General features: G+C 41.0%; 3 protein-coding genes and 1 long non-coding RNA gene across 16 annotated transcripts; all 4 read left to right on the forward strand.

The window, feature by feature from the left end:
* Window positions 1-5,055: 5,055 nt before the first annotated feature.
* On the forward strand, window positions 5,056-35,828 carry MCOLN3 (mucolipin TRP cation channel 3). 4 transcript variants are annotated; one of them, XM_016921657.4, is made up of 13 exons: window positions 5,056-5,562; window positions 8,588-8,817; window positions 12,770-12,937; window positions 19,683-19,836; window positions 20,954-21,038; window positions 21,118-21,214; window positions 24,716-24,815; window positions 27,639-27,751; window positions 27,835-27,984; window positions 31,511-31,612; window positions 31,719-31,841; window positions 32,634-32,840; window positions 34,652-35,828. In XM_016921657.4, exons 2-13 carry the CDS (start codon window positions 8,590-8,592, stop codon window positions 34,784-34,786), a joined length of 1,662 nt encoding a protein of 553 aa, XP_016777146.1. In that variant the 5' UTR covers window positions 5,056-5,562; window positions 8,588-8,589; the 3' UTR covers window positions 34,787-35,828. The 4 variants fall into 4 exon arrangements, with proteins under 4 accessions (XP_016777146.1, XP_054523592.1, XP_009422663.1 ...); XM_009424388.5 differs by lacking the exon at window positions 5,056-5,562 and adding an exon at window positions 6,321-6,383; XM_009424391.5 differs by lacking the exon at window positions 5,056-5,562 and adding an exon at window positions 6,349-6,648.
* Window positions 35,829-56,715: 20,887 nt separating this feature from the next.
* MCOLN2 (mucolipin TRP cation channel 2) lies at window positions 56,716-131,720 on the forward strand. Of its 8 annotated transcripts, none has more exons than XR_010153418.1 (16): window positions 56,775-57,098; window positions 81,927-82,025; window positions 88,232-88,391; window positions 95,236-95,409; window positions 97,361-97,514; window positions 104,779-104,863; window positions 104,970-105,066; window positions 110,176-110,275; window positions 116,302-116,414; window positions 117,591-117,740; window positions 119,212-119,313; window positions 119,417-119,539; window positions 125,724-125,930; window positions 127,613-127,734; window positions 128,863-129,132; window positions 130,571-131,720. XR_010153418.1 is itself a non-coding variant. In XM_063800081.1 (15 exons), exons 3-15 carry the CDS (start codon window positions 88,239-88,241, stop codon window positions 130,605-130,607), a joined length of 1,617 nt encoding a protein of 538 aa, XP_063656151.1. In that variant the 5' UTR covers window positions 56,740-57,098; window positions 81,927-82,266; window positions 88,232-88,238; the 3' UTR covers window positions 130,608-131,720. The 8 variants fall into 8 exon arrangements, 4 of the variants coding, with proteins under 4 accessions (XP_513523.3, XP_054523576.1, XP_063656151.1 ...); XR_010153419.1 differs by having other exon boundaries at window positions 56,779-57,098; window positions 81,927-82,266; XR_673120.4 differs by lacking the exon at window positions 81,927-82,025 and having other exon boundaries at window positions 56,720-57,098.
* A 32,210-nt stretch (window positions 131,721-163,930) lies between these two features.
* On the forward strand, window positions 163,931-245,505 carry LPAR3 (lysophosphatidic acid receptor 3). The gene is made up of 3 exons (XM_001139887.7): window positions 163,931-164,162; window positions 190,974-191,730; window positions 242,961-245,505. The coding sequence occupies exons 2-3, from the start codon at window positions 190,995-190,997 to the stop codon at window positions 243,284-243,286; spliced, it is 1,062 nt and encodes a 353-aa protein (XP_001139887.1). The 5' UTR covers window positions 163,931-164,162; window positions 190,974-190,994; the 3' UTR covers window positions 243,287-245,505.
* A 13,851-nt stretch (window positions 245,506-259,356) lies between these two features.
* On the forward strand, window positions 259,357-274,680 carry LOC107967159 (uncharacterized). 3 transcript variants are annotated; one of them, XR_001707434.3, is made up of 4 exons: window positions 259,357-259,837; window positions 260,555-260,803; window positions 271,714-271,875; window positions 274,148-274,680. It is a non-coding gene; the product is annotated as an uncharacterized LOC107967159 (long non-coding RNA). The 3 variants fall into 3 exon arrangements; XR_001707435.3 differs by lacking the exon at window positions 271,714-271,875; XR_008539596.1 differs by lacking the exons at window positions 271,714-271,875; window positions 274,148-274,680 and having other exon boundaries at window positions 260,555-265,054.
* The last annotated feature ends 13,678 nt before the right edge of the window (window positions 274,681-288,358 follow it).

Consider the following 288,358-nt stretch of genomic DNA (forward strand, 5'->3'; position numbering starts at 1 on the left):
AGGAAGCATCAATGCAAAATAAATTCTAAATAAAAAATTCTAAATTTTAATTAAAAAATAATTCTTCAAGTGACAATTTAAAACACATAAAACAATTTCCTTATCTGATAGATTTCATCTTTGCTTTGTGACAGATATTCCAGATGAGAGAAAATTTCTCTCATTTTGCACTTCATGTCAGTTCACTTGTTAAACGTGCTTCCAAAGTATTATCAGATTGGACGTTGGGGTATCTGTTGCTTTATATAAGCTCGTTTACTTTTTTAACAAAAAAATACTTTGTTTTACAAAGAACTAAACCCATCAGTGAATATTCAAACTATGGAAAATGCAGAAAACAAGATTGGGTATTCAAATACAGTTATGCATAGCTTAATGATGGGGATACGTCGTAACAAGTGCATTGTTAGGTAATTTTGTCGTTGTATGAACATCATAGAGTGTACTTACACAAACGTAGATGGGATAGCTTTCTATACACCGAGGCTGTATAGCGTAGCCTATTATTCCCAGGCTACAAACCTGTACAGCATGCTACCTTACTGAATACTGTAGGCATCTGGAACACAGTGTTTAGTATTTGTGTATGTAAACATATCTAAATATAGAAAAGGTATAGTCAAAATATGATATAAAAGATTAAAAATGGGGGCCGGGCGCGGTGGCTCACGCCTGTAATCCCAGCACTTTGGGAGGCCGAGGCGGGTGGATCACAAGGTCAGGAGATCAAGACCATCCTGGCTAACACGGTGAAACCCCGTCTCTACTAAAAATACAAAAAATTAGCCAGGCGTGGTGGCAGGTGGCTGTAATCCCAGCTACTTGGGAGGCTGAGGCAGGAGAATGGCGTGAACCTGGGAGGTGGAGCTTGCAGAGCTGAGATCGTGCCACTGCACTCCAGTGTGGGCAACAGAGCGAGACTCTGTCTCAAAAAAAAAAAAAAAAAAGATTAAAAATGGTACACCTGTATAGGAGACTTACCATGAATGAAGCTTGCAGGAGTGGAAGTTGCTCTGGGTGAGTCAGTAGGTAAGCAGTGAGTGAACGTGAAGGCCTAGGTCATTACTGTACACTACCATAAATTATAAACACGTACACTTAGACTACACTAAATTTATTTTAAACATTTTTCTTCCTTTAATAATAAATTAATGTTAGCTTACTGTAAGTTTTTTACTTTATAAACTTTTTATTTTTGAGACAGGGTCTTGCTCTGTCGCCCAGGCTAGAGTGCAGTGGCACAATCATGGCTCACTGCAGCCTCGACCTCCTGGACGCAGTGATTCTCCCACCTCAGCCTCCGGAGTAGCTGGGACTACAGGCACATGCCATCATCCTTGGATATTTTTAAAAATTTTTGTAGAGATGGGGTCTCCCAATGTTGCTCAGGCTGGTCTCGATCTCCTGGACTCAAGCAGGCCTCCCGCCTTGGCCTCTCAAGTGCTGGGATAAACAGGGATAAGCCACCTCTCCTGGCCTAAAATTTTAAATTATTTATTCATTTATTTATTTTTCATTGCACAATGGAAATGGTATGAACTTTTATTTATTTATTTTATTTTTATTTTATTTTTGTTTGAGACGGAGTCTTCCTCTGTCACCCAGGTTGGAGTACAGTGGTGCAATCTTGGCTCACTGCAACCTCCGCCTCCCGGGTTCAAGTGATTCTCCTGCCTCAGCCTCCAAAGTAGCTGGAACTACAGGCACCCACCACCAAGCCCGGCTAATTTTTGTATTTTTAGTAGAGACAGGGTTTCACCATATTGGCCAGGCTGGTCTTGAACTCCTGATCTTGTGATCCACCCACCTTGGCCTCCCAAAGTGCTGGGATTACAGGCGTGAGCCACCGTGCCTGGCCAAACTTTTAAAATGAGTAAACTTTCTTTTGTAATAACACAGCTTAAAACACAAACATATTGTACAGCTATACAAAAATATTTTATTTATATCCTTATTCTACAAGCTTTTTTCTATTTTTCAATGTTTTAAAACTTTTTTTTGTTAAAAACTAAGACAAAAACACAGACATTAGCATAGGCTTACACAAGGTCAGGATTAACAATATCACTGTCTTCTACCTCCACATCTTATCTCACTGGAAGATGTCCAGGGGTAATAACAGGCATGGAAGTGTCATCTCCTATGATAACACCATCTTCTTCTGGAAATCATCCTGAGGCTATTTGACAGCTGGCTTTTTTTTTTTTCAAGCAGAAGTATACTCTAAAATAATGATAATAGTATAGTAAATATGTAAGCCAATCACATGGTTGCTTATTATCATTGTCAAGTATTATGTACTGCACATAACTGTACGTGCTACACTCTTATAGACTGGCAGTGCAGTAGTAGTTTATTTACACCAGCATCCCCACAAATAGGTGGATAACGCATTGCTCTACAACGTTATTGCGGTGACATTATCACATCACTAGGTGATAGGAGTTTTTCAACTCTGTTATAATCTTATGAGAAGTGTTGTATACGTAGTCAGTCGTCCACCAAAATGTGTTATAATAGTAAGATACCATTTGGATATTCTAGCAACAACAAAAGCATTACATAGAATCATATGTTGAGGCCGGGTGGGGTGGCTCATGCCTATAATCCCAGCACTTTGGGAGGCCGATGTGGGCGGATCACCTAAGGTCAGGAGTTCAAGACCAGCCTGGCCAACATGGTGAAACTGCATCTTTACTAAAAATACAAAAATTAGGTGGGCATGGTGGCATGTGCCTGTAATCCCAGCTACTCGGGAGGCTGAGGCAGGAGAATCACTTGAACCCGGGACACAGAGGTTGCAGTGAGCTGAGATCGAGCAACTGTACTCCAGCCTGGGCAATAGAGCTAGACCCTGTTTCAAAAAACAAAAACAAATGTATTCTATAAGTATAAATGTATTGATGTTTATTTACAAGAATGACTCACTGACAAGTCCAGAAACACAAACTTATAACATTGTAAAAGTTAAAAGCAAGATTGACTGATAAGATCTTTACCGCTTCTCTTTTATGCACTCCTCTCTTGCTTTCCAGGAATGTTTATGTAAACCTTTGATGTCAGCGTTTCCTGTCTTTCTTTTGATTTGGTGTCAGTATATTCCTTTAAGCCAGTAACATCATTATGTTGATTGTTAAGGTTTAATATTCCCCTTTACATTGTTTTAACATCTTTGTCAGAAATCAATTGACCATATATGTGTGAATCTATTTCTGGGTTCTATTTTGTCCCATTGCCTATGTGTAGTCTATATGTCTGTCTTCATCAGTACCAAGTTGTTTAGCTTAAATAGCTTTATAGATATAGGTAGGATAAATCCTCCAGTTTTATCTTTCTTTTAAAAAATTGCTTTGGTTATTCTGGATTCTTTGCATTTGCTTCCATAGGAATTTTAGAATCAGGTTGTCAATTTCTACAAAACAGTTTGCTAGAATTTTCATTGAGATTGGGTTGAATCTATAAATGAACTTGGTGAAAACTGACATCTTAATGATACTGAGTCTTGTAATTTATGAACATGGTTGATATTTTCATTAAGTCTTCCAATAAAAAGGGGGAATCAGCATTTATAAGCACATCACATATGCCTCATATAGTAATGGGTGCTTTACATGTATCATATTAATTAAAAATCACCATTCCTTTTATTAGCTAGATTGTGTTAGGGACAAGCTACCCCAAAAAAGCTTCTTGGTACTGCCAACACCCCCGCCCCCCACCCCCGCAAACCTCTCTGTACCACCCCTCCCCTTCCCCCAAACCTTTTTACATTTCTAAGCCCCTATCTAGGCACCGCGGTGAAGCCAGCAGACTTTTACCTATCAGGTCCTGCTGCTATAAAGCAAACCCAATTACAAACCATCCGGACCGCACAGTGGGAGGTCGTGGGAAGCATAAACAAACTTTACCTACACCCTCCGGTACCATAAACGTCACAAGGTGATATGTGGCAGAGTTAACCAACAAACAACTCCAGGGTCTCTCTCCCCCACATAAACCCCTCATTTTGTAAGCTCAGGACTGCCTCCTCTGTCTGTAATGGAGCAGCCGGCAGGTTGAATAAAGTCTTGCCTGAACTTGGGTCTCGGTCTCTCTCGGTCTCTCTCGGTCTCTCTCTCTCTCTCTCCCTCTCTCTCGTCCTTTCTCTCGGCTAACTTCACAGATAGCACATAAAAGGAAAAGGGGTTCAGAGAAGGTAAGTAACTCCCTAGAGACCAATAAGTGGCACAGAAGTGAATTTGGGCCCTCATCTGTCTGACTCCAAAACCTGGCTTTTTCTATTCACCGGTCCTTATAACTCAGCTAAAACGAGGGTTAAGCAAGTGCCATCATTTATGACTGTGAACCTCTCCAAAGTTCAGATTGTTCCTGAACAATCAAGCATTTCAAACTCTTACCATCAAGTAAGGAGATGGCGTTACATCGTGTGTAGGCATATGGGCATTAAAGATTACATTATATTTTCCAAATTGCACTTGAGAATTGACTGTGCCAATTATATCCTTTCTGGGTATCTACCTTGTTCACAGTTTGTGGGATCCAGGTTGATGAACAGCATAAAATTCTTGTACCCTGTTGCAAAAATTTATTAGTAATCCATGCATACTGGTTTAGGATTTGAAAACAGGTTTTATAAAAGGTTTGCTAGGTATCGATCTAATTTCAGGAATACCCTAGTAGGGAAATTCAGTGACCTTTACGAACTTACCCGTGGCCAAAAAAAAAAAAATAAGTAAAAATTAAAAATCAGAACAAATCCAAAGCAATTATAATTAAAATTAACCAAAGTTCCTGATCCAATCCTGATAAGGGGTATTAGGTTTAATATTTACAGATAATTTATGAAGAAAAAGATTACGGTTCAAAGTCTACTTCAGGTATTTCTATTTACATTTCTTGGAAAAGTTTCCCAGGGCTCTTTCTGCCCCAGCCCCCAATCTACAGAAGAGTCTAGTCGACTGTCCACTCATTTCACAGCACTTGTCTGAAACTAGAAGACCCAGGGAGGGAACAAGGTTCAGGCTTGAAACGCTAAGACATTCAAGATTTCACCTTGTATGCAAAAATCAGAATGGGAGGCTGCAGCGGGGCCTCACACTAACCGGAGCTAGGCGCTATAGATCCCGCACCCGCGGAGCCCGGCAACCACCTGAGGGGCCTTGGCCAGGAGGGGGTGGCCCCCCGGCGCCGGCGGCAGCTCCGGAGCAAACCTGGCAAACCCGAGCAGGGCGGTGCGGGTTGCTCAGGGAGAAAATGAAGGGAGTGATAGGGTGGGGGTGGCAGGGAACGGGCACAACGCCGGCTTCCTCCGGACGGCCTCCTGCGTCCCACCTGTGCTCCTGAAAAGCGGCCCCCGACAGGGCGCGGCGGGAACCCGAGCCGGGAGTAGGGTCACGAGTTAAAGCGGCGGGGGCGGGAGGATGCGCGGGCGGCGGACGGGGCGCTCTCCTCCCGTCTGACTCTGGGCGGAGCGGGGCTCGAGGCTGCTGGAGCCGCTCGCTGACTCGCCCTGCGCCCTCGCCGCGGACACCGGAGCTGCGGCCGCTCCCCGCTGTCCCCCAGGTGAGCCCGCGGGGCGCCGCCCCGGGGCGTCGGGTGTCGCGGGAACGGCGCCCGCAGCGCACAGGGAGGGCCGGGGAGTCCGGGAGGCAGCGAGCCGTCGGGGACGCCGCGGGAGGGCCGGGCCGGGCAGTCGGCGCCATGGAGGGCAGGCGGGCTGGAGCTGGGCGTGAGATGCAGCTGTTCCGCGCCGCCCCCAAGCCGCCCGCAGGTCAGTGGAGGTGCGCGCCTGCCGGGCCTGCCCGGGGCTGGGCGGGTGGTGGTGCTCTGCTCCTCGGTCCCCCTCCAGGCCGCCGCCCACCTGTGGCCAGGGCTCAGAGGGCTGGAAGCCACCCCCGCCCGGAGCCCCTGGGCTGGAAGGCTTGGATGCCGGCCCGGGCTCCAGATGGCCTTGACGCGGCTCGGCTGGCCCCTCTCAAGGCGGACTGTCCCCCTGTTAGAGGTGGGGGCGGCTGGAAGTCGGGGCTCAGGCCCGGGTCGCTGCGCTGGCTGAAAGCAGCCGCCAGCCGGGCTGCGGCCGTCTGAGCTCAACGGCAGTGCCCGGGGATGGCAGCGACCGCTCTGGGACATCGCTGCAACCCTGCGGCTCTTTCTCGCACACACTGCCCGACAAAAGTGTCAACCCTTGTTGTTTGTTTGAAAAAAAAAGAAAGAAGACTGGAGAGACTAAAGTTTTGTGTCTGGTGAAGTGGGAAAGCGCTTCTGAAAAAACGAGGTTGCATAACTTTATCGCCAACTGGGAGGCCTTTGCTATTTATACACTCCCGGGCTTTCTCCAATTTTCTGCAGCTTACTCCAATCAAGCCTCTGCCCGCCAGGAATAGGTAACCTGTGTGTGTCCGTTTGCTCCTTCTAAGAGCATGCCTGATAGATACTTCGGTAGCCTCTCCGGATGGCCCCTTCGTCGGGTAGCCTCTCCTGATGGGGTCCTTCGCCCACCCTGCCTCCCGCGCCGGCGCTCCGGGTGAATGTCAAGGGTGGCTGGCTGCGAATACCTCCTTCAGCTGCTGGGGTTCCCGACAGTTTGCAGTTTTTAAAAGTGCACCCTCGGAAGGGCTTTTCAGACTGGGTAAAGCTGACTTTTCCAAGGTCAGCATCTGGTCCTGGTGAATGAAATGTCTACCGGGACAACTCGTTGTGATGTGCTGCATATATGCTGGTTGGCTTGTTTTCTCTTTGTTCCTGTGGATTACTGTTACATGGTGTGTGGCTAGTTTGTTTAAAATTTAATTTTCCCTGTATCAAAGTGGAAAGCGCTTAGTGTCAATATACACCTCACCAACATACTTATTGACAGCTTCATCATTATGTTGGTGTTCATATGCGAGCTTTGGTCAACATGAAATCATCTGCGTTTTAAGTCCTATAGATAAAGTCTCCTTAAATGCTGGTTAAAATATCCTGCCTTTTTGAAGGAAGTAAAACTGTTAAGTGAAAATCCTAATTGATTAATAACTTTTTCTTTCCTTTATGCCTTTACCTAAGAATTACTGCATTTATGCTTTGACAGGCATTTTAACACGCACACATGAGCCACACTTTAATGAGTTATATAATAATTACTTCATTTTGAAGGTACTGCATTTGCCATACAGTAAATATGTTTTATGGTTTATTCATCCAGCAGTATCCTTATTAATCTTTTCATTAACAAGAGTTTAAAAACCTTCCCCATGCTACTCTTTATAGCCAGTATCTATTGTTCGGAGATGTTGGGCTTGCTAAGAATGCTTGAATTGGAATCAAAAGTGGGGTTCTAGACTTGGAAAGCAGCATGGTATCTAACCAGTGACTTGTAAGATATTGTATGAATGCAGGTTACAATTTTCCTCCTTCATTGCTGAGTACAAGTTATTATTAAAATGTCAAATAAAGCCTGCCTTTCTATTCTGTATGGAAGGACGCTACTCATTGTTTGGGGTATTTTACTTTGAACAGGTTTCCATAGTATAATATCAATCTTAGTCTGAGGGAAAATCCAAGATCCATCCCAGTCTCTAGAGTGACTTCTCCGTCACTTTGAAAAAACTGATTCTGAAGACAATAAAACCAGCCCGACCCAACCCTTTTGAAACGTACCTGCCCCCCCAAATAGACATGAAGTACTTTGAAAATATGCTATAAATATAAGGCCTTCAATAAAAAGTCATTACAAGCGATGCCACAGACTGGGAATTAGGCTTAAATTGAGGGCCCACTTTCCCCTTTGTACAACAGTTATGTTTCCTGAGGCTCATACTGCCCCTTAAGAACCTTACTGGCTTTCTAGGAAGCCGCCCTGTCTGCTGTGGGTGTTAGGTAGGTGAGTCTGCTTAGCGCTAGACCCTATGCAAAGGCGTTGTTTACTGTTTTATTTAATGCTCTCTACAGTCATAACTATTTAATTCTGGCTACAATCATAGAAGGGTAGGTGTTGTTATTCCCATTTTGCTGGAGAGGAAACTGAGGCTCAGAAGGGCTAAGTGATTTCCCTGAGATTGCAGAAATGTCAAGTCATGGAACCAGGATTAGAAACCAAACTGAATCTTGTTCTTTACACTACACCCTGCTATCTTTAACTCGGTGGTTTTAAACATTTTTTGATAATCTGTGAAAGTTTTAGTTACCTCCCAGGAAAAAGTGTCCACAGCCACATACATGAAAGTTTTCATATAACTTCAAGGCCCACCTACCCTCTGAAGTCCTTCCCCCAGGTCCTCAGGTCTCTGATCCTCTAACTATACTGAGTGAGGCAGAAAACATATACATCCTATATATATGTACATATAATCTTTTACTAATGGGAGCAGCCCTTGAATTTGGTAACTTTGAACTAGGTGAAAATTCACTTTGTAATTAAAACAAATAAAAAAGTGACGTCCTACATTGGAACTGATTCTGTAAACATCTAAAATGCAGTTTAGAGCAATGGTGCTTATTTGAAACCAGGACTTCTGTATGGGCTTCTCCTTGCAATATTAAAGAATATGGACTTGTGTCTTTACTCACTAAATGGAAATGTTGGTTGTTGTTTTTTTTTTTCCTCTAGAGATGGCAGATCCTGAGGTAGTTGTGAGTAGCTGCAGCTCTCATGAAGAGGAAAATCGCTGCAATTTTAACCAGCAAACATCTCCATCTGAGGAGCTTCTATTAGAAGACCAGATGAGGCGAAAACTCAAATTTTTTTTCATGAATCCCTGTGAGAAGTTCTGGGCTCGAGGTAGAAAACCATGGAAACTTGCCATACAAATTCTAAAAATTGCAATGGTGACTATCCAGGTAAGCATCTCAGATCATGAGTTTGGTGAAAGCCTCTTTTAATTACAAAGATAACTATGGACAGTGGTTTTTTTTTTTTAATAACTTTTAACTATATGCAAAATGTTGAAGAGTAGCAGATAAGAAAACATACAATCTTAGACCCTTCTGTCTTCAACATTTGTGAAAGAGTTTGTCTTCTTTTTTCTTAGTTTTTTTCTTCTATCGTTCGCTAAGTTATAATTTTAGTCACATAATCTAATTAATTTTCAGGAAAAGAAAACTAATATTTGGCTTCCAATGAAGAGGTTCAGCTGGTTTCTAAATAAGCCATGGAAACTAGTGTTGTCCAACATTAGGACTTTCTTTTCCTTCCTAGTTAGTTTCCTGGGAATTTCTCTCTTCAGAAACTTAAAGGGTTCCTGCTACAGGCAAATTCTTAGATTCTCACAACCCTGTGATCATGAGAACCATGCAATGGAAGAATGTGAAGTTAACTAACAGAAGAGGAGTGGCAGGAGCTAGTGAAACACAGGACCTCTTTTTAGTTCAAAGGGAGCTTTTAAATCACATTTCCTTGGCTGCTTTTAATATTTTTTGGGGGGGAAAGGGGGAACCATATTTTGTGATTCTTAATATATACTGGTTGTGATTTATTCTTATGAAAATATGTTTTCCTGTTGGTGAAATTATCTCTTGCTAAAAGCAAAGGGCAAAATAGAAGCAGATTTTAGTGAGAAAAATAGATGTGATAGGTTTATTTTTATTATTACTTACTCTTCCTAAGTTGGTGAAAAATGCCTGAGTAAATAAACAATTGGTATTGAAGGAGAGATTAAAAAAAACAGGATATTACTAATTTTAACTGCTTATTGAGAACAAACACTTATGATTGTTAGGGAACCAAGGCAATTTTTACAATCATATGAAGTTGGTAGAATTCTTGCTTGTTTCTAATGCTGGGTGTTGTATCAAGGGAAACAAACATTTAGTGACTACCCTGTTCCAGTACATTATTTCATTTAATTCTAACATTCTTACTGGCTCATTTTACAGAAGAGGAAACTGATATTCATAGAGCTCTTTTAAAGTCACATGGCTTGGCCAGGCAGGGTGGCTCATGCCTGTAATTCCAGCACTTTGGGATGCTGAGGTGGGTGGATTGCTTGAGCTCAAGAGTTCCAGACCAGCCTGGGTAACATGGTGAAAACCTGTTTCTGTAAAACATACAAAAATAAGCCAGGTGTGGTGATCACACCACTGCACTCCAGCCTGGGTGACAGAGCGACACCTTGTCTCAAAAAAAAAAAAAAAAAAGTCACATGGCTAGTCAGTGGCAATATCAAGACTTTGAAGGCAGGCATTCTCTCTATTATATTACCCTGAAAATGGATGTTCAATTCTCAGCCAAATATTTGGCAAGTTGAAATTGAAATTCTTAACTTCTGAGTGATAATATGGTGTGTCTCAATAGTGAAAAGTTTATTGTTTCTTATAAAGGAGAAAAGCCTGTATCAATTGAACATGAATATTTTCTACTTAGAATAATAATAGGTACCACTTGAGTGTTTGCTGTGTACCAGGCTAAACATTTTATAGATGTCATCATGTTCAATTCTTTTTTTTTTGAGATGGAGTCCCACTCTGTCACCCAGGCTAGAGTACAGTGGCACCATCTCAGCTCACTGCAACCTCTGCCTCCCGGGTTCAAGCGATTCTCCTGCCTCAGCCTCCTCAGTAGCTGGGATTACAGGCACACACCACCATGCCCGGCTAATTTTTGTATTTTCAGTGGAGATGGGGTTTCACCATGTTGGCCAGGCTGCTCTTGAACTCCTGACCTCAGGTGATCCATCCACCTAGGCCTCCCAAAGTGCTGGGATTACAGGCGTGAGCTACCGTGCCCGGCCCATACTCAATTCTTAAAACAAGTTGGAAGGTAGGTAGTGGTATCCTCATTTCACGGAGGAGAACAGTGAGGGGCTTGGTAAGGAAAAGGACCCTGTCATAGTCAGGAAACTAGAAGAGTAGAACTGATATTCAAACTCAGATTTATTTTCTCTAAGATTTATGTTCGTAATTACTTCTTAATTTTTAGGGAGCTCATCTACCTTCCTATGTTTACTAAGGTGGTCAAGGGAAAACTGAACAATGGTTTAAGATATTAAGGCTGCTAGTAATAAGCATGTAAAAGGTGTTTAGGTAAGTTTTTAAAAGGAACTGAGGGTTTCTTAATTGTGATGTTTCCGTAATTTATATCAGAGCAATCAAACAAATATTAGATAAAGACAGCTTTGTAATTGAGCAAATGAAGTGAGCAAATGGTGACAGATTATCTCAGGGAAAACGAGGTGGTCCTTCTGTTAAATTGGAGATTTTGTGTCTGCAGCAGCAAAAGAAAGATGTTTACAATGATAGACACCCTACTAAAAATTTCTCTTTTCCCACTACCTGGCTTACTCTCTGAATTACAGCAGTTTTCTCTCAGCCATTGTTATTCCTGTCTGCCACTAAACCTTTGAGGGCAGGGACCAATTGTCTTCTCATTGTATCCTCAGTCCCTAGCTCACTGCTGACACAGGAGAGGTACTCATGTAGTTGAATGACTGGTAAGAATATCTTTGGGAATTCTTTGGGGCTGTTTGGTCATCAGCTTCAATAGATGCAAAATCCCTAGAATATCAAGATGTCATCTTATTGAGGACAATTAAAGAAGCTCTGCAGAAATGAGAGTTAGGTGCAGAGTGATGATATGTGTGGGGTGCAGACCATATATCATATGTGGAAGGGAGAGGGGAAAAGATTTGTCTGCTGTATTTTTTCTGATCAAACCCTGGATTACTTTGTGTAGCATGACAGGGTGGATAGAACCTAGATTTAGTGTGTCAGACATGGGTTTCAATTTTCACTGTATCAACACTGGCTAGTGATGTGACTTGAAAAAACTATGTAACTTCTCTGAGCCTCATCTCTAAAATTGGTGTATTAGGAATACACTGCAGGATTAGTATGAGGAAAGTTCCTGGAATAGTGTATGGCACATAGGTGCTCAACATTGTTCCCGCCTTCCATATAAAATATACTCTGCCTCACTCTGGGATTTAAGTAAGGGTGTAGTTTCTCAATTTACAGCATGTACAGCATGTGGTGTGTGTGTGTGTGCCTGTGTGTGCATTTGTGTGTGTGAGAGAGAGAGAGAGGTTTGGATGAGAGGGAAGAGAAGACAAAAGAGAGACTTAGAGTATGGTAAGCTTTTTTTTTTTTTTTTTTTTTTTTTTTTGAGACGTAGTTTCGCTCTTGTTGCCCAGGCTGGAGTACAATGGCACAATCTCAGCTCATAGCAACCTCTGCCTCCCGGGTTCAAGCAATTCTCCTGCCTCAGCCTCCTGAGTAGCTGGGATTACAGGCATGCGCCACCATGCCTGGCTAACTTTTTTATTTGTAGTAGAGATGGGGTTTCACCATGTTGGTCAGGCTGGTCTCAAACTCCTGACCTAAGGTAATCCACCTGCCTTGGCCTCCCAAAGTGCTGGGATTACAGGCGTGAACCACCACGCCCGGCTGTATAGTAAGCTTTTAGGTATAATTGAAAGGCCTTAGGTTAATATGACAACAGTGCAGTGAAACCTTTTGTGTGTGTCAACAACTGAGTTTCACGTAAAATGCTGAGGTCAATCCTGCATGACTATTAAGGACACATTATGTTAATATACTTTAATTTAAACATGAGTTGAAAGGATATTTTCTATTTTTGGTCTTACTGTCATGGTTTTGGTGATTAGACCTAGGAATATAGTTTGGTCATAGGACTTGGACTTTCTTAATTTATTATCCACCTGCTGCAAAACCTTCTTGATGTCCCAGAGAATTCATTTTAAACTCTTCTATTTGTTGTTCAAGCCCCTGTACCTTCTGCTCTGCTTTTTCTGCCCACATTTTCCACCCTCTTACCTTTTCTTTTTTTTCTTTTAAGCTGGTCTTATTTGGGCTAAGTAACCAGATGGTGGTAGCTTTCAAGGAAGAGAATACTATAGCATTCAAACACCTTTTCCTAAAAGGATATATGGACCGAATGGATGACACATATGCAGTGTACACACAAAGTGATGTGTATGATCAGTTAATCTTCGCAGTAAACCAGGTAAATCAAGTGTGTGCATTATTTGCTTGGGAAAAAGAACAGACTGGAAAAATGGTGGCAATGTACATAATAGAAACTGACATTCAAGTGGAGAAGGGTGCTGCTTGGAAATGGCACATACAAAATTATTTTTAATTTTTTAAAAATATTGTCAACAAATTTTTATAAAACCAGAAGTTGAGAAAAGCTTTTGTTTAGTAACAGAAAGGCAGAAACTTTGAAGATTTAATTAAAAGAATCAGAGTTAGGGCTTGGCATGGGAGTCTCAAAGATTGAAATTACTAACTATGACCCTGGGTATAAGTAGTCATTAAGTCCTCAGAGCTGAAAGTATACTTTCAGGGCCCCTTAACAAATAATGAGAATATTAACTTTTCATAGTTTGTACAGCAACCAAGACCTAAAAATTCACTTGAAAGTAAGGCCTTTATGTCATACATGACAATGATTTTACTGTGACATTGACTAACTGCCAAACAAAAAACAAGCTTGTTTTTCATATAGATGAATACTGTATTTTATTCTGAGTTTGTAATATATATTTTTGCCATAAATAATACTTTCTCAAGACCCCAAATTTTAAAATCTCTAGGTGTCATTGAAAGCGTCCTTGAAGTCAGCATTCCCAGACTGGGTTAGTTTGAAGGACACATTTCAAAATTATTACAATTTTTCTTCAGAAAATTATTATCGTATAATCATGGCTATTCATTTTCTAGAGACAGTCTATGCACAGTAAGATGTAAACTGCTAGGATAAAATACATATTTATGGCATGAAGTCTTTCTGTTAGCACTGGGGTTGGGAAAATGAGCCAGAAATCTAAAGTACTAGAAATAAGTTACATAAACTGTTCAACAGAACTATGTCCTACAGCTTGTAGGGGGAAAAAGGCATAATGATGGAGATACTCCATTTTTAGAATTTTAAGTATATTACGTTTCTCTAAAGCTAGTCTGATCTAAACTGGTAGTTTGGTGTTTTTCGGGGGGTGGCGGGGAGTGGGATAGAGGCAAGAGGTAAACAGTTCATTAAATTTTTTTTTTTTTTTTGAGACAGGATCTCACTCTGTCACCCAGGCCGCAGTGCAGTGGTGCAGTCACAGCTCTCTGCAGACTCAACCTCCTGGGCACAAGTGATCCTCCCACCTTAGCCTCCCAAGCAGCTGGGGCCACAGGCATGCACCACCATGCTTGGCTAATTAAAAAAAAATTTTTTTTATAGAGACAGGGTCTCCCTATGTTGCCCAGGTTGCTCAAACTCCTGGCCTCAAGTGATCCTCCCACCTCAGCCTCCCAAAGTGCATTAAATTCCTTATAAATCATCTTAACCTTTATTCGTAGACCTAGACTCAGTCTTCAAAATGTAGTATTTGGCACTTAGGCCATTCCACTTTTTCAGATTTCCACATTCCTTCTGGAAATCCATGTACCTGCTTTATTCTAGTTGTCTTGGTCTGTTCCTTCTGCTGCAACAAAATACCTGAGACTAGATAACAGACAAACAACAGAAATTTCTGCCTAATAATTCTGGAGCTGGGGAAGTCCAAGATCACTTACCTTACCACTGGTAAGGGCTTGCACCTTCTTGCTGTATTCTTACATGATGGAAGGCAGAAGGACAAAATGGCCTGGCTAATTTCTCCCAGCCTTTTATAAGGCCAGTAGTCCTATTCATGATTGTTGACCTCCTAAAGACTCCACCTCTTAAGACTATCATATTGGGGTTTAATTTCCAACATAAGAACTTTGGAGGGACACATACATTCCATGTATGACTCCCTACTGTTGATTCCCTATTGTTTTCTAAGATGATTTACTGTTTTTCTAAGCACCAGTAGGTACTTTTAGCTGAAGATAAAAAGTGTCTTGATCAAAATTTTTATGAATAAGTAGGGTTTTGAGTGTTAATGAGGTCAGTTCTCTTTCGGGCTTCTGAGAAATGAATAGAAAAAATGTGAATTAATATTTTTTATTTTTTATTTTATTTTTTATTTTTGAGACAGGGTCTCACCGTGTCACCCAGGCTGAAGTGCAGTGGCACAATCTTGGCTCACTGCAACCTCTGCCTCCTGCGCTCAAGCAATTCTCCCACCTCAGCCTCCTGAGTAGCTGGGATTACAGGCTCCTGTCACTACCCCCAGCTAATTTTTTTTTTGTATTTTTAGTAGAAGCAGGGTTTCGCCATATTAGCCAGACTGGTCTTGAACTCCTGACCTCAAGTGATCTGCCCGCCTTGGCCTCCCAAAGTGCTGGGATTACAGGTGTGAGCCACTGCACCTGGCCAAAATGTAAATTATTATTAAAACAGGAAGGATCTTTGTTTTCTGTGAAGAAAGCGTTTCTTTACTTAATAGTTGAGGTGATTGTTACTGAGAGGAACTGACAAATAGGGCAGTGGCATCTCAGTTCTTAGAAGCATATCCATGACTATTAGTTATCCCCAAGGGTTTAGCCCCAAGATGTCATCCTACTGGATAATCTCCAGGGCTCATTCTGATCCAATACTGTGATTATAACAGCACTACTGTTTATTATATATGTTTCTATATTTGAATGTGAGAGACCTTATTTTCTTTTTAGGCTGTCTCCTGGCTTTCCTCTTATTTCTTCAATAATTTTTGGGTCAGCTTTATTGGCTCCTTTTCTTTCATCTGCCTCTTAAATTTGAGCAGTCCTCAAAGCTTGGTCGTTTTCCTACAGAAATGACCTCCACTACCCAGCCTCAGCCATCACTATGATGAAGGGACTCCCAAGCAGTTGCCCACACTGCCAGACACCTACCTCACAAGCACCTCAGAACTGCCCATCCAAGAGCAGCTTCATATTCTCCTCCCACCCACACTCCCTAGGCTGTTTCTTCCTTCTGGTCTTCTGGCTTAGGTTGAAAGGCCTCAGGGTCTTCCGGGAATCGTTTATTCTTGCAGCTCAAACATAGTTTATAAATTCCTGTTTCTGGATGGCTTCCTTTCTTTCCTACCCCCCTGCCCTACCACCTCTTGCTTTTGGTGCCACAGCATTTAGCTAAGGACATTTAATGTGTTTTTATATTACCACTCAAAGGCTGACCTGGGACCCATGAATCTGACTGAAAACTCCTTCTCTCAAGGCAGAGCTGCAGAGACCAGGAGGGACGGATGCCCAGACTAATTAAAGCTCCTCCAAGGCCTCAGCCACTTGGCTGCTCTGTGCCGTCTCACCATTGTTAGTTCCACCAGTTAGTTCCAACCATCATCTCATACCACATTTCTGTCCCGTAACCCTCTGTCTTGGGCTCTAGAGCTGCCCTCTAGCTGGACACAGCCCTGCTGCTTCCCTAGATTACCCAGTTCTTGCCAGATGCTCAGACCTGCACAAAGAGCCATATGAAGAGCTCAAGGAAGTCTGGCTATAGCGTATATAGTTAATGTATATATTATATAACGTAACTATGTGGTGTATGTAGGTATAATGTGAACAGGTACCTGCAGCCGTGGGTCTCAGATCTTTCACAGTTCAAGAACTTAAAAGGTTTAAGACACAAGATTCTGTGGTCAGGAGGTTCAGACCTTTAGGTGATTCTTGTGGGGACTGCCCCACAATTACACCTGGACTCTGGGAGAGTTGTAGGGCCCCATCACAGCTATGACTGCGCTTCGTGACCCCTGTTTGCCTTTCCCAGTTTACCTCCCATTACACATCATATGTTCTAGGCACACTGGTCTTACTGGGTACCTTAAATGGAAAACAAAAATCTCAGAACTGAGTATCTCCAGCATTATTCTACTTTATCCCTATATGCCAAGCACAATGTTGTTTACTAGCTTAGGAAGCTTGCTTCTGTTACCATAGATTTCTGGCTCACTTTCCCAATCCTAATGCTAACAGAAAGCTTGGTGCCATAATCACCTAGCTTATCCTAACAGTTTACCAACTCACTGTGCACAGATTAGCTCTAGTAATGAAGAGTTCCATCGCATTATTATAATTTTTCACCTCACCATTAATCTGACAAATATTTGAGCACCTACTGTGTGCCTGCAGGGCTGGTGTTAGAGCAGTGAATTGATAAATTCCCTGTCCTGTGGAACTTGCATTCTAATCGGGGAGATAGATTTTAAACAAGTTTAACTAAAATCTTTTGGTTTAGGGTAATGATAAGTGCTATGAAGAAAAATAAACTAGCATAAGGCAATAACAGTAGTCTCAGAGTGGTCAGAAAATGCCTTTCTGAAGACTTGAAATCTTGGGGAGAATATTTCAAGCTGAAGGCGTGGCAACAGAAGGCCCTGAAGCTGGAAAGTGTTTGGTATGTTTGAGAAAATGCGAGGGAGGCAAGTATGAGGGGGCAGAGTTAGGGCCAGAGGAGCTGGGGGCCAGGTCTCTCAGGACATGGAAAGGAGCCTTGAATGTTATTCTGAAAGAGACAGGAAGCCATGGAAGGGCTTTTGATAGGGGAGAGACAATGATAATATACATAACCAAAATCTAACATGTATTCACTCAAATATTTATTAAATAGTATCTATTGGTTGGGTACGGTGGCTCACGCCTGTAATCCCAGCACTTTGGGAGGTCGAGGCGGGCAGATCACGAGGTCAGGAGATCGAGACCTTCCTGGCTAACATGGTGAAACCCTGTCTCTACTTCTACAGAAAAATTAGCCAGGTGTGGTAGCATGAGCCTATACTCCCAGCTACTCAGGAGGCTGAGGCAGGAGAATTGCTTGAACCCAGGAGGCAGAGGTTGCAGTGAGCCGAGATCATGCCACTGCACTCCAGCCTGGGTGACAGAGCGAGACTCCCTCGCAAAAACAAAAACAAACAAAAATAGTATCTATTATGTATCAGGCACTTTTTGTGTGTGCAAGGGTACTGCAGTGAACAAATAAAGTCAAGGAGGTCATATTCTCATTGGAAGAGCCAGGTAGTAAATAAGTATAGAAGAGCATCATCTGTCAGTTTGTTATAAGTACTGTGAAATACAAAACAAAGCCAGCAAAGTGAATAGCTGGAGGTGGTTGGAGAAGGTCTCTCTGACAAGGTGACATGTAAGCAGACAGCAGACTAAAGAGAGGGCATGCAGCCTGTGTCTATCTCAAGGAAGAACCTTCCAGATAGGAAGAACAGTAAAAACAAGAGTCTTGAGCAAGTGTATTTTGGATATCACTGTTCTAAGAGCTGTACATGCATTAATTCATTCACTCTTTATAGCAATCCTATGAGTTCTAGATGGAGACTAGACTAAGGTGAGAGGGAGGATTGGAGAGGCAGAGGCTTAATTTTTTAGGGGAGAGAGGATGGTGGTTTGGACTAAGGCCATATCAGTGAAGGTGATGAGAGACAGTCCTATTTGTGGTGAAGAGGCTCAGATTTTTAAGTGATTCTTTTGCAGAGATAATTTGAAAGTCATGCATGACTTTCAGATGGACTGGAAGTGGAGTATAAGAGGAATTGACAAAAGGATCTTTCCTAAGTTTTGGCCTGAACAACTGACTGACTTACAGAATAATTTATTGAGAAGGGAATTACTATGGAAGAAGCAGGTGTTTCTGTTTGCACATTTACTAGAGATTCCTCTTAGACACCATAGGCATCATGTAGGCAGATTGTCATCCATGTGTGGTATTCAGTGGAAAGGTCAGAGCTGGAGATGCAAATTTGGAAGCTGTCAGCATAGAGGTGGTATTTGAAATATGGGACTGGTTGAAGTCAGCTGTGGAGAGAATGTGGATAGAGGTCATGGCTTGAACCCAAAGATAGGCCAAAATATAGAGGTTGGCAGTGGGAGGATTTCAGCAAAGGAGACCAAGAAGAAACAATCAGTGTCCCAGAAGTCAAGTAAAGAAAGTATTCCATGTAGGAGGAGCATTCAACTGCATCAAATACCATGGAGATGTCAAGTTATAGGAGGACTGAGAACTAGGCATCAGATTTGGTAATACGCTGCTCATTAATGACCTTGACAAGGTCCAACTCAAAATCCATCCCATATTAGAAATTATTTTCTTCATTTGTCATAGCATGCTTCACTCATATCTTTTAGCAGAATTATTTTCTATGTGTCGATCACACAAAGTTGTTCATTTCAAGAGTGACAGAATGACCAACTGTACCAGACATATTGCTCCAAAAACACTTTGTTTTGGAAACATGTCTGCAGACATCCATTAAGAATTTAAGATGACAGTTATTCCAAGGCACTATAAGATTCTTACTTGTAAAAGTAATTTTTTTAAATGTAGAGGACCCACTAGGATAGGCAATATTGGTATGAAGGTGATTAAATTATAATCTTGCAAAGATAAAGGTTAAACCAACACTTTCTTTAAAAAAGGTTTTGCTGGCTAGCCTATAATAATTGTATCCCACTTCTTATACTACAGTGTTAAAGTAGAACTCTGACCTTACAGGAGATAGTTTAAAGATAAATATGTATTTACATTGAATATCACCTGAATTAAACATAATTCTTTAAGGGAGGAAAGAAATGCAAAGATTATGTGGCTTCAGACTTTAATTTTACAGATCAGGAACTAGAAGGTCAGAAAGTTTGTCACAGAAATGAGGCTTGAATCTAGAACTCTAATTTGTGAGTGCCCTTTGCCTTCCTAGTGCACAGCAGCAAGTCACTTACCCTGTTTATCAAAGTGAATGTCTCTATCCCAAGGGAACCTGCCAGGATCAGAGGTGGGGAGGGAGGGGAGTTATGGCTTCACTCCTGCCCTGGCTGGCATTACCATTTTCTGTTTCTCATTTTTGTTGAAGTACTTGCAGCTATACAATGTCTCCGTTGGGAATCATGCTTATGAGAACAAAGGTACCAAGCAATCTGCTATGGCAATCTGTCAGCACTTCTACAAGCGAGGAAACATCTACCCTGGAAATGATACCTTTGACATCGATCCAGAAATTGAAACTGGTGATGTTCTTCTATAACCTAGAACCTCAATTTTTAACACCTCAATTTATATTTAAAATTAGTAATTTCATCTTTGAAAACATTGATTTGGTCTGTGATATTAGGACATAGTAAGAATGATATACGAGTTATTATGTGTCAGGTACTGTTCTGAGCCCTTTACTATAACTCAAGAATCCTCAAGGAAACCCAGCAAGTCAAGGATTATTATTATCCCCTTTTATAGAAGACTAAAGTATGGCTCAGAGAGTTAAATGATCTGCCAAAGATGGAGCTAGAAGAGGCAGTGCTGAAATTGGGCTCAGGCTGTTTGTGTTCTTAGCTATCGTACTCCACCATCTCTTGTGCAGGACATGCCAGTGAAGTATTAATAGATATAATGTTTGTAAAACATTACGCTTGCAAACTCTTGGTACATATAAAACTCTCCTGCCCCAATACCACTTCACTATCATGCATCTTTGGGGGTAGATTGAAGGGGAGGAATGAAAATCAGAACATGGAATAGCATGGCGTATTCTTCTTAGCAAAGTTCTATTTGCAATTATGCCTAAAATATTAGCTTAGGTCATTGAGTTAAAAAATAAGTATTGAAATACTTTTAACAACAGCCACTAGGATTTTTTTTTCTAGAGATAATACTGATAACAGTACTGAAAGGGAAAACTTTCTAAAATGCTGTCTTCCTTTTTTGGTGTGTGTGTGGGATGTCTATTGAAGAAACATTGTTAGTGCATATTTTAAAAATAGATCCCTCAAACTGCTTAGAAAATATTACTGTAATTACTGCAAGTGCCTCAAATCCTATGCTTAGGATACAAAAAGGGGGAGGGACTCAAAGTTTATCTAGGCTTAAAAACGAAGACAGCATTTATATAACATTAATGAAATAGAGTTCAGATCTTTGTCTAGCCTCCATCCACTCCAGAAATGTAGCCACTTAGGTCTTAAAAACACATGAGTCACGGTAACCATGTGGTATCAATGTTTATTTAGCTTTTAAAATTTTAATTCAGAAAAATAATAGAATCTGAATAACTGGTCTTAAATGTATCAGCCTTTCAAAATGCAGTCTTATTTAAGTACTGTATCATGTTTTTGTTCCTTTCTATGGCAGAGTGTTTCTTTGTGGAGCCAGATGAACCTTTTCACATTGGGACACCAGCAGAAAATAAACTGAACTTAACACTGGACTTCCACAGGTGAGGGGAGCAGACAGGAGTGTAACTTACGTTTGCACGTATATATTGCCACAGAACTAAAATCACCTCTGTTTTCTAGACTCCTAACAGTGGAGCTTCAGTTTAAACTGAAAGCCATTAATCTGCAGACAGTTCGTCATCAAGAACTCCCTGACTGTTATGACTTTACTCTGACTGTAAGTGTGGGCCAGGCTGAATTTGGTTCCAGTCTGGAGAAAAATTGTTTTATCTGGTAATGTTTCATATCCTTGGATTACGGTGTGATAAAAAAAATAGGATGTTTTCACTTGAATGTGCATAAGGGAAGCATTGATACATCTAGCTCTATTTTGCTATAATAACAAGTTTACTTGTTAGTTATGTCTTCTGCACCTCTGTATAAGTTCTAGAAAAGCAGGGACCTTGTTTTGTTCACTACTATTTCCAGTACCACGAACAGTGCCTGGTATAGATTTTCAAACCCAAAAGGAACAGGTGTTTTTAGGTTTTGTGTGGTTGGCTCTCAGCAGTCTATGGCTGGCTGTCAGCTAAAGGTTACTGCCAAGGGTTCTTGTTACTTAGTGTCCTCACCATGGATGTTTCCATGTTTGGGGTTTGTAGTATACATCTTTAACTTATTACAGTCTACCTTCAAGTTATACCACTGCATACAGTGTAAGAACCTTACGACAATGTACTTCCATTTCTCCCATCTTGACCCTTGTGCTATTGTGGCCACATAATGTATTTCTACATGTGTTATAAACCCACAATATATGTTATTAATCTCTCTCTCTCTCTCTCTCTCTCTCTCTTCTTTTTCTGAGACAGAGTCTCGCTCTGTCACCTAGGCTGGAGTGCAGTGGCGTGATCTCAGCTCACTGCAAGCTCCGCCTCCCGGGTTCACGCCATTCTCCTGCCTCAGCCTCCCGAGTAGCTGGGACTACAGGCATCCGCCACCATGCCCGGCTAATTTTTTTGTATTTTTTTTAGCAGAGATGGGGTTTCACCGCGTTAGCCAGGATGGTCTCGATCTTCTGACTTCGTGATCCACCCGCCTCAGCCTCCCAAAGTGCTGGGATTACAGGTGTGAGCCACCGTGCCCAGCCTATTTTTTCTTTAAACAGTCAATTATCTTTTAAAGTGATTTAAATAATAATAAAAACATTTTAATATTTGCCCATGTAGCTACCATTTCCAGTGTGCTTCATTCTGTGTGTAGCTCCCAGTTTGTATCTGGTATTATTTTCCTTCTGCCTGAAGGGCTTCCTGTAACATTTCTTACAGTGCAGGTCTGCACTTTCAGCTTTTGTATGTTTAAAAAAGTATTTTGCCTTCCTTTTTAAAGTTCTTATTAGCATCTTTTAAATAAAAATTTTATGAATACATATTTATGGGGTACAGGTGATATTTTGATGCCAGCATTCAGTGTGTAATGATGAAATAAGGGTAATTGGGACAACATTCACCACCTCAAATATTTACCACTTCTTTATGTTGGGAATATTCTAAATCTACTCCTTTATTTATATTGAAATATAAAATAAATTATTAACTATAGTTGCCATATTGTGCTACTAAACACTAGATCTTATTTCTCCCATCTCACTGTATTTTTTTTTTTTTTTTTTTGAGATGGATTCTCGCTCCGTTGCCAGGCTGGAGTGCAGTGGTGTGATCTTGGCTCACTGCAACCTCTGCCTCCCGGGTTCAAACGATTCTCCTGCCTCAGCCTCCAGAGTAGCTGGGACTACAGGCACACGTTACCACGCCCAGCTAGTTTTTGTATTTTTAGTAGAGATGGGGTTTTACCATGTTGGCCAGGATGGTCTCGATCTCTTGACCTCATGATCCACCCACCTCGGCCTCCCAAAGTGCTGGAATTACAGCCATGAGCCACCGTGCCCGGCCCTCACTGTATCTCTATACCTATTAACGAACTCTTATTTATCCCCCATGCCTCCCCAATACCCTTTCTAGCCTCTGGTAACCATTATTCTATTCCAAGCCTTCCTTTGCTAAAGGTAGTTTCCTTGGCTATAGAATTGTAGGTTGACTGTTTTTTTCTTTAGCACTTTAAAGATGTTGCTTCTAGCTTGCATTATTTCTAATGAGAAATCTGCTGTCATCTTTATCTTTGTTCTTATCTATGGGATGTTATTTCCCATCTGTTGGCTTTTAAATTTTTCCTTTATCTCTTACTTTAAACAATGTGATTGTGAAATGCTTTGATGGTGTTTTCTTAATGTTTACTGTGTTTAAGGTTCATTGAGCATCTTGGATCTGTAGGTTTATAGTTGTCATTATATTTGATATTTATTCAGCATGATTTTCTTAAAATATATTTGTCACTTCCCCCCCACCTTTTCAGAGATTCAGAGACAAAAACGTCTGTATTTGGTTACTTGGAGTTGTCCCATAGTTCAGTAATGATCTGTTTGTTTTATGTCTCAGTTTTTTTCAGTGTGTTTCATTTTGGATATTTTCTGTTGCTATATTTTCAGATTCACTGTTTTTTCTTCTGTGCTATCTAATGTTTTCTAATCCCATCCATTATTTTTCTTCTTTCTTTGGGATTCAGTTTACTGAGATGTGATTGACATTAAGTCCCAGTTTTTTTTACTCAATAGATATTTAGTGAGCACCTATTATTTGTACAAGTTGGAGGCCCTTTGTGTAGGAAAAGCATGGCTTCTCCGTGGCAAGGATTTCTGACTCAATCAAGTAACACTGAGCGTCCTCCTTGCACAAGGCCGTAGGCTGGGTCTTGCAGCCGTTAGGGATATGGGCAGACACTGACTATGCCCTCAGTTGCTTGTCAAAGAAAGAAGCTTACAGTCCCTCATGAGGAGAAATACAGTGGTTGAACTTTTAAAAGTCATTTGAAATCTTATATTTGAAGTGTTTCTGATTACCCCATATGGAGAAGCTTCAATACAATTTATTTAAATGACAAAGTTTTCAAAGAACTTTTTTTCTTCAGGACTTGAGAGAAAGAGAAGAGGCAGAAATGAAACGGATTGATTTTCTTGCCTTGCCTTCCCTGTCCTTGCATAAGGAAGACAGTAGGAAAACTATGGAAGGTGTTCTGGCCTAGCTTTGTCCTGCTTGGCCCCTGGTGTCCTGAAGTGGTTATTCTTGAAGCAAGATGTGACTGTTGACTCCCTGTCACCAAACCCTTTATAATACATGTAGTGCCAACGTGACTAAGAAATCTAGGCCCAGAATAAAAATCAAAAAAGCTCCACTTGAAATGTCTCAAAGCAGAAATAATGAGCCTTTGTATTAGTAAGAATTACAGCAGCACTAAAAATCTACCCCTAACTGAGGTCCTGCCTGAATTTGGGAGAAAGCACAGTTGTACCAGTTCTTGCTCACATGAAGAAGGTATCTGGAGGTACTTAGAACAGAGAGCAAGAGGAAGTGCTCTTGTTATATAAGTTCTTTGGAGTGGAAATGCTGCCCTAGACATATAATGTTTTAGAGACTACAGGGTCTCTGTAGAAGATCTAGTTCATCGTTCTCATTTCACAGAGAAATGAAGAGAACTTCCCATGGTTGAACAGAATTAGCAACAGATCAGAGTTGAGAATCTGGGTCTCCTGTCCCCTTGAAAGAATTGTTTCCTAATTAATGTGTAGAGGTTTCTTGGCTCCAAAACTATAAGTATGTTTTTGACTGTTTTCCTGTCTTCACAGATAACATTTGACAACAAGGCCCATAGTGGAAGAATTAAAATAAGTTTAGATAATGACATTTCCATCAGAGAATGTAAAGACTGGCATGTATCTGGATCAAGTAAGTGATGCGCATTACTAGTTTTCAGAATGGTTATTAAATAATGTAAAATGGTTATTAAAATACCACCCTCTGGATATCTAGAACAACAAATAGAAGATTAGACCATTTTCAAGTCCCTAAACCTCTACAAGTAGATCAACTCTGATGTTTCAGGCAATATATGAGTCATTAATAACTGAAATGGCCTTCCTCTCCTTGTGCCCTCACTTGCCCACTCCTGACCAAGAATGTACTCACAGTCCCCCGCCACCAAAACCCTACATACATCTTCCCAGACCAACACTTACCGAGTGCATGCTGTATACCTACTTCCACCTTAGTTTTCTTCATTTTAATATTTTTAAATGCCCTTAAGATAGGGAGAATCCTTATTTTTACAGATGAAGAAACTAAGGCTCAGAAGCCAGGGGCAAGTCAGGTAGGATGTGACCCTGCAGCATCCCACATATTATGATTGTCTTCAGTCCATTTAAAAGTGTACTGAAAGAGGAAACGATCTACTCTTAGAAATATGGACAAAAATTCAGGTGTAGACCAAATACTGTCAAGAATTTTGGAGCTGAACTGGAGAGAATTGCCTGGAAAGAATTTATCTAATTTTCTAGTCTCTCATAAGTGACATAATGGTACATCGTACTGGACTTAATGGTCGCTAGATGAGGAGTTCTCAGATTCTAATCAGCAGAAGAATCATCCTGGGTACCTGCTATGATGCAGTTTCCCCAGCTCTATGCAAGCCAGTAGGTCTGGGGTGGGGCCTAGAAATGTGTAAATAGTCCTTACTCAGACTATACTTGGATAATCACAGTTCTAAAGTTTCTTACTAATTGATTTGCCAAGTTCAGACGTAATAATGAGATAGAGTAAATAAAATGAAATTTTGCCATGATAGTATTTTTTTCACTAATAGGTAACTTCAAATATATGAGGCTCTTGAGTCACATTTGAAACATAAGCCTGTTTTGTCATCTGTATACTTTATAATCATTCTCCACGAACACCAGAATGAGGAAAATGAGAGCATACACAAGTGTCTGGCACCTAGGCATTCTCTCAAATGTTTGTTTCTTAATTTGTAAGTTTCTCTAAAGTCAATTTAGACATTTATGTAGTAATTATGCTCCTTGGCAGATACTAATGGGATGCTTCATCACAGAGCTAGTCTTAAGTACTTTCTTTTTTTTGTCAGCAGAGAGCAGTCTAACTTGTTAAATAGAGACAAGCTCTGTGGCAGTGTACAATGGCTGACACCTCTGCCCACCTCTCTCCATTGGCTCCACGCATGGTGGCCAGGACTTCGCACTTTCGATTCTCCAAAATCTCCATAAGCGTGGCTCTTTCTTATCACTCAGGTTTCAGCTAAAACCCCCTGCTCCCTCAGTGAGGCCTTCCTTTACTATGCAATATAAATCAACCTCTCTGCTTCCACATTGCCCGACACTAACCTCCCTCATATAGAGCAGTAGGTCTCAAACTTTAGCATCACCTGGAGGGCTTGCAGAAACCCAGTTTCTGATTCAGTGGGTCTGGAGTAGGACCTGAGAATGTGCATCTCTAACAAGCTCCCAAAAAATGCCAAGAACCACTGACATAGAGTGATGGACACTGGAAACAAACTGCACAGATTTTCCCCCAACTCTTCCACTGACTAGCCCTGCAACTGTGGGGAAATCATGTGACCTCTCTGTGCTTCAGGTTTCTCGCCTGCAAAGTGGGGATAATCATGCTTACCTCATTGGAGTTGCTGTGAAGATCAAATAGGTTAACACGTATAAAGTGTTTAGAGCTATGTTTGGCAAGAAATGTGCTCAATACATGTTGCTATTGTGATTTATCTTCTTTCTATTACTTACTCCTATCTGAAAGTATTTTGTTATGTGTTTGTTTACTTCTTTGTAGTAGAATAGAAGTTCCACAGATCAAGGGCCTTGTCTATCTTGTTCACCACTGTATCCTAACATCTAGAAAAATGCCTGACACATAGTGAATGCATAATAAATATTTTATACCTAGATAAGTACATTTTAATAGAATATGCAGGGAGATGGTCCTGGGCATGGTGGCTCATGTCTGTAATCTCAGCACTTTGGGAGGCTGAGGTGAGAGGATCACTTGAGACCAGGAGTTCAAGACCAACCATGGCAACAAAGTGAAACCCTGTCTCTACAAAAAAATTAAAAATTAGCCCGATATGGTGGCATACCTATAGTTCCAGCTACGAGGGAGGCTGAGGAAAAAAAAAAAGAATATGCAGGGAGGTAATTGTATTAAGAACAAAAGACTACAGGCTTATAATTAAAGATCTTGGAATGATAGTTGTGGTGATTTTTCTTTTTTTTTTTTTTTTTGAGATGGAGTCTCCCTCCGTCGCCCAGCCTGGAGTACAGTGGCATGATCTTGGCTCACTGCAAACCCCACCTTCCAGGTCCACGCCATTCTGCTGCCTCAGCCTCCCAAGTAGCTGGGACTACAGGCGCCCGCCACCATGCCCAGCTAATTTTTTTGTAATTTTAGTAGAGACAGGGTTTCACCGCATTGGCCAGGATGGTCTTGATCTCCTGACCTTGTGATCCGCCTGCCTCGGCCTCCCAAAGTGCTGGGATTACAGGCATGAGCCACCACACCCAGCCTCAGTTGTGGTGATTTTTTAAAAGAAGGACTTTTGCCCTTCTTCAAATACTAATTGGAAGACCGTTTATCAGGGCTTCTTTGTTGTCTTACCAGAAAGAATGCTTGAATTATTTAAATGATTCTAAAAAGAAGATGTCACCATATTAATGTCCCACCACATAAGCACTATGTAATCCTCTTTGCTTTCAGTTCAGAAGAACACTCATTACATGATGATCTTTGATGCCTTTGTCATTCTGACTTGCTTGGTTTCATTAATCCTCTGCATTAGATCTGTGATTAGAGGACTTCAGCTTCAGCAGGTAGGGAACGTTGCTTTCTAGGAATGCTACTGACATTTTGATTGACAGAGACATTCACTGTGCCTCCCCTCTTTTCCCTAAAGGAGTTTGTCAATTTTTTCCTCCTCCATTATAAGAAGGGAGTTTCTGTTTCTGATCAAATGGAATTTGTCAATGGATGGTACATTATGATTATTATTAGTGACATATTGACAATCATTGGATCAATTCTAAAAATGGAAATCCAAGCTAAGGTAATTTTTTTCCTAATCATGCTATTGTTAGTGTCAGATTTGCACTAATGGTAATGTATTTTTCCAGAATGTAAGAATTTTCAGAATGAATTGTTTCTTCCAAACTGTATATCAAGTAGACTTGAAATTGGTAATGGTAATTTTCTTAAATCTAGTCAGGAGGTCTCTTAGGCAGAGTTTTTCAAAGTGTGATCCACAAACCATTGCATCAGAATCATTGGGTGCCTGGTAAAGTGTACCATGTTAGACCTACTGAATTCAGACTCTTCGGCGGGGCCTGTGAATTCTTACACACACCAAAATTCATACACAACCAAGGTAACTAAGGTAAGAGTTTTTTTTTTTTTAAATCTTACAAGAAATGCTCAAATCTTTAACAAAAATGAGTGGGTCTATAGGGGAAAGTGAGGTCAAGGCACTATGGTGTGCATGCTTGCATTTGTTTCCTCCGTCCATTCAAAGTGAGAATGCTCCCATTTTCTTACTTTACCATTGATGTGCTACAAGCTTATTTATTTTAAGACTAACCTAGCCTAAAAATCAACTGTCCCCACAAAATAAAAATCACATTAAAAAAACTAATAGTGTTCAGACTAATCTTGCTCAAACTTATGTTTCCCTAGTCTTGATGCGACTGATTGAGTCACCTGGGGAGTTGGTTATAAACCTGGGCAGAGACCCCAAATGCAATGGCTCAGAGAAGATAGGAGCTTATTTCTGTCTTATGCAATAGTCAGAATGGGTTTTACAGACTGGTGAGTAGCTCAACATCTCACAGTCATTCAGGCACCCATGTTCCTCCCATTTTGTTTCTCTGCCATCCCTTAAGGACTTGCCCTGACTGCATGATTATTGCTGTGTTGCCTCAAACAGGTTGCAGCTTATGGGAAGCAAAAACACGGTATGGTGGAAGCTCTCCCATAGACTGATGGCTTGGCTCAAGAGTGGCCGACTTTATTTCTGTACATATCCCACTGGATAGAATTTAGTCAATCCTAACTGCAGAGGGAGCCAGGGAACACAGCCCAGGCATGTGCCTAGGAAGGGGAGAATGGGTTTAGGTTGACACTTAGCAGCTGCCACTATATGTGGCTATAGTATGTATCATTGGAATAGATGTTTAACTTTAGGGACAAATAAACAAAAAACCAAAACAAAAAAAGGAGTAAGGGGAGAGATTTGCAGCAAATCTTTATTTTTACCAACCTCAACTATCATTAATTTCAGTGAACCCTAAATGGTGTCCAACAAAATATCTTTCTAGACCATTCACCGTCTCTGCCTCATAGATGATCATATCATGTTTTCTTCTCTTCTGAAACCTCTAATACCCTTGTCCTATCCTCATTCTAAGCTGATGACCTTACTTCCTATTTCACAAAAACAATAGAAAAAAAAACAGAATTTCCACAAACCCCCACCTAATTTATCTGCCTCCTGCCATCAGTGCCAATATACTGTGCTTTTCTTCTGTGGATATATTATTTAGGCCACTATTCAGGGCCAACCCCTCCACCTGCCTACTAGAGGCCATCACCACTTGTTTATTCAAGGGCACAGATCCAGGTAGTTTTCCTTCTCTTGGGGATCATCAGTTTCCTTCTGTCTACCAGGTCATTCCCATTAGCATGTTTTTGCCCCTTTTCTTAAGAGATAATATCTCAACCCTAATTCCTCCCGCTAACTTACTACCATCATTTATTTAGCAAAATATCTCAAAAAAGTAGTTAATCTTGTTGTTTCTGATTCTGCTCCTCCCCTCCCCCACCTGTTTTTTTTAAGAGACAGGGTTTCACTCTATTGCCCAGGCTGGAGTGCAGTGGCGCGATTATAGCTCACTGCAGCCTCAAACTCCCGGGCTCAAGCAATCCTCCCACCTCACAGCCCCCCAAAATCTCATTCTTTCTGTGTCTGTTCCAATCAGGCTGCCCTGCCACTCCAAGGAAAGTGTTCTTTTCAGTGTCCTCTCATGCTGATAAGTCCAATAACCAACTATGTACCCTCATGCTGACCTAGCAGCAGCTTTGAATACTGCCAAGCACTCCCTTTTTGTTGACATGCTTTCACTGGACTATCACCTGGTTTTCCTTCTAAGTCACTGGCTGGTCTTCTGACTTTGCTGGTTCCCTCACATCTCACCAACCTATTAAGGTGATAATGCTTCAAGGCATAGTGCTTGGACATCTTCTCTTTTCTGCCACTGTCTTGGTAATCTCATCCTGTCCCATAGCTTAGTATCTATATGCCAATGATTCCCAAATCTATACCCCCACTTAGAATTCTTCCCTGAACTCCAGATTCGCATATCCACCATTTAGTCTATATCTCCACTTGGATGTCTGCTTTTCCTCTCAAATTTAACACACCTAAAACAGAACATCTAAAGCCCCCACCTCTGCAGTCAAAACCTGCTTTTCCCATAGCCTTTCTAATTTCGGTTAATGGTAACTCTCATCAGTTACTCAAGCCAAAAACCTTGGATTCATCACAGACTCCTCTCTTTCACTAATCTCCTCTTTCCCACATCTAATCCAAGAGGAAATCCTATTGTTGTACCTTCATTGGCCAGGCACTGTGACTCATATAATCCCAGCACATTGGGAGGCTGAGGCGGGAGGATGGCTTGAGCCCAGGAGTTCCAGACCAGCCTGGGAAACATAGTGAGACCCCATCTCTACAAAAAATTAAAAAAATTAGCAGTCAAGGTGGCATGTGTCTGTAATCCAAGCTACTTGGGAGGCTAAGGTGGGAGGATTTCTTGAGCCCAGGAAGTCAAGGCTAAATTGAGCCACGATTGTGCCACTGCACTCCAGCCTGGGTGACAGAGTGAGACCCCTGTTTCCAAAAAAAAAAGAATAAAAATCACCTGGTCAACTCCACTATTACCAGCCTGGTCCAAGCTACTATCTCTCATTTATATTATTGTAATATCCTCCTCACTCCTCCAACAACCTGCTGTCAACCACAGCAGCCAACATCTGATCATATCACCTCTGTTTGTGGTTCTCAAATCTCCCCAGTTGAGTTACAGTAAAAGACAAACTTGGTAAGTGCCACCTTATCTCTATAACTGTATACCCTTTCTATTGCTCACTCCAGCCAGATGCAGTATCTTGCCAAGCACCCTCCTGTCTCAGGGCCTTTGCACTTGCCAGTCCCTGTGCCTGGAAGGTTTCTCCCCTAGATTTTTGCCTGACTTCTCCCTCCCTCCCTTCAGATCTTTGCTCAAATGCCTTCTTTTTAGTGTATGTAAAATGACAAACCCATACCCATTCCTTATCCCCTCCTCTGAATTTTCTCTTCAGCAATTATCAGCAGCAAGTGTCCCAAAGTTTCTATTAATTTATTTCTATTGTCTCTTTCTTCCCTCCACTAGAATGTAAGCTTTATGAGAGCAGAGACTTTTGTTTGTTCACTGCTTTATCCTTAGCACCTAAAACAGTGCCTTACTCATAGTTACCTCAATATTTATTGCCAAATGAATTTCTGCTTTATAATCTGATTATATTTTTCCACTCTCTCTTAGAGTCTAACTAGTTATGATGTCTGTAGCATACTTCTTGGGACTTCTACCATGCTTGTGTGGCTTGGAGTCATCCGATACCTCGGTTTCTTTGCAAAGTACAATGTAAGGAATTCCACAGATCTCCATGCTGTTGGTATTTCTCTCAAAGTTATTGCACTGCTTTGGCTAAAGGACAAAGCCATTCTAACGGCCTCTCTTACTTTCCCAGCTCCTCATTTTGACCCTTCAGGCAGCACTGCCCAATGTCATCAGGTTCTGCTGCTGTGCAGCTATGATTTACTTAGGTTACTGCTTCTGTGGATGGATCGTGCTGGGGCCTTACCATGACAAGGTACTGATAAACAACTTTTTTCCTGTTACTATTAAGCTTTTAGCATAGTGCCAGTGGCTTGTTATCCTTTTTCAATGAACTCCTTTTATTTTGTGATTCAGCCTTGAAATGTTGAAGGTAGTATATCTAGTGCCATATTTATAAAGTGAAAGGGTGTGACCAGCTTGAGAGAATATTTGATGTACTCAACTGTCTCACATTCTTTCTTGCAATATATCAGGTAATTAAGTCCCATTTACCACCAGTGAAGTCAAGTTTAGTCAATTTGATTCATCGATATATCCAAGAGCAGTCTCTTCAGATAAGCCTTCTCAAAATGTGACATTATTTAAAAAGTAGCATGGGGGAAACTTGTAGAAATATTTGAAAATTTTATTACTAGAGCTATAGTCTGGAATATTATGCCCTTATCTTAAATGAAATGAACTTTAAAATGAGATGTATGAGCATGCATGGTTGGGACCTGGGTATCTCTGCACAGGCATTTCAAGGTCTCTTTAAGGTAAAGGGCAGATGCAAGGCTTGATTCAAAAAAGCACTGAGGGTGCAGACCAGCTCCTGCATTTGATTTAGGCTAGTTTAAGAGAAAGCTGCTTGTCTCAGGAAAAAATAGTAGGCTTATATATGTTATATGCATCACAAAGCAAATGTGTGTGGTTACCTCAGGTTATTTGTTTGAAAATGGTAGCTTGGGTTATCTGGTCCCTTTATGTTTAATACAATGTCATGAACAAAGGTCTCCAATGGGAAGGAACATGGAATAAAGTGAACTTTTCTCTTTTCTTTTTCCAGTTTCGTTCTCTGAACATGGTCTCTGAGTGCCTTTTCTCTCTGATAAATGGAGATGATATGTTTGCCACGTTTGCAAAAATGCAGCAAAAAAGTTACTTAGTCTGGCTGTTTAGTAGAATTTACCTCTACTCATTCATCAGCCTCTTTATATATATGATTTTAAGTCTTTTCATTGCACTGATCACTGATACATACGAAACAATTAAGGTAGGTTTATCAAGAGCCATAAGTAGTAGCATTGTCCTATAACTTGTAGAGTAGCAGTAAAATTCAGTACCTAATGGTAGAAGAAAAGTTGATGGAATGTTAGTTTCTTCAGGATAGAGAAAAAGGACCTTATTTTTAGAAATTGATAAATAGAAATAGTGGAAAAATTGAATGTTGAAAGTCTTAGTCTCTAAGTAGTTATACTTTCTCACACAAGCTTTCTAACCTTTTATTAGAATTATAAGGGTCATTAGAAGTCTGGGGGGCAAAGAGTAAAAAACTAAATAAAGAATTATAAGGGTTAGTAGATATTGGGTGAATAAAACATATGGCATTTCAGAAAGCCAAAATATTGTGGGGAACATAAAAACTCCAATTTTCATAAAGAAAAATTGACCCCTTTGTTTTGAGTGTACTGTAACTGAGCCCATTTTCTTTGCAAGGCCCTGCAGGGCACAAGCCCAGGGGCCCAGCCTCCAGAATAGCAAAAGGATTAATGGGTCCAGTACTAGCATGTAGCTTTATACAGTCAGATACCTGAACTGAAAAGCTATTGTCATTCATATAAAATCTTTTAAAAATCAATTTGAGCCTGTTGAAATATGGAAAGGCAGAATAAATATCCATATATGTTTCAATTTCCATAACTTATACTGTTAGGTGTATTTGTGGCATAGACACTTCCACTTGGGGACTTTTCTTTCTGGGTATGAGAGGGATAAAGAAACATGAAGCCATGTGATTGGCCCTAGGGATAAAGAGAACGCCTTGGTTTGGAGCTGATAATGATGAATACTTTGCTCATGAAGCCAGGGCTGTGACTTCATCCTCACTGAACAAGATTTCAGGGACCGAATGTCCTCTTTGCTCTCATCTGCTTAGCAGATGTGTCCTTAGGATCACCAAGGCAACTGGGAAAGAATGTAGTTGTAACTTCAGATCCCTCCAAATGGTGCTCTAAAAGTTCACTGCCTCCAACTCTGCATGCAGAGAACTGTGTGTTATTCGAGGGTGACATCTGAGAGCTCTAAGGATAACATGGGTTTTCACCTTTGATGACATAAGCCTGAAACTCGTATTTTAGACGCTAACCTCTTTCCGTGGGCTCAGAGCACTTGCCAAATGGGCAAGCTAAGTTACTTCTGATCCTTTCTAATCATGGCATGTCCTAGAAATTTTAGGTCCCAAACCGATATAAATATGAGGCCCTTAAACAAACTTGCCTGGCTGGAAGACTGACTCCAAAAGGGTGTGCAGATTGGAAAGGTCCCTTACAGCATTCAGACCTTTGTCCAGACACCTGGGCCAACTCGAGAGAGTCCAAGACTGTGCTGAGGTGTTCTGGGCAAGGCCAGGGATTTCCATCCCTCGGCCTACTAGAAAACCTTGTTAATTTAGATCCACTGGGCTTCTTGTGGCCTGAACCATGTTCCTTCAAAAATGCCTGCATCACACTGGTCTGGAAGTCACAGGCCTGCAGGGCAGAGTAGTGACAGAGGTTCTCGGACTTGGGATGGGGCTAGCTCAATTCTCCCTGGAAGGACAACTCAGACTTCGACTCAGTGTGCCCATTTGGGTTTCAGTGGACCCAGAAAGAGAGCTCAGGTAGGCAGCTGCAGAATCCCAGGCCCACTTTACCTCCGCCAAACCTGAGTGACTCTAGAGGCTACATCTCCTTGCAGGTACTCAGCAGTAACGATACTATCTCTCTAGAAAACCCCCTCCCTTGCCAAATGATCCATTTTGTATTTGGAATGAAGCTGTTTTCAAGGAGCTTATTAATGAAAGCTTTTTAACATTCTTCTGTTTAGCAATACCAACAAGATGGCTTCCCAGAGACTGAACTTCGTACATTTATATCAGAATGCAAAGATCTACCCAACTCTGGAAAATACAGATTAGAAGATGACCCTCCAGTATCTTTATTCTGCTGTTGTAAAAAGTAGCTATCAGGTTTATCTGTACTTTAGAGGAAAATATAATGTGTAGCTGAGTTAGAACACTGTGGATATTCTGAGATCAGATGTAGTATGTTTGAAGACTGTTATTTTGAGCTAATTGAGACCTATAATTCACCAATAACTGTTTATATTTTTAAAAGCAATATTTAATGTCTTTGCAGCTTTATGCTGGGCTTGTTTTTAAAACAACTTTAATGAGGAAAGCTATTGGATTATTATTATTTCTTGTTTATTTTGCCATGGCTTTAGAATGTATTCTGTATGCCTCTCTTTTGCTCTGATACTCTTGCTTCCTGCTATTCTGATTGTGCAGACTGTGTAATTAGTGGAAAACAATCCTTGGTCTGACTGTGACTTTGGACAACTCAGTAACCCTGGCTTGGACCACTCTCAGGAGTCCATCCTTGAGAGAGTGGGTGTAGTTACCATTTATACAGTAATCATTGCATTTTAAAATCTGCTCTTGAAAGGAAGAATAAGAGTGCACCAGAATAAGAGCGCACCAGAATAAGAGCGCACCAGCTAACAATGTGATACGGCCATATGTCACTTAAGGATAGAGATATGTTCTGAGAAATGTGTCATTAGGCGATTTTGTCATTAAACATCATAGCATGTACTTCCACAAACCTAGATGGTATAGCCTACTACACACCTAGGCTATTTGGTATAGCCTGTTGGTCCTGGGGTACAAATCTGTACAACATGTTACTGTATTGAATACAGTAGGCAATTGTAACACAATGGTAAGTATCTAAACATAGAAAAGGGACAGTAAAAATATGGTTTTATAATCTTCTGGGACCACCATTGTATATGCGGTACATCGTTGACCAAAACATCGTTATCCAGCATATGACTGTATTTGGTTATGAAAGCCAACTGTTACTTGATTCTGCTTTTAGTTCTTAAGAGGATCAGGTTTTTAAATACTCATTTACAAGTTTTCTATCCTCCTTCAGTGTTAAAGTAGAAAGTAAAAAGAGTATCTTATACATGCATGAAATTAAAGCATATACCAAATGCATTTTTGATCAAGTAATTATTATTTTATTAGTACTTGAGCAGCCTGTTAAAACTAGTGATGTACTATACCTTTCATAGGCACATTATGTCTCACAGCGAAGTGTTTTGGGGTGAGAGGCTGTGGTTTTATGGGGCAAGGTTCTATAACTCACATTAAAAATATTTCGGGGCTATGCACAGTGGCTCATGCCTGTAATACCTGCACTTTGGGAGGCCAAGGCAGGAGGATTGTGAGAGCCCAGGAGTTTGAGACCAGCCTAGGCAACATAGTGAGACTCATCTCTACAAAAAAAACAGAAAAAACTAACTGGGCGTGGTGGTACACGCCTGTAGTCCCAGCTACTTGGGAGGCTAAGGCAGGAGGATTGCTTGAGCCCAGGAAGTCGACAGCAGTGAGCTGTGATCATGCCACTGCACTCTGGCCTGGGTGACAGAGTGAGACTCTGTCTCAAATATGTACACACACATATATATGTGAAAATAATTATGCTTAAAATTTTAAGATAAGATAAATGTATGCTGTAAAAAGACATAAAAATAGTCTCTACTCCTTATAGACTGCTAATTGAGAATTGCAGGGATTTTCAACACATGAATATTTATTGTGTTTACTATTTATTCAAATAGAAGTGAATTCAGTTATGTGCAGTAAAGATCTTCTCAAAGCAAACTCTTTTTTTAAAAAAACTGATTTTTAAATTTCTAATTTTGTTTTACTGAGATTTTATTATTTAATTATAATGACAGTCATAATAATGACTCCAGGTGTTGAAATGGGAGGTTTTATAACAGGTATAAGCTGTTTCTGAAGTACCTGAGGCTTTAAAAAAAAAATCTAAATATCTAAGTGACTATTTTGGGGGCAGTTCTAATATTTATAATACTATCACTTTTAGAAATTACTAGAATTCTATGTGAGTTTTGAAATCATGTTTATTATCTGATAAATCCTTTTCTTTACATCTTGTGAGCTTTTTAGACTAACAGTACTTCAATGGAAACATGAAACCATTGACGCAGTGTTGGGCCTGGAGTTTTGCTTTGCTCTGAAGTCATTATGTTTCTTCTGTAGAATCACAGCCAATGAGTTGGTGCCTTCACATCTCTCTCCTATTTCTCCAGGCTCTCTTATTGTGGCAGGAGTCCCTGATAAATTCCAAGGCTTAATTTTTAGTAATGATGTCCATGAGAGAATAGCTCTTCTGTCTACTGAAAGAAATAGCACTGACTGACTTTTTTGAACTGTCCTCAAACCAGTACAATGGCCTGATCTGGGTAGGCAGATAAATTATGGGCCATTTTAGAGTTCTCCTTACATGTATATATGTATCATAGAGAATGTCAAGGCAGTTGTAAGAAAGAACATAGAATGGAAGTCACTTTTCTTCCAGGCTTCTAGTCTTCTTATCCCAGGAAATCAGGGCTGGATTTTTGTCGATGAAACCTCCTTTTTCTGGAAGTCAGATTCTCTGTCTCCTCCTCTTGCCATAATGATTTTCAGGGTTGTAAGCATAAGGGAATTTTTTTTTTTTGAGATAGAGTCTTGCTCTGTTTCCTAGGCTGGAGGCTGGAGTATAGTGGAGCAATCTCACCTCACTTCAACCTCCGCCTCCCAGGTTCAAGCGATTCTTGTGCCTTAGCCTCCAGAGTAGCTGAAACTACAAGCACACACCACCACGCCTGGCTATTCTTGTTTGTATTTTTAGTAGAGACAGGGTTTTGCTATGTGGGCCAGGCTGGTCTTGAACTCCTGTCCTCAAGTGATCTGCCCGCATCAGCCTCCCAAAGTGCTGGAATTATAGGTGTGAGCCACCATGCCCGGCCCACTGGGGGATCTTGTTAAAATCATGAATGTACAGGTAATACCAGCAGAGATATTCATATTCTCTCTCTCTCCTCTTTCTTTCTTTCTCTCTTTTCTTTCTCTTTCTCTTTCTCTTTTTGTCTTTCTCTTTATCAAAGCCTAAGCACAGATTCTTATTCATCATGTCCTGGGGGAGGTCAGGAATCTGCCATTTTTAGCCGGCACACAAAGTGATTCTGATACAAGTGGTTTGTGGTGGCTGCAGGGCCCAGAGCTCAACCAGGAACAGATAAATCCCTTTTTTGGGCTACAAATAAGTTGTTTATAAGTCTCAGTATTCAGAATGGTCTTCTATCACTCAAGAGAGAAACCACAGTAGTCAAGAGAGAAACACCAAGAAAATGGGCTTATAGATATCAATGTGGATATTTTAGTATTTGTGTCTGTAAAAATCGTTTTTGTGCAGACATTGATTTTGCTGATGTTACATTTTTTTAAACAATTCAGATGCCATTTTCTTTTTTCACTCAATAAAGTTTTAAATTATCTAATACATATTGAATTTTAATTTTTTTATCCCACCACACTATTTTCAAATTAAATTAATACATACAAATAGGTGTATGTATTAGAACAAAAAAGGTAAAACTCATTATTTGCAGATATTATAATCTACATAGAAAGTCTAATAGAATCTAAATAACACATAGGTCAAAGAAGAAATATCCAGAGGCTCAGGCAGGAGGATCACTTGAGCCCAGGAAGTCGAGGCTGCAGTAAGCCATGATTGTGCCACTGCACTCTGGCCTGAGCAACAGAGTGAGACCTTGTCTCAAAGAAAGAAAGAAATCTTGAGAAATTAAAAATTATTTTGAACTAAATACAAACGCAAACACAAATGATCAAGAATTATGGGAAACAGTAAAAGCAGTGCCTAGAGGAAAATTTATAGCATTGAATGCATATATTAGAAAAGAAGAAAGATGTAAAAATCAATCTCCTAAGCTTCTACCTTAGAAAATGGACAAAGAAGAGTAAGTTAAATCCAAAGGAAGTAGAAAAAAATAAAAATTATAGCAGAAATTAATGAAATTGAAAACAGGAAATCAGTGGAGAAAATCAACAAAACCAAAAGCTGGTTCTTTGAAAAGACAGATAAAATCAGTAAGCCTATAGCCAAGCTAAGAAAAAAGAGGGAAGATGCAAATGACTAATACTAGACATGAAAGAGGGAGCATCACTACCTATCCCATGGGCATTCAATGGATAATAAAAGAATATATGAACAAATCTATGCCTGCAAATTTGAAAACCTGGATGATATGGACCAATTCCTTCAAAGACACAATTGCCAATTGACAAAACTAACACAAGAATAAACAAACAATCTGAATAAGATTCTAGTAAATAAATGGAATCAATAATGAATAACCTTCCAAAACAGCACTGGGCCCAGATGGTTTTACTGGTGAATTCTACTAAACATTTAAGGAACAAATACCAATTCTGTATAATTTCTTCCAGAAGACAGAATTAGAATACATTCTAATAATTCTGTGAGACCAGCATTAACTTAATATCAAAACCAGAGAGAGATTATAAGAAAAGAAAATTAAAGACCAACATCTCTTATGAACATAGATGCAAAAATCCTCAACAAAAATATTAGCAAATCAAATTCAACAATGTATGAAAAAAATTATATACTACAAGCAAGTGGGATTTATTCTAGGTAGCAAGGCTGATTCAACATTCAAGCCTGAATTAATGTAATCCATCACATCAACAGGCTGAAGAAAAAATATCACATGATCATGTCAATACATACACAAAAAGCATTTTAAAAAAACTAACATCCATTCATGAAAAAGCCCTCAGCAAACTAGGAAAAAGGGGGAACATCTTCAACTTCATAAAGAACATCTACAAAAAAAACCTAGAGTTAACATCACACTTGATGAGAAACTTAGAAGTTTTTATGCTAAGATCAGCGACAAGGCAAGGATGTCCCCTCTTAACACTCCTTTTCAACATCATTCTAGAAGTTCTAGCTAATGCAATAAAATACAAAAAGGAAATAAAAGGTATTCAGGTTGGGAAAGAAGAAATAAAACTGTCTTTGAGATGACATGATTGTCTATGTAGGAAATCTGAGAGAATTAAAAAAAAAACTCCTGGAACTAATAAGTATAACAAGATTATAGGATACAAGGTTAATACACAAAAGTCAATCATTTTCTTGTATATCAGCAATGAACAATTATAATTTGAAATTAAAAACACAATACCATTTGTAGAAATATCCCCCAAAATGAAACACTTGGCTGTAAATCTAACATTATGTAGAAATTCTATATGAAGAAAACTGTAAAACTCTGACGAAAGAAATCAAAGAACTAAATAGGTGGAGAGATATTTCATGTTTATGAATAAGAAGGCTCAATATTGTCAAGATGTCAGTTCTTCCAAACTTGATCTATAAATCAACACGACCCCAATGAAGACCCAAGGGAGTTATTCTGTGGATATAAAAAAACTGATTTTAAAGTTTCTATGGAGAGTCAAAAGACCAGAATAGACAACACAATTTTGAAGGAGAGGAACAAAACAAAAAACAAACAAAAAACCAAAAAAACACTGCCTGATGTGAAGACTTACTATAAAACTACAGTAATCGGCTGGGCACAGTGGCTCACACCTGTAATCCCAGGACTTTGGGAGGCTGAGGTGGGTGGATCACCTGAGGTCAGGAGTTCGAGACCAACCTGGCCAACATGGTGAAACCCATAACCCATTTTGTCTCTACTAAAAATACAAAAAAATTAGCTGGGCATGGTGGCAGGTGCTTATAATCCCAGCTACTCGGGAGGCTGAGACAGGAGAATCACTTGAACCTGGGAGGCAGAGGTTGCAGTGAGCTGAGATCGTGCCATTGCTCTCCAGTCTAGGCGACAAGAGCGAAACTCCATCTCAAACAAACAAACAAACAAACAAAAAACTACACTGGTGAAAGAATAGATAAGAAGATCAATGCAACAGAATAGAGAACCCAGGGGCCGGCGCAGTGGCCCATGCCTGTAATCCCAACACTTTGGGATGCCAAGGTGGGCGGATTGCTTTGAGCCCAGGAATTTGAGACCAGTCTGGGCAACATGGCAAAACCTCGTCTCTATAAAAAATACAAAAATTAGCCGGGTGTGGTGGTGTGTGCTTGTAGTCCCAGCTACTTGAGAGGTTGAGGTGGGAGGGTTGCTTGAGCCCAGGAGATCCAGGCTGCAGTGAGTTGAGGTCATGCCACTGCACTCCAGCCTCCAGCCTCCAGCCTGGGCATCAGAGTGAGATCCTGTTTTTAAAACAAGAATAGAGAGCCCAGAAATATACCCACAATATAGTCAACTGATCTTTGACAAAGGAGTAAAGAGAATACAATGGAGAAGAGAGTCTGTTTAACAAATAGTATGGTAATAACTGGACATCCACACGTAAAAACACGAACCTAGACACAGACCTTTCACTCTTTACAAATATTAAGTCAAAATAAATCATAGATGTAAATGAAAGTTGGAAAGTAAAAACTCCTAGATAATAACACAGGAGGAAATCCATATGACCTTGGGTTTGGCAATTACCTTTTTTTTCTTTTTCTTTTTTTTTGAGACGGAGTCTTGCTCTGTCACCCAGGCTGGAGTGCAGTGGTGCTATCTCGGCTCACTGCAAGCTCTGCCTCACGGATTCACGCCATTCTCCTGCCTCAGCCTCCCGAGTAGCTGGGACTACAGGTGCCTGTCACCACGCCCGGCTAATTTTTTTTGTATTTTTAGTAGAGACAGGGTTTCACCGTGTTAGCCAGGATGGTCTTGATCTCCTGACCTCGTGATCTGTCTGCCTTGGCCTCCCAAAGTGCTGGGATTACAGGCATGAGCCACCGCGCCCAGCCCTCGCCCCCCCTTTTTTTTTCTTAAAAACAGTTTATTCAAGCCACTATTTGAATATTTCTTTTTTTTCACCTTGTAATATTTCAATAGGCTTTTGGGGAACAGATAGTGTTTGGTTACATGGATAATTTCTTTAGTGGTGATTTCTGAGATTGGGTGCACCCACCACTCGAGCAGTGTACACTGTACCCAATGTGTAGTCTTTCATCCCTCACCACCTCCCACCCTTTCTCCTGAGTCCCCAAACCCATTGTATCATTCTTATGCCTTTGTGCCCTCATAGCTTAGCTCCCACTTATAAGAGAGAACATACAACGTTCTGTTTTCCATTCCTGAGTTACTTCACTTAGAATAATGGTCTCCAACTCCATCCAGGTTGCTGCAAATGCCATTATTTCTTTCCTTTTTATGGCTGAGTAGTATTCTATTGTATATATATCACATTTTTTTATCCACTCGTTGATTGATGGGCATTTGAGCTGGTTCCATATTTTTGCAATTGCGAATTGTTCTGCTATAAACATGCATGTACAAGTGCCTTTTTCGTATAATGACTTCTTTTCCTCTGGTTAGATACCCAGTAATGGGATTGCTGAATCAAATGGTAGATCTACTTTTAGTTCTTTAAGGAATTCAGACTGGGCGCAGTGACTCACACACTTTGGGAGGCTGAGGTGGGTGGATCACTTGAGGTCAGGAGTTCAAGACCAGCCTGGTCAAAATGGCAGAACCCCATCTCTACTAAAAATACAAAAAAAAAAAAAAAATAGCGGGGCATGGTGGCATGTGCTGTAATTCCAGCTACTTGGGAGGCTGAGGTGGAAGAATAGCTTGAAACCGGGAAGCAGAGGTTGCAGTGAGCTATCACACTACTGCATTGCAGCCTGGGTGGCAGAGCAAGACCCTGTCTCAGAAAAGAAAAAAAAAAAAAAAAAAAGGAATCCCCATACTGTTTTTCCATAGTGGTTATACTAGTTTACATTCCCACCAGCAGTGTAAAAGTGTTCCCTTTTCACCAAATCCACGCCAACATCTATTATTTTTTTTATTATGGCCATTTTTGCAGGAGTAAGGTGGTATTGCATTGTGGTTTTGATTTGTATTTCCCTAATCATTCGTGATGTTCAGCATTTTTTCATATGTTTGTTGGCCATTTGTATATCTTCTTTTGAGAATTGTCTGTTCATGTCCTTAGCCCAATTTTTGATAGGATTATTTGTTTTCTTCTTGCTGATCTGTTTGAGTTTCTTGTAGAGTCTGGGTATTAGTCCTTTGTCAGATGCACAGACTGCAAAGATTTTCTCCCACTCTGTGAGTTGTCTGTTTGCTCTGCTGATTGTTTCTTTCACTGTGCAGAAACTTTTTAGTTTAATTAAGTCCCATCTATTTATCTTTGTTTTTGTTGCTTTTGTTTTGGGTTCTTGGTCATGAAGTCTTTGCCTAAGCCAATGTCTAGAAGCATTTTTCCAATGTTATCTTCTGTAATTTTTATGGTTTCAAGTCTTAGATTTAAGCCTTTCATCCACCTTGAGTTGATTTTTGTATAAGGTGAGAGATGAGAATCCAGTTTCATTCTTTTACACGTGGCTTGCCAATTATCCCAGCACTATTTGTTGAGTAGAGTATTCTTTCCTCACTTTATGGTTTTGTTTGCTTTGTTGAAGATCAGCTGGTTATAACTATTTGGATTTATTTCTGGGTTCTCTATTCTGTTCCATTAGTCTATGTACCTATTTTTATATCAGTACCATGTTGTTTTGGTGACTATAGCCTTATAGTATAGTTTGAAGTCGGGTAATAAGATGCTTCCAGATTTGTTCTTTTTGCTTAGTCTTGCTTTGGCTATGTAGGATCTTTTTTGGTTCCATATTAATTTTAGGAATTTTTTTCTAGTTCTGTGAAGAATGATGCTGGTATTTTGACGGGAATAACATTGAATCTGTAGATTGCTTTTGGCAGTATGGTCATTTTCACAATATTGATTCTACCCATCCATGAGCATGGGATGTGGTTCCATTTGTTTGTGTCATCTATGATTTCTTTCAGCAGTGTTTTGTAGTTTTCCTTGTAGAGGTCTCTCACCTCCTTGGTTAAGTATATTCCTAATTTTTAAAAATTTTTTGCAGCTATTGTAAAAGGGGTTGAGTTCTTGATTTGATTCTCAGCATGGTCACTGTTGTATAGCAGTGCTACTGATTTGTGTACATTGATTTTGTATCCTGAAACTTTACTGAATTCATTTATTAGATCTTGGAGCTTTTTGGATGAGTCTTTAGGGTTTTCTAAGTATATGATCATTCATCAGTGAACAGTGACAGTTTGACTTCCTCTTTACCGATTTGGATGCCCTTTATTTCTTTCTCTTGTCTGATTGCTCTGGCCAGGAATTCCAGAACTATGTTGAATAGAAGTGGTGAAAGTGGGCATCCTTGTATTGCTCCAGTTCTGTCAACTTTCCCCATTCAGTATAATGTTGGCTGTGGGTTTGTCATACATGGTTTTTATAACCTTAAGGTTTGTCCCTTCTATGCTGATTCTGCTGAGGGTTTTAATCCTAAAGGGATGCTGGATTTTGTCAAATGCTTTTTCTTTATCTATTGAGATGATCATTTGATTTTTGTTTTTAATTCTGTTTATGTGGTGTATCACATTTATTGACTTGCATATGTTAAACCATCCCTGCATCCCTGGTATGAAACCCACTTGATGATGGTGGATTATTTTTTGATATGCTATTTGATATGGTTTAACTGTGTCCCCAACCAAATCTCATCTTGAATTCCCACGTGTTGTGGGAGGGACCTGGTTGGGGGTAGTTGAATCATGGGGGCAGGTCTTTCCCATGCTGTTCTGGTGACAGTAAATAAGTCTCATGAGGTCGGATACATTTATAAGGGGAAGTTTCCCTGCACAAGCTGTCTCTGTGCCTGGTGCCATCCATGTAAGATGGGACTTACTTCTCCTTGCCTTCTGCCATGATTGTAAGGCTTCCCCAGCCACGTGGAACTGTAAGTCCATTAAACCTCTTTTTTTTTTTTTTTTTTTGAGACAGAGTTTCACTCTTGTCACTCAGGCTGGAATGCAGTGATCTTGGCTCACCACAACCTCTGCCTCCTGGGTTTGAGTGATTCTCCTGCTTCAGCCTCCCAGGTAGCTGGGGTTACAGGCACCCACCACTATGCCTGGCTAATTTTTTGTATTTTTTCTTTATAGTAGAGATGGGGTTTCACCATGTTGGCCAGGCTGGTCTAAAACTCCTAACCTCAGGTGATCCACCTGCCTTGGCCTCCAAAAGTGTTGGAATTACAGGCGTGAGCCACTATGTCTGGCCCATTAAACCTCTTCCTTTTGTAAATTGCCCAGTCTCAGTAATGTCTTTGTCAGCAGCATGAAAACAGACTAATACAGTAAATTGGTACCAGTAGAGTGGGACACCGATGAACAGATACAAGAAAATGTGGAAGCAACTTTGGAACTGGATAACAGGCAGAGGCTAGAACAGTTTGGAGGGCTAAGAAGAAGACAAGAAAATATGAGAAAGTTTGGAACTCCCTAGAGACTTGTTGAATGGTTTTGACCAAAATGCTGATAATGATATGAACAATGAAATCCAGGCTGAGGTGATCTCAGAGGGAGATGAGGAACTTGTTGGGAACTGGAGCAAAGGTGACTCTTGTTATGTTTTAGCAAAGAGACTGGTGGCATTTTGCCCCGCACTAGAGGTTTGTGAAACTTTGAACTTGAGAGAGATGATTTAGGGTATCTAGTGGAAGGAATTTCTAAGCAGCAAAGCATTCAAGAGGTGACCTGGCTGCTGTTAAAGGCATTCAGTTTTTATAGGGAAACAGAGCATAAAAGTTTGGAAAATGTGCAGCCTGACAATGCGATAGAAAAGAAAATCCCATTTTCTGAGGAGAAATTCAATCTGGCTGCAGAAATTTGCGTAAGTAACAAGGAGCCAAATGTCAATCCCCAAGACAATGGGGAAAATGTCTCCAGGGCAAGTCAGAGGCCTTTAAGGCAGCCCCTCCCATCACAGGCCCGGAGACCTAGGAGGAAAAAGTGGTTTCGTGGGCTGGGCCCAGGGTTCCTCTGCTGTGTGCAGTCTAGGGACTTGGTGTCCTGCATCCCAGCTGCTCTAGCATGGTTTAAAGGGGCCAAGAAACAGCTCGGGCTGTTGCTTCACAGGGTGGAAGCCCCAAGTCTTGGCAGCTTCCACATGATATTCAGCCTGCTGGTGCACAGAAGTTAAGAATTGAGGCTTGGGAAACTCCGTCTAGATTTCAGAGGATGTATGGAAATGCCTGGATGCCAGGCAGAAGTTTGCTGCCAGGATGGGGCCCTCATGGAGAATCTCTGTGAGGGCAGTGTGGAAGGGAAGTGTGGTGTCGGAAATCCCACACAGAGTCCCTACTGGGGCACCTCCTAATGGAGCTGTGAGAAGAGGGCCATCATCCTCCAGACCCCAGAATGGTAGATCCACTGACAGCTTGCAGCGTGTACCTGGAAAAGCCACAGACACTCAACGCCAGCCTGTGAAAGCAGCTGGGAGGGAGGCTGTACCCTGCAAAGCCACAGGGGCAGAGCTGCCCAAGACCATGGGAACCCACCTCTTGCATCAGTGTGACCTGGATGTGAGACATGGAGTCAGAGGAGATCATTTTTGAGCTTTAAGATTTGACTGCCCACTGGACTTGAATGGGGCCTGTAGCCCCTTTGTTTTGGCCAATCTCTCCCATTTGGAATGGCTGTATTTACCCAATGCCTGTACCCCCACCATATCTAGGAAATATCTACTTTGTCTTTGATTTTACAGGCTCATAGACGAAAGGGACTTGCGTTGTCTCAGATGAGACTTTGGACTATGGACTTTTGAGTAAATGCTGAAATGAGTTAAGACTTTAGGGGACTGTTGGGAAGGCATGACTGGTTTTGAAATGTGAGGACATGAGATTTGTGAGGGACCAGGGGTGGAATGATATGGTTTGGCTGTGTCCCCACCCAAATCTCATCTTGAATTCCCAGGTGTTGTGGGAGGGTCCCAGTGGGGGACAGTTGAATCATGGGGCAGGTCTTTCCCATGTTCTTCTCATGATAGTGAATAAGTCTCACTAGATCTGATGGTTTTATAATGGAGAGTTTCCCTGCAGAAGCTCTCTCTTTTCCTGCTGCCATCCATGTAAGATATGACCTGTTCCTCCTTGCCTTCTGCCACGATTGTGAGGCTTCCCCAGCCACATGGAATTGTAAGCGCACTGAACCTTGTTCTTTTGTAAATTGCCCAGTCTCGGTTATGTCTTTATCAGCAGTGTGAAAATGGACTAATACACTGCTAGATTCAGTTAGTATTTTGAGGATTTTTACATCTATGTTCATCAGGGATGCTGGTCTGTAGTTTCCTTTTTTTGCTATGTCCTTTCTTGGTTTTGGTATTAGGATGATACTGGCTTCATAGAATAATTAGGGAGGATTTCCTCTCTCTATTTTTTGAAATAGTTTAAATAAGGTTGATATAAATTCTTCGAATATCTGATAGAATTCAGCTGTGAATCCATTTGGTCCTTGACTTTTTTTTGTTGGCAATTTTAAAATTACCATTTCAATCTCGCTGTCTGTATTGATCTTTTCAGTTTCTATTTCTTCCTGGTTTAATCTAGGATGGTTTTGTATGTGTGTATATGTGTATATATGTGTGTGTGTGTATATATATGTATATGTACATATGCACACATATACATACATATACATACACATACATATACATATATGTATGTATATGTACATATGCATATACACACACACATATATAAAATATATATATTATATATATATATATATATTTTTTTTTTCTTTGAGGCAGAGTCTCACTCTGTTGCCCAGGCTGGAGTGCAGTGGCATGATCTTGGTTCACTGCAACCTCTGCCTCCCGGATTCAAGCGATTCTCCTGCCTCAGCCTCCTGAGTAGCTAGGATTACAGGTGCACACCACGATGCCCAGCTAATTTTTGTATTTTTAGTAGAGATGAGATTTCACCATGTTGGTTATGCTGGTCTTGAACTCCTGACCTCAAGGGATCCACCCGCATTAGCCTCTCAAAGTGCAGGGATTACAGGCATAAGCCACTGTGCCTGGCCCTTCTAGGAGGGTTGTATATTTCCAGGAATTTATCCATCTCCTCTAGGTTTTCTAGTTTGTGCCTTGAATGTTCTTTTGTACTTCTGTGGTATCAGTTGTAATATCTTCCATTTCATTTCTAATTGAGCTTATTTGAATCTTCTCTCTTCTTTTCTTGGTTAATCTCACTAATGGTCTATCAATTTTATCTTTTGAAAGAATCAGCTTTTTGTTTCATTTACCTTTTGTATTTTTTGTTTCAGTTTCATTTAGTTCTGCTCTGATCTTTGTTATTTCCTTTCCTCTGCTGGGTTTGGGTTTGGTTTGTTCTTGTTTCTCTACTTCCTTGAGGTGAGACCTTAGATTGTCTGTGCTTTTTCAGACTTCTTGATTTAGACATTTAATGCTATGAACTTTCCTCTTAGCACTGCTTTTGCTGTATCCCAGAGGTTTTGATAGGTTGTGTCACTATTATTGCTCAGTTCAAATATTTTTTTAATTTCCACCTTGATTTCAACTCAACAATCATTTAGGCACAGATTATATAATTTCCATGTATTTGCATGGTTTTGTGAGTTCCTTTTGGAGTTGATTTCCAATTTTATTCCAATGTGGTCTGAGAGGTTACTTGATATAATTTTGATTTTCTTAAATTTATTGAGACTTGTTTTGTGGTCTATCATATGGTCTATCTTGGAGAATGTTCCATATGCTGATGAAAATGTATATTCTGCAATTGTTGGGTAGAATGTTTTGTAATATCTGTTAAGTCCATTTGTTCTAGGGTATAGTTTACATCCATTTTTTCTTTGTTGGCTTTCTGTCTTAATGATCTGTCTAGTGCTGTCAGTGGAGTATTGAAGTCCCCCACTATTATTGTGTTGCTGTCTATCTCATTTCTTAGGTCCAGTAGTAATTGTTTTATAAATTTGGGAGCTCCAGCATTAGGTGCATACATATTTAGGATTGTGACATTTTCCTGTTGGACTAGACTTTTTATCATTATATAATATCCCTCTTTTTTAAGTGTTGTTGCTTTAAAGTCTGTTTTGTCTGATATAAGAATAACTAGTCCTGCTTACTTTTGGTTTCCATTTGCATGATATATCTTTTTCTACCCCTGTACCTTAAGTTTATGTGAGTCCTTATGTGTTAGGTGAATCTCTTGAAGACAGCAGATACTTGGTTGGTGAATTCTTATCCATTCAGCCATTCTGTATCTTTTAAGTGGAGTGGTTAGGCCATTTACAGTCAACGTTATTGAAATGTGAGGTACTATTCTATTCATCGTGCTAGTTGTTGCCTAAATACCTTTTCTTTTCATTGTGTTATTGTTTTATAGGACTTTTGAGATTTATGCTTTAAGGAGATTCTATTTTGGTGTATTCTGAGGTTTTGTTTCAAGATTTAGAACTTCTTTTAGCAGTTCTTGTAGTGCTGACTTGGTAGTGGTTAATTCTCTCAGCGATTGTTTGTCTGACAAAGACTTTATGTTTCCTTCATTTATGAAGCTTAGTTTTGCTGGATACAAAATTCTTGGCTGATAATTGTTTTGTTTGAGGAGGCTAAAGATAGGACCCCAATCCCTTCTAACTTGTAGGGTTTCTGCTAAGAAATCTGGGGTTAATCTAATAGGTTTTCCTTTATATGTTACTTGATGCTTTTGCCTCATAGCTCTTAAGATTCCTTCATTCATCCTGACTTTCAATAACCTGATGACTATGTGCCTAGTTGATGATCTTTTTGCGATGAATTTCTCGGGTGTTCTTTGAGCTTCTTGTATTTGGATGTCTAGATCTCTAGCAAGGCCAGGAAAGTTTCCCTTAATTATTGCCTCGAATAAGTTTTCCAAACTTTTAGATTTCTCTTCTTTCTCAGAAACACCAATTATTCTTAGGTTTGGTTGTTTAACATAATCCCAAACTTCTTGGAGGCTTTGTTCATTTTTAAATTCTTTTTTCTTTGTCTTTGTCAGATTGGGTTAATTCAAAAGCCTTGTTTTCAAGCTCTGAAGTTCTTTCTTCTATGTATTTGATTCTATTTTTGAAACTTTCCAGGTAGCTTGCATTTCTCTAAGTCTGTCTTTCATTTCCAGAAGTTGATTGTATTTTATTTGTGTTATTTTTCTGGAGATTTTTTGTCCATATCCTGTATGATTGTTTAAATTTCTTTAGATTGGTTTTCACCTTTTTCTGGTGCCTCCTTGAGTAGCTTAACAATTGACCTTCTGAATTCTTTCTTTGGAAATTCAGAGATTTCTTCTTGGTTTGGATCCATTGCTGGTGAGCTAGTGTGATCTTTTGAGAGTGTTGAAGAACCTTGCTTTGTCATGTTACCAGAATTGTTTTTCTGGTTCCTTCTCATTTGGGTAGACTATGTCAGAAGAAAGATCTGGGGCTCAAGGGCTGCTCTTCAGATTATTTTGTGCCACGGGGTGATCCCTTGATGTGGTACTCTCACCCTTCCTCTAGGGATGGGGCTTCCTGAGAGCTGGACAGTGATTGTTATTGCTGTTGTGGGTCTAGCCACCTAATGGAGCTTGGGCTCCGGGCTGGTACTGGGGAGTGTCTGCAAAGAGTCCTGTGATGTGATCTGTCTTCAGGTCTCTCAGCCATGGATACCAGCACCTGCTCCAGTAGAGGTAGCATATGAGTGAAGTGGACTCTGTGAGGGTCCTTGGTTGTAGTTTTGTTTAGTACACTGGTTTTCTCAAATGCTTTCTCTTGTCTTTTCTTATATGGGTGCTAGGGCACTAATTGCCCCAGGCTACAAGCCTCCCCACTGAAAAAGCCAGCAGGGCTTTCAGGCCCTACCTCTCCCAGCTTGCCACTGCTTCTGTGGTCCTATCTGCACTTCCCGTCCATCTCCCACCCCTGGATTCTGCCTAGGAAAATTCACACTTGGTCAAAATTATTACAAAGCTCAACTGGAAGTTTCCTTCTCCCTATGGTCCTTCCCCAATTCCATTGGCAGCCCTCCCCAAGGACCCCAGTGAGATAAAGTCAGAAATGGCTTCCCTGGTGACTGGGAGCACCTAGAGGGCTCTTCCCAGTGCTGCTTCTACTTTTATATTTTTCTCAGCTCTCTAAATTCATTTCAGCTCTAGGTAAGGTTAAATCCTTCTCCCGTGATCTGGATTTTCAGGTTCCCCAGTGAGGATGTGTGTTCGGAGGTAGGCTTTCCCCCTTCACACTTTGGGCACTCACAATTTTTCAGCTGTCTCACAGAGTTTGCAGCCACAAGCCACTTTTTCAAAGAGTCTGATCCTTTCAGTGTTCCTGGTATGTTCCTGTGGTAGTTCTTGGAGCAAAAGCTCATGGTGTCAGTCTCCACATGCTGTTCTGTTCATCTGAGTGGGAGCTGCAAGTTAGTCCTGCCTCCTATCTGCCATTTTTTTTTTCCTGGAGGCTGACTTTTTAAATACAACACTGAAAGCATGATCCATGAAATAAATAACTGATAAATTAGTCTTTATTATAATTAAAAACTTCTACTCTATGAAAGATATCATCAAGAGAAAGAGAAGACAAGCTGCAGACTAGGAGAAAAATACTTGCAAGAGACTTATCTGAAAAAAGTATTGTTATTCAAAGATATAAAAAATTCATATATTTTTCTTTTTGAGATGAGGTTTTGTTCTATTGCTCAGGCTGGACTGCAGCCTTGAACTCCTAGGTTCAAGCAATCCTCCTGCCTCAGCCTCCCGAGTAGCTAGGACCACAGGTGCATACCACCAAACCCAGCTAATTAAAAAAAAATTTCTTTCATAGAGACAGGATCTCTCTTTGTTGCCCAGGCTGGTGTTGAACTCCTGGCCTCAAGCAATCCTCCCACCTCAGCCTCCCAAACTGTTGAGATTACCGGCATGAGCCACTGTGCCCAGCCTAAAGAACTCTTAAAACTCAACAACAGGAAAATAAACAATCCCATTAAAAAATAAGCAAAAGACCTGAAGAGATACCTCAGTAAAGAAGACATACAGATGAAAAATAAGTATATGAAAACGTACTCAACATTATACGTCATTAGGGAATTGCAAATTAAAACAAGATACCACTATACACCTATTAGAATGGCCAAAACACTGAAAATTCCGAATACTGGCAAGTATGTGGAGCAATAGGAACTCTCATTCATTGCTGGTGCAAATGTAAAATAATACAGCCACTTTGGAAGATAGGCAGTTTCTTACAAAGCTATGCTTTTACCATACAATCCAGCTATTGTACTCCTTGGTATTTAAAAAAAGGAACTGAAAACTTGTGTTCATAAAAACCTGCACACAGATGTTGATAACAGCTTTATCTGTAATTGCCAAAACTTGGAAAAAAACAAAATGTCCTTTAGTAGGTGAATGAACCAATATACTGTGATGTATTAATTCAATGGAACATTATTCAGTGCTAAAAAGAATTGAGCTATCAAGCCATGTGAAGACAAAGAAGAAGCTTAAATGCAAAAATGCTAAATGCTTAAATGAAAAAAGCCAATCTGAAAAGGCTAATACCATATGATTCCAACTATCTGAAAAGGAAAAACTATTGTGAAAGTAAAAAGATGAGTGGTTGCCAGGGGTTGGAGGGAGGGATGAATAGAAGGAGCACAGAGGATTATTAGGGTAGTGTTTTCATCAGTTTGTGCTGCTATTACAGAATACTACAGACCGGGTGGCGTAAACAACAGAAATTGATTTCTCATAGTTCTAGAGGCCACAGAATCCAAGATCAAGGTGCTAGCACACCTGGTGTCTGCTGAGGGTGCTCTTCCTGGTTTGCAGACAGCCATCATCTTGTTATATCCTCATATGGTGGAGAGAGATGTATCTCTCTCCTGTTTTTTCTTATATGGTTACTAGGGCACTAATTGCATTCACGAGGGTTCGACCCTCAAGACCTAATACCTCCCAAATGCCCCGTCTCCAAATGTCATCACATTGGGGATTTAGGTTGCAACATATAAATTTTGGTGGGGGAGGGGGATTGGTAAAGTGGGGACAAACATTCAGTCCACAGCAGGCAGTGAAGCTATTCTGTATGATACTATAGTGGTAGATACATGTCATTATACATTTGTCAAAACTTACAGCCTGCACACAAGTGAACCCTAAAGTATGGACTTTGAGTGATAATTTGTCAATGTATATTCATTGATTATAACAAATGTACTACTCCGATGTAGGATGTTAATAGTGTGGGAGAGGCTATGCGTATGTGGGAGCAGGGAATATATAGGAACTTTGTACTTTCTGTTAAATTTTGCAATAAAGCTAAAACTGCTCTAAAAAGAGTCTATTTTTAAAAAATTAAAGAATAAATATTTTGTAATACATGGAACACAGCCACTCTCTCCTTTACATATTGTGTATGATTATCTTTACACTAGATAGTTAAATATTTGTAAAGGAGAAAGTACAATCCGCAAAGCCTACATATTTATATCTGACCTTTTACAGAAAAAAAATTAGCCAACCCTGAATTATAAGATAGCTTGCTGGAAACTGGCTTACTTGATGTCGAAAAATCGAGGTGCATTAATATCTCCCACCACATGCAAAGTTGAAGTACAATGGAATTTGATATGAAGGATAAAACTATTACAGAAAATACAGAAGAATGGTGAATTAAGGGTAGAGAACAACTTCTTTAAAAAGATCATAAAAGCACAAACTATAAGGATTAGTATCCTTAATTTTGATTTCCTATACCAAAACTAAAGACTTTCATCCAAGGAAGAACACCATGGACAAAAAGATAGATGATGACTGGAAGAAAATACTTACAATGTTTAGAACTGGCAAGGAATTAATATCTACAATATACAGAACACTACTTGCACATCAAAAAATTTTTGAAAGAATGTGAAAGTAAATAAAGAGCATCGTTTTTCTCTTATTTTATTCTATTCTCCCTCCCCATATTCTTCACAATAAATATTTTTTGTCTGCCCAACCTAGAAAATTTAAATTGTTGCATTTCTACTAGCCTGACTCACATTTTCTTTTCTTTTCTTTTTTTCTTTTCCTTTTCTTAGACTGGGTCTCTGTTGCCCAGGCTGGAGTGCAGTGGCGCAATCTTGGCTCACTGCAACCTCGACCTCCCAGGCTCAGGCAAGCCTTCCACCTCAGCCTCCCAAGCAGCTGGAACCACAGGCGTGGGCCACTATGTCCAGCTAATTTTTGTATTTTTGGTAGAGACAGGGTTTCGCTATGTTGCCCATGCTATTCTTGCACTCCTGGGCTCCAGCAATCCACCCTCCTTGGCCTCCCAAAGTGCTGGGATTACAGGTGCAAGCCACTGTGTCCGGCCTATCTCACGTTTTTTAGACTACTTTCTAAAATTTCCCTTTTAACACTAAATCAGTGAAACTTCCACATGAAGACAAACTGCTAGAGAAATTTAAGAACTTTAGGTTGTAAAATTAAAATGTCATATTATAAAACACTGTTGAGCAAAAGATTCTTGTGTTATTTGGTTATTGGTCATTACAAATTTGAGTCAGGACACAAAGCTTTTTGTGCTATGATATTCAGAACAGAACATAAATGCCTGAAAGGATTAACATAGCACAAAACAATGTCTATTACTACCCACTGAAAAATGAGCCATGATCTTTACCACAAACAAGTGACTTTTTGAAAGTTAAAAACTTAATGCCTACTGAGAATTAAATTTACTAGTTGAGAATGATTAGATTCAATGGCTGAAAACTTTAGTATGTGTTATATTTATAATAAATCCTTCAGCCATCTGACTCCAGTAATTTTCCACTCTTACTCTTCTCCCCCCTCAATTCCCGCACACACTCAGATTAAATATTTCTTAGAACCTTGCTACTTACAGAGTGGGACCAGCAGCAGCAGCAGCAGCAGCAGCAGCAGCAGCAGCAGCAGCAGCAGCAGCAGCAGCAGCATCTTCTTGCTAGAAATGCAAAACCTCAGGTCCTACTGAATCAGTCTGCTTCAATAAAAACTCTGGTGACTCATCTGCACATTAATGTTTGAGATCCTCAGATCTCCCTTTTGAAACTATTTCTCCGTCTGCAGGGGTCCCCAAACCCCGGGCTCCAGACTGGTACAGGTCTGTGGCCTGTTAAGAACCAAGCCGCACTGCAGGAGGTGAACATTGAGCAAGAGAGCAGCGGTTCCATTCGATTCTCATAGGGGCAGAAGCCCTACTGTGAACTGCGCATGCGATGGATCTAAGTTGCAGGTTGTGTGCTCCTTATAAGACTCTAATGCCTACTGATCTGAGGTGCAACAGTTTCATCCCGAAAACATCCTCCCCTCATCCCCCCACCTGTCCGTGGAAAATATCATCTTCCATGGAACCAGTCCCTGGTGCCAAAAGGTTGGGGTCTTACTATGTTGCCCAGGCTGGAGTGCAGTTGCTATTCACAAAGCTGGATGATTGCGCACCTCCGATGAAAGGGGCTCAAAACCAAGGCATTTCTCCCTAATAACCCCTTGGAAGTGCCTTAAAAGAGGGTCAATTATGTGTGCTTTTATATACATCGTCTGTCCAACTGCTTCTGCCTGGACAAGCATATTAAAATAATTACCTGGCAGAATATTCTTTGCCTGAGCTAAACCCGGAGATCTTTTAAACGCTTGCAGACTCACAGAGCCTGGCACTGCGGACTTTGCTGCTGCTGCCTCGTGAAAAGGAGGGGTACGAGCTCTAGGAGGCTGTCGGCCACGTCCAAACTACCAAGCTAACATCACTAGGAGCCGAACACGGCTTTTGATCATGTACTGACGACTCTCATCTCTAAGATTCACGAACGGCGACCGATTGTCTGTTCGGTTTCCCACAGGCGTCTTCCTTTCGTGCACCAAGAGGGAAGAGCAACGGCGGCTGCAGCAGGGCGCTGGGGTTAGGAGTCCAGCCCTGGGGCCGTGCGCCCTCCCTCCGCGCCCGCCGGGCCACGCTGACGCTCCCTCCCAGCTCCCTCCCTTTCATCCCGACGCGGGCGCAGGGCAACTCGCTTTTCCTATTCCTTGCGCGCCGGTCGCACTTTCTAACATCTCAGAAATATGGCCCTTGTCACAGACTTTCATGATCGTGCACTTTAGAGAAAAGCCAGAATGAATGAACTTGTCAGTTTAATGTGACGTCCTCAAGGGAAAGGACCATGTCTTTGTCATCCCAGAGACCACAGTACCCAACGGTCGGCTTGGCTCTCAGTGAGTGTTTCCCTAAGCATCAAAACAGGAATGACCAAAGCAACGGACAAATGAATGCATGTGGAAACAAGAAATGAATGAATGCGAGAGTGAAGAAAAGAAGGGGCCAGGCACAGCGGCTTACACCTGTAATCCTAGCACTTTGGGAGGCGGAAGCAGGAGAATCGCTTGGGTCCAGGAGTTCAAGACTGCAGTAAGCAGTGATCGCAGCTCAGGCGACAGAGTGAGACCCGGTCTCACCACCACCCCCCCGAAAAAGGCAGGAACCCCAGAGGGCCGGGAGTGCCAGGTGCGGCCGCCCGGGAGCGGTGTTGAGGGTGCGTGGGCCACTTTGCCGCAGGGCCCACCGCCCGGGTCCCTCTGTAAGGCGCTTCTCCGGCAGACACCCCGAGCCAAAGCGGGCCGCACCGCAGCGTTGGGCACTTGGGTGGAGAGGGCAAGGGCGGCGGGCCTGCGCCCAGACAGGTGTAGCCGTCCCACGCTAGGTGTCCTCCTGCCGCTCCTGGGCCGCGCCATGCCTCGAGGCATGGAGGTGCTGGACCTGCCGGTGTGGAACCGCGCCTCGGGCCTGTCCTGGGGGCCGCACCACAGGTCAGTGCCCCCACGGCGCCCTTGGCGCGCCCCACGCCTCCCTGGGGGCCCCACCGCCGCCCCCTTTTGGGACTGCTTACTTCCTCGGCTCTTCTCGCGCGCGCCTCGGTTCCATCCCCTACGGCCCCCACCCCGCCTCCGCGTCGCCGACCCCCTTCTCCGGGAGCGCGGGGAGGCTGGTCCGCTGAAGCGTGGAATAAGTCCCCTAGGACCCCAAGTGGGGAAGCTCCGGTCCCGGGTAGGAGGCGGCGGGGCGGGGCGGGGCGGGGCAGCCCCTTGGGGGCGGGGCGGGAGCGCCTGGCCACGCGCCGCATCCTGCAGGGTGCACACAGAGCCGCCTTTCAGCCGCCCGAGAACGGCCCGCCGCACTCCGCGACTGCGGCGCCTGCTCTCGGGCCGGGGTCTGCGCGCACCACGCGGCCGTCAGGAAGGGTAAGAGAAGGGAACCCCGCTTTGCAGGGCTCCAACTTCGGCGGACGCGTTACGGCGAGGGCGAAATGAGTCGGCCGTGAACGGTGTTTCCTGTTCCGAATCCCGAGAGCCCTGGAAAGTTTTGAAGGAGGAGGCATGGCCCGGCAGCCTTATCGTTTTCCCCAGGCAAGGATTCCGGAGAGAGGATCAGGTGTTTTCGGGTTAACCGTCAGGTGAGGAGTCTGGGCTTCATCTTTCAGGATGCTGGACTGGAGAAATCTTCCTAAAGTCGATGGCTTTACTTTCGTAGACTAGAGCTTGCTTGCTGCCTTGGGAATGCTTATATTAACTGCTTGCAGTTAGTTAAATAAGGCTAGGCTGTGCCTTCCAGAACAAACAGGCCTTTCCCTCAGGTGGGAGGGTTGTAGTGTGGCTAACCCCAGTTCCTCGGTCTTTATGAAAAGGCGCACAGTTCAGCCGGTTGGCGCTGCCCGCGGGCCCCTCCTCCGTGGTCAAAGCTCCAGCCACCCCAGCACAGTTGAGCCAAAGTTGTGAGTACAAACAGACCTTGGCTCCCCCGTTTCCTGCTCTCCAAACATATATATATATATATATATGAAATATATACGTATGTGTAAGTGTGTGTGTCTCTGGTTGTACGGTACTTGTGGGAAACAAAATTGTGTGTCATTGTAAACTGAGAATGGAAGAAAAGGTTAGTAAGAGAAAGGTGGAAGAGGTTTCTTATGGGTGTCAGGATGTAGACTCTGATATTTTATGTAGAGGGAACCAACTACGTAGTTCTCCCCAGAAATGGGATGTGGGTTTCACTCTCAGGAGCTGCTCATCACCTTTGTGATGTGCTAACCAAAATCGCACAACTTTTGGGAAATTTGATAGCTTTCCCCTATTGAGTCAGAAGTTTCTTGAGACTTTAGCCTGTCTTCCTCTTCATACCTTAAGAGGAGTCAAACTCCCGTTGCCGTGAACTTTCCACAGGCACACCCTTCTCCTTTAGAAAACCGTTCATAGGTCAGTTTCTGTGGCCGGAACTCTAAAAACGACACATTTTCCATACAGAGGCCATCATAATACCAATTTTATTTAACCTCCTGTAATAAAAAATGAGTGAATCCTAATAAAGTGTTTGAGGTAGCCACATTCTTTTCTGTGAAGGAGGAACATATCAAAAGTGTTTTTTTTAAAAAAAATAGAGTAATAGATATAAAATATTTTAATGAAGCAAGTGAGAAGAACTGAGAGACATAGTTTGAGCAAAGGGGCACGAAATACAGAACTGAAAGTCAAGAATGATCATATTCACAAGCTGATCTCTTTGGCTGTGTCTCTGTCAGTGAAGTGAAACCTAGAACAAGACAATTTTAAAACCGGCGGAAAAAGAGATGGCTTCTTGTGACTATAGCTTTCAAAGTAAAAATAGTGGCCAAAGAAAACTCTTCTGGCTGTAAGAGTAAAAGTGGACTTTCCTGAAGCTGGGCTGTTTTCCTTAAGGCCTAGGGTCTAAGTTCCGTGTGTCAGTTCTGAAGAATTAAATCACTCTTTAGTGAGCTCTTGTGTCACATGTTAAGGGGTTCATAGAAAAAAGTGCAGGCATAGCTTGTTTTATTGTTCTTTGCTTTATTGCACTTTGTAGATACTGCATTTTATTTAATTTTACAAATTGAAGGTTTGTGGCAACGCTGTGTCCAGCAAGTCTATTGGTGCCATTTTTCCAACAGCATGTGCTCACTTTGTGTCTCTGTGTCACATTTTGGCAATTCTCTCAATATTTCAAACTTTTTCATCATTATTATTATATCTGTTCTGGTGATCTGTGACCACTGATCTTTGATGTGACTACTGTGTTTTGGGGTGCCATGAACTGTGCCCATATAAGACAGGGAACTCAATTAATAAATGTTGTATGTGTTCTGACTACTCCACCGACCAGCCATTCTTCTATCTCTTTTCCTCTCCCCAACCCTCTCTATTCCCTGAGACACCACAGTATTGAAATTAGCCCAACTAATAACCCTAGAGTGGTCTCTAAGTGTTTGAGTGCAAGGGACAATCACAGGTCTCTTACTTTAAAGGTAGGAGTGATTAAGCTTTGTGAGGAAGGTATGTTGAAAGCTGAGACAGACCAAAAGCTAGGCATTTTGTGCCATTTAGCCAAGTTTTGAATGCATATGAGATGTTCTTGAAGGAAATTATAAGTGCTACTCCAGTGAAAATACAAATGATAAGGAAGCAAAACAGCCTTATTGCTGTTATGGAGAAAGTTTTTGTGGTCTGGATAGAAGATCAAACCAGCACCAACATTCACTAAAGCTAAAGCATAATCTAGAGCAGGCCCAAACTCTCTTCAATTCTGTGAAGGCTGAGAGAGGTAATGAAGCTGCAGAAGAAAAGTTTCAAGCTAGCAGAGGTTGGTTCATGAGCTTTAAGAAAGGAAGCCATCTCTATAACATGTAAGTGCAAGGCGAAGCAGAAAGTGCTGATATAGAAGCTGCAGCAAGTTAGTTGGAAGATCTAGCTAAGATCATTGATGAAGGAGGCTACTCTAAACAACAGATTTTCAATGTAGACAAAACAGCCTTCTATTGGCAGGAGATGCCATCTAGGACTTTCCTAGTAGAGAGGACAAGCCAGCATCTGATTTCAAAGGTGCAAAGGACAGGATGACTCTCTAGTTAGGAACTAGTACAACTGGTGACTTTTAAGTTGAAGCCAGTGCTCATTTACCATTCCAAAAATCCTAGGGCACTTAAGAATTATGTTAATCTACTCTGCCTCTGCTTCGTAAATGGAACAACAAAGCCTAGATGACAGTACACTTGTTTACAGCATGATTTACTGAATATTTTAATCTCATGGTTGAGACCTACTGCTCAGAAAAAAAGATTTCTTTCAAAATATTACTGCTCATTGATAATACCTCTGATCATCGAAAAGTTCTGATGGAGATGTACAAGGAGATGAATGTTGTTTTCATATATGTTAACATCCATTCTGCAGCCCATGGATCAAGGAGTAATTTCAACTTTCAAGACTTATTATTTAAGAACTACATTTTGTAACATTATAGGTTGCCATCGAAAATTATTCCTCTGATGAATCTGGACAAAGTAAACCCTTCTGGAAAGGATTCATCATTATGGATTCCATTAAGAATATTCATGATTCATGGGAATAGGTCAAAATATTAACATTAACAGGAGTTTGGAAGAAGTTGATTTTATCCCTCATGGATGACTTTGAAGGGGTCCAGATTTCAGTAGAGGAAGTATTAGGTCAGTGAAAAAGTAATTGTGGGTTTTGTCCTTACTTTTAATGGCAAAAAAACACAATTACTTTTGCAGCGATTTGCTAACCACAGATGTGGTGGAAATACCCAGAGAACTAGAAGAGAAGCCTGAAGATGTGACTGAATTGCTGCAATCTCATGATCAAACTAGAATGGATGAGGAGTTGTTTGTTATGGATGAGCAAAGAAAGTGGTTTCTTGAGATGGAATCTACTCTTGGTGAAGATGCTATGAACATTGTTGAAATGACAACACATAATTTAGCATATTCCGTAAACATAGTTGATAAAACAGCAGCAAGGTTTGAGAGGACTGACTCCAATTTTGAAAGAAGTTCTACTGTGGGTAAAATGCAATCAAACAGCGTTGCATGCAACAGAGAAATATTTTGTGACAGGAAGAGTTAATTGATATATCAGACTTCATTGTTGTCTTCTTTTAAGAAATTGCCCTAACCACCCCAGCCTTCAGCAACCACCACCCTGATCAGTCAGCAGCCATCATCAAGGAGGCAAGACCCTCCACCAGCAAAAAGATTACAGCTTGCTGAAGGTTCAGGTGATTGTTAGCATTTTTTAGTATGAAGTACTTTTAAATTAAGGTGGTTTTTTTAAGACATAATGCTATTGCAGACTTAATAGACTATGGTATAGTGTAAACATAACTTTTATATGCACTGGAAAACCAAAAAATTTGTGTGACTTGCTTTACTGCAGTATTTGCTTTATTGTGGTGATCTGGAACCAAACTTGCAATATCTCTGAGGTGTGCCTGTAATTTTATTTCCAGACTTCATCTTATCAAACTACAATGTTCTGTTCAGTATTAAATGTTTACAGCCATGTTTTTGGTTTGTTTATTTGTTTGCTTTGGCAATCATCTGAATTTTTTTTTCTTCCCACTCTTCTCAGCCTGCCTATAGCTGAGCTTTCTACTCTGTTTTGAGCTTGGGCCTCAGCCCCTTTTTTCCTGGTATGAGAGACTGTGTCCAGCGAATGTTGTCCATATTCCTTTTCCCTCAGCTGGGTGGGCTGTTTCCTTTCTTCTCTTTTGAAGGTTGTGTTATGTTTTCTCCCCTTGAATACATCTCTGTAATTTCAGCCTAAAACATCTGCCAGGCAATAATTGATAACTCATGAGGCAGAAGATTCTTGAAAATAGTCTTTGGTGTAATTCTAGAAGACCCACAATTTAAATGGTGGCCTTAAAAAATCGTACTACTTATGCCAACGACAGGGATTTTCTAGAGATAGCTAGAATGTAGGGATTCACCAACATGACACTGAGTTGGGCTTGTCCAAAATTAAGGTAACCTCAATGCTTTGAGGAAAAAATGATTATTTCTTTATAATTTCTTTTCCTTAGGGAGAGTCATCAGCATGACTCTATTAAGTTGGGCTCTTACTGAAAATATTGGAGAAAGAAAAATGTTAGGAAATGTCATAATTCCAGTCATCTTCCTCAGTTTTAACTGCATGTGGAATCCTTTATTGCTGAGAAATGGAGTTTCCCTTTCTTTATCTCTTCCTCAGAGAACTGTTTCTTCTAGTTTCCAAAGGAGTGTGGCTTGTTTAGAAGAAGCACTTTAAAAGTATGCAGCCCTAGTTCTGCTTTCCTGGTGTTCAGAGGCAGCAAAGTGGTGATCAGAGGTGATTTTTAGGAACTTGGTGGCACGGTTGTCTGTAGGGAAACTCCTGAAGGGTTAGCATGTCCATCTTTCATGAGTGGCTCTAATGGAAAATGAAAAGCCCCTATGGCCTTTCTTCAGGGGGCTTCTTAGGGTTAGAATGACCATGTCATTTATGTTCTGAGAGCTGTGCTGAGAAGGGAACCAAAGTTTTCTTCTTTGCCTTTTTTCCCCTCAACTTCACTTAATTGACATCTGCCTGCCCTACTCAGCTACCTCAAAACCTCAGTTGGCCAGATATTTTTCTTTCTTCCTCTCTTGTGAGACTAGCAGATCACAAGAAAATTTGTTCATTGTAGGAATTGGAGTGAAAAAATGACGTGCGAGTTGTTAGGAATGGTCTAAAGCATTTTATCTGTTGAACTGCCCCTGGTATTATCCTGGGGCCAACACAGTCATTACTGTAGAAACATTGAATTTTAGTCTCCGTATCTATCACTTCTTCCACCCTCTACCCCAAACCAGTCATGCACAAATTAAGGCAGGGAAATACCTGACTAGCTGATACATACCAGACTCTTTCTTTTTGAAATGGCCCATTTTAACTCATAATAATAACTCAAGAATTCACACGTTAACCACCAAAAATGAAAAAAATATGGAAAACTTAATGAAGAAAATTAAGATTACCTATAATACTACTTCACAGAGATTATAAAAATATGGAGGCTTTTTTGGCTGGCTCACATGCTTCTAGACTTTAAAATGTCTATATACACATATAAATGCTAGCTTTTTTTTTTCCAGCCTGGGTCGTGTTCTGTCACCCAGGCTGGAGTGCAGTGACACAATGACAGCTTACTGCAGCCTCAAACTTCAAGGCTCAAGCGATCCTCCTGCCTCAGCCCCCCAAGTAATTGGGACTACAGGTGCCTGCCACCACTCCTGGCTAGCTTATTATTATTAATTATTATTATTATTTCTAGAGATGGGGGTCTCCCTATGTTGCTCAGACTGGTCTCAAACTCCTGGGCCCAAGGGATCCTCCTGCCTCAGCTTCCCAAAGCTCTGGGATTACAGGCCTAAGCCACCATGCCCAGCTTATGCTGACATTTTTTGAAAAATGAGATCTCACTATATCTATTCTGTAACTTTAAAAAAATTACAATATGTTATAGACATCTTCAAGTCAGTGCAAAGGTACAAATAGGGCTGCAATTAACATTTCTATAACTAACTCATTATTTTAAAATTTGTATTATAAATCCATAGAAGTTTGATTCTTTTTTTTAATTATTATTATACTTTAAGTTTTAGGGTACATGTGCACAATGTGCAAGTTAGTTACATATGTATACATGTGCCATGCTGGTGTGCTGCACCCATTAACTCGTCATTTAGCATTAGGTTTTTTTTTTTTTTTTTTTTTTTTTTGAGATGGAGTCTCATTCTGTTGCCCAGGCTGGAGTGCAGTGGCGCAATCTCAGCTCACTGCAACCTCTGCCTCCCAGGTTCAAGCGATTCTCCTGCCTCAGCCTCCCAAGCAGCTGGGATTACAGGAGCACACCACCATGCCCGGCTAATTTTTTTTGTGTTTTTAGTAGAGATGGGGTTTCACTATGTTGGCCAGACTTGCCTCAAACTCCTGACCTCGTGATCCGCCTGCCTTGGCCTCCCAAAGTGCTGGGATTACAGGTGTGAGCCACCGCGCCCGGCCCAGAAGTTTGATTCTTAAGTCACTTTTATAGATACTGCCCAAGTGCCAATCCAAATTTACATTTCTTTTAATAGTTTGAAAATCATTCCTCATAAATAAAAATTAAGATAGGTTTTTACCAACCTGATTGTTAGTAAATTTTTATTGTTCAATGTTCACTGGCTTGTTCAGATTCATTGCCTATTATGTTGGATTGTCTTTTTCTTAATAGTCTGGAGCTCTTTACAGATCACAATAGATAGTTAACTTTTGCCTGTGTAAATATATTGCACATTTTTCTCCAAATCTCTTTGTCTTTTAACTTTTTGAAGTCTTAAATTTTTATGTTAAGATCTGTCAGTCATTTTTACATCTTCTAAATTTTTTTGTACTTAAAAAGGCATGTTAAATTATTTTAAAAATCCTATATCTTATACTACTATCAATTTTGTTTTAAAAATATGTCTAAATTTTATTTTTGTACTCAGTTTGAGAGAATACTCTTTCTCTTTCCCAAATGGATAGCAAATTATTTTAATAACAACTCATTGAATAATTTATTCTTTGGAAAGACTAGGAATAATGAGTAAAACAAAGTAGGGTTTCTATCATCAGCAAACCAGGCAACTAAATTACCTACAACTTGCTAATGTATCTTGACTAAGTAAGACTTATTTTAAATATATTTTTAATTCACTTTTTAATACTAATATTTTAGACTTTCTATTATTTTATCATGTTATTAATATTGTTATTATTATTTGATCACAAAAGATATTAACCAAGGAAAAGTTCGTGTAGTCAAGATTGATGTCTCATTATTGATTCATTTCTTTTTTCCAACAGATTTTCACTGAACACCTATTATGTGTTAGATACTATGCTGTATGCTGGGCTATATGGTTATAAACAAGACCCACCCTTCATGAAGTCCATTGTAGGGGAGACCAATAAAGATTGTGATTGCAATTACGAAGGAAATAAAGTGATGATAGAGGCAGTGGGGAAGGCCACATTAATAGAGTGGCCAGAGAGCCCTCTCTACCGAGGTGTCATTTGTGCTGAGAGATGAAGGGTGACAGGAAGAAACCAGACGCACAAAGAGCTGGGGGAACAGCAGTAGGGTGGATGAAATGGTGAGTGAAATGTGCAGAGAGGGGACTGTCCATACCCAGGAAGGAAGTCATTGTGTAGTGAGGAAGGGGAAGAGGGTATGGGAGGAGTGGGCAGGAGTCTTTTAGCAGTTGTAGGAGGTTTGGATTTTACTCTGAGAGAAGGGGAAAGCCCCTAAAGGGTTTTAAACAAAGAAGTGATATCTGACTTATGCTTTTAAAATTACCCCTCTGGCCACTATGTGAAGAATTGGGAGGCTATTGCAGTTGGGTAAGAGATGACAGTGCTTGGACCAGGGAGGCTGCAGTGCATAGACAGAGATGGGGACCACTCCTTGTGGTTTTGAAGGAAAACTTGATAAATTGAATGTGAGAATTGAATACAAAGGGAACTCAAAGTATACTTTAGAGCAGTATACTTTAGAGCAAAGTATACTTTGCTACACATTAGAATCACCTGAGTAACTTATAAAAATCTTGATGCCCAGTTCACTCATTCTACTAATTAAATCAGAATGTCTTGGGGCTGAGAGGCAAGCGCTGAAATATTTTAAAAATCCTCAGGTGGGCTGGACACAGTGGCTCACACCTGTAATCACAGCACTTTGGGAGGCCGAGGTGGGAGGATTGCTTGAGTCCAAGAGTTCAAGACCAGCCTGTGCAACATAGCAAAACCTGTCTCCATTTTAAAAAGCAAAAATTAAAATAAAAAAAAAATCCTCAGATGATTCTGCTGTGTACGCAAGATGGAGAATGGACTAAGGATTGCAGCTGGGCCACTGATTGCACTAAGGATTCCAACTGAAGCATTTTTTAAAAATACTAATAGCAATGCATTTCTTTTAAAAATATTATTTCAGTAGTTTTTAGGGAACAGGTGGCATTTGGTTACATGAATAAGTTCTTTAGTGGTGATTTCTGAGATTTTTGTGCACCCATCACCCAAGCAGTGTACACTGTACCCAATCTGTATTCTTTTATCTTTTACGCCATTCCAACCCTTTCCCGAGTCGCCAAAGTCCATTGTATCATTCTTATGCCTTTGCATCCTCACAGCTTAGCTCACACCTATACGTGAGAATATATGATGTTTGTTTTTCCATTCCTGAGTTACTTCACTTAGAATAATGGTCTCCAGATCCATCCAGGTTGCTGCGAATGCCATTATTTTGTTCCTTTTTATAGCTGAGTAGCATTCAATGGTGTATATATACATCTCTCTCTATATATGGTATATATATACATCTATATATCTATATCTATATACATATATACATCTATATATCTATATATCTATATACATATATACATATGTATGTATATATTTCTATATACATATATACATATGTATGTATATATTTCTATACACATATATACATATGTATATAGATATACATCTATATACATATGTATATACCTATATATACATATATGTGTATATACACACATATATGTATATACCTATATATACATATATGTATATATACACATACATATATATGTATATAGATACATATATGTATATATCTATGTATGTATATCTATATACATATGTATATATCTATATATGTATATCTATATACATATATACATATGTATATATCTATATATGTGTATATATCTATATACGTATATAGATATATACATATATACATATGTATATATCTATATACGTATATAGATATATACATATCTATATATGTATATAGATATATATACATATATATGTATATATAGATATATATACATATGTATATATGTATATATCTATATACGTATATAGATATATACATATGTGCATATGTATATATACATATATGTATATATATACATATATGTATATATGTATATATCTATATATACATACATGTATATATGTATATATCTATATATACATACATGTATATATGTATATATCTATATATACATACATGTATATATGTATATATCTATATACGTATATATGTATATACATATGTAAATATATCTATATACATATATGGATATATATCTACATATATCTATATACATATATCTATATATCTATATACATATAGATGTATATGTATCTACATGGCATATGTATATAGATATATATAGATATATATACATCTATATGTATATCTATATACATATCTATATAGCTGTATATATATGCCATATATAGATAGATAGATAGATATGCCTATATATATCACCTTTTCTTTATCCATTCATTGATTGATGAGCATCTGGGCTGGTTTTATATTTTTGCAGTTACAAATTGTGCTGCTATAAACATGCGTGTACAAGTATCTTTTTCATATAACGACTTCTTTTCTTCTGGGTAGATACCCAGTAGTGGGCTTGCTGGATCAAATAGTAGTTCTACTTTTAGTCCTTTAAGGAATCTCCACATTGTTTTCAGTGGTTGTATGAGTTTACATTCCCATCAGCAGTTTAAAAGTGTTGCCTTTTCACCCCATCCCCGCCAACATCTATTTTTTGATTTTTTGATTATGGTTATTCTTGCAGGAGTGAGGTGGTATCACATTGTGGTTTTGATTTGCATTTCCCTCATCATTAGTGATGTTGAGCATTTTTTCGTATGTCTGTTGGCTATTTGTATATCTTCTTTTGAGAATTGTCTATTCATGTCTTTAGCCCACGTTTTGATGGGATTATTTTTTTTTCTTGCTGATTTGAGTTCCTTGTAGATTCTGGATATTAGTCCTTTGTCAGATGTATAGATCGTGAGATTTTCTCTCACTCATTGGGTTGTCTATTTATTCTGCTGATTGTTTCTTTTGCTGTGCAGAAGCTTTTTTTTTTTTTTTTTTTTTTTTGAGATGGAGTTTTGATCTTGTTACCCAGGCTGGAGCGCAATGGCACTATCTTGGCTCTTTGCAACCTCTGTCTCCTGGGTTCAAGTGATTCTCCTGCCTCAGCCTCCCTAGTAGCTGGGATTATAGGCATGCGCCACCACCATGCCTGGCTAATTTTGTATTTTTAGTAAAGACAGGGTTTCTCCATGTTGGTCAGGCTGGTCTCGAACTCCCAACCTTAGGTGATCTGCCCACCTCGGTCTCCCAAAATGATGGGATTATAGGCATGAACTACCACGCCCGGCCCAGTTTTATTCTTCTACATGTGGCCTGCCAATTATTCCAGCACCATTTGTTGAATAGGGTATCCTTTCCCCACTTTATGGTTTTGTTTGCTTTGTCGAAGATTAGTTGGCTGTAAGTATTTGGCTTTATTTCTGGGTTCTCTATTCTGTTCCATTGGTTTGTATGCCTGTTTTTATATTAGTACCATGCTGTTTTGGTGACTGTGGCCTTAGAGTATAGTTTGAAGTCAGGTAATGTGATGCCTCCAGATTTGTTCTTTTTGCTTAGTCTTGCTTCAGCTATGCAGGCTCTTTTTTGGTTCCATATGAATTTTAGGATTTTTTTTCCTAGTTCTGTGAAGAACGGTGGTGGTATTTTGATGGGAATTGCATTGGACTTGTAGATTGCTTTTGGCAGTATGGTCATTTTCACAGTATTGATTCTACCCATCCATGAGCGTGGGATGTGTTTCCATTTGTTTGTGTCATCTATGATTTCTTTTAGCAGTGTTTGGTAGGTTTCCTTGTAGAGGTCTTTCACCTCCTTGGTTAAGTGTATTCCTAATTTTAAATTTTGGGTTTTTTTGCAGCTGTTGTGAAAGGGGTTGAGTTCTTTATTTGATTCTCAGCTTGGTCAGCAGCTGAAGCATTTGAATGAGTGTGTACAGATCACTGCTTTGAGCAGATGGGTGGAGGAGCAGGTGGAGGGCAGGTTTGAGAGACCAATTAGACCTGTGGGTGGAGTTTCATAAAAAGGGTTGGATAAGGAAGTCTGCTCAAGAGAGAGATTTGCTGGAGATGCAAATATGGAAACCCACATCATGTAGAGAGTATTTAAAGTCATAGGATTGGACAAGCTGTTTTAGAACAGAGGATAGAGACTAGAAGAACCCATACTGTGCCCCAAGGCACTCTGACATCAAGAGGAGGGGGGTGTCCTGGAAACTGACAGAAGAGGTTGTCCCAAGGAGGTAGTGGTCAGCTGTATCAAATGCTGCTGAGCCAATAAGCCTGAAAAGTGTTTGTTAGAATCTATAGCAAGAGATGGTTTACCCTGAGCATTTTAATGGAGTAATAGAAATGGGAACCCAGTGTTTGTTCTAGAGAATCTGTACCACAAAGTCAGCTTGAGGAGGTAAATGCTGGGTTCGTTCCATCAGATGGCTTTACTTTTTTTTTTTTCCTCATTTTGATAATATGACCATGTAGAAGTTTCTTGAATGTATGGACTAGGATGGCTGTTTGCCAAAATGTCACACATTTTTAATTTTATTTCAATTTTTCTTTGAGACAGGGTCTTGCTCTGTTGCAGACTGGAGTACACTGGTGTGATCACGGCTCACTGCAGCCTCAACCTCCCTGGACTTGAGCAATCCTCCCACCTCAGCCTCCCAAGTAGCTGGGACTACAGGCACGAGCCAGCATGCCCAGCAAACTTTTTGTATTTTTAGTACAGACGGGTTTTGCCATGTTGCCCAGGCTGTTCTCAAACTCCTGAGCTCAAGTGATCCACCGCCTTGGCCTCCCAAAGTGCTAGGATTACAGGCAAGAACCACCACATTTGGCCATATTGAGTTATTTTATCCTTTGGTATTAATATATTGCTTGCTTTCAACAAAACAGGAAGAGAGGAATGGATACTGGGCAGGCAACTAGTAGTGTCTGTCACAGGAAGTCTTAACAATTTACTTTTCAGGCTTCCTTTCCCAGGAAGGGATTGAAGAATATTCTCCACAAAATGAGAGAGTAAAGAAAGAAGCAGACATGGGATCCAAGAGATGGGGATTCCAATTTAGGAAGGTGGTGAAGGAGTTCCCAAAGTTATGGCCTTGAAAAGTGATTAGAAAGCAACCAGGTAGATTTGAGCAAAAGGATTGTGCAAAAGCATTGATGTCTCTCTGTGGAAGAAAGGAATTGACAGGGTACCTGGCTTGTGTGTATTTAAGGGTGCTGTCAGATTCAGCCAGAGTTTGGTGATAAAGTTATAGTTGGTATGCAGAAAACTAAACAAATGGGGAAAAGGGCAGTTAATTCTAGGAAAATAGTTCGAATGAAGAATATAACATTACAGTATGTTAATAGCTCAACTCTGAAGAATTTTTACATATTCACTTCATAAAATCTAATGTTAATTTATCCAAAATTTGCATTAAAACTTGGTTGGGAAGATGAGTAGGGAAGTGAAATGTATGTTGGGGAGCAGATATAAGAGCTAAATCCATATTTTCCAAGGGAGGATTCAAATTGATAATACCTAAAATGAGAAAATAGTGGCATAAGTATTATTTAGAAATTTTAAAGTAGGGCTGGGCGCAGTGGCTCACGCCTGTAATCCCAGCACTTTGGGAGGCCGAGGTGGGTGGACATAAGGTCAGGAGATCGAGACCAGCTTGGCCAACATGGTGAAACCCTGTCTCTACTAAAAATACAAAAATTAGCTGAGCGTGGAGGCGTGCGCCTGTAATCCCAGCTACTCGGGAGGCTGAGGCAGGAGAACTGCTTGAACCCGGGAGGCGGAGGTTGCAGTGAGCCGAGATCGAACCATTGCACTCCAGCCTGGGTGACAGGGCAAGACTCTGTCTCAAAAAAAAAAAAAAAAAAGAAATTTTAAAGTAAATGACTTTTAAAAAGACAGATAAAAGTAGTTGCACCTAAGGAACAGAAATCGGAGGTGGGGTTTATTAATAATTCATTTAAAATTATGTACAGGCCAGGCGCAGTGTCTCACACCTGTAATCCCAGCACTTTGGGAGGCCAGGGGGAAGGATCATCTGCATCCAGGAGTTTGAGACCAGTCTGGGCAACGTGGCAAGACCCTATCTCTACAAAAAAATAAAAAATAAGCTGGGCATGGCAGCATACACCTATGGTCCCAGCTACTCTGGAAGTGAGGCAGAAGGATTGCTTGAGCTCAGGATGTTAAGGCTGCAATGAGCCATGATTGCATCACTGCACTCCCACCTGGGTGACAGAGTGAGATCCTATCTCAAAAAAAGAAAAAGAAAAGAAAAACAAAAATACAGTTATGTACATTATTAAATTTGGGGGAAATAAAGGTGGTGGGGAGTTAGGTGAGACCAGATTGTGCAGAGCCACACAGATTTGGGTTGCTGGTGTGGAGACCTGGGAGGCTGGCTTACCACTCACTGTGATGAGGATAAAAATGAAGGATAGATTTGGGAAGTGATTTGCCCTGCCTACCCTGCCCCATCCCCTAAGACTGGTAAGATATACTTGTGAATTAAAAAAAAAAAATTCTTCTGGACTCAGTGGCTCACCCCTGTAATCCCAACACTTTGGGAGGCCAGGGTGGGTGGATCACCTGAAGTCAGGAGTTCGAGACCAGCCTGGCCAACGCAGTGAAACCCTGTCACTACTAAAAATAAAAAATAATAATAATAAAAAATTAGCTGGGCATGGTAGCAGGTGCCTGTAGTCCCAGCTACTCTGGAGGCTGAGGCAGGATAATTGCTTGAACCTGCAAGGTAGAGGTTGCAGTGAGTCAAGATCGCACCACTGTACTCCATTTTCTGTATTTTCTGTTTGTTTGTTGGGGTCAGGGGAACAAACATAAATTTCTTTAAAGCTAACAAGTTTATAATAGCAGCTGGGACAACAAAGAACAACCACAGCTAAGGGGTGGTTGGAGCTCTGAAACAATAAGGAAGTAGTTCCAAATATTTTTTATAACTTGTTCCCAACAGTTGAAAGAACATTTACCCTCTCTAAATACGTATTCATTTACATATCATATGCTGAACCATATGTATATTATGAAACAGATAAAATGAACATTTTAAGGCATGGGATAGATGAGGATATTAAAAATGAATTGCCAGGCTGGACATGGTGGCTCATTGCCTGTAATCCTAGCATTTTGGGAGGCCAAGGCCAGAGGCTTGCTTGAGGCCAGGAGTTCAAGACCAACCTGGCCAACATAGTGAGACCCCATCTCTATTTTTTTATTTAAAAAAATTAAAATAAAAAAATGAATTGCCAAATGCAGCAACTTTATATTATGACCTCATAGTGTCATTAGCAAATATCTTATGGTACTATATATTTACAGCCATGCACCTCATTTAGCAGTAGTAGATTTAACCCATATTTTAAATAGTTGTCTTGATAAATCTGCTTCCCCCCACCCCAGCTTCTTTTCAAATCAGATACACTTTTCATCTTTTTTTTTTTTTTAAACCCATGGCTAACAACATTTAGAGTGTTAGCTCTCCTATTTTTTTATATTAATTTAGGCTTACATTAGTTTTACAATAAACGTAATTTTTTGCAAGAATTTTTTATCTTTTATTTTTAATTTTGTGGGTACATTGTAGATGTAATATTTATGGGATACATCAGATGTTTTGATACAGGCATGTAATGCATTATAATCACATCATGGAAAATGGGGTATTCATTCCCTCAAGCATTTATCCTTTGTGTTACAGACAGTCCAATTATACTCTTTAATTATTTTTAAATGTACAATTATTATTCACTATAGTCACCTTGGAGTGCTATCAAATACTAGGTCTTATTCATTCTTTCTCTTTGTACCCATTAACCCATCCCTACTGCCCCTTTATCCCCCACCTCTCTGCCACACTATTCTTCCCAGCCTCTGGTAACCATGCTTCTACTCTCTCTGTCCATGAATTTAATTGTTTTGATTTTTAGATCACACAAATAAGTGAGAACATACAGTATTTGCCTTTCTGTGCCTGGCTTATTTTACTTAACATAATGATCGCCAGTTCCATCCATGTTGTTGCAAATGACAGGATCTCATTTTTTATGGCTGAATAGTACTCCATTGTGTGTATGTACCACATTTTCTTTATCCATTCTTCTGCTGATGGACATATAGATTGCTTCCAAATCTTAGCTATTGTGATCTGGTCTGCAACAAACATGAGAGTGCAGATATCTCTTCGATATTACTGATTTCCTTTATTTTTGGCATATACCCAGCAGTGGTATTGCTAGATCATATGGTAGCTCTATTTTTAGTTTTTTGAGGAACCTCCAAACTGTTCTCCATAGTGGTTGTACTAATTTACAGTCCCACCAACAGTGTACGAGGGTTCCCTTTTCTCAACATCCTCACCAGTGTTTGTTATTGCCTGTCTTTTGGATAAAAGCCATTTTAACTGGGGTGAGATGATATCTCATTGTAGTTTTGATTTGCGTTTCTCTAGTGATCAGTGATGTTGAGCACCTTTTCATATCCCTGTTTGTGATTTGTATGTCTTCTTTTGAGACATAACGAGTCTATTCAAGTCTTTTGCCCATTTTGCCATAACCAGATTATTAGGTTATTTTTTATAGAATTGTTTGAACTCCTTATATGTTCTGGCTGTTAATCTCCAGTTTGCAAATATCTTCTCCCTTTCTATGGGTTGTCTTTTCACTTTGTTGATTGTTTCCTTTGCTGTGCAGAAGCTTTTAAACTTGATTTGGTCCCATTCGTTCATGTTTGCTTTGGATCTGTGCTTGTGGGGTATTGCTCAGTAAATTTTTGTCCTAGAGATTTTCCCCAGTGTTTTTTTGTAGTAGTTTCATAGTTTGAGGTCTTAAAGTCTTTAATCCATTTTGATTTGATTTTTGCATATGGTGATAGATAGGGGTTTAATTTCATTCTTTTGCATATGGATATCCAGTTTCCCCAACACCATTTATTTAAGAGACTGTCTTTTCCCCAGTTTATGTTCTTGTCACCTTTGTCAAAAATGAGTTCACTGTAGGTGTGTGGATTTGTTTCTGGGTTCTCTATTCCATTCCATTGGTCTGTGTATCTGTTTTTGTGTTTTGTATCTGTGTAATACCATGCTGTTTTGGTTAGTAAAGCTATGTGGTATATTTTGAAGTCAGATAATGTGATTCCTCCAGTTGTGTTCCTTTTGCTGAGGATAGCTTTGACTATTCTGGGTTCTTTGTGGTTCCATATCAATTTTAGGATTTTTTTTCTATTTCTATGAAGAATGTCGTGGATATTTTGATAGGGATTGCGTTGAGTCTGTAGATTGCTTTGGAGTGTGGACGTTTTAACAATATTGATTCTTCCAATTTGTGAACATGAAATATCTCCATTTTTGGTGTCCTCTTCAATTTCTTTCATCAGTGTTTTATAGTTTTCATTATAGAGATCTTTCACTTCTTTGGATGAGTTAATTTCTAGGTATTTTATTTGTGGCTATTGTAAATGGGATTACTTTTTAATTTTCTTTTTCAGATTGTTTACTCTTGCACATAGAAATGCTACTGATTTTTGTATGTTGATATTGTGTCCTGCAACTTTACTAAAATTGTTTATCGGTTCTAACTGTTTTTTAGTGGAGTCTTTAGTTTTTTTCCAAATATAAGATCATCTCATCTACAAACAAGGATAATATGACTTCTTCCTTTCCAATTTGGATACCCTTTATATCTTTCTCTTATCTGATTGCTCTAGCTAGAACTTCCAGTACTATGTTGAATAACAGTGGTGACAGTAGGCATCTTTGTTGTGTTCCAGATCTGAGAGGAAAGCCTTCAGTTTTTCCCCATTCAGTATGATACTAGCTGTGGGTATGTTGTATGTGGTTCTTATTATGTTGAGGTATATTCCATCTATATCCAGTTTATTAAGGGTTTTTATCATGAAGCAATGTTGAATTTTATCAAATGCTTTTTCAGCATCAATTGAAATGATCATATTGTTTTTATTTTTCATTCTGTTAATATGATGCATCACATTGATTGATTTGCATATGTTGAACCATCCTTGTATCCCAGGGATAAATCCCACTTGGTCATGATGAATGATCTTTCTAATGTGTTGTTGAATTTGGTTTGCTAGTATTTTAGTTGAGGAGTTTTGCATTAATATTCATTCGAGATATTGGCCTGTAATTTTTTTTATGTGTCTTTGTCTGGTTTTGATATCAGGGTAATACTGGCCTCATAGGATGAGTTTGGAAGCATTGTTTCCTCTTCTATTTTTCAGAAAAGTTTGAGTAGGATTGGTATTAGTTCTTCTTTAAACATTTGGTAGAATTCAGCAGTGAAGCTGTGATGGTTAATTTGAGTGTCAACTTGATTGGATTGAAGGATACAAAGTATTGATCCTGGGTGTGTCTGTGAGGGTGTTAAGGAGATTAACATTTAAGTCAGTGGGCTGGGAAAGGCAGACCCACCCTTATTCTGGGTGGACACAATCTAATCAGCTGCCAGCTTGGCTAGAATAAGCAGGCAGGAAAATGTGAAAAGACAGACTGGCCTAGTCTTCCACCCTATGTCTTTCTCCCATGCTGGATGCTTCCAGCCCTCAAACATCAGACTCCAAGTTCTTCAGTTTTAGAACTCGGACTGGCTCTCCTTGCTCCTCAACCTGCAGATGGCTTATTGTGGGACCTTGCGATCATGTGAGTTAATACTTAATATATGTATTATATATGTATATATGTATATGTGTGTGTGTGTGTATATATATTTATACACATATACATTCCATTAGTTCTGTCCCTCTAGAGAACCTGACTAATACAGAAACCATCAGGTCCTGGGCTTTTCTTTGCTGGGAGACTTCCTGTTACAGCTTCAATCTCATTACTTGTTATTGGTCTATTCAGGTTTTGGATTTCATCCTGGTTCAATCTTGGTAGGTTGTGTGTGTCCATTTCTTCTATATTTTCCAATTTATTGGTATATAGTTGCTCATAGTATCCAATAATGATGTGAATTTCTGTAGTATCAGTTGTAATGTCTCCTTTTTCATTTCTGATTTTATTTATTGGATCTTCTCTCTGGCTAAAGTTTTGTCAATTTTTTTTAGCTTTTTGAAAAACCAACTTTTTCATTGATTTTTTGTATTATTTTCTTTATTTCAGTTTCATTTATTTCTGCTCTGATCTTTATTTATGTTTCTACTAATTTTGGGTTTCATTTGCTCTTGCTTTTCTAGTTCTATAAGATGTATCATTAGATTGTTTATTTGAAGTTTTCCCTTTTTTTGAAGTAGGCAGTTAAAGCTATAAAATTCTCTTTTAGTACTGCTTTTGCTGTATCTCATAGATTTTGGTAGGTTGTGTTTCCATTATCATTTGTTTCAAGAAATTTTTAAATTTCTTTCTTAATTTCTTTATTGACCCACTGGTCATTCAGGAGCATTTTATTTAATTTCCATTCATTTGTATAGTTTCCAAAATTCCTTTTGTTATTTGTAGTTTTATTCTGTTGTGGTTAGAAAAGATACTTGATATTATTTCAATTTTGTTAATGTTTTAAGACTTGTCTTGTGACTTAATATATGGTCTTTCCTTGAGAATGATCCATGTGCTGAGGAAAAGAATGTGTATTCTGTAGCCACTGGATGAAGTGTCCTGTAAATATGTATTAGATCCATGCGGTCTATAGTGCAGATTAAGTCCAATGTTTCTTTGTTGATTTTCTGTCTGGAAGATCTATCTAATGCTGAAAGTGGGGTGTTTAAGTCTCCAGCTGTTATTTTATTGGGGCCTATCTCTCTTATTAGCTCTAATAATATTTGCTTTATATATCTGGGTGCTCCAATGTTGGGTACATATATATTTAAAATTCTTATATCCTCTTGCTGAATTGACCCCTTTATCATTATATAGTGAACTTTTTTATCTCTTCTTATAGTTGTTGTCTTAAAATCTGCTTTGTCTGATAAAAGCATAGCTACTCCTGCTCTTTTTTGGTTTCCATTGGCATGGAATTTCTTTCTCCATCCCTTTATTTTCAGTCTATGTGTGTCTTTATAGGTGAAGTGTATTTTTTGTAGGCAACAGATCAGTGGGTTTTTTTTTTTCATCCATTTAGCCAGTCTATGTCTTTTGATTGGAGAGTTTAGTCCATTTACATCAATGTTATTATTGATAATTAAGGACCTACTCCTGCCACTTTGTTATTTATTTTCTGATTGTTTTGTGGTCTTCTTTCTCTCCTTCTTTCTTGTCTTCCTTTAATGAAGGTGATTTTCTCTGGTGATATGATTTAGTTTCTTGCTCTACTTTTTGTGTATCTGTTGTATATTTTTTGGTTTGAGGTTACCATGAGGCTTGCAAATACTATCTTATAAACCATTATTTTGAGCTGATAACAACCCTGTTTGCATAAACAAACAAGCAAAAAAAAATAACTAACAAAAACTCTATGCCTTAACATCGTCTCCCCAACTATTAAACTTTTTGTTGTTTATATCTTATTGTACTATGTCTTGAAAAGTTGTTGTAGTTATTATTTTTTATTGGTTTGCCATTTAATTTTTCTACTTAGGATAAGAGTAGTTTACACAAGCAGTTACAGGGTTATAATATTTTTTGTTTTTCTGTGTACTTTCTGATACCAGTGAGTTTTGTACCTTCGGGTGATTACTTATTGCTCATTAATGTCCTTTTCTTTCTGATTGAAGTACTCTCTTCAGCATTTTTTGTAGGACAGGTCTGGTGTTGATGAAATCCCTCAGCTTTTGTTTGTCTGGGAAAATCTTTTTTTTGAGATGGAGTCTTGGTCTGTCTCACCCAGGCTGGAGTGCAGTGGCACGATCTCTGCTCACTGCAACCTCCGCCTCCTGAGTTCAAGCAATTCTCCTGCCTCAGCCTCCCCAGTAGCTGGGATTACAGGCCTGCGCCACCATGCCTGGCTAATTTTTATATTTTTAGTAGAGACGGGGTTTCATCATGTTGGTCCGACTGGTCTCGAACTCCTGACATCGTGATCCACCCACCTCGGTCTCCCAAAATGCTGGGATTACAGGTGTGAGCCACTGCACCCGACCTTGTCTGGGAAAATCTTTATTTCTCTTTCATGTTTGAAGAATGTTTTCACCAGACATACTATTCTAGAATAAAAGTTTTTCTCCTTCAGCACTTTGAATATGTCATGCCCCTCACTCTTGGCCTTTAAGGTTTCCACTGAAAAGTCTACTGCCAGATGTATTGATGCTTCATTGTATGTTATTTTTTTTTTTATCTTGCTGCTTTTAGGATCCATTCTTTAACCTTGATCTTTAGGAGTTTGATTATTAAATGCCTTGAGGTAGTCTTCTTTGGATTAAATCTGCTTGGTGTCCTATATAACCTTCTTGTATTTGGATATTGATATCTTTCTCTAAGCTTGGGAAGTTCTTTGTTATTTCCCTTTGAATAACTTTCTACTCCTATCTCTTTTTCTTCCTCCTTCTTAAGGCAAATTACTCTTAAATTTGCCATTTTGAGGCTATTTCCTTGATCCTGTAGGCATGCTTCATTGTTTTTTATTCTTTATTCTTTTGTCTTCTCTGACTGTGTATTTTTAAATAGCCTGTCTTGGAGCTCACTAATTCTTTCTTCTGCTTGATCATTTCTGCCATTAAGAGACTCTGATACATTCTTCCTTATGCCAATTGCATTTTTCAGCTCCAGAATTTCTTTTTGATTCTTTTTAATTATGTCAATCTCTGTTAAATTTATCTGATAGAATTTTGAATTTTCTGTCTTATCTTGAATTTCTTTGAGTTTCCTTAAAAGAGCTATTTTGAATTATCTGTCTGAAAGGTCACCTGTCTCTGTTTCTCCAAGATTGGGTCCCTAGTGCCTTATTAATTCATTTGGTGAGGCCATGTTTTCCTGGATTATCTTGATACTTGTAGATGTTCATCTGTGTCTGGGCATTGAAAAGTTAGGAATTTATTGTAGTCTTCACTGTCTGGGCTTTTATTATCTGTCCTTCTTCAGAAGGCTTTCCAGATATTTGAGAGGACTTGGGCATTGTGATCTAAGTTCTATCTGCTTTGGAGGGCACCCCAAGCCTAGTAATGCTGTGGTTCTTATAGACTCATGGAGTTACCACCTTGAACAAGATCTAGGAGAATTCTTTGGATTACCAGGCAGAGACTCTTGTTCTCTACCCTTTTTATCTCCCTAACAAATGGAGTCTCTCTCTCAGTCCTGAGCCATCTAAAGCTAGGGTTGGAGTGACACAAGCACCCCTGTGGCTACTACCTCTGTGACTACACTGGGTCAGACCTGAAGTCAGCACAGCACTGGGTCTTGCCCAAGGCCAGCTGTAACTACTCCCTGGCTACTTCCTGTGTCCGCTTATGGCTCTGGGGCTCTATAGTTAGCAGGCGGCAAAGCCAACCAGGCCTGTGTTCTTCCCTCCAGGATGGTGAGTTCCCCCAGGACCCTCCTGGGTCCAGAGGTGCTGTCCAGGAGTCAGGGACTACAATAAAAAACCTTAGAAGTCTACCTAGTGTTCTATTGTATCGTGCCTGAGCTGGCACTCAAATTACAAGATGCGGTTCTTCCCACTCTTCCCTCCCCTCCTCCAAAAGCAGAGGAGACCTTCACCATGGTCATCACCACCAGAAGCCCATGGGCAGTACTGCCAGACTACCACTATGTTCTCTTAAGGCCCAAGGTCTCTTAAGTCAGCTTGTCATGAAGGTTGTCTGGCCTGAGACTCATCCTTCAGGGCAGTGGGCTCCCTTCTGGCCCACGGAAGGTCCAGAAATGCCATCCAAGAGTCAGCTCTTAGAACTGGGGACTCCAGGAGCCCACTTGTTGCTCTACCCCCCAATAGCCGAGATGAACCTGAAGCCAGCAAGTCTCAGAGGCTCACCCAAGGCCCTAGATGTAGTACCTGGGTATCGCTGCTGATTATTCAGTGCCCAAGGGCTCTTCAGTTAGCAGGTGATGAATGCTGCCAGGAATGGGTTCTTCCCTTCAAGGCAGTAGGTTCCCTTCTGGCCCAGGGTGTGCCTAGAAGTGTTGCCCAGGAGCTAGGGCCTGGAACAGAGGCATTATGACTCTGACCCTATCATGCTGTGGCTGAGCCGGTATCCAAGATGCAAGACAAAGTCCTCCCCACTCTTCTTTCTCCTCTCCTCAAGCAGAAGGAAGGGATCTTTTTTGGAGCCACTAGTTGTGCAGCCTGGGGTTAGGGGAGAGGTGATGTCATCACTCCTTTAGCCACTCTGGTAGTTTGGTAGATTGCATGCCCCTCTAGTCCACTGTTTCTGGGCCCAGTTCAGCACTAGGACTCGCCTAGAGTTGCAGTCCTTGTGGCCTAAATTGCCTTTCAAATTCACTTAGACACCCAGAGCACTTTAGCCTGCAGTGGTGAAGTTTGTGGGAACTCAAGTTCCAACCACAAGGACCTGTGATTCCCCTCTGGCTAGGGCTGGTTTAAATGTTCCCTCCGTGGGTGGGCATCAGCTGAATTTGGTCCAGTTTTCCTTTCTGCTCTAACCGGGCAGAACCGTTTACTGCCTCACAATTGCTGTGCTCTCCCTCCCTCAGCATGCAGAGGCACTCTGCGCACCAGGTGGCCACTGTTGGGGCTGGGGGAAGGGTGGTATCAGTGCTTCAGGACTGTTTTTTCTACCTCTTCAGTGCCTCTTTTAGCAATACAAAGTTAAAAGCAGGTAGTGCGAGTGCTCACCTGATTTTTGGTTCTTATGAAAGTGCTTTGCTTACATAGATAGTTGTTAAATTGATGTCCTCTTGTGAGGGGATGATCAGTGGAGGCTTCTCTTCTGCCATCTTGCTCCACCTTCTGGGCTTTTGCAAGAATCTTTATGTCCTTTGCCTATTTCGCAAGGGTTATTTCCACGGAAACTAGATGATACATTCTAGAAATGCTTAAGTGGGCCCACATAAACCATAACTGGTGGGAATATGCTGAAAATCAATGGGGGTACCACCATGAACCCCCTAATTTGGGAAACTTGACAATTTCCCCAGGATGTCTCACATACCTAAGTGAAACACAGGCACCTGATGTTTTGTTTTGTTTTATTTACTTGAGACAGGATCTCTTTCTGTTGTCCAGGCTGGAGTGCAGTGGCAAAATCATAGCTCACTGCAGCCTTGAACTCCTATGCTTAAGCGAATCTACTACCTCTGCCTCCCGAGTAGCTGGGACTATAGGCATCCACCACCACACTGGGCTGATTTTTAAAAGTTTTTGTGGAGACAGAGTCTCACTATATTGTCCAGGCTGGTCTTGAACTCTTGGCCTCAAGTGATCCTCCTGCCTCAGTCTCCCAAAGTGTTGAGATTACAGACATGAGCCACTGTGTCAGTCCCATCAGATGTTACTGACCAAGTGAGGGCACCTTAGGTGTGATAGGTAACAATTCATATATTAAATCTTGGGAATTCTTTACTTCTCTATTTTCTAAATTAACACAATTAGAAGCCCTAATAGTTTCTTCTCACATACCAGTGAATGGTCTTGCATACGTCCTTGTGCACAAGGACCCCACTTTGGAGACCAGTGCAGCAGGGGATAAAAACAACTTTCAGGCCCCTTGTCAAGTAGGGGGGATCACATAAGCCAAAGGCAATAGCAGCCTGGGCTGGTTAGCTTATTTGCTGACAAAATACCATCACTGAAACTGGTGTATTCATTTTCCTGGGGCAAAGGTCAAGAGCCTTTTACTGTTCTCATAGGGGTTTATAACCCCAATAAGGTTAAGAATCACTGATATCTTGTTTTGTTTTAAAACTTCAGGCTTCCGTTAGACTCTTAGTCATTGTTTTGATAAAGCTGAAATTGCCCTGATCATGTGATAGCCTTAAACTTAGCCAATGTCACACAGTCCTGATTATTTGTGGAGAGAGTAGGTTTTCTTAATGCCAACCTCATAGTCCTGATTATCTGTGGAGACAGTAGGTTTTCTTAATACCTGACAGTAGCTTTGTTGTGCCTTCCTCCTGTTTTCTTACCACAGTACCAGTCTCAGCCTTCTTGTCTTTCATTTTCTATTCCAGCATCTCTGGCTTTTATTTAACCCACTGTATGGGTGGCTTTCTATTCTATTTCAGATCTTATTTTTATGCCTTCAAACACTATGCTTTTTTTCTTTGATATTTTGTTCTTTAGTGTGCCATTATTAAACTTATAAAAATCCAGATCATGCATTTCCTATGGGTTAATGAAACATAAATAATTCATAAGAGCTGTGATTGCTCTTATTTATTTCATGCGATTTCAATTGCATGACAGCACTGTAGCTGATGGGTCTGTGTAATTTACATCTTCATTGATTTCTGTTCCTTAAGTGGTTTTACGGTACAGTTACTTTCATTCTCCTGACTTATGTTACCACAAGTTAGCAGCTCTATGCTTTTCTTAAACTGTTGGTGATTTTCATTTGTGATGGAAGTTGCAGTATTTCTGCCGTCTGCTGACTTAATTTTTTTGTTTGTTTGTTTTTGTTGTTGTTTGTTTTTGTCCCCCAGGTTGGAGTCCAGTGGCACATTCTCAGCTCACTGCAACCTCTGCCTCCTGGGTTCCAAGTGATTCTTGTGCCTCAGCCTCCCGAGTAGCTGGGGTTACAGGTTTGTGCTACCATGCCCAGCTAATTTTGTATTTTTGGTAAAGACAGGGTTTCGCCATGTTGGCCAGGCTGGTCTTGAACTCCTGTCCTCAAGTGATCTGCCTGCCCTGGCCTCGGAAAGTGCTGGGATTACGGGCATGAGCCACCATGCCCAGCCTCTGCTGACCTAATTCTTGGTTATGAAGCCTGGTTGTAATTTAAGACTCCTGTAAAACACCCAGCCAGGTGTTCAGCATTGCAAGGTATATAGGGTAAATATGTGTTAAATAAAAGAGTGTTTTATTTCTATGATATTGTGTTGTCTCTCTCTTTCTCTGTTTTAAAATTTTTTTCTCTCTTTACTTTGCACCATTTTTATACCATTTTATTTTTGTTATAGCAATAAGATATCGTGTGTGTGTGTGTGTGTGTGTATGTCTGTTTAATACCCTTCATCTACCAGGACAAACCTACAAATGGGGAAGAGGGAGGCAATAAAGAGCCCTCAGAAAAGTAAAGTTTAGAAAGTTTATACATTTACATTTTCCTTGAAATATCAGAATTTTTTAATTTTTAAATTTTTAAATTTCATTATCTTTTCCTCCCAAATGTACATATTATTTTAAAACTTAGGTTTATTAAAAAACAGCTATCTCATCATGCACCTTTATTATTCATTATAACTTTTTCCCCCTACATGTCTATCATTTTTTCATCAGTTGACTAGTACTAGCTTGTATTTCACTAGTTGGCTCATGTACTCTTGAGGGAAATGTTTTTCCTGCTAGTTTTTTCATTTTTCATCTTTCATATTGCTAAAAGTATTACAACTGCTCTGTAAATACCCAAATGAAACAATTATGGAAGGATAGATAGTATAAATAGTGTAACACAATGAGTGATCTCACAGTCATTATCTGCTACTTTGACCTTTTTCTTTTCGTTTTGCCTGAGACTTCTTAATAAAGTTTCTTAGGGCAATGCTAACATCAGTTATCATTTCTTGAACACTTAATGGCCACTCAGTCAAAGGAACCCAGCAGTCAGAAGAATTATTTGAAGCCTCTTGAAGCAATTGGGCTGCATCAAGCACTCTCTGTTTCCAGGGCACTCAGTGAATATTTCCAGTATAACTCTTAACTCATTGTATCATACTTTTATCTATTCACATTTGCTCCTGGAAGGCAGGAAAATGTCTCCAGCAGAGCATGGCTCACAAGGTATTCTTTTATTTATATTTATTTATTTATGAGACTGAGTCTTGCTCTGTTGCCCAGGCTGAAGTGCAGTGGTGCAATCTTGGCTCACTGCAACCTCTGCCTCCTGAGCTCAAGCTATTCTCGTGTCTCAGCTGCCTGAGTAGTTGGGATTGCAGGCATGTGCCACCACACATGCCTGTAATTTTTTTTTTTTTTTTGTATTTTTAGTAGAGATGGGGTTTCACCGTGTTGTCCAGGCTGATCTCAAACTCCTGGCCTCAAGTGATCCACCCACCTCGCCCTCCCAAAGTACTGGGATTACAGGCATGAGCCACCATGCCTGGCCAGTATTCTTTAAGTATTTGATTAAATGCCTTGTTTTGCACCACTGTTTCGAGAAAACAACTTCTTCGTCCTTCAGTTCAGTGTTTCTCACCCAGAGGCTGTGTGTGTGTGTGTTGGGGGGTGGGGGGAGTTGGGGGGTAGTTTCTATGGCTTTATTCTCAAGGGCCTGAGAATTCAGTGTACACCATTTCATATACTCTTTTTATTAAATGAAAAAGCATATTTTGAGTCATCAGGAGGGATGCTTTAGCAACACTGATCCACTACAGTGATAGCAGTTAACACTAAATTCAGTATTGCTGAAACATGCCCACCGGGGCTTCTTACAGGCATGTTCTCAGGAGATCTGAAAGTTCATGTTTGAGGATGTTGCTCTCAGGCACAGTTAAGATGCACCTTTTTCTTGGAAATGCCTCCCTCAATGCGCCCAGTCACATGCCCCCGTAGCACTTACCACATCGTCTATTATGACTCTTATGGGCTTTCCCACCAGCTCTCCCACCCCTCTCTCCAGAGTCAGAACTCTGCTTCCGCAATATTTACTTATTTTACAGCATTCACGGAACTCTTTAATAACTATGCATTGACAAGTCTTTCTCTCCTACTGGACACTAAGCATGTGCAGTTCAGGGTTATTCAGCCTTGTGTACCCAGCACAGTGCTTCCTCTGTGGACTAAGTGCTCATTAAGTTGGTCAAGTTGAGTCAAGAGGTGAGTGTGTCAGGCTCAGGACAAACACATGTTTAAGGCCTTCACATTCTTTTGAAATGAGACTCATTGTGGTGATTGCTTTTTCATTTCTTTTTTTTTTCTTTTTTTTTTTTTTTGAGGCAGAGTCTTACTCTGTCGTCCAGGCTGGAGTGCAGTGGTGCCATATTGGCTTACTGCAACCTCTGCCTCCCAGGTTCAAACAATTCTCTTGCCTCAGCCTCCGAAGTAGCTGGGATTACAGGCATGTGCCACCACACCTAGCTAATTTTTGTATTTTTAATAGAAATGGGGTTTCACTGTGTTGGTCAGGCTGGTCTCAAACTCCTGACCTCAGGTGATCCACCCGCCTCTGCCTCCCAAAGTGCTGGGATTATAGGCATGAGCCACCGTGTCCAGCCACCTCTGGAACTTCTGACTGTCCAACTTCAAGTTAGGGTTCCCATGACTCCCTCTTTGGGTTTGAATGATTTGCTAGGGAGGCTCACAGAACTCAGGGAAACACATTTACTGGTTTATTGTAAAGGATGTTACAAGGGATACAGTGAAGAATACATGAGGTAAGCTATGGGGAAGGAGTGTAGAGCTTCCGTGCCCTCCCCGGGTACAACACCCTCCAGGAACTGCCATGTGTTCCGGAAGCTCTCCCAACCCTGTCCTCTTGGGCCTTTTATGGAGACTTTATTGGATAGGTATGATTGACAACCATGTAGAAATGTGACTGGACAAAAAGGGTATGAACAAACACTAATAGACTGAGTGAGGGAAACCCAGCAAGGCCTGTCTGTTCAGATCCTTCTGGCCTCTCTGTGCAGCCTTCCTTCTTCCAGGGTTTGGGGCAGGACCCCTTCTGAAATGGGAGTCTTGTGACCTACAATCAGACAGGGTAGGTCAGAGAATTTTTTTATGGCTGGCTCCTACACAGCAAGGTGGGGAAGATGCCTGTCTTTGGGACAAGAAGGAGCAGGTTAAAGGAGATCAGGAGAAGGTCAGAGAGATTATGTTTTCTGAGGCCTGCTCATGAGGCCTTAAGGCGCCTCAACATTATAACAAAAGCTATGGGAGTTATGAGCTAGGAGCTGCGGGCAAAAACCAACATGTATGTATGCCATAATATCACAGATGGTAAGCATGGTTATTTTCTAATGTGTCTAATTTCCAGTATACTTAGTCCTGTTTCTGTTTTTAGTCTGTTTTATGTCACTTGGTTTCCTCATGTGCTTAGTTATATTTAACTACCTGTTTGTCATTGTGTTTTATAAGTTATTTGTTAGAGTGCCAAGTCTTAGGATGAACCTAAGACACAGAGTTCTGTGGGTGTTTCCGGGGATATGAAGAACAGTTCCACTCTGGGTCCTCCAGAACCAAGCAGGCCCACAGTTTGAAGTTCCCTGGCTCACCCAGGTGTAAGGCTCAAAGGTTTATGAGCCTTATTTCATCATGGCCTGGTTTATGGGCATTCTTTATCAGGATGGGTCTATTTTTAAATTTCCTTTTTCTTTTCTTTGATTTGGAACCACTCTGGCCTTCTCTGTAGTCCTATAAATTTGAGGACAGGCAGTTTTGATGCCTTTGGGCCTAGAATCTTGGCTCTCTTGTTCCCCTTTCCTGAGGCCACAGAACGGAAGCTGAGTGTACTTGAATGGTGGCAACTGGCTGTTACTCGTGTAGGTATCCCCCAAGATTGACCCAGGAGTTCTTGCTCTCCTTAACTCTTCAATCTTTTAAAGGTACTTCTTCACCCTCCTCAAGAAGAATGTATTGTATCTAGGATTTTTCTTTTCCTTCCTTCCCTCCCTCCCTCTCTCCTTCTCTCCCTTCTTCCTTCCTTCCCTCCCTCTCTCCCTTCTTCCTTCCCTCCCTCCACTACTTTCTCTCTCCTCCCTCCCTCTCTCCTTTTTCTCCTTCCCTCCCTCCCTCTCTCCTTTTTCTCCTTCCCTCTCTCCTTCCCTCTCTCCTTCCCTCCTTCCTTCCCTTCTCTTCTTCTCTCCCTCTTTCCTTGCTTTCTCTCTTTCTTTCCTCTTTTCCTTCCTTTCCAGCAGGATAGTTCTGAATAACTTAGCCCACTAATCCTACAAACAGGAGATTTAAAAATCTATTTAGAAATAGTAAATTATTAACAACTGACAATAAACCTTAAAATGGGCATCCCCTTTTAGGATTCTTTTAGATTTGTCAGTCAAGGCAGATAACATAGATCATCAGTCAGTATAAAAATACGTCACTTACATATTTCCAGTAAACAGATCCTTAAAAAATGACCCAGAAGTATAAAACCTTTCCAAGAAATGAGTAACTTGAATGATTAGCCTAACTTACTAGAATTTATTCTTTACCCTTACCATCAAGATACTTCCTAAGGCAAGAAGTCAAACTCAAACTGGCTTAAGCCACGAAGGGTATTTGTTGACTCAAATGGAAAGACTTGGGATGGATTACTTCAGGAATAGCTGGATCCAGGAATTCAAATATTGTCATTAGGCATAGTGTCTGTCTACCTGATCTTCAGTCTCTGACAAGCTCTCCTTTGGTGGTGAGATGGATTTTAGGAACTCCGGTCTCACAGTCTATGCTTGAAGTCAATGATCTCCAAACTTTGTTGATTATGTACCCAACAGTAAAAGTTGAGCATAATAGTCCCAATGTGTATATATTTCTTTATATATGATATGCTAGTGGATACTACTTTTATGTGTTATATAATGTATATTCTTTGTTATGGTGTACATATGCTGTAAGTTATATTGCTGTGTTGTATGTATATTCTATGTTGTACTAATTATGGAGTTCAATTTTTAGTTTTTAATATAAATAATAAAATAGAAATACTAATATTTTTTATACTCCCAATGGATTGTTGTCTGCACCCCACTTTGGGGACTACAATAACAGTCCTGTGAACCATGTCTCATTGGTTCTTTTTGGCCTACCTTGAGTCATGTGCCCATTCCTGAGTCCAGAGTCCTTGAAATAGTAAAAGCAAAATTTTATTAATATAAAGTGACAGATATCTGAGTAGGCTTAAATAGAGAGATGCTATTTATCTTTTTGAAGCTATTTATATTCTGGAATCATATAATCACTGATATTTTATCCAAAAAAGGAGTCATAGTCCTTCTCTCAGTACAGAGTTACAGAACAAAGATTCTCTTCTTCCATAACAATCTAATTCCGTTTGTTTATACTAATTTTCTGTAATGTCGTACCTGGAGTATCATGAAAATGTCCTGTCTGGTTTTTGTTCATATACTCACTCACTTAACAATTCATACACACACACTCACACAAACATAAACATACATACTTTCTGTAGTGACAGATGAATGCTCTATGTTAAGATGTAGGAATTGATGAGTCTTGTAAGTAAAATCCAATTTTTATAATTCTTGAGATTGACCATTTTTTTTTGTTGTTTTTAAATTTTAATTTTTTTGAGAGGGAGTCTCGCTTTGTCACCCAGGCTGGAGTACAGTGGCGTGACCTTGGCTCACTGCAACCTCCACCTCCTGGGTTCAAGCAATTCTCCTGTCTCAGCCTCCCGAGTAACTGAGATTACAGGTGCCCGCCACCACACCCAGCTAATTTTTGTATTTTAGTAGAGATGGGGTTTCACCATGTTGGTCAGTCTGGTCTCGAACTCATGACCTCAAATGATCCGCCTGCCTCGGTCTCCCAAAGTGCTGGGATTACAGGTGTGAGCCACCATGTCTGGCCGAGATTGGCCATTTTGAACAAGATGGGTGGCTGTGTGGAAAGGTAGGAGGTAGAAGGTCTGGAATAATTTTTCATGTAGTTTTAGAAATGGGAGAACCTCCCTGCCATAACTAGAGTTGCTTTTTTATTTTGTGTTCATAAAGAGGCTTTTCAGTATATGACATGCCATATGTACCAACTCAAGTTTGGGGAAAGCAAGTTACTTCAAAAGGAACTGAGGGAGAGGCTTTCCTGGATATTTAAAATTAACCTTCTGTGGCAGAAATGCAATGGCACATCGTGATTCTGAGATGAAAGAAGAATGTCTAAGGGAAGACCTGAAGTTTTACTTCATGAGCCCTTGTGAAAAATACCGAGCCAGACGCCAGATTCCGTGGAAACTGGGTTTGCAGATTTTGAAGATAGTCATGGTCACCACACAGGTAACTTATCTTATTATTTCATTTGGTTTTTCCCTTACCACAAGACAAAACTCTTTTCATGTGTTCTGTACTTGACTTTTGTTCTGAAAAGCCCACACTCAAGTTCATAAAACTAAAATTATATTGACTCTGGAGAGCAGAGGGTAGGTTGAAGTTCTGTTTAGAAGACAACCTTGTCTTAGTAAGAGATCCTGAGGGCCTCTCTGTACAGATTCTATAAATGCTGAATAAATGTAGATCTGTGGGGAGGGGTTTCTATATCTGAGTGACACACATTTGTGTTCTGGAACTCTCTATTAAACACAGCTTATTCAAATATACTTCCAAAATCTGCATTTTTTTGTCTTCAGACTTATAGAATCCTAAGTTTTCCTTTTATCATACCAGTGTGCTCTATCTAAGTAAATACTGATCCCAGGTGCTATCAGGATTATACAAAAGCTAAATTTAGACCTTTTGTTCAAGTTCATATTATTGAGCTCTTTATTACCAGTATCAAAACAGCCATCAGAGTTTTCCTCTAGTTTTGGGGCCTGTATTGCTGAACCAGTATTGGGGAGGCTTCTCTGTAGGTCAGGGGTCCCTAATCCCCACCATGGACCTGTTAGGAACCAGGCTGCACAACAGGAGGTGAGTGGTAGACAAGGGAGCAAAGCTTTATCTGTTTTTTTAGCTGCTCCCCATCGCTTGCAGTACTGCCTGAGCTCTGCCTCCTGTCTGATCAGTGGTGGCATTAGATTCTCATAGGAACGCAAACCCAATTGTTAACTGCACATGCGAAGGATCTAGGTGCGGCTCCTTATGAGAATCTAATGCCTGATGATCTGTCACTGTCTCCCACCACCCCTAGATGGGACCTTCTAGTTGCAGGAAAACAAGCTCAGGGCCCCCACTAATTCTACATTATGGTGAGTTGTATAATTGTTTCATTATATATTATAATGTGGTAATAATAGAAATAAAATGCACAACTAGTGTAATGCACTTGAATCATCCTGAAACCATTACCCACCCCCCGCCACTCCTGCCCCACTCCAGTCCCTGGAAAAATTGTCTTCCACAAAACCAGTCCCTGGTGCCAACAAGGTTGGGGATCATTGCTGTAGTTAACCATATTTGAAACACACGCCCTTTTAAACTGATTGGGGATATTTGGCTCTATTGGCAAATAATCATTCTGTTATCAGTGTAGAGGTGTGTAAAGATGTTATTTCTGGAACATAAAAATAAATACTTAAAAATACCTTTAGTTTTAGAAATGGGAGAAGGTCCCTGCCATAACTAGAGTTGCTTCTTTATTCTGTGTTCATAAAGAGGCTTTTCAGTATATGACATGCCATGTGTACCAGCTCAAGTTTAGGGAAAGCAAGTTACTTCAAAAGAAACAACAAGGTTGAGATGCAGAGACATTGTTAAATGTGTATGCTTATTGTTAGCTTATTTCATTCTTGGTTTTGAAGTTTTGGTCTTGGCAACCAATAAAATAGATACATTGATACACAGTTAGTATTACTTGGAAGGAGAAGAAATAATGTCCCCTTTTTTCAGTTGGTTAATTTTAATTGTTTCCCAAAATCTTTTCTTGCTAAACCAACTTCCTTCAATTATTTGATCTATTAACATTACTAAAATTCTAATTTACCCAGGCATAAAATATCATTGCCATCTGTATTAGTGTGTTCTCCCATTGCTATAAAGAACTACTTGAGACTGGGTAATTTATGAAGAAAAGATATTTAATTGACTTAGTTCTGCAGGCTGTACAAGAAGCATGGCTGGTGAGGCCTCAGGAAACTTACAATCATGGGGGAAGGTGAGGAGGAAGCAGGCACATCTTTGTATGGCAGAGCATGAGAGAGAGCAAAGGGGAAGGTGATACACACTTTTAAACAACCAGATCTCATGAGAACTCACTCACTATCATGAGAACAGCAAGGGGGATGTCTACCCCAATGATCTAGTCACCTGTCACCAGGAGGCCCCTCCTGCAACATTGGGGATTACAATTCGACTTGAGATTTGGCCAGGGACACAAATATAAACCATATCACCATCTTGGATTTACCTTCTTTTTCCTGATACCTACTAAATCTTATTGATTCTTCCTTCAAAACTGCATCTATTTATGTTTTCCCATACTCACTATCTTCTCTCTAGCACAGACTCTTTAGTTAATGAAAAATAAATGTGAAGCATCTCATACTGTGGGCCTTCTGTTGGGAATACAACAGTGACTGTATTACCAGTGCTGCTGACAGCTAACAGCTTAGTGTTTGCCATGTCCTAGGCACAATAAATGTTTTACGTACTTCAACTCATTTCATCCTCATTGCAATCCTGTGAGGTGGGTTCAATTATAATCCCCTTTTTATGGATGAAGAAACTGGAGCAAAGGGAGTTAAGTAATTTGCTTACAATCCTTCAGTTAGTAAGTGACAGAACTGGGATTTGTGCCTGGGCAGTCTGGCTCTGGAGTCTGTACTCTTCTCAGACTGTTTCTATTCTAGATATAGGTCCTGTCCTCAGAGTTTGCAGTGTTGGAATATAGAAAAGTTAATTAGGCAGCTTCTAGCTTTGTCTTATGCCTACCTTTCTTATCCATATACATTCGATGCTAATATCAGCTTAATTTTTCGTAGAATAGACTTTATTGTGTCACTCTCCTGTTCAGAAACTCCTATAAAACCCTACTTCCCAAGAAGAAAATTTCACCTCTCTAGCCAGGAATTCAAAGAGTTCCAGTCTCCTTCAACTTGTCTTTCCAACAAGTTTTCATCTACTATTTCCTACCCAAATCCCAGCCAGACAGGCCAACCCAATGATTCTCTTCCACATCTTGTTTGTTCCTCCAAGTCTGGGGTGATTCTTTTTCTCCCTCACCTTTCAGGTAATATTTGAAGTCCCATCTCCCCCACTGGGCCTTGCCTGACCATCCAGCACATGGTTTTCTTTGGTACTTCTTCCTGTCTACATGACTAATTTTATTTTTTATTATTTTTTCAAGATGGGGTCTCTCTGTGTCACCCAGGCTGGAGTGCAGCGGCACAATCATAGCTTACTGCAACCTTGAACTCCTGGGCTCAAGAGATCTTCCCACCTCAGCCTCTTAAACAGCTGACTAAAGGCACATGCCACTGCACCTGGCTTTTTATTTTATTTTTGTAGAGATGGGGTCTTGCTTTGTTGCCCAGACTTGATTTGAACTTGTGGCTTCAAACAGTCCTCTCGCCTTGGCCTCCCAAAGGGCTGGGATTACAGGCATGAGCCACTGTGCCCAGCCTACTAATTTTACTTTAAATAACAAAATATTTCTGGGAACTGTAGTTTACTTTTCATGTGGGCATACCCTGTTTCCCCTAATAAAATTGGGAAGGATTAAACTTTTGTTTCCATATAGGATCATTCTAACAAATTTTGCTATTTGGGTGATATCTAATTGGAGCAGATTTCTTGATTACCTTTCCTTGCATAATATCTCACTTTTCCCTCCCTCTCTTTTTCTGTCTTTTTGTGTTCCATCCTCAAGTCTAATGGGATGGGTACGAGGACTGATGAGAAAGAAAATTTTTTAAAAATTCCTGCTCTGAATTCTGCAGTAATTTATAATCTTGAGGGAGGTGTCTACATTCTTTTGCTAGTTCTACTCTTTCTCTCCCATATCCTTTGTACATAATTAGAGCAGTATCTTGTTTTTACCTGGTACAGAATATTTTATCCTACATTGATTTCATAATGAGGTCTTAAATTCACAATCTTTGCCAGACTACACTTATAAGTAATTATTTTTCTGTCTTGTATCATACTCTCAGCAAATCTTAATGTCTAATTAGTGGGACTAGGATGCATTTTGCTGTCAGTGCCTTTAAAAAAAACCCAGTCATTTGGCCAATACCATCTTCCCTTACTCTTACTCTGCAGGGAGTGTTTGGTTCTGTCATAACAAGAAAGGGACTTCGCAGTTTCCTCCCAACCTTCCCCAATGCTGGACCATATATTTTTATCTTGGCTTGTTCTATGAATAGAATGGAGGAAATTTCTTGCTCCTGATGCCAGATAGGGGAGGTTCCAAGCAGAGATTACAACAGAGTCCTCTCATCCCCAAAGCTGAGTTTTGATGAGCTTTGAGTTTAAGGTTGTGGCTTCAAATATCAGCAAACTATATACCACTTTCATGGTCAGTTTTTTCATTCCCTAGTTTACATTTTTTTGTATTTCTTTAGCTTCACTATTAATGTGGGAGGAATGGGTCTAATATCCCTGCCTCTAGAGTTAAATTGGCAGCATTTCAGTTTAAGAGGTTGTGGGGCCAAGAGGTTGAGAGAACAAACAGACTCTAGAATCAAACAGACCTGGCTCCAGATCCTTACTCTAACATTTTCTGGATATTCCAACCTGGATAAATTACTTGACTTCAGATTGCATATGTATCAAATGGGATTATATTCATCAGCTGATTCAGTGTTTGACATTGTGATGGGCATTATTTCATTTCCTGAGTATATAATAGCAGGGAAAAAGGAAAAACATTCCTGTCCTTGCAGAGCCCAGTGTAGTAATAGGGTGTTGAGAATTAAATGAGAAATAATAATTATAAATTTTAGCACAATGCCTGGTTCTCAACAGATAAGAGTTGTTATTCCGTACCATGCAGTGCTGTTCTTTTCCACGTTGTATCCCAGCTTGGCTTAGAGTAAGCACTCAGCAAACTTTGATTGAAGAACTTCATTCATGTGTGGTGTGTGTACCAGTTTTTTCATATGTGTCAGTAGTTTTAATAAAACTTTGAAGCAATCATGTATGTGTTGCTTCGCTGGTTTACATTTTAGCTTTCAAGAGCAACATGACCTTTTCTGGCTTCTCCTACAGGCACCATTGACAGACATCACATGCTTAGAAGAACTTATAACCTTCTGTTGCTTAATTTTCAGCACAAGCTGGATGATGTGGGACTTCTTATCTGATGTTTTCCTTAGAATAGCTGAGTTTTAGCAGTTGCACAATCCTTTGACATGGCATTTGAGGAATGTGACATGGTGAGACTCAAATGCTGAACAGTAGCATCTGTGTACATTCTCAAGCGATAGTTGCCTTTCCTAATTTTGAAAAGCTAGCACTTAAGTTCATTATAAGAAGCATCCCAAAGAACTTTTTCAGCAGAAGGAAGTTGTTTTTATAGCATAACACAGATGACTTTGGAATTAGACTTGGCTTCCATTCTGGTGACTTGGGCAATTTAATGAGGCTAAATCTCAGGTTGCACATATGTAAAATGGAATAACAGTAGTAACATTTTCATAGACCGCTTGGGGTAAATGAGGCACTGCATGTAAAGCAGTTAGCACAGTACCTGGCATATAATAATTGCTGAAAATGGTGATTATTTTTCCTAATTGTTTAGTATTTTTTAAAACAACAAAATATAAAAGCTAAAAAATGTAAACCATGAAAAAACCTTATGCCTGTATGTTGTTTGCATATGCAAATTAATATTAGCTATTTTACTTTATTTTTTTAGAGACAGGTCTTGCTATATTGCCAAGGCTAGCCTTGAACTCCTGGGCTTAAGTGATCCTCCCACCTCGGCCTCCCAAGCAGCTGGGACTACAGCCACAGGCCACCTCACCCAGCTAAATTAACATTAGTTTTATCTGAATTGTTCAGAATTGTATCTTGTATATTATTGTTCAGATGTATCATATTGAACCATGGAATGACAACAAATAACAGAACTGTCAGGGTCATCTAGTTACACTTGCTAATTTTACATAGGAAGAAAACAGTCCCAAAATTTGGTGGCTTAGTTGAGTGAGGACTTGGAGCAAACTTTCTAGTCTCATTGTTTTACAAGGCAGCTGAAGAAATCACTTAGGGAGGTGGGGAAAGGTGTGTGGGACAGGGCTTATAGAGATTTGACTACCGTCACTGCCTGTGTATGTATGTGAGAGAGACAGAGAGGACGCACGTGAGAGAGTGTGAATGTGCGTGTGAGAGTGCGTGTGTGATGAGGTATGTGTGTAGCTGTCTGTGTAGTTTCCTAGGTTTTGTGTAAACTTTTGGTGCTGACTAATTTCCTCCATTTATTGGGTTCCAAGAAGAAAACTTTCACTTCTGGTGAAGAGAGCCCTTGGGTGCCTAAATTCTGCCAGAATACAGTGAAAGGGAGAATAAGTGGGCATTTTTTCAGTAGGTGGATGCTTGGTGACAATGAATGGGTTTGACATCATACAAGTAAAGCATGCTCTGTTATTCTTTCATGTGCTTTGATACTGTAGAATTTGGTGAGGGAAACTCTCAGGTGTAAATTTTATACAGAATTCTTGCAGAGCTGAATTAATTGAATTCTTTTGACAACTATTACCTCCTAGCTGGAGTAAGTTTTTATGTAGGCTACTTTTCAAAAAACACTTTTAAAAGCCATATGTAAAACATAGTTGTGATTTTAAAAAATACTACAATTTCTAAATCTTAAATCAATACAATGAGTTACTGCTTTACTAAGTAATTGATTTTGAAAACAATTAACTTGAAATCCAGATATAAGAAAAATGGATTGAGACTTAGCTGATTTGGATTCTTTCTTTCTTAATTAAAGGCCAGTAGAGTCAGTAGTCATTGGGAGCAGTAATCTCTTCTAATTTTATGCTACTTTGAATTGCTGGTGTAGCTTGATGAGGTTATTCTTCTGTGGGACTTGTATTTTGACATTGATGCTATTAGTATAAACCAAAAAAAACTGATATTATTTTCTGATGTTTATAGGTAATGGTTGATGATAGTGAGAAGACATTTGCCTCCCCTGATAAATGGTGTAATTCATGTATTTCTATTTTATTTTATTTTTTAGCTTGTTCGTTTTGGTTTAAGTAACCAGCTGGTGGTTGCTTTCAAAGAAGATAACACTGTTGCTTTTAAGCACTTGTTTTTGAAAGGATATTCTGGTACAGATGAAGATGACTACAGCTGCAGTGTATATACTCAAGAGGATGCCTATGAGAGCATCTTTTTTGCTATTAATCAGGCAAGTGTTTTGTTGTGAATGACCTATACTTTAACAATGTATTGATACTTGGCCTTGTCTTAGCAAACAAACAAAAATTATACACATGTTAAAATATTCTAATGTAAGTTTTGCAGTCTGCCGAAAAATGTTTATTGCTATTTTTGAAGCTACATTTCTACACAAAAGAGTTTGCCTATTTTGACTTTTTAAAAAATATTTATCGTTTTAATTTATCACTTCATACCTACTGCTTTTGGAAAATTACCCCAGATCAAATAGCAAGAGTAGATTTTTAATCTCAGAAGGCTTGATGAAAGCTTAATATAAAATCAAAGATTCCAGCCTGGCGTAGTGACTCATGCCTGTAATCCAAGCACTCTGGGAGGCTAAAGTGGGTTGATCCTTTGAGTCCAGTCTGGGCAGCATTGTGAAACCCCATCTCTACAAAATAAATAAATAAGTAAATAAATAAAAAAATCAGGGATTCTGTGGCCTTAATTGTGATGTTTTAGCATTAATAACCCTAGCTGAATCTTAAGAATATGGAATATAAAATAGTTGTATCTAGACAGGTATGAGAAAGCAGATTAGTAGACTTGAAGAACTAATTTAGGAAAGAGAAACTGTTCCTGCTCTTTTTCATTCATTCAATAAATATTGAAGTATCTAATATGTAGCAGGTGTTATTCCAGACATTGAGGATGCATCAGTGAATAAAACAGACAAAGCGCCTTCCTTTATAGAGCTTAATTCTGGAACGAAGAGCTAGACAAAAAGAAGTGAAATGTGTAATATCAAATGCTGGCTCCCTGAGAATACCACACAAAAAACATGTTGATGAGCAAAGCTGAGCTTATTACTTAGAGTGGTAAGGGAGATGCTATATTGATCAGATGCCATCTTGCCTTGGGTGAGGAGGGAGTTCTTTAATGTGAGGGGAGCTTGATTAGAATTAGGTAAGGATGATGATATAATAATTTAGGACTGATGGACACGGCAAGGTGAGGATTGGGGAGGCGGTTTCAAAGAATCTTGGAGTTGTTTTCAGACAAAATCTTCCAATTGTTATCTATTTCAATGAAATTTTTGGATGTTCCTGAAATAATAGAGGGAATTTTATGGTCCAGGGCAAAAATTTTCAGGAATAGTAAAGTCGTATTAATGAAGACAGAGCTAGTAAAGCCCTATTAGTGCAGATAGCCAACAGTAAAGCCATGTTAATGTAAGCTCAGGTAAGCTAATGTTGGTTCATGTTAGTCATTGATGTAAGCTGTGGAGTGTGGATGGCTCATGTCCTCAGCAGATATTAGAAAGTAATAACTGCTAAGGAGTAAAGCAGGGAAGGAGATGGGAAGTACCTGGGTGCGATGATGAATGTTTGTGATTTTCTTTCTTTCTTTCTTTTTTACTGCATTTATTTTATTTTTATTTGACAGGGCATAATTGCACACAGTATATAGTTATGGGGTACAATGTGATGTTTTGATATATGTTTGCAATTTTCCTTGGCCTGGGGAGGGAAGGCCTTATTGAAGTGTGGAATTGAGAGCTGAAGGAGTGAGTAAACCAAGTGGGTATGTACGTGGGTCTCCAGGCAGAGGGAACAGCAAAGGCCAGAGGCAAAAATATGCGTGTGAGCTCCAGGAACTGCCTGGAGGGCAGTGCAGCTTTGCGGATTGGAGCCAAGGGACTGGAGTAGGAGATGAGGTCCTAGAGATAAGGCAGGACCTTGGCTTTGGCTGAGTGAGGTGGGAGCCGTCCATCACCTTGTTTTGTTTCGAGTTCTGTGAGGCAGTGTCTTGCTGAACAAACTGAGAAGATTTCTTTGTAGTATTTTAAATTGGGAACTTTTATTGAGGGCCATGATGTAAACAATACAAAGTAACTGAAAGTACATTCTATATGCTATAACCTCTGATCAAAGTTTTAAAAGGTCATATGTGGTTTTTATTTGACTATTTTTTAATAGTATCATCAGCTAAAGGACATTACCCTGGGGACCCTTGGTTATGGAGAAAATGAAGACAATAGAATTGGCTTAAAAGTCTGTAAGCAGCATTACAAGAAAGGGACCATGTTTCCTTCTAATGAGACACTGAATATTGACAACGACGTTGAGCTCGGTAATGCAGTGATAATTTCATGATGTACCTTTATCGTCTTCTGGTAAGAGCAAAAATGCCCTCATGTGCTAGCAACCCAGATGGAAAAACTTTGCTTTGGTGAGAGCTAACCTGTTAGGGGCTGACACTCCAACACTGGCCTGCAGAGGGGCTTTGGCTCAGGAAACTGTGGGGTTGTGGCGATGGGACAGGGACAGCATTTGTGGATCTGTTTGGAGCAACTCAAGATTGTTGGTTTGGTGGTATATTCACAGGTCCTGTTTTTTGTTTTTTTTTTTCCCTATGAAGGGGTGATTAGGCTTTCTGAAAAAATGGTCTGTATGTGTTAAATGAAATAATATACATAAAGATGCTTTGTACACTTGTTTTTATTATTTGTAAAATATAGAAATGCTCTTCAAAGGTGAATTGTGATTAATAACTCACTTTCTGTCTTAGGAGATCCCTTGGCAACAAGTTAATGGCTAATCAAGTCGAATTGCTTTGTGCTATTTTGTTAAGAATTTAAGAGCATACTGTATGTAAATACGAGGTGTTTGGCTTAAGACTTTTTGTTTTTTAAAATAATGTTTCATTATTTTATTGTTTTGTTGTTCACTCAACAAACCTCTGGTGTGTAGTCATCATGTCCAGTGCACTCAGTTTTATGTGCTGGGGTTGCAAAGATTAATCAGTTGTGGCTCCTCAAGTACTAACGGTTCAGGAGTAGGGATTCTAACAGCAGTTTAAATTTGGAATGCTTTTATTAAAATTAGAGCTTCACATTGATGAGTTCATTTGATCGTACTTCCTATAATCTGATCTTAAGGTGCCTCGATGACACAACAGGAGAACACGCTGTAAGACAGAGGTTTTAATTGTTTCTATAGGCTGCCCGCTCAGAAGCTCTTCGTGAGTAAATGTGTCATGTGCTCTTGACTCTGAAAGAACCAGCCCATAAGCCGGCACCATCAAGGGCACATGTGGTATCTGGCTCCCATGGTGCTTTCAGAGACCATCTAGAGGAGAGTTACCTGGTTCTGTAGCCAGCAACATTGAAATGTCAGTTGTCACTTGTCTTATCTCCCTGGAAGCTTCTGCTAACCTGAAATCTATTTGGAGTCCACCTACAGGGGCTAATCCTGTTTTAATCTTTTACCTGGGTGGTCAGCTATGCTCCTCCCTGTAGGTGATTCCAGTAACTGTGGCAGGAGGACTTGTCCTGTTACCCTCTGTTTCAAGTAAGCCATCTGTCCCTTGCCCTGTTAAAAATATGTGACTCAAATTGGATGTACCATACGGTGGTTTCCCCGTGATTCATATACTGTTTTTCTCAATTGATTTTTCTTGGAAAATTGATTAAAGAAATGTGGCCAAAGTCATGTCAGTGGCTAGATAGCACTGGCAATGCTGGAAAGCAGGATTTATTTCCTGACCGTTGGACAGTCTTTCCCTTGTTCATTTCATTTCTCTCAGAATATGGACTATGTTTAACTAAATGGACAGAGGTTGGTTATTAATTTGAGTTTATTTTAAGAGAGATTGCTTAAATATGTTAATTGTATTCTTTGACTTATTAAATATAACTTGTCAAAGAGAATCTTCTGACATATCCAAAAGGTATAATGAATATTCTTCAAATATGTGATACTAGATTTTAGGCTCTCTTTCCTTGGATACATTGAAGGAAGCCTGCATATATAATAGGATTGAGTTTGACTTCATTCATTTGGCACTATAGTTGATGTAGGTGAATTAGCTGAAGCTGTTCCAGATTAACTACTCATGAATTTTGCACTATCTTTACTACTAAGGGAATCATCCTTCAGTATTCTAAACACAGGTATCTGCCTATATGCCCAGCTTTCCTGGTGGGCTTATATTTAGCTGCACAGCTGATTGTGTAGGTCAAGATTAGTGTTTCCCTTAATTTATGCTAATGGGTATATCCCTCCTGGTTCTGCCTCTAGAACTACAGCTTTCCAGGTCAGCCTCATTGGGAGGACTGTTATGAATCCTGTTAAAAAACGTTTGGCTGGGCGCAGTGGCTCATGCCCTTAATCCCAGCACTTTGGGAGGCCAAGGCGGGTGGATCACCTGAGGTTGGGAGTTCGAGACCAGCCTGACCAACATGGAGAAACCCCGTCTCTACTAAAATTACAAAATTAGCCGGGCGTGGTGGCACATGCCTGTAATCCCAGCTACTCGGGAGGCTGAGGCAGGAGAATTGCTTGAACCCAGGCGGCAGAGGCTGCAGTGAGCCGAGATTGCACCCTTGCACTCCAGCCTGGGCAACAAGAGTGAAACTCCGTCTTGAAAAAATAAATAAATAATTCTTTTTTTTTACATTTGAGTAACATTTTAATATAGTGTTTCATTTTCTGTAATACAATTTTTGAGTGTCTTATATTCTTTTCCACATGTTCTTAGCATGAGACATTATGACCATTTCATCATTTTTCCTGCTGTTTTAAGAACAGCAGGAATATACCCTCCCCTTGAAAGGGTTATTTCTTTGGCTGGAGTATTCTGTGAGATTCATATTCATTTGAGTTATGAGGCTGTTACTGTAGATATCAGTTTATTCTGCTTGACGTTTGATGTTTTACTTAGGGCTTTTGCTATCTTGAAAAAAACAAAACAAAACTGAGTTTTGTTGCCACCATGTGCTTGACGGCCTCAGTAGCAATGACTATAAGTGGAAAGTCAGCCAGACTTCAGAGAGTTCTGAATGAGTATTTAAACAAAGTGAAACCCTATAATTACAAAATAATACAAAATTTGAACCACCAAACAGACTTTTATAAGGCAAATCTTACAAATAGTGTAAAATTAACTAACAGAATTCTGTCCAATTTCTGTGAATCTAAGATACCATTTTTTTTTAAAGACTCATCTGCTTTTGAGATGCTTAAAAGTGAAAAAAGTTACATCTTAGAATAAATGAAATACAGGAGAAAAAGACCTAGGACAGTGTGTGGCACAGAGAGCTCGAACATGTTTCTTCTTTCAGAATATAGTTGTTTACTCAGATCAGTTTAACTTTTTTTTTTTTTAACTTCACCTTAGAATAAGAATGTTAGAGGCAGGAGGACTTTAAATATCATCAATTTGACCTTTACAGTTGAGGAAACTGATGCTCAGTCAAGGTACGCAACTAGGTCATGTAATGATTTAGTGACAGTAGGTCTTTGCTGCTGAAAGACCAGCAACATGGGCTTCAGCTGGGAGCTTATGAGAAATGCAGAATCTCAGGCCCCACCCTAGAGCCACTGAATCCAAAAGTGCTTCTTAGCAGCAATCTCCCCAAGTGGTTTACACACATTAAATGTTTGAAGCACTGGTTCAGTGATCTCCAACTAAAGATCTTTGACTTCACATAGACATCTTTTTTTACTGACTTCATCCAATTCTTCACTGTCCATCACCACCTCCTGCCTTCAGTGCCTTCTGGATCCTGCTTAGAAACCTTTGTACATCAATATCACTTTACAAAAGCTGTCAGAATGCTTGCCTCTCCTCTCTTCTCAACTGGATCCACTCAATCACCATTAGTCCCCAGCCTCTTCCATCCTTGTGCCCAGCTGATGCTTACTGGAGAAGTGTGCCAGATAGAAAGAACACCCTCATCTCTTGCCACCATGTCTTCAAAGCTTCTTGCATAACTTCCTTCCACTTCTTTTCACCCTTGTGTTACAAAGGAGCACAGAGGTGAGGCCACAGTTAAAACCCTCACCAGAGCAGCAGGACCCACTCCTTTCAGTTTCTGAGGAGTTGTGCCCTTTCTTTAGAAAGGTGTACCCAAATTTGCATCTCTAATCCAAAGTTCCCTGAGCTCCACGCTCCTCATATATCCAACTGACTACCTGACAACTCCACTGTGTTGCCTAATAGAAATTTCAAAACTGCTGTGTCTAAAACAGAACATTTTAAACCTCCCCCATCTCCCTACCTACTCCATGGCCCAAGCTGTTTCTTTCTTAGACTTCTGGATTTTGAAAAATGATACCAACATTTTCATATCATACTGTAATAATCCCAGTTATTCAAGCCCCGTACTTGAAGTTGCCAATTTCCCCATTTTCACTGCCACCACTGTCATCCAAGCTACTACTTGCTTAGATGGTCTCCCTGCTTCTGGTCTTGCCTCTATGAGCCCCTGCCCTGCCCTGCAGAAACCACAGTGGTAAATCAGGTCATATCTCTTCCAGGCTTAAAAATCATTAGTGGCTTCCCATCCCATGTAGAATAAAATCCACAAGTCCTTACAGAAACTAGCCCCCTGCCTGCCTCTCCAGACCCCTGTCCTCATTTCTCGGTTGTAACATCCTTTCTGTTTGTTGAGCAAGCCAGGCTCTTTCTTGCTTGGAGGTCTTAGTGCTTGATTTTTTTCCTGTTTGGATCTATGCATAGCTGGTTCTTTTTCCTTTCAGGAAAAAGATTTCAGTTCAAACATGTTTCGCACCGTGAAAGCCATTCCCTAACTATCTTTCCTAAGGTGGACTCCCCCTCTGTATTAGTCCGTTCTCATGCTGCTAATAAAGACATATGCAATAATTTATAAAGGAAAGAGGTTTAATTGACTTATAGTTCTGCAGGGCTGTGGAGGCCTCAGGAAACTTACAATCATGGTGGAAGGGGAAGCAAACACTTCCTTCTTTACATGGTGGCAGGAAGGAGAAGTGCAGAGCAAAGTGAGAAAAGCCTCCTATAAAACCATCAGATCTCATGAGAACTCACCCATTATCACAAGAACAGCAGCATGGGGGTAACTGCCCCCATGATTTAATTACCTCCTACTGGGTCCCTCTCACAACATGTGGGGATTATGGAAACTACAATTCAAGATGAGATTTGGTTGGGGACACAGACAAACCATATCACCCTCTTAGTTTTTCTTGTTCACTTTATCTTCATAGTACTTCTCACATTGTGAAATTATCTTGTATATATTTTTACTTATTGTTATCTCCCCCACTAGAATGTGAGCTCCATGAAGATGGTAACCATGTCTGTCTTGTTCATTGCTTTATCTTCAGTGCCTAGCACAGTGCCTGGCTTTCAGCAAATATTTACTGAATAAACGAATGAGTTGGGTATGGAGCCTGGGTCTTTGATGTTCTTCTAAAATATGTGCTCAGAGGTCAACCTCCTCAGTGCACTGGTAGAGCTCAGGCTCTAGAACCAAGCACAAGTCGAATTAACTTTTGGATACCTAGTAGCTACCTGTGTGACCTTGAGGAAGTTTCTTGGCCTCTCTGGGCCTTGGTTTGTTCATTTGTGAAATGGCACTAATAGTGCCTATCTCACAAGGTTGCTTTGAAGATTAAATGAGATGATGCATTAATTGAGAGAATATATAAAGTCCAGCACAGTGTCTGGTATGGAGTTAAGTGCCAATATGTTTTTGCTATTTCTATCATCAGTCTTTTCCTGCCAGAAACAAGTTTCTTTTGACCAACTGCCCTCACTGTACTAATTAAGGTCTAGTCAGGAAAACCAATATTGAGTTGTGTAATACTCCATCTGCCAAACACAGGGAGACACACTCTCTGCAACTATCTTTTAAAAATATTGTGTCTACTGAGTTGTCTGTTTAGCTCTGGGCCCTGTTTCTGGCTCAGGACATCTAATTTTCATTAAACGTAAGTGTATCCCGTGTATCAGGACATATTTTGAGTGCCAGCTAGATGCTAGGCAATGGGCGTTTAGCAAGGTGCAATAAAGTTGTGCTCTTGATCTCAAAGACCTTATACTCTAGTTGGAAGGATAAATAAGCAAATGAAGAGTTGCAGTTGTGGAATAACACTTTTGAAGAATCAGCCAGTGAGTTTTCCAAGATTCATGAACACCTACTAGGTGCCAGGCACTGCACAAGGCCCCAACTTTTCCATTTCAAAGTCAGCATGGAAGGGGCAGCAACAGCCTGGGCAAGGGTCACCCATGCTGGTTTCATACCAGTTCTGTCACTAGGTTTCTGTGACCTTGAAAGGTGCTTGTCTTTAGAGCTCCTTGTTTCCTGCCCTGTAAAACAAGGGTGTTAGCCTACACAATAATGAGACTAATTTTTATGTGAGGTTCTTGGAATCTTTCTTCTATCATTTACAGCTCATAATCTGTTTTTACTTGAATACAACCTGTGTTCTTTTTCTTTCTATTTTTTTACTTTGAAAAAGTGCCAGACTTACCAGAAAAGTTACAAAATAGCACAAATATTTCCTGTATACCCTTCATCCAGATTTCCCCAATACTAAGATTTTTTTTTTTTTGAGATAGAGTTTCGCTCTTGTCGCCCAGGCTGGAGTGCAGTGGCGCAATCTTGGCTCACTGAAACCTCTGCCTCCCGGGTTCAAGCAATTCTCCTGCCTCAGCTTCCTGAGTAGCTGAGATTACAGGTGCATGCCACCACGCCCGGGTAAATTTTGTATTTTTAGTAGAGACGGGGTTTCACCATGTTGGTCAGACTGGTTTTGAACTCCTAACCTCATGATCCGCCCACCTTGGCCTCCTAAAGAGCTGGGATTACAGGTGTGAGCCACCGCACCCGGCCAATACTAACATTTTATCACATTTGCTTGATCATTCTTTCTATGCATAAATATTTCTCCTGGAGGTGCAGACATGCTATTCCTTTGCCCCTAAATACTTCAGTGTGCATTTCCCCAAAACAAGAACATTCTCCTACACAACCACTATACAGTGCTCAAAATAATGAGTTAACATTGATACAATACTATATTCTACAAACCCTATTCACATTTCATAAATTTTCCTAATGTTCTTTATCATAAAATGAAAACTGCACCCAACTCCAAGATCCTATTCAGAATAACATCTGGCATTTAGTTGTCATGTTATGTCTTTTTAGTCTAAAGTTTCTTGGTTTTTGTTTGTTTAACTTTTATGATCTTGATACATTTAAAGAGTAGAATGTCTCTCACATTGGGTTTTTCTGTTTCTTCATGACTAGATTGAAGTTATACATTTTTTGGCAGGAATACCACACAAGTGATGTCATATGCTTCTCAGTTCATTGTATCAGGAGGTACATGTCTGTTTATCTCATTACTGTGATGTAACTGATCACTTGGTTAGTGTGGTGTCTGCCAGGTTCACTTCACAGGTGTCTGTGAGGTTACTATCATTTTTCCTGAATAATTGGTATTTTCTAGGGAGATACTTTGAAACTCCCTAAGTAACCTGCTTCTTGTCACACTTTCACCCATTAGTTTTAGCACCTAATTCTTGCCTGAAACAACCATTTCTTGTTCTTTCATTGCCCTAGATTGTGTTCAATTAGACCTTCAGGACCTCTCCAAGAAGCCTCCGGACTGGAAGAACTCATCATTCTTCAGACTGGAATTTTATCGGTAAATACATTTTAAAGTGTTATTCCCCAAGAGATGAGGGTGGGAGAAGGAGAATAGTATATAGTAAGATTATGACAATTTATACCTTTCAATATATTTTATTCAGGCTCTTACAGGTTGAAATCTCCTTTCATCTTAAAGGCATTGACCTACAAACAATTCATTCCCGTGAGTTACCAGACTGTTATGTCTTTCAGAATACGGCAAGTATCTTTGTTTTACTAGCTACTTCCTTTTATTTTTTTCCTACACTTTTTGTTGATGCAGAGTATAAAACACAGCAGCCTACAGATGTGTTAAATGCAGTCATGTTTAAAACAGATTTAGTGATACAATATGATACTCTTTTTTTTTTTTTTTCTAATACGTAGTCTCGCTCTGTCACCCAGGCTGGAGTGCAGTGGCGTGATCTCAGCTCACTGCAATCTCTGCCTCCCGGATTCAAACGATGCTCATGCCTCAGCCTCCCAAGTAGGTGGGATTACAGGCATGTGCCACCACACCCAGCTAACTTTTTTGTGTTTTTATTAATAGTAAAGACAAGACAGGGTTTTGCCATGTTGGCCAGGCTGGTCTCGAACTCCTGGCCTCCAGTGATCTGCCCGCCTCGGCCTCCCAAAATGCTGGGATTACAGGCATGAGCCACCATGCCCAGCCTCATTATGGTATTATTGTTGATCCAGAGACCATTACTTCTGAAGATGAAGCAAACCCTTTTCAACTTTTAAAAACCAAGTTTCTACATTGAAAAGAAGAGTTTAAAAAATTAGCTTTGACTTTCTACTCTCCTAATACATTTTTAAAAATGTTTATGAAGGTGTTTTAAATGTCTATAGTGTTCTTCCCAGCTTTAGAGGAAGGTCTTTGCAAATGTTATAGCAAATATTTTCAAACCTCGAGGCATAAACTGCTCCACTGATGTGAAGACCAGTCTGCAAAGGAGCAGTCGTTTCTCTTTTTATTTTGGGAGGGGGCATGTATAGTAGAAGAGACAGTTCACTTTTATGGGGAAGTAAGCTGCCTTCTCATTTTCATAGACTTTCTCTGTCCTTCTCGCCTTCCTTCTTTTTCTCCCTCCCTGCCTTCCCTGTTCATTAAGGGACTAAACTGAATGCCTAGCTGAAAGTTGTATATACTGTCCTTTAGCAATTCAGAAGAGTGTTTCATTCAACTATCAATAAATACTTAATGAGTCCATACTATGCACCAGGCATTTTGCTATGCCCTAGAGGCACAGTGGCCCTCAGGAAAGCTTACAGCCTAGTAGGGGAAACAGAAAAACAAGTAAATGAAATAAAAGTAACTACAGGTTGTGATATGTGGTAAGGAAGAATGTCTCCAGCTGCAAGCTCTCTGGGGTGGGTGGGCCAGAGGAGCACTGGGAGCATCTGCAGGGATGAGGAGAAAGGCAGGAGAGGAGCATGGAGTTTGGTCTGCAAGGATGAGGTCATTGATGACTTTGTCATGATATGGTCGGAGGTGTGGGTTTTAAAATATTGGCTTTTCATTTTTATTTTGTTCTTTGGACTTCTATCTGCTTTGAGAAAAGCATTTTAGGGGCTCTCCTGGAGGAAACAGAGATCTTGAGTGCCAGTGCTAATGGAGGTTTAATCATAACTTACAGGTATAGAAATGAGGATGGTATGGTTTAATTCTCAAACCTTTGGTTTGAGTGTGTGATCTTGGGCAAACTTGGCTTGTGTTCAGAGACAGGCAGGTGCATGTGGATTTGATCACCTACATATCCGGCTCTCCAAGCTCTGCCAGTGAACTTTTTGGTTTTCTTAATGTGTTCACCCTAATAAGTACTTGGCATATATCACTTATAAACTGTAAATGATTTAAATGATTGATTTAAATTTCATAAGGTAGAAGATTGAGGGCATTTGGACATCTTAAGTTCAGCCTGCAGTCTTGGAGCAATCTTTGTTCTTTCTGAAAGCATTATATGTAGCTCTTGAAACAAATAGAAAAATAATTTCTAGCCTAACAAAAACTAGAATTTCATACCCAAAGAACTAAATTGAAGGAAATGCTTTTAAATTCAATTCAGAATAATAAATGAGATCATTTGTGTTCTTTCAAAGGTTAGTTAATTTTGGTTTTTATTCTTAGGACTGGTTGTCTGTTTTTCTCTAGAATTTCTCTGAACCAGATATCTGATATCCTGTATTTAGTAAAACTTCACATATTAGCCCTTTCAATCATATTTGTTTCATTAATAACAGAAAGTTGTGAAGAAATCTTGTGATGTGAACATTTTCATTGGCATAATTCTCTTTGTTGCCTTAATTTATGTCTTTATTGTGAGTTCCTTAGCCTCTAATTGTACTTGTGTTTGTTTTTTACAATTTTGACTTAAAACCTTCATACTAGAGGACTAAGAGATTTATATAGCACCATTCCAATACTGGGGTATTCTGAATTTGATTATAAACTTACCTCTACTGTTGAGTTTTATGCTTTCACATGTTTTCATGATAATTATTGTTCATTTCCAGTTTTAGTGCTCCCTCAAGCATTTCTTGAAAGGCTGGTCTAGTGGTGGAAATTCCCTCAGCTTTTGCTTGTCTGGGGAGGTCTTTATTTCTTCTTCATTTCTGAAGGATGGCTTTGCCGGATATAGTATTCTTGACTGACAGTTTTGTTGTTTTTTTTTTCTTTAAACCCTTTGAATATATCATCTCATTCTCTCCTGGCCTGCCTGGTTTCTGCTGAGAAATGTTCTGATAGTCTAATGGAGATTCTGTTATGTGTGACTTGATGTTTTTCTCTTGCAGTATTTTTTTATTTTTATTTTTTGAGATGGAGTCTCGCTCTGTTGCCCAGGCTGGAGTGCATTCAGTGGCACAATCTCCGCTCACTGCAAGCTCTGCCTCCCAGGTTCATGCCATTCTCCTGCCTCAGTCTCCTGAGTAGCTGGGACTACAGGCACCCGCCACCACGCCCGGCTAATTTTTTTTTGTATTTTTAGTAGAGACGGGGTTTCACCGTGTTAGCTAGGATGGTCTCGATCTCCTGACCTCGTGATCTGTCTGCCTTAGCCCCCAAAAGTGTTGGGATTACAGGCGTGAGCCACCGCACCCAGCCTATTTGCAGCTTTTAGAATTGTCTCTGTCTTTGACTTTTGACAGATTGATTATAATGGGCCTTGGAGAGAATCTTTTAGGGGTGAATCTAATTGGGGATCTTTGAGCTTCCTAGATCTGGATGTCCATATCTCTCCCAAGACTTGAGAAGATTTCAACTGGGTTATTTGAAAAGACCTGTCTTCAAGTTCAGAAATTCTTTTCATTTTATTTTATTTTTTTTTTATCGAGGCAGAGTCTCAATCTGTTGCCTAGGCTGGAGTGCAGTGGTGTGATCTCAGCTCAATGCAGCCTCCGCCTCCTAGATTCAAGTGATTCTCATGCCTCAGCCTCCCCAGTAGCTGGGATTACAGGCACCTGCCACCGCACCCAGCTAGTTTTGTATTTTCTATTAGAGATGGGGTTTCACCATGTTGGCCAGGCTGGTCTCGACCTCCTGACCTAAAATGATCCACCTGCCTTGGCCTTCCAAAGTGCTGGGATTACAGGCAGGCCACTGCACCCGGCCAGAAATTCATTTTTCTTTGCTTGATGTAGTCTGTTGTTGAAGCTCTCAATTGTAATTTTTTAATTTCACTCATTGAATAATTCAGCTCCAAGATTTTTGTTTGGTTCTTTTTTATGCTATGTCTCTCTGTTGAATTTCTCAATCAAATCATAAATTATGTTCCTGGTTTCATTGAATTGTTTGTATTCTTTTATATCTCACTGAGCTTTCTTAAGATCATTATTTTGAATTTTTCAGGCATTTAATGAATATCCTTTTCTTTGGGGCCTGCTACTTGAGAATTATTATGTTCTTTTGGGTGCCATGTTTTCTTGCTTTTTCATGTTTCTTGTGTCCCTACATTGTTATCTATGCATCTAGTGAAATAGTTGCTTTTTCCAATTTTATGGAATAGCTTTCACAGGGATAGACTTTTTCCTGTAGATGGGCCCTAGGGTGTTGGTTGGGTATAGTGGCTTTGGTTCTGGGCAGACTCAGTAGTATGGTGTCCATGCAGTTTGTTCAGTTGTACTCCTTGTCAGTGATGTCTGTGATTGGCTCAGTGGCCTAAGCTGAGGGAGTTTTTAACAGCAATGACACAGTTTTGCTGGAGGCAGGGATGCCAGACTTGTTGTCGGGCTGGACATGTGCATACATGATAAGCAGCAGGCTGTGTGGCAGGCTCTTCAACTGGGTAGGGGCAATTGCTGCCCAGCTGGTTGTCAGGCCAGGTGTGCATGGTTGTGGTGGGGCCAGTAGGCTGTGAGGCAGGCTCTTTAGAGATGCGAGGTTACTGCTGAACTGGCTGTCAGGCCTGTGTGGGTGTGGAAAGACAGCCAACTGTGTGGCCCAAGTGTGCACAAGCACAGCACACCAGCCAGCTGTTTGGCAGCTTCCTGCTGTGCAGTTCTGCCTGTTCCCAGGGGCAGGAGCAGGAAGGGGTGCTGCATGGATTCAGATGTCAGGGTCTCAGATGTTCCATCAGGTCTAGGCTCTAGGCAGCCAGTGTCATGGTGTTGCAGGCACCTTTGTGAACATGGTAGAATAATGGCAGGACTTCAGGGATGGAGAGAGACAATGAGTACTGGCCCCCAGGGCAGAACACACTCTGTTAGCATCTGGTCTCTAAATGGTGTCATGCCATAGCAGCTTAGGTCACAGAGGTGAAGAGTGCGCAATGTGTGCTTCCACTCTGGGGCAGCGTGGCTGTATGAACTCCCGGCACCTCTCCAAACTGGATTCAAAGCCTGTGAGGACTGGAGGGCTCTCCTGTAGCAATGACTGCTGGCATTCTGTGGCCGTAATGAGGACCACTGGAGTCTCTAGTCTAACGTTTTCCTATCCAAAGAGATCCCCCTGGCTCTAAGCTGATCCTGGCTGGGGAGACAGTGTGGCAGAGGCAGGGTGCCTTGCTCCCCTTCCTATGTTGCTGTCCTGGGCTTTCATGCTCCACAGGATTTTCCTGCTACCCTGGTGCTCTCCAGTATACTTCTTTAGTGATTTCAGTCAAAATATAGTTGTTTATTCATTATTTTGGTCCCTTGTGTGTGTGTGTATGTGTGGTGGGGGGTGCAGGAAATGAGTGTCTAGTAATTCTAGTCAGCCATTTTGCTGGCCTGTGTAAATCTCTTTGGATCAGTACACTGGATGCCAGTGATTTTTTTTTTAAGCAGATTTGATCTAACATGTTATACTTTCTTCTGTGTTGTAATCTCGCTATACATTTGTGTCTCCAGATTATCTTTGACAATAAAGCTCACAGTGGCAAAATCAAAATCTATTTTGACAGTGATGCCAAAATTGAAGAATGTAAAGACTTGAACATACTTGGATCTAGTAAGTATGCTATATACTTGCCCATGGGAATTATAGATGATTTTTAACACTTTATTTTGTGGCTTGGGGTATTTAAATGGTTTGTTTGCATGGTAATAGGAAGAAAACCGCCTCTTGAGCATTAGATCCTGTAAAGAATATCCCAAAGCCTTGTATTTTTGTTTAATTCAGCAAATGTTTATTATACGCCTCTTAGAAGAGGTAGCATGACTCAGTGGTTAGGAGCTTAGCTCTGGAGCCAGATTGCCTGGGTTTCGGTCCCAGTTCTGTTTACTGTGCCTGTGATCTTGTACAAGTTACTTAACCTGTCTGTCTCAGTATCTTTCTATGTAAAATGAGAGTAATAGTATAGGTTGAACATCCCAAATCGGAAAAATCTGAAATCAAAATGCTCTAAAATTTGAAACATTTGAGCACTGACATGACTGAAGCTCAAAGGAAATGCTTATTGGAGCATTTTGGATTCTGAATTTTTGGATTTCGGACGCTCAACCTGTAAGTATAATGCAAGTATTCCAAAATCAAAAGAAATCTGAAATACTTTTGGTCCCAAATCATTCTGGATAGGGCATACTCAGCCTAAACTTACCTTCCAGGATATTGAATATTAAATGAATTAGTATATAAAGCAAAGCACTGAACACAAGAGTTGGCACATATTAATTGCTAGGCATTATGGGATAAGGAAGAAAATGCCTTAGTGAGAGAGACTGACATGCTTATAAAATCTGTGATGTGTTATGGAGAGAAATAAGGGTATACATACAAAAAGTATGAGGAGAAAAAAAGCAAAGGTAATAAGTTTGAGTGGGCCAGAGTAGGAAAAGAAATGATTCTTGGAGAAGGTATGCTTTGACCTGAGCCTTGGACAGTGGGGAAGGATCAGGGCCTTCAGAGCCCAGACAGCAACTGCTGCAAATGCTGAGTCATTTACTCAGTCATTGCTCAAAAAACATCTCTTAATCCACATGTTTAAAATGGGCTACTGCTGAGCACGGTGGCTCACACCTGTAATCCCAGCACTTTGGGAGGCCTACGCGGGTGGATCACTTGATGTCAGGAGTTCAAGATCAGCCTGGTCAACGTGACAAAACCACGTCTCTACTAAAAACACAAAAATTAGCCGGGCATGGTGGCACATGCACCTGTAATCCCAGCTACTTGGGAGGCTGAGGCAGGAGAATTGCTTGAACCTGAGAGGCAGAGGCTGCAGTGAACCGAGATCATGCCACTGCACTCCAGCCTGGGCAACAGAGTGAGACTTTGTCTCAAAAATAAGTAAAATAAATTAAAAAATTAAATTAAAATAAAATATCATGGGCTACCTATGGAACCTGTTCTGTTTGCTCAGTAAAGAATTGGGATGATGTTAGTGATGGATGCTCAGTGTTTTTTATTTTGCAAATTTTTTTAAATGACTTTCCTTTTGACCAGGTTATCAGAATGAAATAAAATGTAAAATACCTGTGGCTCCTGTTTTATATTTGTTTTAAAGTATATTTGATTTGTGGCCTGCTGCTTTTCAGATGTATAATATGTCCTGACGATTGAAGTTTTGGTTTCAATAATTTCACTGACTTAAGCCTCCGATTATAGTTTCAGTTTCTGTTAAAAAGTGGTTACTATTCCCCAGCATACACCACTCTTACAGATACGCAGAGATCTAAGTCCAAGTATAGGTTGCCAATTTTCTGTGAAAAGAAACTAACCTTTGTCAAATATGTGATTTGGAATATCATTATAAAGATCAAAATGATGGAAATTTCCAAGCTAGTCAGTCAAATGCATTTCCAGAACAGTGAGTTTTTCCTTCCGCCTGCTGCGCTCCTTGCAACGTTAGGGGTTTTCCTTGCTTCTGCTCAGAAGAGAGTATCTCTAGCCCCCTCCTGTGGCCAATGAGGAGAAACACAAGCCTCCTAGACCACTGGGTAAAAGCTCTTTAAGATTTACATATTCTCCTAGAGCTGTGTCTTAAGAAACCAGGTTCTATCACTAGGAGAATGTGAATTTAAAATAAGATGATGTGATGTGAAAGCCTTAAAAAACTTATGTTTGGAAACCATCTTAGGAAATGGACTTTTTCCCCTATATGAAGCTGTCTGGTGGATTGAGATTGCCTTGGCTTTGGGGGAAGTGGACAAGGATAAGGGCGACATCTGGTGGGACACTTACACTATTTCTAACAGTTCAGAGGCTCATTCACGCCCACACGCTTACCCCCAGGCTCCTCTCTCCTTTGTCATTACTCATATTGAAGCAAATGCAGGTGAATGTCCATTTTCACATACAAACCTCATGCTGCCTTTTGTGACTCCGAAGTCCCCTCTCTAAATGTGCCATGTCTTCATTTAACTTGGTTTCATAAATATAGGAATTTGGAGATGAGGGGCTTGGGGAGGAATTAGGGGGACTCCTTCTTGGCGGGATTCCCCAGTGATGGGTGATATAGATGTTTTCTTTTTCTTTCTTTCTTTCTTTTTGAGACAGAGTCTCGCTCTGTCTCCCAGGCTGGAGTGCAGTGGCACGATCTCGGCTCACTGCAACCTCCACCTCCTGGGTTCAAGCAATTCTTCTGCCTTAGCCTCTCAAGTAGCTGGGACTACAAGCACACACCACCATGCCAGACTATTTTTTGTATTTTTAGTAGAGACAGAGTTTCATCATATTGGCCAGGCTGGTCTTGAACTCCTGACCTCATGATCTGCCCGCCTCGGCCTCCCAAAGTGCTGGGATTACAGGTGTGAGCCACCGCGCCTGGCCAAGATGTTCATAAAATACATATTTTTAGCATACCATAGAACTAGTCTTCTCAGTCATTCAAAGAAAAACAGAATCCTATACTGGATTCTGTTAGGAGGACTGGTTTCTGTTTCTAAGCCTGCTTGTTTTCCCATCTGTAAACAAGGTCCAACGCAAACTGTCTTAGAGATTTGTGTTCTAGTTGTATGTCAGAAAGGAAGGTACTAGATGCTGTCCTTGCATTTCATAAGATTTTCAGTCTTATCTTCCCAAGAGCTGCCTCTGTTTCCTCTGCCCCATTCCATGGATTCAAGGGGAAAAAAAATCTTGCATTATGATAGAGCTAAGTTGTTTTCTTACCTACCCATTAGATGATACCTCAAGATAACTTTCTTGAGTGTAAATGGCTAAGGGTAAATGTAAGTGCTAGGCACTGGACACTACTCTAACAAGCACTTCACACAGACTCTTCCACCTGATTCTCATGGCAGCCTCAGGAACCAGTACGCTTGCCCTCCCCATTTTGTAGGTGGGACATCTGAAGCTTAGTAAGATGAAATCATTTGCTCAGAGAGTTGCATTTACCAGCTGGCTGTCTCTGCTCGCCACCCATTGTAGGAGCTGCTTTGCCCTCAGACACTCACGCCAGTGTCACCCACATCTTTGCATTACTAAGTCCATAGACACTCTGGCATTTCTCTTCAATGCTGTCTCTGCAGAGGTGTTGCTGTGGAAGACTCTGACCGCAGTCTGTTCTCTGAGGGTCGCCTGTCCCTGGTTCTGTTTGCTTCTCCTCTGGCCTTTCTGCTCCATCCCATTCCTGAGCTCATCTCCTTTTCTAATTCTCAAACATTGCTCCCCATCCCCGATGCTGTCCTTCCCAGTGGTCTCTCTGAGGGGCCGTCACTCCCATGGCTTTAACTGCCACTGAATAGTCTTCTCTTGTCATGAATATCCAGAGTAAACTCAGTTTGCCCAAGACAGGGAACCAGGAATCATTCTTGGTTGTCCTTCTTCCTTATTCCCCAAGTCCAGTTAGAGACCAGGCCATGACTCTCTCCATCTCTTACGATTCTGTGCCCTCTTTCACTCTGCCGCAACTTAGCTCAGACCAACATAAGTTCTAACTTAGATTATTCAGTGGTCTTATGTTCTGCTTGATTCTCTTCATTAATTTGAAAGTATACTGAAGCATTATACTAAGCACAGGTGCTGTATTCAACACTACTGTCTTAGTCCGTTTTCTGTTACTTGTAACAGAATGCCTGAAACTAGCTAATTTATAAAGAAAAGAAATGCATTCTTTCAGTTCTGGAAACTGAGAAGTCCAAAGTCGGAGCACCACTTCTGGTGAGGACCTTCTTGCTGGTTGGGAGTCTCTGTGGAGTCCCAAGGCAGTGCAGGGCATCACATGGTAAGGGGGGTGAGCATACTAGCTCAAGTCTCTCTTGCTCTTCTTAAAAAGCCACTAGAGCCATTCCCTTGATAACCCATAAATCTATGAGTGGATTAATCCATTTATGAGGGCAGAGACCTCATGACCCAATCACCTTTTAAAGGCCCTCCCTCTCAATACTGTCACATTGGGGATTAAATTTCAAATGAGTTTTGGAGGAGACAAGTAACTCAAACCGTAGCAACTACCTATGGGCCCTGCTTCAGAGAGCCTGTCACTTGATGGGGAAGATGGACACTGAATGATAAAATAGTAACCACTGTAAGTGTTTGCTATTGTTATTTTCCTGGGGCTGTTTCATGGGCTCTTTGTATATGAACTTGCGTAATTTTCACAATAGCCCTATGATGTAGGTATTTTTTAATTCTACCCACTTTTCAGAGGAGGAAACTGAGGCACAGGGGTTAAGCAACTTCCTCAAGGCTCTACAGCTTCTGAGTACAGAGCTGAGATTCAGAGCCAGGCTGTCGGGCTCCAGAGACCATGTTCTTTCCCATTCTACACTGTCTCTGTGCTCCATGCTGTGCTGCCTTTGCAGATGTAATGAAAGGTCAGCGTCTGTTGTGCAGAGGAAAGTAAAGGAGCTCTGGGTGTGTGTAGTAACCAAGAACCATGAAAGTATATAGGAGAGGGCTAATAGAGATGAGAATTTAAGGAATTCTTTTCTGAGATGGGAGATTTTTCATTTGGAACTTGAGGCTGAAAATAAATAAGCTGAGCCATGCGTGTGGGAGAAGTGCTGTTCCAGGCAGACGGATCAGCATGTGCAAAGTCCCTGAGGTGAGAGCAGGAAAGAAGGAAGACCAGTGTGGCTGTAGGGTGAAGAAGGTGGGGGTCAGGCAGAAGAGAGCCGAGCTGGGATCGGAGACACTACCGTGAAGTCTGAGAGAAACTAAGGTTAGATTCATCTCCTTCCCATACATTCTTCTTGCTGCTGTGTGCTCCAAACCAAAAATCTGATTACCACTCCCCTCCTTGCTTCTGTTCCAAGAAGTAATTTTCTCTACGTACAGAGAAGGCTTATAAGATTGGCACTATGTCCTGGGAAAGTGCACAGTGAGGTTGAGAAGCAGAAGTGGGGATTCTGAGTGGTGGTGTTTTAATTTGTTTGTTCTCTTATTAATGGTGAACTTGATGTCTCTGCATAAAAGTTCACATAAAAGTGAAAGAACTCAGAGTAGGTCAGCAGTTTTGCCTTTTTTTGAATGGAGCCCAAATGGATCACTTTCTGTTGAATTCTATTCTACAGTAAATATTTATATATAAATTTGAGTGAATTTATTAGCAGCTCACATAGTTTTTGCTTTTGTTTTTGTTTTTTGTTTTGAGACAGAATCTCACTCTGTTGCCCAGGCTGGAGCGCAGTGGCACGATCTCGGCTCACTGCAAACTCTGCCTCCCGGCTTCACGCCATTCTTCTGCCTCAGCCTCCCAAGTAGCTGGGACTACAGGTGCCCGCCACCACGCCTGGCTAATTTTTTTGTATTTTTAGTACAGACGGGGTTTCGCCGTGTTAGCCAGGATGGTCTTGATCTCCTGACCTCGTGATCCGCCCGCCTCAGCCTCCCAAAGTGCTGGGATTACAGGCGTGAGCCACCGTGCCTGGCCCAGCTCACATGTTTTTAAATGTATAGCTTTATATCAGGGAATGTTTTGCCTTACATATGTACTTCTGAATGAATGCGGTGTGATTTGTTTCTGATATTTACCATTTTGTTTTAACAATAGACAAAACATTTATTGTTTGAACTTCTTTTCACACTGCCATTTTGTTTGGAAATTATTCTCCGGTAAGGTGTGTTTAACATTTGATTTCTGTTTTATTCCTCAGCTCAGAAAAATGCTCAGTATGTCCTGGTGTTTGATGCATTTGTCATTGTGATTTGCTTGGCATCTCTTATTCTGTGTACAAGATCCATTGTTCTTGCTCTAAGGTTACGGAAGGTAAGAGTGTGTTCGCATTCTCTTCCTGCCCTCTTGGCCTGCGCCCTCAGTTTGCCCAAGCAGTGGACCACCGATATTGTGCACCTGCCTTTTTTGGAGACCTTTGACTAAATCAGATTCCTTTGAGTAGTTGCCCCCTATGAGGCATTCATCAGCCCGAGGTGTAGGAAGTGAGTAAATGCTCAGAGTATGTCAGGTGGGATCAGATAATTATCCTGCTTAAAACTGAGCTGATATGTACAGATGCACAGTGGTGAACTCTCAGGCTTTTGAATGCTTCCAGAATAACAAATCCCTCTTCAATTCAGGAGTGATCTGAAGAACAGAGTAATAGCATGTGTGGGTTTCATCTTTTGTCTTCAAATCAGAGTTCATTTTGACAGGGAGGCATGGTAAATGGATTATAATGAAGCATAAAATACTTTATTCTGTTTTTAAAATAGTTTTAAAATTCTCCCCTGAGTTTCATTTTGCCTTTTTACCCTCAGGGCTCTTATGAATATATACTTCCGCTCCCCACATATCTTATTCTGGCTGTGGCGTGTGTGCAAATGCACACTGGGGTCAGGGGAAATTGGAAGTCCACAGAGTACCATTTGTGGAGCAGGGACGTAGTCTGCATTTGATTTTGCCTAATCCTGACCTTTGTCAATGTCCTTTGTAAATAACCACCTCTCTTACATGCTCCCCAATCCCCTTGATATTCTGAATGCAAAGTTAAGGTCCTTTCCCTGCCAAGGTGAGGGGGCTCATATTTGGAGCACGCACTCTGGAGCCGGCCTGCCTGGACACGGATCCTGGCTTAGCCTCTCGGTGCCTCAGTTCCCTTCTCTGGGTGATAGACCTGCTCGTACCTGCTTCATTGGGTTGTCATCGGAATGGATGTGTTGGTAATATGAAAAGTATTTGGAATGTACTGTGTGTTAGCTATGACAAGAACCTGCTGGAGTTACCGCGTACGTATTTCATATTTGAGGTAACTTCACAGACAATTGAATGCTTACTCAGATTATAGGGGAAAGTGTGTGCCGTAACCTCCACTTTCGAGGTGGATCTGGCAAGTTGGAAAGGCAATGCCATGTCCTTTTACAGGTGAGAGCACTGTTTTGCACTTGCCTTCTCCTTCCAGAGGGCAGTGTGGTTTGTAAGAAACGCTTCTTTAAATGTTTGCCATAGAGATTTCTAAATTTCTTCCTGGAGAAGTACAAGCGGCCTGTGTGTGACACCGACCAGTGGGAGTTCATCAACGGCTGGTATGTCCTGGTGATTATCAGCGACCTAATGACAATCATTGGCTCCATATTAAAAATGGAAATCAAAGCAAAGGTGAGGGAAGCCCATTTAAAGTCTCTGTTCTTCATCTTCTCCTGGATGGCCACAGGCATCTTAAGACGTACCATCCTTTGGAGACCACTTTGATTCTCGTGTCTTCCCTTTTCTCACACCAGCACAAGTGAGGCCTCCCCTGGCTTGGTTCCTCGTGAAGGGAAAGGAAGCCGATGTTCCATGGAACGAAACTTGGCAACAGCTCCAGAATAGTGACTAAGCTTGAAAAGATTGGTTATTTGGGCCTCATTTTTCTTTTTAAGTTGCCAAAGGAGCAGCTTATCCATAAACCAGTCCCTTCCCTGAACCTGCATGTCAAGAGCTTGTGGGGAGGATCTGTGACCATTGGGTGCTCCGGCGGATGGGGTGAGGGCAGGAATGTCAGACTGCCCGCTAAAGCCTGACCCTTTGTATAACTTAGTTGATTTGATCTCCTAACTAAGCCTCAACTCCTCCTTCACCGCACTATTCTCCCGTCCATTCTCTGCTGTTGGTCAGAGGTCCCTCCAGCCACACCTCCTAACCCTGACATGCCTAATTCTCTCCCATCCCGGCTCCCTCTGGCTTTCTTCAGGCTTCTTCCTTTCTGGCCAACTGTGACAGCAGCCTCCTCACCAGCTTTCCCATCTTCTACTTCATACCCCTGAGATCCATTCACACAGCTGTCAGAGGGACTTTTCTGGAAGTGTCTATCCAGCTGTTACCATCCTTTCTACCTCTTGGGGCCTACTTTGGGATGAAGCGGCCTCCCTCAGCAGCATGGCCCCTGGGGTCATCATCATCCAGCTCTGCCTCTTGCTCCTGCCCCTGCTCTGACCCTGCCCCTCTAGGACGTCTTGTCAGCATTGTGCCTTTGTTCAGCTTTTGTCCACTTACCTGTGGTGCTTCCTCCCAGCCTGTCCTGCAGGCCTGTCTTTGCTCTGGGGTCGTGTCTGTGGTGTCCCTCTGTGATGAGCTAGGCATTGTGTCTTTCACTGCATTTAGCGTATTATATGAGAATCATGTTTGTGTGTTTGTCTTTTCAACTAGCCCTAGAATTTCCTCAGAGCTGCAGCTATGTTAGGAAATCATGCTGGAGTTTTCTTTCAAAAGCAGCTGAATTGTATTGTTTGGTACTTAACAAACACCATTAACTTATATCCTCGAATGCCTAGGTCAGTGATAAATGCAATTTCTATTTGAGAGTATTATTTGGAAAAAAATTTAGTTCAACCTAAATACAATTTCTATTTCAGAGTATTATTTGGAAAAAAATTTCGTTCAACCAATTGAAATACTAAAAGAAAATGAGAAACACAAATATTTGGAATTATATCTGTTTTTCTTCTTTTTTTTCTTCAAAAAAAAAAACTCTATCACCTATAGGGAGGCAGATAGTTCTTTTTTTATTAATTGGTTTAATGTAAGGTTAATAAGCTAAGTGGAGTCAAATATTTTACTCATTTCTCCTTTCTTTTTTTTCATTCCTTAGAATCTCACAAACTATGATCTCTGCAGCATTTTTCTTGGAACCTCTACGCTCTTGGTTTGGGTTGGAGTCATCAGATACCTGGGTTATTTCCAGGCATATAATGTAAGGATGCGGCACTGGGTAGTGCCACTGCAGTTGAGACTCATTTATTCTTTGGGTTCTAATAGCTACTTTTTCATTTCACTCATTCTGTTCTTTTTTTCAGGTGCTGATTTTAACAATGCAGGCCTCACTGCCAAAAGTTCTTCGGTTTTGTGCTTGTGCTGGTATGATTTATCTGGGTTACACATTCTGTGGCTGGATTGTCTTAGGACCATACCATGACAAGGTGTGTAGCTCACATTCTTCCTTCTGCACATGGGGCACGTGGGACCCTTGAACGTGGGTTTCTAGCACTTACTTGCTTCCTGGTCTTCTCTAGCATGTACCCTTGACATCAGTAATCACATATCTTTGTATCAGTTTTCTTTTTCTTTTTTTCCTTTTCAGGATATAGAAGTGACTACAGGATATTGAAACAAGAACTGTACAATACTAGAAAGCATGTATTATAGTTGTCTGGGACTGGCTTAAGGGGTCACATGGTTACCCAGTGATCATCAAATGGGAAATGTTTGGACATGAGATCACTATATTAAAAAATGAAAATTAAGTGAGGAAAATTATTATTAAAAATTTCCACTTTAAAGTATTATGTTTTTCATCCAAGTTAATTGAGAAGAATGAAGATGGGCAGAGACTGCCTAAAATGACCATAGTAGGTTTATGATAGAAATGGTGACACGTCTTGTCTCTGCAGACGGTTTTGATTACAGCATCATCTTTCTGCCTTATTAAAGATCAGTATCTGAATTCTAAACTATTACCAAACTTCAGTTAGCATTATAATCTCAGGGACATCAAAGTTGTGCTAAGATGTTCTTGTTATAAAATGATACATTTGATTGGTAGATGCATCAGGAAATGAAACTAGGTAAGCCTTGGTTTTAAGCCAAAAAAGTAAAAGGAGTTATTTTATCTTATGGCTTTTCCTCCATTTGGGCCTGTGGCAGTTGGAACAACAGAAACAACAAAAATAGCAGCAGCTAACACTTACTGCTTGTGTGTTAGACACTCTGCTGGGCATTTCGGTGTTCTTTCTTATTTACTCCCCACAACAACCCAGGGTACTGTTAGCCTCACTTAGGTGCTCTGCAAGGAGAAAAGAGGTTAAAAATGGTAAGTATTCCTTCCAAGTTTGTATACCAGTTCAGCCTTAAGTTTTGACCTTGTTAGTTGCATTAACCAAATCTGTGATCAAATCTGGTTTACAAACTGTTATACATGAATCTTAAACCTCCGTGCTGTCCTACCAGAATAATGTCGAGTAACCTGGCACACTCAGACTTTCTGCTTTTTAGGTGTCACATTTAATATGTCTAGAGAGAATTACTGTTTTTCCTATTTGAGATATTACATAATTAACAAAGTGACAACCTCTGGGTTGGTAGTAAATCTTGATAATACTGCTCTTCATACTCCATGTCACTGCTTTAAAGGTGACTCATGAGAAAAAAATTATTCTTTGATATGATCTCTCTGATTTGGAGAACTTACTGTCTTAGAGCCTGGAAAAATGTATTTTTCTTCCTTGCTTGCCTCATGCTCTGAAAGCTTTTCCACCTCTTTGTCACTAGAGGGCAGTGTTGCACTGTGTGGAATAAATACCGTTCCTGAGGATTCGGCTTTAATTCACTGACCCCAAGGTCTGTGGACAAGTGGTCCCATCTCCTTTGCACCCCATCCCCGTCTCCCCTACCTCATCATTATTCTGGAAGGTGCTCAGATAAGATTGCTAGAATTTTACTAGATGGCTACCATTCTCAAGTGCTGTCTGTTAGGCGTGGTGCCCAAGATTCTTCATCTCCCTTGCTGTGTTAACCCTTCCCTCCCCTTCTCTGTGAAGAAATCTGATTGTCCTGTTACAGAGAATAGGCACCTTAATATATTAAATAATATTCCTGAGATTACCCAGCTAGAAAGTGGCAGAGATGGGATTCAAACCCAGGTCGGCCTGACTCCAGTACCTGTGCTTTGACCCATACCCTGTAGGGCTTTTCTTGGTATTATCTAAAACAGATCATTGCAAGAGAGCATTTAGCCTGACAAGAAACAGTCTTGTACTTGGAGATCAACTGTGAGAGGACAGCCATGTAATCGGCTTCATTCTTTCAATGGTGTCAAGGTCACCTCATGGAAAATGAGGTTATTTGTTTTGTGAGCCTGACTGCATTTCCATATGTTCAATTTGTCCTTTCAAAGGATCCAGGTGAAACTGGGATGCTCTGAGCCAGCACTGTCCAAGAAAAATACAGTTTGGGCTACAATTGAGAGCCTTGCCTATACTGTAAAATTTTCTAGTAGCTACATTAAGAAATAAAAAAACAGATGAAATTATTTTTAATTATATATTTTAAGCCTAATATACCCAAAATATTATTTCAGCATGTATTCAGTATAAAATATTGAAATATTTTACATTCCTCCATACTAGTCTTTTTGATCTGGTGGATATTTTATCCACATAGCACGTCTCAATTTGGACTAGCTAGCTATTGGATGCTGGCTATTCACACATTCCTGGTGACTACCACTATGGACATTGCAGCTCTAGACTTATGTCTTTCACTTAATGTTAGCTTTCCTTTATACCCCTGGAGGAGGGGAGGGATAAGGGATGTCTGTAGGGTTGCCTGCAGGTCTGTTTATGGCATCTCTCACCAGGCTGATATATTGGGGAAATACACAGCTGAGTTAATTCACTGAATGTACAACTCAGTTGGGGGAGAGAACATCAGTCTGGTTTTGGAATTTTGTGCTTTTCTTCACCATATTGCTGCCTCTTTGAATCTGAAGTTAGAATATTTTATTGCCCCTTGCATCCTTTCCCCAAATTAATCCAAGCTGTCAGCATGTTCAGGTTCTGCCAGTATCTGAATCAGAGGACTTTCAGATTACCCGAAGCCTTGAAAAGCTAGGCATTCCAAGTGGGCATTTTTGTAGGATTTTTAGAATCACAGCAACCTTGATTGTGAAAGCTAATTCTTTCTTTAAAACAAAACAACTAAAAAGGAGACATTAGGAAAACCGTTTGACTGATAGCTGGGGTCCCATAACACTTCAGCTTCCTGTCTTCCTGTTAGGCATCTGATTTCAGGGGCTCAATGGAAAGGGAGTCAAGATGCAAAAGGCTTCCTGCTGATGTGTACTCCCAGCACTAATGGACTTTGGCACAGTGCCCTTTCAAAATGCTTGGGCACAGAGGGTGAGAGACTGTTGATGTTCTTCCAGACCTCATCTTGAATTATTAAACATTACTCTAATGTGGCTTTTACATTTCCAGAGGACTTTTTTTCCTGTGAGGAATAAATCATAGCCTTGCGTTGTCCCCATTTTACAAATGAGAAGACCAAGACTTGAAAAGTTGTTGGACTTCACTGATGCCATGGGTCAAAGTTCAGCAGACTCTGCATTACATTTTCCTCCTTCCAAGCCCTCTGGTTTTAGCCAAGTACCTCTCAGCTAAAACATTTTGTCTAAAGTTTGCATGAGATTCTTGGCACCAGCTCTTAAAGCAAATATTTATGTTGTTCTCTGACATAAGCCATTGCAGGTTATGGTTTCATTGAAATGAAAGGTTTTTGGCCCAACTACAAACTTATCATTTGTGAAATGAATGGTTGAGTTCTCACTGTGGGCCCAGAGAACCTATGGGGACTCTTTATGGAAATACCCATTTAATACGTATTAAATGTCTACTGTGCACCCAACATTGCTAGGTTCTTGTAGACCAAGTTCTTGGAGGGAAGGAACTATAGTTTGTTCCTCTTTACATTCCCAGTGTGGACACAGCACATAGACCATGGTAGGTGCCCAAAAAGTTTGTTTTGAACAAACAAGAAGCAGAGAGAGAGTAGTACCTGCTTTCCAGGGGCTTATGATCACTCAAGATCCAAAGGAATGCCTTACAAATGTGGTCCTTCTAGACTGGAAGCACATTAGGACCTTGAGTATTTTTAAGCTCACTTCTACTATGGAATTTGGCCACTGAAATAGACTCTGGTTCACAGCCACTTCTTGTACAAAGTGGCAAGGTGTTACCAAACACCTAAAATTGACTGGGTCTCTGTTTTAACTCTTTGGTGTGTTAAAATAATTCTCATGTTCACAAGAGGAGGGGGAGGTAAAATGGTTATGAATAATGTTAATGTTGAGACAGATATTGTGTGTAGCCTGGTAAGTAACTAAACAGAAAATTAAAAAATGAATGTGACATGTACTGACAAACTAGCTATTTGCAGTTGAAACCTGAAGCACAGACAATTGTGCTTGGAGTTAGGGGTTCTTGAAACTAGAGAAAGGAGTTGACTGGATTCCAAAAGAAACTAAGAAATATGAATTATTAATGGTGCTGTCAGAGTTGTAGTTGACATCCATAGAAACCAACTTTAATGTCAATGTTTTCAGCTTTAACTTCAATGTTTTAAGGCTTGTGTAGGGTATGGAAAATATTTACTCTGGCAATCGCCTGTTTTACTGTTAAATAATCTACATATTGTTAAGTGATCTGTTCATTTGGATATTTCCTCTAGGTCTTTTTGGAGAAGGACTTTAGTTCATCAGAGTTTTTGCTGATGCAGCAAAGCCATGGGTGGGATCCTTGTTTGGGGTGCGTTTGTAGACCTTCTCCCTTGGCCACCAACTTTACCTTGCCTGGTCCAGCCACGTGGCTGGTAGTGTAAGGCACGGTGTTTGTATCTAGTCGGAGTACAGGGAAGTGTGTATAAAAACAATTAGAAGACCATAGTTCATTCTGTGATTCTTACCGATACGGAGTGCAGAGAAAGGACTAGAGCTACCAGGGCACTTGGTCTTGAAGTACACTCTGAAATAACCCTTGAACATTGGCTTAATTGGACACAGAGAAGAGAAAGAAGAATAGAGCAGGTGAGGAGAATAAATTCCATGAGGGAAAAATGTAGGGATGGGCCTGGTGTTGGAGGAGAAGATAAGCACAGCATATTAATACTGTCAAGGAGGAGATGTGATGAGGCTGCATGAAGGAGGAACTTATCACAACCTTCTTGGTTTAGATTTTTATTTTGCATCCAAACTTTGTATAATCTCACAATGGAGAAATGACCTGAAAGCCTTCTTCTTAAAGTACAGGTTTTACTGCAGCTTTGACTGGGGAGGGTAAAGAGATTGGAGTAAAAGAGACTTCCTTGGAAGTTTCTTTAATAATTCAGAAATTTGTGTTGACATCACAGTAGAGTAGTAAGGGTGGATTGGAGAAACATGTGATAGGAACAGACAGGCCTTAGAAGACTGAAAGCGGGGAAGAGTAATCAATTCAACACAGAGTTTTAAGGACTTAATTATTTCAGAGTAAATGTTTCTTTGGTAGGAGATTGGAATCACTGACAGAAATAGGGCAATTTAGAAAAAAAGTTCATTTTTCTGGTTAGGGTGGTGGAAAGTTTTGTTTTGTTGGCATTTTCAAGGAATGGTCTGTTATACAACAAATGCCAGCTGAGCACAGTGGCTCATGCCTGTAATCCAAGCACTTTGGGAGGCTGAGGTGGGCGGATCACCTGAGGCCAGGAGTTCGAGACCAGCCTGGCCAACATGGTGAAACCCCATCTCTACAAAAAAATACAAAAATTAGCCGGGCTTGGTGGCAGGCACCTGTAATCCCATCTATTTGGGAGGCTGACACATGAGAATCGCTTGAACACTGGAGGCAGAGGTTGCAGTGAGCTGGGATTGCACTGCACTCCAGCCTGGGTGGCAGAGTAAGACTCTGTCTCAAACAAACAAACAAAACCTACAAATGCTCTCTAAGTGTAGAAAACATAAGAAGATGCTTATGTTAATTAGGAGAAAAACCAGGATCTAAACTTGTTAGATCCTGGTTTTAGATATATAAAAAGTACATAGGGAAAAACTGTGGGAATTGTTAAGAGATTAACTTTGAGAGTATGGAGGGGTGTGTGTGGTGTGTGTGTGTGTTTTAAAGAGACAGGGTCTCGCTGTGTCCCCCAGGCTGCAGTGCAGTGGCAGAAGCTTGGCTCACTGTACCCTGAACCTCCTGGATGCAAGAGATTCTCCCACCCCAGCCTCCTGAATAGCTGGGACTACAGGCATATCACCATGCCCAGATAATTTTTGTACTTTTTGTAGAGATAGGGTCTTGTAATCTTTCCCAGGCTGGTCTCAAACTCCTGGGCTCAAGTGATCCTCCAACCTTGGCCTCCCAAAGTGCTGGAATTGTAGGGATGAGCCACTGTGCCTGGCCCAGAGGGGGTTTTTGAATAATGTTTTCCTACTTCTTATGGTGTTCTAGCATCTTAAAATAAGTAAGTTACCACTACTACAATGACAAAAACAATGTTAACAAAACAAGCTAACTAGATATCCTCTGCTTTTTAGAATACTCTATTTCAGAAACTAATTTTTATTTCCCCCTACAGTTTGAAAATCTGAACACAGTTGCTGAGTGTCTGTTTTCTCTGGTCAACGGTGATGACATGTTTGCAACCTTTGCCCAAATCCAGCAGAAGAGCATCTTGGTGTGGCTGTTCAGTCGTCTGTATTTATATTCCTTCATCAGCCTTTTTATATATATGATTCTCAGTCTTTTTATTGCACTTATTACAGATTCTTATGACACCATTAAGGTAAGTAATTATCAAAATTTGCTGCCAAAAAATCACTGCAAATTCTATATAGATTATAGGAAAATACCACATTTTAAAAACTTAAAATATTACAGTTCAGATTTTGAGGTTTTGTGGACAAACTTTTTAGACGCTGGAGATGAATTTTAGGGCATTGTCCCTGTTACCCACAGCAGGGTGGATTGGTTTGGAGGGGTGGTGGGAAAGAAAAGGGAAATGGGGTAACGATGGGTTGAATGGGGTAAGTCAGGTAGTCAGGCTGCTGGTCTTAGCCCTGACAGGTATACCTGCCAGTGTGGCTGCCTGGAACTTAGGATTGAGTCATAAGTTTCAGGGATGAGAGGTGACCGGCACCCTGACAACTCTCAGATATTGCTACAACTCACATTGGATAATACAGCTACTGGCATGGTGCAGGCTTCCTTTAAATTATGAAAACTAAGGCTTTTGTGATGTTTAGCTTCCTGCTTTCTTAAGCTACCTGATGGGTTCTGTATCATTTCAGACTAGGCCATTTAACTGATTTGTGGCTTGAAGGAATTTCACTTCCTTGGGTGCTGGTACCTTATTCACAGCAGATGGTCATGCTTAGAAAACCCTGCTTCAGGGTCAGTGACTGAAAAACCAGGGGTGCCATGCCAGTGCCTTTGTCAGGACTGTTTTCTGCCTAACCACTTTCTCAGAATAATGCAGAAGAAACCCAGTCCACTACCTTTTGAGTGTGTGGGGAGATAAGTAAGTGTTCAGGTGGGAATGGTAGTTGCCTCTCGCATCAGGGCTTGCATGGAGAAGGAAGAGGTGCACACTCCTGCCACAGAGATTCATGTCTTTGATGTGGCAGTGTCTCTGCGTGGTGGGGGCCAAGCCTCAGTGTTGAAGTAGGTTGTCTCATTAAGCATGAGGGGAGGGAGTCTTTGTGTCTGCTTGGAAAAAAATCTCTCTTCTGTTCCACTAAGCGACCAACTTCCATAAAAGTAGAGGAAATAATGATTACTTTCCAAGCAGAGTCTACATTGCCAATGTGTGTGTGGAGTGGGAGGTCTCATCTAGTCTTGCTGTTAGCATTAAAAGTTTAGACTTTTTTTTTTTTTTTTTTTTTAAAGAGAGAGGGTCTTGCTCTGTTTCCCAGGCTGGAGGACAGTGGTATAATCCTATCTCATTATAGCCTCCAACTCCAGGGCTCAGTCGATCCTCCTGCCTCAGCCTCCAGAGTAGCTGGGACTACAGGTGCACACCACCATGGCCAGAAAATTTTTGTATTTTTTGTAGAGATGGGGTCTCACTATCTTGCCCAGGCCAGTCTCAAACTCCTGGGCTCAAGCGATCCTCCCTTCTTGGCCTCCCAAAGTGCTGGGATTACAGGCATGAGCCATCGTACCCAGACTAGACATTTGACTTTTGATTATTTCCTTCATTACCTTTTTTTTTTTAACAAACCTCTCCCTGGCTCTTCTCTGCTTTCTTTCTGAAGTTTTTCTTTGGATTGTTCTCTGTTCCCACAGTGGCCCTGCCTTGGTGTTCTGGGACTGACAGATTGATTCATCATTGTAAATATCAGTTCTTGGATCTGAGCTAGCAATGTGGGAGAGTTTTATTTTAGCAAAGGTGGGCTTGGTTTGTTGACAAAAGAGCAATTTCTCATGCCTTATAAATAAGGTAACAACATTGTGTACTTTCTAAAGAAATTCCAACAGAATGGGTTTCCTGAAACGGATTTGCAGGAATTCCTGAAGGAATGCAGTAGCAAAGAAGAGTATCAGAAAGAGTCCTCAGCCTTCCTGTCCTGCATCTGCTGTCGGAGGAGGTCAGTATCATGTTTATTCTCCATGCTCCTGAGATGGGCTGTTCTGTTGTCTTAAGAAAGAGCCCCTCCAAGATTACCATTACATTCAGAGACCAGCTTATCGTGGGAAATAATTCACCTTTCTTTTCTTTCCTCCCACTGAAATTGGCTTTAGAAATGAATTATTTCTTCTAAAACAGGGTTATGTAGAAAGCTACACGACGTGATTGGAATCTCTTAGAAATACTATAAGACTCTTAAGAGAAGGCATAAATTATGTCCTTAAAGTCAAGAGGCTGAACTCTTAAGTGGCCCAAGTAAGAGGTCAAAGCTCTTATTTTTAGAGGTGAAACTCTGGGAATGTCAGAGGTGTTTTCCCTTTTCACAGTATGTGGTACAAGCAATCTTTCTTGATGAGAGCAGGAAACTTCCTTGCGAAGAGGCTGTCCAAGTGCTTGCTTATCAGTGCACACCAGTAGCTCTTCCTTGCCTAGCTGTGCTTTGCCTGTTGTTCATCAGGACATGTAGAGAAATGGTCTAGACCTCAGTGGACAAAGCATATTACAATAGTGATTTGTGGACTAGAATGGGGTCAGGTGAAGACAATTTTTTTTTAATGTGCCTATGTTTGCTTTCATCTGAAGTCAGGGGTGCCAGTTTGTAACTAAAAGTATACCCTACATATGTTTTTTCTTTTTGGAAGGACTCTGTAACCCAAATTCCTGAAGGAAGCTATGAGAACCTAATTGCTATTTAAAACCACAGGATGCATTTTTCTGTTAATCAATTCATACAGCATCTTGGGACTTACAATGATATGACTGAGCAGATCCAGAGAATGTCTGGTAAATAGAAAATGAGATCTGAGAAGAGTTGTTTTCAGAATCACACCTTTTTTTCTCAGAGCATTAAATTGTTGCTGTGAAAGCTGGGATAAAGGAAATTAATTTTCTTAATAGGCAGCTGCCTCCTAAGAGGTACCTTGTATAAGGAAAGTCTCTCAAAATCTCTTTTTTACTATAAGGGGGATAAACTTCATTGAAAAATGTAGTCATGAATTCTAAAAAGTAAACGATAGGTCTTTGGTGTTTGGACCTTGGTTTGTGCCACACAAAGTCCTGGGAGGTTGTTAAATGTTTTGTCATGCAGCCCTATGGAACGAGTGAAAGATTTAAGGCGTGGACCCCAAGACGTTTGGGTAAGATTGGGTCTGAGTGGTGACAGCAAGGAGCAACAGCAGCAGACCATTTGCCCTAAAGTGTGCTGAGGGTTGTTGAGAAGATGCATGGTGAGACGGAGGGTCTGCCCCTCATGAAGAGTGAAAGAATTCGAGGGAACAAGAGAGCCCACCAAGGAGATCAACTGAAGAACTAGGATGATGAAAGTTTTGAAAAAGAGGATATCAAAAAACAAAGACAGGTAGCTGTAACTATGTTTGGCCAAACGATGGTCCCGAGTGAAGTCAGCTATAGCAATTTCAGTGGAATCATCAGACCAAAGCCTAGATCCCAGGGGGCTTGCATGGACCCTGCAGAGTGAATGAAGGGCCTAGGCCATGATGGAAGGAAATGGATTGTAATGGGGCCTTGAGAACAAGTGATGGCTTTGACTCCATCTAAAATTAAGTATAGCTTAATGTGTTTAAAAGCTAGGAATGGGGCTGGTTATGGTGGCTCATGCCTGTAATCCCAGCACTTTGGGAGGCCAGGGCAGAAGGATTGCTTGAGCCCAGGATTGTGAGATCAGCGTGGGCAATGTAGTGAGACCCCGACTCTTAAAAAATAAAATAAAAGCTAGGGACAGAAGAATGGACTAAAAGGCTGAGGAAGGCTGTGAATGGAGGCTAAAGATGAACATAAAGATTCAGCTCTGCAAAGATTGGTTTTTGTGCCCCCTGTCTGGTGACCATGACAGATGACACCTGCTATCCCAGTGCTGCTTCCTGCAGAGCATGGCTGTGGTCACTCTTCAACAAAGCAGTCCAACAACCAGTACACATTTGATTCTCCTTTGAGTTTTTGACAGAGCCTCTAGCCTGAGCATCAGAACACCTGGGTTTTCATTTTGGACACTGCCATTAACCAAGTGTGTCCTGTGACCTCTCCTAAACCTCTTAGATGGACCAGATGACCTCTGAAACCTCTTCCAGTTCTAAAGTGATGTGGTTCTTTGGAGAGAGATGCTTGGTTGAACAGATGCAGAGTTAACCTTTACCTTCCTCTATTGCAGTGAAGGAGGAAAATTGGCTGTTCTAGTAATTTATAAGGCCTTGTTAGTGAAGGGACACAGAGATTCTTTTTTTTTTTCCCAGAAACAAACCAATATAATTATTGAGTAAAACATAAATGTAATATATGTTTTTCTTTTTTTTAAATTTTACTTTAAATTCTGGGATACATGTGCTGAACGTGCAGGTTACATAGGTATACATGCGCCATGGTGGTTTGCTGCACCTATCAACCCATCATCTAGGTTGTCAGCTCTGCATGCATTAAGTATTTGTCCTAATGCTCTCCCTCCCCTTTCCCCCTACCCCCCAACATTTCCCGGTGTGTGATGTTCCCCTCCCTGGGGGCATGGAGGTTCTTAAGAGACAGGTGACTCCTCACAGTGTTCCCAAAAGCATCTGCTCAAACCTCAAACAGCGTACATTGCCCTTCTTTATTTATTTACTTATTTATTCTGAATGTTGGTAAATAATCAGAATACCTTGCCTGTCTTAATTTTTCTTCCTCTTCTATGTTTCACTCAACATGTCTATAATCTACGGGCCTAGAATACAGAGTATTCCTATTGCTCCTCAAAGATGTTAAAGTATTGTATCTTTTCTCTTTTCTTCTTTCCCTTTCTGTTACAGGAAAAGAAGTGATGATCACTTGATACCTATTAGCTAAAGTTCTTCTGCTAAAGATGATTAAAGTTCAGGCATCTTTATCCAGCGGCTGAGCAGAGGATCCCCAAATGACTTGGACAAGCAGTTCCAAAATGACTCTCTTATTTAATTGTGGAGTGGGAAAGAGGACTCACAGTTAGCCAGCTGACCATGACTGAAGTTCCAACTTTACTTTTTATAAACTTGAATGATAAAGAATAGACCATGGGCTACTACTGGGCATTAGTGCAATATAACAGCGATAATAAAATTCTCTATTAGTCTGTTAATTTATGACATGATCTCAGAATTGAAAAAGATCATTTCAGAGTGTGCAAAATAATAGTCTTTAAAGCCATATAATTAAATATGTGTGTTTATTGTCAAATAAGGATTTGTTTTAAAGGTGATTCTTGGGTTTGAAGACATTTGTTAATTCATGGTCTGTACAGAAATGAAGCTGGTTGCAATACCAATCTAGAGATTCCAAGCTGGCGAACTATTAAGCTATTTAAAGATCACCCTTGGCCTGGCACAGTGGCTCACACCTGTAATCCCAGCACTTTGGGAGGCCTAGGCAGGCAGACTGAGCTCAGGAGCTTGAGACCAGCCTGGGCAACATGGCAAAAACCCATCTCTACAAAAAGTACAAAAATTAGTCGGGCGTGATGGCAGGCATCTGTAGTCCCAGCTACTTGGGAAGCTGAAGTGGGAGGATCACCTGAGCTCTGGAGGTGGAGGCTGCCATGAGCCGTGATCGTGCCACTACACTCCAGCCTGGGTGACAGAGTGAGATCCTGTCTCAAAAAAAAAAAAAAAAAAAGATCACCCTTAAATCAACAAAAAGACCTCATGCTCATGCAGTGGACATTTCTTGGCCTGTTTTCCTGTGGGTTTTCTTCAGCATGATATGAAGCAACTGTTGGCATAGCCAGTGGGATGAATAAGAAATGGAATCATTTGGCTGCCTCGTCACTTATGCTAATGGTCAGTTGTACACACATGACATGTGGAAGTGACCTGTAGCAGTGGTCGCTCATTTTAACAATTGAACTCCGCTGGGTTGGGTATTTACCTTTGTCTAGCAAAGAAATATGATATATTTTCTCTAAATAAATTTATTTTTATCATTCCATATGGCACTCTTACTATTTTATGCATTGTCTCTAAACAACTACCTAGTGAAACATTCAGATCACATCTCTCTTAACCACTTGGTCTCCAAAAGGGATTTCCCAATTTCTTAAAAGCAGTGAAGGACATATAGGGGCTAAGATATAGAAGTTATTCAATAAATATTTATGATGATAGCTTGAGAGATGAAGATCACTTCATGCATAGACTTATTTCATACCTGAGCTATCTCAGTGGCCAACTATCTTAAAGTTATTGGTGAAGAGGAGAATTTGAATTAAGCAGGACCCTCCTTCCAGGGCTCTTCCTCTTTCTCCTTGGCGTCAGTCGCCCTCCCCACAATCCCCTACCCAGTTTTCCTTCTCATGTCACCTTCCCCCTCCTTGCTCTGACTTCGTCTTCATATGCCTGCACCAACTATAGGCAGGGAAAATCATGCAGTTAATACCATTGAAGTATATAAGAGAGTAGATGACTCATGTCTACACACAGAATACTTTGCTAAAATTATTTTAAACTTTCTTTTTTACAAAATATGTGAAGAGTTATGTTTGATTTTTAAACTAAGACACCATTAAACTGGTAGTTCTGGGGTCATTTGCCTGACCCAAGAATCAGATACGTAATTGGACCACTTGTTAACTTCTGAGTATATTGTCATATACTTAGTTTTGTCTCTGAAAAGAACTGCTATTTTTTTTCTTTTTCTTTCTTTCTTTTTTTTTTTTTTTTTAGACAGAGTCTTGCCTTGTTGCCAGGCTAGAGTGCAGTGTCATGATCTTGGCTCACTGCATCCTTTGCATCCCAGGTTCAAGCGATTCCCCTGCCTCAGCCTCCTGAGTAGCTGGGACTACAGACATGCACCGCCACACCTGGCTAATTTTTTGTATTTTTTTAGTAGAGATAGGGTTTCACCATATTGGCCAGGATGGCCTTGATCTCCTGACCTCGTGTCTGCCCGCCTTGGCCTGCCAAAGTGTTGGGATTATAGGCGTGAGCCACCACGCCCGGCCCAAGAATTGCTATTAACATGGTAAAACCCTGTATCTACTAAAAATACAAAAACTAGCTGGGCGTGGTGGCAGGAGCCTGTAGTCCCAGATACTCAGGAGGCTAAGGCAGGAGAATCGCTTGAATCCAGGAGGCGGAGGTTGCAGTGAGCCAAGATCCGGCCACTGCACTCTAGTCTGGGTGACAAAGTGAGACTCCATCTCAAAAAAAAAAAAAAAAAAAGCTTTCATTTGTTCTGCAGCTGTGACTGCCATTTGAATAGAAGATTAATGATGGGTTTTCATGCTCATATTATTCTTCTATTGGCTTTCATGTTTTCTTTTATTTATTTTCCCTCCAGCTGGACAAAACAGTTTTAGAAAGAAAAATGTTTTTCAGGGTTAGCTCACATCTATAGAAACATTGTTTTCTCCCTTTTTAATAATGTTAAACAATTGTCACTTTATCAACTGTATTGTCTATTTGGATTTTATTGAACAATGTTGTCTCATAATTCTGCTAATAGATGCATCTGGGATAAATCATTTTCTCTCTTATCATAGGCCTCCACTTAGAGGGTTCCCTGTGAAAGTTAGGAGACACATTCTTTCTGCCTGCTGGTTTCATTCTGGGATCTCCAACCCTTGAATTTAACTCCTTGGCTTGTGGTGACACAGTCAAAACCATATACAACATCTTAAAGCTTTTTCACTTGGGCTGGTAGGAGAGAGTGTGGGCATAAGAGCCATCTAGACAGACTTGAGTTAAAATTCCAGCTTAACTTAACTTTAAGGCCCTGAACAAGTTACTTTCTTCCTCTAAGTGATGATAAACCTCAACCAAGACTGGCACTTAAGTCACATAATTTATGCAGAGCCTGGTATTGAATCCATTCCTGAGCTGTTATTTCCCTTTGATTCTCTAACATGTTTGCAATAGTTTCCATGGGACCATGGAATAATGCAGACACGACTTTGCTTCTGCAGCCTGTCTGCCTCAGCTGTCCTCTTCCTACTGCTACCTGAGTCTCCTTGGACAGGTCATGCCATGCATAGATTTCCTCATCCATAAAATGGGGGGATTATGAGGATTGAATGAGTCAAACGTAAAGTGCATAGAATAGGGTGTGACTCCTAAGTGCTCAATGACTATTAGCTCTTCAAAAAACATGTCTTACTAACATGGTCTACAAATGTACAAATCTGTTCATCTGGGCCAGCCAGGAAGATTCTTATTTTATAATGTGCTCACCACACACTTCTGGTGGACTTTGTTCTAGTTAGAACTTTAAGTATGCAAAAGTCCCCCATCCAGTCCTGTCCTGGAGGCAATGATCAGTTCAGCCCTAAGAAGCTCACACCTAGCCATAGAGGAGCAGCAAGGAGAAGCAGCCTAAATGGCTGTGCCACAGCTGTCAGTCCTGATGGAAGAGAAAAGGTCCAGGAGGTGCACAAGCTGTCACAAAGCCTCAGTCCTTCACCCTGGGTGAGACCCTCAGTCCTCTGCTAGGACTACCCCCTTAACCAAACTTGTCAGAATGTATAAAATTCAGGCCCACTTCCTTCTCAACCCATTGCTGATTCAAAGTGGTGAATGCAAAAGAGTGAGAGAGGGTAGTTAGGAAAAGCTCTTCGTGCGATTCGAGGCACTGTCCCCCACTCCTGCTGAGGACCTACACTCCAACAATTGTAAAAAGGGTACACTGATCCAGTGGAAGACCACGCTTGGAATCATGGGTTTATGAAAAGCACAATAGCCCAGCCTTTTGATCTAGGGGTAGCCAGTCGCCCTCTTGTCCCTGTGGACCTTCATGTAAAAATGGCCCAGCACTGGCCAGGCGTGGTGGCTCACGCCTGTAATCCCAGCACTTTGGGAGGCCGAGGCGGGTGGATCACAAGGTCAGGAGATTGAGACTATCCTGGCTAACACAGTGAAACCCCGTCTCTACTAAAAATACAAAAAAATTAGACGGGCGTGGTGGTGGGCACCTGTAGTCCCAGCTACTTGGGAGGCTGAAGCAGGAGAATGGTGTGAACCCAGGAGGCGGAGCTTGCAGTGAGCCGAGATCGTGCCACTACACTCCAGCCTGGGTGACAGAGCAAGACTCCATCTCAAAAAAAAAAAAAAAAAAATATATATATATATATATATATACACACACACACACACATATGTATATATAGCCCAGCACTGTATTGATGTTCAGGGGCCTTTCTAAAGTCATTGGAAAGGTATATTCAGTAAACTGCCACCATGGTCTTGGCCACAGAGTTGTTTCCTGACAATATCAAGAGCTGTGATGCTTACAGGTACGATTCCAGATACCTGAACAATTCACTTGTGACAGCCACATATTGCAGTAACATTAGACGAATAGACCTCATTTTACTGCTAATCAGCTCCATCTTTATTTTCTTGTAACTTGGGCAAATTTTATTTTTGCTTTGCTTCACTTGAAGTTTGAACATTTTAACCATGTAGTCCCTCCTTGTTCACAGAGAATATGTTTCAGGACCCCCAGTACAGGCCTGAAACCCTAAACAGTACTGAATCCCGTACAGGTTGAGCAACCCTAATTCGAAAATCCAAAAGCTGAAATGCTCCAAAATCTGAAACTTTTGCTGACATGACTCCACAAGTGGAAAGCTTCACAGCTGACCTCATGTGATGGGTCACAGTCAAAACTTTGTTTCATACACAAAATTATTTAAAATATTGTATGAAATTACCTTTAAGCTATGTATATAAGGTATATATGAAACATAAATGAATTTCATGTTTAGACTTGGATCCCACCCCCAAGATATCTCATTATGTATATGTTAATATTCCAAAAGCTGAAAAAATCCAAAAGCTGAAACACTTCTGTTCCCAAGCATTTTGGATAAGGGATACTCAACCTTTATATATTATGTTTTTTCCTATACATACATACCTATGATAAAGTGTAATTTATAAATTAGGCACAGTAAGAGATTAACAACAATAACAAAAAATAGAACAATTACAATAACAATATACTGTATTAACAATGATAATAAAATAGAACAATTATAATAACAATATACTATATTAATAAAATAGAACAATTATAACACTATACTGTAATAAAAGTTATAAGGATGTGGTCTCACAAAATATCTTACTATACTGTATTCACCCTTCTTATGATGTGAAATGATAAAATGTGTATGTGATGAAGTGAGGTGAGTGACACAGGCATTGTGACGTAACGATAGGCCACTACTGACCTTCCAATGATACGTCAGAAGGGGGTCCCAGATCATTGAGCCATGGTGATGTCAATGGTTAGATGTCAGGAGCAGACAATGTTGATGACTAATGGATGAGGAGCATCTCAGCATGGACACACTGGGCAAAGGGAGGATGCACGTGCCAGGATGGATGGGATGGGACAGCAGGAGATTTCATCACACCACTCCGAATGGCAAGCAATTTAAAGCTTATCAAGTATTTATTTCTGGAATTTTCCATGCAATATTTTCAGACCACGGTTGATCTCTAGTAACTGAAACCACAGAAAGTGCATAAGGGTAGCCTACTATATTGCAATGAGGTTGAGTCTTTCTCTACCAAATATCTAGAATTTCACACAGTTCGTAAAGCATGCATGAAGTAGCTCTTGCGAGGACCTTACAGGCTAAACCCTAAACACAGCATTCTGGTATCAGGCACTTGAGGAAGGACAATAGGCACAGGAACAAGAAACTGCTGGTCCTGTGTCTTGATGCAGGTGCTGACTGAGCACCTCTGCTTTTCCTTCCTACACTTGAGATGTTCCAGGCTCTGGATACTGCTGACATGCAGGGCCAGCTTTGTGGCTGCGTAATCCGTGCATTCTCAAAGAACCTTGTGCTTGGCTTAATGGTCCTCCATCAGTCTTGAAATTCTTAATATTTCTTGAACAAGGGACCCCACATTTTCATTTTTCAGTGGGCCCTACAAGTTACGCAGTGAATCTTGATGATAGGATTATATAACTCAGTGATTAAAGCATGGTTTTTAAAGAAAAGGCTAGGAACCCAGGAATGTACTTTTAAATTTAATAAATTTAATAAAAGAAAAGCATGAATCTGAGTTGGCATTGCTTTTTTAAAAAACAGACTTTTTTTAGAGCAATTTTTGATTTACAGCAAAATTGAGAGGCAGGTACAGAGAGTTCTCATATCCCTCCTGCCCACACATGTGCACAGCCTCTGCCATTATCAACATCCCACACCAGAGTGGTATATTAGCTACAATCCAACCAATGAATGCTGCACTGGCACATCATTACCACCCAAAGTCCACAGTTTACATTGTGGTCATTCTTGGTGTTGCACACTCTGGATTTGGACAAATGTATAACATGTATCCACCATTATCGTGTCATACAAGTAGCTTCACTGCCCTAAAAATCCTCTCCTCTGCCTAGCCATTCCTCCCTCACCACCATCCCATACCTGAACTCTTGGCAACCACTGGTCTTTTTACTGTCCCCACAGTTTTTCCTTTTCCAGAATGTCATGAGGTTGAAATCCTATAGTATGTAGCCTCTCCAGAGTGGCTTCTTTTACTTAGTGATATACATTTAAGTTTCTGCCATGTCTTTTCATGGATTTGCTTTTTAACAGGCATTTGGGTACACCATTTTCCTCTGTCCTCACAAATAAGTGGCTGTGGAGCCACTTTTTGCCTTACAAAGATGGAGATCAGACTTCTGTGTTTGGTGATATTGATCAAGGTTCCCACATTGTGCCTGCAGGCTGGGTGCTGAGCTGCTTTCCTTTGTCCCATGCCCCACCCTCCATCAGTGAAAAGCCTCATTTTCTGTCTTTCCATTTAATGTTTTACCCTTAACTGAGACTTGGTTTAGAGTGATTCACATTCTGAACTCAAGCATGTTTGCCCAGTTGCCATATGACCTCCAGCCTTGTTAGGAAAAACAATACAACTCATGATTGTTTTGCTATGGGCTCATTTACAGCAAGTGCTACTGCAAACCAGTGCATGAAAAAGATGGCAAATGTTTCTCTTGCCATCTGTCTCTGCCAGAGAACCAGGGAGTGAATATGAAGCTAAACGAGTTACAGACAAGTATTTCCACACCACCTTACACAACAAGGACAGCAAAACTTTGACTTCTTAAAGACATCCGGAGCTATTGGCTATGGTGAATGGGGGAGACAATTTATTAGGGTGATGTATGTTTCTTAGTTTCTAATGATACATAAATTATCCCATGAGCCATGATACATATGGCTTAAAGAGAATTTTAAATGAAAGTAATTTTTTTTCTAGCACCACTAATTGCCTAGCAGCGGTAAATTACTCATCTCCCACTGCCTATGGGCTGTGGTCATTACTCTGTCCTCGAGGTTGAGTGGATGTCCCCCAAGAGGAACGTTTGCTCTGAAAAAGTGAATTTACATCCTCACTTGTGAGCCCGCTATGCTAGGTCTACAGAGGGAGCAGGTATTAATCACGCCTTTCGGACATAGCACTGTGTTTGTGCCCTCCTACATGTGTTATTTATGATAGCAGGACAGTGGGTTGAGTCTTAGCTCTTGGTTTGCCTTTGGGGGAAAATCAGAGTGCTGCTATCAATAATTAATTTTTTCTGGCTGGTTGAGGGGCAGGGAGGCATGGTTTGAAAGATAGACTTAGCTAATAAGCATGGAAGTTTCCTAGGTGACAAGTTAAACAAGGGAAGTGATAAGCATCATTAGTTTTGGGAAACACTAGATAACTACATGATATGTAGAAGGAGAATGATGATGCTATCAAAGACCATTAATTCAGCATATTTTTGTTGATTTCCACTACTGTGATAAGTACTAAGAATGCAAGGAATGAATGAGAAGGTTCCTGCCCTCACCAAGTTTGGTGTCCAGTGGGAGAGAGAATCACAGAAAAAAACAAAGATAATACAAGGTCAGCCCAAGGTACTACATGAGAGCAGAATGGAGATAGCTTCTGCCTGCCTGTTGAGGAGACTAGACAATGCTAGAGCTTAGATTTGAGGAATATGTTGTATTTGACCAGATGGCCATGGTGTGGGATGGCCATGGTGTGGGATGGATGAGGGTAACAATGGCAAAGGCCTGGACATCAGAGAGAGAACCTGGTCAGTTAGGAAAACGATGCTTTGGCGTGGTCAGTGTATAGGCTGTATACAGGGAAAATGATAGAAGACAGGACTGGAGAAGGGACAAGGCAAGGCCACAGGAGTATGTATGCCATGAGAGGGAGGGCTTTAGACCTGAGAACTGCATGACCAGAGAGGGCAGAACTGTGGAGGATGGGTTGAGGTGGAGGGAGGCAAGCGGGAAATCAGTCACAAAGCTGCTGCAGTCATCCAGATTAAAGAGAGAGAGAGAAATGCCATTACCCTGTAATTAAACACAATCACAAACATAACGAGAAATTTGCCTTAAAATTGTCTCTCAGAAATACACTAGATTGGCGTGTGTGCATGTATATATATATAAAAAATATGTATTATATATCATATGTGTATGTATTGTATATGTGTGTGTATATATACGTGTGTGTGTGTATATACATATATGTTTTATCTATCTGTATATACTGTTATCCCCTGATATCCATGCAGGATTGATTCCAGGACCCCTGTGGAAACCAAAATCCATGAATATTTAAGTCCCTAATGTAAAATATTTGCACCTAACCTACACATATTTTCTCATATACTTTAAACCATCTCTAGATGACTTATAATACCTAATATAATGTAAATGCTAAGTAAATAGTTGTTACACTGTATTCAGGGAATAATGACAAGGAAAAAAAGTCTGTACATATTTGGTAGAGATGCAACCATACATTTCTTCTGTTGGGTGAATCCACAGATAAGGAACCCATGGATCTGGAGGATCAACTGTATATTTTTGTTTCTCAACTGTATATTTTTGTTTCTCACAAGACTTTTCTGCTAATTACCCTGTCATTTTCTTAAGGGCTAATGCTTTTGAACTATGCATTTGGAGGGGAGGGTCTCCTTTCATAGCTTCTATTATTGAGAAATATACATTTGTTAGGATGAATGGGTTGAATGCATATTTCCATCACATGCATATTGCCTCTTCTCACAATTTTAAGAAAAGAAGCATATCCAAGACTTTCCGTTTCTGCATCATCCCTTCCCCATTACCCCTATACCCACACACTCTGAGATGCTCTGACCTTGGCCAGCAGCAGTTTTGTGTCTATTAAGGTGTCAAGACTTGGTGTAACCACTAACAAAATCTGTATTCTGTATTCTGATGCTTACAAACTGCATAGGGACTTTATAAGGACTCCATCCTACCCTCAGCCTCCCACCTGTGACCACAATCAAGATTTGGGAGTGGGATCACAAAGGTTCAGAGCCTAATGAGGCTGCCTGGGAAAGGAGGGTCTTGCAAGTAAATGCCAGGAGGTGCTTTGCCTCTGCTTCCCTTAGGCTAGGGCGGTGTGTGGGGGTGGGCGTGAGAAGACTGAAGGGGAGGGGAAGGGAGAGTGAACTGATGGGAGGGACGCTGAGACAGGATTGCTTTGTGCCCACTCCTACGACTGCCTTCATTTGGAAGGTGGTAGTAAATACAGTCATGTTGGAGGAATGTTTCTGGACCAAGGTAGCCTGAGACTGGGGGAACAGAGCAAGGAGAGTGGCATGGCCCCCATCTCACAAGAAGAAAAAATGAAGTTGTAAAAATGCCTGAGTGCATGTGGTACTGATCTGCCTTTTTCCATCCAGACCCTGCAGAGATGGTCAGCAGTTTGTGTTGAGACCAGTCCCAGTGATGCTCCTTCCGACTCTCCCAGCCCCAGCGACTGCACCCCATGAGGATTACAGGTGGTAAGCTCCTAACATTTCCTTAATTAAAACCCATGTATGCCGGAGGTTGCAACTTTTTGAATTTTTGCATGAGTGAAAAATCAGACCTTGGCAATGACCTTGAGCAGTAGGATATAAATAACTCCCACATACTTAGTGTTCCAATAATGGAACACTAGGCATAAGTAGGTTTAATGTACAGAACATATGGGGTGCAAGGACAGAAAAAACCCATCAGGAATTTCCTCATTTCTCCAAGCCAGGTCAGGGGAGCCAGGCTGGACGTTGGTGTTGAGGGAGAACTCTCGCCACCCTGCAGGCTTACTATGAAGCAGGACACCCATCTCCAGCCCTGAGGGGCACAAAAGGCAGACTGGCATAGACCCCGTAAGGTTCAGCTCTTGACAGTGTGCTCAGAGGGCTAAGCCACAGCCTTAAGGTGATCCACTCCAGCACAGTGACCCTGCACGACCAGTGAGGCACTATGAGGGGAAATCAACATTGTCCAAAGTCGTTTCTGAACAATGAGCCACAAAGTCCTGGTTTGATCTCTGGGGAAAATGCATTTCAACCTCAAGCCAGAATAACATAAAGACTGCTTCCTGTATCTTATCCCTTGACAGCCAAGTTTCTTGAACAGCTTTTAAGGAACCATAGTAACAGTTGGAGGAAGGGTTGAGTGGATCAGTGATGATCCTTCTACTAGACTTTTATCTCCCTTGCATAAATGGCCCCATGGTCCACCTGGAAAAGGTAAGCATAAGGAGAAGAGATGGCAGGCAGATAGGGTTTTAACCTAGGTGATGGGCAGATAAGTTTGGGGGTGGGGAGTTAACAGGCAACGACATGACTCCACCCTCCTCCCACTTTTCTCCAGGATGAGGGAGGTTCTGACCTTTAGCCTTTATGCAAAATACTCTTGTCAAAGTTTCCACATTTATGTGATTGAGACAAGAGCCAACATTTATTATCCTACATTAAAACTGAAGCAACTAAATGGGATAAAACTCACAGATATATATTTCTTCCCCATTGGCCTTTTCAAAAATGGCAATCAATTTTCACAGCAGGCAGCTTAGAAGGTCAAGTTATTGGGACAAAAATGGGTAAAAGCCAACTGAAACAGTAACATCAACCGGTGTCATCCACATAACTATTCAGCACCTTATGACCATGTAGCCAAATAAATTCTGGATAGATTACAGATTTAAATGTGAAAAATTAAGCCTATAAAAGGACTAGAAAAAAATACAAATAAATATTGATGTGATATCAGAAGTCAAGAAGGACTTTCTGAGTTTAAAGCTGCACAGGCTGGACATGGTGGCTCATGCCTGTAATCCCAGCACTTTGGGAGGCTGAGGCAGGTGGATCACCTGAGGTCAAGAGTTCGAGACCAGCCTGGCCAACATGGCGAAACCCTGTCTCTACTAAAAATACAAAAAAATTAGCTGGGCATGATTGCGGGAGCCTATAATCCCAGATACTCGGGACGGTGAGGCAGGAGAATTGCATGAACCAGGGAGGCAGAGGTTGCAGTGAGCCGAGATCGCTCCACTGCACTCCAGCCTGGGGGATGGGGGAGACTCCATCTCCAAAAAAAAAAAAAAAAAAAAAGCAAGCTGCACAAAACCATAAAATAACCAAATATATTTTATTATATAAAAACAAAACATTTTAGAAAAGTAAGAACGTAAACACAATTTAAAAAGCACATTGAGAGGCTGGGTATAGTATTTCATGCCTGTAATCCTAGCACTTTGGGAGGCTGAGGCAGGAGGATCACTTGAACTCATGAGTTCGAGACCACCCTGGGCGAGATGGTGAGGCCCCTTCTCTACAAAAAATAAAATAGAAATTAGCCAGGCATTGTGGCCCACGCCTGTAATCTCAGCTACTGAGAACTGTGACCGTGCCACTGAACTCCAGCCTGGGTGACAGGGTGAGATTTCGTCTCTTAAAATAAATACATACATACAACCAAAAAGCACACCAAGGAAAAAACCATTGCAGCATATATGGCTGGCTTAGTATGCTTACTGTATTACTAGGCCAAACACGGTGGCTCACGCCTGTAATCCCAGAGTTTGGGAGGCCGAGGCGGGCAGATCACGAGGTCAGGAGTTCGAGACCAGCCTGGCCAACATGGTGAAACCCCTTCTCTACTAAAAATATAACAATTAGCCGGGTGTGGTGGTGGACACCTGTAATCTCAGCTACTTGGGAGGCTGAGGCAGGAGAATTGCTTGAACCTGGGAGGTGGAGGTTGCAGTGAGCCGAGATCGTGCCACTGCACTCCAGCCTAGGTGACAGAGCAAGACTCTGTCTTGAAAAAAAGAAAAAAAGAAAGAACCGTTACTAATTCTTGGAGGCCCCTCCACAAGGACTGTTTTCTGTCTCTGTGTTTCATGTGCCTAGTAAAGTTCCTGGTGAATAGCAGGCTATCAACAAATAACATATTTTTAAAAAGCTATATTTGGTTGAATGCACACTATGTCTATCTATTGCTGCCACTCATCTCAGCAAACATACAGATTACATAACAGGATCTCCATTTTACCAAAAAGAAAATTGAACACAGAGTAAGTAGAGAACCTGGATTCAAATCCAAAGCTTCTGACTCCAAAGCCTTCTCCATTTTTCCCTTTCCGCTGCCTGCCTTCCAAATGAATGCTTATTGAATAGAATTGAATGGCAGAAAAAAATGTTTAGCCTACTTAATGAGAAATGTGACTTCTATTTTCAAACAACACCTTGTTAAGCAACATTCCTTGAACTCAAATAATGCTGGTGTTCAATGGAAAATAATTTTTACCTTGGTGGGGGAGTCGAAAGCCCCATAGAAGTTCCCAGCTCTAACACTAAATTGCTTAGTGATTTAGACAAGTTGTTAAGCTGCTCCAAGTCTCAGAATCCTTATCTGTAATACAGGGATAATAAAACTGAGAGTGCAGAAAGGTTACGTAATTTGTCCAAGGTTACACAGTAGTAACCGCCTGAGTGGGCAGCTTGTCTTTACAGCTGGGTAGTTCACAAGGTTGATGTAATATCTAGGAGTAAATGAACGTGAACAAGCTTTGAAAAGGATAAACTGGACACATTGGGTGAATGGAGAGAAAACTTAAAGTAATAAGCCTGTTTTTTGTGCAAGAATTATGAAAATTAGTTTGATATGAACATCTCAAATGTCTCGGTGTGTTCTTCTTGACCTACTATCTATTTTTAAATTTCTATAGCTGAAAATATACACTAGTAGCCGATTATCCCCTCCTTTCTGCCCCCTTTACAGTAAACCAGTGTGGCAGTATTGATTAATGAATCCAAGTCAGCTTGCCCACAATTATAATCTTATCTAACTAGCTTTTTTAAAAAAAGATAATTGCATCCACTGGGGTGGAGTTTCTGGCATGTGCAATAATGAATCACCAAATCATGATTTTTAAAAGATAGTTACCTCATAAAATCTGGACTCAGCACCTCTTTCATTTCACTGGCTAGAAGCCAAGAGAGTCCGTGTTAATAATGTGTTTTAATACCACTCATGTACTTTTCATGCCTTGATGCAGTATTTGATCATTGGTGAAATCAGCAGTTGGACATGCATCTCAATTACTGTACCTTTCAGAAGATGCCCTTCATATTCTCTCTCTGATTTACAGAATTTATTTTGCTAAACTATTCAAGAGAAGATTGCATATACTATTATGAAAGGGGTATAATACAAATATTATAAGGCATAAAGGGCATAAAAGTTGCATAAATATGCAACTTCAGTGCATATTTCCTAAGAACAAGAATAATCTCTCATGTAATCACAACACAGTGTTCAAATTCAGGAACTTTAATATTGATGCAATGCTTTCATCAAATCTGCAGCCCATAATCCAGCTCATCAATTGTCCCAACAATTCTCTTTATAGCATTCTTTCCCCTCTCACACAGGATCCAATCCAGGGTCACTGTTGAATTTAGTTGTTGCACCTCTTGTTTCCTTTAATCTGGAACAGTCCCTCAGCCTTTCTTTGTCTTTCATGACTGAGATTTTTGAAGAATACTGGTCATTATTTTACGGATAGCCCCTTAATCTGGATTGGTGTTTCCTCATTATTAGATTCAGGGTATGCATTTTTGGCAGGAATACCACAGAAGCAGTGTGGTGTCATATTATATCCAGAGATCCACGCATTGGTCTGCCTCTCATTAGTGACATTTATTTTCATCCCAGTCACGGTGTTGTCCGGCTTCTCCATTGCTGTGGTGGTTATAGAAATGCACCGCCCTGATCTCCTGTTGTGAGGAGCATAATTGATACGATGTCCTGGCTGATGCACTCAGACTCCATCTGCATGGGGACCACGCTTCCCACTGACTTCTGGCCAATGACTCTATTAGTGTCCCAATTACTTTCTTTTATTATTATTTTTTGTTTGTTTTGTATTTTCTAACTCATGTCAGCCATCTCAAGAATTCAGAATAAGGCCCGGTGCAGTGGCTCATGCCTGTAATCCCAGAACTTTGGGAGGCTGAGGGGGGAGGATTGCTTGAGCTCTGGGGTTTTAGACGAGCCTGGGCAACAGGGCAAAACCCCGTCTCTATTAAAAATACAAAAATTAGCCAACTGTGGTGGTGCATGCCTGTAGTCCCAGCTACCTGGGGGCTGAGGTGCTAGGATGGCTTGAGCCGGGGAAGTAGAGGCTGCAGTGAGCTGAGATTGCGCCACTGCACTCCAGCCTGGGCAACAGAATGAGACCCTGTCTAAAACCATAGCAAGGCATGGCAAGACATTCTGGTCTCATGCTTGCAAGAGCTCCAAAACCCATTACTAAAAAAAATCATTTTTTACACTAAACACTTAACACTAGTTTTTCTTCATTTTGGATATATATGTAGCATGTTCAGTGATAGAAAGGTGAATGGTGTGAACTCTTTTACCATTACCATTTACTTATGTAAATGTATAAATGATGGTAGTTTTACTCTTAAAGGTTAGACAAAGTGTACGATAACAGATAAGTGAGATATTACAGGCATGTTTAAGAAGTGGCGGGTAAAACTTTTAATACTAACAATCCACCATAGGAGCATGGGTTCAAAATAAGAATAACACCATATGTTTACATAGTGCTAAAAGGTGTGTGAAGGGCTTTCACGTATATTATTTAGTTTTATCCTCACAATAGCCCTGTGCTAGGTAGAGCAGGTATTGTTATCCCTACTTTATATATGGCACAATCATATTATTTCACAAACAGAAAAAGTAAAGAAAGAAAGCTAATCGAAATGCCCGTGGATTATAAAATATGTATTTGAAATCTGGCATAAGAAATACCTACTCTGTTTCTGAAACTACCTACTCTTAAGCCTGGACATTTTTCTTTTATAATATTTAATGTAATTGCTAATACACGAGAATCAGTGTTCTCAACCTACAGAGAACCCTCACTTAAATCTGTAATTCCTTTTGCTGCTCTTTGCAATCAGGATTTAATAAATAAAATAACACAAGTACTGAACATGAATCCTTTTCCTTTGACATTACTGAACATTTTAAGCAGCTTTTAGATTGCCATGGGGTTAATTTAAAAAGAAAGACGAGAACAAAACTTAGTAATTTTAGATATGATTTACTTGGGAGGTGGGATAAGAAGGTGTTGTTATTTTTTTCCCTAGTAAAAACACTTGTCTAAAGGTTGCAATGAAAGTTGTGAGAAAATGGTTTTATGGACAAAATCTTGCTTTTTAGCAAAGTAACTTTTTGAAGAATTATTCTATTTGTGGTGACTCTCTTTGTCCAAATAACACATTTTTTCTTAAGGCCTCTTTTGATGGATATTAACAGAGTTACACAGGCTTTCTTTTAGTTAGTATTTATTCAGTATATATATTTTTTATTATGATGATCTAAACGTATCTCATTCAAGTAGCATGTAGCTGGATTTGTTGGTTTAATTGCAATATCTCTATTTGAACCCAATTGTTTATTTTGCTTACATTTATTGTGATTACTGACATATTTGGATTTATTTCTATAATCCTAATTTGTGTTTTGCATAAACCATGCTTTTTTTCTTATTTATTTCCCCCCGTCCTTTCCTTCTATTGGATTAATGGAGTTTATTTCCTTCTATTCCTTTTTATTTAGTATTTACTCTTAACCTCTTTACTTTTTACCTGACTTAGAAAAATCCAGAATTAATAAAAAGTCTCTATGCTACTCTTCAATAACATAGGAACTCTAGACTTTATGCCTTAGCCCATCCCCAATCTCCGCTCACTCTCTCTTTATGTTTTTCTTGCCTAGTATTTTAGTTCATTTTTTCATGTCCTTCCCTGATTAATTGTTATTTTTACTTATTGTCTGGTATAGACAATGATTATTTGAATTTACGTCTTTTATAGCTTATAAAAGCGAAAATTTTAAAACCCTAATTTACTCATGTTGGTACCATTTGCAAGAGGAAAAATGCTTTTTGCACACACTATTTCTTTTTGGGTTTGATGTTATTCTTTCTTTAGTAGCTCTTTGAGGCTTAGTCTTCATCTCAAAATCCTCACTTAACCTTCAGTTTTCAATAATTCTTTAGCTGAAAATTAAGTTCTAGGTTCCCCAATATTTTCCTTCAACTCTTTGGTAATGATATTCCATATTCTACCTGGTCTCTTTTGAGAAGTCTGTTATGAGTCTAAGCAATTTGCCTTTTCTTACTGGTTGCTTTGAAGGCTTACTTATTCTTCAGTGTATGTGTGTGTTAAATTTAATAGTTTGAGATACTGTAGTTGTGCTTCTTGAATCTAAACATTCATGTCTTTCTTCAATTCGGAAAAATACCGAGTCATTTGTTTCAGAAAAATATTTCTTTCAGCCCATTCTCTCTTGTCTCCCTTTCTGAAACATGTTGACCTTCTCTTTATCTTTTCCATATCTCTTCATCTCTCTTTCACATTTTTCATCCCTTTTTCTCTCCAGTCACATGAATTTCTTTAGATTTATATTTCAGTTCATTAACTCTCTGTTTTGGCTGTTTTTAAAATTTTAAGTTTTTTTTAAAATTTCAGTTACTCAATTTTTTATTTCCAGAAGTTCTTTTCGTTTCTTTTTGTTTTCTTTATTTCTTCTAAAAAAAAAATGGGATACATGAACAGAACGTGCAGGTTTGTTACACAGGTATACGTGTGCCATGGTGGTTTGCTGCATCTACTGACCTGTCCTCTAAGTTCCCTCCCCTCACCCCCCCACCCCCCGACAGGCCCTGGTGTGTGTTGTTCCCCTCTCTGTGTCCATGTGTTATTAATGTTCAGCTCCCACTTATGAGTGAGAAAATGCGGTGTTTGGTTTTCTGTTCCTGTGTTAGTTTGCTGAGGATGATGGCTTCCAGCTTCATCCATGTCCCTGCAAAGAACATGATCTCATTCCTTTTTGTGGCTGCATAGTATTCCATGGTATATATGTACCACATTTTCTATATCCAGTCCATCATTGATGGACATTTGGGTTGGTTCCATGTCTTTGCTATCATAAACAGTCCTGCAATAAACATACGTGTGCATGTGTCTTTATAGTAGAATGATTTATATTCCTTTGGGTATATAGCCAGTAATGGGATTGCTGGGTCAAATTGTATTTCTGGCTCTAGATCCTTGAGGAATCACCATATTGTCTCCCACAGTGGTTGAACTTATTTACATTCCTACCAGGAGTGTAAGAGCATTCCTATTTCTTTGCAGCCTCACCAGCAACTATTGTTTCTTGACTTTTTAATAATTGCCTTTCTGACTGGCATGAGATAGTATTTCATTGTGGTTTTGATTTGCATTTCTCTGATGATGAGTGATATTGAGCTTTTTAAAATATGTTCGTTGGCTGCATAAATGTCTTCTTTTGTGACTTGTCTGTTCATATCCTTTCCCCACTTCTTGATGGGGTTGTTTGTATTTTTCTTGTAAATGTGTTTAAGTTCCTTGTAAATTCTGGATATTAGACCTTTGTCAGGTGGGTAGATTGCAAAACTTTTCTCCCATTCTGTAGGTTGCCTGTTCACTCTGACGATAGTTTCTTTTGCTGTGGAGAAGCTCTTTAGTTTAATTAGATCCCACTTGTCAATTTTGGCTTTTGTTGCAATCGCTTTTGGCGTTTTTGTCATGAAGTCTTTGCCCATGCCTATATCCTGGATGGTATTGCCTAGGTTTTCTTCTAGGGTTTTTATGGTTTTGGGTTTTACACTTAAGTCTTTAATCCATCTTGAGTTAAGTTTTGTATAAGGTATAAGGAAGGGGTCCAGTTTCAGTTTTCTGCATATGGCTAGCCAGTTTTCCCAGTGCCATTTACTGAATAGGAGTTTGTTTTTATACTGACATATTTTCTTTTTAAAGTGTCTTCCTATATTTTTAGTTTTTTTTTTTTTAACAAGATGAACTCACATGTGAACAGAAGATAAATACAGTATTTCCCAAATTACCCATTTAAACCTAATATATAGTCTGGCCTTTTACCTATCTCTTGGGTGAAATCTTGGACAGGTCTCATAAATATTCTAATTGTTATTAGATAACTAGGCATCTTGTGATTATTTTCAGACAAAGAACAGTCTTGTTTCAGTAACTATAATGACCTACCTGGTATAATAATTAAATTTCTGAATTTCATTCAAAATTAAACCTTCTCTCCTTCCAAGGTTTGCGTTTTTCAAGTCAAGAAACTGAAATGGAAGAGGGGAGTCTGGTTGTCTTTCATTTTCTTCTCCTTGTCTGTGTCCCTCTAGTCAGTAGCCTTAGTTTCTAATCTCTCCACGTTCTAACCCAGGTGGTTAGAGGAACAGGAAAAAGGGCATATTCTAAGGCTGATACTGTCCGTCGGTACCGGGACTCAATTGCTGTCTCTTTTTCTCATAGGATGCTTTTCTGGGTTTCTCAGAGATAACACTCCTTCCCTCCCCCGACAATTAGAATAAATTCCCATGAGTCAGAAATGCCTTACTTGTAGTTAGTTCCACACTTCTCCAGTCTTGACCCTAGCCTCTTGTATTTCCCCCTATGAATCACGTTGCTCTCAAGGAGGCCTCTGCAGCAAATTCCCCTTAAATCCAGCCTCAGGCTGATGGCACACTGTGTGAATACCTTTTGGCTCATGAAAACACGAACAGCCTCTGTGCTGCCATGAATGAAAGTGCAGCGTGCTCCCAATGTGGCCTTTTTCTCCTCTCTGCTCAGCCAGCTCAGGGCAACTTGGCACAGCTCCTCATTCTGATCCTTATGCTCACCTAAACTCTAGGGCAGTGCCTCTCGAACTTTAATGCCTATACCAGTCACCTGGGGAATATTGTTAAAATGCAGATTCCGATTCAGCAAGTCTAGGTTGGGGACTGAGATTCTGCATTTCTAACAAGCAACTAGGTGATGCCTATGCTGCTGCTCCATGCACCACGCTTTGAGTAGCAAGGCTCTGGAGCATATATGTCAGGTTTATTGAATGTTATGTTGTTCTCATTTGCTTGAGATCTAGGGGAAGCACACACACTTCTCTTTTGCTTGGGAGTGGGGGAGATAAAGCACCTATTTCATTTATATTTTTCAAAGAAATCCCCTTGCTTGACCTCTTCCACTTGCATTCTTTTACAGACTGGAGGGGACAGATTGCCAGTGCTGAAAGAAATAGTTTTACAGTCATTTATTATACTTGCACAAGTGGGGTCTATCAGGTCATTTAAGAATACAGAATCCTGCTATCTATTTTATTCTAGGCCTTTGGGACTTCATCCACAACATAAATGGAAAAAAAGCCATTAAAATCACTAACTAGAATCATTTTATATTTTATAATTTCCATAAAATGTTATTACAGAAATGAAAAATATACCCCAAAGTAGAGAGAATCATAACAAATACCAATTTTTAGTGGGAAGATCAATGATTTTGAAAAAAAATCATAATATAGAACATTTCCATCACCCCCAGAAGTTGTCTTGTGACTCTTTTCAGTGAATCCATTACTCTGATTTCTCTCACTATACTTTAGTTTTGTTTGTTCTAGAACTTCATATAATAGAATAACACACTATGCACTCTTTTATGTCTGTCTTCTTTTATTCATCCTAATGCTTTTGATACTTGTCCCAGCTATTGTGGTATCCATAGTCCATTGCTTCTTTTTTAATAGAGTAGCATTCCATTGTGTAGATGTATAATTTATTTATCCGTTCCCCTGTTGATGGACATTTGTGTTGTTTCCAGTTTTTACCTATTACAAATAGAGCTGCTATGAATGTTACTATCCAAGTCTTTTTATGAACATGTGTTTTCATTTCCCTTGAGTAAACAATTATGAGTAGAGTTACTAAGTCATAGAGTAGGACTTAGTAGGTTAAATTTGTAAGAAACTGCCAAATAGGTTTTCAAAATGGTTGTACCATTTTTTACTCCCATTGACAATGCATGAGACTCCTAGTTGGTTTACTTTTCACCAACATTTGACATTTTTAGTCTTTTCAATTTTAGTCATTATAGTATATGCAAAGTGATATCTCATGGAAGTTTTAATTTTTATTTCCCTGGTGCCTTTTGATAATCTTTCCGTGGGTCTATTAGCCATTCATTTACATTCTTTTTGCAAAGTGCCAGTTCAAGTATTTTGCTCACTTTTAAATTGGGTTATCTTTTTATTATTAATTTTTAGGAGATCTCTGTGTATTCCAGATACAAATCCTTTATCAAACACATGTAGAACAAATATTTTTTCCCAGTCTATGGATTGCATTTTCATTTTTTTGATGGTATCTTTTGAAGACCAGACGTTTATAATTTTGAAGTCTGATTTATTAATTTTTTTCTTTTAGTGTTGTTTCTTGTCTCATAAATTTTTGCCTCTCTCATTATAGTCTCCTATAACCTTTCTTCTAGAAATTTTATAATTTTACATTTTATGCATAGGTCTATGATTTATCTCTAATTAATTTTTGGTATGAAATTGAGGTGGAGGTTCATCTAATTTTTCCATATAGATACCTAGTTGTTTTGGTACCATTTGTTGAAAGACTATGCTTTCTCTATTGAATTACCTTGGCTCCTTTGTTGAAAATCAATTGACTATATATGTGGAAGACTATTCTTGGACTCTATTCTATCCCAGCGATCTACTTAACTAACCCTGCCTCAATATCACACTGTCTTGATTACTGTAATTTTATGGCCTTGAAATCAAGTAGTATAAATCCTCCAACTTTGATTTCTTTTTCAAAATTTTTTTGGTCATTTTAGGTCCTTTTCTTTCTTTCTTTTTCTTTCTTTCTTTGTCTCTCTCTCTCTCCCTCTCTCTCTTCCTTCCTTCCGAGAGAAAACCATGGAATAAAGCAGCTTTTTAAAAAATATTTTATTTAAACTTATTATTATTTTTAAATTTTACTTTAAGTTCTGGGATAAATGTGCTGAATCTACAGGTTTGTTACATAGGTATACATGTGCCATGGTGGTTTGCTGAACCTATCAACCTGTCATCTAGGTTTTAAGCCCCACGTGCATTAGGTATTTGTCCTAATGCTCTCCCTCCTCTTGCCCCTAACCCCCAACAGGCCCCTGTGTGGGATGTTCCCCTCCCTGTGTCCATGTGTTCTCATGGTTCAACTCCCACTTATGAGTGAGAACATGAGGTGTTTGGTTTTCTGTTCTTGTGTTAGTTTGCTGAGGATGACGGTTTCCAGCTTCATCCAAAAGGTCCTTTGCTTTCTTATATAAAATTAGAATCAGTTTGTCAATTTCTACAAAAAGGCCTGGTGGAGTTGTGATCAGATAGTGTTGATTCTACAGATTGAATTGGGGAGAATTAAAATCTTAACCCATCAACATGGTGTAGCTCTTTATGTATTGCCAATCTGGATGACTTTTTATTTCATTTAACTGCCTTTTTACACAGGTAGAATTTCCTGTAGAATGTCAAATAGAAGGAGTGAAAATAAACATCTTGGCTTTGTTCCTGATCTTACATATAAAGTGTTCAATATTTTGCCATTAGCCATGCTGTTAGCAGTAGGTCTTTCATACATGCCTTTTATCAAACTGAGAAAAATTTCCTTCTACTTCTAATTTGCTAAGTTTTATTTTTTACTTTTTTGAGACAGGGTCTTGCTCTGTTGCCCAAGCTGGAATGCAGTAGCATGATCTTGGCTCACTGCAACCTCCACTTCCTCAACCCAAGTGATCCTCCCACCTTACGCTCCTCAGTAGCTGGGACTATAGGCATGTGCCACCACACCACACCCTGCTAATTTTCTGTATGTTTTGTAGAGATGGGGTCTTGCCACATTGCCCAGGCTGGTCTTGAACATCTGGACTCAAGCAATTCACCACCTCAGCCTCCCAAAGTGTTGGGATTATAGGTGTGAGCTACCATGTCCTGCTGGTATTTTTTTTTTTTAATCAAAAAATGGGGCCAGGTGTGGTGGTTCGCACCTGTAGTCCCAGCACTTTGGGAGGCTGAGGCAGGTGGATCACCTGAGGTCAGGAGTTCAAGACAAGCCTGGCCAACATGGTGAAACCCTGTCTCTACTAAAAATACAAAAATTAGCCATGCATGGTGGTGGGCGCCTGTCATCCCAGCTACTCAGGAGGCTGAGGCGGAGAATCACTTGAACCTGGGAGGCACAGGTTGCAGTGAGCCACGATCTGCCACTGCACTCCATCGTGGGTGACACAGTCAGACTCAGTCTCAAAAACAAAACAAAACAAAAAACAAAAATCCACAGGTGCTAGCTTTTGCCAACTGTATTTTTTGCATAAATTGAAATTATGATATAATTTCTATGCTTATTTTATTAATCTGGTGAATTACTGAACTTTGATTGATTTTTAAAATGTTGAAACAACCATACATTAATGAGTTAAATCTCAGTCATGCTATATTATCTGCATATGTTGCTACATTTTATTTGCTGATTTTTTGGAGAATTTGTATTCTATCTTCATAAATGATATTACTCTATAATTTTCCTCTTTCATAATCTTCTTGTCAGGTTTTGCTATTAAAGCTATGTGGGCCTCATGAAATAGGTAGAGAAATTTTCCTTCCTATATTTCCTCAGAAAGTTTTTATAAGATAATTATTATTTTCTTCTGAAATATTTGATAGAATTCATGAGCGAAGCTATCTGGACCTAGAGTTCTGCTCAGGAGGTTTTCCATTACATATTCAATTTCTTTGATAAGCATAATGCTAGCCAGACATCTTATTGCTTTTTCTAGCAGTTTTGGTAAGTCAAGTTGTGTCCGGAATTTATTCCTTCCAGTGGGTTCTTGGTCTCACTTCAAGAATGAAGCGGTGGACCCTCGCAGTGAGTGTTACAGCTGTTAAAAATGGTGTGTCTGGAGTTTCTTTCTTCACATGTTCAGATGTGTCGAGAGTTTCTTCCTTCCGGTGGGTTCATGGTCTCGCTGACTTCAGGAGTGAAGCCGCATACCTTCGCAGTGAGTGTCACAGCTCTTTAGTCTGGAGTTGTTTGTTCCTCATGGTGGGTTCATGGTCTTGCTGACTTCAAGAATGAAGCTGCACACCCTTGCGGTGAATGTTATAGCTCATAAAGGTAGTGCAGACCCAAAAAGTGAACCACAGCAAGATTTATTGCAAAGAGCAAAAGAACAAACCTCCCACAGCGTGGAAGGGTACATGAGTAGGTTGCCCCTGCTGGCTGGGGGTGGTCAGCTTTTATTCCCTTATTTGGCCCCGCCCACATCCTGCTGATTGGTCCATTTTACAGTGCACTGATTGGTCCATTTTACAGAGTGCTGATTGGTCCATTTTACAGAGTGTTGATTGGTGCGTTTTTACAGAGTGCTGATTGGTGCGTTCACAATCCTTTAGCTAGACACAGAGTGCTGATTGGTGCATTTACAATCCTTTAGCTAGACACAAAAGTTTTCCAAGTCTTCACCCGACCCAGAAGCTCAGCTGCCTTCACCTCTCAATGTTTTTAAAGGAATTTGTCCTTTTCATCAACTTGTCAAATTTATCTCATATTATTTTTTAACTTTTTGATGTGTGTAGGAACAATAGTGATGTTCCCCTTTCATTACTGATTTGACAATTTGTGGGGTTTTCTTCCTTATCTTGACCAATCTACTATGAGAATATCAGTTTTATCAATCTCTTCAACAGAACAACTCTTGGTTTTCCCTACTATTTGTTTTCTCTTTCATTGCTTTCCATTCTTGTTCTTTTATTTCCATTTTCTACTTTCTTTGGGTTGATTTTGCTCTTCTTTTTTCTAGCCTTTTAAGGCAGATGTTTACATTGTTAATTTTTTCACTTTATTTTTTTCTAATACAGGTGGCACCTATGGCTTGAGTTATGATTTTTTTTTACTTTAAAATTGGTCTATCTGTACATAACCTCATCATAAGTAGAGAAGCATCTGTATAACCAATTAAAACTATAAATATCTTTTTAAGTACTGCTTTGGCTGCAACACAGAAATTTTGATATGTAATGTTTTCATTATTATTCTGTTCAAAATTTCTAAATTCTCTTGTGATTCCTTCTTTGATCCATGGGTTGTTTATATGTGTGTCACCTAATTTCCAAATATTTGTGGATTTAAAAGATATCTTTTTGTTGTTGGCATCTAATTTACTATCATTTTGGCCAGAGAATAATTTCAATTATTTTAGATTTATTGAAACTTGTTTTATGATTCAAAATATGGTCTATCTTTGGGGGACTCAAGGGGAAAGGGTGGGAAGGGGGTGAGGGATAAAAGACTAGAAATTGGGTTCAGTGTATACTGCTCGAGAGAAGGGTGCACCAAAATCTCACAAATCACCACTCAAGAACTTACTCATGCAACCAAATACCACCTGTTCCCCAAAAACTATGGAAATAAAAAATTTAAAAAATACATAGTCTATCTTGGTGAATATTACATGTGTACTTGAAAACACGTATTGTGTAGTTGATGGGTGTAACGTTTATAAACACCAATCAGGTAAGTTAGTTGATGGGGTTGTTCAAATCTTCTATAACCTTATTTTTTTGTCTACCTGTCCTATCAACTATTGAGAAGTGTTAGAATCTCCAACTATAATTAGGGATTTGTCTATTTCTCCCTTTGGCTCTGATAATTTTTATTTCATATAGTTTGAAGGTTCATTATTTGATGAATTGATCATTTTATCATCATGAAATAATTGGTTTTTTCCAGGTAATAAGCGCATTTAAAAAATTACCACAATATATTTTATCTGTTTAATTTCCACTGCATTTGGTGGTAGGTACTATTACTCCATTTATAATTGTAGAGACTGAGTGAAATTGGCCAAGGTTTTTAACTAGTAAATACAGTAGAACGTATAAAAGTTTTCAAACTTGAAGGCTGGGTGCGGTGGCTCAGGCCTGCAATCCCAGCACTTTGGGAGGCCGAGGTGGGTGGATCATGAGATCAAGAGATCGAGACCATCCTGGCCAACATGGTGAAACCCCATCGCTACTAAAAATACACAAATTAGCTGGGTGTGGTGGTGCGCGCCTGTAGTCCTAGCTACTCAGGAGACTGAGGCAGGAGAATCGCTTGAAGCCGGGAGGTGGAGGTTGCAGTGAGCCGAGATTGCGCCACTGGACTCCAGCCTGGTGACAGAGCGAGACTCCGTCTCAAAAAAAAAAAGTTTTCAAACTTGACAGCGAATCTTAGAAGTCATGGGCACTTTAATTAAGTCCTATAAGATGTTTCAATTTTATTCGTTTTTCACAACTTTTTACTTATATGCTTATTTCTACACACATTGGTCATTATTTTCCTCACTCATATTTATACTTTGTACCCGTCATTGTTACTCGCCTTTGCTATACTAGTTCTATCACAACACAGCGTAATGAAAGTAAGCCATGTCCAAGTAATTAAAAACCCTAATATTGAACCTCCTAGAAAATCTTCTATTATAGCAAGATCATTTATCATGACATATTTTCTTGCTGGTAAGTAATAACTAAATTCTTTCAAAGTGAAGTATAAAATTATGTGATTTACTTGTTTTAATATGTTTCTTTCATAATATTATAGAATCCTATTTAATCATATATATTTTTTATTTCAAACTGTATTACATCAAAGCCTGAAAACTTCTTAGCCCTTGATCTTCCATTTTAAAGGCATCAGCCCTCTATTTCAGAGGAACTAAAGGTTAAAGCTCTGATTTTTGTTTATAGTGCATTCACATTATCTTAGTCTACTGTGTTAGTATTCAAATTACACAGAAACATTAAATATTAATCTGGCCAGTGCCCCTCAAATCCAATTGAAAAAAATCAATCCCGGAGATGAGAATGTTAGTGTCATATTGCAGCTTTCTTTTGCAAAACAAGGAAAAAAGTTTAGTGCATAGAATGCAGAAAATTCTGGCAGGATTTATTTACAACTATTTCCTTTTTCAGGTTTACTAGAATAAATATTTGTGCAGCTGAATATGTTGCTAGAAGCAGATCCTTGATGGCTGCCTTAGGCAAAGCCAATATCTAGGCATAGCATGGACATCAGGCTTGGGGGAATGTAGTCTATTATACAAGCTGCTATCATTGTCCACACATGACTTCATCTTTGCCTAGGTGGACCCTCAGCATTCCACAGTTGTTGAACTCAAGGAGTCTCCATAATGTTCTCTTATCTTGGTGAAGTGTGTATACATATCTCAGGCTGCAAACTTAGGCAGACAAACATACAACTATTTTTGTAAAAGCGGATCTGAATTCTATCTTGAACCTCCTATTTCTTTCTTTCTTTCTTTTCCAAGACCGAGTCTCACTCTGTTGCCAGGCTGGAGTCCAGTGATGCGACCTCGGCTCACTGCAACCTCTGCCTCCCAGCTTCAAGCAATTCTCCTGCCTCAGCCTCCCGAGTAGCTGGGACTACAGGCACCTGCCACCACGCCCAGCTAATTTTTGTATTTTTAATAGAGACGGGGTTTCACCATGTTGGCCAGGATGGTCTCGATCTCTTGACCTCTTGACCTCGTGATCCGCCCGCCTTGGCCTCCCAAAGTGCTAGAATTACAGGCATGAGCCACCGTGCCCGGCTGAACCCCCTATTTTTATCACTGACTGAATAATTTAGTTGTATGGCTTTCCAGGTAAACTTGGGCAAATGCAACAGTCTCAGTCATTTTAAGTTTATATTTAGGCTTCTGCCCCTCTCATTTTCTCCGTGTGGCATCTAGGTTCTAAAGAGACTTTAAGGTGTTCAGGTGTTGGGGTAGAGTGGGTGGGTGGTAAACACCTGGCTCACTACATTCCTTTGGGGGTGATTCTCCCTCCTAATCTTTGGATGCTGGCCTCTGTCCCTGCTGCATTCACCACCCAGGTTTCCTTTTAGGTATTTAGCAGCAAAGAACTGACTTGAGTGCTATTCTCCATCACTCTGGGGCTCACAGGAAACTGTGGATTCAGTCCCTCCTGTGTCTGTTTCTGCCATGTCACCACTTCAGTACTGCTGCTCCCCATATCAGGTTGGTAGGAAGCACTTCCATTAATATTTTCTATCCAAGTCTCAGATGGAAAGCAGGGCACAGTACAATATTTCAGGGGTCCCTTACCCTGGGGCCACAGACCAGTACCAGTCCTTGGCCTGTTAGGTACAGGACCACACAGCAGGAGGTGAGCAGTGGGCCAGTGAGTAAAGCGCCATCTGTATTAACAGCCACTCCTCATCACTTGAATTATTGCCTGAGCTCCACCTCCTGTGAGATTTAGCAGTGACATTATTATAGAGTCTCATAGGAGCACAAACCCTATTGTGAACTGCACGTGCGAGGGATCTAGGTGCGGCTCCTTATGAGAATCTAATGCCTGATGATCTGTCACAGTCTCTCATCACCCCCAGATAGGACTGTCTAGTTGCAGGAAAAGAAGCTCAGGGCTCCCACTGATTCTACATTATGGTGAGATGTATAATTATTTCATTATATATTACAAGGTAATAATAATAGAAATAAAGTGCATAATAAGTGCAATGTGCTTGAATCATCCCGAAACCATCCCCTACCCCGTCCATGGAAAAATTGTCTTCCACAAAACTGGTCCCTGGTGCCAAAAAGGGTTGGGGACCTCTTCTCTAATTGTATCAGTCAGGGTCATCTGCGTTATGCTTTGGTAACAAATGCTCCCCAAATCTCAGTGGCTTAGGAAGACTAAGGTTTATTTTTCACTCGCCTGGCCTTCCTGGGTCAGCCATGGTATTTCTCCATGCCTTGTGCTCTCCTAGATCCAGGCTGGCGGAGTTGATATTGCTGATATCAGGGTAGAGGAAAAAGAGAATAAAATGAACCTTGTGCTGGCTAGAAAAGCTCACATTTTATTGGCTAAAGCAAGTCAAATGGATAAACCTGACATCAATAAGGCAGAGAAGTTGAATTCTCCTCTGGAAAGGGGCAGCTTATATTACTTATTTATTTTTATTTTAATTTTTTGAGATGGAGTCTCGCTGTGTCACCCAGGCTGGAGTGCAGGGGCGTGATCTTGGCTCACTGCAAGCTCTGCCTCCCGGGTTCATGCCATTCTCCTGTCTCAGCCTCCCAACCAACTGAGACTACAGGCATCCACCACCATGCCTGGCTAATTTTTTTTTTTTTTTTTTTTTTAGTAGAGATGAGGTTTCATCGTGTTAGCCAGGATGGTCTTGATCTCCTGACCTCGTGATCTGCCCGCCTCAGCCTCCCAAAGTCCTGGGAGTACAGGCGTGAGCCACTGCTTCCAGCCAGGGGCAGCTTATATATTTTTTATTTTTTATTTTTTGAGACAGAGTCTTGCTCTGTCGCCCAGGCTGGAGTGCAGTGGCATGATCTCGGCTCACTGCAAGCTCCGACTTGCGGGTTCATGCCATTCTCCTGCCTCAGCCTCCTGAGTAGCTGGGGCTACAGGCACCTGCCACCATGCCCAGCTAATTTTTTGTGTTTTTAGTAGAGATGAGGTTTCATCGTGTTAGCCAGGATCGTCTTGATCTCCTGACCTCGTGATCCACCCACCCCTGCCTCCCAAAATGCTGGGATTACAGGCATGAGCCACCGCGCCCGGCCAATATATTTTTAAATAATAATGCAATCTACCACTTTATTCCTGGGTTCCCAAACTTGAGCGGAGACCTAAGTGTCCCTAATAACTTAGCCTGAGGAGTGGTGACAGGTCAGAAACACCATGCCCATGGCTTTCAGTGCTATCTCTTCTTCAATTCAAATTCTCCTCCCCAGGTCAGGAAACCCTATCTAACTTACAGGGAGGGTGGTCTGGTTCTTCATCTGTTCTCTTCTAATTGACTGTTTATGGACAAAACATTCATGTTTCACTTCTTTCTGCACTTAGCCCTTTGAAGCTCCAGAGAACCCATCTTTTGCAAAATCACAAACCTTGGTGTTTAAGATTAGTTTTTCTGCTATGAATTTAAAAAAATCTATTTACAAGCTGAGAATTGATTTCTTTTATTCTTTCTCTTTTCTTACCTTTTTTTTTTTTTTTTTTTTTTTGAGATAGGATCTTGCTCTGTCACCCAGGCTGGAGTGCAGTGGTACAATCATGGCTCACTGAAGCCTCTACCTCCTGAGCTCAAGCAATCCTCCCACCTCAGCCTCCTGAGTAGCTGGGACCACAGGTGCACATCACCATGCCTGGCTAACTTTTGTATTTTTTTTGTAGAGACGGGGTTTTGCCTTCTTGCCCAGGCTGGTCTTGAACTCCTGGGCTCAAGTGATCTGCCCACCTTGGCCTCCCAAAATGCTGAGGTTACAGGCATGCCAGGTCTGCTTTCTGTTTTTCCTTTTAAAAATTTGTTGGTTTTTTTTGTGGTTGTTTTGTTGTTTTTGTGTCCACCCTTGATAAATGCTCTCATAAAAAATAGATTCTCTTGCCTCAGTGAGCTGAGGAGTCATGAGGGCAACAAGGAATGGTATTAAAAGAAAACCTCAATTATTGTCTCCAGATAGAATTTCCTCAAAACTGGAAGGTAGGTAAAGTAGTTGTGAAAGTAAAGCCTGCTTGGATGGGAGCTTTAGGGTGTTTTGTCCTGAGTGACTGCTCTAAAGCATGCTTACTGTAGTAGTGGTGGATTATCACTTTCTGTCCCATAATCTCCAATGCTCTTTAGAAAGGATTTGTAAAAGATTTACAATGCTAGCTTCCTATTTTCTGTCTGAAACTTCCCCTTGAGAATTACAATATTTGCCTACAGAATCACACTAGCCAAGCTCACACGTATGCTAAAGTAATACTCAAGTGAATGTACATGAAATTACAATGAACCAGAAACTGAGTAAAACAGGGAGCTTACCTTAGATTCTGTTTTTTCAACATGTTGATTTTTATTTTTGATTTTTTAATTTATGGACTATTTCCATGACTTTCAATTGAAGTCACTCATATACTACTGAGAGATACTCCACAGGGCCACCTACCGTTCTTGTACTCTCTTTGCCAGTAGTTTCTATGGAGTTAACTGTTTGCTCAGTCTTTTCTCAGAACTGTTATTTCAGGTACCACTTTCATCTCTCACATTACAGCTCCCATTCCACTTTCTCACACTATCCACCTGCTGTAGGCATCCTCATTGCTAATTAGTATAGATGAGCAAAATTCAGCAGAGATTCAGTTCAGATACTTCCCAAAGTTAAGAACAACACATCTGTGAATTCCTGCCCATATGATTGAAGCCCCAAAGTGAGTTGGGGACAGAGGAACATGGCCTCTTTCCATAAATCCAGAGAGGAAGAAGCCTTGCCTGAGTCCCACATTGCTTCTCACTGTGGCAGGAGCCAGGCAGTTTTGTGTTTTTTAAATTTACTTTGTTTTTTGAGACAGAGTCTCACTGTCACCCAGGCTGGAGAGCAGTGGTGTGATCTCGGCTCACTGCAACCTCTGTCTTCCGGGTTCAAGCGATTCTCTGGCCTCAGCCTTCTAAGTAGTTGGGATTACAGGTGCACGCCACCATGCCTGGCTAATTTTTTGTATTTTTTGTAGAGATGGGGTTTTACCATGTTGGCCAGGCTAGTCTTGAACTCCTGGCCTTAAAGTGGTCCACCAACCTTGGCCTCCCAAATATCTGGGATTACAGGCATGAGCCACCACATCCACCCCCAATTGTTCTTTCAGCCATCACGATTTCATTCTATCAAGCACTGTGGAATGCCCCTTTTACCTCCTTATAGAAACAACGTTATAACTCTTTGTGTTTCCAGGAACACAAAACACAACACTTGTATACATGAAGCTGACTAGCAAATGTTTGTTGAAAGTTTTGAATGACTTTCCAGCCAGTGATCTCTAAGACAAAATACACCCTCAAGCCTTCATCCTTGCCATTTTGATGTTAATTTTAATTTGGCTTTGCTAATAAAAACATTTCGGTAGAGAAGTGAGACACCACAGGCCAAACAAGGATTTGTAGGAGGTTCTGGTGGATAATCCCTGGGCTACCTTCTAAAAACTAGGAATTGGGGGCCACATCTTTCTTTTTAGTTGTCGTTTGCCTCGTCTTTTCTTTTCCTGCTTCTCCCCATAGGTGTTTGTTTGTTTGTTTATCACTGCTTTTCCTCTCTGAATCTGTTTCTCTGTAACACCTTCTGGCCTTCCCCTCACATCTGACCCATCTAGCTGTTAAAAACCATCTATCTGGAAAGTCTCTTTCCTTTTGCAACACAGCTCCCCATGCCCTCTTCACTTTCCTCCTTTTTAAGGATTCAGATTCAACTCTGTGGGATCCCTGTTCTGCTTTGCAATTACCTCGAGTTCAGGAAGTTCCCAAGGTACAACATAATGTGTTTCCCAAGTGCCTTTGTTAGTAAGTTGTTTGGATTCAGAACAGATTTTCCCAGCAAAAGAAGGCTCTTAGTGGTGTTTACAGTCTAGCCTGCAACATCTTACTCAACATACTACACCTTTGTTGCGTCAAGTATTCAGTAAATGCTGGTGGTTGAGTATTTCTGTGTTTACCAGGTTGCCCTTCAGCACCGTGATGTTTGAGCTGAGCTGTTCTCTCCCTTGACAGAGCTCTTTCCGACCACCCCCCGGGCCCAGACGGAGTCTTGCTCTGTCGCCCAGGCTGGAGTGCAGTGGCGCGATCTCGGCTCACTGCAACCTCCGCCTCCCAGGTTCAAGCGATTCTCCTGCCTCAGCCTCCAGAGTAGCTGGGATTACAGGTGCGTGCCACCATGCCCGGCTTTTTGTATTTTTAGTAGAGACGGGTTTTCACCATGTTTGCCACCGAGCTTTTTATCATATGCAAAGCTTCTGCTTGTAAAAGTAAACACATGATCTTTCCTTAGCCCTAGCTTCGCAAGTTGTACTTCTCTCTACATAGTTCAACTGCAAGACACTGCAATAATTTTCTGAACACTCAGATGAAACAATAATTTTCACATGCTGATGAAAACTTAGCTGTAGCCCCGGGGAGGTTTGAGGCACATTAGGCTATTATGGTCTATAGGATAAGACCCACGGAGTAAGGGACGTAACCTTATTAAAACATCCTCTGCAGAGAAAACAGAATCTCTTTGATGATAGGGGACAGATTATCTAACAGGTTGTTTGCAAGGATGAGGTTCCTAGCTGGCACACAGAAGGGCGCAGTATTAATGGTGAATGCAAGATGAATGAATGAACGGATGGATGGATGGCAAAGGGTCAGAGGAAGACATCTGGGCACACAACTCTCATTGCTTCCTAAGGGCCTGAAGTCTGAGTGGGAAGGACTTCACCTCACAGTATTTCCTTTTTGTAAGGTCACCAGGAAAGCACAACTTTGAACATTTCTGTGACTTCGTTATTGCTTTGCAGAATTCAGAGAGAACAATGCCTTCATGACATTTGTTTTACTTTGCATCTTTCTTCTTTACTAAAGGTGGGTCAGTGGAGGTTTTATATTTCAGTTTTGAAAAACAAAGTATCCAGGACTATTTGCCCCAGGAGGCCAAGAAACCTCTTACAAGAACCTTAAATATTGTTGGTTGCCTCTGGGGGCTGTCCGCACCCTCGGGTAGCTTTGGGGTTGAGGTTTCCAGCGTTAGGTCGGGCTTGGAGTAGAGCCTGCCTCCCACGGGGGTGGTGGGTGTGGGCTGCACTTCCCGCAGCCACTTCAAACAAATCTCTGAGGACAGAGGGGCAGAGGGACTGCGTTCTAATACGGAGCTCCGAGGTATGGCTCCGTGAGGCTTGTGGGTACTAGCGGTCCTTTAGTGGGCGCTTTTCCCTCTCGGGGCCGGCCGACCACCCACCTGGGGACGATCCCAGGCAGGAACGCGTCTGCAAGAGCGCTGCCCTCCCGCGGCTCGCACGGGCCCCTTTGAGCGCAGCTCGCGGCCTTGCAGGTTGGGGACGCTCTCCAGTGGGAACGTCGAACGCACCCGGCGGGGCGGGGCGGGGCGGGGCAGGGAGGGGCCGCTGTCCCTAGGTCCCTCCCTCGCACCGCCAAACTTTCCTTTGGCTCTGGACGCGTCGCAGGGGTCGCTCTAGAGGAGGCGCTCCGCCCGCCCGCCGCGTCCTCCGCTGCTTCTCCGCGCCCGGCTGGAGCCCGGCGCCCGGTCGCCCCGTCGCGCTCGACCCCGAGGGCATGCGGCAGCCGCAGGGGCCCCCGCTCCCGGGCTCGGCGGCGCGGGTGAACGTGAGCGGTGAGTGAGGGTCAGGGCGCAGGGAGGGTACCCCGAGCCGCAGTCACCAGGGCGTGCGTCGTGGGGAGGCCGGGGCGCAGCGGCGCCTGCAGGGTTCTAGCCTGCGGCTTTTCGGGGTTGCCTGGCGTGCAAGCCTGGGCTCCAGACCCACTCCAAACCCCGGGACAAGACTCTCCCGGCGGGTGTATGGCACAACTTGCTCTTTTCCCACCTTTTTCCCCGCTAGGAGCAAAAAGCAATCTAGATGCAAAATCGGCGTTGCGTCCGCTGCTGAGGGCTGGCGGGCTGGGCGCAGAGGCCAGGAGAGCGCCGCACGGGTTGCGTCTGCCTTTGCACACGTGGTTCTTTCCAAACTCAGTCTCATTGCCATCGATGGTGATTAGGAAACTGGGGTTCTCTCGTGAAGCCTAGGGATATAACATTTTTCAGCCTCCAGTTACATCTGGTACTGTGCTGTGTCCGCTGGGGAACAGCTTGAACCATGTGCAGGCTTCTAGAGATTCGGGAACTAATAACTAGCAACACTGTCGGGGTTGTTTGTTCAGGGTATGCCCCCTCACCACCACGAGACAAAAGTGCTTTTGTTCTGTAGCAGAGTTACTTTATTGCTTTCCCTCAACAAGTTGCAGCTACACAAAATTGCTTAGAAATTCCGCACGCATGTAATTTGAGGAGTGACTGTGAATATTGGAAACAATTTAGTCTTATTAAGGTAATCATTAAAATGGCCCTGAAAAGCATTTGTAGGTTAGTTTTTATTTATTTATTTATTTATTTTTGAGACACAGTCTCGCACTATCATCCGGGCTGGAGTGCAGTGGCGCGATCTCGGCTCACTGCAACCTCCGCCTCCCAGGTTCCAGCGATTCTCCTGCCTCAGCCTCCCTAGTAGCTGGGATTGCAGGCGCCCGCCACCACGCTAGGCTAATTTTTTGTATTTTTAGTAGAGACAGGGTTCCACTGTGTTGGCCAGGCTGATCTCGAACGCTTGACCTCGTGATCCACCCTCCTTGGCATCCCAAAGTGCTGGGATTACAGGCGTGAGCCACCGCGCCCGGCCAGGTCAGTTTTTTAAACTGAGTAATTTCCACGAAATGTTTCCCCCGTAATTTGTTATTGTCATTACAACCCTTTTCTTCCTCCTTTTCCTCCGAAAGTAGCATTACCTGGTCTTGAGATGCCGTTTAGAAATAAAGGGCTTTCTCACGGCTCCAACTTAGTCTGTATCAGAGAATAAAGTAAATGTCAATTACAGACAATCAATCTCCTCTTTACAAATTCCATGTACCGCACAACGTTTCATTAATGCATGGACTTTTGTATTGCTGAGAAGAGTTGCTGGATTTTCCATTGATCCATCAACAGTTGCTAACCCTGCTTTCCATGGGCAGTGGATCTGATATTTAGTGGCCTGAGTCCAGTAAACAGAGTTTTCCTCTTTTTGGGACAGAAGCGATACGGTTAGAAACACACACCTTGGCTCTATTAACCCCAGGCTTGTCTAAACAAACTGGACTGTTCTAAAAAGACGAGCGAGCAAACCCTGCCAGTCAGAGTTGTGTACTTGAGATAAGCTTCCAGAGTTGTCTCTTGTGCCTTGAGACAGCAAGGACCTAGTTATCCTGTGGAGATCTGGACGTCTAACCATTTGGACAACACTTACATTGATTGTAACTATCATATAACTAGGAAAATAGGTCATTTTGGCAAAAATTTTTTGTCTTTAGAATTCGAAACTTTGAGCTTTTGATTTAATTACATATGACACTCCTCTTGTCTAAACCTTTCAAATGCATTTATCAACTACCACTCCTTTTTTTTTTTTTTTATCAGATCAGACCTATTTTAGATATCTTGCTGTTCTGCAAGATATTTGTTAGAACAGGCCTGCATATGTTTTCTATGAATGGAGACTGAATTTAAAACATTAAAGTATGAGATTGTTTTTCATGTGTGTTCACCGGAATCTGTTTAAGAAACTACAGCATGTTAACTCTCCATCTCATTTTTCAGAAACACACGTGCACAGTGGAAGAAATGCACACACAGCATTGTAGCCAGGCAGCACCCAGACACACACTCTCAACATCACTTGTACACACATGCCTAAGGCTGGCTGCTTCTCCCCGAAGTTTCTCAGCCTGCTGCTGAGGAGCAGCAGTGCGTGATAACTTAAGACCAGCCCTCTTATTTCTTTGGGCTGGGGCAAGGGGAATCACTATAACTCAAATGGGAATTACTGTGACTCAGATTACCCATTAGCCATTCTCCTTGGAATATACATTAGTTCAAATGCTTTCTGGCCTGTGATTATACCCAATAGAGTGGTTAAGTCTGTTTGCAGGATTCTAGATGGCAGAGACCAGGCCCAAGGCATTATTAATGCAGTATAAATGGAAGACCAAGGCTTTGCAGTCAGACCAGCTTTTGTTCCAGTCCAAGCTTTGTGACCTTGGGCACATAGCTTCACCTCTCTAAGTCTTAATTTCCTCATCTGTAAAAATGAAGATTATATCCATCTCCCAAGATTAAAAGAGAAAGCACTGAGCATGGTCTCTCTCATACAGGAAGTACTCCTTAAATGCTGGTTGCCGTCTTTTCCTCCTAGATAAAAATTTAAGTATTGGCACTTGTGTAAACATGGGTGCAAATGTATATTCTGGTAAAAGTGCAAAGATTTCTAAGCCTTAGATGACTTAGAGATGTTATACACACTTTTCTTACTTGCTTTCTCTTTTCCTGGCCATGGGCCTTTTGTTCCTCCCTTTGTCATTCCTCCTGCAGGTACTGAGCCTCCCCCTTTCCAGCCTTGATGATCCTTTGTTCCTCATCCTGGATTCTGTATTTGTGGAGGAGTCACCCGGAACTCAGTCCTACTGTGGATGGCAGAGGTGGTGGTGGGGCTGGGGAGCTATCTGCATAAGTGCAGAGACTTTGTGCTTTTACAAACAGTGGACTAGAGGTACTTGGAGCACAGGGTTCTGTCTTTGAATCCTAGTCCCACTTTTGTGAGTTCTTGTGACCCTGAATAGATTGTCATGTTTAAGTTTTTTGCATTTATATAGTGGGGATAATAATTACTTTTCTACCTGTCTGCATGGATTGTTGATGGGTTCCATTAACTTATGTATGTGAAAGAGCTTTGTACCCTGTGAAGAGCGTATAAACATTGGAATTAAAGAGGCAGGACATCCAGATGTGGGCCACCCCAGGCAGGCCCACTCAGCTCTGGCTATTGGGGGTTGGCAGTATCTCCACAAGCATGTTTTGAGTGCTAAGAGGGCACTGCTGCAGTTCTTCCATATTCCTCTCTCCCGTCCTCTGACATCATACTGGACTTCGAGGAAGAAATAGCATCAAAGGTTGAGAAACTGCTCTGTGGGGAATATGAGAGGAAGTTAAATTTCAGGACTGAGGTTACCCAACACTACATGATTGAAGGCATAGGGCAAAGTTCCAAAGAAGCTTTAATTTCGTGTTGGAATTACCTGTACTGTCTGTGCATCTCAGTTCTTAGTGGACAAACACAAACAGCTGGCCACCCATCCCACAGGTCAGGAGGAGGGTGCTGATGGCAATGTTGGACAATGTATTGGGTCCACCTATACCATCCTCACTCCCCTGTGCCTTCTTGCTGACTTGGGTCTCTAGTTTACTCTGCAAAGTTCTAAACTGACTGAAGGCATTGCCCCCCACCCCCAAATTAAGCTAATTACTTAATTCAGTCTGAAAGATATTTGTTGCTCTCTACCTGTCCTGGCAAGCCAACTGGGGGGCGGGGGAGGGGATTTAGTACCATTGAGAGGAAGGTTCTGACATCCTGGGTTATACCCACCCCTCTCTTCATCACCCCCAGTCTTATGTCCTCCTCTTTATTCCTCTTCCTTGGCTGGCCTCTTGTCCTATCTATCTACAACCTTGAACTCCTCCCTTGCCCATGACCCCTGATACTGCCCTACTCCCATGATTCTGTCACCCCTCCTCAGATGTGAATCATTTGTACACCTCAGGCTGGGCCAGACTGGGTGTCACTGTGGAAAGCAACCTGCCCAGCACAGCCTGCTCCACCCCTTCCTGAGGATGTTCATCAACCCCTCTAATTACTCATCAGCTAGTCCTGTGTCTACATTGTTCCCTGGGACATTAAGCTGGAGCTTCTACTAGCCCTGGCCTTGACTCACCCATGTGCAGATTGACCAGTTATCAAGGGATGGCTTGGCAGGTGGCGGGGCTGGGTTAGAGGGCACATTAGCCCCTCCATAAGTGCACTAGTTGGTCCAAAGGCCTTCCAAGCAAACATGCGGTCTAAATAAAAGCAGTGTATTTGCTTTATAAATGCAGCTTTAAGGCAAGCCCCTGGTCTCCCCTTTTAAGCCAAGCTATCCCGAAGCACATCCTCTGTAGAAATTCTGGAGCTGCCCCCAGACAGACTCAGACCATGTAATTCAAAGATAGGCAGCGGAGTCTATCAGCAGCATTCACTCCCTAAGGAGGTAGAAAGCCAGAGTTAAGACTCAAAGCCATTGGCAGTGACTAGTTATAGAAAACCAAAGCAAGGGATCAAGTATAGAATTTATTGGGAGCACATCAGTGAATCATTTACCTCCTGCCCTGTTTGATTTTTAGTAAGTCAGTTCTTCGAATGGGGGTAAGGAAGGCCTTTCTCTGGACAAAAACTATCACATGGGTCTGGTGAAGAGAAAATAAGTAGTATAATCTTTTTCTATGTCTCCATGGCATTAGGTTTGAAATCTCAATTTCTCCCTCTCTCTCCCTCCCTCCTTCTCTCTGTCTCTGCTTCTCTGTGTGTGTGTATGTGTATATATATATATATATATATAAAATATACATCATCAGTCTTTATTCTGAGAGGAAGTCGTAGACATTATTCTCCATCACTCTTGAAAACACTCCAGCATAAAAAAAAAGCAAGCACTCTGTCCTCCTATATAACCAGCGTACACCCATCAAATCAGGAAATGGACATTGATACAAAACACTATCATCCAATCCACAGGGCCCATTCCTGTTTCGTCAGTTATCCCCCAAATGTCTCTTCTACCTGTCTGATCTAGGATTCCTGTTACATTTAGTTACCATGTCTCTTCTGGAACGGTTCCTCAGACTTTCCCTGTTCCTAAAGTGTTTGCAGTTGTATAGGTCCTACATGCTGTAGGATGACTCCCAACCTGGGTGTATTGGGTATTTCTTCACAGCCTGACTGAGGTCATGCATTCTTGGCAGGAATCCTTCAGAAATGAAACTCAGCTCTTCTTAGCTTCTTACAACAGAAGGCACATGGTGCCAACCCATCCCACTGCTGGGATATTGACCTCAATCACCTGGTTATGTTGGTGTTTGCCAGATTTCTTCACCTTAAATTCGCCATTTTTCCTTCGTTTCCCTTTGTTTCCCCAAAGGTGTTTGAAAACACCTTTGTACTAGTGTTTGTGGGGAAGTATTCTAGGGTTATGCAAATAGCCTGTTCCTCATTAAACCTGTACCTACAGAAACTACCATTTATTGATGACGTCTGCCTGAATCAGCCACCTCTATGAATGTTGCCAAATGGTGATTCTTTTTTTTTTTTTTTTTAAGACAAGGTCTCACTCTGTTGCCCATGCTGGAGTGCAGTGGCATGATCTTGGCTCACTGCAGCCTCAACCTCCTGGGCTGAAGTGATCCTCCTGCCTCAGCCCCCCAAGTTGCTGGAACTACAAGTGCACACTACCACACCTGGCTTTTTTTTTTTTTTTTTTGTATTTTTTGTAGAGATGGAGTTGGTTTCACCATGGTGCCCAAGCTGGTCTCGAAATCCTGAGCTCAAGTGATCCACCTGCCTTGGCCTCCCAAAGTGCTGGGATTACAGGCATGAGCCCCTGCACCCAGCCTCAAGTGATGATTCTTTATCACCGTCACTCTTTCTACATTTGTTAGTTGGCATTCTACTATAAAGAAGAACTTTATTTTTCTGTTATGTTTTTACTAAGAACTGTTCATGGATTCCTTATGTATTCAATAAGTTGAAGTCTCATGATTGTTTTTTATTTTAATGCTCAAATTGTGCTCAATTTGGCCAATGGGGACCCCTTGGAGCTGCCTCCTGTGTCCTTTTAACACATCCCTATTATTCATTGAGCATTTCTTTATTTTCTGGCTCCACCAGATCATCTGGACTCATCTTCTACTTTCCTTGACCTAGTTAGGCCTCCCTTTTAGTAGAGAATGGTACTTTTGTCTTATTTATATTTTATATATTTAAGGCATACAATATGATATTTTCATGTATTTATCTTGATAAACATAGATGTAATGAAGTAATTACTACAGTCAAGCAAATTGACATGCCCATCATAGTTACCTTTCTTGTGTTTGTGATAAGAGTACCTAAAATCTACTCTCTTGGCAAATTAGCAGAATACAATATTTATTAATTTTAATTTTTTTAGAGACAGGGTCTTGCTCTGTACTACAGGCTGGAGTGCAGTGGCGTGATCATAGTTCACTGCAGCCTCTAACTCCTAGGTTTGAGCAGTCCTCCTACCTCAGCCTCCCAAGTAGCTAGGACTCCAGGTGCTCACCACCATTCCCGGCTAATTAAAAAAATATTTTTTAGAGGAGGGGTCTTGCTGTGTTGCCCAGGCTGGCCTCCAACTCCAGCCTTGAATCATCCTCCTGCCTTGGCATCCCAGGTGCTGGGATTACAGGTGTGAGCTACCATGCTCAGCCTCAATACAGTATTAGTAACTGTAGTCCTTGTGTTGTACATTAGTGGAAACAGGGAAAAACAGAAGATGTAGATTAAAAGGTACGAAGTTGCAGTTATGTAGGATGAATAAGTCTTGAGATCTAATATACAATATGAGAATTGTATTTAGACACCAATACATAGGAGGTTGATGTGCCCATTGTTACTGGGGTATTATTGCTTCTAGATCTCTCAGAGGACAGAGCTAGGAAATATATGTGTATATGTGTACACACATTTATAAATTTTTCTATATTGGGCTGTGTATTATAAAATCATGATTCATACTTATACCTACAATTTCAATCTAACACCCAAAGAGCTTTCTGTTCTTCCCCCTTTATATGTTTGTACATATCTTCTCTGGCAGTTAGAAAACCTGACTCTCATTATCTTCAATATTTTTGCTTATTTGCATAAAGTAACCAGTCTTACAAATGTGAAGGTCATCCTGCCTCCTCTGTGTCCACCACCTTTGCCACTGCCTCTTGTCCTCGGCTGCCAGGCCTGCTAGCCTGTGTCTCTATGTAGCTTAATCATCAGTCTCCAGTCCCTCTAGCTCACAGCTCTTCCCAGCCATAGCTCATGCCTCTATGTACCTCCCCAAACTCCCCAGCCTCACGTTGCATTCCCAGCTACATGCTGATTGCTGTGTTCTGGGGAAGGAAGAAAAGAGAAGGGAAAGGAAGAAAGAAGATAGGAATGGAAGGAAAGCAAAGAGGAATAGTGTATATATTTTAAAGTCTCATTAGACATTGCCAAATTGCCTTCCCCCAAAGTTCTATCAGTTTACATTCTCACCAACATGTTATGAGGGTACTATTTTCCCCACATTCTTGCCAACACTTGTTGGCAAGTAATAGCCGCTTGTTTAAATGTTATCAATCTGATAGCACTCCAGTTTTAGCTCTATTACAGCTCTGCCACACTTAACCCTGTATTATATGTCTCATCTCACCCTCTAGGTCAGGATTTCTCAACCTTAGCACCACTGACATTTTGGACTGGATACTTCTCTGTTGTGGAGAGCTGGCCTGTGCATTGTAGCGTGTGCAGCAGCATTCCTGGCCTCTGCCCAGTAGATGCCAATAGTACCCCCCTCCCCCAAGTCATGACTGATGCAGATGTCTCCAGATATTGCTAGGAATCCCTGGGAGGAGGAGAGGATTGGCCCTGGCTGCTCTAGATAATGAGTTTCCTGGGGGAATTTTGCATCTTTACACATGTCTTCATGCACTTCTGTCTTTGACTTACATATGCTGAACAGTGAGAGAACGTTAGCTGGACAGGGATGAGAGGAATAAAAGGTTAGGTGGGATCCACTACAACAGGACCAGTGGAACTTGTTCACTGCAAGTATGCAACTTTCCACAAATGCAAATTCCAGGAACATCCAACAGAGGGAAGTGAAGAGGAATGTCAGCAAGGTTAACTTTCCATGGATTGCTACCAGGTTATTACTTGTCTTTCTGAGTTCATTTTTGCCCCAGTTTCGTACAGACAGACAATGAGGTCTGTGGCCTATTTCAGCTGATATACTCTGTTTTGTTGATGGGGAAAGTAAAATGCTTTAGGAGAAGGTGTTAACGTCATTTAACATTGTAGAGGTAAACTGAGTTTCTTCTGAGCTTTCTCTGAAACAGGCAAACTGACTAATGGTTGCTAATTTCTATGATGCATTTAGAGTTTTACTGTGATATTTTCATTTGATTATATGGATTTTCCTCCATAAACTCTTACCAAAAATTCTAAGGAGAGATGTGCTTCAAGATTTTTATTGACATTTACCACAATCATTATGTTAGAAATGCAAAATGCTTGTTCCCCGGTGCCACAAAGAAATAGCGCTTGAACATAAATTTAATTCTCTCAGCAAGGCAATTTTTACTTTCTGCGGAAAGGGTATACTCACCAGCAGTCTTGCCACGAGAGTACACCGAACAAAGGAAAAGCAGACATATTTATCCCTTACACATTTGGGTTGTCCTCACTGCTGTGTCCTGCATCCATTGGCTGGAGCCGAACCTCACAGTCTAAACTGATACCCGATTTGCTAAGAGCCTAAAACTTTTTTAGATAGGTAAAGGCAAGGGAGAACAAAGGAAAAGTGGAAGTTGCTTATGAAAAATTTAAAGAAGTAATAACATTTCCAAATAAGAAAGGGGCATAGGCTGTGAGCTGGAACATGCCTGTGAGCATGTCCAACAGCTACATAGGATAGGGCTTAACAAAGAGTTATTAGCACAAAGCAAGGAGGCTTGAAGAAAAATTTTAAAAGAAACTATTATTTCTAACATTTATGATTTATTATTTAACAAGAAGGGAAACTTTGAAGAGGAAACTTTTTACTTTCTGCAATTATATTTCTTCTAGATTCAGTAAATGTTTGCAAAAGGCATTAATGTCATTATGGAGAACAAATCTATGTCTTTCATTTCTCTGGGGGTCAGGTGGCAGAGACTGCTTCCAAAAAGAGGCTCCAGTGGTCAGTATTGTTTAAAAAAAAAAAAAAAAAGCCCTGGGCCAGAAGGATGAGGGCTGGTCAGGGTGAATCAGTCCCCAATTTCTACATTTCTTCTCTGTAAACTGGAGAATGCTGCACTGCCCATCTCACTGTGGGATCAAATGGGGAAAGAGATGTAAACTTTGAAATTTGTTCACTAGTATATCAGTGAATGTGTTTTGGTGGATTACTCCAAGATCCTGAAGGAGTGGTTTAGAGGAAGTGTGGTAACATAGTAAGAATGTTAAACATTAGGTTTTCAACCCAGCTGGCTAAACCCCTCTTTCCTGATTGTACACATTCATCTGGGACTCTGGGACTAAAAGGTAATGAAAAACACCAGCTAGTGACTCTGACTAGAGTGGTAGAGGAGAGAAGGCTTTGGCTTTAGGGTGTTATTGTGGTGACCCACCCAGTGTGAGGGAAAGGATCCTTCCTTTGGTCTCCTCTTCCCAATATTCTCTGTTGGGGTCCCTTTTCCCCAGCCTTTTGGGAACAAGCTCACCCTGGAGCTCAGTGGACTTTCTCTGACTCCTCTAGACCTTGGAGTGGACTGGGGCTTTACATTTGCTACGTCATTCACTTTGTCCCACTAACCTGACAAGTTAGATCTTATCTCCCTTTTACAAAAAAGGAAATCAAGGCTCCATTTCTCAGATCCCACTGATAATAACAATAATTAAATTAGAACTGTTTGTTAGGGGCTAGTCTAAGCACCTTTAAATCGCCTAACAGCCTTAGGAGGAAGTTACCTTTATTATCCCCGTTTTGTAGATGAGGAAATTAAGATAGAGAAGATAACTAACTTGTTGGTAAGCAAGGCTTTAAACTCAGTCTGGCTATCTCCAGGGCCATGCCCTTTTGCATGTGAATATCTATTTTTTTCTAGCACCATTTTTTTTTATTATTATACTTTAAGTTCTAGGGTACATGTGCACAACGTGCAGGTTTGTTACATATGTATAGCACCATTTGTTGAAGAGACTATCTTTTCTCCATTGTGAATTCTTGGCACCCTTGTCAAAGATCCGTTGATTATGTATGTGTGGGTTTATTTTTGGGCTCTCTAGTCTTTTCCATTGGTCTATATGTTGGACTTTATGCCAGTACCATACTACCATACATAGCTTTGTAGTATGTTTTAAAATCAGGAAATGTGAGGCCTCCAGCTTTGTTCTTCTTTCTTATGATTGTTTTAGCTATTCAGGGTCCTTTGTAGTTCCAGATGAATTTTAGGATTTTTTAATATTTCTGTAAAAAATGCCATTCAGATTTTTATAGGGATTGCATTGAATCTATAGATTGCTTTGGGTAGTATGGACATTTTCACAGTATTAAGTCTTCTGATTCATGAACATGAAATGTATTTACCTCTATTTGTGTCTTTAAAAATTTCCTTATCAGTGTTTTATAGTTTTCAGTGTATAAGTCTTTTGCCTTTCTGATTAAGTTTATTTCTCAGGGTTTTATTCTTTTTAATGCTATTGTGAATTTAATTGTTTTCATAATTTCCTTTTTTGGATTGTTTGTTGTTAGTGCATAGAAATAAATGCAACCGATTTTTGTATGTGCATTTTGTATCCTGCAACTTTACTGAATTAGTTTATTAGTTCTAATGGGTGTTTTGGTGGCATCTTTGGTGATTTCTTCATATAAGATCATGTTGTTGATGAACGGAGATAATTTTACTTCTTTGTTTCCAATCTGTATGGCTTTTATTTATTTTTCTTGCCTAATTGCTGTGGCTGGGACTTCCAATACTATGTCGAATAGCAGTGATAAGAGTGGGCATCCTTGCTTTGTTCCTCATCTTGGAGCAAAAGCTTTCAGTTTTTCACCATTGAGTATGATGTTAGCTGTGGGGGCCATGCTCTTTAAATACTCGGCTCACCTGCTTATCTGCTAATGTTTGGACCTAAATCCTGTGTTCTTCTGCTGTACTGCATTGCCTCTCTTCTCCTCTCCCTCCTCTTCCCCCTTTCCAATCCTGCCTCCCTGCTTTGTTTCAAGCTACAGCAGAGTGAATGTGGTACTGTCTTAAGCTTAGTCACTGCAGCACTGAGCCCATACTCAGGCAGGGGGACATTCTTTCTTGGACTGTAGTTATTTTAGTGTAGTTACAGGATGATTTTGTCACCATTCCTTGTTAAATTGAGGTGTTAGAGCATGAACAGTTAATCTCCCAGAATGCCAGTTGTATGTTTCACCAAACTTTTTAGAAATTTTGAGTTATCGAACCTTCTTGGGAAGTGCTGTCTGCCATTTATTGAGTGCATCCTGTGTACTAAGCATTTCCTTAAGCACTATAGAAATAATTGCTTTAATTTAGTCCATCCAACAATCCTACACAGTTGTCATGATTATGCCAGTTTTAGAGAAGGAAAAGGTTCTGGCCAGATCAGCAGTGTGCCAGGTGAGAGCCACTGCTAAAAGTGATGCGCCTGCATCTGACCCAGGTCCAGCTGATTCTGAAGCTTCCCCTCCCCTTCCCTCCCCTCACCGTCCTGCCCCTACCGTGCCTCACAACCTGCCATGCTTTCCTTCAGCGTGCAGGTGACCCCAGAACTCCACAGGTCTGGCTGTCCCTTCTCTAACCTCTGTTTTAAATACTCACTCTAAAATGTCCTTTCTGTTCTTTGTTCTGACAAACATCCACTATTCAGTGGACAAGTAGAAACAAGAAAACCACCATAAAACTTCCCATTCAGAAGAATTGAAGACAAGTAACAGGGGCCTAAAAATGATGAAACCCTGCTGGGCAGGAATTATTAAGACCTCCCTGCCCTGGCAGTGGAGTCAGTTCCATGGTTGGTCCATGCTTCCCCTCTCTGGGTGGGGCCTCCCAGAAGCCTTGACTTTGTCTTTGTCCCCTGGGAAGTCCTTCCTTCTTCTGTACCCTCTGTGGCCACATTTGAAGGGTGTGGAAAGTGTGTACTCCTTGGGGGAGAATGAACGTGGGCCCTTCTGGGCCAAACTGTGGCTTCCCTGGCACTACAATTCCTTATAAACTTGATAGACTTCTAGTCAGTTCCACAGGTCAGTTACCACATCCAAATCCCACTCTGGGTCAAGCTCTTAAGCATGACTTATTTTCCAGCTTGCATGCTTGGCTCATCTCTCTGCCTCTCTTCAGTAGTGTGTACTCTGAGGTCCTCTGCAGCGTGGACTTGGATGGGAAGATGCACCCATACTCTGATCATTACTACAGACCTGCCTGGCATTGTCCCTTGCAACAGTTTACTGAGAGGTCTTTGAGACAGGCTGCAAGTGGTAATACTATTTTCTACTCTTTGGAGCTACACGGGCAATTGACTTTTCTGATTCTCCAAGGCCCTCCGTTTCTGGACACTGTCCATTCCTTTCCACCTTTGCTTACATACTTGCAAAAAGTCTTGCCTGAGCTCATCTCTTTCTTGTCTCGCTTGCTAAAAGCTGCAAGGAGCAGCCAAAACAAGCTCATGTTCTGGTTCTGTTCAAGCAATTCTCCTGCCTCAGCCTCCCGAGTAGCTGGCATTACAGGCATGTGCCACCACGCCCAGCTAATTTTGTATTTTTTAGTAGAGATGGGGTTTCTCCATGTTGGTCAGGCTGGTCTCGAACTCCCGACCTCAGGCAATCCTCCCGCCTTGGCCTCCCAAAGTGCTGGGATTACAGGCATGAGCCACCACGCCCAGCCCATTGTGATGTTTTGATACATGTACTATATAGTGATCAGATTGATCAGATCAGAGTAATTAAATTGCTATAAACATTTCTGAGTGTTTATTTTCAATTTCTATACTTATTTTCTTGTTGATAGAAACTAGTCCATGGACTACGTGGATTTAGGCTGCCCAAAGGCTTTTCCCTGCTGGATGTTCAAAGTGGATCACAGGCCTGTTTATGTTCCAACTTACAAGTAGGGAAAGAAGCATGGAGGAGGGCACCTTCATCGTTTTGGGGCTGACCTGGCAGCAGCACACTTCATTTATGCTTACATTCTAGTGGTAAGAACTTAGTCACGCAGCCACCCTAGCTGCAAGGAGGTACAAGGAGTCTGGAAAACCGAGTGTACAGTTGGGCATCCTGGTGCCCAGCTATAAGCCCATTACTCTGTAAGAAAAGGAAAACGTGGGCTGGGCGCGGTGGCTCACGCTTATAATCCCATCACTTTGGGAGGCCGAGGTGGGTGGATCACGAGGCCAGGAGATTAAGACCATCCTGGCTAACACGGTGAAACCCTGTCTCTACTAAAAATACAAAAAAGTAGCCGAGCGTGGTGGCGGGCACCTGTAGTCCCAGCTACTCGGGAGGCTGAGGCAGGAGAATGGCATGAACCCGGGAGGCAGAGCTTGCAGTGAGCCTAGATCGCGCCACTGTCCTCCAGCCTGGGCGACACAGCGAGATTCCATCTCAAAAAAAAAAAAAAAAAAAAAAGAAAAGAAAAGAAAAGAAAGAAAAGGAAAATGTGATTTAGCAGTCTGTCCTGCAGAACATAAAGCTAAATAATAATACAAAGAAATAATTACAAAAGAAGTCACAGGGCAATATGCAATTATGGGCAAATGAGTTAGAACAGCTGTGAGTTTAGTGTCATATCACCCATTGCATGACTTTTTAGAAATGGAGCCTGGGGTTCTGCAGCTTCTTTAATATAGCCTGAGGGTCGAGGCTAGAGGTTAACCATGCAAAGTTCAAGTGAGAAGAGACTAAGAAGCATTCTCAGTGGGAAAGTTCAGAAACCAGATTCCTAGGTTTGGAGCTGAGTTTGAATTCACAAAGCTATGTCCAGAGTAATTGGTCAGGAGCAGATTCAAAGGCAGGGAACACTATAGTAGTCAGGACTAGGCCTCAGGTAAAGTGGCTTCAGCAGTCTACCCTGAGCCCAAGAAAAACACCAGAGAGAGGGAGAGTGAAGGGTCCTAGCCAGAGTAGTTTGGACGGAGGCTTTCCAGTTCCAAACCATCCTGCCAACTTGCCAATGCTTCATTACAAACAACCCCGGGGTCCTGAAGTCACCATGATTTTATCCTCTGTGTTAAAATCCTGGTGTTTAAAGTTGAAACTTTTTTCCTTATGGTGGCCCCACTATCTTCCAACAGCTGAGCTGAGGTAGGTTGAAAATTCATTTGAGAGTGCATACATGCTGCCCTCATGGTGCCTTTCTTCTTGTTTTAGCTCCAAGGCACACTGGGTTCCTGACATGCAAGTGGTAGCTTAGCATGAAAGAGAGGGCGTGAGACGTGTCAGGGCTTGTGGTAATTATTTGGCGTCATCCACATAGAGGAAATAATTTAAGCAATAATATTTTTGGTAGAAGAGAATTTAAAGGGAAAAGAAGAGAGGGCTGAGAACCAAGTCTGGAAGTGTCTGCAATTCAAGAATGGTGGAAAAACAGGAGACAGGAATACTGAGGAGATTGGGAAAAAACAGGAGCATCAAGTCATTGAGGCAGCAGGAGGGGAGTTTGAAGAAGGGAATAACTATTGTCAACTTCCACAGTGAAACCAAAGAAAATAAGGACTGTAAACAGAAGATTTGGGAATTATTCAATCAAATTGAATACTTTAAAAAAAATTTATGTCAGATTCTGTTTGTGGTTCAAAAATCAGAGAGAGAAGGATACCAGCCCTGCTCCTAACAAATTTAGAAGTGAGGTTAAGTCAAATATTTAATAAAATATGTTGAATGTCATGTGAGGTCACAAGTATTTCTCAGCCTTTTTTTTTTTCAAGAATACCCTATACTTGCTTTCTTCGGCTGTATCATCCTAACATTGTTCAACACAATTGTCATCAGGTTTCCAAATCCCCTTATAACCAACTAACTGAAAGTAACCAACTAACTAACACATCGACCAGAGATTTGTTGTGCATCTACTTACTACATGCCACTGTACTGGACATGAGGGGCACAATCATGAGTCAGAAACTGTTCTTTTCCTTAAGAAGCTCATGGTCTGGTGGTAAAGGCTGACACGTAGGCGAAGAATGCATATACAGTGCAATGTCAGGGGACTCCCCACCCCACCTCCTGACTGAGAGTCCGAATCTAGTAAATAAAAATCCATTTTAGGAGCATCAATGTAACATGTATAAAAATTCCAGTTGTACGGATTATAGAGGTTCAAAAGTTGAGGATTGCCTCTGATCTTCCCCAAGCATATTTGTATTCAGATTGGGAGGAGCAGGTGAAGGAACAGAGGTTAAGAATGCTACAGTGAGATGTATTCCTGAGCTTATTCCTGAGCCCCCTTCTCTGTGCTCTGAGCCCCCAAGCTGCTTTGTCTACTTGGGGACTATGTCTGACTTATGTCCCCAGAGTCTAAAGATCATCTGCTGTGATAGTAGTTCCACTAAGGCTGCAGGCAACAGAGCTTTTCTGAGAGCAACACTTACCCAGCATCCCCCATGGCTGGCCAGTCACTGGAAACACCACTGTGTAGGATGAACCATAGTGCACACCTAAGTGCAGCTCTGTAGCTACATTTGCATTGCTTTTGCCTTGCATCTGGCTGCAGCTACCCCTTGGCTCAGGTTGTCATTACCTTACCCCTTGCCAGACATCATAAGAAAAGTCTATTTCTTCCTTCTCTGTAGTGTCTAAATTCAAATGTGGCTAATCCTTAGAATTAAAATGTAGATCCATATCATGTATGAAATTTCCATGGTGCACAAGGCTGGAATACAGTTAGAGTTGGAACTGATTCTGATTGACATTGAAGGACATTTGTGAGGTAGACTCCAGTATGCAGTAAACCATGGGTAGATCATTCATTTATTGAATCACTTACTATCTGCAGAGAAATTTACTAGGGTTTTGGTATTTGTGCGGGGACACTGAGGACATCAAAAGAATTGTGCTACTGGTCCATGCCCTTGGGAATGTGATATATTCCCCTTTCTTTCTCTGAGAGTTGTTATATTTATAATTAGGAAAAGTGTACTAGATCATTCTAAAATATTTAAGAAAATCCATAACATGTATGACTTTTCAAATAACAGTTTTTGTTGTTATTACAATGTATTTTAAAAGACAACTGTAGAGTTCCACAGGCAAGAGGTGATATAGTCAACCTGGTAACTGGAGCGGCGGGGAGGGGATACCATTTACAGAGTGAGGGCAGAGATCGTAGAAACCAACAAGAGATGGTACAGTGTCCCCGAGCTAGAAGCAGCAAGGAGTGGTTAACACCTCTCGACCTGAAAGCTAGAGGAGGGAGGGGAGGCTACCTGTATATAGAGGGATGCCTGTTAGTGGTTAACCCAGCCAACCTACAGCAACCTGGAGGGGAGGAGGCAGGAGAAACCAGTATCTCAACCTCATCCTCCTCCTGCCTTCCAATCTCTTGCTGTTCCTCTCATTGGCAGAAGCTGGAAAGCAAGGAAGCAGTCCCTAAGGGCCAGCCCTGTAGAATACAGGGTAGGGAGGGGAGCTGGAAGATGCACGTGATGAGATTAGGCACCACATTCAAATGTGCATTATATTCATTTACACGACCTGGCTACCTTTACTACCAGACAGACACGGGGTAGGAGAGGGAGGCAGGCAGGAGAGGAGGGGTATGAGGTATGAGCCTTCCTCTCCAGTGATGGATGCTGCTTCCTGACCAAGGCATAGCATTCTCCAGGAGCCCCTCTGGCTTGTTTGTTTAGCAGTAACAGTGCTCTTCTTTAGTATCTTTGAAGCCTTGATTAGAAGAACTGTTTCCCGCTACAGCTGCATGCTTTAAAAATATTATTTTCCTTCCTATGTAGAGTTTGAGGATTCAGACAGGCACTAACCTGGGTGTGTATGATCTCCAGAAGCAAGAAGGAGTTGCTGTAGGTCACTGTTAACCTGTTGCTGGCAACAGGATTATTTGGAACAAACCATATGGAGCAAGAGACTCCTGACTATCCTTCTCAGGACAGGAGACAGGAGACAGGAGACAGGTTATGAAAAATGGAATGAGAAAGGGAATATGGTACCACAGTTGGATTAGGACAGATAATTTAAACCAAAATTTTGTCTGTTGTAAATTTTACAATGTAAAGAAATAGAATTTCCTTTTCATGGGAATTTGCCTTAGTTCATTTTCTGATGCTATAAAAGAGAATACCAGAGACTGGGTAATTTATAAAGAAAAGAAATGTATTTCTCAGAGTCTGGAGACAGGGAAGTCCAAGAGCTTGGCACTGGCATCTGGCAAGGGCCATCCCATGGTGGAGGGGTGGAAGGGAGAGGCGAGCATGCGAGACAGAGAGGAAATCTGGCCAAACTCATTCTTTTTTATCAGGAGCCCACTCCTGTGATAACAAATCCACTCTCTCAGTAACAGCGTTAATCCATTAATCCACCTCTTAAAAGTCCTACCTCTCAGCACTGCTGCACTGGGGATTAAGTTTCCAACACATGAACTCTGGGGGACATATTTATACCATAGCAGAAGTCACTGGTATAAACAAGCACTTTGAAATGTCTCAAAATATATTTTTGCATATGACAAGGTCCTTTGTATAAGAAGAATATCTCTTTCAGCTGTGAATGTTCACACTTTAAAATTTGACATTCTCGGCCAAGCATGATGGCTCACGTCTGTAATCTCAGCACTTTGGGAGACCAACACAGGCAGATCATCTGAGATCAGGAGTTTGAGACCAGCCTGGCCAACGTGGTGAAACCCCATCTCTACTAAAAATACAAAAACTAGCCGGGCATGGTGGCTTGGGCCTGTAGTCCCAGCCACTCAGGAGGCTGAAGCAGGAGAATCGCTTGAACCAGGAAGGTGGAGGTTGCAGTGAGCCAAGATCATACCACTGCACTCCAGCCTGAGTGACAGAGCTAGACTCCATCTCAAAAAAAAAAAAAAATTGACATTCTCAACCCCTTCAAACAGTAAAGCTACTGAAATGTGATTTTACAATGGTCTAAGGCTTATTTGCTGTATAATAGACCATGTCCAGTTATATTATGTATAAATAATATTAATTTTAAGCATTTTGATTAGCATCTTTTACTTTTTCTGTCCTTTTATGAGTCAAGGGACAAAATGTATTAGTCATCTTTGTAGCCTAATGAGTTAGACAAAGATTAAAATTTTATATAAAGCAAACACAAGTAAAGATTTGTGTTATGTTTGGATAAACTAAGTCAAGGAATTTGCTGATCCCATAAAATTCATCTGTCACCTCTTTTATTTAGTTCAATTCTGTATGTTTTCATGTTTGCTTTCCTGTTTAATGAATATGCTTAAGACAGTCTTTGGCCATCAGGAACATCTGGGGAACAATATCTTTGATTCTAGTTGTTTGTTAAACAAGTCCTAGGGTAGAAGCTGTGTGTATATACCAAGACCTTCTGTAAACCCCACTTGATTGGGAGAGAACAGTAGGTGAGCCCCCTGACGTGCCACGGGCTGTCCTCCCTGCCTAAAGGGCTCCAGAACTTGCACTGACACAAGAACCTGTTTATTCTGCTGAGCTCAGGCTGCAGTTTTCCCTGCGTGTCACCATCTCTGAGCTGAAGATGACCTGAGATGCTTAAGCTTTGCGTTTGTATTAAGTATTTTCCCAAGCACACCCATTGTACGCTTGCCTCTCTGTGGCCTCTCCTCTTGGAACCTCTACTGACCAGTATTATGGAGACTTTGTTGATACGTGAAACAGGATCTAGATCAGAGCAATTTTAGGTGTCTGAGTTTAAGATTTGTTCTAAAGAGGCTGGGCACCATGGCTCATGCCTGTAATCCCAGCACTTTGGGAGGCTGAGGCTGGCAGATCACTTGAGGTCAGGAGTTCTAGACTAGTCTGGCCAACACCGTGAAACCCCGTCTCTACTAATAATACAAGAATTAGCTGAGCATGGTGGCGGGCGCCTGTAATGCCAGCTACTCCAGAGGCTGAAGCAGGAGAATCACTTGAACCCGGGAGGCGGAGGCTGCAGTGAGCAGAGATTGCGCCACTGCACTCCAGCCTGGGTGACAGAGCAGAGACTCATCTCAAAAAACAACAACAACAACAAAAAAAAACTGTTCAAAAGAAGCAGAGTAACCAAACCCAAACTTTAGCAACACTGAGGGTTTAGCTTTCTCAAGAGAAATGATCTAGAGTATGAAGATACAGAAACCGAATTGTAACCCTACCCTTAACAAGCACCCCTCTAATAAACATATTCGCTTTATCCAAGAATATCAGAGGCATCTCATTCTCAGTAACAATGTCTGTTTAAATTTAATCTTGAACAAATTGCCACTCCTCTGTTTATTTTACCATATCAAAGAGTAAAGTAACTGCTTATGAAACACAGGGGCTTTATTTATTTTAAAATTAGTGTAGTAGAGTCAACAACATGCCTCCTCTTTAAAAATTATTTTTAATATTTGTTTATTTACAGAGCAGTCTTCTATATACAGAAAAATTGAACGGATAGTACAGAGAGTTCCTATGTTATACCCCCTCCCACACACAGTATCCCTTATTATTAAATCTTACATTACTGTGGTATATTTGTTGCAGTTAATGAACTGATAGGGATATGTTAACGTTAACTAAAATCTGTACTTTGTTTAGATTTCCTTAGTTCTTACCCCTATCCTTTCGGTGTTCCGGGATCCCACCCAGTATCCATATTCTATTTAGTCATTATGTCTCCTTAGGCTCCTCTTGGCTGTGACCATTTTTCAGATTTTCTTTGTTTTTGATGAGTACCAGTTTTGAGGAGTACTGGTCAGAAATGTTGTAGAATGTTCCCCAACTGCGATTTATCTGATGTTTTTCTCGTGATTAGCCTGGGGTTATGGGTTTTTGGGAGGAAGATCACAGTAAACTGTGATTTACTCTCTGATCTTCATCATGAAGTAATACATCTTATCAAGATTACAGACTAGCAATATGACTTATCTTGATCATCTGGCTGAAGTAGTGTTTGTCAAGTTTCTCTGCTGAGACGTCACTAACTGCCCCCACTGCCCGCCTCATTTCCATATTGTGCTCTTTGGAAGGAGGTCCCTGTGTACAGCCTACATATAAAGGAGCTATGCTCCCCCTCCTTTACAGTGGAATATCTATGTTATTTATTTGGTATTCTTCTGCCTGGGAGATTTGTCTCATCTTTCCATTTATTATTTTTTTCAATCATTTATTTATGTCAGTATGGACTCATGGATGTTTATACTTCGGGTTATAATCCAGTACTACTTTATTTTGTTGCCTGGATTGTTGTAGCTTTGGCCATTGGGTCCCTCTTTTGAAGTATTATTCAAAGAGGAATCTTTGTTTCTGGTGTTCATACTAATAGAGAGAGGTCTCTATTGTGAGACTGTCCTTCAGAACGACCCTGACTGGTCTGCTCAGGTGAGCTGCTTTTCTGGGGGTAGGGAACCCACTCCTTATACCTCTCAGCTTGCAGGACTTGGAGCCAAGTCTCCCCAGAGGAATAAATGGGTTGTGAGACCCAAATTAGAGAATATGCAGAAGAAGCATAAAGTAATAATGCTGAATTTGGGTAAAGGTTAGGGGGCATGTAGACATGAGTGCACAAGCATTACTTCATTTAATTCTACATTTAACAAGTATTTACTGAGTGCCTAATGTGTGCTGGGCATTGTTGCAGGCACCATAACAACATATATTCTCTGCCTTCCTAAGCATAACTTCATCAAAAACAAGGAAAATATGAAAAACTGTCACAGCCAAGAGGAGCCTAAGGAGACATAATGACTAAATAGAAGTTGGGGAGATAGACCGTAGCCCAAGTAGATAGTTGAGGTATGGAGAAATGCTGTGGAGAAAAATAAAGCAGGGTAAATGGCTTAAGTGCAGCAGAGGGTGGAGGCTTGGGGTGCTCTTTAGAGAGTGGCAGGGAAAGGGTCTCTGAGGAAATGAATTTGAGCAGGAATGAGGTAGAGAAATGAGCCTCCTGGGTATCTTGGGGAAAAGTCTTCTGGGCAGAGGGAATGGCAAGTGCAAAGGCCTTGAAACTAATGGCTAAAATGAACCTCTGGGATTTCATGTGGATTTAAATCTTCCATGCTATCCTGATTTTGTCATTAACATGAATTATTAAAAGGAATTCAGTGAACAGACGTGATTGCTGACCCAGGATTGGTTGCTAGAGTACCAACTAACCTAACATCCAACTCCCATCTGGATAGAGTTTCCTAAGAGGAGAGGACTGGTCTACATTTGTGAACCATAGAGAAAGAAGATATGCTCAGTATTGACTGACCATGTCTTTGATGTACCATACTTCTTTCTAGGAGGAAGGAGAGATTGTTATTGAAAGCCAGCTAAAAGGCCAGGCAGCAACTTGTCTCATAAGATGTAGCTAGAAATAAAAGCTGCTTGAGTGGTTTTCAAATGTCTTAATTTTCATAATTGTTTCCACATTCTGGGCTGGCTGGACATTTTTTCAGGGAAGCAAGTTTGGAAGAGTCTAAATGAAAGCTTTGCTCATGAAGTTTTCATTTGGATTCCACATATAGACTTTCTAAACCATCATTTTATGAAGTCTTAAATTACTGAAGTTTGAAGTTGTGGTAATTGCTCCAAAGTTTAGCATCTTTTGTTTCTAGGTTAGAACTAACAGACCCTCTAAACCTTTAGTATAAAAACAAACAAACAAAAAACAGCTTGGGATTTGACAGAAGTAAAGTTGAGCAATGTTAACCTGGTCCTGAAATTGACCATATTGTATCCTACTTACCATAAAAGTTGAAAACATATTTTCAGAAAAGTGTCTTCTCAGGGTTAAGAAAAAAAAAGGCCAAAGGCTTTTAGAATGCCCTCTATTTTTTATAGCATGGGGCAGTCTTTTAATGTGATTTGATCAGATCATTCTATTTTGGTAATTCTGTAACTCTTGTAAGTATAAATATAGTCCTTGGTTCTGTCTGGCGTTTCACATGCCTGTGGAGATAAAGTATAGTGTTGCAGATAAGAATGCAGGCTGTAGAACGAGGCTGCCTGAATAGAATCCAGGGTCTCCCACTCCTAGCTGTGTAACCTTAGGCAAGGGTGCTTCAGTTTTCTCAAATGCATAATGGGTGTAATAATAGTATCTCCATCATTGTTGGGAGGATACCATGAGATAATCCATGTAAAATGCTTAGTTCAGCACCTGGCACAGATAAGCACTCAAATATTAATAATGAAAAATAGTAATAATAAAGTAGAGATATTAAGTAATGTACCTGAAAACACTTAGTTAATAGGTGACAGAGCTCGCTACTTGTCATACTTAGTGATTGATGTATAAGTCAGCAAAGGCATTTCACAGAACCTTTTCATTTTAGACATGGAAAAAGATAGTGTAGGACAGAGATTCATTCATTCATTCAACAAATACTGATCCTGTAGATATGAGCATAATAGGCAGGTTCCCTGCTTTGCTGGAGTGGAATGGTCTAGGGGTGGGAGATGGACAATAAATTCTTAAGCAACAAAAGAAAATACTGGGTCACAAGCAACTGGGTAGCTCTGATGGAGGTAAACCAAGGGCTCTCTGAGAATGAGAGCTGTGGAGCTATCTTGAATTAGTCAGAAAAGTATCTTTGTGGAGGGGACATTTAGACTAGGACTGAAGTAACTGATTAATTTGTTGAAAATCACAGAATCATATTTTAAGGGTTAAGGGAGGCCAAGAGATAATAATAAATCAGTCATTTGTTATAAGCTTGCTAAAAATTTTTGGTAATTTCTAGCTAAGACAATATGATAATCTGTAGATAACGTGTACTGGGGAGATCTGTGGTGATGGCATTAGGAAATGTTTTATAGGAGAATTGGTGAAAGCTACATCCTTGTGTGGTCAGGGTTTAGCAAGTCAAGTTTTGGTTATGTTAAGATTAAGTAGAAAACTATTTTATTTTTGTTGTCACTGAAAAACCCTAAAGTGTGCTGTGCTTGTAAGAATAAACTGAACATATGCAAATCTTTGAGGCTTTTCCTTTGAACATTAATTTTGATTTTTCAAAGCCATAATTGTAGAAGATAGAATACATTAAATAGAATATATGCTTCTAATTAAAAGTCTTGATTTACTTATTACAGAAAATGTGGTAGATGGAAAAAATTAGAAAGAATTTTTTAAAAATGACTCACAGTTCCACCATTCTTAACTATTTACATTTCGAGATTTTTTTCATTATCTTTTTCTATATAGTCAACACAAATAAATTTTTGTTATGTGTATTGTATATTAAAGCAATGACATGGGCTTTTTCTTGTATTACCGCAACTTCATAGTGAGTATGTTTTTTATGGACTGTATAGTATTCCATCCTGTGCAATCTTTTTCACCAATTTCCTATGCGAAGTTTTTTTTCTCTCATTGCCTGTTTCTCTCAAAAGTAGGATCTGGAGCCAGGGTACAGTGCTGCTTAGTGGGAGTTCTGGCTAATCATACTTTTTCTGTGATGTCTCAACTTTGTAAGACAAAATTGCTTTGCAGTCTCAGGGCAATTTTTGCTAAAAACATGTCTTAAACTGTTTTGGTTTTGACAAGGGACAGTTGAATTTGAAGATTTTTGAAGTAAAAATCATTGAGGTTTTAGTGCTTGATATAATTAAAAATTCGACCACATGTAAGAAATAAAACTAAAATGTTAAGATCCTTCAAAATAAAATTAGGAAAATTTGAGCAGTATTTTTGTAGTGTCTTAATTCCAATGTCTTTGTGACATATTCATCTTTATATTTCTAATAAATTAGTCAAAGATAATATAACTTTTAAATTAGAAATGTTTCTCTTAGATATATAGAGCATGTAACAAAGTAAAATATATACATTATTTTTAATTAGAAAAGACACATAATAATTGTATTATTAAAATTTCCCATGTGGTGTCTTAGTCTATTCCTATTGCAATAATAAAAATACTTTAGGTAATTAATAAATAACAGAAATTTATTGCTCACTATTCTGGAAGCTAGGAGGTCCAAGATCAAAGCATCAGTAGATTTGGTGTCTGGTGAGGGCCTGGTCTCTGCTTCCAGAAGGGGGCAAATGCTGTGTCCTTGAATGGCAGTGTGGCAAAAAGGGTCTCACGAGTTCTCTCAGGCCTCTTCAATAAGGGCACTAATCCCATTCACTTCCCAAAGTCCCCACCTATTAATATCACTGCAGTTAGGGTTAGGTGTCAACATGAATTTTGGAGGCGCACAAACATTAGCAAGTGATTCTTGGATTGTTTGTCTTGAATTTTTGTATACTTTCAACATGGTTGAAAGCTGTATTTCTCTTTAAATATTTAAATTGAGTATCACTAGATTAGCACCTTGTATTTAACTGTCATATGCTGCTGGTAGAATTAAAAATATGATCTCTCAGGCTGGGTGTGATGGCTCATGCTTGTAATCTCAGCACTTTGGGAGGCCAAGGTGGGCGGATCACCTGAGATCAGGAGTTCGAGACCAACCTGGCCAACATGGTGAAACCCCGTCTCTACTAAAAACACAAAAATTAGCCGGGCATGCTGGCATGAGCCTGTGGTCCCAGCTACTCAGGAGGCTGAGACAGGAGAATCACTTGAACCCAGGAGGCAGAGGTTGCAGTGAGCCAAGATTGCACCACTGCACTCCAGCCTGGGCGACAGAGCAAGACTCCATCTTGGAAAAAAAAAAAAATACTATCTCTCTTAAGTGCAGTTTCACAAGATGTATCAGAAACCCTTAAATAGATTTATATCCTTTACTTCAATTTGAAATCTATGGGTTATTCCTAAAGAAACAATTGGCTAGATATATAAAGATTAATGAACAAGAATGCAGCCTTGCTTATAAAAGTGAAATACAGGAAGCAACCCTAATGTCCAGTATTTAGGATTGGTTAAGTAAGGTGTGGCCTATTCATATAATAGAATATTGTGAAGCTATTAAAATTATACTATCTGTATTTTTAATTTGGGGAAATTATGATATAGTGTAAATATATGATATTATCATGAATTTATTTGATATTTACAGTTAAATATTGGTGACTGTCTGCCAAAGAGAGTAATTTTTATTTTGTCATTATGAAAATTGAGTCTTCCTTTCTTGTAATTGAAAGATACTGGAACCATTTGTCTCTTGAGACTACTCCCAGTTTTTTTTAAGCATATAAAATGATATTTACCTCCCATTTGCTATGGCCAAAAAGCAATATCTAATTCATGTAAAAGTATCATTATACCATTAAAATATAAATTAAAAAGAAGACTGAGATACATTTCTATTTTGTACTACTTAATATTGTTATCTGGTCTTCTTGATTCTGGTTGTGGTATTAGATTTCAGAATTTTCAGGAACTTTAAAATCTGGGGGCTTCTACTGAGCTTTTACTGTCACAGCTCCCAGAGGGCTGCTCAGTCCCTCTGCCGACTGAATCTCTGGTTCTCCAGGGAATAAGCTGCAGCCTCATTCTCAGTGAGGGAGCAGATGGTCATTCTTCCAAGAAGCTAGAACCCTGACCCTAAGCCCAATCTTCTTCCGTAGGACCGTTCATGGCTGTGGCCAGACCGCTGTGAGGCAGAACACTTGGTTTTCCCCACCACGTGTAGACAGATGGGCATCCGTGGGGCTTCTGCCCAGCCCTTCCTTGGCCAAGATGCCTCGCTTTTGGGATTCAAGAGATCTTTTACTGAGAGGATTAGTGTCTTCCCTGTCTGCCTGATATCCCAGTTTGGGGTCTTCTTTCAGACAAGTGTCCGAAGAACATGCCCTCACTTAATAGATATGTTCTTACATCCACATTGAGTTGGAGATCTGCCCCAATTCCAAATCTCAGTCTTGCCTATGGAAGCCCGATCCTCCTCCACCTGCCGTGTTGAGGAATGCTGGAAAATCCAGTGAGCAGGTTCACATTGGTACAGTTTGGGTTAGGAGACTATAAGGAAGAAGTGAACAAAAGGTAAGGAAGGGAGATATTGGGACCAAAGTCTCCATCCCTGCATCATATACCTAATATGTGAATATCAGAGTTGTTTGTTGAAACCAAAAGATGGCAAAAGGAGGATCAGGAGTGGAATCAGAAGTCATAGAAAACTGGTCTCTTGGGGAATCTATTTGGTTATGTGAATGGTAATTCAACTCCTATTATCTTGGGAAGAATGTACCTGAAATTACCAACCTGCCGTTGATTAATGAACATATCCATAAATAACTAATGAACTGGGAGCCAGGAGGAGGCATTAACATAATGTGTTGTCATTGTTACCAGTGCAGAGTGGATATTGCAGGGCTCAGCACATTTGCCCTGTTGATGCCTCCATGAGAATTCATTCATTCATTCAGCCAGCCAGCCAACCTACCAATAATTACCCGCCATGAGGCAGACAGAGCAACTGAATCCTAGGGTTGTAATGGTGAACAAAATAGAGATACGCCCTCCTAACCTGAGCGGCCTAGCCTGGGAAACAAACAATTAAAATGTGCGCTAAATGCTGTGGTAGGAGGTCAGGGGCTATGTCCTGGAGCAAAGGACATTTGCACTGAGACCTGACACTTCAGGTCTTCAACTCCCTTGATGGGAGTTAGCCAGAATGGGCTTAGAAACAGCAATTGATGGCTTAGTGACTGATTTTACAAATGATATTTGTTTCTTCTTTAAATTTCTTTCTAGGATGTTCACTTCTTCTCCACAATGAATGAGTGTCACTATGACAAGCACATGGACTTTTTTTATAATAGGAGCAACACTGATACTGTCGATGACTGGACAGGAACAAAGCTTGTGATTGTTTTGTGTGTTGGGACGTTTTTCTGCCTGTTTATTTTTTTTTCTAATTCTCTGGTCATCGCGGCAGTGATCAAAAACAGAAAATTTCATTTCCCCTTCTACTACCTGTTGGCTAATTTAGCTGCTGCCGATTTCTTCGCTGGAATTGCCTATGTATTCCTGATGTTTAACACAGGCCCAGTTTCAAAAACTTTGACTGTCAACCGCTGGTTTCTCCGTCAGGGGCTTCTGGACAGTAGCTTGACTGCTTCCCTCACCAACTTGCTGGTTATTGCCGTGGAGAGGCACATGTCAATCATGAGGATGCGGGTCCATAGCAACCTGACCAAAAAGAGGGTGACACTGCTCATTTTGCTTGTCTGGGCCATTGCCATTTTTATGGGGGCGGTCCCCACACTGGGCTGGAATTGCCTCTGCAACATCTCTGCCTGCTCTTCCCTGGCCCCCATTTACAGCAGGAGTTACCTTGTTTTCTGGACAGTGTCCAACCTCATGGCCTTCTTCATCATGGTTGTGGTGTACCTGCGGATCTACGTGTACGTGAAGAGGAAAACCAACGTCTTGTCTCCGCATACAAGTGGGTCCATCAGCCGCCGGAGGACACCCATGAAGCTAATGAAGACGGTGATGACTGTCTTAGGTAGGTAAGAGGACCCAAGCAAGCCATCATTCCCATTCATTCAGCAAATCTTTACGGAGCATCTGTGGTGTACCAGGCACTTACTAGGCAGTAAGAATGCAGCAGTGGACAAGAACGGACATAAATCGCCACCCACCTGGAGCTTACACTCTAATAAGGAAAGATAAAATAAGTATTCTAATGGGGGTAAACAAATTAAGTGAAATAAGATGAGTCTCCTGTGGAAAAATGAATCAGGGAAGGAAGGAAAAATAAAGCAGGGAAGGGAGCTGGAGAGTGCTAAGCTAAGCAGGTATCGTTTGCACTTTAAAAAAGTGTTGTGAGGGATGCCTGGAAGATGACTTTTGAGCAGAGGTGTGAAGGCAGTCAGGGAGTGAACCATACTGGTGTCTGGGGAAGGGTGTTCCAGGTGGGAGAAGTGGTAAGCACAGGAGCCCTGACCAGCCAGGAAGCCACTATGGCTGCATGGATCGAGCAGAGGGAGTAGGAGAAGATGAGGTCAGGGAGCTGGTGGGGTAGGGGATGGGCTACTCAGATAATGTAGGGTCATGCGGTTATAAGGACTTCAGCTTTTCATTTTTTTTTCTTTTTTTGCCAGAGCCTCACTCACTCTGTCACCCAGGCTGGAGTGCAGTGGCGCCGTCTCAGCTCACTGCAACCTCCACCTCCCGAATTCAAGCGATTCTCCTGCCTCAGCCTCCCAAGTTGCTGGGATTACAGGCAGCGCACCACCATGCCCAGCTAATTTTTGTATTTTTAGTAGAGATGGGGTTTCTCCATGTTGGCTGGGCCAGTCTCAAGTGAGATGAGAAGCTATGGGAAGGTTTTAAACAGGGGAGTGACATGACCTGACTTATATTTTAATGGTATCTCTCTGGCTACTGTTTTAAGACACTGCTGTAATGAGGCAATAGCAAAAACAGGAAAATTGTTTAACCTATTTATGCCTAGTGTTACATTATTGGAATGCTAAGCTTGTGGGAGTTATTTATATCCTACTGCTCAAGGTCATTGACAAGTTCTGATTTTTCACAAAAGAAATTTGCAACCCCTGGCATAAATGGGTTAATAGAGTATTTCAGTACTCGGGAGAGATCACCATGGCCAGATGGTAGTTGAAGGTGATGGTCAGATTCTGTTTTTTTGTTTTTTGTTTTTTTTATTTGAGACAGGACCTGGCTCTGTCATCTAGGCTATAGTGCAGTGGTGCAATCTCAGCTCACTGCAACCTCCACCTCCTGGCCTCAAGTGATCCTTCTACCTCAGCCTCCCAAGTAGCTGGGGTTACAGGCCTGTGCCACCAGGCCCGGCTAATTTTTGTAATTTTTTTAGAGACAGGGTTTCACCATGTTGCCCAGGCTACTCTCGAACTCCTGAGCTGAAGCCATCCGCCTGCCTCAGCCTCCCACAGTACTGGGATTACAGGTGTGAGCCACTGCACCTGGCCAGATTCCAGATATTTTTTAAAGGATTTACTGATGGGTAAGGTAGAGGGGAAGATGAGAGGTGGAGGAGAAGGTGGGGAATGTCATTAACCAAGATGAGGAAGACTGAAGAGGAGGAGGTTTTGGGGGAAGATCAGGAGTTTGGTTTTGGACAAGCTAAATTTAGGAACCTATTAGACATCCAAGGGGTGTGGCAATTTTATTGAGTGGACAGTTGGATGTATGACTCAGGAATTCAAGATTTAGGTCTGGGCTGGAGATGTACATTTGAGAGCCCTGGGGGGAAACTGGTATTTTAAATCACAGGACTGCGTGAGCTCACCATGAACGTGAATGTGGATATGAAGGAGAGGAGGACCAAGGATGGAGCCGTAGGGCAGGCCCTCCAGTGTAAGGAGGTCAGGAGGTAAGGGGCAGCCAGCAAAGGAGCCCTAGAAGGGATAGAAAACCCAGGAGACTCTGGGAAACTAGAAGAAAGAGAAGAAGGCAATCGAGGAGAGGAAGCATTAGAGGTGTTGGTACCCCTGAGAGGTGGTGTAAGACCAGGTGTTTCTGGCCTTACCAAAGTGGTGGACTTGTGCTGATCTTGAGATCATCACATTTGGTATAGCCAAGAGCCTGATTGGAGTAAAATTAAGAAAGAAAGGAAGAGCCTGGGCAACATGGTGAAACCCCATCTCTATGAAAAATACTAAAATTAGCTGGCCAAGGTGGTGCATACCTGTAGTCCCAGCTACTTGGGTGGCTGAGGTGGGAGAACCGCTTGAACCCGGGAGGTTGAGGTTGAGTGAGCTGTGATCACACCACTGCACTCCAGCCTGAACAACAGAGCAAGAGCCTGTCTTAAGAAACAAAAACAAAACCAAAAAAAAAAAAGGGAGGAGAGAAAGGTTGTGAGCCCTGTACCAAGAAGACATGTGGTTTCGTAGAATTTTCCCTTTGTTTTATTTTCTCTGAAGTAGGTGGCCTATTGCCCCACCTCCCCAGTTCTAATTCTGGGTTACAGGTAGAATTTGTAATGTGTGGGCAGACAAGAACTTTTGTGGTTTCACAGACCTTGTCTTGTAAGGCAGAGAGGCCGTTTCTCACTGTGTGTGTGGCTGCAGCAATGGGGACTGTTGCTGAGAGAGATTCAGGAGTACATTTCTGTCTACTCCTTATGAGAAGGAATTATAAAATGAATTATCAGGTAGCAGTTCATAGTGGAGGATACAGTATGTGTGGTGTGGTATAGAAACCCTCACAATGCCTCTAGGTCCTGAAACTGCTAGTAAGATTTGGGGGTCAGCAGACACAGAGTGTGATTGTTAAAATAATTTCAAACCGAGGATTTATTTAACAAATATTTATATAGTGCTTAATATGTGCCAAGCATTGTCCTAAGTGTTTTTACAAACATTAACTTATTTAATTCTCATGGAAACCCTGTGAGATAGGTGCTACTATTATACCCATTTACCAGATGGAGAAACTGAGAGTTTAAGCAGTGTGTCCAGTCACTCAGCTGTTAACCAAGACTCACTGTGCAGCTGGCCTCTAGAGTTCACATATTTACCACCATACTCTGTGGCTACTTGTGATTTATCTGGACTTTTTACGCTCATCTTTTTGTCCTGTCTTCTGCTTTGACACCGTTGACACATTGATAAGAAAATGGACAAGAACAAGAAAAAGAGGGTTCTCATTAATCGGCATTTCCCCTCGAGCTGGAGAAGATATTGATGTTTTTGATAAAGAATGAACTTTGGTATTTACAGATAGTGTCAATGAACTGTGCTGCTGTCCCTGCTTAACTTGTAGGCATAATCATTTGCTTGGCTATGTGTCTTGAGAAATTACCCACCTGCTTAAAAAGAAAACTTTCTTTTCTCATCATATTATAATATAGTATACAGCATGATAGAGACAAGGATTCCAAAATCCTAGGTGGAGAGAACAGGACCCTTTGTGAGATAGTCATGGTCACAAACTTCAGTTTTGTATGTAATTTTGTCTGCAACAGTTACGGAAGGGGTTAAAAGAAAGGAGCTGGGAGGTTTTGGCAGGTGTGGTATTGACTAAGAGAAAAACCAGAATGAACAATTAAATTTCCAAGTAGGATAAGAGAAGTCATGCAATTGAGATAAGGCAACATTGGGGAATTGGTTAATGGAAGGAAGACAGTTTGGTGTCAGGGACCTCAGAAGTTCCTTAATGGTAAGACAGAGGAACCTTGTGGAAGACAGGAAGCTCAGGGACGAGGGAAATGAAACTCAAGAGCTAGGTGGTGTAAGGCTGAAGACTTCCAGCTCCTGATTTCTCTAGATAACAGAAAGATTTGGGTTTTACCCCCAATTCTTTCATTTTCTACAAGGGTGATCTGCAGCACATCAGCTCATCTTTTCTTGGTTAGATTCCCTCATCAGGTGGCATAGAAGATCTTTAAGTTCTTTACAAGTTACAAAGTTCAATTATCCTTTATGACAGTTAGTAACCAAAGGTGGGAATGAAAAGGAAGAGTGGAGAGAGAGAGAGGGAGAGAGAGATTGAGAGAGAGAATATGAACCTTGTGGGGCAGCACCAAACAGTTCTGTGGATCCAAGCACAGAGCCTCTTTCCTTGACAGCAGCACCTACCACAGTATCTTCCTAGGGAGAAAGCCCCCAGTTCCCTACATACTACATGTAAGAATTCAATTGCCTGAAACAAGCATCTCCCAAATGATAGTATATTAGAAAAATCAACAGTGCTGGCATTAACCATCATCTAATCACTGGTTCTGATTATGTGGAGATGAATAGCTTAATACTCATGTTTTTAATAATTGCAGGATTTAAATGTCTTTATGATAAAATGCTAAACATTTCCATTTACTCCTTGATACATATTTTGTAGGAAAGATTCATTTAAGATTAAATTCATCCAGGTGTGGTGGCTCACGCCTATAATTCTAGCACTTTGGGAGGCCGAGGCGGGCGGATCACTTGAGGTCAGGAGTTTGAGACCATCCTGGCCAACATGGTGAAACCCCGTCTCTACTAAAAATACAAAAATTAGCTGGGTTTGATGGTAGGCACCTGTAATTCCAGCTACTCAGGAGGCTGAGGCAGGAGAATTGGTTGAGCCCAGGAGGTGGAGGTTGCAGTGAGCCAAGATGGCGCCCCTGCACTCCAGCCTGGGTGACAGTGAGACTCCGTATCAAAAAAAAAAAAAAAAAAAAAAAAATTAAATCCTAAAGTTTCTTACGAACCCTCTTCTTTTACATATTAGAAAGTCAGTCTCTAAGTACATATTAACTGTCTATTAAACAGTATCTAAGAGGTACATGGTTGCATGAATTCAGTGAGCTTAATCTTATTTCAGAAGAAGAAAGGATGGACAGGGGCTGTTGAGTGTGGAGACGGCTTCCTAATGGGCTGGGATGCAATCTGGAAGGATAGGTGGGATTTGCATGGGCTGGAGGAAGACACATTCTAAGAGGGAGAAATGGCATACTCAGAAGTGTGATGATAGAAACATTTAAAGCTTGTGCATTACCATGAGGAAGGCCCCACAGAGTACAAATACTTGCTGTGGTGCGGTGGAAAAATAGCTCACCTGTGAACCAGCAAAGTTTAGTTGGCTATCCTCTTTGGAAGGAGAGTAGACCAGATGACCTTTGTGTTCCTTTCCAGCTTTGGGATTTTGGTTGAACACAAAAGCTAACAGCATGGGGATTCAGACTCTTTCCTTGAGGGTAGTGGTGGTAGTGATGATGGTGATGTGAGTTTTCAATCTGTGTGTGCATGATTGGAAAGGCATCAAGGCATCATGTTCCCGTTTCAGCAGCCCTGAGGCAAAATGCTTGCTCACTTCTGGGTTAGAATGTGTGATGGGGCCCTTTATGTGAAAAAAGTTGCTTATTGAATGTTCTCATTGAAAAGACATCGGAGACATATGATCCTGCTTTCCAAAGAGCACCAAGGCCCTGCCTAAGAAAGGGTTTTGAAATCTTACTTGTCAACAAGCCTAATCAGCTACAGCAACCAAACACACAAGAAACCCCACATGGAAACGTCTAATTTATTGTCAAACAACACACCATGTGAACTGTGCACACAGAAATGTTTTGTTATTTCCCAGAAAATGGGCTGGACTTTGCTCTATTTTGCAGTGTCTTAAAATACAAGAGAAAAGAAAGAGGGAAGGGACTTGCAAACCATTCTTTTGAAGTCTTCCATGAACCCTCCTGTCTTTTAGTGATGTTTTTCAAACTGTAAGTTTTGATGCACTGATGAGATTGTAAGCAACACTTTTTAAAATGACATAAAAAGAAGAGAAAATGTCAGAGTGTGTTGCATTTAACAGGTATCAGTATTGTTTTATAACCTTTCTTTGCGTGCCTGTGTGTGTGCTGGGTTGTGATATAAAATGTATTTCCTATCATGAGTTATCGTCAAGAACGTTTGAAAAACCATGATCTTGAGGGTCAAGGTTTATTTTTCTGCCAGAAAGCACTGAACTCTTTTAAAATATGAAACATTATCGTTGTTAAGGGACTTAGGGCTTGTGGTAATTAAAACAGGGAGCTGGTTGGTTTTCTTCTCACTTCTTCCTCCCTCCTCTCCACTTAGATTGATGCTAAATCATCCTCTTTTGTCTCTTAGGGGAGAGAGGAAGAAGGCAAAGTAGCAGTAAGCAAAGAAACGATAGCTCAAGTTCTCATGCTAGGAGGAAATGGGTGAAAATTAAGTACCATAAAGAGCCTTGCCAGAGTACTAATAATAATCACACATGATGTTTCTGCAGTACTGTGTCTTTTTCAGTTTTAATACACTGTTCTCTTTGGTCTTATGGAAATCCTGCCAAGCAAGTAGTTAAGGTATTATTATCCAATTTTCCTGCAACTCCCCTAGATGTATCCTATACTCAAGCTATAATGAATTATTTGCGCTTCCCCCATTTTGACTCTTTAAGCCTTTGCAGATGTTGGGATACCTTTCCCCTAGTTCTGCCTGGGAAACTCCCATTCACCTTGTAAGACCTAACTCAAAGGTCTATCTTCTTTGAATCTTCCTTTGCCCTACTGGAGTAAATCTGATTACTGCCTCCCTTGGGCTGCCTGTCAGTCTTGTCCATACAACAATCAACGTACTTAATTGTTTACATGCCTTTATTTTGCACTAGAGTATACACCCTTTGAAGTCAGGGACTGTACCTTATTTATCTGTCTCTACATATCTAACAGCTAGTATTCTCAGCTAGCACCCTATCTGGCACACACTTGTTGAGGTGTACTACAATGAATAAATGAGGAAATTGAGGCTGAGGGGAAGGTAAGTGGCTTTTCAAATGCTGGAGCTAAAAGCAGAACCCAGGTTTCCTCACTTCCATCTTGGCCTTAGATGGGCTCTGGCTGAGACATGCCTGTCAGGTAGACAAGGGAGGGAAATAGGTAAGAATCGTGTTTTTTAGTTGTTTTTTTTTTTTTTTTTTTTTTGAGACAGTCTCGCCCTGTCGCCCAAGGCTGGAGTTTCAGTGGTGTGATCTCCGCTCACTGCAACCTCCACCTCCTGGGTTCAAGTGATTCTTGTGCCTCAGCCTCCTGAATAGTTGGGATTATAGGCATGTGGCACCATGCCCAGCTACTTTTCTTATGTTTTTAGTAGAGATAGAGTTTCGCCATGTTGCCCAGGCTGGTCTGAAACTCCTGGCCTCAAGTGATCTGCCCATCTCGGCCTCCCAAAGTGCTGGGATTGCAGGCATGAACCACCATGCCCGGCCCTTGTTTTATCTTATAATTTTATAATATGAGAAGCTGAGGTCTCTGAAGGTTAAGTGATAGTATTATCTTGGGAAGGAGAAAAGAAATGAGCATTTTTTGAATGCTTCTTATGATGAGGTCAGCGTGTTCCAGGCTTTTAGGATTTTATTTCACTTAACCCTCATAACAACTCTATGCAGATCTGTTTTTAAGACAAGGAGATTCGAGTGGACTTAGCCTCTTGCCCACACACCCGTATTGATAAAATTATTAATAGTTAATATTCATTGTGGGGTATACATGGTTCTGAGTAACTTATATGTTTTATTTCATTTAGCATTCATGACAACCCTTGAGGGAAGTTCTGTTATTACCAGATGAGGAAACCGAGGCCCGAAAAGGTTCAATGTCTTGCTCAAGGTTAGTAGCAGAGCTGAGATTCCAACCCCAGGAGACTGGCTCCATACTCTACTTTTCAGAGTCAGTTAATAGTCTCTTGGAAGTGAGGGGGCTGGAATGATTGGACCCAAGTCATGAGGTTTATAACTTGTATCTCTCTTGGTTTCTATAAAGTTCATTTCTGTAAAGTCACATGCTCTTTCAACATTTAGCTCGCCCTTGATCCAAATGTTTTGCAGCATGCTAGTGACAGCTATGAAAACATCTCCTGGAAAATGACAGCTCTATACTCTTCAAACTTTATGCTTATTAAAATCATTGGTAAGAATAGGGGCTTTGGAGTCGGCGGGGGGAACTGGATTTAAATCCTAGCTTTGTCAATTCCAAGTTGTGTGACCTTGAGCAATTCATCTCACCTGTCTGTGCCTTAGTTTTTTTCATCTGTAAGAAAGGGATAATAGTATCTTTGGCATGGTGAGGTTTTGAGGATTCAATGAGTTAATACACATAAAGCACCTAGCATAATGTTTGGTACATAGTAAGTATTAAGTAAATATTAGCTACTCTTAGACCTTAGTTTGATTCTAAAGAGCCATGCCCTGTATTCAAGCAGAATGCCCTTTTATGTCCAGTTCTATCACCAAGTAACCTGGACACAGGGACTAGAAGCCTACTGTTGGTGCCATCATGAGGCAGATTTTATAAAATGGACAAGTAGCCAAGAGGAAGCTGACCGGGTGTGCTTTGCAGAGGCTGCCTTGACAGATGGCAAATGGTACCAGCTCTGTTACTGGAGACCCAGGACAGTCTGAACACATGGTCACCACAGAACTGAAAAGCTCTGTGCTTACATTGCTAGTCCCTATAAACCACCCTCTCCCCTACGAAATTCTGTTAATGATTCCTGTCTCTGACAGATGATCTTTCCATTAATAATTCATTTCACTTTTGCAACATTTATGAATAAAACATTATAAATGAGACCCTGGCCACAAAGCATTAGCTTGACAAGAGTCCTGTGATACAGCACCAACATCTTGTGTATAGAGCTCTATTATAGGATGGTCCTCATAAGAAACTGTCCCCCTCTTGCTAACAAATCCTTTGAGAGTAGCTAGTTCATCAGCTGCTATTATCACCTTTGCTAGGATTGGAAAGTTTGCCCTGTGACTGAAAAGAGTTGGGACCAAAACACAGGCCTTTTGGTATTATTCGTAAGCTTCATCAATGAACTGTCCTTACTCCATTAAAAAAGAGAGAGAGAGAAAGAAAAAAGTACATGTGCCTAAGTTCGTGAGGAATTCTGAAACATTTGTTTTCAGCTTCTGTGGCCTTGTAGTTGCTTCTGCAACACAGAAGCCTGCTTTCAATGTTTACTGCCTGCATGCCTTAGTAATCAAATATCTGTTAAAATAGAAAAAAAGAAAACAGTTAAAGCTTTGCCTTAAGAAATGCTGAGTGAAATGAACAGATTGTTGGCACACAGGGGCTCTCTTGTTGCTGTGCAGAGAGTCATATCAGATGGAGAGTGATTCTTTTCAGAGTCAAGCCATCCAGGCACCAGTACTCAGTACATTGAGTCCAGGGGTGTTCGTACTTTTGTCTTGAAATGGCTAGTCCCAGGAGCACCTTTGTCACAGATGATTTTCCTGTGTGCTTCATGGCATTGCTACAGAGGCCTATGGGAGGGAGGCATTGTTTTCAGGGCAGGCCGTCAATCGGTGGGTGCAAAAATGCAGTTGCCACTCAGTTGCTGCCCCTACGCTGCTGTTTGACACATCCCTTCCTGTTCTGACGGGGAACGTGGGGACTGAGATGACCTCAGTGTCTGATGCTGGAAGGAAGACAGCTTCAAATTAAAAAAGAAAATCCCTCATATGGCACTCCATCCCACTTGTTCAAATGCCATCTTGACACCTCTTCCAACACCACATTTCCAGGAGTCTGTCTTCTTTCTTCTGTCTCTGCCATATGTAGCCATTTGTTACCTCAAGTCTGGCTCTTGGTTCTTTCTTTTCCCCCCACGCCACTGTTTCAGACACCTCCCTTGGCAGTCAGTTTAGAAGTGCTTTTCCCAAATCAGTGTTCTTGTTTCCAATGTAACCACTGCCCTGCCCTCTTACTTCTTCCATTTCCTCTGGTCCAGAGCCCTTCAGTTCCATTACACCAAATGCACTCAGCTTCTTTTATTCCCCTCTCATGCCCCCTTCTTCAGAACTTCTGGCTTTTCTTCTTTTTAGAAAACTGAAACCTTCCTCTTAAGCTGAAACAAACAATTATTGAATATTTTCTGAGTGCAAGGTAGAGAAACATTTCTCAAATTTGACCTCTTTGAAAAGAAGGTTTAGGGAGAGGTTCCAGTACCCAACTACATCCAACCCTCCTGCCAACACCCAGCCTCCTGGAAGGTTTCATGTTCCAGAACTCAGGAACACCCTCTCTTAGGGCTTTGATTTCTGCCAAAGGAGAAATGTGGTCATCGTCTGTGACTCAGGCGTCATATCACTGGGCTAATTCAACATCTGGAATAGTATGGTGTGTGCTGGCCAATGGTAGAATTTTATCAAATTCCATGTTAACATTGTACTTCGAAAATTTCAGCTGGGGACTACTATGTTCATTGTGTAGCTATGGCAAACATGTTGGGTGGGAACTGGGAGTAAAGGGTGTTTGCTGGAATTATGCCCTGTCATGGACCTAGGGATCAACACAGAAGCTGGGATAAGGGGTAAGGGAACCAAGAGTTATTGGCAGGAGTCATCTTCCCTCCTGCACTGACAGTTGTCCCTCCAGCCCAGCCACCTGCTCTCCCTCACCACCAGATTGTTGTTAACTCTGCAGAGCATGTGGTGGAAAGATCCCATTACCTCAAAGAATCAATACTGTTGAGAGATTTGACCAAGTTCACCTTGTAAATTACTGCAGCATTGTGGCTGCAGCTCTGGACCTTCTAGTTCCTGCTTCTTCTAGTGGGTCCCAACTTCTTGCCTTGGCAAAATATACCTGTCCTTGGATGCCTGAGTGACAGTGAATCACAACAGGGGTTGTTTTCATCAAGTCAGAGAATTTACTGCTCAGTGGTGAACCTATTTTATTCTTTATGTTTTTTTCTGCATTTTATATTTTCTCATCATAAACGTTTATTGACTGCCTTGCTAGGTTTTAGGCAGTGTACTAACTATGAGACATGGCCTCTACCCTGAAGGCACTGTGAATCTGTGCTTGCTCTAGTGGTTTATGGTTGTCAGGAAATGACCAAGATTTATGAGTCAACGGTCGTGTCACATGAGAGATAGATGACATGGAGGCAGACCTGTTCTGTGTGGCTTTTCCTGTGTGTGACTAATAGAGAACCCTATTTCCAGGCTTATTTGAGGAAATGAGAAATGTACTCAAAAAAGATAACTGAAGGCACAAAGAAATATACATAAGGGCTGAATGAGGGGGCCTAGGCTGAAAAAATGCTGTGGGCTTGAATGGTCCATGGAGGCCTCTTTGAGGAGGTAGAATATAAGCCTGATTTCAGTGTAACAGGTGGAGAGGAAAGGGGAAGGCATTGCAGATAGGAGGAAAGGCAGGGTGGGAGACAGGTATACATATGTCTAGGGAGGCCATGCCAGGGCCGTGGGTAGAAAGGGGAGACTGGGCAGACTGATTTCTGGAATAAGGAGTTTGAATAGTAATGACAATCTGGTTTGAGAGACATAAGGGAGCCAGAGACTGGAAGGCCTTGGATCCTAGGGTCCTGTGGACTTCATTGTCAAATATCTAACAGAGACTAGGCAGATAACATGGGTATATGAATTGGGTCTGGAGTGGATATAAGGAAATAGGGAGGGGTGGTGCTTGTGGCTAACTAGACAGATCATGCCCTGTGTAAAGACAATCAGTTTCATTTTTTGTTAAAAGACCATGCAGGCCAAATTAAATAGGCCTGTGGCCAGTCTTCAGCCCACAGCTGAACTGCCTCATCTGGCAAGAAAGAGCCCATGTAGGATCTTGAGTGTTGAGAAGGTGGGAGTTGCAAAATGCAAAGCAGGGTTTTAGAAAGATGAGAGGTGGGTTGGAGAGGGAGAGATCACTTAGGAGACAATAGGAGAGTCCCCAGGATCTGGGGATGGGAGGTAGCTCAGATGCCAGAGAGAGGCGGAGCTGGTCCATCATGGTAGATGTTGTAGGAAGGCACATTTGTTAGCAGCAGCTAGAAGGCCCATCGGGGCTGCAGGGGAGGAGAAGAGAAGCAGGCCAGTGGGGTGTGAGCTTATGGAAATCTGGCAGGAGGCAGAGAGAGAAGAAGCAGGAAGAGGGATCCATCATGGGAACTAAAATTCACAGGCAGGGTCAGGCAAGAGCAACACTTAATCAAGCCTTGCCACTTTCCCCAAGGTCTTTGAGCTTTGCCCTTTCTCATTCCCCAGCTGACCTCCCAATCTTTGCTTTCTTCATCTGGCATGAACTCCCTTAATTTCCCTCCCTTCATATCTGAGTCCACCTGCACAGGTCACATCCTTACCATCCTAGCTTTTCACTAGGGCTCATTCCTTCCAGCCAGGAGCTGGGGGATCCACGAGCCTACTCTTGTCCTTATTCTTGCTTTCCTATGAGCTTGATCGTTCAAAAATGTAAGCCCTGACCTTAACTCCCCTTCTAACTACTGCTCTGTCTCTCCCTCCCTTCATTACCAGACTTTTGTTCTTGGTTTTTTTTTTTTCTTTTCTTTTCTTTTCTTATTTAGAGATGGGGTCTCCCTATGTTGCCCAGGCTGGTCTCAAACTCCTGAGCTCAAGCGATCCTTCTGCCTCAGTCTCCCAAAGTACTGGGATTATAGGCACGAGCCAGTGTGCCCCGCTGATTTTTTTACTCTTGTTTATTTTCTTTTCTTAATACTTCAAACCGTAGTAAGCTAGCTTCTTCCTATACTATTCTAATACTACTGTGTTTAATTAAGCCACCATTGTCTTCCTAGTTGCCAGATTTAGTGATCTACCTTTACCTTCCTGTTATGTGCCTGCTTGCTTCATGCTCCCTTTGATAGTGTCTTCCTCCTTCTGTTCCTTCTCTGCTGCTTGTCCAGTCTCTCCCATTTCTGACCATCTCTGAAATGCCCTTTGTTCCTTCTCCTTTGGGTCCCCAAGTTCTTTCCAGGTGATTTTACTCCTGCAGCTTGAACCAACCCCTCCATGTGAACGTCTCTCAAAGCAGCCTCTCCATCCTCAGCCTTTCAGGAGATCCCAATCTCTGTTTCCAGCTGCTGTCACGTGTACACCTGGATGTCCTGGAGGCACCACAAGCTTCAGCTGCCCTGCAGACCTGCTCTACCTGTTAAATAGGATCTCTGCAATGGGTTTCATCTGCCTTGCCTTCCAAGCTGGAAGTCTTGGTAGTACCATCTCTCTCACAACCTATAACCAATTAATCACCAAATCTAAAATTATTCACCAAATCGGCTGGGTATAGTGGCTCATGCCTGTAATCCCAGCACTTTGGGAGGCCGATGAGGGCAGATCACGAGGTCAAGAGATCGAGACCATCCTGGCCAACATGGTGAAACCCCATCTACTAAAAATACAAAAATTAGCCAGGCGTGGTGGTGCACACCTGTACTCCCAACTACTCGGGAGGCTGAGGCAGGAAAATCGCTTGGGCCTGGAAGGCTGAGGCAGGAAAATCTCTTGGGCCCGGGAGGCAGAAGTTGCAGTGAGCTGGGATCGCACCACTGCATTCCACCCTGGTGACAGAGCGAGACTCCAACTCAAAAAAAAAAAAAAATTAGTCACCAAATCTACTTCAGTGGTGTCTCAGATCCTACTACACGCCTTTAGTCCAAGACTTGCTGTGTGTTGCTAACGGTCATCTCCGTCTGGATTCCCTCCTCCAGCATTTTCTTGCTCCAGGCCTTCCCCCCACCACCAGCTGAGGCATTTTCCTAAAAAGCACAGTTAGCTCTGATCTTTTCTTGTCTACTCTTCCAAACTGGATAAAGCCCAAATTAGTTGGGATTACAAGGCTGCTTTCCCAGTCCTGTTCCCAGCCTCCTTTTCTATGCACTCCCCTCACACAGCCCCTGCTTCTGTCATGCCAAGCTTCTCACTGTCCTGCACATGTGCAGTGACTGCCTGAGGCTCCTCGAAGTTTTCTGTAGCATGGCAAACTCCTGTCCATCTTGCAAGATCCAACTCAAGAGTCTGCCTTCTCTATGATATTTTCTCTGACTCCCCAAGGCAGAGTTGATTATCCAGTGCTTCTGTAGTATACTATTTATATATTAAAAGAATTAACTCATAAAAGTAACCCACTCTATTAAAATTTATTTGCTAAGTGCCTCTCTTACCCAACTGTGAGCTTCTCAGGGACAGGACTGTGTGTGTGTTTTCACTTGTACAGTGCCTGGCACACAGTAGGCACTCAGTAAATGTTTATATAATGAGCCAACAAACATGCTTATTGGATGGGACCTGGGGTGGGAACTGGCAGTTAGTGGAGGGTCTGGTCACAAGAACAAAGGTAAGAGGGACTGGGAAGGAGAACGTGGAAGAGAATTGACATTTATGAAGCACTTTGAATTGTCAGGCATTTTTATGGATAATTGTCTCATTTCTAATAACAGCTCATTTCTAATAACAACTCTATGGAGAAAAAAGGGATTTTTAAAAATTGACCACCACTTTGTGCCAGGCATTTATACATACTCTGTTTAATCCTCTTGGAAGGTGTTGCTGCCATTATTTTAAATATGAGGAAATGGAGGCCCAGAGAGATGGAAACCTGCCCCAGGTCATATATCAAGTTGTGGTAAAGGCTCCCCCTGCCCCAGGGCATACCCTCCTCACAGTGCTGGGAGCCACCATCTCACCAGCCCACAGCGGTTGGGAGAGGCAGCCTGGGTGACAGTGGTTCTGGGCTGGTCCACCCAGACTGGCTCAGCCTGGGTCCTTGTGCTGATCGTAACTACAAGGACTGGTTCTATGTCACCTGGGACCCCTCTTACTAACTCTGCGCATCAGCCATGAATTGCTTCCTGGAATGCAGGCCTCCTGTGTCCTGGTTCTAACCAGTGGTTATCTTGGCCTGAGCTGGGGGGATCTGTGGTACGGAGTTAGCCTGTGTCTGGAATTGACTTCTGTGAGTGACCCAAAGGCATGAAAGATTTCTTTGGTTAGGGTTGGGACTAGAGGTTGGGGGATCTCTAGAGTCCCTGGTGATTGTTAGTTTTGTTTCTTTTTTCCCTTTCAAGGCAACATCTGGCTCTGTCACCCAGGCTGGAGTGCAGTAGTGCGATCTCGGCTCACTGCAACCTTTGCCCCTACCAGGTTCAAGCGATCCTCCCACCTCAGCCTCCTGAGTAGATGGGAGTACAGGCGCACACCACCATGTCCAGCTATTTTTTTTCTTTTTCTTTTTCTTTTTTTTTTTTTTTTTTGTAGAGACAGAGTTTCACCATGTTGCCCAGGCTGGTCTCAGTCTCCTGGTCTCAAGCGATTCTCCCACGTCAGCCTCCCAAAGTGCTGGGATACAGGCGTGAGCCAGTGCTCCCAGCTTGATTGTTAGTCTTTAACTCCCTCCTTTGTGCGGTGGCTGGTTACATGGGAGGGGGTTCCATCAGGACTGCTGACAGCCTGCTACATAATTTGTGGGTCTTTTGTTCAAAAGGCAGGGGAGATGTGCCACTGAAGGTACTAAAATATAAAGCTCTCTCCCTTCTTCCGCCTGTCTCCTCTGCTCATCCTCATGCTCCTCTGGCTCCCTTACAAAATACAAAGAGAAAATTGTTGAAGATTTCAAGAACGTGACAGCAGAGCTGTCAACCAAATGCAGGCCCTTCTGAGCACAGATCTGCGTGATCACACAGGGCCGCCCATCCGAGAGGCCGGCCCTGGAATGCTTGGCCTTAGCTAGCCTAGGACCAACCCTACTATGATCCAGGGAGCTTCAGGAGACTTAGATGTCATTAAATTAGCTCTCCTGGGATCATGAGGGTTAGAGGGTTAGCTGTGTACCTTGCCTCTGATCAGCCTCCTTGGTTTTGAGAAGTATTTTCGTTGAGGCCTCTTTGTCTTTTCTAGGGCTGGTATCTTTCCCCAGGGTGAGACTCCTTATCACCAGCCTCGAGCACTAGCAGGAGGGACACTGGTGCTACGTGGCAGAGACCTTCTTCCAGTTATCTTAGCAACTGGTGAATCCCAGGGACTCCCCTTAGAGTTTCTACATTACTGGGCTTTCAGAACTGGACTCACCAATGAGTCAGGGAGACAGTGTTCCTGCTCTCTATCTGTGCTGAGTCTGCCTATCTGGGCCCATGACAAGGCTTATGATAAAAGTGTTGTATCCAGAACAGTCTTCCTCATGACTCAGTTTACAGCCTCAGAATCCTATAAATGGGCCCCAGACCAAAGTTCAGGACTTTTCTTTCTTTCTTTTTTTTTTTTTTTTTTTTTTTGAGATGAGTCTCACTCTGTCACCAGGCTAGAGTGCAGTGGTGCAATCTCGGCTTACTGCAACCTCTGCCTCCCAGGTTCAAGCGATTCTCCTGCCTCGGCCTCCCGAGTAGCTGGGACTACAGGTGCCCACCACCACGCCCAGCTAATTTTTGTATTTTTAGTAGAGACGGAGTTTTACCATGTTGGCCAGGATGGTCTGGATCTCTTGACCTCGTGATCCGCCTGCCTCAGCCTCCCAAAGTGCTAGGATTATAGGCATGAGCCACTGTGCCCAGCCAGAACTTTTTATACAAGTTAAATAACTCTTCCCTTGGAAGGTCAGTGTTTTCCTCCCCAGGATATGTTCCAAGCTCCTTGGTTCTAGGGCATCTTACAGTTAGGCCTGATGTTCTATTGAGGGATCTCTAGACATTTTACTGTTCTATTGAAAGATGCTCCAGAGACGTACTGAGTTTACTTCTGAGGGTCCATATGTTGCAAAACATGTAGCAGAGTTCCTAGGATCTGCGTGACTGCTTAGACATCCCTCTGTGACTCCTGACATGTGGCAAATTTACGAATGCTGTCTCAGAGTGGAGCTCTGTGCCTTCTGCTGGGACTGGGAGAACTAGTGAAGATGCTGAGGTGACACAGCAGACCCAGGTTGTTCTGGAGGCTCTACCTGAGTTTGCATGCAGCTTGGAAACTAAAACTGTGTCTTCTCAGTTGCATGGAGTGGATTCTCAGAAGGACATAGAGATTGTCTTACAAGAGGTTAATGCTCATTTATGGGGTGTTAACTGGACCCTTCTTCATTTGTTCCAACTTGGAAAGGAAATATTGTGTCTCTGGTCTAAGGCAACTTGCAGCTCAGGGAGGGTAGCTTTTGGGTGAGCCTGGAGAATATTTTGGCTTCTCAATTCTTCTTTGCTGGCCTCTGCATGACAAGGGATCACACAGGGCCTCCTGGCTCAGGGAGGCTCTGTGAATGTGGTCCACAGGGACAGTGCTAAGAACCAACCACTGGATTCTGTACTTCTGTTATTTGGGAGGGAAAGTGGCCAGCCTCAGGGCCCAGCAGGGGCATTCTGGGGTTCTTAAGTTGAAGGCTTTCTTGGCAGGACCTGCATTTAAGGTGAAGGAAGCCATATAAGATGGTGGCTGGCCACATCCAGATGGACAACACTTGTCCCTTCCAACAGCCACTATCTGAGCTCTGCAGTGGGTGGAAGGCTTAGGTGACTGGCAGGCTGTGGCCAGGCTTGTTGGACAATTCAGTAGAGGGAAGGAACTGGCTAGATCTGGGCAGACTCACAAAGGCCCATGCCTGCTGTTCAACGTGGTGTTAAGGGAGTGCTGCAGACAGACCAGTGTTAAGTGGCAGCTCCTAGATGACAGGGCAAAACTGCAGTTCTCACAAAAACCTGGGCCCTAGAATAGTGCCCAGGAGCCAACAAGGAAGGGGTGGGACCTAGGCAGGAGATTCGGGGACCACAGATGCTACTTCCTTTAGCAATCAGGTGCTTAAATCCACTTTGGGCCCTGTAGTTAGAAGTCAGCGTCAGGGAAACCTGGCAGCAGTTAATGAGGCCTGGCCATGGCTGTAGGCCAGGTTGGGAATCAGGAAGGGTAGATGCATCCTCTGGAGTGATGGTAAGTCCCTGAAAGACTGACAGGAGTTGAGGAGGACCCTGGCATCAGCAGAGCTAGAGTACCATTCAGGCTACCCTGGAGACCCCAAGTAGTGGAGCTAGGATATCAAACAGACACCCAGGTCCCAATCAGCAGGCACAGCTGAGGACTCGGGGGTCTTCAGATTCCCTGATAGGAGCTGGACTTGCTTCCTGGGCTTATTGATGGACTCCAACTGGCTCTAGCACTTGGGTTTGGAAGTTTGCCAGAACAGGGCTGGCCCAGACAATTCTTCATAGAAATGTGGTTTCAGGAGGTGGTGTGGTGCTTTGTATCACAACATCACCAGGGCAACACGCCCAGTGTATGCATGAGCTCTCCCTCCACTCCCACACACACATGCTGGTTTCTAATCCAGTGATCCACTAGTACAGCCCTGACATCCCTGTTTTGAAGAAACAACTGAGGTATTCTGAAGGCCCTTACCCCAGGCACAGACATTTCAGAAGCAAGAGTTACTATGAAAGCAGTGAAAAAACAAAAGGAAGAATGGATTTAAAATACATTAAAATGATAGAAACTTCAGGAGGTAGTGACACATTGAGCCTGAGGGGAGTAGCAAAAGGATGAATCCAGCTTCAGCGTTTTAAATTTGGATGACTAAAAGAACAAAGAAGATGGTGGGTCAGAACTGGAGGAAACTCCGTGAAATAGAAAAGTCCAAAGTGGAATCTCTGATATTCCCAGGGAACATAAGATATAATTTCTTGTAAAACCTTTGGGAAATACCTCATACCCTCCCATTTCTAGGAGAATAAACTACAGGGTAGCCCCCTCCAAAATTAACAGATAACACATTAAAACTCTTGTAGGACCTATTTAAAACATACGTTTCTTCTTTTCTGCTTGTATGTCTTAAAAAGACTTTACAATTTTTTGTCATTGTCTTGTTCTTCTAGTTATTAGAAATAAACTATTTTATTAGGTTGAAATTTTCCAGTTTGAATTTGAATGAGATCTTATTTGCTCTGACACAAATAACCCCTTTGTGGGTAATGAAAGCAATTTAATGGTGTGGTCTGAAGGAGAAAACAATATTACTCAAGCTATTAACACCAGGAGACTTCTCACTGACCTCTTACAGTGACCTGCAAACTGTGCTTCCAATATTACTGCACTCTTGAGGAAGCATGGAATGAAGTTTTGCCCAAAAATATTTTAGAGAATGCTTCATGTGGAAAGTCATAAAGAAAAGCAGAGAAATATAAGTAGCTATAAATGAGAGGGGAGAAGGGACTTGTAAAATTAGCCTGATGACAAGGTTTACTAGTTTCAAGCAGAATGTCACCAATCTGAATTGGACACAGGAGCCTATCACTATAGCATTACGAAAATAAAAAATTGTATGCAGTTCTGCAATATTGTGTTTTGAGACTCTCTAATAAGACTGGAACTTTCAAGGAAACACAAATTAGAGCATTTCTAACCTTAATTGGAGCAATGTGATTCGTAGTTCTCTACTGTCCCTTTATGTAGCTGAAACATCTTTAAAATGGCTTTTTTTAACGTGAGAATTTGTCTGGAAAGTCTTTTTGACATATTTTATGATCAGTAAACTTACAATCTTGAATTTATTTATTTTCTTACTGGACCTGTGATACCGGGAAATTGATTGTATTTTGTAATATCAGACCAAAATTTGCTTACTTGAAGCTGAGGGAATTGGAGCCTACCCACCTTATTTAGAAATGAGCCCTCTTATATGAGGCTTTGCTAAGAGTAATGACTTAGGATTGTGGCTGTGTGGAATTGGTGGAACGTGTCCTGTCGCTGTGTTTGTGTACCTTGTTTGTATATATTGCTAGTATTCCTGTAACAAGCAAACTCACAGAAACTTCCCAGTGGATAAAGTATACTTTTCACAGCTTGGTGAATTCACTTGCCCCTACTTTTTTCTAAAAATCTCATTTTTCCTCAAGTAAATACATGTTGAGTTTATCAAAGCCTGCATTTTCTTTTCTTTTTATAAAACCTGAATATATATTCTGGAGAGGTTTTCCTAAACTGTTCTGATTTCTAGTTTGGAGTGCATAAAAAGGTTTGAGCGTAATTAAAAAGATTAATTGGTTTTGGTAATGATGGACCAACACAGTGCAGGATAAGAAACATACAATTTTTTCACTGCAGTTTTATTTTCTTTTCTAGTTCAAAAGGTGCTTATTACTGCTCCTGACTATAATCCTAGTCCCTTTCATGTTTGACAGATTTATAGTTTACAGGGCCTTTATACCTACCTGCTCTGAGTAGTGTGGGAGATGGAAGAGGAATAAAGTGTGGGGTAAAGTCTGAGTGTTTGATTCTAGTTCTGCTTTCCAAGAAAGAAATTCGTTTTCTCTACACCTCAGTTTCCTCATCTGTAAAAGTCGTAACACAAATCCCTCCTAGAGTGTATTCTTATGAGTCAATGAAATACAGGTAGAATGCTAACAAGAAGGTTAAACAATGTATATAATGGCCACTTGGAATTAATTTAGTGATTTAAAAATGCTTTTCAATGTTCTTCCCATTGATTTTATTTAGCCATCCAATAACCCTAAGCAGTAGAAGGAAAAGCATTTTTAGCCTCATTTTATGGATCAGGAATAAATAAAGCCTGGAGGAGTTACCAGATTTGTTAATGTGAACATTGGGCCCAGAGCTCAGAATTTAAATAGTTTTATAAATATTGAAATGCTTTGGCACTAGAATTTAAATGAAGTTTAAAATCTTAATTGTTTTTGTTATTGTGGATGTAATTTGCTTGTTTCTAAAATGTACACATTGTAGAATATATGATTTAGAAAGTGGAAGTCCCCCTTAGTTCTCTCTTTAGAGATTTTAGAACCACTGTTAACAGGTTAATATGCTGGCTTGCAGACACTTTCCCTGCAAATAATAAAAGACTGTGGTGGGGTCGGGGATGTATGTGTGTATAGTACTCAGAGTAATGATTTTTGTACAGAAATGTGTTCTTAATAGTCATAATAGTTCCCCATCTTTTTATGCTTGACAACATACGAATATTTTTTCATGTCTGTATAAACATATGTCTAATTCTCTTCAGTGGCTATATAAGGCTACATTGTATTACATACTGATTGATGATATTTTATGAGCTATTTCTAATTTTTTGCCATTAAAATATCCCTGCAATGAGGGTCGTTTTATATACATCTCCAAGCATTCCTGGGTCTATTTTTGTGAATTGTATTTATTCAAGAATTAGTAGGTCAAGAAAATGCATGTTTAAAATTTTGTTAAGCTATCTCTAAATTGTCCTTCAACAGATTGCATCAGTCTCCACTCCCACAAACAGTGCAGTAAATCTTTCTCCTTACGCTTTCCATCAACATCAGGTTTTTATAATTCACACACATCTAAATGAAACATTTCTGCTGCAGCACAAGACATTTGAAAAGACCAGAACTATCTAGCTGTCTGTCAGTGCCTGTCAGCAAACCAAGGGCAGGAAGCATAGAAGAGTAAATTAAAGCTGACAGGGCAGTGAGCACATGTTAAGCTAGAAATTGAGATATTTGGCCACCATTCTTATTCATTCATTCATATAACATTTGCTGAGGTCTGCAATGGGCCAGGCCCTGTTTAGGCCCTGGGAACACAGTGATGAGCAAGACAAAGTCCCTGGCTTCATAAGCTTACATTCTAGTGCAGGTGATCCATCAACAAATAAATTAGAACAGAATGTCAAGAATTGTTAAGACCTCTGGTAAGAAAGTGGGGAGAGAGATAAGGGTGGTAGGATGCAGGTAGGGAGGCTGCTTTAGACTGGGTGGTCATGGACTTCTTAAACAGAAACCCAAATGCAGGGTAGACTGAGCCCACTGGCCACCTGGGAGAGCCCATCCAGGCAGAGCTGGCAACAGCAGAGGCAAAAGGCCTGAGAAAGGAGCCAGCTTGATGGGTTCCAGGAATAGCCCCAAAGCTGCACTGACTTTTGATTTACCGGAGAGGATGATTGGGCTACTTACTTTCTTTATAGAATGCCATGTTTGGGCAAATGAACTTGTGAAGCACTTAGATCTCTTTAGAAAAGTGATGTTATTAGCATAGGGTAGGATTTTAACCAGTAAAATCCATCAGCGAGTCTCTGCCAACACCCAGCAGGTGTGGCATTTCACGCAACCCCTCTCCCTAGCTCAAGACTGTTCTTGTTGAAACTTATACCAGTGCAGAATAGACCCACTGCACCTCCAGCTTGGAAAAGTCTAGACCAACACACTTTCATGACTGGCAAGTCCTTCTTCTGCTGCTTTGCCTCGTAAGAACCCAGTTCATTAAATGTGTTTTAATACCATTGGAGAGAAGAAATCACAGTTGAAAAAAGAGGTTTGTTGGAAGGTGGTCACAAAGAGAAACTTTCACTTACCAAGCCTGGGAAGTTTCTTGGATGTCTAAGAATAGTACACTACTACCCCCTACTCAGGATTCCAGTATTGGCCTGAGAGCAGGAGATGAGGCGTAGCTGTGTGGAGGGCAAAAGAGGACAGGATAAAAGAAGAAATGGAGTTTTAAATGCGAAGGTGAAGACAGGAGTTAGATTTTCTGCAGGCCAGAGCTTCCACAGGCGTTGCACTTGTGGCTCAGCCCTGTCCCCACCCCAGGCTTGATTGACTTTTAAGCAGCATGAAGACCAAGGCGGGAGCTCACTTTCTCTTCAGTACTTGGTCCTCCCCCTCTCAGACCTCATCTTTTAAGGGGAGGATTGAAATTGCCTTGACAGAATGCTTACAGGGACTGCAGCACTGCTTATTGGGTGGCTTTCATTTCCTGCAATCTAATTCTTCCATGTCTCAACATGTAGGGAATCTTTTTTTTTCTTCTTTGCTCTCCTCCAAGAGTCTTATGCAAGAGAGCTCAAACAAGAAAAACTTCCATGTGAACAAAACAGCACCCTTGGAAGACTTTGAAATCCATGCCAAATGTGATCTTGAACTTGAAATTCAAACATAGGACTGTTATGATTATCTTCTACTTCTGAAAAGAACTCCCAAGTCTACCCTCATTTGCCTACATAAAGAAAAAATGTACTTACTTGTAAGTACTTTAGCAGATAAATTTTTTCAGAAGACAATTTTTAAGAGTGCTATGAATAAGCAGACTGATGAAGTTTATAATTTGCACTAATACTTTTTATTTTATCAAAATGAAAACTAATCTACTTAAGTGCATTTCTTTTAAAACATCTTTTCAAACCTATAACTTATGGAGCTAAAGGCAATGTAAGGAAAATGATTTCTGCTCATTCATTTGCATGATTAAAATTCAGCTTGCATAACCATACGTTATAGGTTTGTTTCAAACCCTGGAAACCTTTTGGCTTTTGACCAGTGACTGAATTTCTTTTGTTTGGGACTCTAGAACTATAGCAAATGATTGATCCGATAGTGGTGGTTATGACTTATCTGGAAGGAACTGTGTGTTTCAATTTCTTGCCCTATACTTAAATGTAGAAGTCCATTCAATGTATTAACTATACTTCTGATTGCAAAAACAAGAACCAACTCACATCAGCTTAAGTGAAAAAGGAGAGGAACACTAGTGTCTCATACAACCCAAGGGTGTGGAGATTACCATGCCTAAGGAACATCCTGGAACTAGGTGTTGGAAAGCCCTGTGTTATTCAGGAAATTCTTTCTCTTCACTTCTCATCTGAGTTTCTCTCCATGTGCTAATTTTATTCTTCCCCTACAAACTTTTTTTTTTTTCTGTCCTGCTTCTTCTGCTTATGTTGTACCAAACATGGCAGCCAGTAGCTCCTAAGTGTGTATATCAAGGTCTCTCTTTCTTTCTTTTGCAAATTTTCTGGGAATGGACTCTGCTGCTCCAGACTGGAATCATATGCCAACCCTTATATCATTCAAGTCTGGCCAGAGCTGGGGTCCAGGGAAGGACTTATGAGCAGACCACTCTGCCTCAGGTGCTTTGAAGCTAACAATTTTGGTCAGGAGTGAAATCACATTTGTCAGGAGCCTCACCTGTGTTACCGTATGAATGGAGGATATGTGTTTGTGTAGCCACACACGGGAGTTTGATTGAGAGGGGTGTGCAGGTAGAAGCAGTTACCATAGAAGAGGGAATCTTTGACTTGTAGATGTCTATTTTATTTATTTATTTATTTTAGTTTTTCTGGTATAACATTGAATAGAAGGTGTCGATTTTAATCTCAAAACATGAAGTTGTAACATTAAATGACCTGAAAGTATAGACATAGAAGCTTGGAGACTGACAGGAACCACTGAGAATTTCCTAGACTCTCATGGGGGTTTCATTCATTTTTCTTTTCCTCCAAAGGACAAACTCCACAGCCTAATCCAGGGACTCTCCAGATTTTTAGTTGTAATGGGTTTTTTTGTTTCAAAATGTTTTTAATAATGAGTAAAGCAAACCTTAATTGTCATAAGGGGCCGTCAGTTGTCCTTGTAAACCTCTTAAGTAAATAAAAATTTTCATGATTATGCTGTGTTTCAAGTAGGATTTAATATTTATCACAAAAATGGGAAATGGAGTTTCAGGAATTCATTTTTATCTGTGATCTAGAAAGAAAGGATCCCTCAGTGAATACTTATTATTTTCATTGCCAAAGCCTGGATAACTGTTGAAAACTGAAGGACTGGTTACCATTTGAGGTAAAAGCTCTGGTAACTGTTTCACAAGGAAATTCCAGTGAGCCTTTCAATATGTTGTAGACATGAGGATCAAGGCTTTGGCTTGCTCAGAAGAGGGTCTACAGTGAATAAAACTTTTCTGTGTTTCTGTATCTTCTTTGGTAAAAACCGGCCACTGTTTTCAGGAAATGGGGTTTCTATTCCAGTAATCTTTGAGCAAAAGACTGTGTCCCTGACAAGGGATGCAATACTTAATTACACTACAAAATCCTGGCACAATGTTGGCTCCTTTGATTATATCTTTTCTTAAACACAATTATTGTTTTAAAGAGACATCAGCTTCACTTTGAAGAATATACAACTTAATCCCCTGTCAAAGTCTGAGGATGCAGTTTTTTTTCAATGTCAGTGACTAAATTGTTCAGAAAAGTTTCCTTATAAAATGGCATTTCTTTGGTCCTAAACATTCTCAAAATCTGAGGAAACATTTCCTTGTAACTTTATTATAAATTTGGTCCTTATGCATGAAAGTTTATTGTTTGTATAAGTAAGTGGGCTCTGACTGATACTTCTGGATTGTTTCCTCTTCAGGGTTTGCAAGGAGCCAACTCATTCATCTGCCGTTGTTGGTTTTTGTTATTGTTAAAAGTCTTCTATAAGATTTTTTAAAGGAATCCTTAAGCTAGATATTTGATGCTTTGTAACAAATTTTGGGGTGATGATATTTAATTCTAGGACCAGCACATATTTGACAATTGTCACTTTATCTTGGTCAGTTCCTCTTGCCTGTGAAATTGCGTTAATGATACTCATTTAGTCTTACAAGTGCTTTTGGTTTCTTCATTAACACTAATGCTAATAAAAGCAAGCACTGGTCAGGCATGACGGCTCATACATGTAATTCCAACACTTTTGGGAGGCCAAGGCAGGAGAACTGCCTGAGCCCAGGAGTTTGAAACCAGCTGGGCAACATAGTGAGACCCCCATCTCTACAAATAAATAAATAAATAAGCCAGGTGTGGTGGCACACACCTGTGGTCCCAGCTAATTGGGAGGCTGAGGTGGGAGGAGTGCTTGAGCCCAGGAGTTCAAGGCTGCAGTGAGCTGTGATTTTGCCACTGGGCAGCCTGGGCGACAGAGTGACACCCTATTCAAAAATAGAAGCAAACACTTATATAATTGTATTTGCCAGGAGCTTAAATAAGCACTCTATGGATATTTACTTATTTAATTTTTATATGAAGTATGTATTATCACCATTCCTATTCTAAGCAGAGAAGTTAAATAAGTTACCCAAGGTCACACAGTAATTGGAAGAGCTAAGATTTGAGTGCACTTTGGTCCTGGGATGTGTACCTAACCCTTGCATCATATTGCACAGTGTTGTCATCATTTATTTTATTTTATTTTACTTATTTATTTATTTATTTATTTATTTATTTATTTATTTATTTAGTTATTTAGAGACAGGGTCCTGCTCTGTCATCCGGGCTGGAGTGCAGTGATCATAGCTCACTGTAACCTTGAACTACTGGGCTCAAGTGATCCTCCCACCTCAACTTCTCAAGTAGCTAGGACTACAGATGTGCACCATGCCCAACTAATTGTTTCTACTTTTTGCAGAGACAGGTCTCATTATGTTTCCCAGGCTGGTCTTGAATCCCTGGCCTCAAGTAATCCTCCACCTTTGGCTTCCCAAAGTGCTGGGATTACAGCCATGAGCTACTGTACCCAGTCCACATTTATTAACTCAGCAAACACTTATTGAACTTAATCTAGGGAACCATAAAAAATCAGACATGTCTTTTCCCTTAAGAACCTACAGTCTGTGGTGCAAAAAATTGGGAAAACAGATCATTATGAAAACACATAATTCTAATTTTTATAATAAACAGTGGGAGTTCTGGGAGCACATAGAAGATGCATATGATCCAGACTTGAAGATCATTCACTTGGTTTCCACACCAAATGCTATCTAAATGGTGCCAGTTTCTTAATCTATGAAAAGAGACCATGATAATACCTACCTCGAAGGGTTGATGTGAGGGTTAAATGGCAGAATGCATAAAAATGGTTTGAATGGAACCCTGCACAATAAGTGTAAGCTACCATTTTCATGAAACAGAGCACTGAAACCTGTGGTGGTGTGTGAGGATCTGGATTGTGGACCTGTAAGGCATGTTGAAGGCAAAGGTAGCTGCAGGGACAAAGCCCAGAAATGAAAGATGGCATGGCCAGTCCGGGGCACTGCAAATGACAAGACAGGAACAAGGGGTTAAAAGAGAGGTTAGTCAGAGGAGCAGAGAGGTGGGCGGGTCAGTCGGGGAGAAGTCATGAACACCTGCCTGTCCGGCTGTGTCCTTTGGCCCTTATCTGGAAGACTTTGAAGCAAGGAGATAGTCCTGTCAGACTTACCTTATATTTAATATAAAGACCATTGACCACACTATGGAGAATGAATTAGAGAGGTTGAGACTGGAGGCAAGAAGGCCATTTGGCTATTAAACTAATTCAGACTCTAGATGATAGTGGTCTGATGTAACCACCATCAGAGGGATAGGATAGTTAGAAAGAAATGGATGGATTAGGGAGATAACTGAGGAGGCAGAGTCAATGGTACTTACTGATTTTTCACATGTTGGGATGGGAAGAGGGAAGTCAAGGATGACACCCAAATTTCTATCCTGGACAACTGGGTGTACAGTGATACTGTTCACTGTAACTCAAGGCATGTAGCCCATATATGAGCGCAGTCTGTAATCTTTGAGAATGGGACCATGAGAAGATGGTGGAGTATACCATGCAAGAGGGTGATCTGTGAAAGAATCCACCATGGATCGCCGTGTCAATGCTGGCTGGCACAGATTTCTTAGCATTCATGCACAGAGGCTAATGGCTAGAGTATTGGCACAGGGCTGTTGGCAACAGTGATCCTCACCGTCAGATACCTTTTGCCGCAAGGATCCCCTGCTTGTCCCCAACTCCCAAGGACTACTTTTGTGGGAGGTGAGTACAGCTTGTATCTCCAGGAGCTGGCCTGTGCTCTTTATGCCCCAATACATGCTAGAACTGTGTTTTGCCGAGCTCTAGTGTTCTAAGGAGATGTTTTAATCACATCACCTTATACTAGTAGGTACCATAGGAGCCATCTAGTTAAACAACCCCAGGATGTTTCACAAGTTAGATGTCCTAGAAATGAATTATGTATAATCTAAGGATACCATTTCTGAATTGTATCATTTTTCTTCTAGCTCCAAATAACAGGTACCCTGGTTTTGTGCAAATAGGAACATACATTTCTTTTCAGAGATGGAAACCATATACCCTTTGATTTTGCAGTGGTCCAGAAAAGAAGTGGTATATAAAAGAAAGTGAAGTTTGATTACAACCTGCAGAAACTCTTCTAGCCTTACTGCCCTTCTGTTTCTTTATCTCATTACCACCATTATTAGCATTTCAGACTTTCTTTTCAGTGTCAACAAACTTACAAATATTGTTTATGTGTAGGTGTAATAACATATATAATAAAGACTTCGCTAATGCACTGTATTTCCATGTTTTATAATGAGAAACTTCTGCCTTAAGTTTGGCAGTGTATACACTCCTCTGTTGACTCTGTCAGAGGTGATGTTGTCTTGTTTTTTTTGTATAGTGGGAAGAGACTCCAAATTCTTGCTGGCCCCAGACTGGCTCAGAACCTGCAGGGAAGCATACCTGCTGGCTATGTGGGATTAACCTAGGGGAATTTTCTTTCTTTAAATAGTGAAAGTGTGATATTTATATCAAGTGTGGTTTTTAAAAATTAAAGTAGCCAGGAGCGGTGGCTTACGCCTGTGATCACAGCACTTTGGGAGGCCGAGGTGAGTGGATCACAAGGTCGGGAGATCGAGACCACCCTGGCTAACATGGTGAAACCCCGTCTCTACTAAAAATACAAAAAACTAGCTGGGTGTGGTGGCACGTGCCTGTAGTCCCAGCTACTCAGGAGGCTAAGGCAGGAGAATCACTTGAATGCAGGAGGTGGAGGTTGCAGTGAGCCATTGCACCACTGGACTTCAGCCTGGGCAACAGAGCGAGACTCCGTCTCAAAAAAACAAAAATTGATAAAGTAAGGTTTTTTCCTTTAGTGATAGAATTATTTTTTTCTTAAGAATATAAGGCTTTTGGGTATACTAACTACACTGATTGGATCATTATACAATGTATATATGTATCAAAACATCCAATTGTAAATAGTAAATGTGTACAATTCAATGTATCCATTTAAAACAAAAATAAATAATATAGGGCTTTTAATTTGCAGGATAAGATTAGCTTTCATTATATTATTTGCTAATATTTACTTAGCCTTAGTCTTCTCATCTATAAAATAAGGCAATTAGAAAGGACAGAAATAACTGTTAAATTTGAGAACTGTCATTTTGTTTTGTTTTGGTCTTCCTAAAAGGCCATCTCAGCTTCAGAGAGAACTATGATTTTAAGATTTTGTTCTAATTTTCTAAATTAAATTCCAAATAAGTTATTCTAATTGATTGAAAATGAAATAAGTTATTATTCTTCCCCAGGACATAGTGTATATTTGAGAAGAAAGGAATATGTGAGTTTTAAACAGTAGAACTTTAAATTTCATTTTCTAACCACATTCAGAAGATTGGAAATATTTTATACATGAGTGGTTTTATATTAGACATGAATTTATATTGGTTAACTATTTTAATGTTTGATGACAGATTGTATATGCTCAGCAAAATTGCAGAATGGGTTTTTTTTTTTTTTTTTTTAAAGACAGGATCTCATTGTATTGCCCAGGCTGGAGTGCAGTGTTACGATGATGACTCACTGAGGCCATGACTTCCTGGGCTCAAGCAATCCTCCCAGCTCAGCCTCCTGAGTAGCTGGAACTACAGGCGTGTGCCACCATGCCCAGCCAAGTTTTGTATTTTTTTGTAGAGACAGAGTTTTGCCATGTTGCCCAGGTTGGTCTTGAACTCCTAGGCTCAAGCAGTCTGCCTGCCTTGGCCTCCCAAAGTGCTGGGATTACAGGTGTGAGCCACCACACCCAGCCATGTAGAATGGGTTTCTAAGTAAAAAAAAAAAAAAAAAAAAAAAAAAAAAAAAAAGGCCTGGGGGTAGGGGGTTGGCATTCATACAACACCAGGTAAATTAAACAAATTAACTCAATTTACATTGTGTGATAAGGTTGCTAGTTAAATAAAGAAAATGCTCTAGAAAGTATGTAGTATATGGATGTCCAGAAGGCCTTTGATAATTGGACACAATATTCTGTTGACCAAGAAGTGTGGGCAGGGTGCTAGAACAGTTAGGAGATTCATCAATAACTGAACAGTTACACCTGAAGTTTGGTGATTAAGACAAGATTGACGTCAATCTAGCAAGAATCTCAAGGAGTGCCAGAGAAATCTGCACTTGGTCTATATTTCTTGAGCAAAATAGTAATATTGGACTTGTAGAAGATATTTTAAAAATTGCATGTAAGTGGCAAAATATGTGGGAAGAATAGCTAATAGGTTAAGTAGGAGGTTCCAGATCTAAATAGCCATCAACAGAGTCAAATGTTATGCCAAAACTAGCAAGAACAGCATTTTAAGAGACTAGATATGCTCATTGTTTAGATAAAACACACACATGTACACACACATACACACATTTGTGAATCACAACTCCACAAAGATGAGTAAGACCTTCTTGATAACAGTGCATGTTCAAGGAAAACAAAAGACTTAAGGGTTTCTATGAACCAGAAATGCTGTGGGGTAGATTACATCATGCCCACGTGGTTCTCCAAAAAGGGACATGCAGTTGCAGGCATGTTAATCAAAGGTGTAGAATCCAGAGTTGGAGAACAAATTGTTTTGCTTGCTTTGGACACAAATCAGTCCACGGTGCATCTTAAGGCCAATTCCGGCCATCACATTTTAAGAGGAATTTAGTCAGTGTAGTAAGCACCTGTAGGAAGGTAACTGGAGTTTTGAAGGATCCAGAACAGATGAAGGAATTGGGGGAGTGTCACCAGAGAAGAAATGACATAGCAATTCTCTTAAAACATTTAAAGAATTGTTACCTGGAAAAGGAATTTTATTTCAGAGGTCTGGAAGTTAAAACTAGGACCAAGTAGAAGTTACAGAAAGAATATTTTAACTCATTGTCAGAAGACTTTTCTAAAAATCGGAGCTCCTCTCCAGTGGACCTGGCAGCCTGGTGCAGTGAGGTGAAGTCCTTGTGGGAAGTGTTTGGTAGATGTTGATGACCCTTGTGTGTAGTGCCATTTAGGGGATTCCTTCATAGAGTGGGAGGATAGATAGGCACCCTGTAAGAATTCTTGCAAGTCTCAGAGTCTGTGATTCTACCAAAAAAAAGTTTATGAGATTTATTGCTAAGACTTTGTATAAGAATGGGCTGATGACCTGATCTCATTTTAGCTAGGCACAAACATTAAATACTTCAATTGCATGGGTATGTGTTATGAATCATCTTGTACACACATACAAAGAAAAGGAAAGCAGTCTTGCCAAAGGCCCCATGAAATACATTTGCTCTGACTGGACTAACTAGAATTGCCAAGCAAACAAGGTGATTCATAATAAAACCTCTGTTCAGTAAAATGGACCCATAGGAACTGTAAAATTAATTTTCCAGGTATAGTAACATCACTTCTGCTCATCTATCTTCTCATTTGCTGTCGTCTCCAACCTGGTTACCTAAGGGTCAAATTCTACTCTTAATAGTATTTAAAGGTCTTCTTGCACTTGGGGAAATAGCTACCTGTATCTTCAGATTGTTCATTTATGCACTCATTTGATCATTTACTCATTAATAAATATTGATTAAATGCCTGCCTTATGGCAGGCACTGTGCTACACACTGGAAGTATGAAAGTAAATGGTACCAATATATAGTCCCAATCCCTGATACCTATATGATCTAGTTGAGAAAGTGGACATGAAAATTTTTTAAAAATATTTGCAGCATGGCTGGGCTTTAATAGAGATACGCTGCATGGCTCAGTCTCAGCACACTACTTCTACCACGCAGGTCTTTTTCACTTAACTCCATCTGGACAGCTTTGTTCTAAATGACTAAATTTATTTTTTGAAAAGTCAACACCCCTCCAGAATTAGTTAGAAAAGAATAGCTAGTTTCTGCATCTCACTTAGCTCTCATGTCTAAGCATTTTTTCCAGCTCTTCCCAGACTCTTGAGTTTGAGTTTGACCATCTTTAAAGCTGGAGAGCAGTGTCAACAGCAAGAATGGCTGACAGATAGAGGCTTACTCTGCGCCAAGCACTGTTCTGGACACTTTAGGTATCATAAGCCATTTAGCCCTTACAGCCACCCCTGCAGCTGAGTGTTCTTATTATCCCTGTGTGACAGATAAGGTAATGAGGTACAGGTGGGCTAACAGGTTAAATACACCTTGCCTAAGGTTACCTATAAGGAAGTGATAGATTTGGGATTTGAATCCAGCAGTCTGGCTCTAGAAGCCACGCTGCTAAAACACTGTGCCATTTGCCCCTCTGACCGATGCTGTTCTAGGTTTTCAAATATCAGACCCCACGAGGCCTTTCCTGGAGTAATAAAGCAAGCTAATGATCATGATGGTGACCCAATGCTAGAGGGCTTATATCCATTCTCTCGCTCAGTCCTTACCAATCCCAGGAGGGGGATTTATTGTCTCTGTTTTACAGATGAGGAAACAAGGCTTAGGGAGTATTACCCAAGTTTACCTAACTAGTAAATCTTTCAGTGTGTCTATATCATTAGGTAAAAATGCCAAATGAGTCATTGTTTACAATAATAAACACATTTGTTTCAGGAAAATAAAAAGGAATATTTTGAAACAGGAAGTTTTAATGTTTTTCCTAGGGGGCAGCGGGAAAGTCTAAAGGACATGAATATGAGCTTTTTGTTATTTGAGTGTCATGATGTCTTTAGTTCCACAGTTTAAGAGAGATGGTATACCACGTTCCCATTACTGAACTTAGGGTGTTTGATTTCTCCTGTATCCTGAACCAAAGCAGACGATCTCTAATTCAAAGAAAGAACCATTTAAGCGTTAATCTTTCTTAGCCTTTATATTTATGTGGTTTAGAAGTTTCTTCACTGATTAACAATTTACAAAATATTTATTGTTGTTTACACATTTTGACTTACTCATCTCATTTGACTACTAAAATAGTACAAGCAACTTTTTAAATAGAGGATTCTTTCAAACTATGACATAATGTGGTTTCAATATATCTGATGTACCCAAATGTGGAAACCCATGGCCTGTAAGAAGAGCCTCACACTCTTCTGTTCTAGGTTATAATAAAACGTTCAAAATTAGAGGAGAACCCCTAGCTGCCCAGCCACCTGTGATAACAGTTTCTTTGGGTGAAACATGCACTGGAAGGTGACCCAGCTTGTTGTTACTACAGCACCAAGGGATGGTGCCTGATCTCGAAGGTGTTTGGTGTATTTATATGTTACATATTTGGCCAGAGGGGTAGAGGGACAAATTGAGAATACTCCTTTTCCCTAATAGTTCAATTCCTGCAACTCCTTCATGACCCTGCCCCTACACCCTATCTTCTTTATCATGTCGTCTTCAATTACCTCAACCTGTGATATCTTCTCTAAGTTCCTGACTCATTCGCCTATTCCATTTATACAATATGTGTCATTTACTGCCTATGACAGTTATTTCTATGTATGTGCCCATTTTGACTTACTAGAGGGCAAACACTTGGAGGAAAGGTATTGTCTTTCAAACCATCTTGACTTCCCGACACTTATTACAGAGATTCATAAATGAGTTGATGATTGTAGGAAGAAACAAGAAAATGCGCATTAGAATTTTATATCGGTGTTCCTAGATGGGGAGGGGGCCTGTTTATGGCTGACAACACAGATTGTAACTGTGACTGCCCTTTCGTGGGGGATCATGGTGGATCGGCAGTACAGCACTGTTAGCGCAGGTGGTCCTTGTATTTGAGCTTGCTGCATGCTTTCCAGAAGAAAATGATAGAAACTCAGTTCAGTCAAATTTTCAGTAGGAGCAATGTCTTAATAGGGAACTGGGTTTCCACCCAAGAGTCTGGAATGTTCAACATTTCTCTAATGGGAGTTTTTACCAATATTCTATTTTATTGACTCTGAATTACCTATATATAACATAAAGCAAGCCTGTATCTTTAAAGTATGTGTATGTATGTGCATATGTATATGTATATTATATATATATATATATATATATGATACAGTTCACCCATAGAAACTGTTATCACAGGTGGCTGGGCAGCTAGGGGTTCTCCTCTAATTTTGAACGTTTTATTATAACCTAGAACAGAAGAGTGTGAGGCTCTTCTTACAGGCCATGGGTTTCCACATTTGGGTACATCAGATATATTGAAACCACATTATGTCATAGTTTGAAAGAATCCTCTATTTAAAAAGTTACTTGTACTATTTTAGTAGTCAAATGAGATGAGTAAGTCAAAATGTGTAAACAACAATAAATATTTTGTAAATTGTTATATGATATATCATATATGATATATGATGATATATATATAATGCAATGTAAAGAGGGTAGTTATATGTTTTAAGATTTAATTTAGCTTATTTTATGTTTTTAGAGATGGAGTCCTGCTATGTCATCCACGTGGGAATGCAGTGGCACAATCATAGCTCCTTACAGCTTCAAACTCCTGGGCTCAAGCCATCCTCTCACCTCAGCCTCCTAAGTAGCTAGGACTACGGTGTGAGCCACTGCACCAGGCCAGCTTATTTTCAAATACGGAGGTGTAAGAGATATCAGGATTGGTGGGAAGGACTGAGGGGTCTTGAAGAAATAACCAAAAAACCAAAGACAGACCAGTTCTACTCCTTGCAGGAACTGGCAGGGTCTCACACAAGGTGAGGTTCACTGTTTGAGAGGAGACTTTTGGAACTTCTTCTAAACATTAGCAAGGGTAAAAAAGGTTTAACTGGCCAAGAATTTTTTTTTAAACTACAAATTAAATTGTTCTAAGTCTGGAATTGCCTATAAAGTAATCAACTATATATAGGTGAAATAGGCTTTCCTAAGTGCCCTATGAGCCACATGTTATCAGTGTGCTCATGATAGTGTCTTTTGAATTCCAAACAATCAGCTTGCAAAGCTTGGGAACAGAATTGGCTATTGAGTAAATCCATAAAGTGGGTCTCCTGTGGTGCTGTAGCCTCGCATTTGCCCAGGGATAAGGTAAAAGTGATCAGGGTTGATTGCTTGAGAAATGTTCCGTCTGAAAACAGTAGAATGGAGTGAGCCATTCTACATGAAATCCTGGCAGGGAGCACATTTAATTTTCCATTCCATTACCTCTGTGTTTCCTCTCTGACATTTCAGCTTTCCTTTCCTGCGTCTCTGAAAGTTGAACACCTACTAAGCATCTGGTCTGATCAGGTGTCTAAAATCCAAGCTGAAAATGGCAGTGTTTCTGCCCTTGAGGTGCTCTCAGTCTAGCTGGCCAGATGGATAATCCACTGATGGTATCTGATTTGACAATAAGTGTGTAAGAGTGTGCTGTGGAATGGGAAACGTTGGACTCAATCTAGAGGAGAGTGACTGGGGAAAGATTCGCACACAGGTGACAAGTGAGCTGGCTTTCAAAGAATGAGGAGGAGGTCACCAGGCATTAACAGTGGCAGGAGGAAGAATATGAATGAGGGATGGAAGTCCCAGCTAATTTGCCTCTTTCCTTCCTCCGTTTGGCTTGCCCTGTCTCTGGGTAGTCTGTTTATGTATCTAATTAACTAGAATGGGGGCGTGTTTATTTGGACAGAGGAAGTATAATTACCAAGGAGTTCAGATACTCAATACTTGGCAAGTCCAGTTACAAACAGGTTGCCTTTTGAAGAGAATCAGAACAAGAGAGAACTAGCAGAACTAGCTACGAGAACAGGTTGACCTTGACCAAGAACTTTTCTCCCTGGGAATTGCATAGGGTCCTTCTAGACATCCCTGGCTCCGGTGACATTCTTTCTTCTGAGATGTCATTGCCTTCAGTCAGATTTCAGTAAAGGTTTTACAGGTGTGGGACTACAATATCTCTGTATGGTGACTTTGGTTGAGGGCTTAACTCAAAGAGCAGCCTTTCTTCTCTCTTCGGGTTTTTATGGGATACCTTAATGGCATCGCCCTGTACTGCTTGCCCTGTCTGTCCTTGCTTTCCTTCCCTTGCTGTCTCTTATACATGTTCTATTTATGTCCTCTGCCTTACTTGTCCGCTTTCTGCTTTCCTCCTTACTCTACTCCCATTCCCTCATATTCCTTCTGTCAAACTTTGAAAGTTTGCTCAGTGCAGATTAAGAAAACATTTCCAAAGAGTGTTTCTTTTTCTTTTTCTGGATGCATATTTTCGTCATTATAGTACATTATTAACCAAATTGTGCCTTACCATTTTTTTTTCCTTGAGCATGAGCCTGACTGACGTGATCTTTTGTAAGTTCCTATAGGCCCATGCCATTCATTATTACCAAGTGACATTTCCCAAGAGCCTCCAGAGTGTATCACAGTTGAAGATCTTTTCCTTCCTAGCAGAAGGATCCCACAGTGGGATGGAAGCAGATATGGTCATCAAACTTTTGGATTGGCAGATGAGTTAGAGATCTGGGTTTGTATAAACTCCAGCACCTCCCACTTTCACCTGAGCATGAGAGTCCCTCAGAGAATTTGGTAGACATTCAAATTCTTGGGCCCCATTCCAGACTCTTGGAATCAGAATCTCTAGAGGGGAACTAGACAGCACCTTATACATGGAAGTTACCTCTAGATGAATTAAATGGGCAAAGTTCCCACTTTCAAGTTTACTTTCCAACTAGGGTAATGACAAAAAGCAAATCAATCCATCCACCAATCAACCAATAAGCAAAAAAAAAAAAAAAAAAAAAAAAAAAAAATTGCAGAGAGGGATACAAGGAAATCAAGCAGAATAATATTTTAGGGAATGGCTGGGCTGGGTATTAATTTACATGGCACAAAGAAAAACCTCTCCAAAGATATCCCCTTGGAGCTGAGACCTAAACTATGAAAAGGAGCTGAGGAAGTCAGGTGCTAGGGAAGAGCTCATGTCCATCTTGTTTACCTGTGTCCTGAGTATTAGCACTAACGTTGGCTTCTGGTGGGGGCTTAATAAATACTTGTTGGATGATGCATGAAGTCCTTGGACAGCAATGTCGTACCCATAATCTGAACAATGGAATCAATGGAGTGCTCTTGAAGTTCAAAGGGGTTACTAAATTAAGAGAGGTTGCTATCACAAATAGAATATTTACAGAATATCTGAGGAAATTCTGCAAGAAGCAGAATTCCTGAGGAAAAAGAGAAAATGAAGAAAAGTGTATAAAGAAGAACATATGAGAAAAGAGGCCTGGAGGGGGTGGCCATGGGACAGCCAAGGAGCTTAGGAACAAGGAGAGGAAGAAAACAAGTCCATGCTCGCACCTCTGGCCTTATGGCCTGCCAGTTCAAAGGGTAAAAAGTAATTATTGCCATATTCTTGGGATTGAGCACTGTGCTCTTACTAACATTGCTTTGTATATTACAAAGTAAACTTTTAAAAAGCCTTTAGAAAACAAAGACAGTGTTATATTACATCACTTTGAAGAAAATTAGAATAAATACCAATTCTAACAAGCTTAGGGAAAAGTTAGATATGATCAGAAGTCACAAGTGGAAGATATTTCAATAGAATTTGAATGCTGCTCTGAATCAGACTGCTGCCAATTTAAAACTATAAATGATTGCCATTTGAATTTTTTCCCCTCCTGGCAGCAAAAAGCATAAAAAAGCAAAATGCAGTATTGGAGAAGCTGACTATTTAAGAATTATCAGGGTACACTCACAGCAGCATATCTCTACATCTGTGTGTGTGTCCATCACTCACTTAGCCTGCTTTTAGTGAGGGCCTGCAATAGAAAAAAAAGAGAGAGAGAGAGAGAGAGAGATGAATGTGTTTTCCTGGCAGTGTCCAGATCTCAGATGAAACTTTGTAACTGAGCTATAAATACTTGCTAAATAATTATTTCTCCCTCCTCCCCTCCACCCCCTCTTCTTCTTTTGGTTTAGCTGTTTTTTGTTTGTTTGATTTTCAGTAGTCACAATGGTGGAGTATTGTCCATCTTTCATGAGAAAGAATGAATTCTTAAAATTAGCCCATGTGGATATGAATTGTGTGTTCTTGGTGTCCCTGGACTTATTTAATATATAAAACAATCTTTTAGCACCTACACCCATGGTAGAAAATGTCCTCTGAACACAAATAGTTGTCTCAAAGCCTTTCAATGTGCTTTATTCATGATGTCATTCTTCAGAGCTCTGTTGACTTTATTTAGTTGCAGTTCTTACCAGATGCAGTCATCTGCTTTCTAAGTCAACTGTAAATTAGCAAACTGAATGGTCAGCAGTGCCTGTTAGGGGCACAGGGACCACGGGTATGGCTGCATCATGAGGGCACAAGTGAAGGGCAGCTCTCCAGTCATATCACCCACTCTGGGGGTAACATGCTCATGGTGGTGACAGTTGGTCAAGAAAAGACAGAGGTGTGAGCAGTAGGCTCCACTTCTCAAGGAAGGGAGGGTATGCTTCTATTTTAAAGGTTTTTAAGCTTTGGTTATCTGGAAGATGGAGTCATTGACCTTCATCCTCTGATAATAAATGAAAGAATTTAACAACCCCTACCCCCATAATACATAATCTGTAGTGACTTCCATCTCCCCCAGCCCGTTTTCCAATGGGGACCAGCCAGAGTCGTGCTCTTGGAGAGAAGGGGAAAATGATCATTTGTGACTTTTGGCTCAGTGTATAGTACAATATGTTTCCCTGTGCTTTTTGTGATTTAATATACAACTAATAGAACAAATTTTAAATTAATACTGCAATAACAAGGCACACATTGTACACAATTGATTTTTATTGGTTCCACTTCAAAGATTATGTTGTGGTTTTACCGTTGAATGACTCCCTCATACAAAATGCATTGCGGTGCATTTTTCTATTTAGTAAACTGTAGATAAAATTAAGTGAAACTGCCATTAAAAGATTAATTGGGAAAGTCAGTCATGACTTTAGAGTTTCTTAACTTGTATCAATCTTATAGTGTTTCTTGCCGTAGAAATCTAGTGCATGCAAAGGTATTTGTTCCCAAAATGGCAACAGGAGTAGTTTTAGTGAAGATGTATTACTTAAAAGAAAGACATGCTTATGGCAAAAAATTAAGAGAACAATAAAAGATGCAAGGAAGAGGTAAAAATCATTTGAATCATGTTGCCTATAGATTATATGTGCTAGGATTTTGGGATTTTTGTTTCAGGATCTTTTTTAAGCACACATATGCACAGATGCCTGCTTAATTTATCAATCAGTTTATTTAGTGAATTAATGTAGTCAGAATGGAATCATACTATGCATAGTGTTTTGTAACCCGTTTTTTTTTTTTTTGGTTAAAAACAATATATAATAAACATCTTTCATATCAATATTATTATTTTCAATAGCTGTATAGTATGTCACTGTTTGGATGAATCATGATTTTCAGGGGTGTTAGCTGCATTATAAAATTCCTAGATATAGCTGAGTTTACTAAATGTAAAGACTTAAAGATTTTATGGTTTACTAAATTTAAGATTAAAAAAAAATAAGTTCTGTCAACCATTCAAAGAAAATGTCAGCTAGAAAGGAAAAATAATCTTGAAAACCTATAGTATTCCCAGAGTATTTGTGACCTAAAAGCTTAAAGTTCTTGTTGAATTTTTCTGATATGATTTCATCAAAAATGACAAATACTAGCATGATGAAATGAGTGAAATTCTTCAGACTATCTGTAAAAATCAGATTTATTCTTTTTTTAAGATATAGCTGTTGAGCACTATATATGTATATATATACATATAATATGTATATATTATATGTTGCTATTATACATAATTCAAAAATATATGTAAAATAACTCGAGCTCTAGAGTAGTGATGTAGTGACGTTTCTTCATATTGCAGATCTCCGCAAAGCACCATTATCATTATATTCTCTAGTGCACACCCAGCAAGACCTTACACTCAGGAAAGTCATGTCCATATGGAGTTTTTATACTGGTTTTCACATCACTTAAATAGCCTGAAGGGTTCTATTACTACTTAGTGTGATTGCTCTGTAACTTTGGAATATTGTTTATACATTTGTTCTTTTATTCATTATCAGATTTTCTGAGTACCCACAGTAAGCGGGGATTGAGATCCTCAGGGTTTGCGCACCGTACTGATGACCAAGGCAGGATAGTAGGCCCGGCCTCCTGGGCCTTTCTCTGTTTGAGATAGGAACCTCAGCGTCATCATCAAACCTGGCAACATTTTTAAACAGAGGTGCATTTTTAAACAGAGGGAGCTTATAAACATAGTGTAGCAATCATGGATTTGTGACTAGAATAGAAGATCAGAGAGATAAAGTACAGTACTGGAGACCTGGAGAAGGAGCGGATGTTCAGTGAGCCCCTTTGCATCACCTCCTATAATGCCCAACCAGAGAGATTCTTAACATTCCTGTCCATTTAAAAACACAGAACATGGTGGCCTTGCAGAGAACATTAAATTCAGCCCTTGTGAAGACAGTTAGGCAGCGTGCCCTTACATCATCTTGGGTGTATCTTGTCTGGAATCATTTACTCCTCTGTCTCCTTATCTTGCTATTCCCAGTGATGAGCCACAGTGCCTGACACTTAACAAATGCCCATTGCATGTTAGATATTGAATATCTGAGAGCATTCCTGTACTCCATCAAGATCCCAGTTTTTGCTGGAGTCAGGTGACATGCGTCTTAAATTTTACCACGAGATTCTCTCACATTGCACAATGCAGAGCATCCATGTTTGTCTTTCTCCTCAGTTCCTAGCACTGCGTGTTGGCTGTGACTAAAGGAAGCTATGAGAGAACCCCACAACCATCAAATGTAACAGCAGACAGGACCCTTACAGGGCATTCTCATCCAATCCCAGTGACATATAGATGGAGATACTGGGAGCAGAGAAATAGAATGGCCTTTTAAAACTCACACTCTAGTCCAGGATCTGAACTTGAATCAAGACTCCTTGCTCCTTCATTCAGCAAACATTTATTGAACACCACTAGGTGTATAGCATTTGGCTAAGCACTGGGTAATCTAAGTTGAATAAGGCACAAAAGAGATCTCCCCTGAGGGTGTCAGTCTAGCAGGACAGCCAGATGGATACAGAAACAGGGCAGAGTGTGAGAAATTGTGTGCACACACACATGTGGGCACACAGCAGCAACTGAAATACTCTCCCAGATCTGCTTATAAGTTGCCTAAGAAGGACAGCAGAGGAAGTAACCAACACTATCTGGGTAGTCACAACTAATATTTTCTGAGTGCTTTCTGTGTTGGACACTTTCCACATATTATCTCATTCAATTTTCACAAAAATCCTGTTGGGTCATATCATCATGCTCCTTCCATAGCTAAGAAATGGAGGCCCAGGAAGGTGATCTGATTTGCCCTTAGTCATAACCAGGATTTCAACTCAGGGTCTGCTTGATTTCAAGCCTATGCTCATTTTACTATAATGGGGATAAGTAGGTTTCATTTCAAGGCTGATTCTATTTGATTGCCAGAGACTGCTTGGAGCATTGTGCTGCAAGAGATTCTAGGTCATATCTGAGCCCAGAAACAAATAGTGTCATGGTTTCTTAACCATGAGTGGAGGATGGAAAGTGGTAGCCTGTGTCAGGACCATGTCATTCCTGAACTGTACCATGCTATAGTTCTTCCAGGCCCATCTCTCTGTAAGGCAGCATGGTTTCAACCGCTACCCCAGTGCCTGCCACTTCATTCATACTCCTTTCCTCTGAGCTCAAAATGATATTTTATGCCATCTGTTATGTCCAGAATCTTGTGTCCTAGGTAGGTCAAGTTTCTTGTGCAATGCCCAATGCTTTAGTCCTTTCAAAATGTTTCAACCCCATTAGAGATATCTCTTATACATTCCCCCAGGGCACTGTTCTGTGCTCATGACAGTTTATGTGATTAAATATTACATGCCCACAGCCTAATATGTTAGCATTTCTAGGTAAGTTGCAACAGAGGACTTCTAAATCCAAAGGAGTGACTTCAGCAGGAAGAATGTCCAATCCTTGGGAAGGTTAGTTGGGATCTGTCATTCTTTAAGATTATACCAGGCAAATAGCTGCTACTCTTGTCAGTACACACAGCTGATCTCACACCTTTTCTTAGCTGCCACAGAGCCCTTGATATAATAGCTAGTGAAGTATTGAGGCATTGCTGTTTAGTACACATAACACTTAAAGTGGAATCTGGAGGTGGAGATGGTGTTTTCTTACATGGTTTATAACTTCCAGCTGTTGCCTGTAGTTAAACACTAGAATTAGGTCTAGGCAGTGGTTCTAGCTGGTATGCCTCTGCTTTAAATTTTATCTTTTATTGCCCTTGGTATCAAGATTTTCAGTTTTTCAAAGCTGGAAAGCTGGCCACAAGTTTAAAACAAGTATCTAAAACCAGTTGTTAGAGTCAAAATACCCAACACTAGTAACAATAGTGTTAAATGAATCATTTATGGAATGTTTAACTGCTCATCATCTATTTGAAGCATCTTGGTGTCCTTTTTTCTACAGTAAAAATATAAATCAGATTTACTAAAGGTGTATATTTTCATTCCTTTCACATCGGTGACAATCTATTTTCTGAGTTATTGGACTTCTGAAATGCTAAATGAATATGAATTTGACTGCATACCACATCTGAAAGTGTTAATTTTTAAATTGTTAAACAAATTCTTTAATGTCTTAAGAGCATTTTCACTTAAATATTCTGTTAATGTGTGACTTACACATTATAATGCTTCTAACCAAAAGTAGATGCTTACTTTGAAATTCTACTTTAAAAATTCCTTTTCAAATAAGAAGAATGCCTCCCTAGGTTGAGGTCCACAAACCTGACTTTTATGTAGAGTTATAATTTTCTATTTTAGTAAATCAGATGGCCCTGCGGCTTACTAGGTTAGTATTATTGCTTGTGCCCTGCTGCTTTTTCCTGGACTAAAAACAAAGATTAAGACAGTGAACAGATTTAAAATATATCCTCCCTTGTGATGAAATTAGTAGTCCATGTGGCAAAGTGAGAGTATTCTACATGATTGTTTTTATCATTATGGATGTTTTATTTGTGTGCCACTCATATGTCAACATTCTTTGATTAATTGCATGTGTGAATTTTTAAACAGATGGAAATATGTCTGCAAGTCTAAATAGAAGGAATATAAAAGTTTGAATGTTGAACAGGCCTTGTGTAAACTGAGACCTTATCCATCACCAAAACCCCAGGAATGCTGAACCATCTTAAATACGTTCCAGTGAAGGGTGCTTCTCCAGATGGGAGGGTGTTCTCCCTTCTTATTTCCTATAATGTGGAGATGAGGTATTCACCAAGGTACTATTTGAGGTATTTTGTAAACTTCCAAATTTGGGTGTGGGGGTTGTTATCGAGTATGTAAACAATAATGTTGACTAGGTACTTTGCAAGATCTTTTACTTCGCTTGTCACCAATATAATTGTACCTTCCAAAGTGTTAGACATTCCTTAATTTGATGTTTCTGATTACCTTAAATTGCAGTCATTAAGATATCATCTCAGTGCTGTAATTGAATATTCCAGCATGCTATTCACTTAACTTTAAAAATTAACATTGAACTCACGTTATTGATTTTTGAGTACAACTCTCAAACTAGTTTATTTAATTACTAGAGGAAAGCTTATTTATAGTCTAATTGAACTATTAGTGAGTCTCTTAAACAGGTACTGAAGGAATGTAGAACATCATTAAAATAAAAAAAAATTGCTTCTTATCAATATAACTGACCTGTCACTTGGCCACAGAAGGAAATAGGTTTGTTATGCAAACTGAGTCATCATAAAGGCATTCACTAGCACATGGTAGGTAATTGCTTAGTAAATATTTATTAATAGAAGGACATTTGCCTCAGTTACCACCTACTGCTGATGACTCCCAAATCAGCATTTCAATTTGGAGCTCTCAGAGTTCTGACCCATGCTCCTGGCTGCCTTCTACACATCTCCAACTGGAGAAGCCACAGACACTCTAAGTGCCTGATGCCTAAAACTGAACACTGTCTCCTCTTAAATCTGTCCCTCCTGTCTCCCTGCTTAGTTATCATAGCCACATGCTACCCACTCACCCTGGAGTCTTTCCTCCCCTCGCTTCCTAGATCCAAATATTCATCAGGTCTCACATTTCCTTCCCCCTTACAGCTTCTCTGACCATCTCCACAACCACTGCTTGTTTCAGATCCTGATAGTTTCACCTGGATTTTAGCTAGTCTTCAGATGAATCTCCCTTCGCAGGCCAGCAGTACTCAAATTTTACCATGCAAAAGCATTCCCCAGGGAGATGGCTAACATGGAGATGCCTAGATCACACCTTCCTCACTTTCTCATTTGGCAGGACTAGGTTTTAAGAAATCAGAATATTAAGCAGGCAGCCCAGATGATTTTGATGCAGATTGGAGTTGACTTCTAGTTCCACAAATACCTCTAGTCCGTCCTGAGCACTTAGATAAAAATTTACTCTAAAATATAAGATTTGTTCACATCCCTGATTAAAAATCTTCGAAGAACTACCATTCAATAACAGTATTTTTAAAGTAGTGGTCAGTAGAGTTGCCAAGAGTCCCTCAGAGGGGCCTCAGTGTGTGGACGTGTATGGGGAGAGGGTGTTTGGAGTATGAAGATGAGAGCCCATTCTGCTACATAGGGCTTTAGTCAACACCCCCTCTCCTCCGTCTCTTTCTTTAGTCAGAGCAGCTCTGATTTTGAAGTTTAATGAGATATTTCCTTTGGGAAAAGTATTCCTCTACTTAAAAAAAAAAAAAAAGTGGTTTGAAAACCACTGATCTATTGAAGTGGATTTCAAACTTTAAAAAAAAAAAAAAAAAGCAGTACCCACAGTAAGAAATAGTGTACATTTTGTATCACAGCCCAGTTCACACACTTATTTTTCTGTGTAATTGAAACAAGTTTTATGAAACATGCCCTTACTATTACTTGATGCACTCTGATGTTTTCTGTTTCTATTTCATTTTTTTTTAAAAATTGCTGGTTGCAACTCACTAAATTGATTTCACAACCCACTGAATTGCTACTGTGTCTGGAAAAACTTTGATCTAGCCATTCTCAATGGGGTTCCTTTATGAACCATGGAACATAGAAAGATTTTCTTAATCTTTTCAAGGGTGGTACATAACTCACACCATTCTAGATGCTTAGAAGAGAAGTTAGTTCATTACATACAATGGGTGCCTAAGGGCATTCAGACTTAATTTTCTGCATGAACTCCTGGTTGAAAAAGGCTTATTAGTGTCTGATCTGTAATAAATCCAAACTCTTGATTATTGCACACAGGGCCCTTCTCAATCTAGCCCTGTGTTCACCTCTCAGACTTTACCTTACTTCCTCAATCATCTTCCTGGGTTAAAACCATCCTGAACCACTTGGAATTACCCAGATGCTTCACGCTGTTTCTCACCTGTGCACAGTCATTCTTGCCCTTCAGCACCAGCTCAACTGAGTGTCACTTCGACTGAGACCCTCATTGACAGGAGTTAGAGTCGTCAGGTCCAGGTTCTGTCCCTGTCAATCCCTGAAGTGATTAATAAATTTCAGTCACATTCACCTGGCTCATCTCCTGTGCTACTGAGTGTGGGCTAGATACTTAGTTCTAAGAATACAAACACATGAGGCACAGCATACATGCTTAGGGAGCTTAGAACACACCTGAGACACAAGACTTATGTATTAAAAACTACCTCTAGTATAGCTCAATGCTCAAGAGTTTGCATGGGGAAGTCAGGCCTGAGTTCAAATGATAACTTCTATTTTTTGGCTTGTGCACCTAGGACAAACTGTTGAGCTACTCTAAACTTCAAATTTATTGTATGTTAGTCTAGGATAATAATAAAAGTAGCAACTTTGTAAGGCTGTGAGTTTTACAGGGGAAGTGCATGTAAAGCCCTGAGCACACTGCCTGACCCAGAGTTCTCAGGAAATGCTAGAGAGGAATTAAGCAGGTAATGTGCCCAGTGCCACGTGAATGCTATAGGTAGAAAGTGCTACAGGAGTTGAGAGGAGGAAATGGACACTGTGGTGGAAGAGATGGGAGAGCTCCAGTGGAGAAGGCAGAGTATGCACTAAGCTTAGAAAGAAAAGCAGACCTCAGATTAGGAGGTGAGAAGGCATTCCTGGCACAGCGAGCCAAAGAGCAGCAGAGGAGGACTGTGGATGCCTTGCCTGTAGACTACTTTTGCTGCCACTCTTTGTATATTTATTTTTGCATATGTGCTCAAACATTTTCCCAAGTGCAAATTGAAGATATTCATCTCTAGAGATGCTTATTTTCTCATTTGAAAAAACTGTGCTCCCTCTCTCTTTTCCATGGCTTTTTGCTAAGTCTATATGGCATCTATAATTTTGCTTATGGAGTCAGCTTGATTAAACCATTTTGGGTCAGCATGGAGAAATAGGTTACAAAACTGGCTGTGCATCATGATCACCCAGGGAACTTTTTAGTCCTGCAGATTTCTGTGTCCCACCCGAGATTCTGACTATTGGGTCTGATGTGGGACCAGAGAATATGCATTATTTTAAAAGTTCCTTTCTTTTTCATTTGGCTTGGTCAAAAGTTTGAAAAACACTGGTAATCTTTAAGGCCCCACCCAGCTCCAGTGATCTGTATTTCCCATAACAGTAACATTTTTATTCTCTCTGCTATTCTCAAGAGAGGGTTACTGTGTTGTCAAGAGAGAAAAACTAAACAAGCCAGACATCAAAAGCTATAGCTACCAACTTTGATGTGAAGAGTCCTTTCTATATGAAATTGTATAATTCTAAAAAATCCAGGTGGGAGTGTTCCAAGGTCCTTATGCTGACAGGAAGGAAGGACAAACACTGGCCAACTTTATACTTTGTTAAACATGTAAGTCAAGATTTAATAGAGTCTACAACTTCCAAACCAGTGGAAGGGGGAAAATGAAACCAAAGGAAATGAAAAAATAAAAGATCTCAATACAAAAAAAGAGAGGGGGAAAAAAGCGAAACATAGAAAAAAATGAAACAAAGAACAAAATAAGATGCTAGAAGTGAATTCCAATATATTGATAACTAAAATCAGTGCAAATCATGGTACAGTTAAAAAACAGATCAATCTAAACAATATGATGTCTAACATTACATCCATATATTGGAAAACCATGAGAAAAAGCAAGAAGATGATTAGCCCAAAATGTATGATACGTTTATCTCAACAGGAGAGAGGGCTCCTGGGGTGGGCACCCAGGAGGCTCTAAAGATACGATAGTGTTCTTTTAAGTTTCTTTAAGTTCTTTAAGTTGGGTGGTAAGTAGACAGGTATTCTTATTTTTTTATTCTTTTAAGCATTATTTTTTAAAGTTCACTATATTTTTTGTAGTTTTGTTTGAATAATATAATACACCCCCCTTGCATGCGTGCATCGCACACACACTCAAAAAAGGATAAAAATAAATTGCCAATGTTTTCCTAAAACCCCACTCTCATATTATTAGATGTGAATTTTTTAATGTGATTTTTTTGTTCTTTAATGACGTGATTTTTTTGTCATGAAAGTTTTCTCCCCAGCACAAAACTCTGTTTTGAATTAATCATGTGACCCAACACTCCAAGTAAGTCTCCACATTGATGCTTTTTGTCATAATACGATAATTCCTATATAGTTTCCCTTTTCATTGAATTACATAAAATAATTCATTCAATTAAAACCTTATAAGCTTTTTATTGAGCAATGATTTTGTGTCAGATGCTGTTTTAATCATTGTATATGAATTAATCCATTTAATTTTTATAAAAACCCTTGGGAATGGTACTAATACTGCCCTCATTTTAAGCCTGAGGTAACTACAGCACAGAAAAGTTAGGTGATGTGGTCAAAGGCACACAGCCGATCAGTGGAAGAGCCAGGATTGGAACCCAGGCAGCCTGGCACCAGAGCCATGTTCCTGACTTTATGCTAGGCTGCTCAGCTGTGGCCCGTAAAGCATCTTACTACTGAAGAGAGTGAAGGAGGAGTAGGAGGGTACCTCTGGACTTCAAGGGCCCCTCCGTAGTATGTCATGTCTGACCATAAAGCTACATATATCACAATTACATCATTCTTTGGTTGTTAAAGGAAAGATTTTTTTTTTTTTTTTTGGCCAGGAAAGGAAGAAAGGGAGGGAGAGATGGAAGGAGGGAAGGAATCCAAAGGAATCCAACAAAAATATTGGCTGATTGGCTGGCTGTGGTGTCAGAAGAGAAATAAAAATCTGCTGATCTCATCTTTATGCTGTTTCCAATGAACAACAAAAGGCAAATGTTCTTCGACAGAACAGCACAAACATACTAGGTGGCTAAACTAGAGAACAGGTGCTTCAGAGATGTTGCCTTAAGCAGATGCTCCCCGGCAGTGACCCTGGGAAACACAGCTGTTCCAAGCCTCCTCCACCTGGAGGCCAAGATCTCTCTCCAAACACATCTCAGAAGAGATGCACAGTTTATCTAACAGTTTGTTCTTTGGCGGGGTTTGCTCTATGTTAGCAGTTAAACATAAGACCTCCCCATGCACCTCCACACCCTGGGCTCTGTAGTCTTGGAGAATTCATAGAGAATGTGGAGATGTCAGGAACATTCAAACAGGTAACTGGACTAATTCTTAAAAGTGAGGGGTGTGTGTGTGTGTGTGTGTGTGTGTGTGTGTGTGTGTGTGTGAGAGAGATAGATCCCGGAAAATATTTATCACTTAGTTGCCTACCAATCTGCATAAATCCAGAAGAAAAAAACTAAAAGGAATGTCTTTTGAGTATTTAGCCTCAATGCTCAGACTATGACTGCTGGGAACCAGCAGGGTTCAAAGAAGAGTTTGTGTGATGCCCAGATTACTTTAAAAAAAAAATTCTCAGCATTAACAAATATGAATGAGTCCAGAGGTACGCATCTGGGAACTAGTAGATAAAATTCAATATGTGTCTCCTGGAGAGAAGGCTAAAGAAAGACAGAAAGCGTTAACTATCTTCAAAAACCTGAAGGGCATCACATAGAGAAAGCACAGACTTTTCCTGGGCTATTGCAGAGGATCACACAAAACAAATGGAAGAGTACAACAGGCAGAGTTTGGATGCAAGCCTTCTTTTCAAGTAAATGAAGGTATTTATATATTTTTTTGCTTTTTACTTTTTTGGAGATGGAGTCTTGCTCTATTGCCCAGGCTGGAGTGCAGTGGCACAATCTCGGTTCACTGCAACTTCCGCTTCCTGGGTTCAAACAATCCTCCTGCCTCAGTCTTCCAAGCAGCTGGGACTACAGGTGCCTGCCACCATGCCCAGCTAATTTTTTGCATTTTAGTAGAGACAGGGTTTCACCATGTTGGCCAGGCTGGTCTCGAACTCCTGACCTGGGTGATCCACCCACCTCAGCCTCCCAAAGTGCTGGAATTATAGGTGTGAGCCACCACGCCCAGCCTAACTGAAGTTATTTAAGAGAAGAAACCATTGTTCAGCAGGTGAAGAGCCTCCCTTGACCAGGGCATTTCCTTTGCCTGGATTGTCCTGAGATGTACAAAGGGAAGGCCTTTTTCCTGTGAATGAAAGATCAGGCTAAGCGGCTTCTGAACTCTTTTCCAAGTAGGAAACTGCTGAATTCTGTGAAACTGTGGCTTTTAACTCTCCATAAAACTCAAACAAATTTGACTTGTTTGTTTCTCAGACACAATTATCGGGTGGTATGGCTAAAAACTTACTAATATGAATTCTCAAGTTGGTAGTTCCAAACTTGGCTGCCCATCCAATTCTTTCACTTGTTTCAAACCAGTCTGAATAAAACAAAAAACCAGTCTGAATCTGTCACATTGATTGCACACCCACTAACAAGTTCTGACCCACCACTAGAAAAACTCAGACCTAGCCTAAAGTCAGTCCTCAGTTGACAGCTGAGGAAGCTGAGCCCAGCGCGATGACATGGGTCTCCCAGAGTTGTACAGTAAGTGAAGAATTAGAACCCAAATCTCTGATCTCTTATCTCCAAGTCCAGTTCTTTATTCACATATATCAGCCAGACCGAGAATAATAATACGAGGTGGAGAAAAAAGGGAACCACTGCTGAACTGTAATTATGAAATAAGGAATTCAACCCCCCTGCTAGCTACTAAACATATAGATATTTTTTGTGGAAACAGAGCACCTCATGATAACTGCTGCTCAGTGAACCCACCACAGTGTTGGGTACCACTTTCCATGACCTCTGATCCTCACAACTACCACCTCACATAGTTGGGTTTATTAACTTTATTGTATAAAGGAGGGAATGGAGGCTGAGAAAAGTGAAGTAATTCCCATAATTCGGGTCACTCATAGGTTGAGCTGTGCATACATGTCTGACCCCAAAGTTCGTGGCTCTTCCCTGCCTTACACTGCCTCTTTATAATCCTTGTCTTTCCCTGCTTGCTATTATATCTCTTAGAAGTAAGATAAAGCAACAAGAGAAATACTATGCAGAACTAATTCTAACAAGTAGAGTAGTTGGTGATATCATCTATAGACTTGCTTGTTTGTCGTCTTCTCTGTTAGTATTTTAGCTCCCTGAGTGCGTGGCCTTCACCTCACTCACTGTCTATTACAGCTCCTGGCACATTGTTAGCTTCAGATGAATATTTATGAGTGGACAAGCAAGTGCATTTAGAAATGACAAGGACATTCGCCGAAAGCAACCACATCATACTACAGAGGTGGGTCATATAGTGGCCCAGGGCACAGCCTGTGGAGAAAGACGGCCTCTGTTCAAAATCGTGTCTCTTAAGAGTTCTTTGATCATAGGCAAGTTACTTAACTTCTCTTGTGCCTCGGTTTCCTGGGGATAATAATAATGCCAATGTCATAGTGTGGTCCTGTGAGTTAATCAAGGAAAGCATTTGCACCAGTGCCTCGCTTATAGTAAGTGCTGTATAAAGATGAGTCGTTATTGCTATCTGAGGTTATGATAATAGTAGGGAAATAGTGGACCCATGTCTTAATGGGAGAAAAATATCATGAAATTTAGAGATAAGGTAAGTATGATCCTGTGGCTAGAGACTCAGAAGAGACTACGGTTCATATTCAATTGCAGAGTCTGAAAAGTAGATTTTTAACTATCTCATCATGAAAGATTTATTTCTGACCAAAAAATCTAAATGTAGAGCAGATGATTATGCAGATGGCCCGTGAATATGTCAAAAAGAATATAGTGCTTACTAAGCATCCACATGAATTTATGAAGAATGAAATTTATGAGCAGGTGATTTGGTTAAACTACTAGAAGAATGCCGTAGACTCATTGTGTCTTATTTTCAAGAGCACATTTAGAAAATCTGATTTCTGTAACAGCAGAATGTAGGGTGAAGTATGGGAGCCCTGGAGTCAGAGAGTTCTCCTCTCATCTCCCCCCTAGAATTGGGCCTTGGTTTTCTTATCTGTCCAATGTGGATAATGAGTGCAACAGCCTCCCAGTGTGGTTCAGAGAACTAACGGAGATCATGCATGTGCCCTGCCTCCTAAGCAGAATGTAAATGTGAGTCTCTCCTAATCACAAGACCTGGGTAAGCAGAAAAGAAAGTGAAATGAAATGTGACTGATAGTCAAGGAGGTTCCCACCTATTTGCCTGTACCAAGCGTAGGTCTCAAATGCTCAGATGGTAGGTGGAAGTTTGCCTTGCAGTTGTCAAAACAAATCATGAGGGCCCCTTGATGCCACTGGCTAAAGGCTGGGAGAGAAGAAAACCTGAATAAGTCCCCTAAGGTCTGAGCGTCTGTTGCTTCCTCTTCTCTCCTTGCAGGGGCGTTTGTGGTATGCTGGACCCCGGGCCTGGTGGTTCTGCTCCTCGACGGCCTGAACTGCAGGCAGTGTGGCGTGCAGCACGTGAAAAGGTGGTTCCTGCTGCTGGCGCTGCTCAACTCCGTCATGAACCCCATCATCTACTCCTACAAGGACGAGGACATGTATGGCACCATGAAGAAGATGATCTGCTGCTTCTCTCAGGAGAACCCAGAGAGGCGTCCCTCTCGCATCCCCTCCACAGTCCTCAGCAGGAGTGACACAGGCAGCCAGTACATAGAGGATAGTATTAGCCAAGGTGCAGTCTGCAATAAAAGCACTTCCTAAACTCTGGATGCCTCTCGGCCCACCCAGGCCTCCTCTGGGAAAAGAGCTGTTAAGAATGATTACCTGTCTCTAACAAAGTCCATGTACAGTGTTATTTGAGGTCTCCATTAATCACTGCTAGATTTCTTTAAAAAAATTTTTTCATAGTTTAAAAGCATGGGCAGTAAAGAGAGGACCTGGTGCATTTAGAGAAAGCACAGAAACGGGAGAGGTTCGGCGGGTCCCTGCTTGTCCTATGAACTGCTCAGAGCTCCTGTCAGTCCGGCTGGGCCTTCTGGGTTCTGGCACCATTTCGTAGCCATTCTCTTTGTATTTTAAAAGGATGTTATAAAAGGGCTTAGACCAAAATAAATCATAATGTTACTTGAGCCACCTTATATAGCTGCTTGGAGAGTCTATGTAGTTCTTTCTGCATGCATTAAAAATGTTTAGAAATGCTTCAGCAATGGTATTTTTTTCCTCAAAGAAACCATGGCCAGTAGCTAGGTATTCAGTAGGAATCAAAGAAAAATCAGTAAGAGCTCCAGATTAAACCTGATTTTTAACTGAAGGAACATTCTGAGGAAAAATACTTACTTAAAAGTAAAAAAGGTCAATGTGAAAACCCTTTTTGACCTGAAAAAGCCCTTAGTATGGTCCTCCATGCATGTGTGTGTATATGCATGTGTGTGTGTGTGTGTGTGTGTATATATATATATTCCTGTTTTTACTGATTTTTATTGATTTTGTTCAAAGATATCTGGGGATTGGATTGGGGAATGCTTAGTCTGACTATTGAAAGAAACATGGATCCCTGGAGTATTTCAGATACGGGGTTACCGCCCCAGACTGCCTCCCACCAGCCCACATTAGTTCTCATTTTCCCTCATGATGGTGAAAAACAGTGGAGAGCTAGTAAAGGGTTTATGCAGAAAACAAGGAGAAGAGAATGTGAGGTTTGAAGTGCCTATGGAACATCCAGCTGATAATCTTGCCTAGTAAGAGCAAAAGAAGCCAAGAGAACACCAACGTTTAAGGAGCAGGTAGAGAAAACCCAGCAAAAGGACAGAGGAATAAGAGGACCAAAGAACAGTGTTAAGAATCAAGGAGAGAGGTCAGGCACGCTGGCTCATGCCTGTAATCCCAGCACTTTGGGAGGCTGAGGCAGGTGGATCACTTGAGGCCAGGAGTATGAGACAAGCCTGGGCAATGTGGTGAAATTGCATCTTTACTAAAAATACAAAAAACTAGCCAGGCATGGTGGCACATGCCTGTAATACCAGGTACTTGGGAAGCTGAGGCATAAGAATCACTTGAACCCGGGAGGTGGAGGTTGCAGAGTGAGCCAAGATCGCAGCACTGCACTCTAGTCTGGGTGACAGAGCGAGACTCTGTCTCAAAGAAAAAAAAAAAAAAAAAAAGACTAGAGAATGTCAGGGAACGCATGTGTATATTTAAACAACTTCACTTTGCATTTAAAGACTCGAAGGACAACGAAGGTGAAATCAATTCACGGGCCACCTAGACTTTCCAGTCTAGGACTAGAGCTGTAGCAATGATCTGTTGTGCTGTACAAGAAAAGAGAAAGAGGTGTTCATTTGAGAACAGATGTTTTTATACATCAGAGTAAAAGCTGTATTGAAGAGCAGGCTGAATCCCTTCCATATAGAATGAAATATGAGCTTGACCCCAGTCCTTATCTTCAGTTACCTCCATACCAACTGGTGGCATGTTGGATTTAGCATGTAGAATAATTTCCCATCTCTTATTTTTCCCAAGGTTAACGGCATCCTTCTGGTACCTGGCTTACATGTGAACTGAATTTTGATCTGGGTTCTATTTTGAATTTTTCTCCTTCAGAGACCTAAGTAGGCAACATGAAAGACAAGTCGTTAAGAAAGAAAAAATGATGTTTCATACACACAGGCTACCAACCAGAGTTTTCTATGTAAAACATTTAGAGTGTATTCTGATTTAAAATGAGAATAACTTCAAGGCAGATATTATAGTATTTATGTAGTTTGCAAAAGAAGTTTACATTTTTTTGCTATTGTGATATAACATTTATGTGCAAGAACTACTTGTAATAAAAGGATTTGAGATGTCATGCTTCTAAATATAATAGCCTAAAATAGAGAATATTATGATTTGAAAGTGTAGATTTCACAAACTCTGTATAGTATGTGGGTCTATCTGAAGCTTTTATCGAAGCTACCTATAAAATAAAATTTTAAAAGATCTGTTCTCTCTTGTTGAGGTGCATTATTGCTTTGTGTATTTTCTGAGTAAAAATATAGTTTGTGGTAACTACAGCATAAATTTCTATTGCAGAAGAAAAATCAAATTTGCCATGAAGTACATACTCTCAATGTTTTATGTAAGCATTTTGAATCTATAGCTGGCCAAAGGGTGGAGAACTGAAATTGAATTCCAGTCCCCAAATAGCTACTAAGGGATCTTTAAAGGTTTTATTTTGAGGAAAGAACAATTTTTAGTACCCTGCAGCAGAGTGTCATATTCAGAATGGTGTCTGGAGGGGGTCCAAAGTGTGGAAACTCAGGGTAGAAATATATAGCTTTTGTTTGTATGCACACACACATCTCAGCAAGGGCACAAGAGTAAGGAAGTCGGGAATATTTAGAAATGACGAGTGGCAGGGGTCACAGAGCTCACCAAGGACCCTTGACAGACCTGGCCCTTTCTGTGTGTTTGTGTGTCCTCAGATTCTAGGATCCAAAGCTTATCTGCAAGTTATCAATATGGTGGTCCTGAAAATTTCATCTAGACCTCATCAGACCAGCCCTTGACTCAAAGCAGAGGCTACTCCCTAGCTAAATGATATTGAATTTTCTTCTTAGATTTGTAGCACTGTCCAAGGTGTTCTGATAAATCTGTACTGGTGAAAGAATTTAGTACTTCATGAAGACAGCTTGCTTGGAAAGAAATAATCCTGTGGAAATAAATTGTTGAATTTTTTGGTGAATTTTTTTTCAAGTGAGTAGTAAACCTGGAACCAGTTTGTGACCTTGAGAAGCCCTAAGCACGGAAATGATTATCGCACCACCCTGCCCCCATTCATGTAATTCCAAATAAAAACAATACCAAACCTTAAAATAAATGTAAGCCTCCAATAAAGTTCTAATTTTCCTCACACTCAGCCCCTTGATGCTTTTTATACATACTAATTAAAATTTAGAAATTCTGGTGTCCCAGCTTCATCAGCACACTGAGCACACGCTTGGCCCCGGTTGGATGGACCAAGACCAAGGACCCGATAGAGTTGGCGGCGGCAGCATCAGGCGCTGCAGGGGGTGCGGTTCTCTTCATCTGCAGATGTCACCCCTTGCAGACCACAGATTGTGCCATGCTCCGTGTTTGTAGACCAGTGTTCCTCCTGAGCTTGAGAGTGTTTTGTTTAGCTCATTAATCCTCTAATCATTCTGGGAAGGGGACAATAAGATTACTTGGCTCTCTTTTTTAATTGGTTGAGCAGACACAATGAAGGTGAGGTCTGTGAAGATGCCCGTGAGGGTGACTTAGTGACAAACTCCGGCCCTGTTAGAGCCTGGAGTAAAAACACATGATGATGCATCTCACTGCATGCTAAAAGGAATTAAAAACAGGCAAAAGCACATCTGACTTCTAGGAGACTTACCAGAGAATTTTATCCCTTTGTGGACCAGAAATGTGTTAAATTGGAAACCCCTAGGCTCCTTCCAATCTTACACATTGTCTTTCAGGCTTAGGAGTAAAGAAGAGTTTTTAAAGTCAGGGAAGCTGAATTTCTGTGTGAGGGATGCCCTCCTGAACTCATCAAATGGTTTGAAATACTCATAATTTAAGGCTAGTTTTCACAGATAAATAAACATTCGATGGGAGATGTTGTTGGTGTGGGTTATTTTCTTTTTTTGGCCCTAATGCCATATTTTATCTTTACACCATTCTCTTCAGTGCTTTCTGGTGTATGCTTGCTCCTAAATTAACAGATGGTAAGCTACTAATGGCAGTTGTTAGAGGTTCAGAGTGTTATGTTATCTATAACTACTGAGTTAAAGGTTTATAGTGTAGGCTGAGCATGGTGGCTCATGCCTGTAATCCCAGCACTTTGGGAGCCTGAGGCAGGCAGATCGCTTGAGCTCAAGAGTTCAAGACCAGCCTGGCCACATGGAGAAACCCACCCTGTCTCTACTAAAAATACAAAAATTAGCCAGGTGTGATGGTGCACACCTGTAATCCCAGCTACTCGTCAGGCTGAGGCAGGAGAATCGCTTGAACCTAGGAGGTGGAGGTTGCAGTGAGCTGAGATTGTGCTGCCACACTCCAGCCTGGGTGACAGAGTAAGACTCTGTCTCAAAAATGAATTAATTATTAATTAAATTAAATACAAGTTTATTGTACAAATAATAGCACAACGGTCACTGGAATCACATGCAGGCAGGTTCCAGTGTACGTCAATAAAAGTTTGGGTCACATCCTACTACTGTAATGCAGTGCCTCTGCATGACAGTCCGTGAACATGGTTTGCAATTCACTGCACCAGCCCATTTTATAATTTGCAGTTCTTGGCAGTTGTTTAGGAAGTTGCAATTTTATGCAGCAAAACTTTGTAATATTTTTCTGCATCAGCAATTTCAACTTTGTATAATTCAAATTTTCTTAAAATGCATCTGTATTGTATTTTGTTATTGAGGTTAGAGCCTCCACACTGTATATTAATAAGATATATGAAAGAAAACGGGGGAGGGCTGCCTGCCACAAGCCCATGTTACATCTTTGTGCATATTAGAAAAATGATATCTCTTCCTCAAGATGTTTGCATCTATTGGAAAAACTTTACTGCTACCAGCCAGAAAACTCTGCTAATACATATGCCTGTCCACAGTACAACTGACACATGGAGATAACACATCGGACTGAAATTCAAAATACCTGTGTTCTGAATTCTGTTCTGCCCTAAAATGCCAAAGAAACTCTAGATATGAGTACTGATCTTCTAAATGAGAGGCTTAAATTAAATGACCTATAAGGACCTTTTCAACTCCAAAATTCGCTTTCTGTGCTTCATCTCCCAAACGCGAATCCTGGAAAAGAGACCCAAGTCTTTGGATTCTGTGCATTTCACTCTTGGCATAGAGATTTCAAAGAAAAGGAGCTCTGTTTTCATTTGCTGCAGTGGTTCTCAAGCTTTAGTGTGCATCAGAATTACCTAGGGAGAGAACCTAAAATCTGTGTGCCTCAGGCAGGTGTGAGATATGTCATCATAAATTCATCATCAATACAGGGGAAAAAGGATTTTCCAAATAAAATGGAACTGCTATCCCATATGGAAAACCTAAGAGCTTGATGATTTGCTTATGTTTCCTGAGTGAACTTAATTTGATATGTGTGAGCTGCTGTTTACTCCATCAAGCCTAATAGAAAACCACACATTTATTTTACATTTAATTTAACCAACATCTTTAGAACATTTCCTAGGTGCTGGAGACCCATTCCCCCAAAAAAACCTGCTCTTGAAAGAATAAACAAAAATCATAAATCAAGCATATGCACAAGTACACAAATAAGAGAACTAAAGTGAAAGGGAGGTGAAAATATGAAGGATGAACATGTTTGTATTGCTTTAGCCACCCTCAAGGCATTATACTGGAACACTGGTGATATTGGCTATTGGCATTGGGGTTTTTAGATTGGGCCTCTGTAATTTGATATATAATTATCTGAGACCTAGAGGAATAAAAGGAAATCATATAAGCAGGCTTCTTTTTTTCTTTTTCCTTTCTCTTTTTTTTGAGACAGAGTCTCACTCTGTTACCCAGGCTGGTGTCGTGATCTCAGCTCACTTCAACCTCCGCCTCCCAAGCTCGAGCAATCCTCCCATCTCAGCCCCCCGAGTAGCTGGGACTACAGGTGAACGCCATCACGCCTGGCTAATTTTTGTGGTTTTTGTAGAGATGGAGTTTTGCCATCTTGCCCAAGCTGGTCGTGAACTCCTGAGCTCAAGCAATCCACCCACCCACCTTAGCCTCCCAAAGTGCTGGGATTACAGGTGTGAGCCACCGCACCCGGCTAAATAGGCTTCTTTTTGGGTTAAAGACATTTTACAGTTTATGATTTGGGGATCTGATACTGATGATGTAAACTAGACTTATTTGTTTGTTCTGTTTTATCTTGCTTAGGTGGATGTCTGACCACAGGTTTACATAAGTCTTAAAGATGGGACTTATCAGTCAGTATTCAGTCAGAAAAACAGAAACCACTCTGGGTATTTGAAGCAGGAAGGTATTGAAAACAGACAGATGCTTATAAAACAGTTGGAAAGGCTAGAGGAAACAAAGGCAAAGGAAGCCCATAGTTAGCTCTCAGATTTGCAGTTAACTTTTAGGGAATTATTGCCACACAGGTCAGAAACTACTGGAAAGTGCCCCCTGAGGCTGTGACTTGTGGAAGGACACCACAGGCCACTCCAAACTCTCAAATCTGCCAATAGTAGAAGAGTATGTGTTCTGCTTCCCTCTGCCCTCCTCATCTCTAGTAATTGTCTGAGATATTTACTGGGTGTGTATTCTGGGAAATATAGTTCCCAGGCTTCCAGCCTTTCAGATACAGGGGACAGCATAGAAAGGAACAGCAATAAAACTGACTGTCAGCAGACAAGCCGGCACACAGAGAAGGAAACAAATGAAGGGGAGAGGGGTCTTCTTGGCTTCTGGAACTTTCTCCTTTCTAAGAACAATTGTATTAGTTTTTTATGACTGAGGGAAGAAGATAATATAACAGTTTTAGAGTAAGGTGAAAATTTTCTTAAAAATAAAATGCTGGGGCCGGGCGTGGTGGCTCACACCTGTAATCCCAGCACTTTGGGATGTCGAGGCGGGCAGATCACAAGGTCAGGAGTTCGAGACCAGCCTGGCCAACATGGTGAAACCCCATCTCTACTAAAAATACAAAAGTTAGCTGGGTGTGGTGGCGGACGCCTGTAATCTCAGCTACTCAGGAGGCTGAGGCAGGAGGATCATTTGAACTCAGGAGGCGGAGGTTGCAGTGAGTCGAGATTGTGCCATTGCCCTCCAGCCTGGGTGACAGGGGGAGACTCCGTCTCAAAAAAATAAATAATAATAATAATGATAATAATAATAATAATATATTGGTACATATAACATAGGAGTTCCACATTGTAGTATAGGGATCATCCAAAGGCTGAATGGAAAAAAGCCTAAAAAGAATATAACATCAGGCCAGGCGCGGTGGCTCACATCTGGAATCCCAGCACTTTGGGAGGCTGAGGTGGGCGGATCACGAGGCCAGGAGATGGAGACCGTCCTGGCCAACATGGTGAAACCTCGTCTCTACTAAAAATACAAAAATTATCAGGGCATGGTGGCTCATGCTTGTAATCCCAGCTACTTAGGAGGCTGAGGGAGGAGAATCGCTTGAACCAGGAAGGCAGAGGTTGCAGTGAGCTGAGATGTAGCCACTGTACTCCAGCCTGGCAACAGAGTGAGACTCCACCTCAAAAAAAAAATCATACTTCCCTTATCATTAGCTATTCAATATCCAAATCTGTGATATCAAAATTGAGTTTAGAGCATGAGAAATAAAATATGTGTGGTCACAGTTAATATAAAACCATGGCAAATACATCAATACATAATCTTTCCTTCAGCTTTCCAGATGGTGAGTAGAATAGGGTCTTGAAACAATAACGAATGAGCAAAGGGAGGTGTAAAATTTGGATATGCAAAGTCACTTTAAAAGTCAGACTCAGTGTTCTATGATCTTAAAAGATGCAATGGATCAAAACCTTCTTAGGATGGAACAATAATAGATCAAAGTTTCAGGATTTGTGGGAAATAAGACAAACTTTTTAATATAGAAATAAGAGTCTCATTAGTGCATCTTGGGGGAAGTAGTGACTTAGGGATTATCTTGATTTTGCAGATGAAGAAAATAAAGACTGGAAGATTGAATGAGTAGAATACATAGTGATTAAATCAAGGATCAAACTGCTCTCTAAGCTCTCCTTTAGGCCTTCTCTATTCAGAAAAAAAAAAACAACCTAGTTTCTGAATGACTGGATATAAATTCAGATTTCAAAGAGCCAGTGTTTACTGAGAATTAGCCTATTTTAGGGATTAAGAATGTTTGTGCTTTTTGAGTAATTCAGCTCCCGAGAATGTATGTTGAAGAAATTGTTCTAAATTAGGAAGAGGTTTTGTACACAAAGGTGGCTAAAATGACGTGATTTATAGGAACTGGAAACTTCTAAACAATCTAAATATTTAAGTACAGGATAAATATAAAGCACTGTAGTCAAGTACATGGACTCTGGAACCAAATTGCTTAGATTTTCATCTTAGCTCTTTTACTGGCTAGCTTTGTGTCTTTGGGCAAGTTCCTTTGTGCCTCAATTCTTATTGTAAAACGGGAATAGCAATCATACCTGTCTCAGAGTTTTTGTGGAGATTAAGTTTTATGTAAAGCACTTAGAATAGTGCTGGGCACTGTGTATTTGCAGTTATTATTATTGATGGATTCTATATAGTGATTTAAAGTTATAGGTGTGAATAATAATATTGAAAAACATGTATAATGTAGAATTTGTTGATGGATTGGCTATGGTACCAAGAGATGTGTTTTAAGGATGACTTCAAAAATTTTGGTTAAAACTACCACAAAAGTGGAATTGCTTTTTCCTGAGATAGAGAAAATGCTAGGAGCAGCAGATTTGGGAGTGGGTGGGAATCAGGAATTCCATTTTAGATGTATGACATTGAGTGTCACAGAGACACAATCAGGTGGAGATGTCAAGAAGGCAGCCAGGTAAATACAAAGCTCAGGGAAGAGGTCCACACAGGAGATATCAATCACCAGTATATGGATGTTGTTTGAGGTCATAAGATTAGACAAAATCGCTTAAACAGTGAGTGTTGATAGAGATTACAACAGGTCTGAGGGCTTCCAATGTTTGAACTCAGAGAAATGAGGAGTTGGTAAGGAGATTGAGAAGGAGAAGCCAGTGGTATAGGAAGAGAGCTAGAAGTCAGTGGAGACCCAGGAGAGAACAACCATGTCAGATACTGCAAGTCAAGGCTTGAGAGGTTATTGGTGGTTAATGGTGACCCTGACAAAACTGTTTCAGTAGAGTGAAAGGGGTGAAAGCCTAACTGGAAGGAGTTCAAGGGAGAATGAAAGGAGAGGATTGGAGACAGTGAGGACAGGCTATTTTTGAGGTTTTCGTTTGTTTTTTCCTGACAAGGGACCAGAGATATGGGGCAATAGTTAAAGGGCATATGAGGTCGAGGGAGGGGTTTAAGATGGGAATTATTACAGCATATTAGCTCTTGGTGGGAATGACCCAGTGTGGGACGTATACAGGTGGAATAAGTGATAACTCAGGTGAGCGGTGACAATTGCTGGAAGGAATGGGCTTTAGGATATAGGTGGAGGAGTCTGGTTTTTGACCTGAACAGGGACATTCCATCCATAGTAAGAAGAGGAAGATAGAGTATGAATGCAGGGAGTTAGAAGATAGGGTGAGAATGTTCACTTTTTTCTCTCCTGTCTTATCGGTGAGTGCCCCAGATCATTAGCAGAGGGTAATGGTAAAGGAGGAGGTTTGAGGAGAGGAGAAGGTAAGAAATCACGCTCCCGAGGAGTAGGGCAGTGAGTGGACCAGGAGACTTAGTAGGGCTGCTAGACCAAGTCCCCCTCAGTGAGGCTGGGGGGCACAGATTTAAGGTGCTACCATTCAGAAAGGCCATATGTCCTTTCCAGCCCATCTAGCTGCCTGGATGTCGTTATGCTGTAGACATAGTTGAATTATTTTGTCAGGCAATGTCTGGGCTCCACTAATTAAATCAAAATCTCTGGGGTTTGGGCCCAACCATAGATACACCCAAAGTGATTGTCATGTGCAGCCAGGGTTGGGAACCATGGATTAAAGCAAGAGGGTGAAGGGAAGGTACAGTGAAGAGCCTGAGCTCCAGGAAATACAGCTGTGAAAAATTCAGTGTATGTTTAATTACATAAGCGTAAGCTATAAATTTAACTGCTATTGTAATTCAGAGAACAGGAGCCAAGGAGGGGGAACCAACATTGATTGAGTACCTACAATGGGTTAGGGATTGTGTTAAACACTGTATATGCTTAGTCTTGAAACAACTGTTGGAGATAAGAATTTTAACCTCTACTTTAGAGTAAATATGCTGAGACTGAGAATGAGGATGTGAGTTGCCCACAGGTCCACAACTAATAAGGAGTAAGGCCAGGATTTGAATCCAGAAACAATTTACTCTAAGATTATTGCTTAAGATTTTGTGGAAGATGTGTGACTTCAGTTGTGTGTTAAAGGAGCAGTATAATTTTTATTTTGGAGATGTAAGAGGGTTTCCTAGCTAGAGGAAAAAAAGCTCTGGAGGCAAGAAAGAACATGAGGAATTCAGGGAATATTCAGGGAGAAGGATGCCTCCCAGGGCCAAATGGGTTGAAATAAATGAAAGAATGAATGATCTAACCAACCCACCAAGGAATAAATGAATTAGGAGAGTGTCTGTCTTCAATGGCCAGTTGGCTGGGCGGCTGAGCATGTACTCAGGGCCCAAGGAAGTTGGACTGCAGAATAGCTAAGTGAATGTTCCCTGCATTGTTTATACAATTCATTATTTTTAAAAAAATGATAGCTGTTGGGCTCCATTGAGATAAAAGATGGCCCCTGAGTATAAGCTCATTATCATCTGTCACCATGGCTTGGGAGCTTTATGTGTCCACAGAATCTCAGAATCTATATTTCCCCAGCTTTAATCTCAGGGTCGATATCCCAACACAGCACTGCTCATAATAAATAGCTAGTATTAAATGATAAAGTAGGCTACTGTGTTTTATTTTATTTGGCTTTCAAACCAATCAGTTTTATAGCTGTCTGTCTGAATGCTGAAAAAAAATTCTAGAGACAGCTAAGAATCATAAGAAAAACTACAATATACTGTCAAAATGAATCTTTATCTTCCCCACTTCTCCCACAGAAAGAGGCCCTAGGTAGATTGTTGATGATACATTTAATAAGATGGATGCTTATGGAAATGGTCTTTTTGATTGGTTTGCAGAGTCACTCTATTTTATGCCCCTTTGGCCTGTGGATACAGCTTCTCATCTGCACCTGTGTGATGTGCTCAGTGACAACATTGCTTTGCTTGCCTTCTCACAGAGATTTTTTTTTTGCTTTGATAATATGGAAAATCATAATTCCTGAATTACAGCATGAAAAATAAAATATGTGTGGTCACAGTCGATATAAAATCATGGAAAAAAATGGGGTGTATGAAAAATAAACTAGCATCTGTCCTCATCAGTGCTGCTGATTAGAAAGCTGCATTTCTCCTTTCTTTGCCTAGGTATTCCTTTGGGAAATACATGTGGTTCAAATAAGGTGGCATGTATCTTGCCTGTCCTTGGGTAGAAAGCATTCACTTTTGAGTTTTTTGTTGTTGTTGTTGTTGTTGTTGTTGTTACAGAAAGGAAAGGACTACAAATGACCCAACCAGAAAGTATGCAATAAATTCAACATAAAAGGCAACTTCTAAGTATAATTGTTATGCTTGTCTGAGTTTCAGTTTCCATCCCAAGAAAGTCTTTTTAGTTTAAGTCACTCATTGATGCAGCTTGCACTATTCAACCATTTATAGAGCAAACTTGTATAAAGTATCTACCATGGGCTGAACAGTGTGCTGGGAACCGAGAAAGATAGTGAGGGAAATAAAATGGACCCTGAGCTCAAAAAACACTTACATTAATGACTAAGGCTCTTCCAGTAAATACTGTGAAGTAATAGGCTGGGCACGGTGGCTCACGCCTGTAATCCCAGCACTTTGGGAGGCCGAGGCGGGCAGATTGCCTGAGCTCAGGAGTCCGCGACCAGCCTGGGCAACACAGTGAAACATCGTCTCTACTAAAATACAAAAAATTAGCCAGGCGTAGCGGTGTGTGCCTGTAGTCCCAGCTACTCGGGAGGCCGAGGCAGGAGAATCGCTTGAACCCAGGAGGCAGAGGTTGCAGTGAGCCAAGACTGTGCCACTGCACTCCAGCCTGGGTGACAGAGTGAGACTCCACCTCAAAAAAAAAAAAAATACTGTGAAGCAAGAATGGAGAAACATACTCACCGATTGCCTATGCTGTCTCTCACCAGATTTATGACTATCAAAAAGTGCCACTTGGATTGCCTTTATACATCTTGCAGCATATAGTATAAAACTCATTATTGCTATGGAACCAACTAGAATTTTCTGAAGAACCAATGACTTCAAGGACATTTGTGTATGAGATACACATGTTCTGTAGATTATATAAATGAATTACAGACATACTTTAAAAATTAGTATTGCTATCCTGAAGCATACTCCATGATTTTTGTTTCCATTATTATTTTTTAATTATTAAAATCCATTTGGTTCCCTTACAGAAGAATGCAGAAAGGCAAAATATGTTTAGCTAGAGAGGACGTGTTAAGGGTAACTGGGAGTGCTAGGACTGGTGTCACCTGGACTGCTAAGGGGTTGACTCCATTGTCATCACATGGAGGAGATTCCCACAGAGTTAAATGCAGACTCTAGCACCATAGAGGACACAGCTCATTGGCTTCCAGGACACCATATTCCCTTGGTTGCCCCTTCCAAGTCTCTTTTACTGGTTTTTACTCTTCTCCCTGGCTTGTAAATGCTGGAGGGCACTGCCACTTGTCCAGTTCTTTTTTCTATCTACCCTCACTCTTTTCATAATCTGATCCAATTATATGGCTCTAAATAACATCTATATGTGGACAACTCCCAAATCTCTATCTATGGCCAAGACCTCTCCCTCTCAAACTCCAAACTCATGTAGAAAATTTCACTTAAACAGCTCACATACATTCCCTCCTGCCCCCAAACAACTCTACCCGCAGTCCTTCCCATCTCAGTTGATGGTAACACGATTCTTTAGATTTGTCCGGTCAAAAATCTTAGACTCCTCTTTCACTTCTCTTTTTCTCACACTTTTTGTCCAATATGTCAACAAACTGCCTTGTTTCTTTCTAATGTAAAACCAGAATCTGACCACTTCTCACCGCCCCCCATGCTATTTCTTGGTCTGCGCTACCTTGATCTCTTGCCTGGATTCCTGCATACCCTCTCATTGGTCTTCCAGCCCCTACCCTTCTTCTCCTACATTTATTCTCCACCCTCCAGCCAGAGTGAGCCTTTTACAATTCAAGTCAAGTCATGTCACTCCCCACTCTGAACTTTGCAGTGGCTTCCCATCTTATTAAAGTGATGTCAGCGACCTTCATGATTTACCCCGTCACCTCTTTACCTCTCCTCCTTCTACTCTCCCCCTCACTCACACCATTCCCATTACATCATCCTCTTGCTTGTCCTTGAACATGCCAGGGATGCTACTGCCTCAGGGCCCTTGTGCTCTTGGTTCCTCTCCCATATATCTGCACATGGCTTACTTCCTCAGCTCCTTCAATTCTGTACCCAAATGCCTCCTTCTACATGAGACTTTCCCCAACCATCCTATCTAAATTGTAACCCACCCCACTCCTGGTTCTGACCTTCCCCCTTCCTCTGCTCCATTTTTTTCATAGTACTTATCATCTTCTAAAATGCTCCCCCCACTAGAACCTAAGCTCCATGAGGCAGGGACTGTTGCCTCTTATGTTCAGTGATCTATTCCGAGCACTTAGAACAGCCTGGCAGATAGTAGATGTTCTGTAAATATTTGGATATAAATAATAAAGAATGAATGTATAATATACAGGAAGGAACCTCCTTTTAAGGAATATTTCCATCTTCTGAATTTGTTTTTTAAGCTTTACTAAGGTATAATCGATACAAAAAATTGCACATGTTTAATGTATACATTTGATGAGTTTGGACATATGCGTACACCTGTAATACCATCATCACCATCAAATTACTAAACATATCCATCACCTCCAAATATTTCCTGGTGTTCCTTGTCTGTCTGTGTGTGTGCATGTGTGTGTGTGTGTGGTAAGAACACTTAACATGAGATCTATCCTCTTAACATATTTTAAAGTGTGCAATACTGTATTGTCTCTTTCCATTGAATTTGTGTTCATATAGTCCCTAAGAGAAAATGGGAACACTCTTCTGAACAACTACTCTAGGCACACAAATTCAAGTATTCTGTTTTGTTTTGTTTTGTTTTGTTTTGTTTTGTTTTGAGATGGAGTCTCGCTCTGTCACCTAGGCTGGAGTGCAGTGGTGCCATCTCGGCTCACTGCAACCTCTGCCTCCCAGGTTCAAGAGATTCTTCTGCCTCAGCCTCCTGAGAATCTGGATTACAGGCACCTGCCACCTCGCCCAGCTAGTGTTTTTTGTATTTTTAGTAGAGACGGGGTTTCACCATGTTGGCTAGGCTGGTCTTGAACTCTTGACCTCAGGTGCTCTACCTGCCTCAGCCTCCCAGAGTACTGGGATTACAGGCGTGAGCCACTATAGCTGGCCAAATTCAAGTATTCTAATCACTAACACTTATCGTGTGCTTATAAGTTGAGCACTGTGGGAAGCATTCTGCATGCACCATTTCTTTAAATTATCACAATCCAATAACTTGGAGTGATGTTACCTCCATTGTATAGACAGGAGTACACCAGTACACCAGATCAGAAAGGTTAAGTGATTTTCCCAAACCACACAGCATATATAGGTATATATAAATTTCTTTTTCTTTCTTTCTTTCTTTCTCTTTCTTTTTCTTTCTTTCTTTTCTTTTCTTTCTTTCTCTCTTTCTTTCTTTCTTTCTTCTCTCTCCCTCCCTCCCTCTCTCTCTTTCTTTCTTTCTCTATCCCCCCTCCCTCCCCCTCCCTCTCTTCTCTTCTCTTTCTTCTTTCTTTTCTTTTCTTTGCAGGATCTCAGTGTATCACCCAGGCAGGAGTGCAGTGGCATGATCATAACTCACTGCAGCCTCAAACTCTTGGACTCAAGCCATCTTCCTGCCTTAGCCTCCTGAGGAGGTAGGACTACAGATGCAGGCCACCATGCCTGACTAATCTTATTCTTTTTTTTTAGAAATGGGGGTCTTACTATTTCCTTCCTTCCTTCCTTCCTTCCTTCCTTCCTTCCTTCCTTCCTTCCTCTCTCTCTCTTTCTTTCTCTCTCTCTCTTTCTGTCTCACTGTGTCACCCAGGCTGGAGTGCAGTGGCATGATCATAGCTCACTGCAGCCCTGAACTCTTGGGCTCAAGCCATCCTCCTGCCTTAGCCTCCTGAGGATGTAGGACTACAGGCATGGGCCACCATGCCTAATCTTTTTTTTTTTTTTTTTTTTTTTATAAATGGGGGTCTTACTATGTTATTCAGGCTGGTCTCAAACTTCTAGCCTTAAGCAAACATCTTGTTTTGGCCTCCCGAAGTGCTGGGATTGAGTTTCTTTATCACTCCACAATTCTACCTCCTTTAAGCAAAGACCTATTGTCAGGATTGGTTCTTTGGTATTCCTTTTTCAACAGTTGCTGAAAGCCCTAAAAGAATTCTTACCCAGCTGTTTGAAACAGTGGAAAGACCTCAGAAGTGTGACCAACTAGTCAGGCAAAGCCATAAGAGAGGTGCCAGAATTCAACTGGATGTCATTTTAATAGCCCTAAGAATTAATTATCCTAACAGATTGAAAGAATGCAGGATTCTATCTATCAAGTTCAAATGTCTTTGGAGAGAACCAGGAAAAAAATACATATATATATACACACATATATATGTATATGTATATACACAAATATACATCTATCTATCTATCTATCTATCTATCTATCTATCTATCTATCTGTCTATCTATATGCAAAACCTAATTGGGTGAAGTATGTAGTCCAGGGGAGTGGGGTGGGGGTGCTGCAGGCTTCTGTGAGGAGATAAAGAAACTCAGTAAAGTAGAATGTGAACTTGGGGACATGGACTGTGAGACACATCATCTGAAGGGCATTGATAATGCCGCTATAAATAGAACGAAGCATGTTCCAGCAGCATTGCTGACGGGAAGGCAGTTAGCTTCCCAGACACCACCTCTGGGCGTTACCATGACTCATGGGAGTGACAGTTAGCTCTTTTTTGGGTGCAGTGGGTTGAATGGTGGCCCCTAAAAAGATATGTTTACCTCCAAATCCCTAGAACTTGTGCATGTTACTTTATTTGGAAAATTGATCTTTGCAGATGTAATGAAGTTAAGAATCTTAATATAAGATTATCCTGGAATACCTGACTGGGACCTAAATCCAATGACAACCGTCCTTATAAGAAAAGTGGAGACACGTGGAGGCAAAGGTGTTGTGAACATGAAGCTAGAGATAGCAGTGATGTGGCCACAAGCCAAGGAAGCCCGGGAATGCCAACAGCCACCAAAAGCTGGAAGAGGTAGGGAGGGATTCACCTCTAGAGACTCCAGAGGGTCATGGCCCTGCTGACACCTTGATTTCGGAATCCCAGCCTCCAAAATGGTGAGAGAATAAATTTCTGTTGTTTGAAGCCACCTGGTTTATGAAGATTTATTACAGCAGCCCAGAGAAACTAATACAGTACAGTGGGTAAGTATTACTCAACCCTAGGCTGATTTCAATTCAAGTATGGATGTATTTAAGGAAATTAACCTGTTGTATATTAATACTTTATGTGAGATAGAAGCACGTATTTGGTATCTCACATGCATGTAACATTTAAGACAATTTGGCCTAATATTAAAATGAACAGATTTTAGATTCCAATTTATAATGTGTGAATAATTGATTTAGTTTTAAAGTTATAATTTTACTAAGTTTATATAGATCATTGAAATATTTAAAGGAACTTAAAGTTAACCCTATTTATGAGTTTGATGTATAGGTATTCTGTGTTAAGTACTCAGAAAGATTATATTAGCTTAATCAGAAAATTGAAGTAATTTTAAAAGATACATAGAATATATTGATTTATAAATTCAATTTAAAATGTTTGAGGATGTTAAATTAGCTAAGCTTATAAATAGGATCACATATTATTCAAAGGCCCTTAACACAGTTCTTGAAAATATGACAGACCATATACAATATACAAGAAACAATAAGATTTTATGCAGAACATAAAAGCTTTAGGAAAAATAGGGCTTCTTAATCTGTAACTTTAATAAATTTAATATTAACTTTTAAAAGGCAACATTAACTTCTGAATAGTTTTTTCTGCCCTCAAAACCACTCGAGGGCACCAAAAAAAGCTCATACTTAATAGAAGCAACATAGAAAAAACTTTCTAATTATTCCATTCTTCAGGAACAGGGCCAAGGGAGGTGGTCAGCAGAAATGAAGCACTGTCCGGATGGTGTGAAGGTGATCTATGCTGTGGTCAGAACAGCGGAAGGCCATGAACTTTGCCGGCGAGTGCCTTTGTTCTGAGTCAAAGTGTTCCTTGGTATGTGAAGGACATCAGGTCCAAAGGCTGCTAGTGACTGAACAGATAATGTGAATTCCATCAAAGTTTGACTTCTGCTCATCCCTACCTCTCCTCCCGAAGATAGTAGGGTAAGTGTGGCATCCAGGCAAGCGTCTGATTTTCTGTTTCTTCTGTTCAATTGAGGAACCAACTCTGTTCCTACAGAGAAAACCACAGAATGATTATTTTGGAGTGGTAACCATTTCTGGCTTTAGTGCTTTAGTTCCCATTTATTGCTGTGTGTATCCTTGGTTTCCTTCTGTGTGGTTGCTGGTCCTAAAATCTCCATTTGCTTCCAAGTTGGTCAATTGGTCAGGCCCTTTCTGTCTTGAATGTGGCCAGACTGTGACTTTAATTTCAACTAATACAATATGCCAAAGGTGATAGGATGTCCATTCTGGATTATATTACCCAAGACAGAAGCTTACAGAGCTTAAATTTCACCTTGCTGGGAGATCCTGTCCTTGCTGGCTGTGAGGAAACAGGCTGCCATATTGTGAGCACGGAGAGGAAAGGTGGCAAGGAACTGAGAGCAGCCAACAGCTGACAGCCAGGAAGAATCTGAGGCCACAAGGTGCTGAATGCTGTCAACAACCACATGAGCTTGGAAGCATGTTCTTCCCCAGGCAAGCAGAGGAATGAGAACCCAGCCCTGGCTGGCACTTGATTGCAGCTTGCTGGTGAGACCCTGACACACAGGGCCCAGCTAAACACACCTGGACTCCTAACCCACTGAAACTGTGAGGAAATAAATGCATGTTCTTTTAAGCTGCTGATTAAGTTGTTATACAGCAATAGATAATTAATACTTAATTATCTAATTAATACATATTAATATTTTGGCAACATACACTATGTTCCTAAGGTACCTCAGAAAATCCTCAGAACCATGTGTTGCAAATGGCAATGCTGTGGTACGATGGGGTCTCCTAAACACTGGTAATGGGTGATGCAATCACTTTGCAAAACAATTTGACGAGAGCTAGTATAGGTGAGACTGTTCGTCTCCTGTGACTCCTAGAAATATGCCCCAGGAAAACTCTTGCCCATGGTACCAGGTAACAAATTGGAGGCAGCATTGTATTAACAACAAATTGAACACAACCCAAGTGTTCACCAACTGGAGAATGGACAAATCAATTGTGATTCTTCATAAAACAGCTATAGCAGTGAAAATGAAGCCCTCTTCTTTAGGAAAGGCTTTCCTCTTAAAGCCACTGACCATGTCTTATTCATCTCTGAGTTTTGTCATCTGCAAAATAGGATAATAATAGTGCCTACTGCTTAGGGCTATAAATTAGACACTTTAAGTCATGAGCTTAACACTGTGCCTGACATTTAGTAAGTAAGTGCTCATTAAATGCTACCTCTAAATCTCCAGGGCTTCGCACAGTACCTGACACATACTTTATAAACATTAATTGAATAAATGATTAAATGCAAGGATTGATGCAGAAGGCCAGTACATCAACACCTCATGTCAAAAGAAGAAGTGTCTGAAATTATCATCCCTCAAGGTCTGCCAGAAGGAACCAAACATGTAGAAAACAGACCTCCCAAGGTGATTGAGCAAACCCAGGCAGAAGCTGGCCTCACTAAGGGGGTGTCTGCTAGAGGCTGCTTCTTGGTTCTACCAACTCTGGGCACCAGGTTCTTGACTGGAATAGATAATAGATATGCGGATTTCGGCCAAGTGCAGTGGCTCACACCTGTAATCCCAGCACTTTGGGAGGCCGAGGTGGGCAGATCACTTGAGGTCAGGAGTTCACGACCACCCTGGCCAACATGGTGAAACCCTGTCTCTACTCAAAATACAAAAATGAGTCTGGCGTGATGGAGCATGCCTGTAACCCCAGCTACTCAGGAGGCTCACTTGAACCTGGAGAGCAGAGGTTGCAGTGAGCCGAGATCGCCCCATTGCACTCCAGCCTGGGCAACACAGCAAGACTCCATCTCAAAAAAGAAAAGAAAAGAAAAGAAAAAGATATGCAGATTTCACCCAGGGTTCTTTAAATTTGGGGCTTTATAAACCCATACCTTGTGTTAAGAACAACAAGCAATGTACATACCTATAGACAATGAAATATATACGATAATCGGCAGATCCTGATATGACTTTTTGATTCCATCGTTTGAAGGATCAGATAATGATAATAACATTCAATGCTGCATTTGCTCTTTCTCTCATTCACTATGGCTCCATGCATTCACCCACAAAGATTTATTGAGGACAACCCTATGCCAGTCACTGGGTTAAGCCCTGGAATACTGCAGTGAGCTCAACAGGCCTGCTCACTCTCCTCGGGCTTGCTTAAAGACAGATCTGGTCTGAACCTCTTCTACATGTGCTGAGCAGCCCATACCCTCCCTGCTAGCTGTTTGTGCAATGCTAGAATGTCTTGCTCTTGCTGCTGGGTCCTTATATTCTCTGCAAAGTCTTTATCCTTTGCTTGTGTACTTGCTTCAAGAAGATTCTTTAGGTCGTGAGCCTTGACATCAAGTAAATTTTGAGAAAGGCTTTTCTCCCTCCAGTGAGCTCCTTCCCATTGGGCTGGCAAGTGATTTTGTAACTAATCGCCTCTTTCACCTGGGTGTTCATGTTTTCTTTTCTGATGTTTTCTCTGAGGGATGTGAGCTGGGAAGATAGGAGGGAGTTTTATGGTTAAAAGGTCTTTTATGGCTTGGAACATGAGCTTTAGCTGGATCCTGCAATGAATAACACCCCACACTTGCAGACATTGTGAAAGGTAGATGGTGGGTATCTGACCGAGTATATTCCATCAGCAGCTCCTGAGTATTACAGTGGGGTGAGCTGATCGCCAAAACAGCACAGAGAGAGAAGAGAGAAGAAGAAAGCCCAGCTACAAACCATTTGACATATCCCCATATGGCCAGGGAGGATCAGCTCCTGACACTCTAGCCTAGTCTACAGCTACTGCTTATTTTGTTTTAGCAAAAGTTTGGATCCACCATGTGGAATTATAAACAATGAGATTTGCTTTAATGTTTTCTTTTTAAATAAAATAATGCAATGAGCAGCCATGAACCTACCACCCAACATAATAAATAAAATGTTATAAATATCATTGAAACTCTCTCTGAGTAGGGTTGCCAGATTTAGCCAAAAACAAACAACAGTGAGAAAACATGCCCAACTAACTTTGAATTTCAGATAAATAATGCATAATTGTTTAGCGTAAGTATGTCCCATGCAATATCTGGGACATACTTATACTAAAAAATGTATTCATTGTTTAAATTCAAAGTTACCTGGGCCTCCAGGTAATGGCAGGCAACCATTACCCTAAAGTTGGCTTTATCATTCCATTGCTGTTGTTGATAGCCTTACACATTTATATGTATCAATAAACAAAGTATTGCTTTCCTTGCTTGTTTTCCAAGCTTATTAAAATATATTTCATGAATTTTCCTCTCAACATTCTATATCTGACATTCCATTTCACTGCTGATTCATTTATTTTCATCACTATAGCTGTTTTATGAAGAATCACATTGATTTGTCCATTCTCCAGTTGGTGAACACTTGGGTTGTGTTCAGTTTGTTGTTAATACAATGCTGCCTCCAACTTGTTACCTGGTACTTATGTGCAAGAGTTTTCCGAGGGCACATGCCTAGGAGTCATAGGAGATGCACAGTCTCAGCTATACTAGCTTACATCACATCAAATTGTTTTGCAAAGTGATTGCATCACCCATTATCACTGTTTAGGAGACCTTGTTGTACCACAGCTTGTCAACACTTAAAACTGTCAGATTTTTAATTTGTACCAATCTGGTGGGCATAAAACTATCTCTCATTGTGATTTCATTTTTCTTTTTCTTGGTACTTATGAAATTAAGATACATTTTGTATATTGATTTGCCATTTATGTTTTCTTTGCTGTGAAAAATCTTTTCATTCCTATTGGCCATTTTCTATTGGGTTGTTTGTATTTTCTCTCACTGATTTTTAGGACTTCTTTATGGATTCTCAATACTAATCTTTTATTAATTATATGCATGGAAAATATGCCCTCTAGATTTTTGGCTACTCTTTTCACTTTATGGTGTCTTTAGGTAAAAATTAGAAATTTTTTATTTGAATTTCTTTAATTTATCAATACTTTATTTTGTGGCTTGTATTCTCTGAGTGTTGTTTAGAAAATACTCTCTTAGCCAAAGTCACATAACTATTGTTCTATATTGACATTTAAACATGTTAAAGTTTTTCCTTTTACATTTAAGTCTTTATTTTACCTGGACTTTATTTTATAAATGGTATAAGGGAGGGATCCAATATCATTTTTTTCCAATATGGATAAACTCTTGTTCCCCCACTATTTATTGAACAGTTCATTCTCTGCCATGCCTTCTACCCCGGCCCCACACCTCAGCCACTATGCAATGCCTGTAGGTAAGTCTTCATATATTCATGGATTCATTTTGGGGCTCACTATTCTTTCCTCTGGTCTATTTGTTTATCTGTCTTCCAATACCACATTATCTTATTTACATAGATTTATCATGACTTACATGATTTACATAGATTTACCACAAATTGCAGGGCAATCCCTACCTCTACCCCATCTCTCTCACACACACGCACACCTTGTTGTTATTCCTCAAAAGTATCTTGACTATTTGTAGGCTTTTACTCTTCCATGTAAGTATTGAAATCAGATAATAAGTTTCATGATAAACAATTGAGATATTGACTGGAATTGCATTGTATTTAGGGAGAATTGGCATATTTATGAAATTGGATCTCTCTACCTAGGAACAGTATATCTCTCCATTAGTTTTGGCCTTCTTTAACATTTTTCAATAGCATTTTTTCCATAAAGGTCTTGCTTTTATTTTATTATAGTTTTATTTCTATTGTACTGGTATCTTTTAAAAATTATATTACTACAATTTTTATGGCTGCTTTATGGAAGTGCAATTGATTTTTGTATACCCAGCTACCTTGCGAAACTTAAACTCTTTTTAACTCTAATAATTTAACTATAGATTTTTAAAAATATACTTCATAGGCAATCATATTATCTGCTAATAATTATTATTTTATTCTTTCTTTCCAATTTGCATACCTTTTTATTTTCCTTTTTAAAATTTTACTGATGAGAATCAGTAGAATAATGTTGAATAGAATGATAATATTGAGCATCTTCAACTTGTTCCTGATTTTAAAGGAAATAGTTGTAAGTTTTATTATTAAGAATGATTATCTGCCATTAATTTTTGTTTTTGACCTTTATCCTGTTAAAGGAGTTACCTTCTTAATTATAATTTTCAGTGTTTCTACCACAAATTAGGTTGCTTTTTCTCAAATGCTTTTTGCCGTATATTAAAATTATAAAATTGTCAGCTGGGTGCGGTGGTTCATGCCTGTAATCCCAGCATTTTGGGAGGCTGAGGCTGGCAGATCACCTGAGGTCAGGAATTTGAGACCAGCCTGGCCAACACGGTGGAACCCTGTCTCTACTAAAAATACAAAAATTAGCTTGTTGTGATGGTGCGCCTCTGTAATCCCAGCTACTCAGGAGGCTGAGGCAGGAGAATCGCTTGAGCCCAGGACGCAGAGGTTGCTGTGAGCAGAGATCATGCGACTGCACTCCAGCCTGGGTAACAGAGTGAGAGTCTATCTCAAAAAAAAAGGAAAAGGAAAAGAAATGATAAAATTGTCTTCTTTCTCTAATCTGTTAATATAAGGAATTGCATTAATTAATTTTATAATGTTAACCCAGCTTTGCATTCCTGGGATAAACCCAACTTAGTGTGATGGATGTTTTTTCATACCCTGCTGGATTTGGTTGATAATAGTTTGCTTAGAATTTTGGCGAATTTGCATGTGAATAAGATTGGCCAATAATTTTCCTTTCTAGTACTATTTAATTTGATTTTAGGATCAATGTTATACTGATCTCAGGATGAAAAGGAAGAATTTAAGAATGGTGAAAAAGGATGTTAAATTAAGTTTCAATTGAAGCACCAAGATTCAAAAAATATAAACTTTCTAAGTGAAATGTTAGACCAAGATTGCCTTTCCAAAGGAAATGTCCAGGAATCATTCCTTCACACTAACAACTCCTTGCCCTCTCAAGCAAATAAATGTCTAGAAAGTGGAGTTTAATGGAGATTTGAAGAGGATTTCTTTGGAAAACATTGCTAGTATGAACTGAGCCAACTGAGAAGTGATTCAAGTTTTCCCTGCTGAAAGCTCCATATGTGTCCTCTCCACCTAGGCAGGTCAGCAGACTTATGTCCAGCTCCCATCTAGAACACAGAAGGCAAGAAAAGGATAGGCTAACTGGTTTGGTGATGGATTGAATGAAAGATGCTGCTGGGCTTGAATCAGCTCGTAATCCCCAAATTTGCCTGGACAAAGCAGTACGATGGTTTCCTTGGCTCATATGTGGCTAGGTATACACAAAAGAGCTGGGAATTGGGTCATCATAGATGAACTCAGAGTCAGGTCAATTGGAGAGGTGAACAGGTTTCATTACAGCATGAGCTAGAAGTGGATACTGCTTTCCTTGGCAGTAAGGGGTAGTAAGTAAGCAACTTCCAGAACACTGTGCATTCATTCAGATCAAAGGAAATCAGCAGTGATAGGGTAAGAAAATAGGTTCTCCAAAGTACACATGAAAGCATTCCATAAGAGAAAGAATCAGCTTCAAATACCTTGCTGATACCAGTTAAGTAAGGACTTTCTGCCTCTCTTCCTTCCCCATCTCCCAAACCTGAAGAGGATCAGAAACAGCAGTAAATGGATGAGGGATGTATGAGTTATTAATTGTCTTTCAGCTCATTCCACCCTTTTATTCCCTGCTTTTTGGTGCTTGGACAGGAGCCCTGGAAATCATTTTTCTGCTTTGCCAGCTATTCCCTGTTGGGCTCTGCCAATTGGGGTGCTAGAGGGAAACTCAAAGGCTGGAGGAGCAGAAGGAATGTGCTCCCCCCAGTTGCTTGCTTTGGACTTCCTTTCTGCTCATAGTTCTTGTGAGTATCACTCCAGCACTGCACCTTCACTGCATTGGTGGTAGTTCCTTCCATAGCAGCAGCTGATCCAGTTCGCTATTTCTACCAAACTTGCAGGACCAGACTTGTCACATTCACCCCTTTAACCTGAGACATGACTATGTGCTGACCAGTGCCCCCTGTTCAGAGTCCGGGCCCCAGCCTCCCCCGGCTGCTCTTCTGAGCTGAGACACCACCATCAGTCAATCATCTCCCCCTCCTCAGGTTCAGGGTTTCAGCTCACCAGGATCCTTTGTCACAGCTTTTAGATTTCAAGAATTCCAGTCTCTTCCTTTTATTTCTTCAGCCCTGGGAATGATAGCCATTTCCTCAAATGATTGCTTATGACACCTTAGCATTCTCTTCTCTCTTCTGTTACCTGGTTAGTAGCTTTACATCTAGTTAATAATTCTTTACATTAAATTATTTCTCAAATAACTGGTGTGTTTTCTGTCCCCTGACTAATATAGGGGAGGGTGATTGACAAGGTGATTGACAGAAAAAAGGAAGAGATTAGATTTTATGTCTTTCCTCCAAACAGGTGGCCTCCCTGCCATAGTCCTTAGCTGGGGTAAAAGAAGGTAGAGTGAAGAGAAGTCTTAACTTTTAAATTGAAAGCCTGGGTTTTCAGGAGTTGAACAATGAGAACACATGGACACAGGAAGGGGAACATCACACACTGGGGCCTGTTGGGGATGGGGGATTAGGGGAGGGATAGCATTAGGAGAAATACCTAATGTAGACAACAGGTTGATGGGTGCAGCAAACCACCATGGCACGTGTATACCTATGTAACAAACCTATACATTCTGCACATGTATCCCAGAACTTAAAGTATAATTTAAAAAAAAAAAGCCTGGCTTTTTATGTCAAGTTACTAATTTGAGTCTGGGTTTGTGTCTGAAAGTGAATAAAGGTATTTCTATTACTCAATAACAACTATAAAAGTGAATATTTTATAGTTATTTTATATAGGGCTTGCCTGAGTTTTCATCCAATGGCAGGGGAAGGATTGCCTTCACTGAGAAGATTTAAAGGGGCCATAGGAGACAAAACTAATAACTTTCTGGATTATATCCCATGAATCCTGCTTCTTTTACATACTGGTAAATCTTCAGCTGTAATTGAAATGCCTTGTAAAACTCACAAATAAAACTCTCCAAGCCTAGGATTTATTTTGTGGGAAGATTTTTACTGCTGGTTATACAGGCTTTCTATTTCTTTTTTGGTCAGTTTTGGCAAATTATATTTTTCTAGGAATTTGTCCATTTAATGAACATTTTCAGACTTATTGGATAAGGTTTTCATTTTATATTTTTATTATCTTTTTGACCATTTGTATTCTACTTTCTCTGCTAATATTATTTGTGCCTTATCTCTTTATATATATTTTTAGTTTCCTTATACAGTCTTTCCAGAAGTTAGTCTCTTCAAAGTGTTAATTTTTGGCTTCGTTGATTGTCCTTATTGTATCTATTATCTAATTTAAGGTTGTCATTTCCTTCTTTTTATTTTCTTTGGGAATTTTCTGTTTTCTTTCTACCTTCTTATGTTTGATGCTTAGCTTATTAATTTTATGTTTAAAGTGGCATTTTTTCCCAAATAAACATTCAAACCTATAAATTTGTATTCATACATACTTAAGAGAACCCATTGCCGTCCTCTACCACAGCTGATTTCTCACCTGCATCCCTTGGTCTGAATAAATGCACTGCAAACTGCACATTTTTAGTGTAGTTGTCATACAGTTCTTAGCTTTTTATATTTTCCTGTACAATTTCTTTTTGACCCATGAGTTAAGTAATATGTTTTCTTTTCATTTTAAAACTCTTTATTTGAAGCATAATATAGAAAATGTAAATATACACATTTAATACAGAAAGTGTATGTGTTATAAGTGAATGGTTTGAAAAACTTTCATAAACTATACACACCTGTGTATCCACACATTAGAATTTAAACACAGAGGTCAGGCATGGTGGCTCATGCCTGTAATCCCAGCACTTTGGGAGGTCGAGGCAGGTGGATCACGAAGTCAGGAGTTTGAGACCAGCCTGGCCAACATGGTGAACCCCATCCCTACTAAAAATACAAAAATTAGCCAGACGTGGTGGTGTACACCTGTAATCCCAGCTACTCGGGAGGCTGAGGCAGGAGAATGACTTGAACCCAGGAGGCGGAGGTTTCAGTGAGCCGAGGTCGTGCCACTGCACTCCAGCCTGGGTGACAGAGCGAGACTCCATCTAAAAAAAAAAAAAAAGAATTAAAACAGAGATATGAGCACTTTTTTTGTTGTTGAGGTGAAATTTACATAGCATAAAGCTAACCGTATGAAAGTATACAGTTCACACTTTAGTGGCATTTAGTACATTCACAATGTTACGTAACTACCACCTCTATCCAGTAACAACACATTTTCATCACCCCAAAAGAAAACACTCTATTCATTAAGCAGTAATTCCCCTCTCCTCCCAGCCCCTGGCAACCACCAATCTGCTTTCTGTCTCTATGGATTTTTAAGTGATGTGTTTTAAATTTCTAATTGTATGAAGATTTTTAATTATAATTTTCACTTTTTTCTAACTTAATTGTGTTGTGGTCTTTTGATACTTATTCTTTGAATTTGTTGAGATTTGATATTTGCTTTCTGCCCTAATTCACAATTAGTTTTTGTAAAGGTAATATGTGATTTTAAAAAGAATGTATATTCCCCAGTGGTTGAATGCAGTGCTCTATATAAGTCTTTTATATCAAACTTGTTAATCATCTTGTTCAAATCTTTATAACTTTACTGAATTTTTTGGCTGTTTGATCTATCAGTTACTAAGAAAGACATGTTAAAGCTCCCACTCTGATCACAAATTTGTCAATTACTCCTTGAAGTACTGTCAGTTTTTGCTTAGTGATAGACTTTTCAGATAACATGGAGAGGCGCTAATCAAAACAGAAACTTCAGATGTGCTAAACGTGCAAAAAGACCATCAGCTGTGTCAGTTTCTTTCTGCTGTATTAGCCTAGTTTGGTCAAAGTCTTCCCAGAATAAGGAAGCCCTGGCTCTTGCACTCTCTCCCCTTCTCTTTTCCTTCTTCCCGTTCCAGAAACGCACATGAGTGAAATCAAAAGAATGGTCTCAGAAGATGCTGAATAAAAATACTCTAGATCCTTGGAATTTCCTTATTTTATTTCAGCAGTGGAACTGAAAATATCTTTAAGTTATTGTTTCACTAATTACCATAGAACTTCATAATTTCCCATTTTCCACAAGGGTCACTGTGCACCAAGGATGGTGCTGGACTGAGCATAGGCTGAGTACTGTTGGCATCTCATGTCTGCTATACTGCCTCTTCGTCAGGCAGTGAATGATGAATTGAGACTCAGTCCACTTGCGGGGAAAGGCTCCTATCATCCCACAACTGAATTCACTCTGTTTACTGCTACTTTAGCTAGAACAAGAAAGAGAAGCATATGTGGTGAGTTATTGAACTTAGTTCAGCATCTTTATTCCTCATTACCTTCTACATCTAATTCAATTGCTAATTGAAATAATTACTGTCTTTACCTGGTAGAAAATTATATTTTGCTTGTAAGACAAGCTGACTGATGTGCTTTGAAAAAGCAGCAAAAACATCTTTCACCGTGCTTGGATTCATTTCCCTTAGCAGATGATTTCAGTAACTTCACATCATTTTTCATCTGGCAAGTCAACAGAAGCCAAGTTTTGAGATAAATAAAGCTTGTTTCTTGGAGTGGAACAATGCCATGGAAGGTGAAACAACTTCATTTTCCATGCAGACATGCAGGCCCGTCTTGTACTTGCAGAGAGAGGTGCCTGGATTTGCTCAAATCAACTTGTGGTGCTCATATTAATTGGTTGTTTGAAATGGGCTGTCCAGCTGGCAGCTTTCAGGGCCACTGGAATGGCCCTGGGGTTGCTGATTCATTTCTCTCCCCAAGACTGAATGGCCTATTATTTGACCAGGAGGAAGAAGCCAAAGTAGTCTGCCCCAGCTTGTTGCAAGTGATACCCAAGAAGGGGGCCAGCTCTCCAGGGCCTCTCCTGACCTTTGGAGGAGTCACATGCACCTTAGCACAAGAAATGCCTGGGGAACCGGTGCTGCATCTGGGACCCTGGAGCCTGCAGGTCAGAGAAGTTCACGAGGTTTCCTCAGCCAGTGTATAGTGGCAAGCAGAGATACAGTGATTAGCTGGGGTGTGCGAACCAGTCAGACAGCATAGTCTACAGTCCTTTGGGCTCATTACCCACCTCAGGAACCTATGTCTGCCCATTTTCCTGATGTGGCGGCAAAGACAAGGACTGTGGGGCAGATTATCACTTGCCGAGTATTGTGGTGATTAACACTTTAATACTTATAGAGCCCTTCTAACATTGAGTCAATCTAGATCTATTTATTGAATATCTATGACATACTAGAAATAGTGCTGGATTCTTTGAAGGATATAAAAATACAGATCTAACAAGATCCCTGCCTTCAAAGTCCTAACAGTATAATTAGGGGGCCAAGATATAAACACAAAACATGAAGGAACAATACCAAAGTAATTAACATTAAAACTGCCAAATTCATTTCTCACAGTAGATAAATTTCTCTCTATCCTCAGAGTTATAAATGACCTGAACCTTTGGCAGAACTATCCTGTTAATCATAATGAACATAGACAATATTATTGAGAGCTTACTATAGGTAGGGCATTTTTAAGCACTTTACTCATTATTTTATTCAATCTTCAGAAAAATAGCTAAAACGTAGCAGAAATCTCAAAGAGTGAGGCATGATCCAGGTTTAAAACTAGACATTACAATAGACAGCCCTCTTTTGAATGTCAGCCTTGGCCTACCTTGTGCCCAAGCCTGAAGCTGATTCTTTCCTATGCTGTGACACGTTGCTTATTGCATTTCAGAAGTTGATCCAGGATGTCATATTATGATACTGGTCCATAAGTGTACAAATAGGACTGGGTACTCGGATGTGCAGAGGTGTGTTCATGATGGTAAGAGTGCATTGTAGCAGTTAAGGACAGGAGGTGGGAATAAACTCTTGTTTGTAGGAAAGGTTTGTGGAGAAAGCTTTTCAATAGAATTCAAAAGGTCTGTTTACAGATTAGGAACTAAGGTAGAGACTGAGCATTTCACCCTATAAACTGTCGACCAAGTATCTCAAGATTAGCTATCTAGTTAGCCCATTTGTTGGCTGAAGGAGCACCACGGTTATAATATGGCTGGAGAGTAGCTGCTTGCAATACCAGTCACATGAGACTGTGATCTTAGAGGGCAACTCTTCAAAGTTCTCAGGAGGCTTCCTTAGGGTAGTGGAATAATGAGCAAAGAAGATGTAAAGCTGACTATGTCACTCTTTTGCTTCAAACTCTTGTAGGGTAAGGTCTTATAAGATAAGGGCCTGGCACTCAAGGCCCTCCTCAGGTTCAGGCTTCAGACCCTCTTCAGCGCCATCAACCCCCACAGGCCAGCGTTCATGCACCAGTAGCACTGACGGCTGGCTACCTGCTCCATCTATCAGCTCAGTGAGTGTGCTGACCACCTACTGTGTGCCAAGTACCGTGCTCACCTTGGAGGACATTGCCACGCTGTCCTATGCCCACCACTCTCCAGTCCCGGGGAACCTGCCACATGTCTGCCAAGGCCAACCTCAGGCTCCCTTCCTTTCCAGGAAGCCTAGGTTGAGTTCCAGCCCCCTCTGTACTCCCATTTGTTGGAATAATGCCTCTGGGTTTGACTTACTCCCTAATCTGTTCCTTAAGAATGGAAACACGTCTATTCATTTTGGATCCCCTCACCTGGCATAGGGCTTGGCACATAGTAGGTGTTCAATAGACGTTTGTTGAACTGAACTGAAGAGGAAAGTTCGGTTGGGGTCATAGGAGAGGGTCATGTATGCAAGGTCCCCTGGGAGAGGTGGGGGCGGGGTAAGATGGGGCAGGATAAGTGTTAAGTGGCTTATTTGTTCCCTGGTCTCCCCAGGGAGAGACATAGATTACTTGGCTTCCCTTTTCTGGTCAGAAGAAACTTGGCTTCCTGTAGGCTCATGTCCATGCCCACCAGAGGCACGTCCTACTAGAGAGGGTGTATGTGGACTCAGGCCCAGCCCCTCCCTCTCACATCGAGGGGAGAGTAAAAGTGAGACCTGCATCTACCAAAGATAAGGATGTGGACATAGGACAGAGGGAGGTTTGAGTCACAACTCAAGATTCTATGGCTGGTCGTGTGACGAATTGTTTAGTGATCATTGTCAGGAAGCCCCGTGTGGAAACTGGAGGGGTAAACACCCCCCAAAACCGGGTGGCCCACTGTCTGCCACTAGCTAGCACTAACAATCACAATGAGAATGACAGAACACTGCCTCCTGTTCTAAGTGCTTTATGTATACATTTAACAGGAATTGCAAGGGAAGAATTGGTCCACGTCTGTGAGAGGAGGCCTCTGAAACACGCTGACTTCACAGAGGAGAAGGAATGAGCTCAATTTCAGGCACCTCCTCCGGGGCGGTCAAGAACAGAATGAATGAGAACATGTATGGCCCTAGGTTGGCCTTGAAGAATTAGAGAAGCTGCTGGTGCCCCGCCCCCAACCTGGCCCAACAGCAGAGCCTCCGCTAGGGGGAGCCGTGGAGACCTGATTTCCTCTGCGCCGACTTTGCTCATGAATACCCCAGGGAGCTCCTGGCAGCACCCTGTGGAATGGCTCCGCGGAGCATTGGCCCCTGGAATTTGCCCTTCACAATTATGCTCCCTGCTGGGAGAAGTATAAATATGGATGGAGCGTGGCGTCTTTAAACATGGCACAAGAGTAGAGGAACAACCAAGTCCAAATGATAATATTTTGAAACGCCACGGGGAGCTTCTGCTGCTGTTGAGTTAGAATTGCTTCTCTTTCATGTGATTAAAGAAGCCCTTGTGGGTTTTTGCTTTTCCTTAGAGACATACCATGGTTTCTCCCCCCGCACTACAGCACTGAACGATTTTTAAGGTTTCTAAGTGCACTCCATTTACATTTCCTACTCATTCTCTAAATGAAAGGCAGGCTAAAACACATTAATGAGCTTCCTGATTACTGCAGCCCTTGAGAAATTAATTAATGACAATGCAGCCACACTTAACATTCCTCCTCCTTTCTGAGTTTGGAAAGCGGGAGGAGCTGCGCTTTAATCCACGCCCAACCAAGAGCTACCATGTGTCTTTAGCCAAAGAGTTGGTTTGCCAGGACACATTTCAGATTGCCTTTCCTAGAGAAAAGCCATTCCCTGAATAATTAAGAGACAGCATCTTTTTCATTGTCTGGAATTTTTTTTTTACCCTAAATTAGGTGGTTTAAGCTGGTAGATGTTGGGTATGACTTGTTTCTTTTCTTTTCTTTTCTCTTTTTAAAGTAAATAAGTGTCAAGCACCAGCATTTACCTGGCCCTTCCCTTATAATAATAGCCAACACTTTAAAGTTGCTTGTCAGGGACTGTTCCAACTGCTCTGTCTCTCTTTGCCTCTCTCTGTGTGTACATATTTACTTATTAAATCTCACAATAACCCTGGGGTAGGTGGTATTATTATCCCCTATTTACAAAGAGTGAAGAAGAAGAACAAGACATATCCACGGATCTACCAGCTAAAACTACCTAATTTACGACTTTAAAAAATTCCTAAGCCATTAAAAAAGATGCCATCACTGAAGATCATACAGTGAGAAAGTGGAAGAGCCACGATCTGAACTCAAAGGGATTGGCTCAGAATCCATGCCTTAGCCAGTAATTACATGTACAGCCAGCCATATGTACATTTGTATCTTTAGTTGTTTTTATTTTTTAATCTGTGTTTATTTTATTATTTATTTTCTATTGTATATATTTAAGGTACACAACATGATGTTTTGATATACATAGTGAAATGATTATTGCAGGTAAGCAAATTAACATATTCATCACCTTCCCTACCTTCTCTAGTTACCCTGTTTTCAGTAAGAGCACCTAAAATCTAGTCTCTTAGCAACTTTTCAATATACAAGATGGTATGATTAACTATAGTCCTCCTGCTGTATGTTGGATTTTTAAATTTATCCTTCCCACATAACTTTGTACCTTCTGACAAACTCCCCATTTCTTTCCCCTCCCCACCCTTGGTAACCACTGTTCTACTCTGTTTCTATGTATTAGACTTTTTGTTAGATTCCACATACAAGTGAGATCATGCAGTAGTTTTCTTTCTGTATCTGGCTTACTTTTTAGCATAAAGTACTCCAGGTTCATTCATGTTGTAGCAAATAGCAGTATCTCCTTTTTAAAGGCTGAATAGTATTCCATTGTCGGTATATTGTAATATATATAGATATCACAATTTATTTATCCATTCATTCATCAATGGGCACTTAGGTTGTTTCCACATCTAGGCTATCATGAATAGTGCTGTGTTTACTGAGAGGTTTTCCACTCATCTTCATTCCAGGTGCCTTCAGTGCTGCTTCTGCCTGCAGAGATGTCCTCCAATCACCATACTTTGCCTCTGGTAGGCTGTCTGAGGACAGAGGATAGTCAACACACACAACCACTGTTAGAGCGTGGGTAAACCCCAGAGTGATTTTATAGCATGCAGGCATTTCACATCCAGCAGATAGGCATTGGGCTTTGCCCCATGCATTTCATCTTGTTTCCTCCTCTCTTCTGGGGAGAGATGAAGGAAATCCTTTGCAAGAAGCATATTCTCATGGGGGTGTCATCGCCGCTGAAAACAGTGGACAGAGGTTAGCAAGACTGCTCCTATTGTTACAATAAGGACCCTGAGGCTTGGAGGACTGCTGACTTACTTGCTCAGGATTGCGCGGTTTGGTTACTTTGTCTTCTTGTTTTTGTTTTGTTTTTTATGGGACTCTGCAAACGTGTAAACTGACTGATTCCAACCTGCTGTTCTTTCTTCTGCACCACTCTGTGCCCATGTGGTTCTGGGGATGAAGCATGCACCTAGGTGGCTACCCTTGGAGAGTCCTTTCTGGTCTCAGAGCTGACATAAGAATGAATCAGCCTTACAAGTGTGAGTCTGTGGTGCCAGGGCCTTGAAAGAATTGCACAACTTTTTGGCAGCCCCAGGAAGCCCTGAAATAAAGCTGGGGACCCAAGTGTACTCTGTGGGCATCCTGGTAGCAGCAGCATTCACCACATAAAACAATGAAGCCACAAAGACTCAGGAAGCCACTCAGAGAAGCAGCTTTGGCTGGACAATGTTTCCAAGCAAGAGAGAGAAAACAGTTAGAAAAGAAAGTGGCTTTTCATGATGAGCAAAGCTTCTTCCAGGCAAACTAGGTCTCAAAAGTATCCTTTCCTCCGCACGAAGTGCTGTGGGCCTGTGAGCGCTCTCCCACTACAACAGAGTGGAGCTGTGGGTCTTGGAGGAGGTTGGGAACAGAGGGTTTTGGACACAGACTAGATACAGGCTCAAGTCTCAGCTCTGCCGTTTCCTAACTCTGTGACAGGAGTGTCCAATGTTTTGGCTTCCCTGGGCCACTTTGGAAGAAGAAGAATTGTTTAGGGCCACACATAAAATATACTAATGATAGCTGATGAGCTAAAAAAAAAAATCGCAAAAAAAATCTCATCATGTCTTAAAGTTTATGAATTTGTGTTGGGCTGCATTCAAAGCCGTCCCGGGCCACTGGTTAGACAAGCTTGCTCTGAGGCAGGCTAGGTTATCTTTCAGCCTCTGTTTCATCATCTATAAAATGGGAACAGTTGGATCTATGTCACAGGACTGTTGTAATAGTTAAATGAGACCATGTTTGCATGGCGCATAAGAGGCATGCAAAGTGCTTGATACATAGTAAGCTCTTAATAGATAGCAGCTGCTTTTTAGAGTTCATAGTGCTCCCAGTCAGATTCTTCCTTCTGCTAAGCACTGGACCCGCGGCTCCCTCTGAGATGCTCTGCCCTAGGCAGCCCCGAGGCTTGCACCCTCTAAAGTCAGGACTGTCTGCTCAAAGGTTGGCTCTCCGGAGACTGCCCCTGACCGCCTGACCCAGAGCAGCTCCCATCCTTCTACCCCACTCTGCGTGTTTCTTGGCATCTTTCACTACAGGAAGCTGTGCTGTAGATTACTGTGTTTATTTGTTTATTGTCTATCTCCTTCCCCTAGAACAGCAGTCCATTCTTTTTGGCACCAGTGACTGGTTTTGTGGCAGACAATTTTTCCATGGACCCAGTGGGGGTGGGGAGGGATGTTTGGGGATGATTCAAGCAAATTACACTTATTGTGCACTTTAGTTCTATTATTATTACATTGTAATATATACTGAAATAATTATACAACTCACCATAATGTAGAATCAGTGGGAGCCCTGAGTTTTTTTTCCTGCAACTAGATGGTTCCTTCTGGGGGTGTTGGGAGACAGTGACAGATCATCAGGCATTAGATTCTCATAAGGAGTACACAACCTAGATCACTTGCAAGCACAGTTCACAATAGGATTTGCACTCCTATGAGAATCTAATGCCATAGCTGATCTGACAGGAGGTGGAGCTCAGGTGGTAACACGAGCAATGAGGAACAGCTGTAAATACTGATGAAGTTTGCTCACTCACCCACCACTCACCTCCTGCTATGCCGCCTGGTTCCTAACAGGCCATGGGCCAGCAGTGGTCCGTGACCCGGGGGTCAGGGATCCCTGCCCTAGAACATTAGCCCCATAATGATAGCAACTGTGTTGTGTTCACTACTGAATCCTTGGTGACTAACACAAGTGTCTGGCCTAGGGGAGGTACCAAGTAAATAGTTATTGAACACATGTGAATACATGATCTTCCTCCTGTATAGATTGTGAGTCCTTACAATGGCACAGCATAAAACTGTTCATCAGTTACAGAAACTCGTGCAGATCTGGGAAAGCCTTGGGCTTCAGAGCCACCAGCATAGTGACTGAGATGGCTTGGTCACTTGATGCTGAGCTGTGCTCCATAAGCCCTACAGCCCTGAAGGGCAAAGCAATCACTGCATCGGGCTGGAGGGGGTCTGAAATGGCTCAGCAGTTTTCTTTGTTAGGAAAGTTACAGCCTGAAGTGACTACACGCAGGCGCTCCCCACCCTGTGTGCTTCCCAGACTTTGCCTCTTCACCCTCCCTCCAGGATTCCTTATTAGGTAATGCCACTTTCTCAAGGACAAAAAGTAGGTCTTAAAACTAACCTGTGACAGAGGATAGTTTACAGCTTTTAAACTTGGAAATTATTATTATTATTGTTACTGTTATTATTATTTGAGATGGAGTCTCACTCTGTCTTCCAGGCTAGATGCAGTGGCGCAGTCTTGGCTCACTGCAACCTCTGCCTCCTGGGTTCAGGAGATTCTCCTGCCTCAGCCTCCCAAGTAGCTGGGACTACAGGCACCCACTACCACACCCAGCTAATTTGTTTATTTTTATTTTTATTTTTATTTTTAGTACATATGGGATTTCACCGTGTTGACCAGGCTGGTCTTAAATTCCTGACCTCAAGTGATCCACCCGCCTTGGCCTCCCAAAGTGCTGAGATTACAGTTGCGAGCCACCACACCTGGCTTTGGAAATTATTTTTTAATGGCACCACATAGCTTATTTCATGATTTTCTATAAGAAAAAGCAAAAGTGAGATTTGTTCCTGACCCTACCTGGCTGCCATCATGGAGCTGCACCAGCCTGTGCTCACATGTCACAGCCCCATGGACGGCACCTGGTAGATGGAGACAAGGCAGCTCCACAGACAAACAGCTGCCTCTTTACTGCTGCTGCCTGGTGAAGGCCAGAGTAACTGAGGGTCAGTGAGTGCTAAACACCCCGGCACTGCCCTGCCAAAGCTCCTGGTCTCACACACTCCATTAAGATCCGGATCAAGGGTGAAGAAAATACAGAGTTTGATTTAAGCTGCACCATAAGCACCCGAGAGCCACCAGTGGAGATGGAATTACAGGCCCTTCTGAAGGGCATGGAGTTTCTCCAAAATGGAAGACTTGGCTATTGCAAGTACTTTCAGAGGTTGCAGTAGGCACATGTGTGGCTTCCCAAAGCCCTCACAGATCAGAGAAATTGAGCAAGAGATAAAAATACATAAAATAAAATAACAAATAGCAGAAAGGAAAGAAAGCATGTTCTATGACCTGTAGCATGGTCCAGCAATTGCCGTAATTCAAGTTAGAATTTTGTTTCTCTGTATCTACCATGAGCAATGAAATCAGCAATGCAAGTTGAGCTGCCTTTGGTCCTCGGCTGTCAATTAGTATCTATGCTGTAGGAATCCTGGGCAGCAATGCCATCTCATTTCCATGTTAATATATGTGATATATAAAAGGTAACTCTGGCAGTAACTCTGCGGAAAAGTCTCATGAAAGGATGCAATTATTAAGAGCTATAAAACCTGAATCATGGACTTGGGCACAGAGAGAACCACAATTGTCATGATGACGTGGCGGGGTAGGCCTGTGAATGTGCAGTAAAAGCGTTTTCCCTTAGCCATCCCACATAAAATCACATCCCACATAAAATCACGTCTCTGGTCTCACTAGACAAACCTAGCAAGACTTCCTGGGCAATATTCAGGTCTCTAGCTGTGGATGGAAGGTTTCTTCTTTTTCTTTTATTCTCCTTTTTTTCTCCACAACTTGGAATGTTTCCTAGATAAACATAGCTCTTATTGAAGCAAACCTCTATTTGGGGTTTCCTGGGCAGGGTTGTGCCCCAGAAGGAGTGGCCTCTGTCCAGGCAGTTATACCCTCCCATGCACAAATATAGCTCCCATTGTGGACAAGTAAGATACTGACAATCTCTTATCCTACCCATCTCCCTGGAGCTTGGATATCTTGACCCACCCCCCAGATGCTGGTCCAACCAGATGGGCAGGCAGACAACACGATGCCTGGCATGCAGATCCAAGAGTACACATAAGAGCTGCGTGTTAACTTTTACCCCCAAAACAACTCCAGATGTTAGGTGTTGGGAGGCTTCGCTGGCCCCTCACCCTGAGTTCAACTCACTGCCCATCTAGGAAATGACTTATTCCTACTCTGTGCTCCCATGGAGCCTAATACTTAAGTCTACCATAGCACCTGCATCATTTTGTACTTTTCTTTTCATATCTGAAGGCCCCATGAGGATCCACAGGAGACGCTGAGCCTGGCACTGTGCCAGGAATATAGTAGATGCTGAGTAAATGCTTGTTGAATGAATGAACATTCATGTATTTGTCTGAGGATCTTCCTCCTGAGGGTGGCAAGGAGTTACACACAGGAAACGGCCTGTGCCTTGTCAATAAAATGCAGAGAACTGCGTGATGGATCCGAACATGAAATATGGCCAGATGGGTAAAGAAGCTTGACATGACAGCTTGGGTCAGGAATCCTTACAAAACTTACTTTATCTAATCCCAAAGGTCAGGATGCCTTGAGTAGTTGGGATTCAGCTTAGTCTAAACAATGGAATGTGCTCTCTTCTCTTGCAGGGTCCTTTGTGGAGTTCTTGGAGACAGGAACTTAGTCCCTGGTCTCAGCTGGTTTATAGCAAATTCCCATTTGACAGTGATTTAAGGCCCCTCAGGACCCAAATCATGTTCAGTTTCTAACCTCTTGGCAATAATCATGGTGTGGGAATACACACAGCTCATGTGCTGCAGACATCCGGCCTCTTGGGGTTTCCTTACTAGAGGAATGTGTGGTGATGGCAGCAAAGAAGGGAGCAACCTCCCAGAAGAAAGCCCAGGCACCTTGGAGTGTGAGTAACTACTGGGCTTTTTTTTTTATTATTATCAGACATCTTGGTGCATCAGAACCAGGACCTGTAAAGGGTGATACTTCGTTAGCTCAAAGAGCCAGGTGGGAGCAGGGTGGACCCTGTGTGTGAACCAAGCATTTCTCCCGCTGAGAGGTGGCACTATGGAGAGGATGGAAAGGGCTTGCCCTGAGGCACTGACTGGAAGGTGAACCGTGCTCCTCCGCTGCTCTGGGAATTGGCTTTGGTCATTCCTCACTCCTGAGTTGCCTGCCAGCCAAGGGAGGTGCATGTGTTGGGGGAGAAATCCCATCATCATCAACAGCCAGGCCCAGGCCTTTCCTGTGGAGGGCGTATAGCCCGCAGAGCTTAAGGAATTCCTCCCTAGCAGCAAGTCAACCACACCCCCTTTACCTGGGATTTTGGCAGCGTGGATGCTTTTTGAAAGGGCAGATTTTATTTCATTGCAAACAAAAGAGGCATTCAGGCTCCAGGGCCCTCTCCTCCCTGGCAGCATCCTCCCAGGCCTGGTGAGAGCGCTCCCTGCAGACCCTCAGGGCAGGCCACACTGCCTCTCAGATGAAGGAGAGGAAGATGGATGGACCTCCACTGGCAAGCCTTCTCTGTGGGAACATAAAGCCCAGCATCTGCTCGGGGCAGAAGCCCCGGGGTGCCCCATGAGAAAGCCGTCAGGGCCCTTGGTGTGCAGTCAGGGGAAGCTGATGGGCTGGGCAGCCGCTGCCAGTTAGGGAACACAGAATGCTCCTTCACAGTACAGCGAGTCCATCTGGGCAGGAGCCCTCCACAGCCGGCCTCTCTGGGAATGTGTCTTTGCCATTTGGAAGGCCAAGAGCCATCATCATTCATTCAGACGCCTCCTGTGAGGCCAAGGAGGCTGGTCCATTGTTCCTGCCTCCCCATTCCCTCTGTCCTCCCACCCACAGCCTGGGGTGCACCTCTCCTCCTCACAGCTGCTGCCTGTGAGTTGTGCAAGGCAGACCTCTTAGAAGTCTCTCTTGGAACTGCCTAGAAGGAGATAGGCATGTTTTAATGGGAATGTAGGCATTTGGTGTGTTTACTGATGTTTCCTGGACAATCTCTTGTCAAAGATTGAGCCTTTCTGTGTCTCAGAAAGGGAGAAACACATGTGTGGGTTTACACATTGCTGAGAGAGCAGGCAGAAAGCTGCTGCCAGACCATCAGTTTCATCCTCATCATCGGAAAGTATCTTCTAAGCACCTGATTGCCCATCACACCAAATAAAGAGGAAGTCTTGAGTGGGAGGCCACTGAATTTGAAGGGAGGAGGTGTGGATTCCTATCCCTGCTCTGCTTCTAAGAAGCTCTGTGCCTTTTCACTCGGCATGGCTTCCCTTGCTCCAATTCCACAGTGCTATCCCAGATACAGCCCTTGCCCTCTGCATTCCCCAGCCCCTGCCCACAGCAGACATGGCTAATCAATCATGTTCCCATGGTGCCTTAGAGCATGGCCTCAGAGACATTAACACAGAGCTCCCGACAGCCACTGCTCACTGATTTGAAGGGCCCTCAAGATAAAACCTGTTTGCTATCACTTCCCTAAAGGAATTTATCACCTGGGAATGAAATTCTATACCAAAAACAGTCCAGGTCACTGGAAAACAAAAGGTTACAAATCAAGAAAGCCATAAGCCCACCTGAACAATCTGGACTGACCAGGTAAGTCATACTTTGGCAAAGACAGATATCCTCACTTAATCATTTTACTGGGACAGATCCAAGGTTAGAGAAAGTGAAACACACCCTAAATCAGAAATGCCCTTTCTTTCACATATGGAGTTCTGGGAGGGAAGGTACCTTACTCCTGCCCTCTTCGCTTCCTAGATGGGGAGAGGGAGGCCTCAGTGGTTGTGACTTCCCAGGCCCCTCAGTTTGGTGGTGACCTTGTCAAACAAGAGTCCAGGTTTTTTGGTCCCCAGCCCAGTGCTCCTTCTACCCACTGACACCCATTGTCTTGCTAGGCAAGGAAAAAACTCCACACTGCTATTTAAAGCACAGGCAATTAATGGTTTTCAATAGTGTTTGTGATGAAAATTAATGAACTATGAACCAAAAGCCCCTCATTGAGATCATAAAAACAAATGCCCAAACCCTGCATGATTGAACAAGGGAGTCAGAGTTCCTTCATGTTATTGTAACTCCACCACTCCCTTTGGTTATGTGGGGAGTCACCGAACCTGTTTTCAAACCTTGGTTTTCTTGCCCGTAAAATGGGCACCAACAGTGCTGCCTGTACTTGCCTCGCCAGGACATAGAAGCCAAAAGCCAACGACACGGAACTTCCAGATCCAGATTAACAGCAGTCACCATGAGCGGAGTGACATGATGTCTGCTATTAGGTAGTCAGCTGCAATTCTGGAATCACCGGCAACATTTGACAAATCCCAGGATATGTTGGGTAAGTGCTCCACAGCTCAGATGATTCCAACTCTAAGGGTCATGCAGGCTTCAGAAGTAGTTTTTATTTAAACAGGAGTGTCAGAGGAGGAACCTAGAAAGACCTTCTGTCGGATGAAGGATTTCTCCAAATCAGCAGTACACCTAAGGGGTCCCCTGCCTCTTTTTGCTTCAGGTATCTGGAGGAGGGTTCTGACAGCAGGGCTGAGGCCCAGGATGACAGTGCTGCATGCCTGCCTAATGACTGTTAACCAGGGAGCAGCTGAAAGCGTTAAGGATCAGTATGTAACAGATCAGCATACAGAGAGTAACCCAAACACATCTCTTCTGGGTGGTATTTATCAGGGCACCTTGCTGGGTGTTCTTGACATCAGGAACCTGGCTTTGTAACCACATGCCCACCGCACTAAGGCCTTTGCCATAAGGAGTGGCAGTGTGTTCACACAGCATATCTTTCTAGGACATGTATTAAACATGTGTTCCTCCCAGGTCTGGCAGTTTGCCACAGTCCTGCAAAGGGCTGAAATGGCTTTGTTCTCTTGTTCCAGTTGAGGCGGGACCTGAACGCAGAAGGGAGAAAAAGGCCTCTGAGTCCACCACTAGGTGGCACAAGAGCTCTACCGGTGAGACTGACTGGTCCAAGGCCGTCTCAGGGAAATTCTGCAAAGGAATTTGAAGCTTCCAAAAATTTCAAAGCGGAATAGGGCCTTAGAGGTCATCTAATCCAACCCTATCATTTTAAGGCAGGAAAGTAGAGCTCAGAGAGATGAAAGATCTTGCCTGGCATAAACAACTGGTTAAGTGCAAAACTCTAGTACTCTAGCCAGGACTAGAAACCAGTCTCCTCCTCCCAGTCAATCTCATTCCATCCAGCCACCAGGTTTTCCCCTCTTTAGGCATATTTGTCTTGGATTCTTAACTGCATTTGAAGCAGGAGTTGGGTTTGGTGTTGAGAGTTAAACACAGAAAGGGAGTGAAGTTGCCAGGACTACTTCCCAGCAGTGTGGACAGGGCCTCTTAGATGATACACGGGCGTGGGCCACAAGGTGGCCTCTTAGATGATACAGGGCCTCTTAGATGATACAGGGCATGTGGCCCTGCCCATCTGGGCTTAGTCGCTGGGGATGCTGTTGTCCTGCCCTGAGATTTACTTGGTCAGATCATGAGGGTCAAAAAAGTTTGGGGATCCAGCCAGGAAATCTTGATTCCAGCTCCACTCTGCCCACCACTGGCCAAATGCAAGTTGCTCATGTCCCTAGGCCTTGGTTCCTTGGTTTACTAAAGCAACAGGCAAAGAGAGGGTGAACCCCACCATCAAGTTCCAGCCAAAGGCCATGGGGATCCAGAAAGTGAACCTGCAGTTATTTTTGTTCTATTTCATTTTTCTATATTCATTATTATTTTATATATGTTCTACCATGTTCCATAAAGGAATTAAGTACAACTGAACTCTACAGAAATTTCATAGATACCAAGAAATGTCTGAGGATAATGATGATTCTTTCAACAAAATCTATCTAAAAATATTTATTGGATGCCAAGTTTGTTTTTATAGACAAGTCTACTTTATCGGACACTCCATCAACCAGAAATCACATTTATCTGGCACATCTGCATGTTTTCTGCCAAGTAGTAATTCATATTTATAATAAATGAGGCATTTACACTAGTGGAGAGGTTAAGAGTACAGAATCTGCCCTGGTTTGAGCTTTTTGTCTGCCAGTTCTGAGCTGTGTAATGTTGGGCAATTGGGTACCCTCACTAACCTCCACACTTTTCATCCTCAAACTGAAATTTATTTTGATTCCAAATTACCTTATAATGATAAATAATGCCACATAGAACCTAGATCTTATTTCCTAATATATTCTTCAATAGAAGAAACCAGGGCTTTTTTGGATAAGGACTGAGACAGGAAATATCCAAGATGAGCCTGGAGACTGTGGTGGTACCAGAAAGTAAGGAAGTACCCCAAAAAGGTTGATGGCATCTTGGACAAGCATGGGAACTTACCTGAAAGAGTGGCCAGAATGGGAACAATTTATGCAGCAAAATAAATAAACATAGCATTGGATTATAATTTATAGAGTAAAATTAATATCTATGAATCAGTAATTGTGTAAATAAACAATATAATAAAATAAATAGGAGAGAAAAGACAAATCTTCCTTTCTGAAGAATTACAACTAAAAAGGAATGCAAAACATATAAAATCACCTTTAGAATACCATAAGCAAGATCCACAGATGGATGCTAATATTAGTGGGCAGAAGTTTGAAGGGAAATAGAATATTTGAATAGCCTCAAAGTATCTCTCCTAAGACACTTACTAATTATAAAGGGAAAAAGTAATGACTTAACAGTGGGAAAACCAGCAGGCAGCAGCTTAACCCACTGCTCAGGGTCAACATCACCATAATAAGACATATTGCCCTCATGTACGCCTGCCACGATGAGCTGAGTGCATCACTTTCATGGCATTCCTGCCAAAAATGCATGATCTCAATCTAATCATGAGAAAACATCAGACAAACTCAATGTGAGAGACATTCTACAAAAATACCTGAGCAGTACTCTTCAAAAGTGTCAATGTCATGAAAGACTAGGAAAGACTGAGGATGTCACAGATTGGAGAAGACAGGAGATATCACAGGAAAATGCAGTGTGGGATCCTGGATTAGACCTTGGGGGAGAAAAAGACATTAGTTTTCCTGGAAGAGGGGATAGCAAGAGAAAAAGACCATGGAGACAGCCAAGATGTGGACCCTTCAGCCTCTGGCAGGAGGGAGCCCAGATCAGCCAGCCTCCACTACCCCCAGGCTGCATGAAGATTATCACTTTTAACATATGCCACAATGGGAAAGAAGTTGAACAGCACCAAGGTTGAGAACCAGACAACAGAAAACTATCCACTCCCCCTCCTGCTTCCATCTTGTAGATTGGCAAAGGGCCAAGAGTAGCCTCTGAAATTAGTGACTCCAACCAGGCTAGAGCTTGGTGCGTTCTGGGCATAGCTCACATCTTGTGGGCTCCAATTTTTCAGAGATGGCTGAAATACAGGATAATAGGGAAAACTCTAGAATAAAACATATCAAGGCTTAAATTTCACTGTCAGCTGTGATCTTGGACAACTTACTTAATCTCTCTGATCTTTGGTTTCCTCACCTATAAAATGGGGATTAACCTCATAGAGATGTTGGTTGGAAGGATTAAACAAGGCACAATAAAGGCTCAATTAACAGGTTGTTTGCCTCTTTCTGCATTAGCATCTTTGATGGTGTTGGCAAATTAACAGCAGGCAACCCTGGAGGCATTAGACTTCTGTTTAAGTTAAGACTACAGCCTCGTTGGGTGGAGTTCCTCAGTCTGTCTGGTTGAAGAGCATCACTAGCCACAAATGGCCAATCCATACAGAGAATAAATAATAAACATTAAAAACAAAACACTGATTTAAGGAAGAACTCAAACCCAAACAGATCTAAAGTCACAACTTAGATGGGTCTTGGTGGTGAAACAGGGCAAGCAGAGTAAAGCTGGGGTGAGGCACGTGCCTGTTGTTTCGATGGAATATTTATTCTCCCAGGCTTCCTTAATAATGAGCTACAGTTATGCATGGTGACACCACACCCAGCAGAGAGACTACATCTCCTAGCTTCCCTTGCATATAGTTCCCATAGACTAAATTTGGGCCAATGAAATATAAATGGATGTTGCTGAGTGGGACTTCCAGGAAGGCTCTTGAAAGAGGGAAAAATAGTTGAAATATGATCTTTTTCTCTTCTTTCCCCTCCGTTTTTTTGCTCCCTATCTGTAAAGCAGGTTTAATGACTGGAGTTATTGTAGCCATATTTGAGACTGAGGCTGGCTTGAGGACGGAAATCATATGCTAAAAGAGCGAGATCGAAGCACTTGAGTTCCTGATGACACTGCAGAACTGCCAAACCTATGCAATCTACCTCCACACTATATACTTATTGCACATTTTTTTCAGTCTGTTATTAACAGCCAATAGAGATTCCTAACTGATACAGGAGTATGGAAAGATATGACAGAGTGAATTTTGATGACTGATGCTGATCATCCCAGTGTAAATCTCTTTATCTTGAAGAAAGAAACCTTGGTGGTAAGAATGGACTGAAAACACACACACATACACACACACACACAAATACACACATACACACACCCCCACACACACACAAATACACACACACACATACACACACATATACACACATACACATATACACACATACACATATACACACACTCACACACACATACATGCATACACACACATACACAGACACACACACACACACACACACACACACACACACACACCCCATGGCTCATTTGCAAAGATGAGGGATATCAGGCTATACAGGAAAAAAAACAAGTGCTATTGCCTGAGCTAATTGATCAGTAGCTTCAAAGCATGTTATAAGTATTT

This window comes from Pan troglodytes, chromosome 1, assembly GCF_028858775.2.
Source record: "Pan troglodytes isolate AG18354 chromosome 1, NHGRI_mPanTro3-v2.0_pri, whole genome shotgun sequence".
Lineage (NCBI taxonomy): Eukaryota > Metazoa > Chordata > Mammalia > Primates > Hominidae > Pan > Pan troglodytes.

What these genes read in the sequence shown, in the direction of transcription:
- MCOLN3 (XM_016921657.4), top strand. Translation starts at nt 8,590, where the DNA reads ATGGCAGATCCTGAGGTAGTTGTGAGTAGCTGCAGCTCTCATGAAGAG. An exon ending in GTTATGACTTTACTCTGACT is followed by an intron (nt 21,215 to 24,715) that starts GTAAGTGTGGGC and finishes CTGTCTTCACAG; the next exon opens with ATAACATTTGACAACAAGGC. An exon ending in TGGGGCCTTACCATGACAAG is followed by an intron (nt 31,842 to 32,633) that starts GTACTGATAAAC and finishes TTCTTTTTCCAG; the next exon opens with TTTCGTTCTCTGAACATGGT.
- MCOLN2 (XM_513523.8), top strand. Translation starts at nt 57,022, where the DNA reads ATGGCCCGGCAGCCTTATCGTTTTCCCCAGGCAAGGATTCCGGAGAGA. An exon ending in GTTATGTCTTTCAGAATACG is followed by an intron (nt 105,067 to 110,175) that starts GCAAGTATCTTT and finishes TTGTGTCTCCAG; the next exon opens with ATTATCTTTGACAATAAAGC. An exon ending in ATTCTTATGACACCATTAAG is followed by an intron (nt 125,931 to 127,612) that starts GTAAGTAATTAT and finishes TACTTTCTAAAG; the next exon opens with AAATTCCAACAGAATGGGTT.
- LPAR3 (XM_001139887.7), top strand. Translation starts at nt 190,995, where the DNA reads ATGAATGAGTGTCACTATGACAAGCACATGGACTTTTTTTATAATAGG. An exon ending in GACGGTGATGACTGTCTTAG is followed by an intron (nt 191,731 to 242,960) that starts GTAGGTAAGAGG and finishes CTCTCCTTGCAG; the next exon opens with GGGCGTTTGTGGTATGCTGG.